Raw genomic sequence first — 288,358 nt, forward strand, 5'->3', positions numbered from 1 at the left:
ACAGGAGGACAGGACTGGAGATTAAAGATACCGTTTCTGGGAAGTAGAACTAACAGGCTGGAGGCCTGGTGGGCCAGGAGGGGTGCTAGCTGATTCACGGTTGTGATAGCTGGAAGACCGTGCAAATATTTCCAGCTTGCTAAACAATTTGCGTTTGGCTGAGACCAGGACATTTTGTATTTGCACTCATGCCCAGCATTTCCATTAGCACATATGCTAAGGCTATATCTCCTAGGAAACGTGAGGGATTAATGATAAAATTGTGAATCATCATCCAGGGTTAGGAATTAACCAATCCTATTTCACTCAACAAACATTTATGGAACAATCATATTTAGTTAGACACTGGGCCAGGATAACAGCGCCACTCAATGCAAACATCCAGATGGACTTGTTATAGAGAAAACATTGCATCTCAGATCAATTCAGGGATAGGCTGGTCTAAGGAAATCAACAACGGATGTGAAGTTTGAAGTTCTATGTCCTAATTCAAGCTCTGAAATTTTCTCCCTGTGTGTCAGCAGGAAAGTTTATTAACCCTGCTGATTGTCCCACAAGGAGAGAGTCAACCAGTCATTTCCAAATAAAATAATGAATGTGAAAGCTGTTTTAATATGCTTGAGGAGGCTTTTTGTGCAACACTTGGAATGATCTCTAAGAAACTGCTGTTAATTTCTTTTTTAGAAGCTTACAGAAAAGTGCTTTTTCATGTGTGTCAGAAAGAGAAAAAATTAATACACCTGTGGCCTGTTAAGTGCATAGAATATCTTCAGAGGTATACACCAAACGTGGTGATACTGCTGACCTCTGAGGAGGGTTTCGGTGTGGACAGTGAAAATGACAAGAAGGTGAATTTTTAAGATAAGGAAATTGAAGCATTCAAAGGTTAAATTACTTGCCCGAGGATACCTGGTGAATATCTCAAAAAGCAGGGATTCAGAATTAGGGAATCTAATCATAGAACTCAACCTTACCACCATGTCTCGCTGCCTCCTGATGTTCTGAGGAGAGGATATCTCTATCCTGGAAAGGTTAATAGCCTCTGCTCTAAAAGCACTGCCATCATCTGTAGAATTCAATCTACTGACCATTTTCCCCTCATTTCCAGGCTGATGTGCTACCCTGGCTGAGAACATTATGTATTTCATTAAATTACACTTTATTTCTCTGGTACAAATCAATACAAAATCACAGTGATTTCTCTAAAAACACACACAACATCCCTGTCCCTGGTCTGTTCTTTTCTTCAACGTCATATCTGAGCACTAGAGAAGAATCACTGATTTTAACAGAAATGATCCTCCCTGAATGACACTAATTGAAATGTTATTCATGTTCAGAAGACAGCTGAACAGGAAATATGTCTAATTTAATTTGTTGATGCCTTTCCAAAAGTCGCTGTCCACCTCAGGGATCTTGGCCAGAGGTCCCTTGGTTCTTTCACTTAATTGGAGATGTTTGTACTGTATTTTGGTCATGGTGGTGGTTCCTGCATTCTTCTTGTCTCTAGCGGCCCTGTTGTAAAGCACTCATCAGGCCATTTGGAATTATTTCCAGAAATTTTCAGTGTGACCTGCCTAAGCTAAAACGGTTGTTCCTCTCCTTTTCAGTTATCTTAGCAGATTTCAAGTTGATATCCTGCTGGGTCACTTCAGTAAACAGGATCCTCCCCCTACCTTCCCCACCCCACCTTCAAAGAAAGCCAACATTCTCTGGCCCTTCTTTGTGCCAGTAACTTCATTTCCATCCTACTGCAGTAATCTCCTCACTCCCATAGCCACACACGGGCCTTAGCATGACTCCTGCCATCTGATCACAGTTTCCTAAGCCTCTACCTGGAGAGCCATAAAAACTCTTCCAAAGCCCTCTTCAAGAATCCAGTACCTTCAGGTAATCAGTCATCACCTGGCTTTACTATCTTTCCTGTTCGACCTGGATCCCAAGGTCAAAGGCTTCAAACCCAATAACTGCACCATCTTCAGTTCTTCCCTCAATAGGTGTTTAGCTGCCTCTGCTAGAATGGCTCCATTAAGTCTATGCCTCTGCTTCTGCTTCCAGGCTGCCTACAGTGGAGAAAAGCATATAATCTTGCAGACTGATGACTCCCTCCCACTGAGGCCTCAGCCCATGATTCTCTTTCCCACTTACCATAGAGAATGTACTAAAGCTTTAATATGATCCTATTTCACTTGGGATTGTATTGATTGTAACTGAAACACAAAATAACACTGGCCTACACTTGATCTCAGTTTAATTCTTAACTGGGTAAAAGAGAATCAGAGATTCATAGTGTGCTCTGGAGACACCAACACAAAATCGTCAGAACCTCAATGTCTATCCTTCTATTCTGCCATCTTCAGCAGATGGCATCCATCCTGCAGATAACCTCATGACTCAAAATGATGAGTGCTGGAGCACCAGTCATCATGTCCTAAACAGCCAGAAAGTGAAAGGCCAGGAAAGCAAATGGGTTCCCCTCAAAGCTAAGTTATCTCCCTTTAGGAAGCCTTCCTAGAAGCTCCTTATAATACACACACACACACACACACACACACATACATGTATATATGCAGACACTATAATCACATGGTCATATTTAGTTGTAAGGGAAACTGGGAAATGAAGTCTTTTAGCTGTCTATGTCACTTACCTAAACAAAATCAAGACTCTATTACTGAAAAGGAAGAGGAAAATGAATTTGGAATAAGCATCTAATTGCCTCTATCATGTCTTCCTAACCCCTCTTATTCCCACACTACTGTTCTCATTTCAGTATGATCTCTTTTACCAAGGGAAAAAAACCCATTAGATGTCAAATCCCTTAATACCTCTTCCCTCCACTTCTAACTTATCTGTATATAGAATACCCGCTTCCTCTTAGCTTATTTCTGTCTCAGAGGAAGAAGTGCCTATACTAAATAAAACCTGTGATTTTAATATGTGCAATTTAGCATATGTCAATTATACATCAATAAAGCTGTTGATTTTTTTTTTTAATTTTTAAACTCATTTACTTCTTAATCCCTTGCCATCTGTTTTGTAGTCATTATTCTCCTGGTACTCTTCTAACTAGGATCAACAATTAATATCAAATTGCTAAATCTGAAATAAGTTTTCAGAAAGCAGTTTGGTAGTTCCTCAAAAATTAAGCATAAAATTATCATATAATCCCACTCTTCCACTCCTACATATATACTCTAAAAAACTGAAAACAGATACTAAAAAGGTACATACACGTGCGTGAACACAGCAACACTATTCGTAGTAGTCAATAGTAGAAACAGACCCAATATCCATCAATGGATAGAGGGATAAAAAATCTTGACATATATATATGTGTGTATTATAGAGAGAATGTAATATTATTCAGCCATAAAAAGGAATGAAGCACTGATAAATGCTTTAATATTGATGAACCTTGAAACCATTATGCTAAATGAAAGATGCCTGACATAAAAGGGCACATGCTGTATGCTTCCATGTATATGAAATACTCAGAATAGTTAAATCTATAGAGATAGAACACAGATTGGTGGTTACCAGGGCCTAGGGGAAGGGAAAAGGGAGAAGCCACTTAATGCATATAGGGTTTTACTCTGAAGTAACGGAAATGTTTTGGAACTAGACAGGGTGATGGTTACACAACCTCGTTAATATACTAAATGCCACTGAATTAGAGAAGGAAATGGCAACCTACTCCAGTGCTCTTGCCTGGAGAATCCTGTGGACAGAGGAGCCTGGTGGGCTGCTGTCCATGGGGTCGCACAGAGTCGGACATGACTGAGGTGACTTAGCATGCATGCATGCACTGGAGAAGGAAATGGCAACCCACTCCAGTATTCTTGCCTAGAGAATCCCAGGGACAGAGGAGCCTGGTGGGCTGCCGTCTTTGGGGTCACACAGAGTCAGACATGACTAAAGCAACTTAGCAGCAGCAGCAGCCACTGAATTTGTCACTGTAAAACAGTTTTATGTTATGTGAATTTCACCTCAATAAATTGCTTTAAAAAATCCATTTTGGGAGAGTAGGGGAGGGATGGGGTTAGTAAATGCAAGCTATAATGTTATATAAAGAATGAGTAGACAACAAGGTCCTACTGTATAGCACAAGGAAATATATTCAATATCCTGAGATAAACCATAATGAAAAAGAATATTAAAAACAATGTATATATGTGTATAACTGAGTCACTTTACCATACTGTACAACAGAAATTAGCACAACACTGTAAATCAACTATACTTCAATCAAAAAAACAAAATTCATTTCAGTACTCAACTTACTCATACTTTCTACCAGTGACTAACCATCTATGTCCCTAATTCTTCCTTCCCTTGATTTCTTTTTAGTGGGGGTAGGACATGGTGCATGGCATGTAGGATCTTAGTTCCCCAACCAGGGATCCAACTGGTGCTCACTGCAGTAGAAACACAGAGTCTTAACCACTGGACCACCAGGGAAGTCCCTTCCTTGATTTCTTGAGCATCAGTTTTTTTCTGGTTTTTCACCTATTCCTCTGACCATTCTTATAGTTTCTTAGGCTAGTCTAACCTTTTTTTTTTTTTTAAATCATGTAGTTATGGAGAAGTCTCTGCTTTTATTTTATTTACTTAATTTCTCTATTTCTCTATTTGGGTCCTCTTTTATTCTTGTTCTCCCAGTTTTCTTACATCCATTATTTCAGTTCTATTAGAGAAAACTTTATGCTCTTCTCCTGATGTTTCTAGACAAAGAACTTCTATTCCAGAAAAGAAAACAGTTTTGGAAAACTCCACCTGAATGGAACCTTTTCTTTCCATGGAAGGAGAATTGCTATATGTAATTGAGTGACAATAAACTTTGACACTTGTCTATACATTTTTATACAGGCCTTTATTAGGGAGAAGTTAAGATTTTGAAGCCAAGTCCTGCTCTCCTCCATACACTAAACTTAACTGTAGGCCTTAGTCATTTCAAATCAGAAGGAGTTTTAGGAAACCCAATTGAAGCAATGGATCTAAGCTACATTCACCATGTTTACCAGGCCTATCTTGCCAGTAATGAAACAGAACATTGCTGTCCATCTACTTACATCTTAATTTCTCTATTAGTTTTTAATTCAGAGAAAGAGGAATATGAGCTAACGTCCCCTTCAACCTCAATAGTCTCCAACCACAACATCAAAACTAATTGTTTTCAACCTTGTCACTCTGGCCCTGACTCTTATTTTCAGACAACCACCTGACTGTCTTCCCTACCCATCCCAAGCTTCTATATTATTTTAGGTTGGTTGGCTTTTAAGCCTTTAACCTTGTTTTTCTTAATATTTATTTATCTGTTTCTTTGGTTACCTTGGGTCCCAGCTGTGGCACTCAGGATCTTCATTGCATCATTGTTGTTATTGTTGTGTGTCCGACTCTGCAGCCCCATAGACTGCAGCACACCAGGCTCCCCTGTCCTTCATTGTCTCCTGGAGTTGCTCAGATTCTCGTCCATTGAGTCGGTAATGCTATCTAACCATCTCATCCTCTGCCACCGTCTTCTCCTTTTGCCTTCAGTCTTTTCCAGTGCATCATGTGGGACCTTTTTCATTGGGGCATAGCCTGGGCTCATTTGCTGCACAGCATGTGGAAAACTCAGTTCCCTGACCGGTGACCCATGCCCCACCCTACACTGCAAGACAGACTCTCAACCACTGGGCCACCAGGAAACTACCCCCTAGCACCATTTTTACCTTGTTTAAGCATAATTTTTGAAGTGTCAAAGTATAGGACCCTCGAGGGGCTTAAAATTATTAAACATCAGAGCATTATATAATTGATGAAGATTAAAAAATTGAGGACTATCAAGGATGCAGGATCTAAGGAGTAATTTTTTCCAAATTCTTCATCTTGAAAAATGGCCCAGCATCCACCCAATCTGAGGAAGAGAAGATGAATGGTAAAATCTCACAGGAGCTTGAAACAGGAACCAGGAAACCATAAAGAACCAAGACAACTGACCTTGTCCTTTTTAAAGTCTTTTCATTATTCTAGGAGCTCTTGCATTGTCCTTTGCCCACATGTTTTTCTGTTAATTCCAGTCACTTTAGAGGGTTTCTCCTATTTGCAACCAATATCTGATGTTTATTATGTTCTTTATACTTTTCATGTTTTCCCAGGTTTTTCTTGAGTATGTAATACTTAATTAGAGCATGTTTTAAAATACAAAGTAATACACCATCATATCTTTGTCTACTGGGGCTGCTGTAACAAAATACCATAGACTGGGTGGTTTACAAACAAAAGAAGTTTGTTTCTCACAGTTCTGGAGGTCAGAAGTCCAAGATTAGTAGTGTCTGCATGGTTGGGTTCTGGTGAGAAGTCTCTTCAGGACAGCAGACTGTTGTGTTCTTATATCTTCACATGGCAGAAAGCAGAGGAAGGGAGCTTTCTCATGGGTCTTCTTTTTCTTTAGTTTTAAAAAAAATGTATTTACTTTTGGTTATGCTGGTTCTTTGTTGTTGTGTGCAGGCTTTCTTTAGTTGCAGTGAGTGGCGGCTACTCTTCATTGCCATGCGCAGGTCGCTTATTGTGGTGGCTTCTTTTGTTGCAGAGCACAGGCCCTAGGGCACACAGGCTTCAGCAGTTGCAGCTCAAGGGCTCTAGAGCTTGGGCTCAGTAGTTGTGATATATGGGCTTATTTGCTCTGCAGCATGAGGGTTCTTCCTGGATCAGGAATCAAACTCATGTCCCCTGCATTGGCAGACAGATTCTTAACCACCAGGCTACCAGGGAAGCTCCAAAAATACTGGTCATATCCATGAGAACACCACTCTCAATCACCTAATCACCTAATCACCTCAATCACCTAATCACCTCCCAACTCTCAATCACCTAATCACCTCCCAAAGGTCCTACCTCCTGATGCCATCACTTTGGGAGTTAGGATTTCAACACATGAATTTGACAGCCACATATATTCAGTCCATAACACAGTGCTACCCTTCATTCGCTCCCTGTGATGATGGACTGATTCCTTGTTCAGCTTCCTTTCCTCCCTCCTGCTGCCATGCCTGTCTGTACTACACAAGGTATAAGTCTGCATTGTCAGACTCCTTTTCAGTTAGGGTGTGGATTCAAATTATGACTCACCAATTAGAGATACTTGTGCAAAATATAGAAGGCAGAAATGGAGCAGAGGCCTTTTCCTTGCCCCTTTTGACTGCTTTTCTTCTGGCCAATATTATTTCAAAGACAGAAGGTGTTGCTATAGCAGAGCCCCAGTGGGGGTAAGAGAGGCAGTTGTGATGGAGGCAGTGGGGATAGTAGCCTCCTGACTTTAATTCTGATCCTTGGAGACCCATTCAGATCATGCAGTGTAGGATCCCTGGCTCCAGAGCGATGAGTTTTTCTACTCAGAATCTCTGGGGATGTCCTCAGAGGTGATAACTTTCCAGCGGTTGGTCTTGCTATTCTAGCAGGAACGATTCCTCTCCTCCTACCCTCCCAGTGATTTTTATTGTTGTTGTTGTTTAGTCACTCAGTCATGTTCAACTCTTTATGACCCCAAGGACTATTATAGCCCAACAGGCTTCTCTGTCCATGGTATTCCCCAGGTAAGAATACTGGAGTGAGTTACCATTTCTTCCTCCACGGGATCTTCCTGACCCAGGGATTGAACCCATGTCTCTTGCATTAGTAAACAGATTCTTTACCACTGAGCCACCAGTGATAAACCACTGGAAACCCTCCAGTGATTTTTCAGTTCAGTTCAGTTCCTCAGTCATGTTCAACTCTGTGACCCCATGGGCTGCAGCATGCCTGACTTCCCTGTCTTTCAGCACCTTATTTCCTTCCTTCGTTTTTTCTTGCATTAAATAGCTAAAGTGGCTTCTCTCTCCTGCACTGAACCCTAACCAATACACTGTTCTACTTTCTATCTCTAGTAGCAGTAGGGAATTAAAGTGAGATATTAATGATTTTATAGCCAGGGACTCAGAAATGCCCAAATCCTGCTCCACATGTCTTCTCCTTCCATTGGAGATCCTGAGGGAGCAATCTAAAAAAGGAATAATACATAAAAACCAAGCTACCACTTTATTGATAGTTGTTCCAAGCTTGGAACCCAAGTGCAACACCTTGATAAAGGTTACAGTGGGGCCTGGGACCCCCTGCTCTACTTTTCCATCTTGACATCTTATCAGTTTGGCTGAATACAGGCAGGAGGAAAGTTGAAGAGAGAATGAGCCAATAGAATTATCTAGAATTCACTTACTCATCTAGCTGTGAGAAGTAGAAGAGAAAGAGAAGAGGTTCATGCATTTTAAGGTACAGTAACCTTACCCACTTTCTATGGGGTCGCACAGAGTCGGACACGACTGAAGCGACTTAGCAGCAGCAGCAGCAAACTTACCCACTAGTCAGCATAGCCCAGTGAGATGACCTGGACTCTTGACTACACAAACAGCTCTCCCGTGAGGGGTATTAAGTAAGGCACTGAGAGAACTGGGTTAGTCATGGGAAATGCAGAGGACGCATGAGAAGCGACTGGCCTTGGCCGAGCAGAGGGGCAAGGACTGGCAAATCTCCCTCAGTGAGTGTTATGGTCTCCTCTTCTGTCCATGTGAATGCTCTAAAGTCTGTTTACATGTGGTTTCTCCTTCTGCAGTCACTTGAAAAGCTAAATCCTTCTGTTTTCATGAACTTGTAGTAGATGAAAGAGTGTGAGTAAAGGAAAGGAAGATAAGAGTGATGGGGAAGCTGACCTGTGGGTAGTGGTATTATTAAGCAGGAGGTATTGATCATCACCATCAAATGCATATGAATTTTTACAATTGATTTGCCTTAATGAAAATACTACTAGAGACACTGCTAGCATATACTGATTTGTCTGGTGGGGAGGGGTGGCGGGGGAGAGACTAAGAATAGAAACCCTAGATATATTGGATTGGCCAAAATGTTTGTTTGGGTTTTTCTGTAACATTGTACGGAAAAGCCCAAAGTATATTTTTGGCCAACCCAATATCTCTAATAGGATGTTTGACTTAAGCAATCTTGGAGGCAATGGGTAATATGAACTTTAAGAAGTTCCTTCTAAAGTTTTGCAATTCTACCCCTGCACTCCAAACTGGAAGCACCCCAGAGTTATTGCAGTCTCTATAAAGCTTCCTGACTCAAATAAATCAACAAACACTACTCTGTATACTGGTAATAACTAGCTTCTTAAAGACACCCCTGCCAATTTCCCTCATTTTTGCCTTTGTTATAGAAAAGAATACATCTTTCTGAAAACAAAGAAGGTAGAGTTCAGATTTCTTTTTTAATTCAAACTGATCCTTTGTGCAAAGAGGCAGGAGAAAAATCGGAAAAGCTGTATTAGCCAGAAAATAAAATTCTGTTTTGTCCGTATTGTTGAAAATATTGTTTGTTGAATGGCCTGATCATGAATGACCCAAGTTTACAGCTAACTCCTTAACTAGCACTCGGACAACATTTAAGGCTTTACATCAATACTGTCCTTCAGAATATATCTTAAGAATTGTGTCATCTCCACCAAAGATGAAATTTCTTGGGGGCAAAAACTGTCTCACTAACACCTACATCCTTCACAGCACTGGCATGTCTTAGTAGACTCTAGGAACCATTGGATGGATGAAGAGGTAGTGGTTTGGAAGCTTAAAAAAATGATTGTACAGATGTCAGGGTGGATGAATGCAATGAGTTATTTCTGCTATCTCAATCAATACACTCCTTTGGAAGGACTTCAAGAGGAATCAGTATAATATTAAATTCTGTTGAAAGAGAGATGCAAGGTGCCAGGGATGATAGTAGAACCTAGACAAAACACAACAAAACATGCTAGCATTGAAAGTTTTGTTTAAAAATTTACATTCTGAAGTCAATAACCCTGATTCAGTGTTTTCCTTATAATACTTTTTAATTTTATTTTTCATTTCTTTTATTTCAGTACCCTTAAAGAATGTTATGTCAATATTTGCTCCAAAGTCTGGAACTCAGTTACTCAAAGTACAGTCCACTGAACAGCAACATCCCATGTCCTGCGACCGTATTAGTGTGGACAGGGAACATTGCTGCCATCCCAGTCAACAAGAATTAATCCATTAGCCACTGCAGTGGCCCTGCCCACCACGGTGCATCTTGAATGGAATTCAGAATAGAGAAAAATAGAAGCCTTATGCACTTTGGATCCTGGCCCTAGATAGTTAAGATGCGTATCTAAGGAATAATTTTAATGAGCCCATATTCTTACATTTTCTCATATAAAGAAAAGTAATAAAATTATTAACTTGAGATGACTGGTTTTGTGATTAGCTGTAATCTTTTGATGTTTCACCACACATTTTTTTTTCCTTGCAAAAAACTTCTATGAATACTATCTCCTCCCTTACCTCTTCTGAACAGTTCTTCAGAGCTATCTGAAAGGCTGTCCTCCCAGGCTGAAGTCCTCAATAAGGTCACAGAATAAAACTTAACTCACAACTTTTAGGTCGTGTCTTTTTCTTCAGCTGACATCAGAAATACAGAGTCTCGGGCTCCTCCCTAGACCTACTAAGCCAAAATCTGCATCTTAATAAGTTCCCCAGATGATTCCCATACAAGGTAAAGTCTTAGAAACACAGGAATAATAATGAATGGAAAAACAGGGCTTCTGCAATCACATAGCCCAAGCAAAGTATGATAAACCCAAGTATTGTCCTTCTAATGGAGAAGAATAAGGTGGGGCAGAAGAAAGTTTGATATGTTCGAACATAAAATGTGAGCTTTGGAGGTGAAGAATGGAGGCTATGGGGAGAGGAATGGTGTGTATGTGTATGGGGTGGAGGGAACAGTAGTACAGTCCATCTGGAATAACAGGAACCATAGGAAATGCAGGAGGCTACAGTCAGTGCATTGAAATATGATGCAAGGCCTCTCCTAGGTTCTACTGCACTAAAAGTAGATGGAAAATCCTGTGATACTCAAGTTTCCCCAAAGCACCCTGACTTTTTCTGATATCACCGCTGAGCCCTTCAGCTTCAGGAAGAGGTAGCCAAGTTCATGGCCTGCTTGGGGGAGGGGAACCATAGAGAATGAACAGCCCAGCCACAGCAGATTTTCTCATTTTGGTTAGAGGCCAAGTGTTACTGAACCAAACTTGGGTCCACTGGCTCAAGTGCAATAAAGTCAATCTACTAACTCTGACTTGCTGTGAAGTGTTTATTTTAAAGTGCCAGAGAAGGAGCCTGGGACATCTAATACTCAAAAAACCTAAACTCCTGATGAGTTTCAGGAAAGCATTTTTAAAGGCCAGGTAAAGAAGGGGAGTCACAGGGTATGTGATCAGTTTGTGCACGGTTCTCTGGTTGGTTGATGGTAAGCTAACAGGTCAGTGTCACAGGAGTTAACACGATCAGTCCTTGAGCTCCAGGAAGCTGGGGACTATGTGCTCATGGTCACCAAGTTGTTAACCACCATCTTCTTTGGTGGTGGTTTTAGCACCTGAAAAACAACTCAGGGAATATATACCAGATACTACCAGGTTGGCCAAAATGTTCATTTGGGTTTTTCCATATCATAAACCTGAATGAACGTTGTGGCCAACCCAATATTATCTAGGTACTTCAGAGAGAAGCTAAAGCAAGGGATGGTGAGGAGTCTATCCCAGGAAGGCCCCAAAGGGGCTTGCTCCTTCTGCTCATTACATAAGTAGCCTCAGTGTACTGGGTGTTCCAGAGACCTAAGTCAAATGTAAGATGGGAAGTCAGAACCTGAGTGAGGATGTGTGGCTGGTGCGACTGTCCTGAACTGACATAAGGAGAAACTAAGGTAGGCAGGTGAATTGTCTCCATTCCCACTAACTGGTCAGACGATGCTTTCAAATCAGTTCACTTTTTAACTCTAGTTTTTAAAGTTATTTTCTTTGTAATTGCCTTAGGGATTACAATATACATCTTACTACAATTCATTTCATGTTAACACCAACTTAATTCTGGTAAAATATAGCAACTTTGTTCCAGGATAGCTCCAGTCCCTTCTTCCTTCTTGGTGTTGTTATTGTATGTATACATGTCAGTTTCAAGTGTGCCCCAGCTTTTATTTTCCACTCGTCACCTCCCAGGAGTTTTCTTTTTGTATGTATTTTTTTAATTTATTTTTTAATTGGAGGAAAATTGCTTTTCAATGTTGTTGAGTTCTGCCATACGACAACACAAACCATGTAATTATCTGTATGTCCTCTGCCTCTTAAGCCTCCCTCCCCTCATCCCACCGCTCTAGGTCATCATAGAGCACCAGGCTGGGCTTCTTGTGTGTGCACATCCTCTCGGTCAGCCAATGATAGATGAAGAGCTAGTCTAATTTCCTAGGTCTCCCTGTTGAATTTTGGGCCATAACCTCAGGCAGGCAAGGCTTTTCCTATTTGTTTTCTAATGAGTTTTCTAATTTTACTGACAGTGCCCTTCACTCCAAATCAAGTCAGTCCCCTCTGGCAGCTAAGCTGCTGCTTTTCCCAGGCAGCCCCACGCTAGCACTCTTCCATGTGGATTTATCTGGGCCAGGGGTATGGAGCAGCCCCAGGCAAGCATGCTACAGACTCCCATTGTTCTTACCCAAAGTTTAGCAGCCTCTCATGAATAAATGTTTATCAATTTGTTATCTGCCTCTGTCAGTTTTCAGAGCCCTGAAATGGTTGTTTCAGATCATTTTCTCCAGTTTTCCAGGCATAGAATTTGGCATCTTCTTTACTCTGTGTTCCTAGAAATCCTGCCTCTTATTCATTTTAATGGGCTTTCCGTTTCTCATTAATAAAATTGGGTATCTTCCTTTCTAGTCCTGTTCTAGGGACCAGGAACCAAAGGTTTTAAGGAACTAGAGGAGTATTAAAATATGGCATGGGAGGAATTGCCTAAGGTTCAGGTATGAGCAACCTTGCCTGACTCAGGCTGAAGTATTGATGGTTTAGAAGGATCTGAGGCAGCTCAGAGACAAGACTGCAATTAGTACAAATTAAAAAGGATGCTCCTCCTTCAAGCAAAAAATTACTGTTTATTATTGCACAAATAAATACCATACCACCCAGGGAAAGTAGAAACCAGGCATGTAACTTTCTCATCAGTAAAGGAAGGCAAAGAGTAGGGAAAGAGAAAGGAGTGAATACATGAAAGGAGAGGCAGGATTCTATCAAACTTATCTTTCAAATTGGCCAATACATATATATATATAACAAATTGTTGTTCAGTTGAACAGTAGTGTCTGATTCTTTGCAACCCCATGGACTGCAGCACACCAGGCTTCCGTGCCCTTCACTATCTCCCAGAGTTTGGTCAGACTCATGCCCATTGAGTCCATGATGCTGTCCACCCATCTCATCCTCTGTCGTCCCCATCTCCTCTTACACTTGGTCTTTCCCAGCATCAGGGTCTTTTCCAAGAAGTCAGCTTTTCACATCAGGTGGCCAAAGTATCAGAGCTTCAGCATCAGTCCTTCCAATGAATATTCAGGGTTGATTTCTTTTAGGATTGACTGATTTGATCTCCTTGCTGTCCAAGGGACTCTCAAGTGTCTTCTCCAGCACCACAGTTCGAAAGCATCAATTCTTCAGCACCCAGCCTTCTTTATGGTCCAACTTTCATATCTGTACTTGACTACTGGAAAAACCGTAACTTTGCCTCTATGGCACAAAGGCACAAAGGCCTCCATGGACCTTTGTTGGCAAAGTAATGTCTCTGCTTTTTATATGCTGTCTAGGTCTGCATAGCTTTTCTTCCAAAGAACAAGTATCTTTTAACTTCATGGTTGTAGTTATCATCCACAGTGATTTTGGAGTGCAAAAAATAAAGTCTCTCACTGTTTCCATTGTTTTCCATCTATTTTCCATTAAGTAATGGGATCAGATACTATAATCTTAGTTTTTTTAATGTTGAGTTTTAAGCCAGCTTTTTCACTGTCCTCTTTCATCAAGAGGTTCTTTAGTTCCTGTTCGCTTTCTGCCATATGGGTGGTGTCATCTGCATATCTGAGGTTATTGATATTTCTCCTGGAAATTTTGATTCCAGCTTGAGCTTCATCGAGCATATGTATGTTTTTGTATACATAAATATATATGTGTATGTTTATCTGTATGTGCATGCATGCTCAGTCATGTCTGACTCTTTGTGACCTTATGGCCGGCAGGCTTCTCTGTCCATGGAATTTTTCAGGCAAAAATACTGGAGTGGTTTCCCATTTCCTTCTCCAGGGGATATTCCCCACCCAGGGGTTAAACCAATGTCTGTGGCATCTCCTGCATTAGTAGGGCGATTCTTTACCATTGCCCCACCTGGGAAGCCACTCAAAATAAAGTAAAATTAAAGCCTCTTGCTTGGACACTCGCTTGTCTGAATGCTTGTGCCCCACAAAATTCACACATTGAATAGGAAGTCAGTCCTCTGGGTGATGATTAGGTCATAAGGATAGAGCTCTCATAAATGGGATTTGTGCCCTTAATAAAAAAGCCTCACATGGGAATAGGACTTCCCTGGTGGTCCAGAGGCTGTGACTCTGAGTTCCCAGTGCTGGGCACCCAGGTTCGATCCCTGTGTGGGGAACTGGATCCTACAGGCTGCAACTGAAATTTCTCATGCCACAGCTGAAGACTTCAGGTGCCACAACTACAGATCCCACATGCCATAACTAAGACCTGGGGCAGCCAAATAAATTTTGTAAAAAATAAAAAGGCCCCACAGAGATCCCTCATCCCCTCCACCATGTGAGGGCACAGAGAAAAGTTGGCAGTCTGCAACCTGGAAGAGAACTTTTAGCAGGACCCAACCATGCTGGCACCCTGACCTTGGACTTACAATCCTCCAGAACTGTGATAAATATATTTGCATTGTTTATAAGCTACCTGGTCTGTGGTATTTTGTTCTATCAGCTCAAACAGACTACTACAGATACATAACATTGGTTTTCCAGGCCCTCCTAAAGGAAATTTGCAGGGGCCCTGGCAAGCAGAAGCTGTGATGGCATGCACACATATATGTGCTCATATTTCTAGCTGCTCAGCCACATCTTGATACTGGAGGTTACATACCCTGGCAGTAGGCATGCTTCATGCCCTCAGGATGACTCCCCAGCCAGGGGGACTGGATTTAGATGGGGAGTCTCAGATGTATCAGTACCTCTGAAAGCTCTGGGGGAGCAAGAGAAGCAACCTCAGGGAATACTCGAGTTGCATAGGACAAGACCTGTAGTGCATGTGCAGGCATCAGTAAGTGGACATACAGGTCTCCAGGGTGAGTGTACATTCCTGGATACCAGTGCAAGTCTGTTGTATCAAGAGCTTTTCTCTGCTGCCTCAACATGCAGCCAGAAGTCCCAAACTCTCCACAATCTATCCCTATCCTCACAGGAGTTAAAATAAGTCTATAAGGTGAACTGCAAGGAGAGCCAACCAGTCTGTCCTAAAGGAAATCAGTTCTTAATATTCATTGGAAAGACTGATGCTGAAGCTGAAACTCCAATACTTTGGTCACCTGATGCGAAGAGCTGACTCATTGGAAAAGACCCTGATGCTGGGAAAGATTGAAGGCAGGAGGAGAAGGGGACAACAGAGGATGAGATGGTTGGATGGCATCACTGACTCGATGGACATAATCTTGAGTAAGATCTGGGGGTTGGTGATGGACAGGGAAGCCTGGTGTGCTGCAGTCCATGGGGTCACAAAGAGTTGGACACGACTGAGCGACTAAACTGAACTGATAAGTGAATGCTTTCCATCTTCTGCACAGTGCACAACATGAATGACAGTACAAGGAAAAGCTGAATAACCAAATATTAAAGGCATAAGAAAAAGAGCAATATAAAAAAATCCAGGAAGCAGGACACCATGACTGGGATAAAAGACTTCAACTATATTTAATTATTACCTTGCTCTACTAAAGATACAAATTCCAGACTGAAAGCATCTGATTGCCATTTCTTGGGCCATGTGTCCATACTTTGGCCAGGACAGAGAAAGCTGATTAACATCCCTCCAGCACTGTGTTCAAGCAAGAGGAATAGTTCCCCAGAGCAAAATTAGGGTGCTGTTCTTAGAAAGGAGAACCCATGCTAAATAGGTAAAACCACCAGATGGCTACCACAGAACAATTAATTAGGTATTCAATTTCTTTACTGTAGGACTTCTCAGAGCCTTTTATTAGAAAACTTTGGTTTTATGAATTTTAATAGGAAATAAAATATGTAACATTCTCAATTATTTTGCATATAACCTTTTTTTTTGACAGAAATATTTCTAGAGACTAAATTGATTATGATGGCCAAATAGGGAAATCTTGAACTCACTTCTTCCCATGGGCACACCAAAATTAAAGCTAGTGGCTCAGATGGTAAAGCGTCTGCCTGCAGGGCAGGAGACCCGGGTTTGATCCCTGGGTTGGGAAGATCCCCTGGAGAAGGAAATGGCAAACTACTCCAGTGTTCTTGCCTGGGAAATTCCATGGACTAAGGAGCCTGGTAGGCTACAGTCCATGGGATCGCAAAGAGTCGGACACGACTGAGTGCCTTCACTTTCACAGAGCAAATACATTGAGAATGACCTGAAGATAAGCAGAAAAGATTTTCCACAACAAAAGCTATAAAGAAGGAGCCACAATGAGATGGGAGAGGTTTGGAAATGTGGGCTCCTCAGGACCCACATCTCCAGGCTGGTAACCCACAAATAGGAGGAGGGATATTATAACCACAGAAGTCTTCCCCAAGGACCAAAGGGTCAGACTGCCACATTAAGCTCCCTAGTCCAGGGATCCTGTATTAGGAAGATGAGCCACCAGAATGTCTAGGTTAGAAAACCATCAGGGCTTATGTTGAGAAGAGCCAGAGGGCTAGAGAAAACAGGGAGTCAACTCTTAAAGGGTACGTGCAAATTTTCACAAGCTCTGAGTCCCAGCACAGAGCCAGTGCTTTGAAAGGTTCTTGGATAGAACCTCTTGCTGATCTTAGCCACTTGGAGAGGCTAGAGGCAGATGGGACTCACACTCAGGACAGAATGTAGGCAGCAGCCATTTGGGGGATATTGGCACTGGCAAGAGCCATTTTGGAATCCTCCTTCCAGGCTATTAGAGCCAGGGACCTGTCCCACACACAAGCAGGCCCACAGTGGTTGCATGTCACCAGGCATTGCAGGGCTGGGAGCCAACCCCATCAACAGGCATGCCCACAGTAGTTGACTGGACCATAACACAAGGGTACATGCAACACACATAGGGGATAGCTCTGGAACAACTTGCTCTGATGCCCAGAGAGGGGTATATTGCTAGGCTCCATAAGATGTCCCCAATATAAGTCCATTTCTCCAAGGTTAGGAAACATAACCAACTTACCTGATACATAGAAATGAGAATACAGAATTAAGCAAAATGAGGACACTGAAGAATATGTTCCAAATGAAGGAACAAGACAAAGCCTCAGAAAAAAGAACTAAATGAAACAGAGATAAGCAATCTACTCAGTAAAGAGTTTAAGGTAATGATCATAAAAATGCATAGCAAACTCAGGAGAGGAGTGGGTGAGTATAGTGAGAATTTCAACAAAGAAAATATTAAAAAGTAGCAAAGCATAACAATATAATAGCTGAAATGAAAAATGCTATTATAGAGGGAATCAACAGTAGATTAGATGACACAGGAAAAAAAGTAAGCACTCAAACACAGAGTAGTGGAAATCACTGAAGCTGAACAGAAAAATGAAAATGCCTGTCTCTAAGTGAGTGACCATACCATCATGGTTATCCAGGTCAGTAAGACCTATTTTGTACTGTTATTCCGTGTATTCTTGCCACCTCTTCTTAATATCTTCTGCTTCTGTTAGGTCCTTACCATTTTTATCCTTTATTGTGCCCATCTTTGCATGAAATGTTCCCTTGGTATCTCTTATTTTCTTGAAGAGATCTCTAGTCTTTCCCGTTCTATTCAGTTCAGTTCAGTTCAGTTGCTCAGTCATGTCCAACTCTTTGCGACCCTATGGAGTGCAGCATGCCAGGCTTCCCTGTCCATCACCAACTCCCGGAACTTACTCAAACTCATGTCCATTGAGTCGGTGATGCCATCCAACCATCTCATCTCTGTTGTTCCCTTCTCCTCCTGCCTTCAATCTTTCCCAGCATCAGGGTCTTTTCCAAAGAGTCAGTTCTTTGCATCAGGTGGTCAGAGTATTCAAGTTTCAGCTTCAGCATCAGTCCTTCCAATGAATATTCAGGACTGATTTCCTTTAGGATTGACCCATTCTATTGTTTTCCTGTAATTCTTTGCATTGTTCACTGAAGAAGGCTTTCTTGTGTCCCGTGCTATTCTTTGGAACTCTGCATTCAGTTGGGTGTATCTTTCCCTTTCTCCTTTGCTTTTTAATTCTCTTCTTTTCTCTGCTATTCATAAGGCATCCGCTGACAACCACTTTGCTTCTTGCATTTTTTTTCTTGGGGATGGTTTTGGTCACTGCCTCCTGTACAGTGTTATGAACCTCCATCCATAGTTCTTCAGGCACTCTGTCTATCAGGTCTATCCCTTGAATTTATTTGTTACTTTAACTGTATAATCATAAGGGATTTGATTTAGGTTATACCTGAATGGCCTAGTGTTTTCCCCTACTTTCTTCATTTTAAGTCTGAACTTTGCAATAAGGAGCTCATTATCTGAGTCAGTGAACACCCAGGACTGATCTCCTTTAGGATGGACTGGTTGGATCTCCTGGCAGTCCAAGGGACCCTCAAGAGTCTTCTCCAACACCACAATTCAAAAGTGTCAATTCTTCAGTGCTCAGCTTTCTTTATAGTCCAACTCTCACATCCATACACGACCACTGGAAAAACCATAGCCTTGACTAGACGGACCTTTGTTGACAAAGTAATGTCTCTGCTTTTTAATATGCTATCTAGGTTGGTCATAACTTTCCTTCCAAGGAGTAAATGTCTTAATTTCATGGCTGCAATCACCATCTGCAGTGATTTTAGAGCCCAGAAAAATAAACTCAGCCACTGTTTCCACTGTTTCCCCATCTATTTACCATGAAGTGATGGGACTGGATGCCATGATCTTAGTTTTCTGAATGTTGAGCTTTAAGCCAACTTTTTCACTTCCTCTTTCACTTTCATCAAGAGGCTCTTTAGTTCTTCTTCACTTTCTGCCATAAGGGTGGTGTCCTGCATATCTGAGGTTATTGACATTTCTCCTGGCAATCTTGATTCCAGCTTGTGCTTCATCCAGCCCAGCGTTTCTCATGATGTACTCTGCATATAAGTTAAATAAGCAGGGTGACAATATACAGCCTTGACATACTCCTTTTCCTATTAGGAATCAGTCTGTTGTTCCATGTCCAGTTCTAACTGTTGCTTCCTGACCTGCATACAGGTTTCTCAAGAGGCAGGTCAGGTGGTCTGGTATTCCCATCTCTTTCAGAATTTTCCACAGTTTATTGTGATCCAGACAGTCAAAGGGTGTTCATCAAAGGACTGATGTTGAAGCTGATACTCCAATACTTTGGCCACCTGATTCGAAGAACTGACTCATTTGAAAAGACCGTGATGCTGGGCAAGATTGAGGGCAGAAGGAGAAGGGGAAGACAGAGGATGAGATGGTTGGATGGCATCACTGACTTAATGGACATGGGTTTGTGTGGACTCCAGGAGTTGGTGATGGACAGGGAGGCCTGGCGTGCTGCAGTTCATGGAGTCGCAAAGAGTTGGACACAACTGAGTGACTGGACTGAATTGAACTGAACTGATCTGAGCTGCAGTCAGCTCCCAGGCTTATTTTTGCTGACTGTTTAGAGCTTCTCCATCTTTGTCTGCAAACAATATAATCAATCTGATTTCTGTATTGACCATCTGGTGATGTCCGTGTGTAGAACTGTCTCTTGTGTTGTTGGAAGAGGGTGTTTGCTATGACCAGTACATTCTCTTGGTAAAACTCTGTTAGCCTTTGCCTTGCTTCATTTTGTACTCTAAGACCAAACTGGCCTATTACTCCAGGTTTATCCTGACTACCTTCCTGATAAGATTATCATTCAGTTTTGAAGGAAAGATAGAGTGTTAGAGATAAGCAAAAGCTAAAGAGGTCATCACTACCAAACTGGCCTTTCTAAAAATGTTAAATATACTTCTGTAACCAGAAAAGAAAAGGCCACAACTAGAAATAAGAAAACTATGAAAGGAAAAATTCTAGGTAAAGGCAAAGGGAAACATACAGTAAAGGTAATAAATCACTACGTATAAAGCTAGTAAGAATATTGAGCAAGACAAGTAGTAAAATCATCTATGTCTACAAATAAGTAGTTAAGGGATACATAAAATAAAAAGATATAAAATATAATGTGAAAAATAAAATGTAGGTGAAGAAAGTAAAAAATATAGCAAAGTCTGAATTGCTGTTAGAATGAGTTCTAATATAAGAATAATCAACTTAAAATGCATAGATATAGATGTATATCACTATATATGGAACGTCATGGATATATATGAACCTCATGGAATCCACAAACCCAAAACCTATAAAAAATACACAAAAATTAAGAGAAAGGAATCCAAACATAATACTAAAGACAGACATCAAATTACAAGGGAAGAGCGCATGAGAAGAAAGGAACAGAGAACTACAAAAACAACCAGAAAACAATTAGCAAAATGATAACAAGCACATATCTATTAATAATTACTTTCAATGTAAATGAACTAAATGCTCCAATCAAAAGACATAGGATGACCAAATGGATTAAAAAAAAAAAAAAAGACCCATATACATTCTGCCTACAAAATCTTCAATTCAGTTGTAAAGACACACAGACTGAAAATGTGGGGATTTTTAAAAGTTTTTCCATACAAATATAAACAAACAGAAAATCTGGGTAGCAATACTTATATCAGAAAAAATAGACTTTAAAACAAAGAGTTTAACAGGAGACAAAAGCATCACATAACGATAAAGGACTCAGTCCAACAAGAAGGTATAACACTTGAAATATGTATGTACATAACATAGCACCTAAATACATAAATCAAATATTACAAACATAAAGGGAGAACTTGACAGTAATACAGTAACAGTGGGGGGCTTCAGCACCCCATTTACATCAATGGACAAATCATCCAGGCAGAAAATCAGTAAGGAAACACTGGCCTTAGATGACACGTTAGACCAAGTGAACTTCATATTAAATATCTCAAGAACACCTTTAGGGGAATTAGACCATGTCACTTTTTTGTTCAGTATGTATTGTTGCCCCTAAGGGTAAGAAATTGCCTGTCTTATTTACCATTGAATCTCCTATGCCTAGAATAGACCTGGCACAAAGAAGACACTCAGTAAATGGAGGCACTGAAGGAATATGTTTATATTATCTGTATATTTCATCTTGGAAAGTCTGAATTGCATGAGGCATTGCAAGAGCCATACTCATCAAAGGAAAATTTAGTTAGGATAATTATATTGTGTTCAATAAGATCTGAGCAAGCTTCATCCTCTACAGAGCCCCACAGTCATAGCGCTAAAGGGAAAACATTACATGTCTCTCCTATACCTTACACTCTCTAATACTTATCTCAGGCCTATAAGCATAAACTCTGGAGCATAGTATACACAGCTTTCCTATGCCCCTTCTGACCACCTGCCCTGCAATTCCCCAACCCCACCTATGTTCCAGAAAAATGACTTATAAGTCTCCAAATATGGAGGCTGTTTTGCTCTTCTCTAACTTTGCCAACACTGTTCCTATGTCTGAAATGCTATTTGTGCCTCCTCTTAGCCACTCACAAACTTCATCTTCAAAATCCAGCTTAACTATTAACTTCCCTGTGAAGTTTTCCCTCATCTCACCCAGTTCTCCAGATAATCTCTTTCCTCTGAATTTTGCATATTTATGAATTGCTGTGTTCATTACATGTTGTTCTTTTTTTAAAAAAAAGATAATTGTATTAGTTTCAGGTGTACAATAAAATGATTCAGTTATACATATACATGCTGCTACTGCTGCTAAGTCATTTCAGTCATGTCCAACTCTGTGCAACCCCATAGACGGCAGCCCACCAGACTCCTCCATCCCTGGGATTCTCCAGGCAAGAATACTGGAGTGGGTTGCCATTTTCTTCTCCAATATACATATACATATATTTATTCTATTTCAGATTCTTTCCCCCATAGTGATTATTACAGAATATTGAGTAGAGTTCCTTGGGCTATACAGAAATTCCTTTTTAATTCCCTGTTTTATATATAGCATTGTGTATATGTTAATCCCAAGCTCTTAATTTACCCCCTCCCACCTTTCCACTTTGGGACCTATAAATTTGTTTTCTAAGTCTGTGAGTCTGTTTCTGTTTTGTAAATAAATTCATTTGTATCATTTTCTTAGATTTCACATAAAAGAGGTATCATCTGACATTTTTCTTTCTGTCTTATTTCACTTAGTATGATAACCTTTAGGTCCATTCATGTTGCTGTAAAAGGCAGTATTTCATTCTTTCTATGGATGAGTAATATTCCATTGTGTGTGTCCCGCACTATTATTGTGTTACTGTCACTTTCTCCTTTTATGCCTGTTAGTATTTGCCTTATATATTGAGGCGCTCCTATGTTTGCTGCATTTGTATTTAGAATGGTTATATCTTCTTGGGTTGCTCCCGTGATCATTATGCAGTGTACTTCTTTGTCTCTTATAGCAGTCTTCATTTTAAAGTCTATTTTGTCTGACATGAGTATTGCTACTCTGGCTTTCTTTTGATTTCCATTTGGATAAAATACCTTTTTCTGTCCCCTCACTTTCAATCTGCATGTATCCCCGATCTGAAGTGGGTTTCTTGTAGACAGCATATATACAAGTCTTATTTTTTAATTCATTCAGCCAGTCTGTGTTTTTTGGTTGGAGCATTTAATCTATTTACATTTAAGGTAATTATCAATATGTGTGTTCTTGTTGTCATTTTGTTAATTGTTTTGGATTTGTTTTCGTAGGTATTTTTTCCCTTCCTCTTTTGTTCTCTTCTCTTGTGATTTGATGACTATTTTTAGTGTTGTGTTTAGATTCCTTTTTCTTTTTTCAGTGTATATCTAGTGTAGAATTTGTTTTGCAGTTACAATGAAGATTTGATATAGCAATCTATATATAAACAAGATTGTTTTAAGTTGCTAGTCTCTTAGTTTCGAATGCATCTCCATTCACCTGCATTTGTACTCTCCTTATGATTGCTGGTTTTGATATCACATTTGTGTGTTGATGGTTTCCTACCTTTACTATATGTTTGCCTTTGCCAGTGAGCTTTCCCATTTGTAATTTTCTTATTTCTAGTTGCGGCCTTTTCTTTTCCACCTAGAGAAGTTCCTTTAACATTTGTTTTAAAGCTTGTTTGATGGTGCCGAATTCTCTTAGCTTTTATTTGCCTGTAAAGCTTTTTATTCCTCTGTTGAATCTGGATGAGAGCCTTGCTGAGTATTCTTGATTGTAGCTTTCCAGTTTTCCCCTTACATCACTTAAAATATATTGTGCCATTCCCTTCTGGCCTGCAGAGCTTCTGCTGAAAAGTCAACTGATAACCTTATGGGGATTCCTTTATACCTTTTTTGTTGCTTTTCTCTTGTTGCTTTTATTATTTTCTCTTTATCTTTAATTTTTGTTAGTTTGATTAATGTGTGTCTTGGGGTGGTTTTCTGGGGTTATTTATTTATTTGTTTTTTGCTGTTTTGGGTGTTTGTTGCTGCATGAAAAAGTTATTTAGTTATGGTGAGCGAAGGCTGCTCTCTAGTTATAGTGCATTGGCCTCTAATTGTCGAGCACAGGCTCTAGGCTGTGTGAGCTCAGTAGTTGTGACATACGGGCTTAGCTGCTCCATGGTGTATGGAGTCTTCCCAGACCAGGGACCGAACTGGTGTCTCCCACATCGCAAGGCAGATTCTTAACCACTGTACCACAAGGGAAGGCCTGTTCCTCCTTGGTTTTATCCTGTGTGGGACTCTTTGTTCTTCCTGGACTTGGGTGACTTTTCTTTTTCCATGTTAGGGAAGTTTCCAACTATTATCTCTTCAAATATTTTCTCAGGCCCTTTCTCTGTCTCTTCTCATTCTGGGACCCCTATAATGTGAATTTTGGTGTGTTTAATGTTCCTGAGGTCTCTTAAACTGTCCCCGTTTCTTTTCATTCCTTTTTTTTATTCTGTTTCATGGCAGTGATTTCTGCTATTCTGTCTTCCAGCTCAATTATTCATTTTTCTGCCTCATTTATTCTGCTATTGACTCATTCGAGTATATTTTTCAGTTCAGTTATTGTATTGTTCAACTCTGTTTGTTTGTTCTTTATATCCTCTGGCTCTTTGTTAACCATTTTTTGTGTCTTCTTGGTCTGTGCCTCTATTCTTTTTCTGAGATCCTGGATTATCTTTATTAGCATTACTTTGAACTCTTTTTCAGGTAGATCTCCTGTCTCCACTTCACTTAGTTCTTCTGGGGTTTTATCTTGTTCCTTCATCTGGAACATACTCCTCTGCTGTCTCAGTTTGTCTAGCTTGCTGTTGTGGTCTCCATTCTGCAGGCTGTAGGACTGTAGTTCCTCTTCTTCTGGTGTCTTCGCTCTAGTGGGTGAGGCTGATCTAGAGGCTTGTGCAGGATTCCTGGTTGGAGGAACTGGTACCTGCCCTCTGATGTATGGAGCTGGGTCTTGTCCTTCTGGTGGACTGAGTTATGTCAAAGGGTGTGTTTAGAGGTGGCTGTGGCCTCAGGAAAACTTTAGGCAGCCTGCCTGCTGATTGGTGGGGCTGTGTTGCTGCCCTGCTGGTTGTTTGTCCTAAGGTATCCCGGCACTGGAGCCTACAAACTGTTGGGTGGGGCCAGATCTTACTGTCAAAGTGGCAGCCTCCTGGAGAGTTCATGCCAGTGAGTACTTTTCAGTACCTCCACCACCAGTGTCCTTGTTCCCACAGTGAGCCATAGTCATTCCCTGCCTCCCCAAGAGACCTTTCAAGACCAGCAAGTAGGTCTGGCCCAGGCCTCTGTGGAGTCGCTGCTTTTTCCCTGGGTGCTGGTTTCATGAGATCTACATGTGCCCTCCAAGAGTGGAGTTTTGATTTCCCCTAGTCTCGTGGAGTTCCTGCAATCAGGCCCCACTGGACTTCAAAGCCAAATGTTATGGGGGTTCTTCCTCCTGATTACAGACCCCCAGACTTGGGAGCTCAGAACTTTCATTTTTGTGGGAGAAACTCTGTCATAAAATTATTTTCCAGTTTGCAGATTGGTCATTTGGTGGGTGTGAGATTCAAGTATATTGTGAATATGCCCTCTGACCATCTTGTTGTCGCTTCATCTTTTTCTTTGAATGTACAATATCTTTTTTGGTAGGTTCCAGTCTTTTTTGCTGATGACTGTTCTGCAGTTAGTTGTGATTTCAGTGTTTTCATGTGAGGAGGTGAGCTCGTCCTACTCTGCCATCTTGTCTCCAACCTCTCTTCACACATATATACGTATAAACTTGTTTGTCTTCCCTTATAGCAGATGAGCCTCTTGAGAATAAAGTTAATGTTTGTTCACCTGAATACTTGTGGTGTTTAGTACCTAGTTTCATCTAACCAGGATAAGAAAAATTCCTCCAAGAGTTTCAAACAGAAGAACTGTATTGCCAGGAAGTGAATATATAGGTAATAGAAGAAGCTGAGAAGCCAACCAAGGACAGTGAGCATCTTAGTTTGGGTTTCTAAGAAGCAGACTCTGAGACAAAATTCAAATGCAGCCAATTTATCTGAAAATGCAGGGAATATAGGTAGGTGAGAGGGAAGTGCTGCAGGAAGGCAAGGCAGCTTGCCCACAAGAGGCATCTATTTAGCCTAGATGCTCCACAAAATAACACAAAATAGACCAAGGGGTAAGGGAGCTGGGGTATTTATACTAGTCAGTCATTGATTAAGGGCTATCCCCTAAGGGAATGTTAACTCTTAAGCACTTATAGCCTGCTATACACACAAAGTGGGTTTCAGCAGATTTGGTTAGTCTTCCAACAAAGATACAGGCAAGAGCTTACCTTTGGAAATTAGATTGGTGAACTAAATGGTAAGTGATTTCTTGAAGATGCAGATGGAGCACTGATAGCATCAGCTATAGCGAGGCAGCTCAGAAGTTAACAAAATCAATAACTGCCACTACCCCTGGCCTTGACTTCCAGAGGCTGGGGCTGGGGTTACTGGGTCCCAGAAGTCAGGAACACATGTAGAAGCTGGGATGCTTATTGTACACTTGTTCTTGTTTGGCAGACACTAGAGTCATAGAGGACATTTAGTCACTCCCAATGACTGCAGACAGTGACTGCAGCCATGAAATTAAAAGATGCTCGCTCCTCGGAAGAAAGCTATGACAAATCTAGACAGCATATTAAAAAGCAGAGACATTACTTTGCCAACAAAGGTCCCTCTAATCAAAGCTATGTTTTTTCCAGTAGTCATGTATGGATGTGAGAGTTGGACCATAAAGAAAGCTGAGCACCAAAGAACTGATGCTTTTGAACTGTGGCGTTGGAGAAAACTCTTGAGAGTCCCTTGGACTGCAAGGAGATCCAACCAGTCCATCCTAAAGGAAATCAGTCCTGAATATTCAGTGGAAGGACTGATGCTAAAGCTGAAACTCCAGTACTTTGGCCACCTGATGCGAAGAACTGATTCATTGGAAAAGACCCTGATGTTGGGAAAGATTGAAGGTGGGAGGAGAAGGGGGTGACAGAGGATGAGATGGTTGGATGGCATCACCGACTCGATGGGCATGAGTTTGAGCAAGCTCTGGGAGTTGGTGATTGACAAGTAAGCCTGGGGTGCTGCAGTCCATGGGGTTGCAAAGAGTTGGACATGACTGAGCAACTGAACTGACTAACTGAATGACATTTAGACACTCCCTGTTGGCTTAGACAGTAATGAATCTGCCTGCAATGCAGGAAACCAGGATATGATTCCTAGGTTGGGAAGATCCCCTGGAGAAGGGAATGGCTATCCACTCTAGTATTCTTGCCTGGACATTTCCATGGACAGAGGAGCCTGGTGGGCTACAGTCCATGGGGTCCCAAAGAGTCAGACAGGACTGAGCGACTAACACTTTAACGCAAGGACCCAACAGGAGGCAAACAGAGGCTTCTTCCTTCCACCTGTCCTACAGTCTTCCACCAGTGGCCAGTCTTCCTCCCATTGGTCAAAACCAGCTGGAAGCCACTTGGTACGAGTTTGGGAAACCAGCCTGCTCTCCAGGATGCAGAGCAGGGAAGAGCAAATCACAGTAACAGAAAATAGGCCCAGGACTGGCAGACTACATGACATTATGACTTAGAGGAGCTATAGTCTCCTGCAAATTACCTGCATTAGAATTACCTGGGCAGTTTGTTTAAAGTGCAGATTCCTGGGCCCTGTCTTGGCCTAATGAATCTGAACCTCACTAAAAAATTTGGGGTCCCAGGGGTCTATTTTTAACAAGTCCTTGAGGAGATTCCTATACATAACTAAATTTGGGAACTACTGTAGAAGTGACTCAACACAATACTTTGGAGATTTTAAAAAATTAATTGAATAGAACAGGTAACAGTGAAAATTCTACTTCTTGCCAATTCAAAAAATTAGTTAACAAAACTGATCCTTTTCTGGTAATCTAAGTTTAATGGCTTAACAATAAGTCTTTGATTTTCATTTTACAAAAAAGTACTCAAAGTCAAAGGATATTAAAAAATACATCCATAAAATCCGAGGTAGCACCAGGGAGCAGGATTCAAACTATAGATACTTTTGTTGGCACGTTTACCATACTATATTGCTGCTGTTATTATTATTATTATTGTTATTATTATTATTGTGTTATTGTTGTTGTTTATCATGGCTTCCTACCCTCTATTAGACTCTGAGTTCAAGGATTGAATATCTTACTACTTTCTGCACATGCATCACAAAACATGGCCAATTATATAGCAGGGGTCTGAAAAATACCTGTAGAATAAGTTTGGAATCTAAAGCTTCCCCTTAGCCAGTAACATCTTTGAAACTCATTCTTTCAGGTACATGTCAACTCAAGAATGTAGCCAAAGGATTTCTTTTTTCTTTTAATTTCCAAAATCCTTTTAGGTTTTCCATAAAATTGGCCTTTATAACTTTTTCTCTTGGTTTTGAGCATTCATGTGGTAAATCTGTTCAATGATGCATTGCACATGATATATTGTGTTTATTTTGGAATAATTAAGCAATTGTTATCATAGAAATTGCATTACTCTGTTTTATTAAGAAAAAGCTCCCCTTTCCTAAGACAGTAATATAATCAGATTAAAAAATATTCCAAGGCAAGAATCAGACAAAATATGCACTCAAAAGCACAAATCCAAAATAAGAAAAAGATTAACTGTGTTCCAAAATGAGATGAACAAAAACAGTTTATCAGTTCTACTATTTCAAGGGAGTGGACAAGAGGATGAAAACTGCATTAAAAGAATTTCCATTACCATAAAAACTCATACAGGGACATTTATTTACAAGGAAATAAAATAGAAACGCAATGCTGCATGTAAAATAGGAAGCCTGTAAGCCCAAAACTAGATCCATTTAGGAGACAGTTCCCAGAAATTAGCATGAGGACACACTGAAGTCAGTCAGACGTGGTTTGAAATCTAGGACCCAGCATAAAATACCAACATGATCTGATCTGCACCTTTATCTTTTCAAAATTAGAAACCACAGCACCTACTTTATAGGGACAGTTAACCAGTGAGCAGTCTATTAATTGCTTTTTTGGTATCTATAAAGTCTGGGACTAAATACAAATACAAATTTCCCCTTTAGAATTGGCTTCTGGCCATCTCAGGTACCTAATGAAATGATCTGACCAGGAAAAGGGAATGTCAGAGACACATGTCAGTGAAGGGATATGGGTCTGGTTCCCATCATGGAGAGACATCAACTAAAGGGTAGAAAGAAGACAGGAAGGAAAGTTATTCCCAAATCAAATTATTCCCTGGTCAAGGAAGCTAGGGGGCTCAAGTTTGTGTATCAGTCTGTAGTGGGCAGTGCAGATAGTGATGAGAAGCAGGGATTTTTGTCACCCTAAATCCTAATCCTTGTTCCATCCCCCATTAACTAGCTGTGTGAACTTAAAAAAGTTGTATATTTTCTCTGAGCTTCAGCTTCATCATTTAAAAAAAAGAAAAAAAGCAACAGCATGATTCATTGGATAGAATTGTGTGATCATCTATGTAATGTGTTTATCACAGTGCTTGGCACATAATAAATGTTCAAAAAATGCTAGCTAGTAGAAAGAGATGTAGTAGAGTCTGTTTCCAGCCTTTGGTTCAGGAATAGAATGACTGCTCCAACATGAATGAGAACTGAAATGGAAAAATTACAGTCACAGTTCTATGGAGACCATGGTATCAAGGCAAGCATCCAGCAAAGCAAGGCAAAAGCCTGTATACAGAACAAGGTACACATGGGAGATCAGGTCATACAGGGTGGAAATGCAGTAACTAAAACTGGGACAGATAATCAGCTTTGAACTAGCAGCAAGTGAGACGCAGTGGAGTTGGACCAAACCTACTCACAAAGATCAAGCTGTCAGCTGGTGATAGAGAAGATGTCTAGGAAAGGCAGACAGGCAACTCATAAACATATCGAACCTGAAGTCAGTAACTCCTTATCTATCCAGAGATCATTTATTCAGTAGTCTCTTTGGCTCCATAAGTAAACAAACAAGGTTTTTGAGCATATCACAATAAATCACTGTGATATTATTTATCACAATAAATCCCACGGGAGAAATACTTATCTTTTACTCATAGGCAACTTTTCATCTCTTCATTCAGACCATGTTTACTCTTTTAAACTTTTAAAATTGAAGTATAGTTGATTGACAATGTTGTGTTAGTTTCTGATGTACAGCAAAGTGATTTATAACAGACCCTGTTTGCTCTTATCTTATATGCGATTTTAACGAACATTTGTATTTCATTTCTTAGCCCATGACAGATTTTAGGAGAAAGGGAAGACTTCCTTGGTGGGAATCCTGTCCCCAAAAAAGTACTATGCTGCTGCTGCTGCTAAGTCGCTTCAGTTGTGTCCGACTCTGTGCGACCCCATAGATGGCAACCCACCAGGCTCCCCCATCCCTGGGATTCTCCAGGCAAGAGTACTGAGTGGGTTGCCATTGCCTTCTCCAAAAGTACTATAAAATTACATAAAATATAAAGTCTTAATTCTAAAATGTGTTTTATAGTTTTAGTTTAAAGCCTTTATAAATTTGTCCCACTTAGAGTATTTGACTAAATATTATTTTGTTCCTTTGTTTAGTTTTCTATTCTGTATTAAGATAGTCCTATATCGAAAGAACAACTCAACGCAGAGCAAACTTTACAAAACAACTTCTGATCGCTAGCTGAGGACATCAGGCGCCCAGAAAAGCAGCCCACTGTCTTCGAAAGGAGGTAGGACAAAATATAAAAGATAAAAAGAGAGTCAAAAGAGCTAAGGACGGAGACCCATCCCGGGAAGGGAGTCTTAATAGAGGAAGTTTCCAAACACCAGGAAACCCTCGCACTGGCGGGTCTGGGGGAAGTTTTCGAATCTCGGAGGGCAACCTAACTGGGAGGAAAATAAATAAAACCCACAGATTACGTGCTTAAAAGCAACTCCCAGCAGAAAAGTACCCCAGACGCCCGCATCCGCCACCAGCAAATGGGGGCGGAACGGAGAGGAGCGGGCAGCATTGCTTAGGGTAAGGACCGGGCCTGAGTGCACTGAGGGCAATCGGAGGGAGCTTTTGTGAGAAACCAAATTAAACTGTGGGACAGCAAAAGAGAGAGAGAAAATTAACCGGCCAATCACACTGCCGGCCGTTCACAGAACAAAGGGTCTGAGCAAGTCCAGAGGAGCTAGCCGGCTGCAGACCAGCCCAGCCCCACCGGAGGCAGGAGGCAGGGGGGAGGGGAAAGGGGCAAACCCGGTCCCAAAGGCGGCATCCCCTACTACACTGCAAACAGGCCTCCAGTTTCTAACCAAAGACTTCCTGAGATTCTGGATGGTTGACATCCGCTGGGAGGGTCACGGCTAAACACAGGGCGCACGTGACCAGCGCGAGCTGAAACTGAGGCTGGGACCATGGAGAGGAGAAGGCGCACCGCACCTGGGGAGAGTGGGCCCGACAAGCTCCTGGCTGCCTGAGCTGCTCCGCTGGGAAGGCACAAAACGCAGGCGCAACTGAGTCAACGCTTTTGTGGAGTACCCGAAAACTGGAACCGCACACAACGCAGGACACGCTCCATATAGAGCAGCCGGGAGCCTGAGCAGCGTAGACGGGGAAAACAGTGCCCCGCCCCCCCTCCCCGCAGCACGGCTGAACTAGCGAACCTGAACAAGAGACCACCTCCGCCCGCCTGTGTCAGGGCGGAAATTAGGCACTGAAGAGACCGGCAAACAGAAGCCAAATAAACAAAGGGAACCGCTTCAGAAGGGACCGGTGCAACAGATTAAAATCCCTCTAGAAAACACCGACTACACCGGAAGGGGCCTATAGATATCGAGAAGCGTAAGCTGGAACGAGGAGCTATCTGAAACTGAGCCGAACCCACACTGACCGCAACAGCTCCAGAGAAATTCCTAGATATATTTTTACCTTTTTTTTTTAATTATAAAAAATTTTTTTTCTTTTCTTTTTTCTCTTTTGTTTTCTTTTAAAATTCTCTATTACTCCCGCATTACTCCTTAACTTTCATTTTCATATATTTTTATCATTTTTTTAATTAGGAAAAAAAATTTTTTTTGGTTTTTTTTCTTTTTCTCTTATTTTCTTTTAAAGTCCTCTATTACTCCTCTACTACTCCTTAATTTTCATTTCACTAAAACCTTGCAAAAAAAAAAAAGAAGCCCTATTTTTAAACCAAACTTCATATATATTTCTAAAATTTTCTGTGTTTTTGTTTTTAATATTGTATTTTTAAGAGTCTAACCTCTACTCTAGATTTTTAATCTTTGTTTTTCAGTATGTGATATAAATTTTGGGCATTTAAGAATCCAATATTCAGTTCCCATTTTTACTCAGGAGTGTGTTGATTACTCTCTCCCACTTTTGACTCTCCATTTTCTACCTCAGAACATCTCTATTTCCTCCTTTCCCCTTCTCTTCACGATCCAATTCTGTGAATCTTTGTGGGTGTCTGGGCTATGGAGAACACTTTGGGAACAGATAACTGCGTAGATCTGTCTCTCTCCTCGTGAGTCCCCCTTTTTCTCCTCCTGCTCATCTCTATCTCCCTCCTCCCTCTCCTCTTTTTCATGTAACTCTGTGAACCTCTCTGGGTGTCCCTCACAGCAGAGAATCTTTTCACCATTAACCTAGAAGTTTTATTATCAGTGCTGTATAGTTGGAGAAGTCTTGAGACTACTGGAAGAATAAAACTGAAATCCAGAGGCAGGAGACTTAAGCCCAAAACCTGAGAACACCAGAAAACTCCTGACTACACAGAACATTAAGTAATAAGAGACCATCCAAAAGCCTTCATACCTACACTGAAACCAACCACCACCCAAGAGCCAGTAAGTTTCAGAGCAAGACATACCATGCAAATTCTCCAGCAACACAGGAACATAGCCCTGAGTGGCAACTTACAGCCTGCCCAAAGTCACACATAACACATAGACCCATCTCAAAACTCATTACTGGGCACTCCATGGCACTCCAGAGAGAAAAAATCCAGTTCCACGCATCAGAACACCGAAGCAAGCTTCCCTAACCAGGAATCCTTGACAAGCCAATCGTCCAATCCCACCCACTGGGTGAAACCTCCACAATAAAAAAGAACCACAGACCTCCAGAATACAGAAAGCCCACTCCAGACACAGCAATCTAAACAAGATGAAAAGGCAGAGAAATACCCAACAGGTAACATGAAAAATGCCCACCAAGTCAAACAAAAGAGGAGGAGATAGGGAATCTACCTGAAAAAGAATTTAGAATAATGATAATAAAAATGATCCAAAATCTTGAAAACAAAATGGAGTTCCAGATAAATAGCCTGGAGACAAAGATTGAGAAGATGCAAGAAATGTTTAATAAAGATCTAGAAGAAATAAAAGAGTCAATTAAAAATGAATAATGCAATAAATGAGATCAAAAACACTCTGGAGGGAACCAAGAGTAGAATAACGGAGGCAGAAGATAGGATAAGTGAGGTAGAAGATAAAATGGTGGAAATAAATGAAGCAGAGAGGAAAAAAGAATCAAAAGAAATGAGGACAACTCAGGGACCTCTGGGACAATGTGAAATGCCCCAACATTCAAATCATAGGAGTCCCAGAAGAAGACAAAAAGAAAGGCCATGAGAAAATACTTGAGGAGATAATAGCAGAAAACTTCCCTAAAATGGGGAAGGAAATAGCCACCCAAGTCCAAGAAACCCAGAGTCCCAAACAGGATAAACCCAAGGTGAAACACCCCAAGACACATATTAATCAAATTAACAAAGATCAAACACAAAGAACAAATAACACACAAAGGGATTCCCATAAGGATAACAGCTGATCTATCAATAGAAACCCTCTAGGCCAGAAGGGAATGGCAGGACATACTTAAAGTAATGAAAGAGAATAACCTACAACCTAGATTACTGTACCCAACAAGGATCTCATTCAGATATGAAGGAGAACTCAAAAGCTTTACAGACAAGCAAAAGCTGAGAGAATTCAGCACCACCAAACCAGCTCTTCAACAAATGCTAAAGGATCTTCTCTAGACAGGAAACACAGAAAGGTTGTATAAACGTGAACCCAAAACAACAAAGTAAATGGCAACAGGGCCATACCTATCAATAATTACCTTAAATGTAAATGTGTTGAATGCCCCAACCAAAAGACAAAGATTGGCTGAATGGATACAAAAACAAGACCCCTATATATGCTGTCTACAAGAGACCCACCTCAAAACAAGAGACACATACAGACTAAAAGTGAAGGGCTGGAAAAAAATATTTCATGCAAACGGAGACCAAAAGAAAGCAGGAGTCGCAATACTCATATCAGATAAAATAGACTTTCAAATAAAGGATGTGAAAAGAGACAAAGAAGGACACTACATAATTATCAAAGGATCAATCCAAGAAGAAGATATAACAATTATAAATATATATGCACCCAACATAGGAGCACCGCAATATGTATGGCAAATGCTAACGAGTATGAAAGAGGAAATTAATAGTAACACAATAATAGTGGGATACTTTAATACCCCACTCACAACTATGGATAGATCAACTAAACAGAAAATTAACAAGGAAACACAAACTTTAAATGACACAATGGACCAGCTAGACCTAATTGATATCTATAGGACATTTCACCCCAAAACAATCAATTTCACCTTTTTCTCAAGTGCACACGGAACCTTCTCCAGAATAGGTCACATCCTGGGCCATAAATCTAGTCTTGGTAAATTCAAAAAAATTGAAATCATTCCAGTCACCTTTTCTGACCACAGTGCAGTAAGATTAGATCTCAATTACAGGAAAAAAATTGTTAAAAATCCAAACATATGGAGGCTAAATAACACGTTTCTGAATAACCAACAAATCATAGAAGAAATCAAAAAAGAAATCAAAATATGCATAGAAATGAATGAAAATGAAAACACAACAACCCAAAACCTATGGGACACTGTAAAAGCAGTGCTAAGGGGAAGGTTCATAGTATTACAGGCTTACCTCAAGAAACAAGAAAAAAGTCAAATAAATAATCTAACTCTACACCTAAAGCAACTACAGAAGGAAGAAATGAAGAACCCCAGGGTTAGTAGAAGGAAGGAAATCTTAAAAGTTAGGGCAGAAATAAATGCAAAAGAAACTAAAGAGACCATAGCAAAAATAACAAAGCTAAAAGCTGGTTTTTTGAAAAAATAAACAAAATTGACAAACCATTAGCAAGACTCATTAAGAAACAAAGGGAGAAGAACCAAATTAACAAAATTAGAAATGAAAATAGATCACAACAGACAACACTGAAATACAAAGGATCATAAGGGACTACTACCAGCAGCTCTATGCCAATAAAATGGACAACTTGGATGAAATGGACAAATTCTTAGAAAAGTATAACTTTCCAAAACTGAACCAGGAAGAAATAGAAGATCTTAACAGACCCATCACAAGCAAGGAAATCGAAACTGTAATCAGAAATCTTCCAGCAAACAAAAGCCCAGGACCAGATGGCTTCACAGCTGAATTCTACCAAAAATTTAGAGACGAGCTAACACCTATCTTACTCAAACTCTTCCAGAAAATTGCAGATGAAGGTAAGCTTCCAAACTCATTCTATGAGGCCACCATCACCCTAATTCCAAAACCAGACAAAGATGCCACAAAAAAAGAAAACTACAGGCCAATATCACTGATGAACATAGATGCAAAAATCCTTAACAAAATTGTAGCAAACAGAATCCAACAACATATTAAAAAACATCATACACCATGACCAAGTGGGCTTTATCCCAGGAATGCAAGGATTCTTTAATATCCACAAATCAATCGATGTAATACACCACATTAACAAATTGAAAGATAAAAACCATATGATTATCTCAATAGATGCAGAAAAAGCCTTTGATAAAATTCAACACCCATTTATGATTAAAACTCTCCAGAAAGCAGGAATAGAAGGAACATACCTCAACATAATAAAAGCTATATATGACAAACCCACAGCAAGCATTACCCTCAATGGTGAAAAATTGCAAGCATTTCCCCTAAAATCAGGAACAAGACAAGGGTGCCCACTCTCACCACTACTATTCAACATAGTTTTAGAAGTTTTGGCCACAGCAATCAGAGCAGAAAAAGAAGTAAAAGGAATCCAGATAGGAAAAGAAGAAGTGAAACTCTCACTGTTTGCAGATGACATGATCCTCTACATAGAAAACCCTAAAGACTCTAACAGAAAATTACTAGAGCTAATCAACTAATATAGTAAAGTTGCAGGATATAAAATTAACACACAGAAATCCCTTGCATTCCTATACACTAACAATGAGAAAACAGAAAGAGAAATTAAGGAAACAATACCATTCACCATTGCAACAAAAAGAATAAAATACTTAGGAGTATATCTACCTAAAGAAACAAAAGATCTATACATAGAAAATTATAAAACACTGATGAAAGAAATCAAAGAGGACACAAACAGATGGAGAAACATATCGTGTTCATGGATTGGAAGAATCAATATTGTCAAAATGGCTATTCTACCCAAAGCAATCTATAGATTCAATGCAACCCCTATTAAGCTACCAATGGTATTTTTCACAGAACTAGAACAAATAATTTCTCAATTTGTATGGAAATACAAAAACCTCGAATAGCCAAAGTAATCTTGAGAAAGAAGAATGGAACTGGAGGAATCAACCTGCCTGACTTCAGACTCTACTACAAAGCCACAGTCATCAAGACAGTATGGTACTGGCACAAAGACAGAAATATAGATCAATGGAACAGAGTAGAAAGCCCAGAGATAAATCCACGAACCTAAGGACACCTTATCTTCGACAAAGGAGGCAAGGATATACAATGGAAAAAAGACAACCTCTTTAACAAGTGGTGCTGGGAAAACTGGTCAACCACTTGTAAAAGACTGAAACTAGAACACTTTCTAACACCATACACAAAAATAAACTCAAAATGGATTAAAGATCTAAATGTCAGACCAGAAACTATAAAACTCCTAGAGGAGAACATAGGCAAAACACTCTCCGACATAAACCACAGCAGGATGCTCTATGACCCATCTCCCAGAATATTGGAAGTAAAAGCAAAAATAAACAAATGGGACCTAATGAAACTTAAAAGCTTTTGCACAATAAAGGAAACTATAAGCAAGGTGAAAAGACAGCCCTCAGATTGGGAGAAAATAATAGCAAATGAAGCAACAGACAAAGGATTAATCTCAAAAATATACAAGCAACTCCTGCAGCTCAATCCCAGAAAAATAAATGACCCAATCAAAAAATGGGCCAAAGAACTAAACAGACATTTCTCCAAAGAAGACATACAGATGGCTAACAAACACATGAAAAGATGCTCAACATCACTCATCATCAGAGAAATGCAAATCAAAACCACAATGAGGTACAATTATACGCCAGTCAGGATGGCTGCTATCCAAAAGTCTACCAGCAATAAATGCTGGAGAGGGTGTGGAGAAAAGGGAACCCTCTTACACTGTTGGTGGGAATGCAAACTAGTACAGCCGCTATGGAGAACAGTGTGGAGATTTCTTAAAAAACTGGAAATAGAACTGCCATATGACCCAGCAATCCCACTTCTGGGCATACACACCGAGGAAACCAGATCTGAAAGAGACACATGCACCCCAATGTTCATCGCAGCACTGTTTATAATAGCCAGGACATGGAAGCAACCTAGATGCCCATCAGCAGACGAATGGATAAGGAAGCTGTGGTACATATACACCATGGAATATTACTCAGCCATTAAAAAGAATTCATTTGAATCAGTTCTAATGAGATGGATGAAACTGGAGCCCATTATACAGAGTGAAGTAAGCCAGAAAGATAAAGAACATTACAGCATACTAACACATATATATGGAATTTAGAAAGATGGTAATGATAACCCTATATGCAAAACAGAAAAAGAGACACAGATGTACAGAACAGACTTTTGGACTCTGTGGGAGAAGGCAAGGGTGGGATGTTTCGAGAGAACAGCATCAAAACATGTATATTATCAAGGGTGAAACAGATCACCAGCCCAGGTTGGATGCATGAGACAAGTGCTCAGGCCTGGTGCACTGGGAAGACCCAGAGGGATTGGGTAGAGAGGGAGGTGGGAGGGGGGATCGGGATGGGGAATACATGTAAATCCATGGCTGATTCATGTCAATGTATGACAAGACCCACTGCGGTATTGTAAAGTAATTAGCCTCCAACTAATAAAAATAAATGAAAAAAGAAAAAAAGATTAGTCCTATAAAGAAAAGCTGTCTTGATTATTTCATACCAGGGCAAATTTCCCCAGATGTCTTGTAAACCAAGAAAGCATGGTGGATAATTTTGAGTCCCCTCATCAAAACAAATAGTATCACCCACTGGATCAAGCCAAAAAAATCAGAGGTCACTTTCTTTGCCTCATTCTAGAAGTCTAATCCGTCAGCAAGTCTTATCAGTTGTAAGTTCAAGATGTGTTCTGGATTTGTTCACACACCGCTCTTTACCTCCACCTTCATCACCCTTGTCCAAGCCACCATAGTCTCTTGCCGGGACACAGCGATGGCTCCTGACTGCCTTCCACAATAACCCAGTCATCTAAGTTAGCTTTTAAAGACAAATATACGCCAATTCTTGGACTTAACCTCTAGTGGCTTTATATCACAATAAGAGAAAAATCAAAGCTCAGTGTTCTGTTCCTGAGATCTAAGATATGATTAGCCTTTCCTTGCCGGTTCACCTACCCCCCTCCAGTTACACTGTCCTTCTCTCTGTTCCTTGAACACTCCAAGATCACATCCGTCTGAGACCCCTTGCACTTGCCCTTCTCTCTTCCTGGAATACTCATGTCTCACACATCTTTGCAGACATCAGCTCAAATGTCATCTCCTTCCAGAAGTCCTCTCTGATTACTTAGTCCAAAGTAGCCACCAGTCATTCTATTTCTTCCCCCTGTCTGAATATTTTGCCTTGTATTTAACACAGTGAGATATTTCTGGGTGGAGGAAGCTGACAACAACGAGAATCTGCAGGAGATATGCAAGGCAGAGACCCTGGTGCAGGCCCGGAAGAGAAAGCGGACGAGTATCGAGAACTGAGTGAGAGGCAACCTGGAGAGCATGTTCCTGCAGTGCCCGAAGCCCACCCTGCAGCAAATTAGCCACATCGCCCAGCAGCTCGGGCTGGAGAAGGACGTAGTCCGAGTGTGGTTCTGCAACCGTCACCAGAAGGGCAAACGATCAAGCAGTGACTACTCCCAACAAGAGGATTTTGAGGCTGCTGGGTCTCCTTTTGCAGGGCGACCCGTATACTTTCCTCTAGTGCCAGAGCCCCATTTTGGTACCCCAGGCTACGGGGGGCCCTCACTTCACTATGCTGTACTCTTCGGTCCCATTCCTTGAGGGTGAGGCCTTTCCCTCGGTGTCTGTCACTGCTCTTGGCTCTCCTAGGCATTCAAACTGAGGTGCCTGCTTACCCCAGGAATGGGGGGGCAGAGGAAGGGGAGAGCTAGGGAGAGAACCCTGGAGTTTGTGCCAGGGCTTTGGGATTAAGTTTTTCATTCACTAAGAAAGGAATTGGGAACACAATGGGTGTAGGGGCAGGGAGTTTGGGGAAACTGGTTGGAGGGAAGGTGAAGTTCAATGATGCTCTTGACTTTAACCCCCACATCACTCATCACTTTGTTCTTAAATAAAGAAGCCTGGGACCTAAAAAAAAATGTTTTTGAGAGAGATGAATCTGGATAGCACATGCAGGACAGATCAGAGGGTAAAAGACAAAGGGGCCAGTTAGATACCTATTTGTCTAGATGTGGAGTGCTGGAGCCTGAATCAGTGGTTGTGAGAGGAACAGATGCAAGGACTATGGTGATGGAAGAACTAACAGGGTTGGAGGCTGATTAATTTGTGGAGAGAGCTACAAGGGTGGACCTCTGGGAGTTCAAAATCTTGGCAACAATCTTCTCCCACTTATATGAAGTCTGCTTTATGTAAATGACAAGCTGCTTGATTTAATAGAGAAATATAGACTCATAAATTGATGTAGCAGAATGTTCCCTTATAATTTGATTTTCCTTACATGATAGTCATGAATATCATGCATTCCTTTAAAAGACTGGAAAGACTTATTTGATATCAATAACACATCAATCAAAAATGTTACCGTAATCATAGCTATGTACTTACTATATGAATACAATCATTTTGAATGAATTCAATCAATACCAACAGTTGAGTCTTTTTAGTCTTTTTAACACTTGGATGACTTGGTTAACTTTTTACTTTACCTGAGCTTGGTATGGTCTATTAGTTCTCTACTGCAGCTGTAACAAGTTATCACAAACCTAGAAGCTTAAACACAGTTCTGTAAGTCAGAAGTCCCACACAGGTGGGACTCTGGGCTAAAACCACCATCTAGGCAGGCTTACTTTCCTTTCTGTGAGCTCTGTAAGAGAGCTCCCCTTTCTATAGGGGAGAATACATTTCCTCGCCTTCTCCAGTTCCAGTAGGCTGCCCACATTCCACAACTTGTGGCCCCTTCCTCCATCTTCAAAGCCAGCAGTTCTGTGCCTATCTGACCCTATTTCCATGATTGACTCTCTCTCTCTCTGATCACAATTGGAAAAGGTTCTCCACCTCTAAGGACACTTGTAGTTAGACTGAACCCACCCAGAGCATCCAGCATAATTCCCCACCTCAAAGTCCTTAACTTAATCATGTGTGCAAAGGTTCTTTTGCCATGTACAGTAACATTCACACGTTCTGGCAGTTAGAGTATGGACATCTTTGGAGGCCCATTGTTCTGATATCCTCATGAGTTATTATCTATTAGAAGTAATGTTTTTAAAGTGGTGCCTATTCTCTGTTTTGAAGCTGGATTCTCCTAGTGGCTACTCAGTCACAGGAGGAAGAGAAAAATCATAAACTTGACTTAAATGATTTTATTTTCAACTTTTTAGAAATGTATTTTATTTCACTTATGCATATCCCCAACTTGTTCTAAGAGGACTTTAAGGACTCTTATGGGTCCTTAAGAATATGATGAGGATGATGGATCAGGTACTTTTGGAATGACAGTCTCCTCTATTTTTCTCTTCATAAAAACCGTCCTGCAAAGGTAAAACCTAGCAGTTCACAGTACATGTTCTGGAGCTAGACTGGAGCAGGGGCTGGACCCATGACCAGCACTGTCAAATTCCCTACTTCTGTGACTTAGCCTCCTCCATAAAATGAATTATTCCTTTGACCAGTGTTTATTGAGCTCTTACTATAAGCCATCCTAATTCTAGCCACTGGGGACTCAGCCAGAATACACATGGACATTGTCATTGGTTATTAAGAAATTCAGACACTCTCAGCCCCAACTTCATGTCTGTCTCGGTCTCTACCCCAGGACCCTCTGGACTTCCCACAATCTAACAACTAAAAGGATGAAGCTTGGCAGAGTAGGGGCCCTGCAGACGCCTGCCCCAGTGCTTCTACCTGCATCTGTCCCTGTGGGGGTGAAATCATTAATGGCGCTTTCATAATGACCTCTGGGTTCAACAGTGGGAAAGAAATGGAAAAAAATGCCTTTATGATCCTGATAGAGGAGACAGACAATAAGTAAGGCACATAAGTGTATGGAAGGATGGATGGATGGGTAGGTGGATGAATGGATGGACAGATGAATGGATAGATAGATTGAGACAGACAGATTTTTCAGGGTAATAAGTGCAATGGAGAGAAATGTAGCAGGCAAGGAGGAGAGAGAATGTCAACTTGAAAATGTGACAAGAGAAGTCTCACTGAGAAGAAGACATTGGAGAAAGGACCCGAGGAAGGTCAGGGAACAGGGCGTGTGGGCACATGGGGAGGAAGAGAGAGAGCAGAGTGACAACTTTCAGGGAAGAGCATATCTGGCCTGGCCTGGGCACCGTGAGGAGCATAAGTGAGCCTGGAGTGAAGGGAGATGAGGAAACAATGCTAGGGCCTGCCTCAGAGAATAGTTGCAAGGATTACATGGATTATATTTAATTACTTAATTGAATGACCCTAGTCCTAACCCTTGGAGAAGGCAATGGCAACCCACTCCAGTACTCTTGCCTGGGAAATCCCATGGACAGAGGAGTCTGGTAGGCTACAGTCCATGGGGCTGAGAAGAGTTGGACACGACTGAGCGACTTCAGTTTCACTTTTCACTTTCATGCACTGGAGAAGGAAATGGCAACCCACTCCAGTGTTCTTGCCTGGAGAATCCCAGGGATGGGAGCCTGGTGGGCTGCCGTCTATGGGGTCGCACAGAGTCAGACACGACTGACGTGACTTAGCAGCAATCCTAACCCTTAAAGCAAGGGCTGGCATATGGTTTTAAATTTTATATATATATAAATGTATATATATATATATGCTACTACTGCTGCTAAGTCACTTCAGTCGTGTCTGACTCTGTCTGATCCCATAGATGTCAGCCCACCAGGCTCCCCTATCCCTGGGACTATCCAGGCAAGAACACTGGAGTGGGTTGCCATGTGTAAATATATATAAACCTATTATTTTTACCATTATTTTAGAAGTATGTCTTATGAATAAAGTCAAAATGTCCCCCCCACCCCCGACCAGGGCTATAAATTCATCCCCCAAAACACCCTTTTAGAATGTTTCAGTACCTCGGGGTTTCCACTGGGACCTGCATGTCCTCACTCCTGCATGAGCCCATATCTCTGGAGATATCCAGATTTGGGGTGACAGGGATCCTTTCGCACCCAGCACCTACAACATCAGATCTTGAATGCTCTTCCTCCAAGGAATGATTTCATGATAATTTAGAAATTCAGAGTTTGAGTGAGAATCCTTATTACCCTCCATATATTGCCTTGGAGATTGAAGGTAAAGCTACATCTTCTACCATTCTCCTTTGCAGTTCTTATCTTTCCTTCTTCCCTAAATATCCTGCCCACCACTCTGTGCTTACCCAGGGGTTTTAGAGCTTTCCCTAGAGCTTTTTCTAGGCTGTGCTCAGCACAGTCCACTAGAATCCTCCCAATCAGCAGTACCTTTTCCATGATAAGTGTGGTGGCCCTTATTTCAGTCACTAAGCAGCTCCATTTCTAGGGGAAGGTATTCAATCTGCGATATGGGGTGCCCAAAGCATTGTAACATCTCTACTGAATCCCACAACACACACACAAACACACACACACTACTAGGATGTCCTGTCCCACAAGTTCAGAGCATAAATATGGTCATATCACCTTTCTTTTGTATTTGAATACTCAAACACCCTCATGCCCTATTAGCAAGAAGTGATATCTTGGGACATCCTCAACTCTAACTAGTCCAGTGATCTCCTAAGAGCTTACACAATGCACCAGCGTTCAGACCTGCCCCTCCACACCAAGTTGAAACAAGTGGATGGATGAGCCTAGAGCTGCCATGTCATCTCCCCAGTGTCACCATGGAGACTGGTTCTGCCCATTCCTTCCCATGCTTGTCCCCTTATTTTTACTCTGAAATTACAGGTCTTTCCAATGACACCCTTGTTCTCAGGAATTCTCCCCTATATTCTTTTCACTGTGCTAGGATAGCTGACCCAGAAGAGCTATTTTTATGAGCGATGCACTATGTAAGACCTAGCCCTGGGTCACAAACTTTAAGATCTTAGTCCCAGAACCTCAGCCTAGACGTCTCCTTTCCATAATATTGACTTTATTTTAGGAATCTCGTAACCCTTCACTGTCCTGGGCTTAATGGGAGCCCTCCACCTCCCCTTCTTCAGCATCTCTACCCAACCAGACCTCAGGGAACAGAATTTGGAATGTAGGCCTCATGTCTTCCAAAATGCCTTGGGCTCTTATACAAGTCAATTGTCATCTGCTCCCTTGCCTCCAAATCAATTTCCCCAAGTAGCAGGCTTGCTGGATTGACAAAATTCAGATCTACCCCAACTCCCACCCCCAGAACAATGACTGCTTCTGAGCTCTATATTAAACCATTATAGGGGCCACTCAAGAAACAGCATGACAGATGAGCCACTGTTGATAATATGTACATCCAGACATTTCAGATGAAAAAGCAAAGGCTGAGGATAAAATCAGATAATGCAGTGTGAGCTATTTATATCTGACACATTATTTGATCTGTCTAAACATTCCCTGATAGCTCAGCTGGTAAAGAATCTGCCTGCAATGCAGGAGAAACCAGTTCAATTCCTGGGTTGGGAAGATCCGCTGGAGAAGGGATAGGCTACCCACTCCAGTATCCTTGGACTTTCCTTGTGGCTCGGCTGGTAAAGAATCCCCCTGCAATGTGGGAGACCAGGGTTTGATCCCTGGGTCAGGAAGATACCTGGAGAAAGGAAAGACTACCACCCCAGTATTCTGGCCTGGAGAATTCCATGGACTGTATAGTCCACAGGGTCACAGAGAGTCAGACACTACTGAGCAGCTTTCACTTTTCACTTTTAAACAATATAACCCATTTCATTAATCTCCTCTTTTGTCTAATTTGGGTGAGCCCTGGAAGACTTGAGTAATTAAGATGTGCAGACAGTAACATAGATAGTGTAACTCCTCTTTAAATATGTTGGCTACTGACAGAGCTTTGAGAGAGATATTTTGATATAGAAATTCTAATCTCTCCTTGGTTAAAAATATTTGTGAAAAGCAAATTGCTAGCAGATGGAAGCCCTCAAGACCTCCCGCAGCAAGAGGAAAGTGTTGCTACTGTGGGTAAATGATGCACAAGGTCCATAGACATCAACCTGTTTCCTCTCTGCGCTGAAAGGAAGCGATAGCAGCATGCGTCATTACTCTTGATTGTGCATCACAGCGCAGAGACGTAAGGCTTTAAGATGCGCAATTTGAATACATTCCACTCACCAGAATTGTTAAACAGTTTAGGGAACAACACTTTGGGAGAGTCTGATCCCTGGCCAACAATATCCATGACCGTCTTAATCTCCAGATTCGTCTCCGTACGTCTTTTAGTCTGAAGCTTATTGAAAAACCTCAATTTCCTCTCAGAGGGAGAACTGATTAGGAGTCAGCTCTGTCGGACTCTGAATCATGTCTGCCTGAGCCAGGGAGAGCAAACAGATTTTCATCTAAAGGGCCAACTCTGATCAATAACGGATTCCGCATCTACATCCAGCCGACAGCCAAGAGTAATGTCTGCGTAGGCACTGGAGGGACATGCGTAGGCTGTGGTCTGACTCATTCACCTCCCTGCTCCCAGGGCTTTGAGCAGTACGCTGCTCACAGAAGGTGCTCAGTCAGTGTGTGAATGAATAAATGGATGAACTAATTAATCTATCACCTCTGATTCCTATCTTTGAAAAAGTGCAGTGTTGTAGAAATCACACTCAGTGAGGAGATGTTAGTTTCAAGGCTACCAACTACCTGGTTAAGTCTCTTTACCACCACCTCTCAATATCCTTCTCTATAAGATGAACACAGCAGAATCTACCCTGATTAATAAGCAGTTGAAATAATGCACTTTACTGAAAACAACCCAGCACCAAACATTTTTCTGTAGCTGAATTCATTGATTCACCACGTTGCCGTCTGCGTCTCAGAATGAACTGGCCTCTTTTAGCCTGTCTGACCTCCTGGAGACAGGATTATTTCTCAGGTGCAACCCCCTCTGGGAAACTAGCTTCAGAAAGATGGAGAAGGACTAAGGAGCAGAATAGGGAATTTGCCATGAATAGACACATCGGTGATGAAATTGTTAACTTCTGCACAAAATTACATGGTGAACTTTACAATAACATAATAAAAGGAGAACATGAAAAATCTAAGTGCTACACAGTGACATTTAGATACAAGAGAAGAGGTTTCCAGAGGTGTCTCCTTGACAACCAAAGGCAGAGTGGAGGGAGTGTAACCTTCTGTAGCCTGTTTCTGTCAAAACAAACTATCACATCACTGCATCTCTTCTAGGTGGGGGGGCCTCTCTGGGTTCCACAAAATAAAAATCATATTTATATATTAGAGTATATTTCATGCTCTTTAAATGATTCAAAAATGAACATCACAGGGACATTAGAGAATCACATTCAAACTTTTTAGGGTGGCATTCCAACTCCTCTGTGATCGATCATACACCATCTATCTCCCATTCTCTTTCCTCTGCTCAGATCTTTCCAAAGGCTTTACATCCACGTGAAATAAAACCCCCAAACCCTTATGACACTGGCAAAGCCTATAGAATCTGAATGACGTCACCTCCCCACAGGCATCTGCTGTCACGTTGCCCCTCTCCTGCTCTTCTGTAGACCTGTGTGTTTAACAGTGACCCCCGCCCCCACACCACTGTGTTTGTCTATGCTTTGCCCTCATCCTGGTGCACCTGCCACCTTCCTCCTCTCAGGTCACCTTATCAAAGAGGGCTTCCCTGGCCATTCTCTTTGAATTACCAACTCCCACTGCAGCATCCTCAGTTCTCTAACCCTTCTAAGGGTTCTCTAACCCTTCACTGCTCTTCTACCATCTGACATATCGTATATGCGTGTGTATGTGTGTGTGTGTGTGTATCTTTGCCCTCATGCACTGTTGCCCCTCCACCTAGGATATCTTCTCCCCTGTTCATCTGTTCATGGTGCCCAGGGGGATGCTGTCTACCAGACACGAGTGCAACTAACTGGGAGGAAAGGACAGAAAGCGGGAAGGAGAAGCTTGCCAGAAAAAGGTTGCAGCAGAAAAGAATCGTGATAGGAAACAGGGAGAGGTGGAGAAATCACTAACTCTAGAAAAGAGGAAGAGAGTGAGAGGGAAACACCAAGCAATGACCTTCACTGACCTCAGCCTCTTGTCTCGGACGTGCATTTAAAGGGCCTGTTTCGTCGCCAACATCCAGAGTATAGCCTCTCATCTCTCCTCTCCTCCCGCCTTTCCATCAACCAAGATCTTTCTTTTTTAATTTATTTCTTACTGAAGTATAGTTGGTCTACAATGTTGTGTTAGTTTATGGTGTATAGCAAGGTGATTCAGTCATATGTATATTCCATTGTAGTTTATCACAGGATATTGAATATAGTCCCCTGTGCTATATGGTAGGACCTTGCTCTTTATCCATTCTATATGTAATATCATCCCAAACTCTGCTAATCCCAAACTCCCAAAATCTTCCTTATCCTTTAGGATCAATTTAAATGCCCACCCAGAGGCTCCTCTGTCCAACCCCTCAGAGTTTATATAGCCCTGAAGCCTTTGTTAGCTCTTCTCTCCAGATTTAAAGAGACTTTTCTTTTTCCACTTTTTTTTCCCCTCCAACTAGATAGTAAACTTCTTGGGAAACAAATGTATATATTCTTTTGAGATATGTTTGAATCCTGATTCCAGTATTTAGTAATGTATTTCATTGAATCAAAATTGATGTAAGACACAGCATTATTTTATATACCAGTAAAAACAGAAAAATACTGCCCATTAATTATAAGACACCATCAAGTATAAAATGCATCCTGATTGCAGAAACCTGAGAATGTGAAAAGGATTCATCAAAGAAATGATGAAATAATGGAAGCTATGAGGACTTAGACTAGAGGCTAAACTTCTTTGAAATTCAGACTTTCCATTTATGAAAACCAGGCTTTTTTCATTTATTCAACAAACATTTATCCATGCTTAAATGTTACAATTTTTTATTAAAAGGAACAGGAACTGGCTCTGGTTAAACAAATCGAGATTTACTTAAGGAAAGGTATTGGGAGCTCAGAAAACTAAAGAGCGGCTGGAGAAGCAAGACCCAGAGGAACATGAGGCCTAGGAAACAGGAACCATGGCAACGGTCTCCCACCAGGAGGGGTCTGGTTAGGATAGAGACTCTGGTGCTTAACACTTTCTCTTGCATTGGATAAACTCAGGAGCCTCTGATGGATGGAGCCTGCCCCCTGGTGTAGGGGTCCTGACCAGCATCTGCCCCTTTTGGCTTCCAAAGTAGAAGACAAGCACTTGAATTTTCCATCCTATCAAAGCTACATACAACAGGAGACAGAGAATTCCCCAAAGTGATTTGGGACACTGTTGGGAAGGCAAGGAAGGAGGAATGTTTCGTAGCAAAACAAAAAGCAAAAGGAAGACAAATTTCACAGTGAGTCCTTAACATATTTTTCCCAGGTGGCTCAGTTGGTGAAGAATCCACCTGCAATGCAGGAGATATAGGAGATATGGGTTCGACCTCTAGGTCAGGAAGATTCCCCCCAGAGGAGGGAATGGCAACCCACTGCAGTATTCCTCCCTGGAGAATCCCTTGGACAGAGGAGCCTAGCAGGCTACAGTCTATAGTGTCACAAAGAGTCAGGCATGACTGGTGTCTGAGCACACATGCACTACCCAGTGAAGGAGACAGGCATTACCATATCTTTTTTCAGTGAAGAAAAGAGATTGCTATGAGAGGATAACTGGGGAGACCTGTTTGGTTAAATCCAATGACCCTGTTCTCCATCCTCATTTCACATGAGCTGTCAACAGTTTTTTGATGCAACTGACTGTTCCCTCTGAAACATTTTCTTTACATGGCCTTGAGAAGATCCTGTCCTCGTGGTTTTCCTCCTTCCTCACTAGCCATTGCTTCTCCTATGCTAGATCCTTCATCTCCCCAACCCTCCAATGCTGGCGGGTCCCAGCATTCAGACATCAGACCTCTACTCCATCTATACTCACTCCCATGGGGCATCTATCTAATCTCAAGGTTTTCGATAATATCTGTACACTGAAGACTGATACATTTATTTCTCCAGTCAGAACCTCTACATGGGCTGCAGACTTATATATCCAACTGATGTTTCAGTATCTCCATTGAGATGTCTAATCACAGGTTCAAATTGATCATGTCTAAATCTAATTTCTCATCTTCTTTCTGCCAAGCCTGCCCCATAGTCTTCTTCATTTCAGGCAGTGGAAACTCTAATCCTCCCACAAACCTTGTGTTGCCTTGGGCTCCTGTCTATCTCTTATACCCCACAGCTAATCCATTGGCAAAGCCAATAAATCTGACCACTTCTGGCAACCCCATCACAGGACCCTGGTCCAAGCTAAACTCATCTCTCCTGAACTATTGGAATAGCCTCCTAATTGGCCAGCCAGTTTGTTTCTCCTCATACCCTCCTACATTCTAATTGTAGCACAATGCATTGTAATCCTTTAAAAACCTAGATCAGATTATGGACCCCTCTTCAAAGTCTTGGGATGGTCCATAAGCCCTTAAACAATCTTCCTTCAACCCTCTCCAAATCTTATCCCCTGGCTCTTTCTTATTTATCCACTCTGCTCTAGCAGGACTTCTTCCTCCACATTTTGCAATTGCTCTTGCTTCCTCCCAGAATGCTGTTTCCTCTAGGCTTTCATATGGCTTCCTCCCTCTCCCTTTTAGGTCTTTAACAAAACACCATGTCACTAGCAAAGTTAAAACGATAACACACCACCCCCAAACACACCCACGCACAACCTCCTGCCGAATTCCCCATCTGATTTCCTCCATGCCACTCATTGCTATCTGGCATATTATATATTTTATCTACATGTGTGTTGACACATTAGAATGTGTTAACATTAGAATGTAAACTTTGTGAGGGGGGGGGGCTTCCGGTCACTTCTTACAACATTGCCTGGCACACAGCATGCTTTCTGTAAATATTCTTTGAATGAATCAAGTTGCCTAATCTTTCTGAATATCAATTGAATAAATGTGAGAAATAACCCACACCTACAATATAAGATTAACCTAAGAGGCCAATGAAATACTGTGCCTTGTAAACCAAGCTAGGCTGTATAAATGTAAGAAAGTTTGAGAACCTTTGTTCCATGTGGCCACATTTGACATTCTGCTAATTTAGCACTCTGTGTGGACTGAAAACATAAAAATTTGTTTTGCAATACAAGTTGTTTAGTCACTAAGTCATGTCCAACCCTGCTGCGACCCCAGAGACTGTAGTCCACCAGGTTCCTCTGTTCATGGGATTTCCCAGACAAGAATAATGGAATGGGTTGCCATTTCCTTCTCCAGGGATCGAAACTGCATCTCTTGCTTGGCAGACAGATTCTTTAGAGACCAAGAATATCTTTTCCTTCCCTCCAAGAAGTTATATATCGAATCCTCTTTTCACTATGCTCTCATTACTTGCTTCTCAAAACCCTATATGAAATAAAAAGAAGCTAACCAACACCTATAAAACAATGTTATGGGACAATGATAATAATAATTAGTAGTTTTTCTGAAAACATATTTTTAAAGCATACAAATATTTTAGGCTTTTATAAGAGAAAATGAAGCATCTGGTGGGCCGAACTAGTAGATTAAGAGGAAGATAAATACAGTGGGAGGGGAGTGCTGGCTGACCCCTGCCAAAGAAATATTCCCTATAGCTGAACCACAGACACTAGCATTGAGCTGACTTCCTCCCAAGACAAATTGGAGCTGCATTCATATTGCATCAGCCTCCAAACAAAACGAGTTCTTGGACCTATCCCACCTGGCAGGATGGGAATATATAATTATAAGTCCGCTGATAGCAATTGTACATGTTTCAGTAGATTAGGAAAAGCAACTAAACAGGGAGTAATTGAATTCAACGCGGTGTGCTAGGAGGGGCTGATTTTCTGGCATTTGTGTTCCATTCAGGCGCTTCCTCCCTCTCCATCTTTGTGGCTTGCCTGTCCAATCAGACAAGTCAATTACAGAAGGACTGTATCATCCTGTAAATGCAGTGGGGAGGAAGGATTATCAAAGAGAAGCACCTGCCAGGTTATTGTTTAGTCACTAAGTCATGTCCAACTCTTTTCGACCCCATGGACTATAGTCCACCAGGCTCCTTTCCCCTTGTGATTTCCCAGGCAAGAATACTGGAGTGGGTGGCCATTTCCTTTTCCAGGGGGTCTTCCACACCCAGGGATCAAACCCACATCTCCTGCCTTGGCAGGCAGATTCTTTAACCCTGAACCACCCGAGAGGACATGAAAGGGAGTCCACCATCTGGCTGGGACTCACCTGCTTCCCTTGTGAGGTTCATGCCTGGAGGCAGTCCAAGGCTGGCCATGGGTCGAGCCTGGGGTGGGGAATTAAGGGTTGCTATGGGGATAATATGGTAATTAGAGCTACCAATTATGAAGTGCTTACTTTGTACTTCGTACCAGGACCATGCTAGGGACCTTGTAGGCATGCATCATCTAATCTCATACTCACCGTAACCTAGTGAGGTTGGTACTAATGTGTTCACCACTCTACAGTGAGAAAGAGGCTGGGAGAGGTGATGTGAGGTTTCCAATGTCACTCCTGTGCTAGCACTCAGGATTAAGGGACTTTTCATGATGTGAAACACCTGGTCCCACTTAGCGCAAGTGTACTCATAAAACAGCCACTGCCTGTGCACATTACTAGAAGTAGTAGCAGCAGATGGGGCTCTACTTTGAACAATTTGGACTAGACTCTGACTCTGTGCCCCTCAAGAATCTACCTTGACGTAGCGGCGGTGAAGGTATGGTTTCTAAATCTGGGCTTTTATAAAGAAATATTGCCATCTGGTGGACACCTGCCCACACTTTTTAAAAAATCTCCATGAAAAAATTTCAAAAGCAAGGGGAAGGGTGATGTATTTTGAACGTGAGTTGTTCTTTTAGCCTCAACCCTTTCAGATTCAGTTGTAGGTTTCCTGTTGGTGTTGTGCTATTAAATAGACTTTTTTTTTTGGTAAACACATGCCTGTCTTCAGAATTCACATGCATCTAAAAGGAACATGACCACTATCCACTGCCTCCCAACCCCCACGCAAATCAAGCCCTCCTCTTGTTTTCACCATCTTTCTCCATCAACCTGGGAGTTATTTTTGATACCTTCTTCCTCCTCACCTGGTCTCTCTGCCCCACATCATACAGTCCCTCACCATGTTTCATCCATCCTATATCCAAGCTATACGTCAAACTATCTACGTCTCTCTCCACTGCCTTGGCGACAATGCCGATTGATACCACTGTCTCTCACTTGAACTATATATAGTAACTTCCTAACTGATTTTCTTTCTTCTTATCTGGGTCCTGCCTATATTGCTAAACTCCTCTCACATCACTCTTCAGTTGTTGCTCTGCATCCCAGCTATACTTGCCTGCTTTTGGATTTATACAACATTCTCAGCAATTTCCTTCCTCAGGACCTTACCACCATGTTGTTCTCATGGACTTAGATGCTCTTAGCCCTAAAGCACTTGAATAACGCCATTTATTTTACAGCTATGAATTGGAAATACTTGACTCTCACTGTAAATTAAGTCTCCTGTATTCTTTTTTAGGACATCTCGGTTTTTTTTAGGGGACATCATTTTCATAATTATACAGTTGTGTATTTGTTTTTTTAAAACACTTTTCCAATTCCTCACATACCTCGTGAGTATAAGTTCCATGAGGGAAAGAGCCATATGTGTTTGGTTAAACTTTGTATCTCTGGTACCTAGCATAGAGTTTTATGCATAGGAGATTTTTTTAAAAGAAAGCTTATTTTTACCAATATTACTACTATTGTTAATTAAAAAAATCCCACTTGCCTTTAGCACATGACTTATTAAAAATGTTGTTGCCACTTTACCAAAGAAGATATACAGACGGTTCTAAGGACAGAATATTTTTGTCCTCCCAAAGTTTATATGTTAAATCTTAGCATCCATCCAATGGGATAGAATTAGGAGCTAGGCCTTTCTAAGATAATTAGGTCATGAGGATGTTGCCCCCATGATAGGATTAGTGCCCTTTTAGGAAGAGAGCTAGTTCTTTCTCTGTCATGTAAGGCTACAAAGAGAAGATGACCCTCTGTACCAGGAAGAGGGACTTTACCAAGAACCCAACCATGCTGGCACCCTAATCTCAGACTCAGCTTCCAGAATTGTAAGAAATAAATGTCTGTTCATTTAGCCACCCAGTCCATGTTATTCTGGTATAGGTGCCTGGACTAAGACAAATGGCGAATAGGAACATGAAAAGATGTTCAGCATTATGAAGTGTTAATAATCTCTCTACCCATATCTATTCACATCTTTTAAATTGAATTATCCTTCACAGGTGTACCAAGCTACATGTCTTTGTCAACCACTCCTGTCTATTCTGGTCTCTAATTCCTGTTTCATGCAAAACAAAAGGGTCCACTGAAGTGCTCTGCAAATAAGAGCCATTGTTTCCTCTAAAACTGTCAACAAACCTCCTAGAACAATTTTTTTCAATTTGAGGGTCCCAACCCATTAGTGGGTCAAGAAACTCATTGAGTGGATTGCAACTAGCACTGATATAAAGGATAAGCTAGAATAACTACAAATGATGTTTAAAATAGTGCCATTTTAATCTCCACTAAACAAAAATATTGAGAAAAGAGCCTATTGTTTTCTTCTCCCTACATTTCCACCTCGATCCACAGCAAGGAAATTGCTCTTTCCTAGCTTCGGGGAGAAAGAACATTTCCACCTCCACTTCCGGGCAACTTCACAGTTGCCTAAAGGAGGAAACTCATTCAGTCACTAAGTAATGTCTGACTGTTTGTGACCCCATGAACTGCAGCACTTTCCTGAACTGCCAGACTTTCCTGAACTTCACTGTCTCCTGGAGTTTGCTCAAACTCATGTCCATTGACTCAGTGAGGAGGAAACTGCTGCTGCTGCTAAGTTGCTTCAGTCGTGTCCGACTCTATGAAACCCCATAGACGGCAGCCCACCAGGCTCCCCCGTCCCTGGGATTCTCCAGGCAAGAACACTGGAGTGGGTTACCATTTCCTTCTCCAATGCATGAAAGTGAAAAGTGAAAGTGAAGTCACTCAGTCGTGTCCGACTCTCAGCGACTCCATGGACTGTAGCCCACTGGGCTCCTCCGTCCATGGGATATTCCAGGCAAGAATACTGGAGTGGGGTGCCATTGCCTTCTCTGAAGGAGGAAACTAGCAGGTGCTAATCCAAAAGGTTGGGGTCTAATTCACACTGAGTCACTTCTTAATGACTGCCTGATCTATTCCCAGCATTCTCCTCTATTCCGTGTGCTCTTGAGCAGTGGCAATCACACCCTGGGCACGGGTGTCCCCGTTGGAGGTAGGCCGAGCAATACTTGTGGTCTCTACCCAGCTTTTTGATCTGCAATGTGAGGAGGGTGAGGCAGCCAGCCTTTCTCTCTTGCACAGCAGGTTAGGTGAATGGATTAGAACCTGCTGCACAGGTCTCACCCTTCTAGACTCAGCCAGTCTCCACTTGAGGGAGCAGGGAAGCCCTTGTTGGTTTCTAGACCCAACCCTCCAGCACAGCTAACCAGACAGCCCTGCTCTTCTATCAGATAAATCTGGTTTTCTGCTTTCTAATTGGCTATTGATATGTGGTTCCCTCTGCTGGGAGCCTTGGAGATTTGGGACACCAAAACTCCACTGCAAACTCCTAATAAGGAGTCTCTGTGACTCTGATGATAAAGAAACCAGATTCATTTCATGGAGATTTTAAAACTTCACTCATTTTCTGTTAAGACTTTAGGCAAGTTTTTAATCTTAGTCTTGTATTTGTAAAATAAGGTGATAGAGTCTGATACCTCATCCAAAGCAGAGGTGACAGTGATACCTATCTCATGGGAAAGAGCAGGATTTCATAAGATAATGCATGTAAAACTCATAGGACAGTGTCTTGCACACAGCAAGAGCTTGGTAAATATTAGCTACTTGTCTTCCTATTATTTTCTTCGAACTTTTTTTTTAAAAAAGCACTATTTTACTGTATAACAACACATAAGTGTGATAACTAGGAATTTAGTCTGCAGTACTTTCTCACCATGGGTATCAAAGCAAGAAAAAGGTGATGATCAGTGATAGAAATACAAGAAAATGAAAATATGATTTGAAGGACAAGAAGGTTAAATGAGACATGTTCTAAGGCCCAAGAGAAATAGAGAAAGAAAATGAGCCATGATAATAGAGGCCCCAAAACAGCGTGTGATCTTCTTGTCATTAAAACAATACACCTTCACAGATATGTGACTCTCAGAAAATCAGGACCTGATCCTGCCACCATCCAGGGTGGCACCATTTTTACCTGTCAAACAAGCAACTTTGTGCCCATAGAGAGAGGTGCTGGTTTGTGACTAAACAAAGTTGATTGAACACAGAATTCTCTTTATTCCTTCCCCAAATCTACACTAAAATAATATTCAATGAAAAACAAAAAGGTATAAGTAACAAGAAAAAGGAAAATGGGAGAGAAAACTAAAGCAGACAAAAAATAGGAAGTTTTAGTAGATGAACAAGTGACAAGGCAATTGACTTAGCAAAATGAAGAAAGCTGAAATCTGAATGCCTGTGAAGGGTGGGGGGATGAGAACAGAAAGCTGGTGCATTCTACCAAAACCCAGAAAGGCTCAGAATCAGAGGCAGTGAGCACTTTTGAAGATGGAGATGTAAAATGGGGCTGAAAATAAGAGGATTGGTTGAAAGTCTTCATAAGGAGCACTTAGACCTCCAGATTCCACCACCCCCCACTTCCTTTATTACCCACCCTCCCACCCCACCCCCAACTCTGGCAAAAGACAGGAGATGTTTTTAGAGAAGACCAGAGATTCTATGGGCTTCCCTGATAGCTCAGTTGGTAAAGAATCCACCTGCAATGCAGGAGACCCCAGTTCGATTCCTGGGTTGGGAAGATCTGCTAGAGAAGGGAAAGGCTACCCACTCCAGTATTCTGGCCCGGAGAATTCCATGGACTGTATAGTCCATGGGGTCGCAAAGAGTCAGACACGACTGAGCGACTTGCACTTCACTTCTAATAGAGATTCTATTAGAATGTAAGTTTCGTGAAAGGATTTTCATCTGATGTGATTACTAGTGGATCAACAATACCCAAGATTATGCCTGACACAAACTGCTAAGGGGGTACTGGATAAATATTTGTTGAATGACTAAAAGATTGGGCAAACAGAAAGTATTACATGAGTCATAGTTGAGGACAGGGTACTCAGAAAACAAGGTCAGCTGAAAATCTAGATTTAAAAAATGCAGCAAGACAAAAAAACATGATGAGACTTCAGGCTCTCTGAATGATGATAGCCAGACTTAAACCTTCCCCACCTGCAATTTCTGTGTTGGATTCTTACTGATGTGTCTGACTAGCCCAAGGAAAGAGACCTACAGAAACCAATAGAGATCTGTAGGCAGACAGAAGAACCAGATGTACACTACATCACCCATTCGCCCCACACAATAAGCTCTGCACAAACAGAATCAGAATCAGCCAGGGATCAGTAAACACCTGAGGAAGGCTGCCAACATGAAAGACACAGACTATAAAAAGGAAACAAAACTTTTTTTTAAAGATAAAAACAATTGAGACAATGAAAATAACAGAAAAACTAAAAAAAAATCATTAATACTCTCAAAGAGAGGAGAAAATATTACATCCTTGTAACCAAAACATTTATTATTAAAAAATAAACTGTGTATGGAATGGAGCAGGGTTGAGAAAGAAGACATTCAGAGAATAAAAGAGGTTTTTCTTAAAATGCCAAGATGACAAACAATTGTCAGTAACAATAGACATAATCAGAATGTATATTTCCTGGAAAATTTATAATAGGAGATGCACTTTTAGAGAAAAGTATGACCCATCACAACACTGAATTGGAAAAACTCATAACTATTATTCATATAAAACAGTATGCAATACCATTAATATACCACAGTAAACTATATGTACAAAAAAACTATGTATTTTGTAAGGACACATACAAATAAAAAGATACACAACAGAATTAAAATGTTTGTCTGTGAATAGAAGGGAATGGGAATAGGAATAGGGTAACAAGGGTATGAATAGAAATTCAATAAATCAAATAAGAGAAGGCCCTTGAACAGATTGATAATGAGAGTAAGTCAAGAACTGAGAATTACGATTAGCTGAAGCTTCTGCACCTGAGTTAAAAGAGTGTCACCATATTATTCACAATTCTGGTTGGAAGTGACAGAAACCCACATGCACTAGCATAAACAAGCTAAAAGGAATGTACTGGCTCACTGCAAAATCCGGGGTAGTTCTGCTTCAGGCAGAGTTTGAATCAGGTATTCACATGATGTCTACAACTCTCAGCTCTCCTGTGCCAAAACTCGACAACTAAATTGTTTTACTTTGTTCATGAACTTGTATGTTAGGAATTCAGGAAAGGCTCAACTGGACACTCCATTTCTAATCCAGTTGGTGTCAGGAGGTATCTATCCAGGGCCAGAAGTTCCTCTTCCACAATATCTTCTTCATTCACATGTCTGGTGTGTTGGTAATCCTTGTCCCCCTTCCTAAGCAGTCACACACACTTGCATGTACACACATGCACACACACCCAGTGTACTGGGTTTGGTTTTTACTCAATTGCTATTTCTGTATACTCATAGTAAATAACTTCGTATGTCTAAATTTCCTTATTTCCATCATCTCTTCAGTAATTGTGTCTCTTAACATGCACTGATGGAGCCTTGGGAAATAGTCATGGTCTTGCAGTTGTTCTGGGTCCATAATTTGGTCTCCAACTGGGCCTAATGGGCTTCATCAGTTCAGTTCAGTTCAGTCACTCAATCGTGTCCAACTCTTTGAAACCCCATGAACCGCAGCACACCAGGCCTCCCTGTCCATCCTCAACTCCCAGAGTTTACACAAACTCAAGTCTAGAGTAGAACTAAATATATACAAATCTTGGCTGGAAGCAGACCCATGTTCTTCTGAAATCAGAGGGCCTGTAGGCAAAGTTCAGCGCATTTAAAATTATAATGTGTTGTACAGATGTGAGGGCTTATTAACAGTTGTGGACTGAATGTGTCTCTGCATAGAAAAGCTCCCGTTTTTTTAATTGTCACTTGCTCTAAGAAATGTTTTCTCATCTTGAAGCCACAGAAGGTGTGGGGATTTGGGTTACTCATTGTTGTTTACTGTTTGTACTGGCAGAAGAAAGGAAAACAATTAAAGGTGCCTTCTAGGAAGAGTAATCTGGCCTCATTTAGGGTGGGTTAGGAGAGACTAGATCTATGATCCCTAAATATTTTTTGTTGTGCACGTCATCAGTACATACTTTGAAATGCAGCCCAATATGCATATTTTTATTTATATATTATATCCCTGATATGATATAACAAACAAAAGGGATATAACTAACAATATAACTAACAAAAAGGAAAAACACAAAATAAGTGTAGCTATAATTTCAAATACTTTGATCCTGCCTGCACTGTCTTAAAGGCAAGTCAGAAAGACCAGTGGAGATGCTTTTGCAATTATCCCATGAAGTTTAAGAAAATTATTCACCTGTCAAGCTTGTCATTAGGACACTAACTGACTAAGAATGTTGGTAAAGATATTACCCTAACCTTTCTGTTTTAGGAAGGAGGAATAAGCTTGCTATTATGGGACAGAAATGCTGAACACTGGTCCCAGTGATACCAGCGTAAGAAAAGAGGTCAGGGTGGCAACTCCATTGTGAGACATAATTAATATTTGTAAAGGGCTTGGAGCCATTAAGATTAGGAGGCAGGGTCAAAGGCAAGATTCATTATGACTACCAGGTTCCTCAGTCACAAACAGATCCCAAAAATGTGATCTAATCTACCAAGAGCTTGGGCAGATTTACAAAGAGAGGAATTTAAGTGAAGTCACCAGCAAAGCACCCCACAAGGCCCTCAAATTGCCAATGAATAGGATTTTATATATGTCTTTCTAGGCTTGGAATAAGAGCCTCTGCTCTCAGCAAAACTTGTTCCGTTTCCTTGCTGGGCATTCAAAGTCTCACATGGTCTGGCTCTTGTCTAGCTTTCATTCATTTATTCACATTCATTCATTCAGTATTTAATGAGCACTATTATATTATTATTATATGTTATATAGTATAATAATAAATGTTATTATATAATAGCTGAGGATGCAACAGTAAACCTAATAGATATAATATTGAATGACTCATATACCTTATGGTCTGATAAAGGAGACAGACAATAAAAAAATAAATGTACCAAATATTATATAATGATAAGTAGAAAAGAAGAATAATGTGTGGTTTAGAGTGATGGGGAGACTGCTACTTATAGTCTAGAACTGGTTTTACCCCCCTATCTGAAATAACCTAAAAACAGACAAAATATAGGAAACAACAGTTTGCAAAACACTGTACATCAGGTGACAAAAGGATGGTGATCTCTGAAAGATGGAATACAAATGAAAAGAGCTGACTACTTCGGAGGTATTTCCACGCAAAGCAGAGAGGTGGGAATTCAAGAGGAGCTGATGGGCTCCTTGAGTCAAGGAGATAGGTAAGGAGCTCAAGGAGATCAAGGCAACTAGTATTCATGGGAAGGAGCATGAGATTGAAGAGAGCTGAACAAAGAGAACCCAGAGACTAACTGAAGGTCCCCTCTGAGTATAATGGTGAACTGACTCATTGGAAAAGACCCTGATGCTGGGAAGGATTGAAGGCAAGAGGAGAAGGGGACAAGAGAGGATGAGATGGTTGGATGGCATCACCGTCTCAATGAACAAGTTTGAGCAAGGGCTCTGAGAGTTGGTGATGGACGGGGAAGCCTGGCGTGCTTTGGTCCATGGGGTCACAAAGAGTCAGACACGACTGATCAACTGAACTGAACTTATGATGAGTGATGATGAACTCATTCAGGTAAAGCAACTAATCAAGGCCAGGGAAGAACCAGCCATAAGGATCAAGGGTAACAGTGCCTGATGTTAATGCAGGATCAGAAATGTTGCCTCTTTCCATCAGCCAGATTGGAAAACCTCAAGATTTATGGATCATTGGGTAAACAAACAATTTGTCTTCAATAGGGGGAGAAATTAGCCCTAGAGCAATAACCACTTTAATCCTGCCAAATTAATGTTAAAAGCAAGACCTAAAAGGATAAATTTGGTTCCAGTAACTTAACTATATTCCAGAACAAAGATCAAGGCTATTTATAGCAATACAAATATACCCAGCACAATTCATCAGAAACCTCTGAAAGTAGATCCATGCCCAAACTGGTAGTAGGACCAGACATGACTAATAAATACAAGAAAAATGTGCAACCTTCCTAGTAATCTAGGAAATAGGAAAGAAAACAATGATAAGACATCTAGAGAGTATTTAAACAGGAGAAATTGTCAGAACACTCTTGAAATTAATGCACCTTTATGGCATTCAAAATTTGAATGTGGCCTATAATTCACAGTGTAGTCTCAGGACAGGAATAGTCCATATTTTTATTTTTAGAAACACTGAGATAATGGAATAATACCAATAATGATGCCAGGATTTTGTACTTAAATCGTGGCATTATGGTTGGTATTATTCTATTATCTCAGTATTTCTAGAGTAATACTGGAATACTAAGAAAAAAAGCATTCTAATCACATTTTTTTTTTGAGATTACTCAATACGCTGAAAAAAAAAGAAAACATTTTAGATACTTTGAGAATCATGCAGTGTAAATTGGAGTCACAGGGGTTGCAGGCAAAGTACGTTCCATTCTCCCCAGACTATAAAGCTAAATGAAATTAGCAGGTCTGTTATCAGAGTGCCAGAGAAAATACTTTCCATTCTCATCACAACTTAGCTCACAGATCCACATGGTTGACTGTGTCTGAGTCAAAAGCCAGTAGCATGGGCTATAGATGGATTGATAATCTAATCATCTATCAGGCTGCTTCTCTTTCTGACACTGCAGGGGCCTTATATTTTCTTCAGGGAAGGTCTGGGGTGAGTGGTTGACGAAGAGAATGTTTCTGTTGAACCATTTAATTAGTTAGCATCTGCGCACATTCCACATCAGAGCCAACATCCAGCTCCTCTGGCCAAATTCTGGCGGTGAGCAAGGGCCTGGCTTGGCCAGACTGGCACTAGCTATCCTTGCTAGTGTGATCTCTAACTGAAGGTGTTCATGCTGGGTACCACTGATGGTGAAGGAGAAACATCCCAAACCTCCTCTGTGTACCTTGAGGCCAGATGGATTATGCAGGAAGGGAAGCTTTCAGGGAAAGTGGAGGATCGTGTGATAGAGGAATGAGAAGAGTGAGAGATGGGACTTGTTCCATCCAGTTCCTAGGCTTTCCCTCTGGAGTGTGCTACTCTCTGATCCTCTGTAACTCCCCTGGCTTGCTTTCACCCAAGTCTGGGTGGATCCTTTGGGAGCTCACCCTTCCTTCCACAGGATAATTTATTTTGTCCAGAACTTCCCCAGGCATTTTATCTTGGAGAGACCCAGCCAGAAGGAGAGAGGAACCTCCGTTCTCCATCTAGTTCTCACTCAAGTGGAAAATCATCTGAGGGCAAAATGGAGAGCGTGAGACTTACCATATCTCCTTGGAAGAATGCGTAGGAACAGGAGGAGGACAGGAAAGAGCAGGAGGAAAAGAAGGAGTGAAAGGAAGACGAAAGATACATTTTGCCTCTTTGCTCTGTTATTGTAATCACTATTCAGAACTGGGAGGTACTTTAAAACATACAGACCATGTTTAGGTTTTGTATTTTTTAAGAAAATTCAGATACGTTAAAATCTGAAGAATTAGTGAAATCTAGGCTTCAATTTGCCATATTGAAAAAGTTTTCTAATTGTCTACACCAGGGATTGCCACAAGTTTTCTGCCTCTGGAGAGGCAGATACCTATTTTAGGCCTTGAGACCCATAAGATTTCTGTCATAACCATCCTGCTCTGTAAGTAGAAGCAGTTAAAGACAATAGATAAAAGAATGGGTGTAGTGGCATTCCAGCAAAACTTTATTTACAGAAACAGTTGATGGTCTAGCCCTCTTGGCCATAGTTTTCCAACCACTGATTGACAAAGTGCCTTTTTTATTCTATTTATAACATGAAAAGGTAAGTGTTTGTGTGTGTATGAGAGAGAGAGAGAAACCCCATGTCATTCAAAGAAAAGATATACTGTCATGGTAAAAAGAAAAAACCATGCACTATAAAAAAAAAAAAAAGTGTATGTTATTCAAGACCATACCACCTTGAGAAAATCACTACTAACGTTTTGCCAAACATCATCACAGATTTACTCAGACATTTGTGCTGGTGTATATATGCTTTTTTATACATGAGTGGGAAATTCTATGCATGGTCTTCTATTACTTGCTTTCTATGCTCAAAAATAAATTTGGGGCATCTTTCCATGTGAATATATTTAGATCTTCCTCTTTTCAGAGAGTGCTTTAGATGGAGGTATCATATCTCCTCTAGTGGACATTTGGGTTGCTTCCCTTGATAACCTCTATATCTCTGCTTCCTAGCTGACTAGTGGTTGAATCCTTCCAATGATGGGAAATTTTGCTAATTCTTGAGCCCACATACTTGACCTCTATACAACAGAGTCTGGGACTTCCGTTCTCCAGAGCTAGAGAGCCTAGCTCTGTAATAAGTCAGAAACCTCATTTTGAGTAAGTAATCAACTAACTTGAGTTAATGACTCAGTTCTGGGCCACTCCCACCCAGGCCTCTGGAGGCTTCCATCCATTTGAGAATGGCAGGGCCTTGAATTGACTACTGATCTAGAGTCATAGATTATGTCATAGCTCCTGCCTGTGCCCATACATGTTTCAACAAGTTACTTGGGGATTTCCAGGATTGTGGGTGCTTCTCCCTGATCTAACTTCTACATGAGAAGATGGCAGCCTCTGACTGAGCAGAAAAACCAGTTTGTGAAACACCAACCCAGGTAACCTATTCAAAAGGAGGCAGTTCTCCATAACTTTTAGGGCAGGTTCAGACAAACAGTGTGGCCATGTGCATTGAGATAAGTAAAATCCTTAGGAAGCAACTCTGATATCCCAGATAAACTGTTCTGAAGTCTGTGGAGATCCAATCACCCATAGACTGACTAATCTGCCTCATTCTTTCACCTCTCTTCCCCCATCTTCTGACTGAGCCTGTGGTTAAAGTATTGTCGTTGAATACTGAGTGGAAGTTAACATCACAAATTGCAATTAAGTTAAAAAATCAGCTGTCCTGAGTTATAAAACTATTTGTCTTTCATGCTTCATGAGGGATAATACAGCAGAGAAAGTCATCTTTTCTTTTTTTTTTCATTTATTTTTATTAGTTGGAGGCTAATTACTTTACAATATTGTAGTGATTTTTGTCATACATTGACATGAATCAGCCATGGATTTACAAGTATTCCCCATCCCGATCCTCCCTCCCACCTCCCTCTCCACCCGATTCCTCTGGGTCTTCCCTGTGCACCAGGCCCAAGCACTTGTCTCATGCATCCAGCCTGGGCTGGTGATCTGTTTCACCCTAGATAATATACATGTTTCGATGCTGTTCTCTCGAAACATCCCACCCTTGCCTTCTCCCACAGAGTCCAAAATTCTGTTCTGTACATCTGTGTCTCTTTTTCTGTTTTGCATATAGGGATATTGTTAAAACATTTTTTAAAATTTCAAAGAACTGGAATCTCAGAGACCATTATAAATCTCTTTTTAAAGACAAGCAACAACCCCATAAGGTGATGTGCTTGCCCCAAATTCGTTAGTGGCAAAGCCAGGACTTAATCTCAAGGGCCTTGTTTCTTTATGCATAAGATTTTACTTCACTACAATGCCATTCTTTCATAGGCAACTGATTGATTGATTTGTCTCAAGTGCTATTGGAGGGTAGAAAATAGTTGGACCAGAAAATAGAAAGGGAAAGAAAAAAAGAGTTTTAAAATGTCTGGAGAAAGGAAAAATGGGAAAATAAATAGGTTCCTAGTATAAAGCAAATAAGAAGGCAAAATGCAACCAAGCATTGCTTGGGTGCTCCAAGGAAGACCAAGGGGTCAGGCATTCCTGGGCTGGGCTGAGTATGCCAGTTATGACTGGGTATAACCTCAAGTGTGATCTTAGAGATAGTCCACCTGTCCTGTATACTGTGCAACTTCTCCCAGACCCTCTGTTCAGGGCACACCTGTTCCTGAGTTGTTGGTAATATTGGTTTCTGACCAGTCACAGCTGTATCTATCAGTGAGCATTGCCCTCAGGGAACTGCTTTGCCCAATGCTACACCTCTGCCCAGGAATGCAGGATATGGAGATATAAAGGTCTAATACCTTGTACTCAATTTGGTCCATTTCTGAAGAGCCACCCACCTCCAGCTGCCTTTGGACTACAGGTCTAGCCATAACCATGTTGAGAGTCAGCATCTTCCTCTCCCCCATCCTGCCAGCCTCACTTCCTTACAGGTATATCTTTTTAGCCACTCATCAATAAGCCTTTTTCATGCAAGGTATGTTTGCAGATAACTCAGTCTAAGATACTACTCAAATTCACACTTCGTGTGTATCACTCAGTGTCAGAATTGAAAAGAAAATACACATCTTTTGCCCCATCACTTGTTAACCTAGACCATTCTCATCTGCTCTACTGCTTCCCGTGGTTAAAGCTCTTTACATACAACTTTGCATGACCCGTCCTCCTACAAGATGGTCTTGCAAGCTATGGAATGCTGACCACCAGTGTATTAGACAAGATGATTCTGATAGTCCTTGAATGTGCTGGCTTTTACTGTAATAGTTGTTATCTTAGCTTGGGATTCCCCAGAAACAGACCCTGAGAGGAGAACTCATGTGAAAATTACTTATTAGTGTTCAGGCCAGCATCGCTGTCATGCAACATATAAAGTGGCACACCAGTGCAGTCATATGGGGCCCTGTACTTGGATGATAGTCTGTTGCTACCTTCAAATTCTTAATAATTCATGAATATTTAAAAATCCTGTGCCAGGCCCTACAAATTATATAATTTGTCCTGATTAGAATGTTCCTAGATGAGGGAGTGAGAAGCAGGTCCCAGAAGCGTAAGAAGGACAAGCAAGAATGTGGCATCAGTCCCATAGAAGTGGTGAGAGAATTTGGCTCAAGTCTTGTAGGGAGCCCAGTAGACCCTGGAGATCCACCCTGAAGTTATCCCAACTGAGGGCAAAGGAATTATAGTATTTATACAGCCATCGTCCTTAGTCACTATTTAAAGGCTGAGGCAGGGGTAGGGGAACATTAATTCCCAGGTACTTTCAGCTGTTCTGTGAGCTGGCCAAGTAAATCCTGCAGCTGAGGATGGTGTTTTGACAATGAGATGCAGGTGCCAGGCTTGGGTGATGGGAATGAACCCACACCTGGAGCCAGCGTGCACGAAACTGGAAAAGGGTCAGAGGGGAGATGGTGGAGCACTGACAGCAACTGCTGGAGTTAAGCATATACCTCCTTGTGATCCAAAGTGAGAGACTGATGCTAGTTTACCAGAGTCATGATTTTACTGGTAAAATTACTAACCACAAGCATCATATATGCAAGAAATCACAAAAGTAAGTCAATAAAAAATGTAAATTTTAAAAATCATACAGGAGGTACAGCAATATGTAGATGAAATGTGAACGACTGAAGTTTAGACACAGCAAAGCAAAAAGGACAGTGGCTAAAGGGCCGTAGGTAAGAGCATGAAGTCTGGAGCCAGACTCTTCAAGTGAAATTCTGATCTTGTCACTTTGGGATTGCATTGCTTCACCTCCCTGAACCTACCTGCTAGGGTGGTTAGAAGGATTAATAGAGTTAATATATGGAAAGCACTTAAAGCAACATCTGCTGTGAAAGCGTTAGCTCTTATTATTCTTGCCTTGCTCCTGCCTAGATCAGTGCATCTCAAACTATCTATGGGATTTTATTTACAATCTGTTGTGGCTGATGCTTTTATTCAACATGATAAATACGAAATGGATAATGAGAAAAAGAAAAGAGACATACAGAATACAAGGCCATATTTTTGGTTATTAAGTTCAAGAGGCAGGAAAATTACTCAAATTGCTATATAAGTTTTTACATGTTCACCTTCAGTGTCTATGCTTATCCCATCACAGATGGGTAATAGTTCCCAGACGGTCACTGTTCTATGGACCACACTTTGAATAACACTACACTAGAAAAGCTTCAATAATTCAAAACATTCTTGGCACCTCAGTTTCCAGATGAGATTACATACATGAAAGCATTGACTAAATTCTAAAGTGCTCCAGAAATGGAGATTATTGCTAGGGCTTTAGGAGTTGATTCTGTGGTCTGTGGCCAGAAGATACAGTGTATGATGGTCTTAGTCCCAGTTGGCATTAGGCTGTTCTGTTCAGCATATATCCTTGGAACTGTCAGCATCTGTGAATCAGTCAAACAATTCCTACCACTGTACAAAGCAAGGAATACTGAGCTCCCCTGGCAGGCTGTGGCTTGCATCCCAACAACCACTGCCATCCACAGGTTGCAAGAACCACAGTCCTGGGACAAGGCATCCAACCACTGACTTCCTATATCTATAGCCCCCTTTCTGCAGGCCGGTGGAAGGTTTCACCAAGAATGGTACTTGAGTAGAGGTCAGGAGGGAAAAATGAAAGGCAGTGTCCTCCCTCCGGGACTTGGCTCCTTACTTCCCTAGGCCTTATTCCTCTTCAGCGGGTGAAGCTCAACACACAGGCATCTTTCACCAATGCTTTAAGACTCCACTTCAAGTACAGACTCGACCCACTCTGGTTCTAAGTGTCCTCCTTTGGCCTCCTCTCCTCCTTTTTCTACACCCTGTCAAACAAGAAAGCTGATTCCTAGGAGCATGCAAGAAGTCTGCTGGGTGGTAATATTTCTGCACATCCGTCTTTTTCACTCTTTGTGGACTTTTTGAGGGTGAGTCCCGTGACTGAATCATCTTCATCTCTCTCCAGTTACCTTTGTTGCAATGCTGGGCACATACAGGTACTCAATGAACGTTGGTTGAATGGCCGTGTTTAGGAATAGTCTGAAGTTCATGGAAATAGAAGTGGCTTTTAAAACTACCTCACCCTGACTCCCTCCCAAAAAGACTAACCAAATCTAATTAATTGAATCAATAAGCAGAATTCTGCCAGGTACTGGGCATTCGGAAACACAAATCTCATGGCGAGAGATGGAGGGGAATCTTATGACGGGGGATGTACTTCAAACTCAACAACCCGCAGTTATAACTCCATTTTCTGGGAAGCAAAATCTCCCGGTGGCCCCAGGGCCCTTTAAATTTTACTGTGACTGTTTTCTTTAGAAATTCCTGGAGTAGAGCCTAACTTTTATGTAGGGGGTTGGCATATTCGTGGCCTAAGGGACGGTTGGCAGAAGGGGTGCCTAGGGTTCGCAAGGGAAGGAAACTGCTCAGGAGTCAGAGCAGCCCTGTGGAGGGTCGCTAAGTGGGGGACCCGAGAGTCTTTGAACTTCCAAAGCTTCGGGGAATTCGAGGAAGGGACCCTGAGGGGCGGCCAAGGCTGCCAGATGTCTGCTGGGCTTCAATGCTGCTGACTTTTCTCCTCTGCCGGCCCAGGCTCGACCCGGGTTCAGCAGCCAGACCAGGGAACAGCCAGGGCATCTGGGCAGGAGGGAGGCGGGCCGGCCGGGAGGAAGGAGTCCTGGGCCGCCGCCGCCGCCCCGCCCGTCGGGCTGTCCGCCCCGCCTACCCCGAGCGAGGCGGAGCCGGCCCCCGCCCGGAGGAGCAGGAGGAGGAGGAGAGGTCGGAGTCGTCTCCAGGAGCCCTTAGAGACCGAGTCCCCGGCAGCGGCGGTGGCGGCGGGGGCAGCGCACCGGCAGGCGAGTGAGCAGCGAGCGGCGGGCGCAGGTGGCAAGTCCGGTCCCCGAGGGGACAGGGGCGCAGCGCCGGGCGTCGGCCGACCAGTTCAGGAGCCGCCTCCCAGTTCCTGGTGCTGGGAAGCGAGATGGAGGGAGGGAACGGAGAAAGGAAGGAAGGAGGGAATAGTGTCCCGGAGGGCGGGGACTGGTCGGGGCACTGGGCGCCGGAGACCGCGATGGGGGTGGAGGGCAAGGGACGCCGAGACCGGGAGACGGACGGCGCGCTCGCCCTCGACGGGCGGCGGCCAGACGGCCCGGGAAGCCGGGGGTCCTGCGGGGCTAGGTCTGGGGACGCGATCCCGGGGACGAGGGCTGAAGCGGGAGGAGAGGTCTCCCCGCTCGCTGGCTCCGCGGCCGGCCCGCAGCCGTGCGCCCCGCGCCAGGTTGGGGCTTGGAAGGCTCCGGGGTTCCCCGCTAGCTCCCGCTGCGGTGGTGCCAGGTTTGGGAGGAGGGCAGGCAGCTGGGGGAGACCGGGGCGCCACGCCCCTCTTTCCTACTTTCTTCCGCTCTTTCTGGGGACTAGGCGGCGAGTGCACAGTCCTGGAACCCGCTAGGCGCTGGGGGTCTGGCGGGGAAATAGCGGGTCACCGAGAGGACTCCGATCACACATCCCGCGAGGGACCCCCGAGCAGTGAGTGGCCAGGAGACTATTTGCAGGTGATATGAGGAAGTCAAGACTCGGACGTGAGTCTTGAGTGATTTTTTTTTAAAGTATTGCCCCTGACACTCACTGCGTGTATCAGAGTGACTCCCCACCCCCCTTTTTAATTTTAACTAGGGCGTATCAATTAAAGCTAATTTTAAAACGCCGCGGCTGAAATCGCCCGGCACTCGCTCGTCCCTCGCCTTCTGTAAACTTAAACCATTCATAACTTTCGGAAAGGACCTCGTGATTCTCGTTAAATCCCCGCCGTGGCGTGAAACTTTGGACAACTAGAAGTCCCAGTGAAGGAACTGCCGAGGCCTGTCATCTTGTGATCACCCCCTGTCCGGACGAGGTTGTATACAAACAAGCGCCCAGTGAAGGAAACGGCCAAAAACCGGCGAGAAGGGAGGTCCCCTGCGCCCACGTGTCAGGGCACGTTTAATGGCTGCTCTGAGTGGAAACAAACCGGAATGTATTAGACCGAGTGGAGTCGGGCAAACTTCACAGGATTAGTTTCCTTCCCATCAGTTGTTTCCTGTCCCCCCGGCGGCCCCCCTCCCCCCGGTCTTTGCGGACTCTGTTTATATTTCCTGGGGCTGCTGTGGCTTCGTCTGAGTGGGTTGCCTATGAGGAATCTTTCGGACGTTGTCAGGGACGGGAACTGTGTCCGTGTGCTCTCTGCTTTAAAAGCGGAGTTTGGCTTTGTTTCTAAACTGCTCGTCGCCACACTGCACCACTGCTGGTGCGTCTTAGCCCTGCGTGTAAATTATCGCAGGATGGCGGCCCTCACCTAGGAGAACCAGGAAGGCAGGCAGCGCTAGAATGACGGGGTTGAGTTTAACTGTTGCCAAAACAGTCACACTCAAGTAAGGAACTGTTTTGATTCTTTAAAAAAAAAAAAAAAAAAAAAACCCCAAAGTGTATGTGTCAGCAAGCCCTTTTTTCAATAAACAAACTAATGATTCACACATACATAATTTTTTAAAGTAATCAAACGTTTTACAGAGACTTCAGTGATAAGATGACTTTTGGGATCGACTGTTCAGTTTCTTTGCCCTCTCTAACAGTTAATTAGCACGATAAAATCCTGGTTTAAGTCCAAAAAATGCCAAACAGTCTAAGGACTGCTCCTTTAGGCCTTATGAGGGAAAAAAAAAAGAAAAAAAAGTCATGTTTTTATTGTTTTTAACCCAGGTAATTCAGGAAGATGTTGAATCCAGACAGAATTTAGATTTGTCTAGAAATACATTAAGATGTTGGTCTGTGTTTCACAAGAAACCAAAAAGATGAATGCTATAAAAATTTTCAGTGTAGCAGGCTCCAGTTTCGTTTGAAAGCTTAGCTCTCTAACAGATTTGCAGCACTGGGCTTGTGTTGTCACTTGTTGAAGGACATGGGTGATTTGTCCAGTTGTGACAGCAGAAAGCTGCATAATCAACACACTTGAAGAAATGGCTAGCAAATATCAGATTAGTTTTGTTATGTTAAAAACCCCTCATGGAAAAAAAATCAGATTAGGAATTAATGTCGTTTATTTTGTTGGATTGTGTTGGATGTTTTTTTAAGTTTTATATATCAGCTTAAGCTTAATTTAGGGAGGCAAATGGTGGAAGTCAAATTTTTCTGGAGTCTGATTTGGAAGAGAGGCAGCTTAACAGTGGTTTGAGGTATGGTTTTGGTGCTGGACAGATGTGGATGGGAATATCAGTTACTTAACCATTTTCAGTCTGATTTGTAAAATGAGAATGAGTGTGGTCTCAGTCTCAAGTGTTTTGATGAAAGTATGTGAAACAATCTTTGGAGAACACTGCACCTAATACATAGATAATATTCAAGATTATTAGATGTTTTATCAACTGATTCCAGCAGCCAGTCATCAGATAAAGTGAAAGATGGCAGTTTGAACCTTCTGGAAACATAGATAGAGACATAAAGAAGGCATCTGATTTTATAGATAGATATCTAAGATAGATAGATAGATAGAGCTTCTGGAAATACTAGAGCAATTAAATTCCAAAGAAATTGCCAGGTTTTATAGATATGTAGATCTAGATATCTATATAGCCAACTATCTGTCTAAATATCTGAAATATTTGTATACATGTGTGTGTCATATATTTTCAACAGCAGTATGAATAATTACGATTACTAGAGTTAACAGTTTTTTAATGTGCTTTTAGTGTGAAGTTATAGTCATATAATATTTTTAGAGCCAGGCAATCAGAAGCATTCCATTAATCATATTTTAAATTTAAAGAGAACCTTATATTTAAAAAGCTATGCTTATTAACCCTGGGTAGGCTATAAACAGAAACCTAGTATAATTTTTCATTAAAGTATGAAAAAATGTGACCCAGGGTATCCAGTTATTTTTCATGTACTGATGTCCAGTGCTAACAGATAAGCCATAAGAAGCGTTTAGGAATAATGAGCATTATTTAACCATAAAAGAGAAACCCTTTCGGAAATTTATGGACTTATCTTCTCAAGAGATGTTTGAAATTTGGGTTTGCATTCAGACCCAGTTCGTAAATGTTTTATAAAAGCATTGTGACTGATGGTAAATTTTTTGTGAGACTGGGTGTCCAGTTAATTCAGGGAATCGACTCATCACATCACTGACTCATTTGCAGAATTTTAGAAAAATGTTTCCATCTTTAAAACAAACCCTTTTAAGCGCCTGTTGTTTTCTTAACGCTCGTCAGGTGCTTAGAATTGGGCCGATCGGAATCGCAGCTTGTGCCACAGATGACTTTTCATTTTACTAATTGTTCCATAGGGACTCAGAGATCATGCTTATAATATTTTTAAATAACTATAAGGGATACAGCATTATTATGAATCATTTCTTGCCTATGACATTATACTCCGAAGCAGCGGAGGACTTGATTGAATAAATTATTGATTCCTTTCACTCTTAGAACATTATAGCACAGCGATGGATTCCAGGCTCATGCTTCTAGGCATGTAGCATGTGGGCAAGTTCCTTAATACCTCTGTGCTTCAATGAGATGTTGGAAGGGATAAATGAGTTTATCTCTCTAAAGCACAGTGCCTAACATAGTCTATGCTCAATAAATATTAGCATTAAATTATTGCTTACTAAGATTTTCTACATGTTATGAGCATGCATTGTTTTTGTAACAGGACAACAACCATATGAAATTTTAATGTTTCCCCCGAATCTAAAAAGGCTTAGTAATTGATAAAATCCTGTCAAGCAGTGTTCAAGAAGTAAGAGAATACCATCAGGCAATTGTCATTGTGTCTTTTAAACATGAAGTGGATTGCAGTGTTGATTTGCTCAACAAATTAATTCTCTTGGATCGCAATCCCATTTTCCTTTCTTATTAGATATTTGAAGAAAAATCCATGATCCATAAAGTCCACCTCAGGATAAGTTAATAGCGGAAGGACAGTATGCCAGTTATAGTGCATTATTACAATTGCAACTGATGTTTAAAAAGTTTAACTATGCATAGAAAACAAAGTACAGACAAATGGATGGTAGAATTGGGGTGCTTCTCCCCATATTTTCTCCAGTGAGCATGTATAGAAAATAAATAATAGTCTATTTGTGTAACAATCAGTAAAACCTGATTAGCTGTAAATAGCAGGATTTGGGTTTTGTTTAGGGAAAAAACACCAGCTTGCATAAGCAATTGAAGGTTCTGGACTTACATTTGAGAATTCTTTAGCAGTGAGAGAGATTGTTTTGGAAGTTCGTAGTAGGTTTATCTTCTTAAAAGATGTTTGAACTTCCGGGTTTGTGTGCAGACTCACTGAACAGCCAGCCCTGACTTTATGGAAACTGTCACTTCCCAGATCTGTTACGTCCCAGCCCTGGCTGGAGGAGCTGTGTGCATATGGCACCTGCCGCATGTCAGAGGCCTCTGAGATGGTCACAAGGAAAACATACGGCACTTAGTTTAATGGGAAAGGTCAATAGGTAAAAAAATATATAGCACAGTCGTGCGACTCCTTTGACGGAGCTGTTTTACATCCTAAGCCCAAGTCTAATTCCTGGTTTTTTTTCTTTTTCATTTATTTTTATTAGTTGGAGGCTAATTACTTTATAGTATTGTAGTGGTTTTTGCCATACATTGACGTGAATCAGCCATGGATTTACATGTGTTCCCCATCCTGATCCCCCCTCCCACCTCCCTCCCCATCCCATCCCTCTGGGTCTTCCCAGTGCACCAGCCCTGAGCACTTGTCTCATGCATCCAACCTGGGCTGGTGGTCTGTTGCACCCTTGATAGTATACTTGTTTCAATGCTATTCTCTCAGAACATCCCACCCTAATTCCTTTATGTTTATGATCTTGCGTAGTCCTCACAGCATCACAGGGGAGGAAGCTGAGGCTCCCTAGGCGGCAAGATGAGACTATGACCTGGAGTTGTTCTGACTGCACATCCCACGTGCTAAGCACTCTGCAGCCACTTCAGTGGAGGTGCATCCAGCTAAAAGTGGGGTGGGGAGAAGAGGGCTTTATGGAGGAAGTGTTGTTTAGACGCTATAAATCAAACCAAGAGAAATAGCGGGGGAGAGGGCTCCTGTTAGAGGTGAGATGACCCACCTGAGGAGTATTACAGCACCTTGCCAATGGGCTCACCGCCTCTGCAGCCATAGAAGTTGAAGCTTCCACAATTGCCTCAGAGATGCAGCAGAACTGAAGGGATTTGTATTGTTGTCCTTTCCCACCCCTGGACCCCCAGAGAGGACCTTGAGAAGAAGTGGGGGCACTGATCATGAGTCCTACTCTAGAACAAGCTCACACTAGCAGGTCTTGTTTCCCCACTTCTCTCTAGGGAATATAGGAAAGAGCAGTAAGCCAGGTGGCTTGGGCACAGGGCAGAGGGTGGAGGTGATTTGACTGAAGGTTGCTTCTAGATGGATTATTCCATTTAATCCCAAGTCTCTTGAAAATCATTTCTAGTGTCACTTAAATGTCTGGTTTATTGTGTCAGGCTTTATTGGGTATCGTAAAACTGCTTAACTGGGAGTGTCTGGTTGCCATCCTCTGACAAGGAGGGTTTTTGTCTTCTTTTAATGGGTCTGCATTTCAGAGGATTACTCTATAATAAAAACCAGGGTGTTGTAGACTGTTAAGACTTTTGATATTTTCAACTCTGCTGGAGAATTAGTAGCTCAAAGAAGAATTTCTTTTAGGTCTGATTTAGTGAATCAGTTGCTAAGTATCTTTTGTCATTTTTCATGTGACTTTGGGGCCAGCAGGTCTTATATTCCCTTTGTTTTCTTACAGAATAGACTACCATTCCCCTTTTAATCGGCGTCATGTAACTGACATAGCATCCCCTTGGTTGATTGAGGAGAGGAGCGTAAGCTCTGATTTAACTGGGGTTGGTGTCATCACAAGTGCTCCCTGGAGAGGGCTCTGAGTCAGTGATCATTGCCGCACTCACGTACCATGTACAGAGAATTGCTTTCATTCCCAATGGCTGTGTGCAAACCCATGTGAGCCCATGGGGGTGGAATCTTAACTTTACCCATGTAGAATAACCAGGCTCTCATTTAGCTGCAAATGCTACCGCCTTTCCTTGTGGCTCAGCGGTAAAGACTGCCTGCAATGCAGGAGATACAGGTTCAATCCATGGGTTGGGAAGATCCCCTGGAGGAGGAAATTGCTACCCACTCCAGTATTCTCGCCTGGAGAATCTCATGGAAAAAGGAGCCTGGTGAGCTACAGTCCATAGTGTCTCAAAGAGTCAGATTCGACTGAGTGACTGAGCACACACCAGCCGAAAAGGCTCTGAAAGCTGGACATTAACACTTTAGCCCCCCGACTTTGACTTAAGATCCCAAGCTTTTGGTGACTGCAAATTTTGTCTGCTTTTCCAAGAGAAATTACTGCAGTTTAGCTCTCATCATGAACAAAAGAAATTTAGGGATGGAAAGAAGGATCAAAATCCCAAAACTTATTGAGCATCATGAGAATTTTATTGATATGAAACCATCATGCCAGGTTTATTCAACCAGAACCTCAGGCAAATTGGCAAAGTGTTGAGAGCCGCAGACTTGGTGCCTGTCCTGTACCTAAGCCACCCAGACTTTTGCCCTATTAGACTGTTGCCTGTACATTAGACCGTGAGGCTTCTTATGGGTGTGTAAGGTCACAGTCAGCTGCTCAGACAAGTTGTCAGGGGAAGGTTGAATGTCTCACCAAGGAGCAGAAGAGTTGAATTGCGATTTCTTGACAAGGCGGCTTTGAGCAATAGATCGTTCACTGCACAGGAGTAGCTGGTCAAGGAAGTGAAGTTGGGGCTCAGATCTACTCCAAAAGCCATGTGTTGTGGGCTGGAATTGCCTCTGCCAGGAGGAGGGGATGCTTCTTTATGACTCCGTCGAGCCTGCAAGACTGGGTCCTCCTGGAGGGCTGGCTTTTCCCTAATTCACACAAAGACACAATCTGATGAGCAGCAGGCTGACCCCTCCCTGCTCCTTCAGCCACAGTAACCCTCTAAATGCCATGAGCAGGCAGAGTCTGGCACATAGTAGGTACTTATTAAATGCCACTGGAATAAATGAAAAACCACATTCTCTGCACACAGTGAAGTAGATGAGCAAATGTTCTTTTTAATCAAAGGTAAAATTGATGGTATCTACCAGGAATTGCACATTCAGTGGTGCTTGTTCCCTCGGACAGGCTGCTGCTTCAGTTCATCATTTCCTAAGGGGCAGGTAAACCCAGCACTTGAGACCAGCACTTGAAACAACACTAACATTGTTTACCATGAGTTGAACACCAACAAACAGGCTTGCTCAGCATTACCCAATACCTGCAGTGGTGTCTCCTAAGAACAGACAGAGGGATCTGTGGTATTATTGACCAGCTGTGGGCCCTCCTCTCGGGGACAGGATGCAAAGGACAGTGACTGCAGGAGTCTTGGAAATTTACCTCTGAGCGGCTGCTGCTTACGTAGAAAGACTTTTCTAGTTTCGAGTGAGAAGTGGAGAGGTTTGTTGCTAAAGCCACCAATAACTGAGAAAAGGGGTTTGTGTCCCTCACAGTGCCAGCTGGTGCTGCTTGCATGCTTTCTCTTTTAAGTTGACCCTTTAGAAGCAGACCGTCAGAGTTACCTTCCTCTTGGCTCCTCTCCTGAGAGGTAATCTGCATAGCAGATAGGGTCAGCCACATGTAGTGGGTCAGACTGCTAAGACAGTGGTTTGAAGGATAGAGGTGCTGGCTTGCACTTAGGACCTTGGCCTTCTCCTGTTTTTATGGAGTGGCCGTACCTTGTGAAAAGTGCCCACAGGTGCAGAAACATGAATGCCTTTCACATTTCATCTGGTTAAATTCAGCTTTCTTCTGGCAAACTCCAATTCTCAAAACAAGGAATCACAGCAAGTAACAGTTCCTAAAGAAGGATTCCCCACAGAATCTCTTGAGAGAGCAGACTTAACCTGTTGTATTTACAGTATGACTTGATTTTTATAAAACTCCAGGAATCTCAACTTTTCAGGAGTATCTCTCTGTTGAATTAGGCAGAATATTCCGGCACATGTTTTGCCCTCTTTTTCAACATAAATATTTGATGAGCAGCATGCTTCAGCCATTACTGTCCAAATCCAGAAAGCAAATAAATGCACCTGGCATGCTGCCTGGGAGGGAATCCTCGCATTTCTGCCTTTATCTCTCTTTCGCCTCCAGGTCTCTGACTTCCTCCTGTCGTCATAAATGTCATGGGGCTCAGGGGCAGCCACACCCCGCAGTGACATAACCCAGGGCAGAGACCAAGCTGTCCGTGCACACCTGCTGAACCCTGGACCCAGGTTCCTCTGATTTACTAATGCCGACGTGAGAGCTCACCTGCCTCAGCCCACATTTCCCAGACCTCAGATGGCCCTTCGACTTTGTGTCTTCCATGCTGGGCTCGTGGTAGTCTTCACGCTCCTGTGAGAAAATGCCTTAGACAACTTCTCCATTTTTAAAGAGTTGGTCATGTATATACAGTGAGCACACATGTGTGCTCAGTTCCAACTGAGTCCTATCCTTTGCCATCCCATGGACTTCAGCAATGTTTTTATAGGGTACCCCCCGAAGCTCACAGTCATGTAAAAAGGTAAACACTGAGAAATCTTGCTCTTATCCAAGCCTTTACCACACTCCCTACCAGTTGCAACTTGTAAATATAAGCAAATATATACACAAATACACACACACACACACACATATATATATATATCCTCATTTGCTCATATATATAAATGAGCATATATATTCTCATATATATGTAAATGTTTTTCCCTTCTTTCACAAAAGGTGGTATATTTATATATACTGTTCCATGTCTTGCTTTTTAAAATTAGTCTGCCCTGGAGATCTTCGTCAGCACAATTGTTTTCCATTGTGAGGATGGACCACAGTTTATTCGACCAGTCGCCTACGACTAGACCTTTGAATTGTTCCTAGTCTGTCGCTAATACACGCAGCGCTGCAGCAGATGAAGGTGTCATTTTGCCTTTGTGCAGGTAACCTAGAGGATTGATTCCTGGGAACAGGACTGCTGAATCACGGGGCTTACCATCCCCTCGGGAAGGCTTGCCTCATTTCGCCCTGTCCCGGCCACGCGTTAGACGGCCTGCTTCCCCCACAGCCCCACCAGCACGGAGGGTGTCAGCTCTTTTTATCTTTGCTAGTCTCAGTGGTGAGAAATGGTAATTAGGGTCAGTTACATTTTTCGAATTGTGAACGGGTGAGAGGATTGGAGTCATTTGTACATGTTCTCCCATGGGCAGTCCAGGCCTGCCAGTCCCCCTGTGGGCATATGTTGACCTTTCCTCCTGAAGCAAGCCTCTTGCCTACATCACTGTCAGAATCTCTTAAATACAGACTCAGGAATGTGATAGCTCTTTTGGGCCTAAGGGGAAAGTGGGCTGCCAAATTGTCAGTGCAAAATCGAGAGAAGTGGAAAGTAGGGTTTTATGCCAGTTGCTAATGTCTGATTTATAAATAGTTTTCAGCTAATGGTAGTATTAAACTGGGACTTCTCCAAAACCATTATGAAGATGACCTTCTAGTCTAGAATTTCTCACTCTCAAACAAAAACAAGAGAGATTGAGAATATATAAATTTCAGTGGCATTTTCTGCAAAATCTTCTTAGAAATCTAGATTTTTCCTTTCACATGCATCTCCTGAAAGCTTATACATGCCACATTTTTTGTGTACCTGCTGAATAGGCCTCCTATTCACCCTTTGATTTCACCATCAGAGAGCTGTCTACTCTTATTTCCAGGGTGAAAGAAAAGAGGCAAGTAAAAGTACAAGGTAAGGAGACCAGCCAGAGTTCAGGGTTCGATGAAGGGCATGAGGTTAGAGTTACACTGAATCATCTTTCTTTTTGAAATGTTCTTTCACTTAGCTCTTGGGATGCTCTTTTAATATGAAATTAATTTTCATCTTTTTAAAAATGAAATCCATCAAAAGAGAGAAAATCTTTGGTTGAGTGAAAAGGTGACTGTGTGTGGCTTGTGGGGTTTTTTGTATTTTGTTTTTTTGCTTTTAGAAATTCATATGAGGCAGTCTGGTGTAAAGCTAGCTTCCATCTCCATCAACAAAAAGCAAAGCAAAACAGAACACGAAAATCCCACCAACACAACAGTCTTTCCTTCTCAGGATTCCCACATTTAACAGAGGCCCATGAAAGTTCTGGAAAGGAGGGTCTGGTTTTCCAAGCCCAGTGCTCTCTTCGGAGCCCCTAAATGTGTGGATTGTAACCTTGTGAAGGTGGGTTTTCAGCACTCTGGATGCTTTGTTTTCCTTCCAGCCCTCCTGCCTTTGTAGTGTTGACCTCACTGCAGTGTCAGCTCTCGCAAGATAGGTGGCTGATCTAGCTGAGGATCTGGAAGGGTACCTGGCACCTTGGGATGCTCCACTAATGGATGAATGAATGCTGCTGAGGGTGGGTGCCTTCTGGACCTGGTTGGGTCTTTGTGGTCAGCCATGTTAGGGATCCCATGTTGGACACAGGCCTGGGATGGAGGTCATGTCAGCCCTTCCTTGGCCTTTTGGCATGATGCTCCAGGCCTTGTGTACTCTGACAGTGTGTGTGATGGCTTACAGCTCGAGCCTTCAATCTGATTCACCTGGGCATGACACCTGACCTTGAAGAGCCTGTTATGATACCATATTTCAACAAATCTAAGATGTCATCCATTATGCCATTATACTATAGCTATACTATCAGCTATAACCCACTTCAACCCTAAGAATGTATTTGTTTTCTCTGGCTGCCATTGCAGATTACCATAAATTTAGCTGCTTAAAGCAGCACATATATATTATCTCACAGTTCCAAAGTCGTCATGGGTTTGGCTCACTGTTGTTCTCTGGATTTTACAAGTCAGAAATCTTATAGGGAGGCTCTGAGAAGAATCCATTTGCAGAGTCGTTCAGGTTGGTAGAAGTCCATTCCTTGCAGTTGTAGGACTGAGGTTCCTACCTCCTTGCTGGCTGTCAGAAGGGGAAGCCACCCTCAGCTCTTAGAGACTTCTCTACTTCTTGCATTGGACCCTATGTCTCAGAGGCAGCAATAGCACGATGAATCCTTCTCATGCCTGGAATCTCTCTGAGGTCCCCTCTGCTGTCTCTGCCTCCATCAGAAAAAGTTCCCTGCTTTTAGGGCTCATTTGATTCAGTTGGGCCCACCTGAACAACCGAGGCTCCTGTCCCTTAATTATATCTGCGAAGTTCTTTTTGCTGTGAGATATATTCATAGGTTTCAGGGATTAGGGCAAGGACATCTTTGAGGGGCCATTCTGACTACCACAGTCACCCTGGTATTAGAGATATTAAAATGTGAACAGCATATGTTTCTTAGAATTGACTAAATACTGTCTTTGGCTTAAAAGAGCTACTTAACCTATATAAAGCATTCAGGGGGTCGATGGTAAGTGCTTAGGTATTAACTATTATTATTATAATTAATATTATGATTATAGTGCTCAAATAATGCCCATCATCTTTAATTTCAATTGAAGTTACTCTAAGAGTTAAATACATTTGACAAACCCTAATTGAGAGAGTGTAGGGTACCAATGGTTAATTTGATGACAGTGATGGTGATAGTTACTCCTTGAGTGACTGCTGTGTGCTGACATGTGCTGGGACCTTTCACAGGCCTTGAGTAGCCCTCTGAGGTAGGCAATGCTGACTCCGTTTATAGGTGGGGAAACGGGTTCAGGGGTTTGAATACCACTTTAGAGCTTAGCAGTAAGTGGCTTCTTACTTTGAATCCACGGTTGCCCGACTTTGCAGTCTGTGCTCTTCATGGCACCATATTACCTGTTCTGATGCCCACCAGGTGTGTGAGCTGGAGGGGGTGGCCTCCTGGAAGAAGGAGGAACACTGGAGAGGAGACATCGCCTTATGATGTATCTCTCTTGCATTCAGGTGTTTCTTTGCTGTTAACTGTTTAATTCATCAAAGGTAAAGATCTTGTCTCTCTGTCCTTTTTTCAGTTTTCAGTAAACACAAAAGTGATCTTTTTTCATTCACAAGGCATTTCTACCTACTCTGTGAGTATACAACTATGAACAATATTGTGATTTATAAGGAGAAATATATATACAATCTTTGTATACTTCCTATCACAGAACTCCTAAAACCTTTGAGATTTCCTAAATGATGACAGTAATAGAAGTGTCTTTTGCTCTGTTATTGAGGTGACTTTGGGACCACACCTAAGGTTGGGGACTGTTTGTCTAGAGAATAAACCATGTGATTAGAAGGGTGGAACTTTCGACCCCACTTCTCAGACCTCCAGGGAGGAGAGAGGGACTGAAGGCTGAAATCAGTCACCCAAGACCAGTGATTCAATCGATCATGCCTATGTAATGAGACCTCCATAAAAACTCAAAAAGGCAGGGTTTTGAAGGCTTCGGGTTGGTGAACACGTGGAGATGTGGGGTAAAGTGGTCCTTGCTAAGGGCGTATGGAAGGTCCATGCCCTTCCCCCACACCTTTCCCTCTGCATCTCTTCCATCTGGCTGTTCCTGAGTCATATCCTTTTATAATAAACTTTGTGATCTAGTAGGTAAAAAGTTCTGTGACTCCACTCTGAATCTGTGGAATCCGATGGGAGATAATGTCAGAACTGAGTTGAACTGTAGGATACTCAGCTGGCGTCAGCAATTGCTTGGCTATGTGGAGGCCTCTGCCACAAACTGGAATTAGTGACCAGAACACTTTTATATACTGTGTGTGACTTTCAAAGGGAGGAAAGTTAGCATTGGGGAATTTCTACCTTTTAAACTATTTTAAGTGTCACTGAGGCAGGGAGGAGGGGAGAAGAGAGAGAGAGAGGTTTAGCAGAACTGGAATAAAATAGTATTGCCCTGAATGCAGTAAACTGCTCTTAAGATTTCAGCCTCTGGCATTTTCCCAGGACAGCTGCAGACTGTCTTAGGCTCTTCAAATTCAGTTAGGCACCCTTGAAAACCAACCTTATCATCTTGCCCTTAAAGCCTATTTTTCTTCCTGCCTTCTCTGTCATTGGACATCTTCATCCACCCAGGAACCTCTGGCCCCTTGAGTCATCCAAAACCCTTCCCTCTCTCCTCCTCCCTCCAGCTCAGACACCCCTGGCCCCCACCAAAGCCTGCACATCCACTTCCTAACTAGCCCACACATCTGGTCTGATATCTGCTACCCTCGCTGCCTCCCATCTGGATTGTCACCATGGCTTCCTAATTGACCTTTCCTCTCCACACTGCCATCAGGAGGGTTTTTCTAAATCATGGATTTGAATATGCCACTTCCTGTCTGGCAGCTCCCCAGAAGCATTACAGGCTAATAGTTAAGAGTTCCAAATTCAAGGCTGCCTGTGCTCTTACAAGCTCTGGAATCTTGAAAGAGTTTTTTAGTTACCCTGTGCCTCAGTTTCCCTATCTCTAAAATGGGTGTAATAAAAGCACCAGCCTTACAGATAGGCTGTAGAATTTAAATCAGTTAATATGTGTGGAGCAATTAGAGCTGTCTGGCACACAGAAAACCCTCTGCCCACAGTTCTTGATAGCAGGACTGGAGCTCATCTTCCCTGCTGATCTGCACCTCATCCTCCCACCTTCTCAGTTTCACGCAAAGCTTGCTCTGTGATAGACTCTTGGCTAATGATCAGACACTCGGTGAGTACCCACGCAGATAACATACATTTAGACCTTTTCATAGCAACTTGGCAGTCACCTTACATCTCTTAAATCTAATGAAAAATTGGACTTGCATTTTATATTTCATTTTTCTAGCAGTTCTTTTTATTGCATCTTATAAAAAGTATTGGTCTATGATGAATTGGAAATAAAACCAAAAAGCTGATGTTTCACCAAAGATAGTTTGAGAAGTGCTTCTATGTTCCCACATACCCTGTCTAGTTGGTTCCTCCTGGCCAGGTTATCCATATTCACTGTGTAGCCTTAAATCTCTCTGGATTTCTTCATAGCACTTCCTCTGCCCAGAGTTTATTACACATTTACTCAGCACCTCAGTGCTAGGTTTTGGGATAGAAGAGTGAGTAAGATACTGCCTCTACTCTGAGGAAGTTTCCCTCCAACTTCCCAGTGAATTCTTGCCTGTGTTTTGAAACCTAGCATAATTTTGTTCTTTCTTTCACCCATTAAAAAAAATTTATTAAATATCAACTGTTTATGAGGCTCTTGATAACATTCTGCTCCTGCCCTTAAGGACTATCAAGTGGTGGGGGGAACGTGTGAACAGACACAAAAACAATGATAATAGGATGGGTGTTTGGGCTTCCCAGGTGGCTCAATGGTAAGAATCCACCTATGAATACAGAAGATGCGGGAGACACGAGTTCGATCCCTGGATTGGGAAAATCCCCTGGAGAAGGAAATGGCAACTCACTCCAATATTCTTGCCTAGAAAACCCCATGGACAAAGGAGCCCGGTGGGCTACAGTCCACCAGGGTGGCAGAGAGTCAGACGCGACTGAGCACATATACACACAGGGTGGGTGGGTTAGCAAGAAAAGTGAACTGTGGGCATGTCGTATCTGACTTTACCTTGGCCAGAGAAGGGGTTGGGAGCTCGGAAATGGTTTCACGGGTACAGTGGAGGCAGTGTCATCAAAAACTGAAGATCCAAAACCAGCCTCAAAGCCCAGCTCTGCCACTCACTAGTGATGTGACTTTGAGTGACTGACTCAGTCAGTTCAGGCTGCTCAAACAAAATACCATAGGCTCTGTGGCTTATAAATGATGGGAATTTATGTCTCACAGTTCTAGAGTCTGGGAAATCCAAGGTAAATATACCTGCAGTTTCAGTGTCTGAAAACCCACTTCTGGGTTCATAGACAGCAGCCTTCTTAGTATGTGGAATCTATTTTATTTTTTGTCAAAGTACAGTTGACTTACAATATCATGACGATTGGCTTAAGAAGATATGGTATACACACATATACACAAAGGGGAATATTAAAAAAAAGAAAATATCACCACTTGAAGCAACATGGATGGAACTAGAGAATATTATATCACTTATGGGATCTCTTATAAGGGCACCAACCCCATTTATGAAGGCTCCACCCTCATGACCTAATCACCTTTCAAGATTCCACCCCCAGATATCGTCACACTGGATTTAGGATTTTAACTTGAATTCTGAGGAGATATATTCAAGCCATAGTACTCTCTGAACTTCAGATTCCTCATCCATAAAATGGGAATAGCAGTACTAATCCACCCATAAGACTGAGAGTCACCTGAAATTATTGTATATGTAATATGCCTAGAACCGAGCCTGACATCTACAGCTCCGTAATTTTAGATGTTATCACTCTGGCTGTTACCGTCTTTTTTTTTTCTCCCATTGATCCCCTGCTTTGAACACATATTTAAATTTTCCCTTGTCTGGATTTCCAGTGGCACTCTTCAACCAGCATACTGATGACCACAGTGAGGTGTGTAGTTTTACCTGCCGTTTCTCTGCCTCCTCTCCAGAATGTATTGTACCTCTTGAAGCTAGTAACAGTTTTTCCTCTTTCTACTGCCAGTGACAGACAGTGTTCAAGTCATAGAAGACTCAAAGCATATTTAGAGAATTTATATTGTATTAAAATTTAAACTTGAGCACTTCTTGTCAAAAAGCTTTGTGGAGTCCGGTTATTAAGGACTGAATGTTTATGTCCTCCCTAAACTCATAGGTTGATATCCTAACCACCACCCCCCCCACAGTATGATGATATTAGGAGGTGGGGGCCTTTGAGTGATGATTAGTTCATGAGGGTGGAGCCCTTATGAAGAGGATTCGTGCACTTATTATGAAAGAGGCCCCAGAGAGCTGCCCCATCCCTTCCACTGTGAGGGGACACAGTGAAAGGATGGCATCTATGAACCTGGAAGCAAGCTCTTACCAGACACTGAATCTACTGGAACTTTGACCTTGGACTTCCAACCTCCAGAACTGTAAGAAGTAAATGTTTGTTGTTTAAGCCACCCAGTGTATGGCATTTCTGTTACAGCAGCCTGAATGGACTGGTCAAACATTAGCTACTGCTTTGCAGATGGGAAACCTGAGGCTCCTTCTAGAAAGTTTCTGTTACTTGTCCAAGGTCATGGAGCTTGAGAAGAGCAGAGATGAGATTAAAACACCTCACATCTCCTGTTTCCCTGTTTTGGGCCACCTTGTCAAATCCACCCTGTGAGCCGGGGGTCTGGCTGGGTGCTGGCCAGTCTCAGAGGCTCTTGTCATCCGACCAGCCTGTATAAGAATAGCTGAGTAGGCAGGAACCAGGCCTGGAGAGACCTCTAGACACACCCTGTCTCCGCACCTCTCTCCACCCATCTTGCTACAGCTGCCTCAGTAGTATTTATGGGCCACACCCTTGGCAGTGAGCGTCCACGTGGAAACCTGGGTTGGAGGTGGGGGACCTTTAAAGAGTGAGTGATTTGTAGCAAGACTACAGGGCTGAATCAAGGAGGAGCCCAGTAAAGTCAAGAGGCAGGAGAGTTGAGAAAACTCTCTTGAGGCTATCCAAAAGCAGTGAAGCTTTCTTAGACTTCATTTCCCCTCCAGGAACATTCTGATGCATCTCCCTTCACCCCCTCTATGAAAGGGGCATCCTTGACCCTCTGCTGAGGAGTATATTCTGTGCTCTCATCAGTTTGATTGGGTTGTAATCTTTATTATGAGGTCAGGGTGGAGTGGTGAATTCTGACCTCAGACTTCCTTGAGAAAAGTTCAAAATTTATGACTTCAGACATTCTTTTTTTTTAATCTTTCATTAGAAAAAAAAAAAAAGGAAAAGAATTCTCAAAGGGAGTAGGATCTGTGGCTCAGGTAGCCTGGAAAACAGAAGAAACCAAGGGTGTGGTTTGCAAACTTGTCTGCATACTAGGATCAGCTGGGGAGTGATTTTGACAATCAGGGAGCCCTGGCTGCCTGCAGACCTGTTAAGTCAGCCCCTCAGGCATGGGGCTAAAGGGTGACCATTCCTGTAAAGCTCCCAGGTGGCCTCAGGGCAGAGTCAAGCCTAGCGGGGCGGTGCCGGAGGATGGCCTTCTTGCTGCCCACATTAGTGCCAGGTCTCTGCAGTGCAGATTGACAGGAGAAGTCGTGACTTGGCCACCAATGATTCTTACAGGTCCTGGCTCATTTCCTTATCTAATTGTGGAGTTTGGAGCAGCCTTTGAGCACAAATCCTCTCTCCGCATCAATCACAGAGCCCCTTCTTCGAGACATGCTGAGCTGTACGATTGAGCTGTCTAATCCAGCTCTTCCCACTTCTGAACAAATTATTGGTGTATCCTATTAGGTAAAGACAAACAGGAGTGTTCTAGAAGGAGAACGTCACCGTTCCACCCCCAGTGGGCGGGCACAGCATCTCTGGGTGCAGGAGGGCTCTCAGTCAAGGCTTCTGTCTCTGACAGATCACACCCCCTGTGGACAGTTTTCTCAAGAAAGCTAAATCCATTCCACTCTTGTGTCTTCTGAGTCATGTTCAACATGTGTTCCTCATGGCCAGATTCGTCATGTGGAGCCTAGGAACAAATTAGTATTTGGGAGGAACATATACAGGCTCTTGACTTTTGACTGGAAATGGATTTAATAATCAGTGTTCATTTTGTTTTATGTCCGGTAGCATCTTTTATTTTTGCCAGGGATTTTAGTAAAGGCAAAATTGTGAAATGTGAAATTCACTTTCATGGAAATGATTTGTGGATTTGTTTTGCTGGATACAAGTACAATTTTATTTTTAGAGAGAGGTTGTTTTTGGATTGAATGTCTATTCCACATAGATATTCCCCTTCCCGTTCGAGAGCTGGAAGTTTTCTGTATGGTGATGCCTTCCAGAAACATCTGAAAGTGGCAGTCCCTCGTAACTCTTATGGCCACACACCAAATTAAAATGAGATCTCTGGAGTGCCACTAGGTTTTGAAACTAACTTCCCTTTTTACAACTTGGATGATGAGGAGAGGGAAGTAACGTTTTTGTGTGCCTGCTCCTGACCAAGTATTACAGCCTTATAAAGGAAGTATAATTAGTTCATTTTATGGAAGAGGAAACCGCAACTCAGAGAAGTTCAGTAACTTGTCCAACTGCACAGATCATGAGGAGCAGAGCCATAGTTCAAATCTGTGTGTCTGTGAGACTCCACCATTCTGCTCTCTAGTACTAAAACAAAAAACAAAAAAATGCACTTAACTCCATAAGAGTTAATTTTCTAGTAGCTTTAAGAGACTTTACTTTTATCGTCCGCAGAAGATTGCTTTGAGAAGCATATAAAACATAAAAACACATAAAGGCATTGTAAAACCTGAGGCTTAACGGAGTCAGCATGGATGGGAGGACAGAAAGTTCAGAGAAGAGAAAGTGGAACTGCTTCCTGGCAGGTATCCTCTTTATAAAGCGCCCAGCAATCATTCATGTGAATTTGTTTTTAAACTGACTCATAACAGCTGCAAAGACTGGAATTATCAGTCCCCAGCTCAATTGTCTTTATTATTTGTGACTTGCACTTGTTAAACACAGCATTGTAATAGGTAGGAACAGCCTTGCTGATTGTTAGTATGGTTTTGGTTGATGGTAGCATTGACTGCACAAGTTTTGGTTGTTTCACCAGAAAACAATGCTGAGGAAGTTTAGAGTAAATGTTGGAAAAGTGACAGAATTACAGTGTTGGCATTCTCCAGAATTTCTAAACAGGAAAGGCTTAGAGCTGGCAGACTGCGAGGGGTGCAAGGGGACAGATCGGGAAGTTGTGTATGCTAAGCAAGAACATTTCTTTTTTTTTTGCTTGGCTTGCATGCTTTTGTAATAGTTTCTAGAGATGTTTTAAAATTTATACTTGATGAATTGAGACAGGGGTTTACTGTTCATATTGAAAAAAGGACTTCAGCAATGGCAGAGAGGAGGAGCCTAACTAGCAGAGAGATTAATCCCAACTCTGCCACTTGCTACTGGGTGACCTTGAACAAGTTACCTCACCTTTCAGTGCCTCAGTTTCCTCTCCTGGAAGATGATTATACTGTATCTTCTTTCTAGGATTATTGTGAAGTGTAAGTTAATCCATATAAAGTGCATAGAACTGACACTGAGTAATCTAGATGCCCAGTAAATGCTTTGCCATTGTTCTTTTAATTAGTTGGGAGTTTAATTAATCTAATTGGAGGGGCTGATGGAGACAATTTGGGAGGCGGATGCCACAGAGCCAGCCTTTGGCGAGTTCTGCCAGAAGAGGTAATTCTGTTCAGCTCGATAACTTGAAATCCATGTGTTTTATTCTCACAGTACTCCCAATTTATACTACAATATAGTATAGTGGGGAGATCGTTAAGCTGTTTTTTAGGCATGTTGTAATTCCAGGTATACTTTCAAAAAGTGTTAGATGTGGCTTCTTCTGAAACCGTACGTCATGGGGCAAAGCTATGGTCATGGGGAAGCCATCAGGAGCTCTGTGCGCGAGATGTCGTTGATCCAGGTGCTGGACAGACGGGTCCTGGGCTTGGGCACTGCCTGAGTGGGATCATCTGTTCCTCTGAGAAGCCAGCACCCTCCCCACCAACTGCCCCCAAATCAGAGTGAACAGTGTGGTTTTCATTCTGTGGTGAAAGGAATTGTTTTCTGGAGAAATATGCTTTTTTGCCGACTCTAAACATGAGCAGACTTGTCATAGGTCCACGTGAGGTACCCTGGAGGTAGCTTGCCGAGGGTCTTCAGCAGTTACTCCTGGGAAATGTTTGGAGATTCTTGCTCGTGACCATTTCTTCTGTTAACCCTTGAAGTAATTAGAAGGGTGCTATTTAATTTTCATTCAATGACTGTGTTTCTACAGGAAATAATTAAGTTCAAGTGCATTGTTCTCTTGATCTAAGAGATAAAGGGCCAGCCAGGAGTTCCTAGGGAAGAAGACTGGACAGAGTCAGGAGCCTGCCATCGGGCATTTTTAGGTACAGAATTAAAAGAGGTTGCAGCGGAAGTGGGCCATTGTGACCATGGAGCCCAACTTCTGCTTTTTACAGATGAGGAAACAGAGGCCCAGAGGTTGGCCTGAGTTCACAGAACTCACTGGTGGCTCCCCGGGACTCCTGGTTCCAGGTTCCAGACACCTGTTCCACCCAGATACACACGTGTCATCAGCGTACTTTCAAGCAGTTCTGTGCAGTCGCCTTCCTGCAGAATGGAAACGTTCAGTCTGTCTAGGATGGTAGTCACCAGCCTCAAGTGGCCCCTGAGCACTTGAAATACAACTGTTGAAACTAAGTGATTGGATTTTTTTTTCTTGCTTCATTTAATTTTTTTTGTTGTTGTTGTTCAGTCGCTAAGTCATGTCCAGATCTTTGCCACCCCATGGACTGCAGCTTGCCAAGCTTCCCTGTCCTTCACAATTGCCTGGAGTTTTCTCAGACTCATGTCCGTCGAGTCAGTGATGTCATCCAACCATCTCATCCTCTGAACCCCCTTCTCCTTTTGCCCTCAATCTTTCCCAGCATCAGGATCTTCTCTAGTGAGTTAGCTCTTCACATCAGGTGGCCAAAGTATTAGAGCTTCAGCTTCAGCATCAGTCCTTCCAATGAATATTCAGGACTGATTTCCTTTAGGATTGACTGGTTGGATCTCCTTGTGTCCAAGGGACTCTCAAGAGTCTTCTCTAGCACCACAATTTGAAAGCATCAGTTCTTCAGGGCTCAGCCTTCTTTATGGTCCAACTATCACATCCGTATATGACTATTGGAAAAACCACAGCTTTGACTATACAGACCTTTGTCAGCAAAGTGATGCCTTTGCTTTTTAATACTCTATCTAGGTTTGTCATATCTTTCTTTCCAAGGAGCAAGTGTCTTATAATTTCATGGCTACAGTCACCATCCACAGTGATTTTGGAGCCAAAGAAAAGAAAATCTGTCACAGCTTCTCCTTTTCCTGCTTCTATTTGCTCTGAAGTGATGGGGCTGGATGCCGTGATCTTAGTATTTTAGATTTTTTAGCCACATGTGGCTACTGATGACCTTTATGGACAGCCCAGCTTTGGAGACATTGAGGAGGAGAAAAAGGTCTGTCCTCACCTCCTGCCTTATTCTCACTAGGTGAGAGGCTCGCCTTTCCAGTGGCTCAGATATGCCTGGTTTTGTGACCACCCTGGAGGATCAGCCTGGGCCAATCAGCCCCTCTTTCTGGATGAAAAGTAACTACTCTGTGAAATAGGGGGTTGGATTGTATCTCATTGTGTGTAGTCATGGCTCTCCACTGATAAGCATTGTGACCTTCAGAAGGGCGCGTCGCTTCCCTCTGCCTTGTTCTCCTCATCTGCCACCTGAAGTTAATACCTCTGCTGCTGCCGCCTCTCCATAATACTGGGAGAGGCTCAGAGTAGGAAATCAAGGAGAAGAAATCCGTTTGCAAACATTTTTTAATAGTCTTTGGTGTCTGGAAATATTTTTTGTTTGGATAGAAGTCTTAGGTGGGTTTTCTTTTCTCTGAGATGCCACAGTTGATGAACAGCGTGTCAAAGTGATCCTCATCACCAGAGTAGAGACAAACACCACACAACCCCTATGAAATAGGAGCTGGGAGATACGGTCCTGATGACAGATGACTGATTTGATCAGTGGGTGCTAGTTTTTCCTAATAACCTTGCTTAATGAAGCATTCCCTAATCTGTCTCTGCACAGTCAGCCTTTCATCTGAGAAACCAGAGTGGCTGTCCTCCTGCTGTCTCTTCCTTTTGCTCTTTTTCTCACGACAGCCTACATTAAGCCCCCTGTGGAATACATGGGACCATGTCGCCTTCAGTAAACACATAAAGCCCTCTCAGGGCTCCTTGGGGATAGCCTCTCCTTTAACAGTTCTCAAACCTCGTCCCCAGGCAGTGATTCACCCCTGGCAGGCACTGGTGGGCCTCGACTCTCTTCAGAAGTGTGCCGCCAAGTCTTGGTCAAGGCGTAGTGTACCTTCCTTCCACAGAAGAAGTGGGTCTTCTAGCCTGGCATGAGTGGAGTAAAACTTGTTCTGAGTAACAGGCAGTATAACATCAAGCTGGGGCCAAAGACAGACGGCTAAGTTGGCAGTTGTGGGAAGTTTGCCCCCCAGCATATGAGAAGCCAAGTAGGGCCAGCAGTGAGGTATTGGAGGGTGACCTTGGAGTGGGGGGTGACCCAGGGTGAAGTGGCTTAGCTGCAGATGCCATGGCAACCCCGGGAAGCAATATTTTATTGCAGCTGGGTGTGCCTTGTAATTATGCTTGAACAATTTAGTGGTGTGTTGAGTCTTTAGTTCTTTCAGTTGTTCAGTCGCTCAGTCACGTCCAGCTCTTCGCAACTGCATGGACTGTACCATGCCAGGCTTCCCTGTCTTTCACTATCTCCCAGGGTTTGCTCAAACTCATGTCCATTGAGTCAGTCATGCCATCTAGCCATCTCATCCTCTGTCAGCCTCTTCTGCCCTCAGTCTTTCCCAGCATCAGGGTATTTTTCTGAGTGATGCCACCCAAACTTGTAGCATCTCTATGTAACTTGAGTCAGAGACCCTGTTTACTGCTCCTGAGGTCCATCAGGTTGACTGGGTGGAATGAGGGTACTTTTCCGAGTTCTCCCTACCCAGCATCTTCAGAGCTGTTTCAAACATTCATATTTCACAAATCAACCTTTTGAAGAACTTTTTGTATAAAGGATTCCTCTGTTTATTTTTTAAAAAGCTGAAAACCACAGCCATAGAGCCATGGTTCTCAGGTTTTAGCACCAGAGTCACTGGGAAGGCTTGTTAAAGCCCCCCTGAAGGGCCAGTTAAGGCTTGTTATTGCTGGGCCCATCTCCTGAGGAGTCAGTGTGTTTGCCTTGAAAATTGCATTTCTAACCAGTTCCCCCAGTGATGCTGCTGGTCCATGGACCCACACTTTAAAAAACTGAACCACTGGTTGATTGTACAGAACTAAAGTAATCATAGTTGCCACCTCTTCTGTGTTGGGTACTGTGTGATTAAAAAAAGTGATAAATTCAGTCCTAAATGAACCTAAAAACCTTCTATTAATATCCCCATTTTAGAAAGGCAAAAACTGAGGCATTACAAACTGTGTGTCAATAACTCATTCATCATTAAATTGCTGGAATTTGCAGTGAGGTCAGGGTTATGCCAGACCCCACTCCCATCTGGGATATCACTTGCCTTTCGTGTAGACTGCTTCTTCCCAACCTGTGGCCCAAGGTGAGGATGGGGTTTGCAAATCCAGTCTGCATGGCCTGAAGACTGTCTCACATATTGGATGTTTGTTGCACAAATGCACTCCTGTGATATAGGCCCTGTGAAGTCATCTTAAGTGTCTCAGCTGAACACAGCTAATGTGAAGCGAGCATTTTCTCACACAAGTGGACACCAGAACAACAGCTACTGTTATTACTGAGGGCCTGGGCCATTGTTTTGTTTCTTGTTTCTGATGGCAAGAAGTTCTTTTTCATACTAGAAAAGATTGGGAGTTATTTCACTAAAGCATGGTGTCCGGTTGCCTTTTCTAAATCTGGGCCTTGGGGAAAGAGGAGGGAGACATAGTATGAACTGAGAACTCATTTGAGAAGACTGCTGCACAGAGTAATGTGATCGTGTGCATGGATTCCACCAGGGACTCTTCACAGCCTGCCTGCAACTGCCGGCCCCAGTGGGGACAGGATTTGCCCACTCCTGCTGTCCCCGAGCCCTGCCCCCCGGCCCTGAACTGGCTTTCTCCCCTTCTTTCCTCCCTCCCTGTTCTGCTGCTGGCAAGGCCAGCCCTTCCTCCTGGTCTCTGTCATGTACTGTTGCTTGGATTCCTTCCCATAAGCTGTCTCCTCTCCTAGTTGCCTTTCACGTCTCTGCTGTCTCATTCAAATAACATTTTTTTTTTTTTTGTACACTCACTGTGTAGCAGACAGTTCTTCCCCTCTCTCTATAGATGTGTTTGGGCCTACCAGCTCTGTTCATAGTTACAGTATATCCAATCTGGGCTAAGGACTAAACTTGCATCATTTACCACAGGTCCTTGGATAAGCTGCCTACATTCTCTAAGCATCTGTACAAAGGGAACATAACTTCCTAAGGCTGTCGTGAAGATAAAAGTAAAACAATACAGGTACAGCACTTCCTGCAGGGCCTGAGGTGTGTAAGTAAGTACTCAGGGTGGTTATGGGTCAAGAGGCTTCCCCACATAGGGAAGGAGGGAAAAGTCATTGTCATTGCAGTTTCCTCCACCGTCTCCTCCTGCCTTCACTCCTTAGAGAGTACCCTCCTCCAAAGTACGCCCCTTTCATTGAACCACTTTCTAGATCAGTGCTTCCCAACGTTTTTTCATTATCACCCATAAGGAGAAAAGACACTGATGCTGGGAAAGATGGAGGGCAGGAAGAGAAGGGATGAGATGGTTCATTGGTGTCATCAGGTCAACGGACATGGGTCTGAGCAAACTCCCGGAGATGGTGAAGGACAGGGAAGCCTGGCGTGCTGTAGTCCCATTGGTCGCAAAGAGTCGGAGACAACTGAGTGACTGAACAACAAAAAAGGAGAAAGATTAAAAAATAAGTTTAAGTTAATTGGTTTAGTTAAACATTAAGGAGTGGAAATCTTACTACATAAGTGTGAGCTATAGAGGGCCACAAACATTGTCATATTAAGAAATGTTTACCCTTCCTACCCTGGCCCAAGAGCCAGTTTGCACCCACCTTGGGGAGGGGGAGTGGGCAGTACCCCATCCAGTGAGAGCACATGCCTTAGATCCCTAAGAGTCTCTTACTTGTGAAACCCACCAGCTTCCTCTGGACCCGCCATCCTTGATCTCTCCTCATACCTCTGGCCAGTGGTATCCCGCCCTTTGCCTGCTGATGCTGTAATGACACCTCCTCTGTCTGTTTTCCTGGACCACACAACTGGGACTGAACATCTGAGACTTCAGGACAGGGTCACAGCTCAGGGGAAAAGTCACACCTCATTTTATTACAGGAGGAGAAGAGTGGTGGGCAGAAGGAACAGGGTCTAGTGAAACTAAAAAACGAGCCAGGAGAGGTGAGTGTGTGGTGGGCATGTGCAGGGAGAGGCAAGCAACCAGAGCTTCAAGTGGACCACTTTGAAGACTGCTATTCCTAATTGTTTTGTTTTGCCGTAATCTTAAAATATGACTTTAAAAATCACAAGTACTACTTTTTGAGAAACTATGCTTCTGGGGAAGAGCAGTGAAAGACTTGCAGGCAGAGAGAACAGAATTTGGCGCTATGAATGCATCAAATGTCAGGTTTGGTGGAGTCGGAGTGGCTGGCTGGAGATAGGGAGAGTCTAAATATGCCTTGCATTCGAGAGTTGGGAGCCAGTAAATGGTTTAAAGCAGGTGCTTTATTTTTGGGTCTCCGATCTGGTTTCCTCCTTTTTCTCCCATTTGCCTTCACTTTTGATGCTGCCTGTCCCGAAGATATTAATTGATCCTTTACTCGGTGCTCTTCCCTGACTGTCCAGATCTTTGTTGGAAGTCTGACCTTTGGCATCCATAGAACCAGCCTCCTTGGCACCTCCATTTGCATGCCTTGTGGGCACCTGCATACCAGCTCATTCAGTGGTCACCCAGGCTTGAAACCCTAGGATGATCTTCTTCCTTATTCTCTCTTATTGTTGCCCTAAGAATCCACAGAGAGAGTGTAATAGATTCTGTCTCCCTCTGGCACTGCCCACCTTCCCTTGGGCATTCAACAAATATTTCCCTCTCCTCCCTGTTTTTCTTCCCCCTTCCTCTCCTCCCCTACCCCTCTTTCCCCTTCCTTCTTCTTTTCCTGCCCCTGCCCTTCCTCTCTCTCACTCTTCTCTTTTTCGTAGCTAGTAAGGAGCCAAGAACTGTGCTGTTGCTTTGTGCACATCATTTTCATTTAACTCTCACAATAGTTCTGTGAACTGTACATTATTATCCCCTTCTGCAGATAAAAAAAGGAAGGATCAAATGGGAAGAGTAACTTGTCCAAATTCACACTGTTAAGTGTCAGAGCTAGGGGGAATCTGTGGTGTCTGATACCCACCCCCCCAGGTCATGCTTTTCACGTAAACCACTGGAAAAATACAAATGGGTCTCTCTTCTTCCTGTCCCTCTCCACTCCAAGCCTTCCCAGATCCTGCTGGATTTGATCCTTGATGGCACAAACATGGTCATGTAAAGTGAAAGAAAGTGAAAGTGTCAGTTGCTCAGTCATGTCTGACTCCTTGCAACCCCGTGGACTGCAGCTCACCAGGCTCCTCTGTCCGTGGGATTCTCCAGGCAAGAATACTGGAGTGGGTTGTCATTTCCTTCTCCAGAAGATCTTCCTGACCCATGGATAGAACCCAGGTGTACCACACTGCAGGCAGATTGTTTACCATCTGAGCTACCAGGGAAGTTCTAATCATGTAACTCCTTTAAAAAAATCCCTCAGTTTATAACTGTACTAACCTCCAAGTCCCCCACAGCAACATGCCCCTGTTTTTTAAATTTTTTTTTAATCCCTTTGAAGACATCAGAGTATGGTGGGAACAATCTGGGATTTGATTTCAGAAGACCTGGGCTCAGTCCAAACCTGGAACCACCACTTTCTAGATGTGTGATCCTGAGCAGCTTTCTCTGAGCCTCGTTTATTTATTTACTTATTGAATATTTATATATTTATATTTATATATTCGTGTGCCTTTGATATGCTGGCCTCTGTGTGAGGGTTTTGAATGTGAAGAAAACATGCATGATATTTGCCTTCAAAGAGCTTCCAGACTGGACTCGATTTTCTCATCTGTATGAGGATTATGCCAATTTTTATCTCACTGGACTGTTGCTTAGAGTTGACAGAGGTGATGGGCATGAATATGCTTTGCTCCATGTAAGGTGCTGATCATCTGAAGTTATATTTTCTTCTGCTCCGATTCCGGTAAGGTTCCCTGCACTTTTCTAGCTCCATATGTTTCTTATACTCCTCTCAACTTTTAAACATTCTATATTATCTTGCTGGCCCAACTGGAAAAGTATCTTATCCTGTAAACCTTTCTAGAACCTCCTTGCTTAATATGAAGTTTTATTCATTCATTGAAGAATTAAAAAATACTTATGAAACACTTTTTAGAACAGTTGTTTTCCAACATGTGGTATATAGACCCTGAGGGGCTCAAGAACATTTCAGGGAGTTCTCAAGGCTCTTTATAATATTCTTACATAATTCTTTTTTAGTGTATTGACATTTGGAGTAATGCTGCAAAAACAGTGGAGGCTAAGACTTCTTTTTGGAAAATTTGTATCTGCTGCCATGAGCTTGACGACATCTCAAACATACCTTAAGAAAGCATACTTAATGACTTTCCTAATGAGATTGGTGGTGAGGTTAACAAGTGTTCTTGTGCTAAGTGATGAAATATGTCCAGATATGGAAAACCTGCATAACTCAGTGAACTGATAGTTTTCAAAGACCAATTTATGATGTTATAAGCCCTGCATAGTAGTCAATTCAAACGAGAGATAGATTAAGCAGTTCTAACATAGCAGTATATGAAAAGATCTTTGGAAGGGTTTCAGCTAACCTTTAGAAATCATTTGTTAAGTTGTGGTGGTGTCAGAAACATCCGTCTCTATCTGTGTGAGGCCAAACTTCATATACTGATCCAGTACAACGTATCACAACAGATTGGACTTAAAGGCAAAAGTAAGAATCCAGCTGTGCTCTATTAGAGAGATATGCAGAGATGACATTGAAGAGATTTAAGAAAAGGTAAAACAGCTCTACACTTCTCACTTTATCTTCTTTTATTTTGAAAAACAGTTTCTCACAATGTGCTGTTTTTATTAAGATCTAATGGACTTATCATAGCTATGTTTTAGTCCATTATAAATATTTTCAGAATTTCTGCTTTAGTTTCCAATAGTGTGTGTCTATCTATATATATATATATATATATATATAGATATGGATATAGATATATGGATATAGATATGTATATCAATAGAGTAAAAAAAGTAAACTAAAGCCCTTTGTAACCCCAGTTTTGAAACCTGTAACGGGATCCTGAGACCAGACACTTTTGAGAACTGCTGAATTAGAACAGTTCTAGTCATTATGGGTTCGCAAAGAGTCAGACACGACTGAGCAACTGAACTGAACTGAATCACTGGCATACAGCGGTGAAAACTTAAGTCCCACCTACAGTGAAGTTTATCCATGAATATCACTGTGATTCTGGATTTTCTGGCATGATCTAAGTACAAAATCAGTTCAAATAGTCATGAAAGGATTATAGACTAGTGTACGGTGCTCTGGCATCCGTACCAAGCCTGGAACGCATATTAATATATTAGAGATGTGAAGAAGAGCAGTTCACCCAAGAGACTAATAAATGTGTCAGTGCCTTCTAAAAAGTCCAGTTTCTGCTAAGGGAAGCAGCCTGGACTGTTAGTTAAAGATGGAGTGGTCATGTTCCTAACTAATATGGCTTTTTCCCCTGGCCCTTCTCCCTTAGCCCCAGATGATTTAGTCAAGAGGAACCGCTGGCCCTACGGAAGCCATAGCCTGACAGACAGCCTGGTCTGCTGGGAAAACTTTAGTTCAGTTCAGTTTGGTCGCTCAGTCGTGTCCGACTCTTTGTGATCCCATGGACTGCAGCCGCCAGGCCTCCCTGTCCATGGCCAACTCCTGGAGTTTACCCAAACTCATCTCTGTTGAGTTGGTGATGCCATTCGGCCATCTCATCCTCTGTCATCCCCTTCTCCTCCTGCCTTCAATCTTTCCTAGCATCAGGGTCTTTTCAAATGAGTCAGTTCTTCACATAAGGTGACCAAAGTGTTAGAGTTTCAGCTTCAGCATCAGTACTTCCAATGAACACCCAGGACTGATCTCCTTTAGAATGGACTGGTTGGATCTCCTTGCAGTCCAAGGGGCTCTCAAGAGTCTTCTTCAACACCACAGTTCAAAAGCACCAATTCTTCAGGGCTCAGTTTCTTTATAGTCCAACTCTCACATACATACATGACCACTGGAAAAACCATAGCTTTGACCAGTCAGACCTTTGTTGGCAAAGTAATATCTCTGCTTTTTAATATGCTGTCTAGGTTGCTCATAACTTTCCTTCCAAGGAGCAGGTGTCTTTTTAATTTCATGGCTGCAGTCACCATCTGCAGTGATTTTGGAGCCCAAAAAAATAAAGTCTGCCACTGTTTCCACTGTTTCCCCATCTATTTGCCATGAAGTGATGGGACCAGATGCCATGATCTTAGTTTTCTGCAAGTTGAGCTTTAAGCCAACTTTTTCACTCTCCTCTTTCACTTTCATCAAGAGGCTTTTTAGTTCCTCTTCACTTTCTGCCATAAGGGTGGTGTCCTGCATATCTGAGGTTATTGATATTTCTCCCCGCAATCTTGATTCCAGCTTGTGCTTCCTCCAGCCCAGCGTTTCTCAGGATGTACTCTGCATATAAGTTAAATAAGCAGGGTGACAATATACAGCCTTGATGTACTCCTTTCCCAATTTGGGACCAGTCTATTGTTCCATGTCCAGTTCTAACTGTTGCTTCCTGACCCACATACAGATTTCTTAAGAGGCAGGTCAAGTGGTCTGGTATTCCCATCTCTTTCAGAATTTTCCACAGTTTATTGTGATCCACACAGTCAAAGGCTTTGGCATAGTCAATAAAGCACATGTTTTTCTGAAACTCTCTTAAAGGCACCATGTGCCCAGTTGGATTCTATTTTATAAGGATCTGTGAATGAAAGACCCATCGGGCCGGGAGAGCTGGCAGTCTGATGTGTGGCTGAGAAGACCAGCACAGAGGCCACATCACCAGTTCCGAGTCAGCAGAAGCAGCAGAGGGGAGACCTCAGATGCATGGCCGGAGCAGTCCAAGCAGAGGAAAAAGGCTGAGTCATCGGTGTCTATGGTGGGGGGGGGGGGGGAAGGGTCCCGGATTCCCGCTGTTAACGTGAGACCAGAGAATTCAGTCCCCAGAGCTGCCTTGCCTCCTCTTGATTCTTGAGCTGTTTTTTTTTTTGGTCTCAGGGAGGCCTGTCACCGTGGCCCTCATTGTCTTGTGTTTGTTTACAATAAACCTCTCATATGTGAGGTCAGCGGAGGGAGTCTGTTCTTTCCACAGAGGAGCCTGACATCCACAAAGGTGATTGGAAGTCAGTCGGGGTGGTGGGGTAGGCGACATGCCTTACAGGAGATGCTGTCAGCAGGGCCTGACGGAACTTTGGTAGACAGAGGGTGTTCCAGGCTGGAGCACCGGCGTGGCCGAGAGGCTTGTGTGAGGAGGAAGATGGTGGCAGGAGAGGTCACCGTTTGGTTTGTCAAGCCAGTTAGCTCAAATGAACTCTTGCAGAGGGTGTTGGAAAGCACCAGAGGAGGCCAAGTGTGGCAAAAGGTGAAAGGAGCCTTCTGCAGGTTCTTGAATAGAGAGGACTGAAAATGGAAGTGGGTGAAAATTAGAGTGGCCTGGTGACTGGGAAGGATCTGAGGAGAGAGCATTTGAGGCAGAGATGCTGGTTTCAAGGCCATCGTGGTGACCCTGTAGTGTCCATGGATGTGCTGGCCCCCTCAGCCCTTGTTACGGTAGAACCTGAAGAGCCCATCCCATTCATTCACCCGAGAAAGGGCTTGGTTCGAGCGACTTGGTTTTGTTAACTGCTGTGCGGCTGTGTTAGGAACATCCCAGAGGTAGCTAGAACCTGTGCTGATCCTTCTCTCTTCCATCTCCCACCCCATGCTGTCCATTCAGATAAACCAGTCTTTGCCAGGAAAAGCCCTTCCTTGCTGAGGGAAGGGTAAGAACTGGGGAAGAACTTCTTTGGGAAAAGTGTGATAAGTTCAATGGAGAATCATTTGCATAAAATCAATTGGGGATTTTCCAAAAGGGCTTCCCTTATGGCTCAGCTGGTAAAGAATCTGCCTGCAATGTGGGAGACCTGGGTTCGATCCCTGGGTTGGGAAGATCCCCTAGAGAAGGGAAAGGCTACCCACTCCAGCATTCTGGCCTGGAGAATTCCATGGACTGTATAGTCCATGGGGTCTCAAAGAGTCAGACACAACTGAGCGAGTTTCACTTTCACTTCCAAAAATCAGCACAACCACAGCAAGGGGCCCTTTCCCCAAAGCCATGTACTCCTGGTTGGGTTTCTCAAGATTTCAGATGTGAAGTGTAAACATTTTATTTTTGTGTTACTCATACTTGAGTTGTTGTTGCTTTTCACAGTGAATTTAATTAATGGTTTTGTACTACCTGGCTCAACTGTGCTTGTGAATTTAGATGCTCAACAAGCAACAGGATCACCTTCCTCTACATGCTTGTCTTGTATGTGGTGGCATCTTAGAGCATTTCATCCTTTCAGTAACGTTGAAAGGGAAGGGGGTCCCTGCGTTTCAAGGACCCATGTTTTCATTGGGAGGTCAAGCTGGAGATGAGCAGAAAAAGAATCTTAGAAATTGTTATAGTGAGCATGACTTTTTGTGTTTTGCCAGTTAATTAATTTTTAACACATAAAAGTGATTTTCCAAGTTAGAATGAGCTGGGTATTGAGTTGGGGTGAGCTGTGGTAAGAAGCTATTCCATTTTATTAACCTTAGCAAATTGTTAGCTGCTAAGCAATTGCCTTTACTTCTCTGCACCCCATCTATGAAATGTTGATAATTAAAATATCCCCTTCTTAGTGTGGATATAAGTGTTAAATGAACTAAAGTGTAATTCAATTGGTAAACAGGTATTTATTAAGTATCTACTATATGTCATTTACTCTGTGCCTGTGGTTATAGTAGAAACCAAGATTGAAATGGGGCTCAAAGAAAAATACTTCCAAGTGTGCCTAGTAGGTAGTAAAATGTTCAGTAAGTGTTACCCATTGTTGTTATTGTTTTTGATGGAAGTGCACCTAAGTTCAGAAATTCTTGAACAAACCAGAGTTAGCCAGAGGAAGGGTATAGAAATCCAGGTCTCAAGCAGAAAGCCTCCTGACTGCAGTAGTCTCAGCAAGGAAGGGCTGTCCCTGGCAAAGACTGGGTTATCTGAATGGACAGTTTGGAAAGAGTCATGTATTATGCTTTTCACACACAGAGAGAACATTCATTATGTGGTCTTCAGGCACTGCCAACAATGTATATGTTTAAGCTGGCAAATAAATGGGTGTCTTTTTTCACAAGGGCATTCATTTTCATGATAGGCATCCAGCAGGCATGTTTTTCAAAGTTGGTCACATGTTAAATTGTAAACGTGCATTTGTAAGAATTCTGTAATATTGATCATAGGAAGAACTACGAAGATAAAATAGAAGAGTCAATTGTGAGTGGTTTTATTCTGAATTTTCACTGGACACTTTAGAACTATTCTTATGAGTCCTCACATTCTAGTGCCAGTTTTCCCAGCATGTTTATTTTTGCATAGTTGTGTCAGTGTTTACATCTTCTGTGTTGATCTGCTTTGGAATCTAACCCTGGTGGATGTTGCCCTTTTCCTGTTTCCTTTCACTCCACCACTTTCTCCTTGGGTTATCAATAGAATGATCTCCTGTACTAATAAGTAGCCATCGATTCACCTTTGTATCCAAATGCTAGACATTTGGGTTGTTGCCAGTGTTTCATAATGAGGAACATATTTGCTGTAAATATAGTGTAGAGGTTGCTTAGTCAGTGACTTATTGTGCACCTTCTGGAATGGCGCTGTCTGGCAAGGTCTTAGAAGTGATATCAGCTCATTAAATTAAGAGTCTTGAGAACTGGCACTCAGGAGTTCCTGAGACAGCATCTTATTATTTGGCTTATTTTTCTTTATATAATTAGGAGATATGTAGGGAGGACCTAGCATTTGCAAGGGAGTACCAGGCACTGGTGAGCAAGGTAGAAAAGGTCTCCAGCTAATGGTGCATACAGGGCCAGCAGATGCAAGATGAGTGTTGTGGAAGCAGACGTTGTCATGGTGACATTGCCGTCCTGTAAGCACAGTGTCAGACTTCCAGGTGAAAAGTGGGTATTTGGTTTGGGTGGGTCTAGATGCAGTATACAGTGTAACTACTACTTCAGATTAACTGCAGGGGGTGGGGTAAGAGGCAATCAAAATTGTAGAATATTAAAAAGCAATACAATGTTTTGTTATTTCTAAATTGGGCTAACAGAGTAATGGCCGGGTTCAAAGCTGCATGGTAGAGCAAAAAGTGCAAGGCCTGTGAGTTCAGAGAGCCCCAGTTTTGACTCTTAACTCTGCCACATGTTGGCTTGTGGTTTTGGGGAAAACATTTGAACTTGCTGAACCTCAAATGTCCTTATCTCTAAAACAGGCGTAGTATTTTCTGTCTTTTGGCATTGTTTATATCCCCAGTGCCTGGTTCAGTGCCCAGCGCCGGATAGAGGCTCAGCAGTTGGTTGTTGGCAGAAAAAAAGAAAGGATGGATGGTTGGATGGTTAGTTGGGTGGCTAGTTAGATGGATGGATGGGTGGTTAAATAGATCGATGATTGATGGATGGATGGTTGGATGAATGGATGAAACAGTTACTGTGGATGGAGAAAGACTGAGAACCTCTGTGGTAAAAGATTATAAGTCATCTATAACAAGTCGTATTTGCCCTATTAGCTTGAAATTTGCCAAACTAGTTTTCTCACTTTGAAGTTAGTGGGGATCAAATTAATAAGCCATAAACCTCTCTTTTGTCATCTCATTCATATCAAGGTTATAAATAACAGAAAAGAAAATATGACTAATATGGCCCTAACAAGTAGGAGCTTTTTCCCCTACATATTCAGAAGCCAGAGGAGATGGTCATTTCTTTCATTTGCCACTGATCTGTGCCCTTTTCATTCCTTGGATCTACCATTTTTGAAATTTAGACTTGCTTTCTCAGGGTGATCACAGTTCTATGCTTTACTACCCAGTTTCAAGTTGAGAACCAAGGAGGCATGGCTCCTGTCTTTTGTTGTTATTCAGTTGCTCAGTCATATCCAGTTCTTTGCGACCCCATGGAACTGCAGCACGCCAGGCTTCCCTGTCCATCACCAACTCCCGAAGCTTACTCAAACTCATGTCCATCGAGTTGGTGATGCCATCCAACCATCTCATCCTCTGTTGTCCCCTTCTCCTCCCGCCTTCAATCTTTCCCAGCATCAGGGTCTTTTCCAATGAGTCAGTTCTTTGCATCAGGTGGCCAAAGTATTGGAGTTTCAGCTTCTGCATCAGTCTTTCCAATAAATATTCAGGACTGATCTCCTTTAGGATGGACTGGTTGGATCTCCTTGCAGTCCAAGGGACTCTCAAGAGTCTTCTCCAACACCACAGTTCAAAAGCATCAATTCTTTGGTGCTCAGCTTTCTTTATAGTCCAACTCTCACATCCATACATGACTACTGGAAAAGCTGTAGCTTTGACTAGACAGATCTTTGTTGGCAAAGTAATGTATCTGCTTTTTAATATGCTGTGTAGGTTGGTCATAACTTTTCTTCCAAGGAGCAAGTGTCTTTTAATTTCATGGCTGCAGTCACCATCTGCAGTGATTTTGGAGCTCCCCCCTCAAAAAAAGTCTGTCACTGTTTCCATTGTTTCCCCATTTATTTGCCATGAAGTGATGGGACTGGATGCCATGATCTTAAGTTTTCTGACTGTTGAGTTTTAAGCCAACTTTTTCACTCTCCTTTTTCACGTTCAAGAGGATGCATGTACTCTGCATATAAGTTAAATAAGCTAGATGACAATATACAGCCTTGACATACTCCTTTCCCAATTTGGAACCATGGTTGGTTCTAACTGTTGTTTCTTGACCTGCATGCAGGTTTCTCAGGAGGCAATTGAAGTGGCTGGTATTCCCATATCTTTAAGAATTTTCCACAGTTTGTTGTGATCCACAGAGTTTGTTGTGATCCACACAGTGAAAGATGTTAGCCTAGTCGATGAAGCAGAGGTAGATGTTTTTCTGGAATTCTCTTGCTTTTTCTATGATCCAACAGATGGCAATTTGATCTCTGGTTTCTCTGCCTTTTCAAAATCCAGGTTGAACATCTGGAAGTTCTCGGTTCATGTACCGCTGAAGCCTGGCTTGGAGAATTTTGAGCATGACTTCGCTAGTCTTCTGTGAGGAGGCGGAGCATCCTTGTACTGTGTCCCCTCAGAACTTACTGAGCTGACAGCAACGGACACCCTAGGCCAGTGCTTCCACCTTTCCTGAGCTCACAGCATCTGCACACAAATAGACCAGGGTTCTGTTAGCAGGGAAATGTTGAGGGCTGTGTGGAGTCCTATTTTCACAGAAGTGAACTGGTTAAAAAAAAAAAAAAAAAGCAAAAGTTCAACTTGAATGGATATGATTATCTTGTAAAACTTTGTAATATGTATTAGGAGATTCAGAGTTTGCAAGACCCCAATTAGGGTGTTAAGATTCTGCTGGTTTTAAGCTGGGTAGAAATGTTTTTGTGACTATATGTCTCTTTATTGTGTGTGTGTGTGTGTGTGTGTGTGTGTGTGTGTGTGAAGGTTTTTTTCCTCCTCTTCTTTTTTGAGTGGCAGAAGCAAAGAGGAGGAAGAGTTAAAGTAGGAAAATATTTTCTGGAGTTAGTGCAAAGCCTCTGAAATGCTGCAACCCTGACTTGCCAGAAGCCCTGTGCTGAAACTGGCCAAAAAAACTGTTAACAAAATACTTCCCAACCAAGCTAAATGAAGAGAAGAAAATATAAAACAGTATGGGCGGAGGCGGAGGGGGTAGATACTCTGAAAGGAGGGTTGGCAGTGAAACTTTGCAGAGTTGTTCACTAGTGTGCAGTTTATGCTGGCTCTGCTCAGGTTCAATGCTCAGAGAGCAGAGGAAGAAAGGACACCACTTGCCTAGCCTGAGAAGGATGCAAAGACTACAGCAGGATTAAGCCCAGAGTTAAGTTATACATACGCACAGTCTAGGAATCCAGATTGTGGTTTAAAACACATACACACACACTAAACACATACACACACACACATATATATGAGTATATCAAAGTATTTTTGTGGAGCTTTGGACTTGGATGACAAAATTCTTAATAATCAATGTCTGCCATTTTCCCCTTTTGGAGAAGAAGAAATCCAACAACTTACATTCCTAAATAAATAAGATTTCATGTCACAGACATCAAAACTTTTAAGCTTTAAAAAAATGCACATGTCAGTAGAAGTTCACCAAGACTTGCAGTATTTGATTTATTGCATTTCATTCATTGAAGAGGTAAAAGGGCAGAACTGATACCAATCAGTGTTTTATGTTTATGTTATCTTTGCTCTTAGAATTTGACCATATCCCTAAACTGTGCTATTTCTCAAGTGACTGGAGATGAATAATATCCTGTTTTTATATAAGGATTTCAAAATCTCACGTGTAAAAGCTCCCAAAAGATGATACTTTAAGAAAAGGAAGAAAAGACACAGTAGACAAATGCCAGTTGACTAGACTCTCTGAAGGGGAGGTTTGCCAAGAGGCCAAGGAGAGAAGGGTGGAATTCAGAGCGAGATACTAGTCCCTACGGGGTTGCATTCACTGCCACACTGGAAAAATGCCAGAGGCCTGGGAATGGCTGTCCCCTCGGAGCTCACACTGACCACTTGGTGCCTCATCGTAAATGGAGCTCATTCATGAAGGAAACACTGCTCTTCTGAAAAGCACCCATATTGAAGAAGCAACCAGAAAACCCAGATGTATAGGGGATGCCTGGCAAGAGGGATATGTGTCTCCTCCTTCCTTCTGTCTCTTCCAAAGAGTTTCCTTAATATTTCCCAGTATTTTCTGTCACCACTGGGGCCCAAACTCCCTGGAAGCATACAGCAAAAGTAGTGTAGCCAGCCACTTGGCATTGAAATCCGAGCCAGCTGTATTCAGAATTAGCTGAAAGAAACACTGCCACTATCATAAATAAGGCAGACAGTTCTCTTTCTTAGTTGAATTCCCTGAGCATTTTTTGAAGATAATAAAGCTTTAAGGCTTTAGTAAGAGGCAGAAGACTGTAAAACATGTCAGAGGCTTAGTAAAAACTCAGAGTATAGCTGTGAGTTTGTATGCATTGAACTGGGTGACCACACCGCTGACCCTCAAGGGGATGGGGCACCCTAGCCCAACCCCTGGTGGGGTGTTTTAAGGAAGGGCAGACATACCAGAATCTAAAATGTGTGTGTGGGGTGGGGTTATTTAAAAATCATGTCTTATGATTCACTTGGGGAAAGGGGGAATATTTACTTTCATCACACAAACACCTGAAAATCAAGTTCAACAAAATATTTCTGGTTAGTTGACAATATGCATTCATTCAGTAACAAAAAAGGTTATTTTATGGAATGCCTAGTCTGTGTCAGGCGTCGCCTCGGGCACTGAGGGTCCAGTGGGGAACAAACAACGTCCTCTTCTCGTGGAGTTTACATTCCAGTGGAGGACAGGGCTCATAACTCAATAGGAGAAAATAGAGTGCTAAGTGTTATGAAGAAAAGCAAATCAGGGTAAGGGAAGAGAGAGATGACACTTGTCAGAGACCAGCAGGGGGCCACCAAGTGTGCAGGCCTGTGGTGTCTGCAAGAAGGCCACCAGCATGAAGGATCGATGTCGAGGCTCGAAGCAGAGATTGTGTGGTGTCTTTGAGAAAAGGGGAGGTCATTGTGACCGGATAGAGTGACCCGGTCCAGTTCCTACAGAGCCTGATAGGCAAAGGGTTGGCAGTAGTGGGTGTGCGAAGCATGCTGGGAAGCCATTGGAGGGTATTAGCAAAGAATTAAGTCCTCTGAGGATGCCAGTGCCCCCTGCTGGGAGGGAGCAAGAGATGTCACCAGGTGAGAAATGCTACCGGTTTGGACAAGGAAGAAGGTAGGGGAGGGATGCTGAGATGTGACTGGATTTGGGAGATGTTTTGGAGGTAGGGCTGACAGGATGTGCTGACAGCTGACTGGACGTAGAGTAGGTAAGAATGGAGCCTAAGATGACTGAGGATTTCGCCTTGAGCAGGAAGTATGAATGGTGGTGTCCCACTTTCAGCACTGGCAGCCCCAGGGGATGAGCCATATGGGGAGATTATTAATTAGGCTGTGGCCTTTGTTGTAAGTTTGAGATGCCTAATAAGGCTTCATTGAGGAGATGTTAAGTCAGAGAAGAGCCTGGGAATGGACTTGTAGATTTTACAGATTTAGGGAAGAGGAGAGAATCCAGCCAAGGGGTAGATATCATAGTTTCCTAAAACAGCTTAGGAAGGACACATCAGAATCTGTTTGGGAAAAGGAAAGAGAAAGTTTTTATGGTTATCAAAAATGAGTGTAAGTTTTAAAAGGTTAAAAAAGACTGTCTTACATCATCAGTATCCGCAGCTGTTCCCAGAATCAAGGAAGACATATTCATAGAAATAAAATCTAGCTTTGCCAATATAAGATAAATAGGAAATAGCTGATTTCTGAACTGGCTGTTCTGTTGAGCTTCTCCTAGACCACTGTGAACTTCTTAGGTTTAGATAGATAGAAATATGTACATCTAGATTTTTAAAATTTTATTGGAAGCCTGGGATGTGTTAAATAAAGAACTCATTCTTGTGGGAAGGAAAACAAATACATGGAAATTTAAAGTATGGTCTGTGTAGTCAGAGGACCTTATAATCAAGTTGTCCATGCAGACGCATTAAGAAATGAGATACGTGAAGGTTCAAGGTGAAGGCTGGGTATGGAAATGGCTAACCCACAGTCAGAATGTTGCCGAATGCCCTGGACTGCCGTGGTATGGTGAGTGGCAGATCTTTTTTTCTTGGTTCTGGGTGGTGGTGGGGGTGCAGTGGGTATATGCCTTTATACTTCCCTGAGATAGTGTCAGCAATTTGTGTCCAGAATGTGTATAAAATGCATGAGAATGTCCGTGAGAATGTCTGTCTGGAGTGAGGTACAAACTAAGAATAGAGGCAGCAAAGATGGCTTTACCCAGAAAGCAAGTACAAGTGGTAGGTGTAAAAACAGGAAGTTTGTACCAATTTTCTTAGGCGCTGTCTTCTTGTTGAATGGTGGCTTTGAGTGGATTATATTGAACATAGTTGGACTTGCTTGCTTGTTTGTTTAAGCTGTTGGTCTCTTGATAATGTGGGATAAAGATGAACAATTCCTAGAAGATTCTCAATGCCCAGGCATGTCTTTGGTGGCTACAGTGAAAGACTGAACCATCTAGGAGAGTCCAAGTGCCCAAACCAGGGTGGGATATTTCATAGCATGGCACTCATGTGACTGTGAACGTAGGCAACTTGGAGAGAGCCGCTCACAGGCTAACTTGAGGACCACTTGTCATTTCCGTATCCTCTGAGTCCAAGGCCTGCAGACGTACACTCACCCACAGCAAAGTCTGGCAGAGTGAAAACAAAACCTCCGTCCTGTTTTTCTGACCCAGGCTTAGGGCTGTGCCCTTTGCTGCATCCTGCCCTCGTGGTGCTGCCTGACTCTGTGCAGCGGACATAACCCGAATATTTCTGCGATGAATCTGTCTGTCTCAGTGTCTGATGGAAAGTGTGTCATGGAGAGGAGTGCTATGATTAGAGAGCGAGGGCTCATGGAGAGAATGATTATTTTCATCATATCTGCAGAACCTCAGTTACCCAGAATACCTCAGACTTTTTAGAGGGAAGCATCATTCTAATATATGTTACCAGTGATAAATGCTGCTACGTTTCACTCTTTTTTTAAAAAGTTTTGTGAGGCTAATAAAATTGAACCCTACTGAATGGTTTTCTTCCTTGAATAGCTATGTTCAAGCACGATTGGATTTTGAAAATAGTGTCTTTTTTTTCCTTGAAAACTAATCAGAAATGTATTGGAGATCATTGTCTGTTGCAGAAAAAAAAAAGAGTCTAAGGTCATCTCTCCATCCATTCCTGTTTCAGGAATCTTCACAAGGAGCGTTGAGCCTTACTAACATTAGCTGAGCTTTGTGCGGGGTGGGGGTTGGGGGGTGCCTTTGAAGCAGGATTGAATGGTGGGCCCTTGGCTCTTATCAGTTTGAAGTCTTTCTGCATCTTCTGCTGACTACACACCCCGGGGGCTGTTTTACTCATCACCCTGTTGCAAGGAAAGCAGTGCTCTTGAATAGCTTGTGTTTCCTTTTATCAGACAAGAGCTGTGGGCCATGGCTGTCTGAGTCAACAGCACTGAAGCGAAAACTCAAGTATGGCCATCATCTAATCCACAAACCTGGGTACTTTTTTTCTGTAGTTCTCCGTGGCCCAACTTTTCACCCCCAATCATTCTATAAAGATTTATTAGCTGCTCTCTGCCTTTCAGATATTGCCGTAAAGTAATATCCTATTGGACCAATAGTTATTGGAGACCATGTTGTTTTTCTTTGTCTTCCCGCTTTCTTAACTCTCTGTTGACCCGTAAGAAGATAAGCCATTACAATGGGTTAGGTCTCTAGTCAACAAAGTAATGAAAATATGTTTATGACTCTGTGTAAGTAAATAGTTTCATTTATTTAAGGATGATTTGCAGTATTAAATTTGAAAGGTATTTGGTTAATTCTCAGTCAACAACAGGAAACACAGAAATTAAATTCAAACCCATCTTTTGGCTGATTACTGTGTTTGGTAAGCATTTAGTTAGTGATTCCCTTTAGCACAACAGCCAGTGATCACTAGGCCCTAAGCTAATCATTGTGCTTTGCAAATATAATTCAGAGTGAATTATTGCAAATGATACAGGGTCCCCAGACAAGTCCCTGAGATGTCCAGGAGGGTCCTGTAGCTCAAAGAGTCTAGATTAGCTTCCAGGAGGTTAGATCACATTTAACTTGCACCAGTTCTAATATAAAAGCCTGGGGCATAAACCCTATTGTCCACTTCATGTACCTTGCAAACTCTGAGTAGGTGACCACCATCATAGTTTATATGGCACTGAGAGGGGTTTCCTGGGACATGAGACTTTTTAATGTTAGCACTGGAATGTTCCAGCCATACCAAGATGAGTTGGTTTCTCTAGTGAGATGTGGAATCAGTTAACAGAAAGGGATATCAATGAATACTGTTGTCTAAAACCAGCAACTTTTCTGTAGAATGAGATGATTCTGTCTTCCCCATGAGGGTAGTGATAAGGCCTGCTCATTATTCCTGTCATGAGGTTGGGAAGCTGGCTGTGTGTTTTTCCTTGGAATTGGGCACCAGCATCATCTCTGATGGGGCAGTCTGTCTCCTTGCCCTCCTCCAGAGGCCTGTCACCTAAGGGGTCCTTGACTGTTCCCTCTGGATGAATCAGTGCCAGCTCTTTCTGGTGTGAGGGTGCTAAAGAGCCTGAGTTCTTTCTGTTGGCCTTATGCTTCTCACTGTGGTTTTCCCCTTTGGGTTTTACCTGCTACTGCTTCTTACATAATAAGGCCTCTCACTGATTTGAAACTCTTTGCTTTTTTAAAAAAATATATATATGAAGTCTTTAATTATTTCAATTTGCCATATCACTTGGCATATACAGTTGGTTGGAGAAATGCTTGAATATTTTTTTCAGATTTTTAAAAAAATTATTGAAATATAGTTGATTTACAGTGTTAGGTGTACAGCAAAGTGATTCCGTTACACATATATATACACAAATATAGACATTCTTTTTTTCACATAGGTTATTACATGCTATTGAGTAAACTTCCTTGTGCTATACAGTAGGTCCTTGTTGGTTATCTATTTTATATATAGTAGTGTGTATATTTTAATCCAGTTCTAAAAGATATATATACCCCAGTGTTCACTGAAATCCTTACTCTCAAAATTGCAGCCAGAGCAAACAAAGGTACTTGCTTCCCCTCCAGCGTTTGTACAGACTGTTCCGTCTGCCTTGCTCATGCCTCCCTCCTTTCATCTTCTGGCTCACCCTGGCCATCCTTTACATTTTCACTTTGATCCCACTTCTCCCTGGATGCCTTCCGTGATCATCCCAGACTGGCATAGTCACCCTTCCTCTATGTTCTTGGAGCTCCTTGGACTTAACGTGGTATATTACGTGCCTCTGGAGTTGTCATTGTCTGATCAGTCATCTCTGTGACTCATGGTAGACTCCATGTGGAGAAGGAGTGTATTTTGTTCTTTGTTTTACCCACAGAGCCTTCCATATTGCCAGGCTCATAGTAGGCATAGGGAGGCTTATAAGGAGCAGGACCGTGGAAGAGCTGCCAGGGAGCAGACCACTTTTATATACAGTGGCTTTGGCCTTGCAGTGACCCTGACTGTCCTTTCAGTCCTCCTTGGGAGACATAAGCCACTCCAGGCCTTTCTCAAAATAGTTACATCCTCTTCATCCATGGACCACCATCTAATTTAGTTAGGTCTTCGTTTGCCCTATAAGACACTGAGCACATTACAAAAATACATGTGAGGTAAACAACCCAGCTGCCAGACATGATGTAAATATCAGTAGGGGAGACACAGGACCCAAGAATACTATGTAGGGTGAGGACATTCCATTTTATGTTTATTCGTATGTACATGTCGTAAAAATATTTCTCCTCTTGCAAGTTTTAATAAAATGTGAAATCTTCCCCTCAGTTCTGAAGATCTGATGACTTGCAGGCTATATTGTATTAAATTGTGAATTTTGGATGTTTCATTTCATAATGTGATCCAGATTATTTTTCTTTCTCCCTTGTGGACATTAATCGTTTCCTGTGAATTTTCCTGATATTAGGAAGCAGATGTTCCATATTTTTATCTTGAGTTTTTTTTTTTTCCAAATGCTGAACCAGGACTTTTATGTGTATTTGTGTGTGTGTGTTCACAGTGAATTTTTGAGGAATGAGTTATATCAGAATTCTCAAGTAGAAACATAACAGATATATCTACAGAATTATACAGATTCGTCCAAGGCTGGAAACACTTTTGGATGTTCTGTTTAATGTAGTTCAGTATTGTTTAGCTAATGTAGACTTCTGGCTTAAGACTGCATTAGAACTGTTCCATGATAGTGTGCTTGCCAAAATAAAGAGTGGCGTAGCAGAAAGCGCACAGTTCATGCAAACTATATTTCAATGCCCCGATCTTTAACTAAACTGTAATTGCTTTTTCCATTGTCTCTTAGCTCATCACATTCTTCCCCCTTCTCCCCATAAAACACTGAGTTGAGTGCTATCTGTGTGCTGAGCAGGGTGCTAGGCTCTTTGAGAGATACACACACATATTATATGGAGCCTTTGGTTGTTGATAAGTCACTAAGTCTTGTCTGACTCTTTTGCAACCCCATGGACTATAACCCGCCAGGCTTCTCTGTCCATGGGATTTCCCAGACAAGAATACTGGAGTGGGTTGCCATTTCATTCTCCGGGGAATCCTCCTGACCCAAATATCAAACCCACATCTCCTGCATTGGCAGATGGATTCTCCCATAGAAGAGCTCAAACATGTTCTGAAGCACCTATAATGACAGGTAGAAAGTGGTAGCAGTTGTCGAAATTCAAGGAGAGTGGTTTCATGCAGCCAAAGAGGGAAGGAATACTTGGGGAAAGAAGTACTCGAGCTCAGTTTAAAAACAAAGCAACAGTAACTTTAGGTCTAAGTTATTTAATTTATCATAACTACATAAAAACTCTGTAAGGATGGTCCGTAATGTAAGCCATTGTTTGAGAGGATTTGCTAAAATCATACTAAGATTTCCTGAGTGCCTCCAGTGAGCAGGCATAGGGCTCTGATGCTGTGTAGTTGTTGTTGTTCGTTGTCCAGTTGCTAAGTCGTGCCTGACTCTTTGCAGCCCCATGAACTGTAGCATGCCAGGCTTCTCTGTCCTCCACTATGTCCCTGAGTTTGCTCAAGCTCATGTCCATTTAGTCAATGATGCCATCCACCTTTCTCATCCTCTGTATAAAGAATTTTATTTTATTTTATTTTTTGTTTTTTTGTTTATTTTTCTTTTTTTGTATAAAGAATTTTAAATCAAAGACAGTGTGGAATTGGTGCTTGGGATAATAATCCATTTTGCAAAAAATACATCTCTTCATTTTACATGGTGAGCTTCCTTTCATGAGGAGCCCTTGGGTTCACAGAGCAAAGGACTGAGGCCAGTCTTGGCCAGCCTCAGGATTTGGGACCCTCTGTAAGTTACCCGGCCTGTCTGGGTCTCACTTCCTCTGCTCTAGAGTGGGAATTATCATCCTCCCCAGCTCACTCACAGGGTTGCTGGGAAAATCAGAGTGTCAACAGACATTGAAAAGCAGTCAAAAGTCAAACATTTTGCCACAAGGCAATGTCATAGCTCAGGAGGTTTATACAAAATATGGCTATTGCTTATTAGTTATTAAAATGCTGTATAAATAAAAAATGGTTATCTTTACATTGCAAAATATCAGAAATATATTTGTAGCAAATACATATACTAATTTTTGATTATCGTGCACTATAAAAAACTCAAATTCAAAAGAAAAAATCAAGATCCTACTACATGAATAAGCAAAGAGTGTATAGACTTACTGTTTCTCAAGGTTACAAATCATTAATAAACAGTAAAAAATGCCCATCCTCACTAATTATCTTATGTATGTATGTGAAAGTCATTCAGTCATGTCTGACTCTTTGCAACCCCATGGACTATACAGTCCATGGAATTCTCCAGACCAGACTACTAGAGTGGGCAACCATTCCCTTCTCCAGGGGATCTTCCCAACCAGGGATCAAACCGAGGTCTCCCACTTTGCAGACGGATTCTTTACCGTCTGAGCCACCAGGGAAGCCCAAGAATACTGGGGTGGGTAGCCTGTCTCTTCTCTAGCAGCAGATCTTCCCAACCGAGGAATCGAACCAGGGTCTCCTGCATTGCAGGTGGATTCTGTACCAGCTGAGCTACCAGGGAAGCCCAATTATCTTAGAAATACAGACTAAAGCAGCATTAGGAATACCATTTTATGATAAAATGTCTATAAAATGTCAGTCTCAGAAATTCTCAGTTGATGATATTATCGTATATTAATTAAAAGCCCCTTTAAAAGCAAAACCTATGAATTGTACTGTTAGGAATTTAGGGAAGCTAGGGAAACAAGTTAAAGGGATGAAAAAAGCAGAAGCATGAAGGTTTCCAACGTAATCTTATTTATAGTAATAAAAACTGGCAATAATTTAAATATCCAGCATTAGGGGAGAGATTTAGGTCCCTACAACAGTCATTTTGAATATAGATAGAAACACACAAAAAAGATTTGAAATTGAAAGTTAAATGGAAAAAGAAAATAACAGCCGTCATACATGGTTTTTTTTCCCTGATGGCTCTCCATGTCCTCCCTTTTTTCCTCCCCTCAGAGCAACAATATGCAAAAGGCATATTAGTGCTACTTTACATGTTAGACAATTGAGGCTTAGGGGTGTTTTGTCTCAGGACTCACAATAGCTGAAGAGCCTGCACTCAAACCTAGATCTGTCAAACTTGAAAGCCTTGCTGCCAATAGTCTACAAACTGTGGCCATAGTCATTTAGCACATATGTCTATCAAGGGTAACAGGCAAAAATAAATTATAGCTCTAGGATGGTAGAAATCTGGGTAGTTCCAAAGAATGCTGTCCTTTAAAAAAAACTGCCATTGGGAGAAACAAACTAACAAAAAATTGTCATTGCCCTGTCAGTAGAAAAAGAGAAAAAAAAATTATGTCCAGTGTAACATTTCATAATTAATTGTTTTAATATATTCTCCTAAAGTTTGGCACTATATATATATATATATATATATTTTTTTTTTTTTTTTACAATTTCTTACTGGCATTATGAGAACACTTTCTCCAAACCTATCCACCAATTAGTTGAGGATATATACCACCAGGTCCTCAGAAAATTTTTTTAAGTCACTAGAAACTCTATGCAGATTCAAAGCAATGACAAGATACAGAAGTTTCTCCCAGTGAACAGCCCAGACCAGTTCTTCCACCCGGGAGGTAATCCTGAGGGGGGGATAATGGAGGGACACCATTTGGCTAAAGTAGGCCAGGTAGCCCACTCAAGGTGTGCCCTTTCCTGGGACAGAAACCTTAAACAAGAAGAGAAAATGTCACCATTTTGGTGACTGTCTACTGTCTTTTACCTTTGGGGATCAACACTTGGTTCATGATGCCCTAACACACATGGCATTGCTTTATCAAGTCAGTAACCCTGCCAACATCCCAAAACATACAACTTTCTGTGGCAGACTCAAGGCATGGGGTATATTTCTTTTGGTTCTGTCTTGCCTTTATGGAACATGTACCTTTTATGCTACAGTAGGGTCTTTTCTGTGCTTCAAAAGCCCTTTTATATCTGTTTTGCCATCTGAGATAACATCATGTCAGTATTTGCGAGTGAAAACATAATAGATATGACCAGAGAACAATGGGACTGTCTGCAGAGGTAGAAACATTCTCCAACATACTTCTCAATATAGTCCATTCCAGATCATGCCCTGTTTTGTAGGGGAAATTGAGGCACATAGACATTTAGTGATTTTGCTGGAAATCATTGGCAGTGAAGACAACTGGAAGCCAGGTTTATAAATCTAGTGTTCATTCTCTCACTGCACCTCTATTGTGATATTTTTCTTGAGAATTAGAAACAAATACTTTCAGACAGATCAGAATCCAATTGCCATTCAAAGCTAAAGGTCTCTGAGAATTAGAATTTTATATTTTGTAATTGCAATAAGCTTTATAATAACGAAAGGAGTCTAGCAAGTTATCATGTTCATTCTAGACAAGTCCTGCCCAGTAGAACTTTTTTATGGTGATTAAACATTCTACACCTGTGCTATTTAGGACGGCATCTACTTCTGTTGGCCTGATCACTTGACTGTGGCTCATGCAACTGGGGAAATGAGTTTTTAACTGTGTTTATTTAAATTTAAATCCCCACATGTACTAATAGCTTTAGTATTGGACAACACAGTACTAGACTTTTCAATACTTTCTTGCCATTTTCACTTAGATGTCTTCAAGTGAACAAGGTCAAATCAGAATTCTTGATTTTCCTTCCTCCCTCAACCTGTTTCTCCCCCAACAAAGCCATCATCGACCTAGTTGCTTAAATCGAAACCTGTGTATCATCTCAGCCCCTTCCTCTCCCTCATCTCCTACACCCACTTTATCAGCAGGTCCTAGCTATGTTACCTCCAGAACCTGTACTGAATCCATCTGTTTCTCCCATCTCTGCTGCTACCACCCTAGGCCAAGGTACTGTCATATCTCTTCTGCACAGTTTAGTGACCTCAGAATTGGTTACCACTGATCTATTCGTTCACTGTTGCCTTTTCTAGACTCCTCCATACAGCTTCCAAAGAGACATTGTTAAGCTTTTCATTGGGTTGCATCACTCCATGCTTGTATGAAAGAATTTGTAGAATTTATCACTGTTGGAACTTCTCTTACTTTGTTGTCTGTACACTTACTTTCTGTCTCCTATTGCAATATAGGAAATCAGTCCTGAATGTTCATTGGAAGGACTGATGTTGAAGCTGAAACTCCAATATTTTAGCCACCTGATGCAAAGAGCTGACTCATTTGAAAAGACCCTGATGCTGGGAAAGATTGAGGGCAGGAGGAGAAGGGGACAACAGAGGATGAGATGGTTGGATGGCATCACCAACTCAATGGACATGAGTTTGTGTAAACTCCAGGAATTGGTGATAAACAGGAAGGTCTGGCGTGCTGCAGTCTATGGGGTCACAAAGAGTTGGACACAACTGAGCGACTGAATTGACCGACTGACTGCAATATAAGGACCCGTATGTCAGGAACCCTATTAACTCATTCACAGCTCTATCTCTAGCACCAACAACTGTGCCTGGCCCTTAATTTGCACTCTGTAAACCTCTCAAGAATAATTAAATTACTGTTTATCATGGAAGGAGATGAGATAGCAAGAATCAAAAATGAAGATTTATAATTTGGTGGTTAATATCTGAGAGGATGCTGACATCCATATTCATGGGAAGTTGATGGTTTCTTTTACATTCTGGATGCAAGTAGGAAGGGTGAATATTATGGCTAATTGTATTAATATTTATCTCTGAGTGGATAAGCTGGGCCAAAGTCCTGATGCAATCTCTGATGTGAGCCAGAAGAAGTTCTTTTGTTCTCTAGAAGTCTACGTACATCCCAGATCTTGAAGTTTTTGTCTTTCCTATTGTTATAGAAAGAGGAAAGTGTCCTTCTACAGGGACTTTTATATCCATCCAAGGAAAGTTTAGATATTTATGGAAAGAAACATATTATGAAATTCTAGGGTAGAAAATGGCACAGCCATGTCTGAACCAAAGGAGGTTTTTCAACATGAGGCTGTTGTTTTAAAAAAAAAAAAAATATTTGGAATATACTTACAGCCAATTATTTGAAACCAAGGAAACGTTTAATAAATAGGGTTTTGTATCCTTTTTTGCTTGAATATTGCCTTTTTTAAAGGAAAATGTCTTTTCTGGCATTTCTTTATGATGGCCAGCCAAAGCTTTTTAGAGGGCGTATTATTACTTAAATCCATGTGCAAAAGTAAAATGAAACTGATGAACTGGGAGTACAGTCAAGTCAGCCAAGATCTGAGTTGCTTCTGTTCCCTCTGGTATTAAACAGGCCTAGGAAATGACTATGCTCTCAGCGCAGGCTAAATTTAAAAGATGAAGTTAGAGCTTGCTTTATTCGAGTGTGTATTTGGAGACTTTTCTCCCTGTGTGCTTTTCTTACGCCCAGGTTTGTAGCCCTCATCCCCGTCCTTCCAATGCTGTGCCAGTGTTTTCGTGTGTGCGCCTTTATGGAGCATCTGCTGTATACCAAACACCTTGCAAGGTTCTAGAAAGACACATTCTCATCCTCCGGAGATTCTGCAAGCAAGGTAGCAAAGAGGCCAGTAAATGGAAAACTGAGACACAGAAGCCTCTTGGATTAACAGAGAGACGTGCATGAGCAATGAGGGTAGAAGGCAGGGGAACACAGTGAGAGGCAAGCACGGTGCAGCGTTAAGAGTGCAGGCTCTGGGTCAGAAAACAAACGTGTGGTTACCGAAGGGGGAATGGTGGGGAGGGGAAAATTGAGGTTGGAATTAACAGATGCATACCACGATATATAAAATAGATAAACAGGAACCTACTGTATAGCACAGAGAACTCTATTCAGCATCTTGTAATAACCTATAATGGAAAAGTATTTTGAAATGTGTATATAATATTTTTATAATCTTTATACATTTATAAAATGTATAAAGAATCATTTTGAATATACACCTGAATCATTTTGCTATACACCTGAAACTAACACAACACTATAAATCACGTATACTTCAAAAAAAGAATATAGGCTCTGGAACCAAGCTGCCTGGGTTCACAGTCTGTCTCTGCCATTTGTAAACTGTGTGACCTTAGGCTACTGACCTGACCTCTGCCTCAGTGTGCTTACCTGCTAAGTGGGGTAATAAAATAACCCATTTCATGAGGTTCCTCAGATGATTAAAGGAGCACGTAAAGCGCTTGAAATAGTGCCTGGCATGCGGCTCCACAAAGATCAGCTTTTGTTATTATCTGTAGTAATGGTACATAATTATTGGTTGAATTGAGTGAATAATGCTTTACTGCTTCTACTGCAGAGAAGTTGTCCCTACACTAGCCAAGGGAATTCACACAGGCTCCTCAGAAGTTTTGATTTTTTTAACTTAGACTTAAAGGCAGGCAGATACTGCAGGGAAAGGACATTTCTTGACAAAAAGAACACAGTCTTTGGCAAAGATGCAAAGAAGTAAGAAAGTGGGAGGGGGGTAGTATTTAGGGACCTATAAATAGGTTTGTGTGGGTAAAGGACAAGATGGCCACCAGAGGGACTTCCCTGGTAGTACAGTGGCTAAGACCTCAGTGTGCAGATCTGATTTTGCTCACTAGTTACGATTTCTTTATGTGGAGGGAGAGGAGGGGTACAGGTTCAGTTCAGTTCAGTGGCTCAGTCGTGTCCGACTCTTTGCAACCCCATGGACTGCAGCACACCAGGCCTCCCTGTCCATCACTGACTCCCAGAGTTTACCCAAACTCATCTCCATTGAGTCCATGATGCCATCCAACTATCTCATCCTCTGTCATCCCCTTCTCCTCTAGCCCTCAATCTTTCCCAGCATCAGGGTCTTTTCCAGTGAGTCAGTTCTTTGCATCAGGTGGCCAAAGTATTGGAGTTTCAACTTCAACATCAGTCCTTCCAATGAATATTCAGGACTGATCTCCTTTAGGATGGACTGGTTAGATCTCCTTGTAGTCCAAGGGACTCTCAAGAGTCTTCTCCAACACCACAGTTCAAAAGCATCAGTTCTTCAGCACTCAGCTTTCTTTAAAGTCCAACTCTCACATCCATACATGACCACTGGAAAAACCATAGCCTTGACTAGACAGACTTTTGTTGGCAAAGTAATGTCTCTGCTTTTTAATATGCTGTCTAGGTTGGTCATAGTTTTTCTTCCAAGGAGCAAGCATCTTTTAATTTCATGGCTGCAGTCACCATCTGCAGTGATTTTGGAGCCCCCAAAATAAAGTCTGTCACTGTTTCTACTGTTTCCCCATCTGTTTGCCATGAAGTGATGGGACCGGATGCCATGATCTTAGTTTTCTGAATGTTGAGCTTTAAGCCAACTTTTTCACTCTCCTCTTTCACTTTCATCAAGAGGCTCTTCGGTTCTTCTTCACTTTCTGCCATAAGGGTAGTGTCATCTGCGTATCTGAGGTTATTGATATTTCTCCCAGCAATCTTGATCCCAGCTTGTGCTTCATCCAGCCCAGTGTTTCTCATGATGTACTCTGCATAGAAATAAGCAGGGTGATAATATACAGCCTTGACATACTCCTTTTCCTATTTGGAACGAGTCTGTTGTTCCATGTCCATTTCTAACTGTTGCTTCCTGACCTGCATATAGGTTTCTCAAGAGACAGGTCAGGTGGTCTGGTATTCCCATCTCTTTCAGAATTTTCCACAGTTTCTTATGATCCACATAGTCAAAGGCTTTGGCATAGTCAATAAAGCAGAAACAGGTCCTTTTCTGGAACTCTCTTGCTTTTTCAATGATACAGCGGATGTTGGCAATTTTATCTCTAGTTCCTCCGCCTTTTCTGAAACCAGCTTGAACATCTGGAAGTTCTTGGTTCACGTATTGTTGAAGCCTGGCTTAGAGAATTTGGAGCATTACTTTACTAGCATGTGAGATGAGTGCAATTGTGCAGTAGTTTGAACATTCTTTGGCATTGCCTTTCTTAGGGATTGGAATGAAAACAGACCTTTTCCAGTCCTGTGGCCACTGCTCAGTTTTCCAAATTTGCTGGCATATTGAGTGCAGCACTTTCACAGCATCATCTTTTAGGATTTGAAATAGCTCAACTGGAATTCTATCGCCTCCACTGGCTTTGTTCATAGTGATGCTTCCTAAGGCCCACTTAACTTCACATTCTAGGATGTCTGACTCTAGGTGGGTGATCACACATCATGATTATCTGGGTCATGAAGATCTTTTTTGTACAGTTCTTCTGTGTATTCTTCGGTTCTTAATATCTTCTGCTTCTGTTAGGTCCGTAGGATTTCTGTCCTTTATTGAGCCCATCTTTGCATGAAATGTTCCCTTGGTAGCTCTAATTGTCTTGAAGAGATCTCTAGTCTTTCCCATTCTATTGTTTTCCTCTATTTCTTTGCACTAGTAACTGAGGAAGGCTTTCTTATCTCTCCTTGCTATTCTTTGGACCTCTGCATTCAAATGGGTATATCTTTCCTTTTTTCCTTTGCCTTTCGATTCTCTTCTTTTCACAGCTATTTGTAAGGCCTCCTTAGACAGCCGTTTTGCTTTTTTGCATTTCTTTTTCTTGGGGATGGTCTTGATCCCTGTCTCCTGTACAGTGTCATGAACCTCCATCCATAGTTCATCAGGCACTCTGTCTATCAGATCTAGTCCCTTAAATCTATGTGTCACTTCCACTGGATAATCATAAGGGATTTGATTTAGGTCATACATGAATGCTCTAGTGGTTTTCCCTACTTTCTTCATTTTAAGTCTGAATTTGGCAATAAGGAGTTCATGATCTGAGCCACAGTCAGCTCCTGGTCTTGTTTTTGCCAACTGTATAGAACTTTTCCATCTTTGACTGCAAAGAATATAATCAATCTGATTTCGGTGTTGACCGTCTGGTGATGTCAACCATCTGGTGATGTAGAGTCTTCTCTTATGTTTTTGGAAGAGGGTGTTTGCTTTGATCAGTGTGTTCTCTTGGCAAAACTCTATTAGCCTTTGCCCTGCTTCATTCTGTACTCCAAGGCCAAATTTGCCTGTTACTCTAGGTGTTTCTTAACTTCCTACTTTTGCATTCCAGTCCCCTATAATGAAAGGGATATCTTTTTTGGGTATTAGTTCTAGAAGGTCTTGTAGGTCTTCATAGAACCATTCAACTTCAGCTTCTTCAGCATTACTGGTTGGGGCATAGACTTGGATTACTGTGATATTGAATGGTTTGCCTTGGAAATGAACAGAGATCATTCGTTTTTGAGATTGCATCCAAGTACTGCATTTTGGACCCTTATGTTGACTATGATGGCTACTCCATTTCTTCTAAGGGATTCTTGCCCACAGTAGATAGATATAATGATCGGGTTATATTCACCCATTCCAGTCCATTTTAGTTCGCTGATTCCTGAAATGTCGACAGTCACTCTTGCCATCTCCTGTTTGACCACTTCTAATTTTCCTTAATTCATGGACCTAACATTCCATGTTCCTATGCAATATTGTTCTCTACAGCATCGGACTTTACTTCCATCACCAGTCACATCCACAACTGGGTATTGTTTTTGCTTTGGCTCCGTCTCTTCATTCTTTCTATTTCTCCACTGATCTCTGGTAGCATATTGGGCACCTACCAATCTGGGTAGTTCATCTTTCAATGTCCTATCTTTTTGCCTTTTCATACTTTTCATGAAGTTCTCAAGGCAAGAATACTGAAGTGGTTTGCCTTTCCCTTTTCCAGTGGACCTCACAAAATGAGCTCCACTGGAGAAGGGCACATATTAATCAAGTGAATAGTGTGTTTGCCTAGTTCTTTTCTGCCTCCTACCCCTGCTGGTACAGGCACAGAGATGTCTGTTGTACAGACTCATTTGAGAATCATATGAAAGTGATAGAAATGACTCTTGCCTCAGAAAATCACAGATACAATTTTCCGGATACCCCACATTGCCCTACGCCTGCACCCCCATCTTGATCATCCAAACAGACCCCCTGGATGCAAAGGCAGTCTTTTCGACCGCAGGCTTGCCTGTGGTTTTTGCATTCCCACCCCAAATTATTTTAATTTGCTAGCACATCCCATAACTCCTCCGTCTGCCATCACTGCTATTATCTGACCATGTATCATGGGAACAGCCTTGGATCACTTGATGGTTATAATTAAAACTGAAAGTAATTACTAATATCTTATTTTGAGCCGTTCAAATTTAACTTGAGAGTATAGTGGCTATAGGCATGGGCTCTGGAGGCCAGCTAAGTAGATTAGAATCCCAGCTCTTTTAGTATCTTATTAACCTCTCTGTGCCTCAGTTTCCTCATTACAAAAGACCATGATGCTTGGAAAGATGGAAGGCAAGAAAAGAAGGGGGTGACAGAGGATGAAATGATTGGATAGCATCACTGACTCAGTGGACAAGTTTGAGCCAATTCCAGGAGATAGTGAAGGACAGGGAAGCCTGGCGTGCTGCAGTTCATGGGGTCGGAAAGAGTCAGACATGGCTTTGCGGCTGAACAACAACATGAAGTTATTGTGAGGGTGCATTAAACTAACAAGGGAGCTTGCCAGGGACACACAGTGAGTGCTGTATTGGGTTGGCCAATAAACTCGTTCAGCTTTTTCCGTAGCATTGCATGGAAAACCTTGATGAATGTTTTGGGCAACCCCGTCTCTGCTATTATTATATTATTACTTATGCTAAATGACATCCTGAAATGGGGTAATTAATGATGGATTCCTAAGAGCGGGGGAATAGATGAACAAAATCTCTCCGTGCATTTCAGTCACTTTGGAGCCTTGCCGGTACCTACCTGAAGGCCAAGCTCAGATTGCCTAGACCTGTGCTGTCTGCTATGGAAGCCGCTAGCTGCTGTGACTGCTGACTGCTTGGACTGCTGCCAGCCTGAGTTGAAATGTGCTGGTTCTTAAAGATTTAGGATGACACACACAAAAAATGCAAAACATCTCAATCATTTTTTATATTAGTTGCATGTTGAAATGATAATATTCTGAATAAACTCAGTTAAATAAATATTAAAATTATCCTTAGTTTTGCTTTTTTAATGTGGCTACTAGAAAGAATTTGGGCTTCCTAGGTGACTCTAGTGGTGAAGAACCTGCTGCCAATGCAGGAGATGTTAGAGATGTGGGTTTGGTCTGTAGGTCGGGAAGATCCCCTGGAGGAGGAAATGGCAACCCACTCCAGTATTCTTGCCTGGAGAATTACATGGACAGAGGAGCCTGGTGAGTTACAGTCCATAGAGTCACAATGACTCGACATAGCACACACACTAGAAAATGTAGAGTTATCAATGTGGCTTGTGTTTTATTAGTGTTGAACAGCAGGGCTTTTGACTCACCGTTATCAGTGAGAGAAAAGGTTGTGATTATCTGAGAACAGGTGACCTCTGTTGGAAAGCCTTGTGTACTCTTCCCATTACCTTTCAGGTCATGCTGGACCATCTGTTTTTTCACTGGTTCCATAAAGGAAGTCAGGGCATGGTCCTTGCAGAAGGGAGTGGAGGGGCCAAGGCAAGAGCAACAAACCCGGAAGGCTTCTGCCGAGTTGGAGGGGTTTGGATGAAAACACTACCATTTATAGTTATACTGGCTTTAGACTTTCCAAACTCCCTGAAGGAGATGAGGGAATGTGCTCTGTTGAGGAAGTTGAAATATGTAGGCGAAAAACTCTCCCTATTCCATCAGGAGCCAGAAAAAGCTTTGTTAATCTTTAAAAGAATAAATACTCACCAGGATGGCAGTCGCTGGGATCGAAGGCACACCCTTTCCAAATGTGATTTTCTTACGGGATGCTTGTTTCATTCTATTTCAGATTCATTCCATCACCTAAAACCTGGTGACGGTGGGCCACACAGAGTCTTACTGGTAAGTGCTCTTTCATTTTTAAAACAAAGTGACCATCTGACATTATTTTTGAAATGATATTCACACTTCTAAGTTAAATGCATCCTTACTGGTACTATGATTAGATGTCTATTTATTCATGGCTTTGTTTTTGTTTTCTTTTTGGCCCTCTGAAATGATTTACAATGTTTCCGGGCCCTAAAAAAAAAAAACAGATCAATCCATGTTCTTTTGCTAGGAACATGGTCAGGGAAAAGATCTGTGATTACATGCCAAATACTATTAAAATAAAAACTTTTTTTGTAATGAAACTATTTCCAGACCCCTGTTGATGGTCTGCTTGTTTCAAACAGTATCCAAAACAACAAAGTATTACTTCAGCCAAGGAATTCAGACAGTCCCTTGCAGCCTGTTATAATGAAAATTGGCTCAGCTGTAACTTATGAGCTTTCTTATTGCTGTATGTTTTCCTCACATCTCTCCTTAAACCTGAGTGTGATTGTCACGAGATAACAATTCTCTAGTGATAGAAAACTTCCTTTAGACCTAGGGAAGTAAAGTATTTAAGCAAAAAAAAACTTCTGAGGCTTCATGTGGCAACTCTCCCTGATATGTGGTATTACTGTTATTTGCGGTGTATTTCAAGTTAGTTTTTGCTGCATAACAAACCTCCCCCAAAATTTGCTGCCAGAAATATAAGCCAAAATTTTCTGACTTAAAATAGCGATCTTTTTTTTTTTTTTTTTTTCCGGTACCGTAATTCTGTTGGCAATTTGAGGTAGGCCTAGGTGTGTGATTCTTTTGATTTCAGCTGGGACCATTCATGTGTCCTCGGTTAACTGCAGGTCCAGGTCAGCTAGGCCGGGGGTCACCTGGCTATCGGCTAGAGTGATGACAATGAGTGAGACACGGGTCTCAGTGTTCTGCAGGCTCCCCTGAGCTTGTGTGCCTGGCGTTTGGGCAGAGTACCAAGAGAGACAACAGAAGTGTCGAGGCCGAGGCTCAGAACTGCCACCACATTGCCTCTACACATTCTGTTGGCTAAAACAAGCTCTGGGGCTATCCTAGATTCAAAAGGTACAGGACTAGATTCTGCCTCTTGGTGAGAAGAGCTGCAGAATCACATTGCAGGGAGGACAGAGAGGGGAAGATCTGTGGCCATTTCTGTAGTCCACCCTACAGTATTTATGGAAACATCTGTGATGGAATGAAAATCACCTGGAGGGTGAGAGGGCTCAGGACGTGCTCCCATCCCCTCGCCCTGGCTTCGTGATCTGCCATCTGGCATCTGGGTCAGTTCAGCAGGATCCTGGGTGGTCTTGCTGATACCAGGTCTCCACTCCCATCCTTGCATCACGATATAGAACCACCACACTAGTCATCCTCCAGTTCAGCTTTCAGGATGATACTCTCTTGCTCAGAAGCTGTCACTGCCTCCATGTCATCCAGCACACCAGTCTAGACTTCTCTCTAGTTTCCCTGCTTCCATTATCTGGCCTGTCCTCTCCCCCTATTCCTCTTTTTTCTAGCCAAACTAGCCTGTCTGCCATTTCTCCACAACAGCAACCAGTTGAAATAATATTTCACTTGAGGATTGTCCAGAAGATAAAAAAAGAATGATGTATGTGCAAGTGCTTTATCAATCATAAAATGTAATTAAAATACATTAACTGACTATGAAACTGTGACCCGCCAGTGTTTTTGAAAGGAGCAGTTCCCTCTTGGAGGTAATCATGGTAGTGATTGAGGAATAGACAATGAATATCCAGTGGTAGAAAGATTAATAATTACAATAGCAATAGTCATAATTAGCATCTACTGTTTATTGAATGCAGACTGTGTGCTAGGCACTTTGCTAACTGCTTCACATAAAATTATTTGAAATTTACAAGAAGTTCATCTCACTCAGTTGCATCTCTATCATAATTGCAACCTGTTCCACTGTTGGTGATTTAGTCCTTTGATTTCTTCCTCTTCATTCCTGAGAGAAATAGGTGTTAAAGCTGCTGTCAGCCATTGACAACTTATCATTGTCAAGTACAAGGTGCTATAGAAGTTTCAGCTGCTTTGATTGGTGGGAGAAGTTGGGGAAGGGAGAGCAACCAGCAGTATTAATGAAAGAGTAGGTGTGGATGTGTAGGAATGGGTAAGAGGGTACCCAGTTGCCCAAGGAAGGATGAAGTGGGGATAGGGAGAGGTATGCAGGAGGGCGGGAGAGGGGGGGTTGTCTGAGACATTTGCTGACCTGACAGTTTGGCCCAGGGCTATTCTGGGTCCAAGGCCACCACCTTCTCACCCTGCTCCCTTGGAACTCCCCCATACCAGCCGTCAGAACAAGCAGCGTTTGTAAAAATTGTCCTCCATTCACCATCCGACTTGTTACACATTATTTTGATTGCTGTTGATCTAGTATACGTGCCTGTCTTCTTTCAAAGATTTTTGAGGCGACGTCTAAATACACATACAATAAGATCCAGAAAAAGAAGGAAGGGAGGAAACTTGTGGGGAAGGAAAAGTAAGGTGAAGTCAGAGATAAGGTTAGGCACCCAGTTCTTAAGTGAGAAGTCTGTACATGCACTAGCAGGTCCCAGGGTCTTGCCTCTGATCTTCTGATAAGTCAGTGCTAGGAAAGCATACTCAGTTAAGAGTTCTTGGTGGCTTGAGGATAAAAGCAGCTAGTTACTCAGACGAAGCAAGGTTAATTGTGATTCTTTTGAAACTTGGAGTAATCTTCCCCAGTGTTTATGAAGTGGGTGCCACAGAAGGTAGCAAACAACCTCCCTCTAGGAATGACTAATAAGGACCACCCTCGGTGTAGAACTGCAGTGTTGACACCCAAGTGCAGCCCGAGAAGTTTGCTTTCAGTCTGGGTGTACATTTCTCTGCTGGCCTTGCTTCATCCAAGTATAAAAGGTAGTATTTTCCACTGGAAAACAAGTGCATACATTCATCCCCACCCCTTCCCCTGTGATGCACGTCTGAGACTGTCACGCTTCTTGATGCTGAGCCTGGACAGCTGGCTGTGGACCAGACTTGGCACATGCATTGCAATCTCCTTACCAGCCCAGTTCTGAAAGAATAATAAACAACTTCCTGGGAAGTACTCAGTGAATGTTATTTCTCCCAACTCCAAACCATGCTATGCCCTGACTCAGTCTGCAGAATGGCTTTTTGATGCACAGAATTTATATGAACCCTGTCCACTGTGACCTGTGCAGCCCACTGTCCTTGCTCCATGTGTCTGTCTCCTTCCGTTTTGAGCCCTGTGGCTCTATGTCATCTTAGATATCAGGGTGTTCTGTACCTTTGGGGGAACCAGGGCAGTTTGGGAAACTTATTGGAATACGATTAGTGGACTCCAAGGATGTGTTGGATGGCAGCAAACTATAAACTGAGCTATATATTGTCTACTTCTAATTTTCCTCTTCCCAACTGTAACTTTTATAAATTTTTGCAAGAGTAATTGGTCTTATTGGTTGGCAGCACTGGTAAGATGAACCAGCAGGAACAGAGGGTAATGTGAGAGTAGTGTGTATAAGATGAAAAAATTTTGTCAGAGAGGAGCTCAGAATTCCATGAGGACTGCCCACAGATGGGAATTTCCTTTTGGTCTTTGTTTTTCTTTAGATCAGTTTTCTTAGAGTTATTTTGGTTGCAAGGAACAGAAATTCAACGTAAACTGGTGTCGTGACTTGACGACTAAAATGTCCATGCTGGCATGGACTTCAGGCATGGGTGTATGCATGGGTTCAAAAAAAATTATCAGGCTGTATCCTTCACTCTCTTCATCTCTTGGCTCTGCTTAACTCAGTGAGCATCATTCTCAGGTAAGATCCCCCTCAGTACCTTGCAGAGGGAGACACTAGCATTACATTTCCATCATCTTCACAGCTGTAGATCTCAGCAAATAGAGAGTGACTCTTTTGCCTTTGTTCTATTAGTATTACCGAAGAGGTTTGGCCCTATTTGGATTCCTTGCCTCAATCCCAGGAGTAGGCAGTAGACAGTAAGCAGCATCTGTTTGGCCAGGGCTTGTTCATGTGTTCCCCAAGAAAGGATGAATCCCACCAGAATCACATGAAGTAGGGTCCTTAGGAAAAAAGGAGGAATGAGGATTTTTTTTGTTTGTTTCCAGAAGAAGAACGAAAGAGCATGCCAAGCAAATAAAATTTTTAGGTACTGGAGTGTACTGATTTAGAAATTCTTAATGTGGGATCCATTAAGCTTGAAAGGTTAAAAGTTAGATTTGGCTTCAGTTACATTGACTACCTATTCCAAGTTTGGTATCATGATGGAGACTAGCAACAATGAGCATACGGAGAGGAGGAGGGTGGATGACCCCACTGTGGGGTCAGGTAGGCAGCTTTTGGCCTGAGGACCTCATGTTGCATCCTCCAGATCTAGATTGTTAACCTGAAGACAATGGGCTTCAGTGGATCTGTAATCCATTGAATGAATCAATGAATGGGCTTCTATAATTATTTGCAAAGTGGTGTGTTATCCTTTTTTTTTTTAACTGGAGAAAAGGATCATGCTTCCTTCATTTTTTTTTTTTATGGGACTCCTCAGCTCCCTACTGCTTAAGAGCTAGTACTTCAGACTTGCTTGAATTATTTTAGATTTGGCTAGCTTAATCCTATGTGTTCGTTTCTTTTCTTGGCTAAACTGGTAGAGTTTAGCATCCATGATAAACACAAGCTCCTTATGGAGCAGACACGGTGATGTCAGTGGCTGAGTATGTTGCATCAAATTGCACGTTGAGGTTTTTAGGAATGTATGTAAACTTATCACAGTCGTAGTTGCCACTTACCTAATACTTACTCTGGTGCTCACCCCTTGCTAAGTGCTTTATGTGCATTTTCTGAACTGTGCATTTATGCATGTGACTGCAATTCTGTGAACCTCGGGTATGTAACGGTACCACCTGCTAGAACCAGCTCCTCCGGCTGTCTCTGGATTTTTCCCTCTTCCCCATGTCTTCTTGTGGGGGTCCATGTCTCTGCATGCCGCACCCACAGATGATAGAATCCTAGAATCCCGGGATTGGAGGAGAGTGCTGAGATCAGGCACTTCAGTGGTTTTCAAGCTCAGCTCTCTATTTTTCTAGCTCAGGGACTCCTGAGAGTAGAGGATGGGAAGGTCCCTTCACCCTGTCGCGTTTCAGTCACCACTGGCTGCTGAGAGCTACTCACCTGGGAGCGCAGAGTCCAGGTTCCATGTGAGACTTGAGATTGAGTCCAGGCTGCTACTCTGCTCATCTACCTGTGTGACTCTGGGAAAGTTGCCTCACCTCTCTGAGCCACAGTTTCCTTTTCTGTTCAAGGGGGTGATAATGCCTGCCCCATGGCGCTGTTGGGGGCCTGGATGAGGTCACATCTTTAAAGTCCTCGTCCCAGTGCCTGGCACACAGGTAGCAATGCAGAGGTTAGCTGTGACTAAGATGCAGCCCAACACAGCTTGTGAAATGTAATTAAGACATAGCTTTATTCTTGTCTCTCACTGTGCCTTTAAAGTTGATTCACTGGGATGTGTTTCTGTTTCCTGATGAGAACTTGATCAGGCTTGTGATGTTTCTGGTTACTCTTAGGTAACAAAGAGTCCTACATTCAGTCCTTAATTCGTGTCCAACTCTTTGCAACCCCATGGACTGCAGCACACCAGGCTTCCCTGTCCATCACCAGCTCCTGGAACTTGCTCAAACTCACGTCTATTGAGTTGGTGATGCCATCCAACCATCTCATCCTCTGTCACCCCCTTCTCCTTTTGCCCTCAATCTTTCCCAACATCAGGGTCTTTTCCGATGAGTCAGCTCTTTGCATCAGGTGGCCAAAGTATTGGGGCTTCAGCTTCAGCATCAATCCTTCCATTGAAAGTCCTATGGTTTCTTTAATTGACACACAGGCACTCACGCACACACACATAAGTACCCATCCTTTATGGGAATTGAAAATGCTCACTTTAGTCTATGTATGGTCACTTTTCACTCCAAGAGGAGACTTCCTCAGTCTTGCCCATCAGTCAGGCCTGCCCCGGTAAAGCGGAGAGAGAGGGAAGGTCTTATCTGACCACTGTTGTCAGGCCTGGTGCTGGGTTCTCTGAGCCTGGCTGGTGGGTGGATGGACTCTCTCGCTCTTCTGGCTGCTTCTGAGGCAGCCCCGGGGACTCCCTGAAGGACTCCTCTGCCAGCACTCTCCATCTGGATCTCCCAGGATTCAGGCAGTGCCTCTGCTGCTGTCTGCTACCATCCTCCAGCACCTTCTGGTTCCCATTCAAACTCTCGCTTTGGGGTTCACTCACCCTCAGTGTGAAGCCCTGGTGGGTGGAATCTGTTTCCAGGAGACCAAGGCTGACATTCCTGATGCGCTTTAACCTCCCATCAGGGGAGGGAGCGAGCAGGCGCTTTCTTTTCCTCTGTCACCTTGTGTCTCTTCAGCCCCCTCCCACATTGTGGTTCCTCTGGTGAGTGTCACGTTCCAGTCCCCTGACTCCTTAGACACGTATCAAGCCCTCCACATGTTGCCTTTGAAACTCTTGTCTCCAGGTTTCAGATGAAAAGTGTACTCCTACCACCCCACCCCACTCAGGGAGGGTGGGAATCAGAGCATTAGCAAGGAATCGGCCCCACAAAATCCTCCATCACTTTCCACTGTCCTGAACCTGTTTATATCCTCCTTGTGGACCTTTGAGCCAGCTAGGTCAACTTCTTAGAAATTTCCATGTAATGGTCTGGCTCCTGGCTTTGGAATTTCCCATCTGTTGAATTGTGTTGCCTCAATGGAAACTTCCACTTGAGATTCTTATTATATTAACTGTTGGCCCAGTTCAGGGAACTCTTCTGCAACAGCCCTAAAAGCTGTCCTTCAGCCTGTGCTTGAAAGCTGTCCAGTCATGGGAACCTCCCTCTTCCCTCCCTCCCAAGCATCCCATTCTGACTTTCAGATGCTTGAAGTTGTTGGAAAGATGCTGTTCCCTTGAAGCTGAGCCTGGGTCCCCATAACATTCCCTTTAATGGGATCAGAACTGTGTGTGAGAGGCTCATCTGAGAAAATCTGCCTGGGCTCAGGGATTCGAGGGGCAGCCGGGCTTGCACCCACGCTCCATTCTCTAAGCCCAGCGGGAAGCCGCTGACCTCATCTCTGGGTCTTTTCCCCGTACTGTCACACCAAGGTGCACTTGACTTAACCCCAACAGAAAGCGAGTATTGGGAAACTCTGCTCAAGCATCATTTCTCATGCTCATGACCCTAATATCTTTTCTCTTGATCTGAGAGCTGATCTGTTGGGCTCCACGGGGGCATCTTGATCGGGGTCCATCCACAGTTTATGAACTCTCCACATACAAGCCTTGCAGAATGTGCCCTACTGCCCACCCAAACACCCCTCCCCACTTTCTTTTGCAGTTTTTCTCTTATGTTTAAGTATCCTTTGGACTCAGCTGCTGGTCTGCCTTGTCCAGCCCCAGCGTGTGGAAGGGTCTCTCTTCCAGGTGCCCTTGTGCATTGTGAGCAACTTGGGCCACTGTGATGGTGGATCCCACAGCGGGCAGGTCACTCTGTTTAGATTCCCACCCCGTGGTGAGGGCAACATCTCAGATGAGCAAGTGACAGGTGCTAGCAAGACGCTTTGGTCAGCTAAAGGGTAGGAAGTCACTTTGGGGATGTCAGCCTAAGAAAATATTAAATGCATTTTGGGTTGTTCCATGATGGACTGGTTTTCCTGGCCAGTCTCAGTCTTACATATCCAGATGTGAACCTGGTTTCCATCCTCGTGTCACTTTTCATGGCTGTCTACAAAGCTAGTGAGCTGTAGCTCCGCTCCCCTCCCCCTCCACTGCCCTTGGGTCCCCTCTCCTGCCCCAGATGACACTGGAGACAGAGACCCAGAGGGCACAGCTGATCTAGCCTAGCACTGCTCACCTAATCTTCTTCTCTTGGCCTGAAAGAATACATATATATATATATGTATTTATAGGGCCACTGAAAAATCTAGATATGTAAAATAGCTAACACGCTGTCACCTAAAGCAAGCTTTCTATTCATATATTTTACAGTAGGAAGTAACATAGTATAAGCAGATAGACTAGATTTCAGACCATTCCTCAGCCACTTGACATGCTTTGAGCACAGTGGTTTAGCATCTTTGAGCCTGTTTCCTTAACTGTTAAGTGGGGATAATGACAGTTGCCTTACAAGAGAGCTGTATTAGAGAAACCAATGCATGTGATGAGTTCAGCACGATGGCTTGCCTTATGGTATATATTCAATAAATGCAATATTACCATTGTTTGCATTTGACTATTGTGATGATTTCTAAAAAAATGTTAAAGCCTTGAAAAAAGTATCAGTTCTCAAGCAGTACTTGGATAAGTCACTCTTTTAAGTCTTAAATTTGACATTAATAAATGGAGGATAATCCTCCACAGGAGTATTGAGAGGATTAAGTGAAATAATCTATAGGAAATGCCCAGCACAGCCCTGGCACATAGTAAGCACCCAAAAAATGGTGGCCATCATCTCCCCATCCCTTCATTACCTCCATTTTACAGATGAGAATTTGCAGAACCCTTTATTCCTGTGGTGAATGGCTTCATGAAGACACTTTTATATATAAGAAATCGTTCTCACTGTTTTGTTCAAAAAAGAACAGGAACATTTAGTCATTGGCTTGCTTGTAAATACCAAAGTGTAGCATATATGAAAGCAGCCTACGTAACTAAACCAAACAGCTTTCCAATTTTTTAGGCTTCACCTCCTTTCCTTGTTAAGTCTTGGGTAAGTGATTTTATCACTAGATTAGGAGAAGTTTACATATTATTTTTACAAGTCCTGTGGAAATATGCAAACATAGCTATATTTAACTAGATGCTGTAAATTCAGATCAGTTTATCTTGTGCTCTTTCAATAAAGATGCATGGTAGGCACCTTCATGGCGCCCGAAGAGGACTTGGAAGGGGACATGGAGGAGAAGACAAGGCCTGAGCTGTAACAAAAGGACCCAAACTGGGGGTCAGGGTTTGGTCAGGAAGATGGAGAGCTGGCCTCAGGGGAGCGGGGAGCCCTGCCGGGGAGCTTTGCTCCTGACACAGGACGGAGCGGGGATCCCTGGTGGGGGGCTTTGCCCCTGTCACAGGGCGGAGTGGGGATTCCTGCCGGGGAGCTTTGCTCCTGACACAGGGCAATGCCGCGCTCCACGGAGCAGCTAGTCCCGAGGGCCCTCCTGGAGCAGTGGGCAGTCCTGAGCCGGCAGAGCTCCTGTCTCCTTGCTTTTTACTGACCAGTGCACTTGCGGCACCAAATAGCACGTTTGCAGGAAATAATGATGACATCACTACTTGTTGGACTGATTTTGAAGTTTGTGTCACCCATGCTTGGATATCTTCGATGAAGGAATCATCCCAGTGAACAGGACACCTGCTCATAGGTTGGGTCTGAGTAACTCGCCCTTGCAGACAGTTCAGCGATCAGTGATCTTCCTGTCTGATCTTCACTGATCAGACAGTTCAGTACAATGATCTTCCCTGATATGGAAACTTGAAATGTGGCCAGGAAGCTCGAGAGAGAGGGGAGGAACGGGTAGGGGACCAAGCAGCGGGGCCACTTGGGTTGGTGGGTCAACAAGTGTTCATGGAGCATCTCAGGCAGGATAAGCAGAGAGTAGAAGCGAACCTCTTGCCCTCTTCCTTGCTCCGCTCCGTGACCCACTCCCTGAGGCAGGGGCTGAGCCATGTGGCCTTAAAGAAATCTCCCGTTGCCATTCTGTGGTCAAGGTTCTTGGGAACCCCCTGCCCGCATATCCTTAACTTGCGAGGCCCATGATGGAGCTGCTGGCATTATGAAGCTTAAGCCTAAGGATCTCTCACTGCAAGGACCCCTTCTGATGTCCTATTCACATGTGCTGTTCCTAATTTCACATTATTTTCTTCAAGAGGTTCCCAAATTGTATAAAACTCAGGATTCACAAAAAAGTGGACCTGTCCCCAGACCTGGGAGAACTAGCACACACTCTGGGTCTTTCCCTGCACCCAGTTTCACCTTCACCAAGATGCTGAAACTCCAGTTTGCTTCTCCCTCAGGAACAGGCATCCCAGGTGGCCCTAGTGGTAAAGAACCTGCATGTCAATGCAGGGGACGCTAGAGATGTGGGTTCGATCCCTGGGTCAGGAAGATCCCCTGGAGAAGGAAATGGCAACCCCCTCCAATATTCTTGCCTGGAGAATCCCATGGACAGAGGAGCCTCCGGGCTACTGTCCACAGGATCACAAAGAGTCAGACACAACTGAAGCAACTTGGCAAGAAAGCAGGAGCAGGCTTTGCCCCTGTGTCCTCTGCTGTGGCTAGACCCAGCCAGACCTGAGTTCCCACTAGGAGCTCCTAACCCCGTGAGTGAGGGGGAGGAAGTCCCAGCCACTGATTGCCGTCTGAGCTTCTTCCTGGCCACCAGACACCCTCTCTCGGGTGGAAAGGTCCCACCATCCCTGCAGGAAGGCAGGCCCTCCTGTGGCTTTGTGATTGCTGGGAAGGCCCTGAAAGGAGCCAGGCAAGAGGGAGCCAGCCCTGCATGAAGCATCAGCTGGCTGGATTAGACCTGGTGGAAGACTCTCCTTTAAAAAAGAAAAAGAGAGAATATCCTTGAAACTGTTTCAACTTTGGCAAAACTATAACTCTCACATCAAGCTTTGGGGGAATGGGCCAGCCAACCTACAGGAATGTGCTAACCATGTGTACTAGCTCACTCTCAGCAGTGATCATGTATGTCCCATTCCTCTTAGTCTGCACAAGGGCTGGAGTGCTTTGCTAATCAGTCAGGACTAAACGTACTGGGAAGGAGAGAGAGGAGGGGAAAGGCTCTTTTTGTATGTGAGTATCTTTCTACCACTATGCAAAAGGGTATCCAAATTTGAAAATAATTTTCTCTTTTCAGTCAAATAGTGGCCAACTTCGCCCCCTGGTGGATAAGTAGATAACCGTATAAAATGAGCTATCATGCACATTGTTATGGCTGATGATCTGGAAATTGTCAGCCTGTGATGAGTTAGGACAATGAAAGGGGCTGGGTCTCTAAGGTTTGGGGAATGAGTTTTTTGTCTTGAAACAGTTATTCTAAGCTTTGGTTAGATTAAAAAAATATATATATATATCTCTAGAAAGTAAAATGGTTAAAATGCCACTAGGTTTAAGGGTTACAGCTATTAAAAACTGCAGTGGACTTTTTTTGCCAAAACTCTGCCACCAGTGCTGGTTATGGCAAATCCTTACCAGTCTATGGGCTTCTTTTACTCCTTGAGATTGTGACAGAGACCTAACACCAACCAGAAAACATGAATTTCAACCACTAACTGGATATCTATTAGTGATCTTGACTTGCAAACTCCAGCTCACTGCTGCCCACATTGATATCTTTTGCTTTAGTCCTGCTAGTTTAATTATTTGCTTCAGTTCATTTATACTTACTTCTTACAGTTGCCAGAAAGTCACAGTTGGGCTAACTGGTGATAGTTATTTCACTATTTCCTACACCTCTTTATATATTCTTAGAGGTAAAACGCAGAACAGACTTAAAAGGATAATGCCTGAAATATAAAAACTTTCCCATATATGTCATTTTATGTTGAAATATGATTTTATCTTGTCACCTTTCTCAGTCCTCTGTAAATTACTCAGTTGCTTTTAATTGCCAGAACTGACCTGATTATTTAGCTTCTATTGTAACTTCAGTAACAAGAGCCTTCATAATTGAAATCTCATCAGCTGTCCTTTGTCCACCAAGTACAGTTTGTGTCCCTGGCAAATGTTTATCATCTCCATTGTCCTGGATCTCCATCCCCCAAGTGGAGGATACAGCCATAGTGTTTATATTAATAATGCTTTTAATAGTTGTCTTTTTTTTCCTTTCTCTGCTCTCAGAAACCCTTAGATTCACTTAAGATTTGAAGGCCGGGCATTGTAAGAGATTGTTTATTACTCATGCATCAAATTAATTGCCTACTTGGGGCTGTTTCTCCTCAAAAGGAAGATGTGAAAGGAAAAGAATAACCTTGTAGGTTATTATAATTTTCTCAATATTTGATAGAGTTTTCTAATGATTATTGATCACATTTGTATATATATTGTCTAATTTTTTAACCTCATGTAAGTTTTATGTAAGAAAAAAAATTTTTTTTGGTGGTATCATCTGTTTGCTTTTTCCCCAGCTATATGGAAATCAATTGTCCTAAGCACCAAATAGGAATTGCTTAGTGGTTGAGGTGGGGATTATATTTTCCCAGGTGGCACAGTGATAAAGAATCTGCCTGCCAATGCAAGAGATGCAGGAAATGTGGATTGGATCCCTGGTTCAAGAGGATCCTCTGGCATAGGAAATGGCAACCCACTGCAGTATTGTTGCCTAGAAAATTCCATGGACAGGGGAGCCTGGTGGGCTACAGTCCGTGGGGGTTGCAAAGAGTCGGACACGATAGAGCACGCATTCACAGACACATATACTTGCCCCAGAATTAATTGCTGTGAGATTCCTCTAGTTTCTTGCTGTTTGCCTCACTGTGACAAAGCCCAGGGGAGGGAATGGGCCTGGGAGCTGGACTTCCTCCTGACCGAGCCTCACGCATAGCACAAGCTGGTTGCTTTTCTTTCCTTGCCCATGGTTTCAACCACCACCCCAGTTATTTGAGGGGAGATCACACACACACCCCTGGCTTTCTTTATTCCTGGCCATCACACACACATATACACACACCCACACCTACCTACCTTTCTTTATTCCTGGCCAACACACACACACACCCCTACATACCTACCTTTCTTTATTTCTGGCCATCACACATGCACACACGCACACACACCTACCTACCTTTATTCCTGGCCAACATGCACACAAACACCCCTGCCTTTCTTTATTCCTGGCCATTACACACACACACCCCCCTGCACCTACCTACCTTTCTTTATTCCTGGCCAGCACACACACACGCGCATACCCCTACCTTTTTTTTATTCCTGGCCATCTGTCCTGTTTCCACTGTTGAAACTGGCCATTAATCTAACATTGAGACAGCCTGATTCATTAATGATTCCTTGATATGCAGATAATTGCAAGGCCGAGCAACATCAGAGTGGTTTGTAAGTTCCCTCTAATTTCAGGGCATTTTCAAGCTGTCATTATTACTCACAAACGGCAGCCCTCTCAAGTTCAGACGCTGCTGACCAGGAAGGAGAAGGTCAGACTTTAGAAATGTGTATTTGAACTTGGTCCATCTGGGGTTCGTGTTTTGAGCACAGAGCAGGTTTTGCAGACATTTGGAGGATCAAAGTGATAGTGCCATGGGGTGTCAGTGGAGAGGCTCCCCTCTTGTGTGTCCTGACTGCAGGCATGCCGGTCTGTCTGTCTCCAGGCTCTTGCCTGCTCCACCACGAGCACCCCCTTCCATCACCTGATACTGGGGTATTTCATCGCCCTTGTAAAATGTGTTACCATACTTATTTTTTCCCCACAAGAGCTTGATGTCAGCATGTAGAAGAATATCGGCACAGAGCAGACACTCTGAAGATTTGTTGAGTGAATGAAGGAACACACAAACTAAACAGGGAACAGATGAACAAACAGACACATTTATTCTGGGTCAGTCATGAGAGGAACAGCACTCTTTGTAACCATAATTTAAGATGAAGTCTATTGAAACAGCAGTGCAATGTTAGTTTTTGTCTCCCTAAATTAAAATATATCTTATAATATGCCAGTTATCAGCTGTGGGACTGCAAATTGACAGGAGTGTCTTGGAAAAAGTTGTTAATATATCCTTAAATATACAAATGAATGGAGAAAGGTCAATAGATAGTTGATGGGAAGAAAGAGAAAGAGCTGCATTTTGGAACTGTAGCAAAATTATACAACTTCCCAAGATTCTGCAATCAGGAAATGCCTATGTAAAATGAAATCTTTCTGAAATCATTAAAAATTATGTGTATTCACTTGTGTGGGCTAAAAGTGCAAAGCCTAAATCCAGCTGATCGGGAAGAAAAGAGCTGAACTAACCCAAACTGAGGAGCATTCTATAAAGTAACTGGCCCTTTATTCTTAAAAATATCAATACTGTGAAATACAAAGAAAGACTTAGGAATTGTCCCAGATTATAGGAAACCAAAGGCCTCACAGGTGCCGCTAAAGAACTGTCCTGCCAGTGCAGGAGATATAAGAGACACAAGTTCAATCCCCGGGTCATGTAGATCTGCTAGAGAAGGGAATGGCAACCCACTCCAGTATTCTTGCCTGGAGAATTTCATGGACAGAGGAGCCTGGAGGGCTACAGTCCATGGAGTCACAAAGGATCGGACACAACTGAAGCAATTTAGCCTGCACACAGAGATCTAACAGTTGAGTGACTGTGTAGAATTTTGGGTTTTCTTTTGCCGTAAAGGACTTTATTGGGACAATTGCTGAAATCTGAATGAGGTTGTAGATTGGATAACAGCAGTGTATTAACTGTAATGAGGTTATTTAAAAGAACTCCTTATTTGTAGAAAATACACAGGGGAAGTATTTCAGGATAAAAAACATTCTCTCTCCACTTCCCTGCCTCAGAGGGAGTGTGCAGGGATTAAAGTAAATTATAAATGTTGACGTTTGAGGAATCCAAATCAGGGTGAAGGGGATCAGAGAATTCTTCGTACTGGTCCTGCAACTTTTCTTTAGGTCTGAAATTATGTCAAAATAAAAGTTTTAAAGCAGGATGCTTGTGAAGAATTTATAATCACTTAGGTAAATGTCATTGCTGAAAAGAAACAAAACAAAATTACATAATAGAGTGTGATTTTAGCTACCTTAAAAACTCATAGAGAAAAGAGTAAAAGGAAATATAGCAACGTGTTAGCTTTTGTTATCGTATATCCATGTTAATGTATTTCACACATTTTTCTATAAATAGCATGCATTTCTTGAAAAACAAGGAGAAAACAAGATTTCTCAAGAAAGATGCTGGTTAACTCTCAGAGAAAACCTGAGTGAATCTTGCACTTTGTGTCTTTACTGCCACGCACCTCATTCTTAGAAGGACACTGTATACGTATGGATAAACACATATACATACACAGACTTTTTTAAACTTTTGTTCTTCATTACTGATATTTCAGCTTCTTGGGTGGCTCAGTGGTAAAGAATCTGCCTGCCAATGCAGGAGACACAGGAGATGTGAGTTTGATCCCTGGGTCAGGAAGATCCCCTGGAGGAGGAAATGGTAACCCACAGCAGTATTCTTGCCTAGAAAACCCCATGGACAGAGGAGCCTGGTGGGCTGTGTGGTCACAGAGAGTTGGACACAACTTAGCTATTGAGCACAAGCATGAGCAATGATATTTCAAAGGAAATCCTGTATTGAGCAGTACCTGAAATAAGATGACCTCTTAAGCTCTGTCTAGCCGTGAAATTCCTGGCTCTTCTTTACAGTTCTTTGGAAGTCAACACCTCTGCGATGCAGACAGGGTGCTAGATACAAGGTGTGTAGGATGGAAAAGCTACCCAGGCCCCACAGACAGGCCGATCAGTGATTGCAATCCCTTGCTAGGTACTACAGGAGCATAGCAGCTCTTACAACGGGCGCGCCTGGCTTGGGGCAGGGATGGTGGTTGTGCAAGGCAGGGATGAATCTTAGACCTAGAATTTTAAGTGAAATCTTGCCATTTGGAAAAGGATAGCAGAGCATTGTGGGCTAAGCATTCTTGTGGTCTAGCATATGTCCGCACTCTGGCCCACTGGTATGTCACTCTGGAGACCCTGGCTGGACAGGTGAGAGTTTTACAAAACCCAGGAAGCTCCAGTCCCATAGGGTCTGCTTTCCCAGGTGTTGGAGGAAGTGGCCCCGCTGCAGGAAGCAGGTGGAGCTTTGTGTGGCTCTGGAGCCAGGCTCTTTGTGAACCTGAGGCCTCCATTTGCAGAATCAGTGTTGGAGTTTGCCTGATGGCCCCCACCAAGAAAGCAGATGCTGCATAGATATCCAGGGAGGATAGAATAAAGGAGATGGCAGAAGCATGTTGGAGAGTTTGTTGATCTCTGATCTACTCAGTGGAATTCCTGGAACCTACTTTATTCGTTTGGTATCAGACCCTTCTGCAAGGGGTCAGGTCTGCTCGTGTGGCCTCACAGTGTCTGTAGTCCCAGAGTTACCCCCAGAGCAGTGTTGTGGTTGAGAAATGTTTTTCTTGAGAAATGTGTTCCCTGGACAGTAACTATTCTTTGAGCCATTCATTTGCTTGGGCGCATTGTCCTTTCCAGTTCTTAGAGCCTGGGGCCACCCAGGACGTAAGTATTTGTTAAGCCACCACGTAACTAGATCAATCAGAGGCAAAATAGTGGTTAAGAATCCTACACTTGGGTTCGGCTGGAAGCTTCTCCATTTGTCTTGGAAACTTTTAACCATTTTAGAGCATGATATTTTTACTTGTATTACTTTCATATTTCCATAGTTTGTTAAGGACTGCATGAGTTGATATTAATTCAGGATATAATATATATAGTAAGTGTTTGATTCCTACCAGTTATTATTAATAAGCATTAGTTAGCACAGTACATGAAGAGAAAGCACTGGATTCTTGGTCAAGTGACCTGCTTTCTAGTCTAAACTCCAAAAGGTCCTAGAAGTAAAGAGAAACAGAGCTGGAAAGAGGCCTTAGAAATTTTTTTAGCATCTCGTCCAACAACCTCATTTTCAGAAGCTTAGAGAAGTATAATGAACCTTGCAAAAGGCTTATTAATCACAGCTTTCATGTCCTTCCATTCATTTTTAAAGCAAGAGTAGTAATCGCAGAGTAAGCCCTTAATTTCTGTTAACTAGTGTTGTCACGTTGATTCTCGGTTTTATTATCTTCCTGTCCCATTGGTCTATGAAGATAGACGTGTCCTCTTTGCGTATTGTCCTGTCCCCACTCTTTGGCACAGTGATGAGCACACAGTAGGTGCCCAACCTATGTTTGTTGAACAACTGAAGGAAGCATCTTGCTGAAGGTAGGATTTAGGCAGAGTCTGAATCAGAACCATGTCCTGATTCTAGGGTGCAGACCCCTTTCCCTTTAACTTGAGGCAACCTGCTTCATTTTTCTGGGCTTCATTTCTCTGCGCACCTTGGATTTGATCATCAGGTCCCTCCTGTGGGGAGAATGGGTGTCATCTGCCGGCCTTTCACAAAGACCTGTGGTTGTGTTCTTGGATGGCCACTAGGTGGCGTGGTTGGCCAAATAGCAGACAAAGGGTCGGGGGTGGGGGGTGGGAAACGGGATTGATGGCCCTACCAAGAGAACAGTAGGAGTGATCTGATACCCTTATACTCTTGGATGAGGTGGGAGGCTTGCCTTGAGAAGGAGGCAGGGATCCCAGGGTTTGCGTGCATGGACTTAGGAGCCAAGTGTGGGTTAGCTCTGCTCCTACCAACTAGACATCCTGAAACTTCCCCGGGGCCCTTGTTTCAGTGATGTCATGCGTATAACATGCTCAGCGCTTCTCCGGGGTAGGGGAGGAGCTCTGCAAGGTTGGCAGCGATAGTCTAGTTTTTGATACCATGAAATACCACTTTTCTGTTCCCTGCCAAGCCAAGTAGATGGGCCTGAGAAGCCTTTGCAGGAGATGTCTGTGCCTTGCTCCCTGTTTCAAGAAGCCAGAATTTAAAATAGCCCCTTAAATGGAAAAGTGGATGGCATGTCAGTATCCGGTTAAAGGGAAGCCTGAAATATTTGGAGGGGCATCAGAACTCCTGAGAGAGTCCCTATGGGGCTTACTCAGCACAAAACACAGTGTTTTGTGCATAAGTGGAGCTCAGAGGAAGGGCGTGGTGGGGGATAGTGACAAAACGCCCTTTGCTCAAGTTGTTCAAAGAAAGAATTTCTTTGTTTCCTGGACTTTTATTCAGATCTGAGTGTCTTATTTTTAAAATAGTTTGGGGAGACTCTCCTAGGAATAACAGTGACTAGCATTTGTTATGTAACTTACTATGTGCAAAGTATTGTGCTAAACACCATACATTCATTATTCTATTTAATCCTTACAGCAACCCTATGAGGTTGGTTGGGTTATCATGCCCATTTTTATTGATGAGGAAATTGAGGTGCAAAGAGTATAGTAATAATAGCAAACAGATACTGCCTACTTACTAGAGATCAGAAGTTACTCTGAGTGCTTCAAGTACCATCCTTACACTCCTCCTCTAAGTCAGATGCTATTATTACCTTCATTTTACAGAGAAGGAAACAGGCAGAGAGAGGTTATGCAACCTTGCCAAGGTCACACAGGGAGTGAATGGAAGTCAGAATACAAACCCCAACCCACGCGATTCCAAAGTTGTTGGTTTGTTTACCATCGCACTGTGCTGCCTCCCACAATACATTGTATGCTGTAACAGCTTGGTAAGTGTTTGTTGGGTTGAACTCTTCCACTCAGACTATAATTAGCCAACATAGAGAAGACTCCTCAAAGAAGAACTGTACCGGTCGTCACACTCCCACCCAAAAACCACGTCGGCCTCCATTATGGGATATATATGCAGCTCCATATGCTGGATTTTGCTCCTGACTTTCTGTCAGTAATAGGATATTCTTCCATTGGAACAGTCAGGAAAATTCTGTCATCGTGACAGATGTTTCCAGGAAACACTTCCACAGGGAGCATCTCAGAGAACTTTATCTGCTTCACACTTTTCTGGCAAGCGTTTCTTGGCCATGCTTGTTCTGCTAGAGTGGTGTCCAGCCACATCTCATTAGCCTCAAAAGGCCAGAGGGTTGCAGGGTGTCAAGCCAGCCCTGCACACACAGCCGTGTGCGCGTCGGGCACCCAAGCAGGCCTGCTTCCCTGACCTGACCCCTGGCCGGCGCCGGGGCATGTGAGCAGCAGAGGGGACCTGCTGCCTCTGTTAGCGAGCTGGCCGCTGAGACCAGGCGGTGTTTTTGATTGTCACGGTGCCAGTGAGGTCTGAGAAAGGACAGGACCCGGGCCTCTTAAATCATTCTCTGGGTGTAATAATTCAGTCCCAGGGGTTTGGCTGCTTATTTTTCTATGCGTGTGTCACTGAAATAGGAAACCCGAAAGAAGTTAGACTAAAACCTCCTCCCCAGACCTGTGACTCTGCGCACAGAGACTTGTTTATGGAAGCGTCCGTCTGCTGCCGCTTCTCAGTAAGTGAACTGTGCCGTCTGGTATCTTCTCAGAACTTCTCGGCATCTCTGAGGGCGGGGGTGGGGGGTGAGCTGTAGGCCTCAGGTTCAGTCTTTTCAAGGAAAGCAATGCTTCTCTCTCTGAATATTTCTCCCTCAAAACAGATTTTTTTTTTTCTCCACTGTGACAAAAATTGTGCATGTCAGAGGAGACAGGGAGTTTGGAACTGTCAAGGGGGAGGTGATGGTCCCCAGAGCAAGGTCCCCAGGCAGGCAGAGGTGGAAGTTTGAGAGCACAGGTAGAAAGGCTCCCATTTGCCATTGCTCCCTTGTCTCCACGACTTGTCACCTTCCGGCCATGTCAGTCCTTCGCTCACCTTTCCAAGTTGCAGTTGGAAGTGGGTGGATGTCTGCTGTGTCTTTAATGAGCTACCGGACACGTGTGAGGCAGGGGAGGTGGAAGTGAGAGGCCAAAGGCGATGCTGGGCTCCTGTGGGTGTTTTCCCCTCTCCTGTCTGGAGCAGCACTTCCTGCCTGTTCTCACGTAGGAACATCGAATCAGGGTAGGGAGAGAGATGCCCACAGCTCCAGGCTCTGGACAGTCAGGCCCTGCTCAGCCACCTGGGGCTGGGGCACCCCTGAACCTTAACCCAGGGGTGTTGCCTGAGAGGCTCTGAGCTACAGGATCATCACCCTCAAAGTCATCATCAGATTACCCCTATGCTCATTATCCACGACTCTTAATTTACCAAACCCTTTTGCTGCCAGACGTTGGAAATTCAAGGCAGGTGTTTGATTTTTAGAGATTCTGAGGTCCAGTCCCTTCGTGGGACTTTCAAAAAAACCGAGGGTCAAAGAGGCTTGAGCTGGGTCACCTTGTTGGGATCAGAACCATCCTTGTGCACTCGTAACTGTGGGATCAGTGTGAGTGAGGAGGCATGACATCACACACACATGCGTGTGTGCACACGTTTACATCAGTACATACACATATACACACAGGGCTACACTTCTCCTCTTAAAGTATCAGGTTTTCATATCTCATTCTAATGCAGTGTTTTACAACCAAGTAGAAATTTTAAGCCACATGGCTATACCAAGTTACCCATTCCCCATCCTGAACTCGAGAGGCTTGGCGTTCAGAGTCATTGCCCTTTGGGCAAAGACCACAGCACCCCGAGATCTTAGGGAACATGATGTCATTCGTCGTCAGGCTGTTTCTAGTCTGAGACACCCCTGTTATTCCACAGTGAATTATTGCAGTAGCCTCCCAACTGGTCTTCTTGAGTCCAGCCTTGCCTTTCGTACCAGATAACGTAGCCAGAATGGGCTTATTATAAACTTCAAACCTGCTCATGCTACTGCTTTTTCCTTCTCTCTCCGTGCCCCTTGGATTAACTAGCTCCTCTGCTGCATTCAGGTGCGGCATTAATGTTCCTCTGGGGGACCTTCCTGACTCAGCACGTCTGGTCTGGGCATCCCTGTCGTACCCTATTACCTCTCCTAACCCTGACCACATGGTCTGGAAGTTGTCTGTTTTTCTCCCCCTGCCCTGCAGATGCAAAGCCGCCTAGGACGGTGGGCCTGTTTGACTAGTGTTTGTGGCCCCAGAGCGGGCACAGACAGCAAGGGCATTCAGTACACATTCGGCACCTTCGCGTCTGCTGCTTGAACTTTAGTTTTTGCTTTATTCTCCAACGCCTGGCCCTGCTGCTTGTTCTTTTAAATGCCTTAGCATCTTGGTGGTATCAGGGCTCTCATATAAATAAACAACAACTTACCACTAGTGATGTCCCAGGACCAGGCTATATTTAGCACAATTTGTTCATAATTACTGTTCATCATTATGACCCTAGGACACTATAAAACTCTTAAGTGCCCTTGACTCATCAGAGGCAAATTAAATTATTCACTTAGCAAACATTTTTGAGCATCTACTTGGTACTAAGCATGTTTTTGGCACTATAAGGTGTATAAGGATGGGTGGGGTGGGTTGTGCCTCTTGGAATTGACTTAAATTTTTTGTTCATGTTTCTTCCTATGTTGAACACTTTAAAGCACTAGCACTTCACAGCATGAGCCCAGAAGATAGTGGTTTCTCTTCACTCAAGCATAGGAGTGGGATAAGCCACTTTGGGGGATACAAGGATACATAAAATACAAACCCTGTCCTTAAAAGGCCAAAGGTCTAACAGAAGAAACCAGATTTATACCTAAGTGCCTCTAAGACAACATAGAAAGTGAAAAATGCCCTAAGAAGCTGTATCTGTTTGGGCTACAAGTAATAGGAAACCCAACTCAAACTGGCCTAAACCAAAAAGGGGACTTAATCTCTCATCTAAGAAGAGAAGTCCAGAGGTAGGCTGTTCCCAGTTGACCAATTTAGTGCTCATTGACAACATCAAGTTCTAGCTATCATGTCAACCTCAGAGCATCAGCAAACTCTCCTCATAGGTACAGAAAGGCTGCAGGCATCCCATCTTCTCATTCCAGTACCAAAGCAGATAATGATTTCTTATGCAGCCCTCTTTAAAAACAAAGAGATGTTTCAAAAGCCCCCAACCAACTCCCCGGTATGTCGTGTAGACCAACACTGAGACACATGCTCATTCATAAATTCAGCCGTGACAAATAGGATGGAGTCATTTATGTGCCCTCAGACAATCTAGATTTTCCCTAATCACATGAGGAGATGATGCCCCGGTTCTGCCAGTACCGAGGAAACAGGGGGATGGCTATTGAGTGACAGGCTAGAGTGCTTACCATAGAGGGAATTGTTAAATAGCTCATGCTGTTCTGAGGGAAACAAGGTGATTCCTCAGTGGAGAAGCCCCCCTCCTCCCCAGGCTTCTAAGGGACGAAATGCAGGTGTTGTGAGAGCAGGCTTCCAGGAACAAGGTTTCTAGGAGGAAGCGACATCTAAGTTGGGGCAGAAGTCTCTAGAAAGGAGGGATAGGATCAGAGTTTTCTTTCAGAAACCACTGGCTGTGAAGAAGAGGTTGGGGTGGGTTCTGGAAGGCAGACCAGCCAGGGAGCTGTTGCAGTGTTGCTATAATAGTCGTGGTCCTCAGTAGCATGGTGGCGAAGGGGATAAAAACATACCCACTTGAGCAATACCGGGGAGGTCGAGTGAGCAGGACCAGGAAGAAGAAGCCGAGGTGCAGTGGGTGGAGGGAGCCCAGGGTGACTCCCGAATGTCTGGTTGGGCAGCTGCCAATGGTGACATTGCTCCCCGAGCAGGAGACCACAGCTGTGGGCATCAGGGGGTGATGGATAAAGTGGTAGGGGTGGGCAATGAGTGCAGGTGGCATCGGGGCTCAGCGCGGACTGGGAGTGGGCTTGGAAAGAGCTTAAAGGTAGTCCAAAGTCAGTGCGCCCGGGGTCCCGCTAGGAGGCTACACTTGATCCTCCTAAGAATCTGTGCAGGCAGCCGGTGGGGAGAAGGCGAGGCAAGAATGTGCGGCGAGTCACGTGGTAGGAAGGGCACGGGGCAGGGCACGTCCATTCTTACAGGTGACTGGGAAGCGGGCTGCCCTGCGGGGACCGGAGGAGAGCTGGGCCAGGCCCACGAGGGATGGGGTGTGCTGGTGACGCCTGGGCCCTGTCCATGCCAGAGCCGTGGTACCCTGCTTTTAACCTGGCAGAGGGCTTAGATGCACCGTCCCAGCTTCTGTGTGCTGCCTGGCCTGCCTGGGGCAGGTGTTCGCGCATGAAGAATTACAGACGCCATCGGGCAAGGAGACTCACCCAGGGAGAGGGGGTCCATGCAGCCCCGGAAGCAGCTCCCTGCTCAGGCCAATGCTCTTTTTACCAGTTACAAATCCCTGCAGAGAATCTTTATTCACCCCACCCGAGCACTTTAGTAAGTACTGGGATTACAGAGCTGGGGAGACTATGATCCCATTTGGGAGACAAAGAAAGGCGAAAAAAGGAAAGAAAAAAAAAATGCAGTGTAGAGTGGAGATAGAAACAGAGAATGAGGGACTGTGGGGCTTTGGACTGCTCAGAGGAGGGTGGGGCCAAGGCTGGACCCAAGCAAGCCTCTGGGGGCTGCCCAGGTCCCTACCTCGGTGGTGGCTCCCTCCACCCACCAGCACACCTTGCATTATGATGTAAATGACCACGAGAGGTAGCAGTGGTCAGGGATCACCTCTTCAGTATAGAACACGAGCTAAAGCTTGGAGATATTTGAAAACAGGAGCTTTAAAAACCAAGCAAAACATTCTTACAGTATGTTTATCAGACACCCACCACGTACTCAGCTGTGGTCCAGGGGCTGGGCGTCAAAGGGGAGTAAGATGAGGTCTTGCCTTTGTGGAGTTGAGTAGGGAAGACAGGACAACCCCATGAGCTTGCTTCTGTAGTCCAAGGTCAGTGCTGGGGTGGCGCTGTAGGAGGCTGAGGGGAGGCCACCAGCTCAGCCAGGGAGTCACCAGGGAAAGTTGCTGGAAGCTGTGATCCAGATCAGGTTCGTGCAAGCCTTGCCTGCTTTGGGGTTTTTGTAGGGATACACGGATATAAATTGGCACTTAGACATTAAGTGTCTGATAGCTAATATTATTTGCAGCGCAGATTAGCTCAGGGATGAGCTGAGAATAGACAGGATGTTACTAAAATGATGATACCTCAGTCAACTACCAGGTGCATGAAACGTAAAAAAGTTAAAGTACTAAAGCGTTCAGAATAGGACTAGCCAATTGTTTTCAACCTGTGTGTCACCTGCAGTTGATTGGAGCCAGGTGTTGAAAGAGGATGTTCACTCATGTCTGGGCCCAATAAGAAACGAGCATGTGATCTATTAGTGATGTCTGCCACGGGTGCAGTGGGGGAGGGGTCGCAGGCAGGCCAACATTTGCCATCCTCAGGTTAGAATGATAGATCAAATCATTGGGATCTGGCAACATAAAACCTATTAATCCCACCCCTACACACTTGGCATTTTTCAAAGACGAAAGTGCCCTGTTCGTACGTGAATTTTTTTTTAAAGTACACCATCATACTTTCAAAGTTGTCTATTGGAATTCCAGTTTTTTCAGCCCAGTCTCCTATAGTCCTTAGACAGCTGCCCTCTTGTCACTGATGGGAGCTGGAAGCAGAGCCACATCCTGAAACTCCACGGAAAGATAAATACAGGATAATTAATTCCTACGATGATTAAGTTGTATTTCTCCCGGTGGCAGGAGAGGAGAGGAACATATGTTAGGTTCTCCTTAAGTGCTGCTGTAGGGAAAGAGCTGCTAACGAGAACATCCAGTTATTCAGAGCTTCCCATTAAAGGGTCAGCACATTCAATCAAGGATGAGCCAGGCGCAGAGGGGCGGAGGAGAGACCACAGTTCCTTGTGTCTTGGTAATAACTCTTGCTGAAAGACAGATGTGGTACAAATGCACTGGTACTTGTCACGCTTCACGGTCATTAACCTGACGTCTCTATTGGGCTGCGTTAAATGCTGGTTTGGGTTAGAAGGCAGCCATGAATGCTAAAAGGTGGGGAGAGGCACATTTCGTATGTGAGTTTACTGGCATGTGCGGTTTGCTCCCAACCTGTTTGCCTGTTGTTTGGGCTTGCCTCTTCTGGAGTGTCCACAGAAGAACCCTTTCCACTGGTCTCGCTTTTCATGCTGGATTATCAATTAGATGTATCTTTGGGGGATGCTATTGAATGAGAACAAGGGCCAAGGTATGGCTGTTTTGGTTTTAAGTGTCTGTGAAATATTGTAGGGAGCAGTACGACCTCAGGCATTGGGTGAGTGTATTTTGGGGGAAGTGCATATACGTTTGAACTCACGACCCTAAATACAGCAACCCTGACCTACTGGAAGGCCCCATCCTGGACAGTGCCACCCGAGAGCACATTTATATTTATACGAAAACATAAATGGCCATTCTTGGAGATTGTGATTCTTACTACAAATATTTTTTTGAAAGTGGATAGAATGTGAGTATATGTATAGGAGTGTGTGTATGTGTGTGTGTGGTTGAGTAAGTTCAGGTGGCCCAAGTAATAAAGTAGTTAAAAACTATTGAAAAAGTATTTTAATATAAAAGCAAAAACAAAAGTGTATGCATCTCTTTTTGACGTGAAAGTCACTCAGTCGTGTCCAACTGTTTGCCACCCCATGGACTATACAGTCCATGGAATTCTCCAGGCCAGAATACTGGAGTGGGTAGCCTTTCCCTTCTCCAGGGGATCTTCCCAACCCAGGGATCGAACCCAGGTCTCCTGCATTGCAGGTGGATTCTTTACCATCTGAGCCACCAGGGAAGCCCAAGAATATTGGAGTGGGTAGCCTATCCCTTCTCCAAGGGAGCGTCCCAACCCAGGAATCAGACCATGGTCTCCTGCATTGCAGGCAGATTCTTTACCAACTGAGCTATCAGGGAAGCCTTTTTCTTCTTCTTTTTTTTTTTTTTTTTTTATGATGAGCAAAAAATACTTATTTCCCTCTTAATGTTATTTTTAAAGTGTCAAACATGTTACCTGATGCTACATAAAGTGTCATAAAATATGAAATATATGCAATCAGGGCAGGGAGGGTGGGTGGGAATCTACACAAGGCCCTGATGCTGTAACTGAAATGAATCATTAAACTGAAAGAACTGAAGTTTCAAGCACATGTACTTGCCAGTCTGATGTGAGTCTGAGACAAATTATATGGCTCAATAAGAAGGTATATAAATATGTGTAGGATATTCTGAGAAATGAGTGGGCCTAGAAACCTAATCCCCAGTTATAACACTGTTTCCATGGGAAAATATGCTCCCTAAGTGCCTTCTTTGAAAGCCAACTTTTGAAACCCTGCTGATTTATAAGTTGGGGGTTAATGATATAAAGCGATCACCTACTGATGCATAGAATTCTCAGCCCGAGTCCGTCATCAAGCATTTATTGAGTAACTGCTGGGTGGATTACACTCTGATAAGCATGGCAGGGTGAAACAAAGGGAATAAAGGAGGGTTTCTGCCCTCAAGAAGCTTGTACCTAGCCCGAGAGGAAACATGCCTGCAGAGCAACCTGAGAGCATTCCCAGCGCCCGAGCTACAAGGCAGGGGTCCTGCAGGCCGCAGCGTGAAGGAGGGCTGTGAGGCCTTGTGGTGAATCAGGAGAATGTGGGGCCCCACTGGCCGAGCCTGTCCCTATTTGTTTGTTATCCCCATAGGCACACCAAAGACTTTCCCATTCTGCCCCCAGAGCCTCACAGAAGCGTGAAGGCGTGGCTGCAGGGAATGTCACATGGTGCTAGGATGCTGAGCCATTCAGAACCACAACTGGCATGCGGTGTTACCTTATAAGGAAAGGTTCGGGCTTCTTCCCTTCTTCCTTTCTTTCTGTCTCCCTTTCTTCTCTCTCTCTCTCTCTGTCTCTCTCTCTCTTGAAGGTAGGTAGACTCTTGGCAGTCTGGGCAGGGATGTACCTCCTGTGCCCAGAGTTCCAGCTCTTCAGCACGCCCTAGTGAATCCGAGTCTTTCTGAGATTTGGAGCCTGACTCTGTGTGTTTGGGGTGTCTTTTTCTCAGAGACTCTACACATGAGAAGGCGGTGACTCAGCAGCAGCAGACAGGCCGCTTGCCTTACTTGTGAGACAGAGCTGTGGCTTTTCATTTAGCTCTAGCCTGGAGGTCACCAAAAGGGAGAAGGGACATGGGGAGGGGGGCAAATTGACTGTAAAATTCCTGAGTCCGGGGCTGTGTTCCATCCCCCAAGAATGCTGACAGCCTGCAGAGAGGGGGGCTGTGGTCCAGGCTGGCCTGCCAGGTAAGGCATCCAGATCAACCACTGTGTCCTGATGGGAAGTACCTAAAAATAGACTGTTTGCTCCCTTCTGTACATTGCCTCCAAGAAGTGCTTCCCAGAGGCTGGATCAGCAAATAATTGTGCCCAAGGCTTCCTTATGGTTCTGTTCTTTAGCTTTTAGAGGCAGAGTCCTTTTTACTGTTTATGCTGTGGGGCTAATGGGGTGGGGGTGGTGACATTCCTATCCAAAAGGTTTAAAATAATAATAGTAATGTAGCAGCAAAGATTTCTTGAGTCTTTACTATATTCCAGGAACTGGAAGCATTTCATGTGATCACCTCATTCAGTTCTCCTTATAGCCCTTAACAGAGTTTTTGCATTATCATCTCCATTTTGCAGATGAGAAAACTGAGGCTTAGGGAGGTCATGTAACCTCTACAGAGCCTCGCTGCTAGTAAATGACAAAGCTGGGACACACACACAGATCTGTCTGCCTCCACATTTAATTACCAGATATTTCTTCCTCTCAGAAAACTTTTTATTTACAGTTTCTTACAAACCTTGCTCCTACTTCTCCTGCATTATTTGGGAAGGAAAAGAACTTCTTCTCCCAGGGCAGTAAGGAGAGGGAGAGGCCTTGGAAAAATAAGTCAGAGATGGATTTATTTTGAAAAAGGAGGGTTTGTGAGGGAAGTGTTGAGCTGGCCAGCTGAAAGGGAGAGGTTGTTCTGGACTCCGCGTGTGTTAGGGAAGAATGCATGGAAATGAGTGGGAGAAACAGAAAGTAAACCAGGACAGGGCAGGATCCAATGGAAGGAAATGTGATAGTCAGCAAAGAAAGGGGAGCCCTGCCTGCAAAAGCAGCGTGTTAATGATTAGTGCTCTGCGAACGTTGCAGGCCTCACGTGCCCTCCACGGTATGCAGAACTCCCCTGTATGGGGGAGAGTTGCTCTCCAAAAAACAAAACCATGAGATTTAATTCTGAGTTTCTGCAGGGACTGGATGAAATCACCACTGGAAAAACAAGAATGGCAGCACATGTTAATTATTTCAGGAACTCTTAGAGGGTGCAAATAAAACACCAGCCAGCCCAAGGAGAGACAGGGCCCTTCCTCTGCCCTCTCTTCTTGCTCCCCCCCACCCCCACCCTGACCCCCATCAGCATCCCATCCCCTTCTTGCTGCCTCAGTTGAACATTCCACATCCCTTGTGTTTCTCTGGGGGAAAAAAAAAAGCCTAAAGGAGATTTCTGTAAAGCAAACTGCATCTTCCCAGAAGCCTACGGTATCCCCTCTGGCCTTCTCTGACCTTCGAGGCGGATCGATCTTTGATTGGCAACATACTACTACTTTCTCTGCCTCCAGCATCTGAAAAGTCAGGGATTTCTTTATGGATCTTTAACCCAACTCCTAAATACCCAGGACTTATCCCCTTTAGAAGCACATTTTGCAAAGCAGAAGAGTTCCATGAAAAGTGAACCATAGTTCACTTTGCAGGTTTTCTCTTCTTTTTACCCTCCCTAAAAGAAAGGCTTTTTATCCCTGCCCTCTCTCTCTACACCAACCCCCGCCCCAGGCCAACTCACAGTCTGGTTTTAATATAGCAAGTTCTGTAATTATTTGTCTTTTGCAGATTAGGAGACTGAAACATTGCAGTTACTCTCCCTGGGTTCTCACTTGGCCCCAGTGACTAGAACTATGCCCCACCATCCTTGTCCTCGTGGCCAGCAGCCTCAAGTCCCACAGTATCTCTGCCTTGGCACAGGGAGCCGACATTGTTTGCATAGCGTACATTCCTGGACAATTGAACTATCCAATTTAACCTTCAGAGCATCCCCATCGGTTTGTGGGTGTTTGTTCCGGGGAGAGGGGGAGAGATGGTGACTTTCATGGTTCACACATGATGCTACCCACACACACCCCAAATTCCAAACCTCTATTCTCTAGAGATTAGAGATGCAAATTGCATCTGTAAAATTCACAAGTCAAACATTTGCTTCAGTCATTTTATCTGGAAGCACATAGCATTAATTCTTGCTTCTTTATAATATTCCCCAACCACACCCATTGTGTCCCATTCTGTGAAAGCTTTTTAGAAATAGCCCCCCCCCAAAAAAGCCCGATTTCATGTGAAATTAATCTTCATTAATAAAGATATTATAATAACATATCAATCTTGAAATACATTCTGGTTATGATTGGTACCTAATCAAAGAAACTTTAAAACTGGTATCTCCAAAACCAAATCTTGTATCACCCAACATTCAGAAGAGTCTTTATGCTTTTAAAAGTGGCATTTTTGCAGTTTTGTGTACAGGAAGTTTGAGTCCAGAAATGACATTAGGAAAGGTATGAGTAAGATGAAACTCACCAGTTTTTCTTCCACTTATTTTGAGCGAATTTTAGTCCCCTCCCCAAAAATAAAACTTTTAAAATATGTTTTTCGCTTTGGGGATATTCAGCTGCCTTTTGCTTTCAAACTGGAATTTAAGCCTTCTCCATTCTTATCACCTTCCTTTGATCTCCTTTCACCTTTCCTGGATTCTAAAAGAAGAAATGTTTTAGAGCCTTGAAATCAAAATAAAATTGCAGCTTCCCTGAATTATTTACCAGTACTCACTTAGGTTTAACCATGATCATCTGCACATAATTTAAAAATCAAAACACCAACTGGAGGATTTAAGCCAAACCCCTATTTTTAGAACTGTATTAAAAAAAAAAAAATGGCAGATTTTATTTTCGGCCAAACAGCCACGGAGGAGGCTCCTGGGCATTCTTCCATCCCTCAGGGCAGAGCTGGGCTGACCACCTCCCTGCCTTGCCCGGACAGCTGCCTGCCTCCCTCCTGATGCCTTCCCCAGCCCTAGCTATTTCCCAGCCTCCAACAGACTGGTTACTGCAAAGCAAGGATGTTGCAGTACTTAATTAAAAAAAAAAGAAAAAAAGTGTTTTGTAACTTCCCTTTTAGTTCTAGTGGATTTGTGTGCTCCTTGAGCTTGGGGGTAAGGTAAGACTTTTTTGTGTGTTTCTTTTTCTTTAGATTAAGAATGGAGGAGAAAATTTTTCTTATGTATTCGTACAATCATGCCTTTGTCAGCAGGCAGTTTACAGGGGAGTCAATTTTTTAAAAAGAAGAGGGCTCTAGCCTTTAATTATCCCAGTTGGCATTCAGCTTTAGAAAGCCCCTGTACCTGCTGAGTATGTTAATTTAACCACTTTATAGTATCTTAGGGGCTTCCTTGGTGGCTCAGACAGTAAAGATTCTTAACTCAGTCAGTCTCCCACCCAAACCACCTCTTCTAAGAATTCAGAGGAGTCTGGAGATACATGAGAGTTTTGTACCTGCATATCTTTCTTTCTTTTTCTTGGTACTTTGGGCTTTAATTAAAATCTTTACTTCAGTTTTTTTGTTGTTTTCATTTGGTTTGGTTTTTATGTTTTTGTACCTCATGCAACTTTTTTTTTCTACTCAAACTGAAAATTTTATTACATATCTTAGCAGATGCAACAGGCATTAACAGAAATTCTTTATTTGTCTGCACCCCTGTAGAATATGGGGGCCAGGTTCAGTTTAGTTCAGTCGCTCAGTCGTGGCCAACTCTTTGTGACCCTATAGACTGCAGCACACCAGGCTTCCTGTCCATCACCAACTCCTGGCACTTGCTCAAACTCATGTCCATTGAGTCGGTGATGCCATCCAACCGTCTCATCCTCTGTCGTCCCTTTTTCTCCCTGCCTTCAATCTTTCCCAGCATCAGGGTCTTTTCCAGTGAGTCAGTTCTTCACAGCCCATGGTCAAAGTACTGGAGCTTCAGCTTCACCATATGTCCTTCCAATGAATACTCAGGACTGATTTCCTTTAGGATTGACTGATTTGATCTCCTTGCAATCCAAGGGACTCCCAGAGTCTTCTCCAACTCTGCAGTCCAAAAGCATCAATTCTTCAGCACTCAGCTTTCTGTATGGTCCAACTCTCATATCTATACATGACTACTGGAAAAACCGTAGCTTTGACTAGATGGACCTTTGTCAGTAAAGAAATGTCTCCACTTTTTAACATGCTGTCTAGGTTTGTCATAGCTTTTTCTTTCAAGAAGCAACCGTCTTTTAATTTTCATGGCTGCAGTCACTGTCCACAGTTGGACAGTTGGAGACCAACAAAATAAAGTCTGTCACTGTTTCCATCATTTCCCCATCTGTTTGTCATGAAGTAATGGGACCAGATACCATGGTCTCATGTTTTGAATGCTGAGTTTTAAGCCAGCTTTACACTCTCCTCTTTCACCTTCATCAAGGGGCTCTTTAGTTCCTCTTCACTTTCTGCCAGAAGGGTGGTGTCATCTGCATATCTGAATTTATTGATATTTCTCCCTGCAATCTTGATTCCAGCTTGTGCTTCATCCAGTCTGGCATTTCACATGATGTACTCTGCATATAAGTTAAATAAGCAGGGTGACAATATGCAGCCTTGATGTACTCCTTTCCCAATTTGGAACCAGTCTGTTGTTCCATGTCCAGTTCTAACTGTTGCTTCCTGACCTGCATACATATTTCTCAGGAGGCAGGTAAGGTGGTCTGGTATTCCCACCTCTTTACGAATTTTCTACTGTTTCTTGTGATCAACACAGTCAAAGGCGTTAGCATAGTCAATGAAGAAGAAGTAGGTGTGTTTCTGGAATTCTCTTGCATTTTCTATGATCCAACAGATGTTGGCTATTTGATCTCTGGTTCCTCTGCCTTTTCTAAACCCAGCTTGAACATCTGGAAGTTCTTGGTTCACATACTGTTGAAGCTTAGCTTGGAGAATTTTGAGAATTACTTTGCTACTGTGTGAGATGAGTGCAATTGTGCAGTAGTTTGAGCATTCTTTGGCATTGCCTTTCTTTGGGATTGGAATGAAAACTGACCTTTTCCAGTCCTGTGGCCACTGCTGAGTTTTCCAAATTTGCTGGCATATTGAGTGCAGCACTTTCACAGCATCATCTTTTAGGATTTGAAATAGCTCAACTGGAATTCCATCACCTCCACTAGCTTTGTTTGTAGTGATGCTTCCTAAGGCCCACTTGACTTCACATTCCAGGATGTCTGGCTCTAGGTGAATAGTCACACCATCATGATTATCTGGGTCATGAAGATCTTTTTTGTACAGTTCTTCTGTGTATTCTTGCCACCTCTTCTTAATATCTTCTGCTTCTGTTAAGTCCATACAATTTTGGTCCTTTATCGAATCCATCTTTGCCTGAAATGTTCCCTTGATATCTCTAATTACCTTGAAGAGATCTCTAGTCTTTCCCATTCTGTTGTTTTCCTCTATTTCTTTGCATTGATCACTGAGGAAGCCTTTCTTATCTCTCCTTGCTATTCTTTGGAACTCTGCATTCAAATGGGTAATCTTTCCTTTTCTACTTTGCCTTTCATTTCTCTTCTTTTCTCAGCTATTTGTAATGCCTCCTCAGGCAACCATTTTGCCTTTTTGCATTTCTTTTTCTTGAGGATGGTTTTGATCACCCACCTCCTGTACAATGTCATGAACCTCTGTCCATAGTTCTTAAGGCACTCTGTCTATCAGATCTAATCCCCTGAATCTATTTGTCACTTCCACTGTATAATCTTAAGGGATTTGACTTAGATCATACCTGAATGGTCCAGTGGTTTTCCCTACTTTCTTCAATTTCAATCTGAATTTTGCAATAAGGAGTTCATGATCTGAGCCACAGTCAGCTCCCGGTCTTGTTTTTGCTGACTGTATAGAGCTTCTCCATCTTTGGCCACAAAGAATATAATCAATCTGATTTAGGTGTTGACCATCTGGTGATGTCCATGTGTATGGTTGTCTCTTGTGTTGTTGGAAGAGGGTGTTTGCTATGACCAGTGCGTTCTCTTGGCAAAACTCTGTTAGCCTTTCTTCTGATTCATTTTGTACTCCAAGACCAAACTTGCCTGTTACTCCAGGTATCTTCTGACTTCCTACTTTTGCATTCCAGTCCCCTATGAGGAAAAGGACATCTTTTTTTAGTGTTAGTTCTAGAAGGTCTTGTAGGTCTTCATAGAGCCATTCAACGTCAGCTTCTTTGGCATTAATAAAAAGAGGAGAGGAAATTGAAATTCAAAGATGAAGCTGTATGTCGAAAGTGATAAAATTCCTACGCGGGAGAATCAGAACCCAGGGCACATGGACCTGTTTCTGTCCTGTCTCCCCTGACAGGCCATCCAGTCTCCATGGGAGGAACTGAGACCCAGAAGAGTGAAATGCCTTCTCCTCCTCATATAACTGATTCATATCCAGTCTAGGACTAAAGCCTAGGACTTTATTCCCAGTGTGTTCTTCGGTGCAGCAACTCAGATCAAAAACCAGCCCCGCAGCTAGTATCATCGTCCATTGATAATATGTCCACTGCCCCTGGCTGTTTGTCATCTGTGCTCACATAAAAGAGATTTATCTTTTTATTTCCCAAACATGTAAATAAACAATCCACAAATACTAAATGATTCGTTCCTCAGCACAACCCAAGAGGACAGGTGCCATTATTATTCTCGTCTTGCAGATGAGGAAAGAGGCACAAAGGAAATGAGTGACTTACCCTCGCTTACACAGCTAACAGGGGCCAGAGCTGAAGCCCCCACCGCCTGGCTGCTCATCTGTGAGTGTAGCTATTACTCCCTGCTGTTGTAGTAAATGGGATCCCATATTCCTTTATTTTTTTTTAATTTAATTTTAATCTTTTTAATTTGAGGGGGGTGGGCGTATTGCCAATTAACTATGCAATCTGCATTTCTTTAAGTGAAATATTATAAGGACCAGAGGGTGTGAAGCTGGAGAGACCTCAGTTCAAATCTCGGGTCTACCCCTTACTAGGTTGCGATTTCTTGTGAGTGATTGAACCTCTTCAGGCCTCATTCTTCCATCTATAACATGGGACTAATGCACATCTTGTAGGGTCACAGTAAGGAAATTGAGGGGCTTCCCTGGCGGCTCAGATGGTAAAGAATCCGCCTGGAATGCAGGAGACCCAGTTTTGATCCCTGGGTTGGGAAGATTCCTGGAGAAGGGACTGGCTGCCCTCTCCAGTATTCTTGCCTGAAGAATTCCATGGACAGAGGAGCCTGGTAGGCTACAGTCCGTGGGGTCACAAAGAGTCTAATACTACTGCCACTAGCAGGGAAATGAGAGAAGCTGCTCACTGAGTAGTGGTTACACATTTGTGATGCTGGAACTTCGCTTTGCTGATCCATTTCCATAAACCTGCACTAAGATATGTGAGCTCTCTCAGCAGACCACAGGTTGGCATCTCTTCCCACAAATGCTCTTTTTTTTTTTTTTTTAAATATTTTATTTGTTTGGTTGCTTCAGGTCTTAGTTGCAGCATCTTCCATTGTGGTGTGGGCTTCTCTAGTTGTGACTCATGGGCTTAGTTGCTTCGCAGCATGTGGGATCTCAGTTCCCTGACCAAGAGTTGAACACCTGTCCCCTGCATTGCACGGCTGATTCCCAGCCACTGGACCACCAGGGAAACCCCCTCGAACGTTCTTTACATGTCTGAATTTAGAGAGGTGCTAAATAAATCAATTATTTAGAGAGGTACTGGAGAGGGTGGGGGCACAGTGAAGAAACACCACAGGTAACCCTGAGAACTTCAGCTGGGACTCTAGGCTTGCATACAGTGGTTGGCAGTTCCCAAACCCTGCTTAACCCGGACCCATCTTGCCTTAGAAGGCAGCTAACGGACTAGTGTTTAAGAGTGAAAGTTTGGAGTCAGGACCCAGTACTGCAGGGTATTAGATCCAATCTGCTTGATTTTCCATGCCTGAGTTCCTCCTTACATCAAGTGCCAATGGTTGCAGTTCCCCCGTGGGATTACGGTGAAGATTAAATGAGATGGTCCTTGGGCAGCACTTACCACAGTGCCTGCTGCTTAGTTGAGAACTCGGGAGGCTCCGGGAGTTGGTGATGGGCAGGGAAGCCTGGTGTGCTGCAATCCATGGGGTCGCAAAGAATTGGACGTGACTGAGCGACTGAACTGAACTGAAACTGTTCAGATTATTGTCACTATTACTGTCCTTCAAGCAAAAACCTTGGAGGACGCTCACCTCCCTCACTCTCCCTACCTGCCTCCTTTCCTTCCTTCCTCCCACCCACACATACACTAACACACCCGAAGTGGCTTCTTACGTTATTATAGTACTAACCGTTTTCAGTAATCACAGATAAATACCAGTTTTTTCCAGCTTGATGTATTTCCAGCATTTGAGTTTAAGCAAGCTCTGAGAGTTGGTAATGGACTGAGAAGCCTGGCATGCTGCAGTCCTTGGGGTTGCGGAGTAGGACACCACTGAGCAACTGAACCGATATTTCCAGAAAATTATTTGGCATCTGATTGATGTTCCCACATCTCTTAGGTACCAAGACCTTTGAAAAGAGCTGGGTTGACTGGACTGCTTCCTAATTTATTAGCTCCTGTTTCCTAAAACAGTCTTCCCTAGTGGCTCAGATGGTAAAGAGTCTGCCTGCAATGTGGGAGATCTGGGTTCAATCCCTGGGTCCAGAATATTCCCTGGAGAAGGGAATGGCAACCCACTCCAATATGCTTGCTTGGAAAATTCCATGGATGGAGGAACCTGGTGGGCCCCAATCTGTGGGATCACAGAGTCGGGACATGACTGAGTATGTTTCTTAAAACAACGAATTTCTCTTCTCGATAAATACAAATATGAAATTATTTTTTAAGCAGGACAGTAGCCTTTATTCATTGCTCTTTGAGTTTTCTGAGGTTTAAACAATAGATGTCATACATTTAAATAGGATTTTGGTGTGTTTTTTTTTTTTTTTCTTTTTCCCTCCGTGATGGGGTCAAAAAGCAAATTTAGGCATAGACAGGTGTGAGGAGACCTAAATGTCTTCTTTCCCCAGGGCCTTACTTTGCAGTGCCCTTATATACATAGGCATTCTGGCCTGTTACCCTCCTTATCTGGTTTTTCCAGTAGTCATGTATGAATATAAGAGTTGGACTATAAAGAAAGCTGAGTCCCGAAGAATTGATGCTTTTGAACTGTGGTGTTGGAGAAGACTCTTGAGAGTCCCTTGGACTGCAAGGAGATCCAACTAGTCCATCCTAAAGGAGATCAGTCCTGAATGTTCATTGGAAGGACTGATGCTGAAGCTGAAGCTCCAATACTTTGGCCACCTGATGTGAAGAACTGGCTTATTGGAAAAGACCCTGATGCTAGGAAAGATTGAATGCGGGAGGAGAAGGGGACAACAGAGGATGAGATGGTTGGATGGCCTCACTGACATAAGTTTGAGTAAACTCTAGGAATTGGTGAAGGACAGGGAAGCCTGTTGTGCTGCAGTCCATGGGGTCACAAAGGGTCGGATACGACTGAGCAACTGAGCTGAACTGAACCCTCTTTATCTAATCCAACTGTTATCTAGGTTTCATTCTCATTCTGTTGCCTTAGGCCTTGTTAGCAGCAAATAAGAAAAAATACCTGCGTCTGCTATATAGAAACATTTGTACATAGGTACAGTTTTATGGTTTGTTAACAAAAGTGTGTTGCATTTTGTGTTATTTAGCTGTGGTTTGACATTGTTTTGCCAACCTAGCTGACATTGTCAAGAAGAACCTTGCTTCTCCTTCAGGTACTAAGTACAATACATACTAAATCTTGATGCTACAAATCCAGGATTCAATTACTAGATAGCATTTTGTTTTCTCACAGCTTCCTCCACTCCTTCCCTACTTCAGATTCCAGAAAGTAGCTTCAGTGGTAACACTCTACACAGAGACAGTATTGTTAGGGAATCCTATGTGGCTGTGAATTTTGCACTAAGCAATCAGAGCTTTGTTCTTTCTGATTGATAAATATACAGCTTGTGTCTTACTCTTCCAATATAAATATATATAAAACACCAGTATTGTTGCATACCACCTTCAAGAGTGTTTATCATATCTATGTATCAAATGTCATGTTTAATATTTTTCTTTAAATCTGTTTTTAAGCTAACTCACTTTTTAGTCTTTTCTCAAACGATATCATCAGTAAAACCACTGTGTGATGTTTATTTATTTATTTATTTTTGGTGTGATGTTTAATTCTATTTTTTCTAAGCATTAAAGTAAATACTAGCCATTATTATTAAAGAATGGATGCATGTGTACCACCAAAAATTATTGCACGTTACAAAGAGTGGAAAATAGCACTCTTTAATGTAGAGAACAGTCAAAATGGTATAGTTTGCTAGTAATTTCATTTTAACAATTTTATAATAAATACTTTTTCTTAGGTAGTGTGTGTCAGTTTATACACACTGTTCTGCACCAATGTTCTTCAGTTTCTTTGGCCTCTACCTACCATTTAAGGCTCTAAAGTGTATTCCTCTTTTAAGATAAGAATCATCTTATCTCTTAGAGTAAATTATGAGAATGAAAGCTCTGAGTACAGTGCCTGGCACAAAGTTAGGGCTGTTAGTTCCTCTCTGATCTGTGTGGGTGTTTTCTTCCCAGCTGACTTTATCAAATCCTAGGCATCAAAGAATTCCTGAATTCATTGAGTATAAAATATACTGGTTTGCCTCCAGTAGATGCCCAACACATTATTTATCAAATGATTAAGAAGGTAGTGGTAGAATAGTCAGGGAAATAAACAGAAATGGGTCATGAGGATAAGACATTTCTTGATGTTGGCTTATTAATGCATATTATTGTAGATGAGTCTTAGTGATGCCCTGTGCTGTGCTTAGTCGCTCAGTCATGTCTGACTCTACGACCTCATGGACTGTAGCCCTCTAGGCTCCTCTGTCCATCCTCGGGGATTCTCCAGGCAAGAATACTGGAGTGGGTTACCAGCCCGCCTCCAGGGGATTTTCCCATCCCAGGGACTGAACCCTGGTCTTCCACATTGCAGGTGGATTCTTTACCAGCTGAGCTACCTTGGACCACGTTTATTCAAGTCATCTCTGGAAAGGGCTTGGAGAGTCTGTCTCTGGCCAGTTCCCCTTCATTCATGCCACCCCTAAGTGGAGAAGGAGAAAGAACTGAAATTCAGTCTCAGGACTTTGGGGGTTTTGATTCCTGAACTCTCATTGGTCTCATCACTGCCTGAAAGAGCGGAGCAGTTTTTTAAAGGTCGTTTTCCCCACAGTTGCAAACTCAGACACTGAAGGGCCAGCCCAGGGCAGCATAGCCTTGGGGGAAGCTGAGCTCTACCGTGAGGTCTGCAGCCATGTGAGAATGTGCTGTCTCTAAAAAAAAATCAGAAATCTGGATTTTATGTGAAAACTCCCAATATCTAGATGTTGGCTCTGTTGCTGGTTTTGTTTTTAAATAATCCTTTGTGGGCCAAATTAAACAGGTCTGCTGCCAGCTCCAGCCCTCCAGATGCCAGTATGAGACTTCTGACTTAGATTTTGCTTCCTTGATTGATAGCAGAATTTGTTCATAGATAAACAGTATTTTTTTTTCAGCAATTTATTCTCATGTCAAACAAGCTAGTTTAACTATTACGAACTCTTGAGAATGCTGGAGTGAAAGAATGATTTGTAACTTTGGTGGTCAGTTTTTGTGGGGGAATCCCAGCTCCTCCGAAACATGGGAATAAACCCTAAAATCTAGACTCCAATCTTTTCCCTCTTTGCAAACAAAGGAAGCAGCAGATGCCAGGCAGTTAACAGCACAGGTAACCTGGTAAGAACTTCAGTTAGAATATGGTGAACTCTCTTCCAGGGTCAGTACCTTTTTGTAGGGCAATAAGGAACAGCTTGGAAAGAAAGTCCATGTTGGCTGCACGTATCAGTGACCTTATACAAGAAGGTAGTGGCCTTGAAATCCAGGTGTGCGATCAGTCAGAATAGCCAGGAACTCTTAACTTGTTTGTTCTTCCAAAAAGCCAGAGAAGCTTTAAAAAGCAAACCAAAAAAAAAAAAAAGCATAAGAAATGCTTTTTCAGTTCTTAGCACTAATCTTCAACTTAAGAAGTATTTCTCTCCTTTCCCCAGTGTGTATATTATAAAAATGAACTGAGGTCCAAATTAGATGATAAACTATTTGATTAATACAGGGCCAACTTATCCAAGTTGAAGCAGAAACAAACAGTGGGAAGATGTATTTGGGGAGATAATTCATTTATTTTATTCTTTTTAAGAACTAGTGGATGGAAGTATAAAACAGACAATTCCCTATTTATTTATCCATATTCATGAAGTACATGTTCAGTTATATATGTGATGGACTTTCTTTCCTCTAGATTATTGAGTTGTCATTGTTTAGTTGCTAAGTTGTGTCTGACTCTTTGTGACCCCACGGACTATAGCCTGCCAGTCTCCTCTGTCTGTGCGATTTCCCTGCAAGAGTGCTGTAGTGGGTTGCCGTTTCCTTCTCCAGGGGATCTTCCCAACCCAGGGATCAAACTTGTATCTCTTGGCATTGGCAAGTGGATTCTTTACCCCTGAGCCGGGGAAGCCCTTACTCTAGATTAGAGGTTGGCTAATCTGTTCTGTAAAAGGCCAGATAGTTCCATTTTAGGTTTTGTGGATCATCGATTCTCTGTCACAACTATTCAGTTCCACCATTGTGGCACAAAAGCAGCCATGGTGATACATAAACATTAAGTGGGCATGCCTATGGTCCAATGAAACTTTATTTGCAAAAATTGTCAGCAGGCTGGTCTTGGCTTACAGACTATAATTTGCAGACACCCTGTTCTAGGTGTCTGAGGAAGAAGTATGAGAGACATAATTATATTTATTTACTATATTCTTTTTAACTTGGAAAATCACTTTACTTTTTAAACCATTTTTAAATTGGTGGCTCAGAGGGTAAAGCGTCCGCCGGCAATGTGGGAGACCTGGGTTTGATCCCTGGGTCGGGGAAATCCCCTGGAGAAGGAAATGGCAACCCACTCCAGTATTCTTGCCTGGAGAATCCCATGCACGGAAGAGCCTGGTGCAGGTTACAGGCCATGGGGTCGCAAAGAGTCGGACACAACTGAGCGACTTCACTTTCACTTTCTTTCATAGTTGATCTACAATGTTGTATTAGTTTCAGGTACACAGCAAAGTGATTCATTTATACACATATCTATATATCTAGGGCTTCCCTGGTGGCTCAGAGGTTAAAGTGTCTGCCTGCAATGCAGGAGACCTGGGTTTGGTCCCTGGGTTGGGAAGATCCCCGGAGAAGGAAATGGTAACCCACTCCAGTATTCTTGCCTGGAGAATCCCACGGATGGAGGAGCCTGGTGGGCTACAGTCCACGGGGTTGCAACGAGTCTGACACGACTGAGTGACTTCACTTTCACTTTTTCTATATATCTATTCTTTTTCAGATTCCTTTCCATTATAAGTTATTACAAGATATTGACTACAGTTCCCTGTGTTATGTAGTAGGTCCTTGTTGTTTATTTTATATTTAATAGTGTGTATATGTTAATCCCAAACTCCTAATTTATCCCTCTCCTACCCACTATCCCCTTTTGGTAACCATATATTTGTTTTCTATGTCTATGAATCTATTTCTGTTTTGTGAATAAATTCATTTGTATAATTTTTTTAATTCCACATATAAGTGATATCATATGATATTTTTCTTTCTCTATCTGACTTCACTTAATATGATCATCTCTTAAGTCCATCCGTGTTGCTGCAAATGACATTATTCCATTCTTTTCTATGGGTTAGTAATATTCCATTGTGTGTGTGTGTGTGTGTGTGTGTGTGGCATCTTAAGTCAGTGGTCCGTTGATGGACATTTAGGTTGCTTCTATGTCTTGGCTGTTGTAAATACTGCTACTATGAACATAGGGGTGCATGCATCTTTTTGAATTATAATTTTATGTGGATTTATACCCAGGAGTGGAATTGCAGAAGCGTATGGTAACTCTGTTTTTAATTTTTAAGGAAACTCCACACTGTTGTCCCAATTACATCCCTACCAACAGTGTAGGAGGGTTCCTTTTCCTCCACACCCTCTCCAGCATTTATTATTTGTAGATTTTTTTTTTAATGATGACTATTCTGATTGTTGTGAGGTGGTACTGTATTGTAGTTTTGATTTGCATTTCTCTAATAATTAGTGATATAGAGCATTTTTTCATGTGCTTGTTGGCCATCAATATGTTTTCTTTGGGGAAATATCTGTTAAGGTCTTCTGCCCATTTTTTATTGGGTTGTTTGTTTTTTTTATATTAACCTGTAAGCTCTTTGTATGTTTTGGAAATTAATCCCTTATTGATTGCCTTGTTGGCATGTATTTTCTCACATTCTGTGGGTTGTCTTTTTGCTTTATTTATGATTTCCTATGCAGGGTAAAAGCTTTTAAGTTTAATAAGGTCCTACTTTTTTATTTTTGATTTTACTTCCATCACTCTAGGAGAGAGATCTGAGAAAATACTGCTATTTATTGATTTATGTCAAAGAAAATTCAACCTATATTTTCCTCCAGGAGTTTTACAGTATCCAGTCTTAGATTTAGGTCTTTAACCCATTTTGAGTTTATTTTTGTATATGGTGTTAGAGAATGTTTTAATTTAATTCTTTTACATGTAGCTGTCTAGGTTTCCTAGCACCACTTATTGATAGTACTGCCTTTTCTCCATTGTATATTCTTGCTGCCTTTGGCATTGATTAGTTGACCGTAAATGTGTGTGGGTTTATTTCTGGACTTTCTTGATCTGTATGTCTGTTTTTGTGCCAGTAACGTACTGTTTTGATCACTATAGCTTTGTAGTGTAGTCTGAAGTCAGGGAGCATATTTCCTCCACTTTCGTTCTTCTTCTGCAAGATTGTTTCAGCTATTTGGGGTCTTTTTTGTTTCCATACAAATTTAAAATTTTTTGTTCTAGTTCTTTGAAAAAAAACATTGACAGTTTGATAGAGCTGCATTGAATCTGTAGATTTCCTTGAGTAGTATGGTCATTTTAACATTATGATTCTTCCAACCCAATAACATATCTTCCCTTCTGTTCATGTCATCTTTGATTTCTTTCATCAGAGTCTTATATTTCCAGAGTACAGATCTTTTGCCTCCTTAGGTAGGTTTATTCCTAAATATTTTGTTCTTTTTGATATCATAGTGAATGGGGTTATTTCCTTAATTTCTCTCTCTGATATTTTGTTAGTGTATAAAAACGCAGCAGATTTATGTATTTTAATTTTGTATCCAACAACTTTACCAAATCCATTCATGAGCTCTACTAGTTTTCTGGTAGCATCTTTAGGATTTTCTGTGTAAAGCATTGTCACCTCTGTCCAGTGACAGCTTTACTTCTTTTCCAATTTGGGTTCCTTTTCTTTCTTTTTTTTTTTTTTTCCTTTTTCTGATGGCTCTGGCTAGAACTTCCAAAATTATGTTGAATAAAAGTGGTGAGAATGGGATTCCTTGTCTTGTTCCTGATCTTATAGGAATGCTTTCATTTTTTTCACCATTGAATATGATGTTAGCTGTGGGTTTGTTATATATGTTGTTTTATATATATGTGTGTGTGTGTTGTGTATGTCAAGATATTTTTACTCTGCCCCCTTTCTGCAGAGTTTTTATCATAAATGGATGTTGAATTTCATGAAAAGCTTTTTCTATGTCTATTGAGATAATCATATGATTTTCATTCTTCAGTTGTTAATGTGGTGTAGCACATTGATTTGCAGATATTAAAAAAATTCTTGTATTCCTGGAATAAATCCCACTTGATCATGATTTATGTTGGAGTCAGTTAACATATTTAATGTACTGTTGGAGTCAGTTTGCAAGTATTTTGTTGAGGATTTTTACATCTATATTCATCAGTGATATTGGCTGTAATTATCTTGTTTTGTGATCCTTTTTCTGGTTTTTGTATCAGAGTGCTAGTGGCCTCATACTATGAGTTCAGCAGTGTCCCTTACTCTGTAATTTTTTGGAGTAGTTTCAGAAGGATAGGTATTAACTCTTCTCTAAATATTTGGTAGAATTCATCTGTGAAGCCATCTGGTCCTGGACTTTTTGTTTGTTGGAAGTTTTTTAAATTATTGATTCAATTTCAGTACTGGTAATTGGTTTGTTTATATTTTCTGTTTCTTATTTGATATATTCTTAATTATTATTCTTGCTCAAGCAATAGCAAGTGTATTCATAGTCCCAGTAGCAAATAAATTCATCTTCCTATGTTCTGACTGCTTGGTCTATTTACATAGACAGTTGACCCTTGAACAACATGGGTTTGAACCACACAGGTCACTTCTACATGGATTGTTTTTCACAGTAAGCACTACAGTAGCACATGATCACAGTTGTGCAGGGCAGAGACCTGCTGATCCAAGGTCACTGAAGAAGTGGCCCTGCTGGAGGGACAGAGGGTCTTGCTGCAACCAGACTGAGCTATCTCTCAGCTCTCTTTAGACTGTGTGCTCCCCCACAAGACCACCCAGTCATTTGGCACCTCCCCTGAGACACCTGATCCCATAGAGGGCTGCCCTATACAGCGAGGAAGGTCCCCACTGGTATCTGTCTGTCTCTCTGAGTTTGACTAGCACATTTCATTCCTGAGAGGATCCCCTCAGGTGCCCCAGACGGAGTTTCAGAACCTGCCCAGCCGAGTCCTAGGCTGATGGCCGGGTCCTCACTGAGTGGTACCCAGCCCGAGCACAGAGCAGGGTAGCTGGTTGTAGTCCTTTCAGGCACCTCCCATGACCACTTCCTCCTGCCTGAGGACTGTCTCTAGCCCTGACGAGAGCTGACTGTGTGATTAGAGAATGGGCTCTTGTGGCAAACCTGGAACCCCTTCTTTTTAATAAGGGAGAAAAAGACCAGTGTGAGTGGGAGCTTGAAGGGAGACAGGACTTGCAGGATGGTTAATACTGGTCCAGCCACAGGGCAGCCAGGGATTCAGAATTCCCCAACCCGCAGTCACCACCAAGTCTATTTCAGGAGTTCCTGCTACTTCTTCAGGAGCTGCTAGAGTAATTCCTACGACCTCCTCACAGGACATCAAGACTCCACTCACCAGCCACAGGCCCACCCAACAAAGTCACTGAGTTAGCCAGACACACGCTGCCATTTCTTGGCTTCTTATCTCACTTGTGAGACCCAAATCCTGGCTCCACCCCTGCCTCACCAGTCAGCGCCCGAGACCAGTATCCGTACACGTTCTGTGCACATTTCCTTGTCTGTGGAATAGTTATGATATTATACACTTGGTAGGGTTAGTGCAAGGGCTGGAGATAAAGTGAAAACAGAAGCTGGCACATAAGATACAGGTAATGGTACTTAGAGTATCGATATTATATCACTCAGTCATTCATTCAGTATGTACATACCAGGCCCTGTTCTAGGAGCTGGGCAGACAGCATTGAAAAAGACAGAACTTGTCCTCATGAAGCTCAGATTCTAGCAGCAAAAGCAGACCAAACACACATAGTCTACAATGTCATGAAGTGACCCATGTTCAGAAGAAAATCAAAGCGCGGGATAAAAGGAAAGAAAGTGACAGGTAGGATAGGGCGGTGGCTATTTCAGGCAAGCAAGGAATGCCTTTCTGAAAAGGTGATGTGAGCAGAAACCAAAAAAAAAAAAAAAAAAAAAGCAAAGCATTACCCATGGACACACCTAAGAAAAGAGCATTCCAGGCCAGGAGAACAGCAAATGTTAAGGCCCTGAGGCAGGAGCCATCTGACATGTTTATGAAAAAGCAAGTAAGACCTTAAGGATTGGGAGAGAATAGTGGAATAGTGGCCAGGGGCCAGATCTAGGATCTCATAAACCATACTAAAATCTGGAATTACTCCAGGAATGATGAAAACCACCAGAGGGTTTTGAGCAAAAAGAACAATGTGATCAGATTAAATCTAGAAAGCTTCACTCCAGCTGCTGATTATAAAATTAACTGTAGGGCAGCAAAAAAGAAATAGGACAGGACAGTGGGAAAGCTCTCTCAGGCATCTAGGAGAGTAATGAGAGTGGGCTGGACTCTGCTGGGAGCAAGGAGGTGAAGAAGAAGCCACTGGGCTCAGGATGTGTTTCTGTAGATGGAGTCAGCAGAGCTTTCTCTGGGAGTAACTGCTGGGTATGAGAAGAGGAAAGGAGTCAAAGATGTCCCGGGTGTTTGGGGCCTGAGTATTTGGGTGAATGACACTGCCATTTCAGAGGCAGCGAACACTAAGGAAGGACGTGTTTGGGCAGGTGGGGGGACCTAAATCTAGACGTCGCCTTATACATGTTAAGTTTGAGATGCGTCAGAGATATCCGAGTGCAAATGTTAAGCAGGCAGGTGTATATTAGAAGGCAGAAGTCCAGGAGAGGTTGAAGCTGGCCATAAATAGAAGGAGCTCTCGGGATCACGGGCAAGACTTGACAGAGACCAAAGCTCTGTGAGGACAGAGACTGTGTCTGTTTCACTGACCTCAGTGGGCCCAGCACGAGCAGTGTGTGTGTGATGAGTAAATTAATCTGTGGCCATTAAACCGTTGCATGATGAATATGGTTTCATGCAAAACAAAAGTACTAACTGAAAGTTTGCTTTATTATTCCAGACCAAAATTAGAAACTATGTAATTTCTTAAGTAATTAGCATATGATAGAATCAAAGCTTGACACTGAAAGGAATCTTTGAGGCCATTTAATGGAAAAGTTCAAAATTGTGGAGGGAGGGCATGGTAAGGGAAGTAGATGGTTTATTGCCAAGGGTAGGAGAGTGTTTAGGGACCGCACAGTGACAGTAAACTGAATAAATAATGTCTTGACCATCAATGCACTACTCTTGTTCAAGTATATAAAGCTGTTGCAGTTAGTAAAATAAGAGAAAGCAACGTGTTCTCAACAATAACTCCAATATCCAAGTGTCTTTGCAAGGGAGAGTTTAGTGAGTGAGTGTACTTTAGGAGTCTTTGTCTTGAAATGGGTGGGAAACTCGGATCTAATCCAAGCCCTTTGTTTTACTGATACAGAAAGGGAAGGGGAGTGGGATTGGTGACTTGCATAAGTGACACAGCTAATTAATGACTGGATAGACCCCTCGGTCTCCTTAACCTGAGCCTGAAACTCTGTTCTGACTCTCAGCACCAACTTTCTTCAGACCAGTAATTGAGGTATTGTCTTAGAACAGAACTCATTTATTTTTGGCCATGGAATTATTTTAGTGATTTATTTTGCAAGTAGTTTAATATGAGAATTATAATTAGACTTTGCTTTAGCTAATTTCAAAATCCATTTACAATTCCCTAAGCTCATTCCTTTTGGCAGTGCGAAAGAATAAGTAGTCCAGGAAGGGTCGCTGAAAGTAAAATGTTTAATTTGCAGGAGATAATTTACCAAGTAAGTAATTCTCATGTCGAAAAATTAAAACTTGATTTGAGTTGCAAACATCATTTTAAGGAAGCTGAGAAGCCCATGGAAACCTTCATGACAGGACACATCTGAACATCCACAATTTTCAGTTCACATCCTGGTTCCACAACTCAATTACCTGTACAGACCGTGTTAGCCAAGCTAACACAGTCCTTCAGGCCTCAGTTTACACATCTGCAAAATGGGGAGAGAGAGATTTCCTTTCTAATGAGGACATAAGAAAGCACACCATTTGATGTCTGCACAGGCGAGGCCCTGGGGAAAGAGAGGAACCCCTCACGTCTTACACATGAGGAAACTGAGGTCTGTTAGAAGTAACTCAAAGAGACCATTGTGAGTTTAGCTGGCAGTCCCAATCCCCTAGGTTTTAACTGTGCCCCCCAACTCAGTCACTGTCTCCTGATGTTCCTGGTTCCCAACTTCCTCCAGGCTGCATTTGCAGGAAATTGCCCAGCCACACCACCTGGACAGCTTCCCTGGTGGAGGGGAAGGTGCCCAGTGGGGGCCCGGCCCCGGGGCTGGCATCATCACAGTCTGAGCCTGTAGCCTGCCCCAGCAGGTTCCACCGAGAGGCTGCCCTGGTGGGTCCATTAATCACACATCCCCGCCACCCGGCGCAGCTGGCCCCAGCCTGAGCACAGGCTCGTTCACAGTTGTTGCACAACAGGAAGCGGGGCCGGCGTTCAGGGCCGAGCTGGCCCACGGAGAGCCATGGCTCCAGGTGCCCCGGCCCTGCAGCGGAGGGCGTGCCCTCGCCTCAGCATTCGCCGTGCGGAGTAGCAGTCTTCTCCTGCAGCTTGGGGTGGGTCTGGAGGGTGAGAGGTTGCCTTGGTTTTTGTCCACTGTCACGTGTTTGGCAGCCATGACCAGGAGGCAGGGCGGGGCGGGGGGTGCTTTTTGTGGAGTCAGGGTTCCCCCGCAGAGTTCTCCCACAGCGGCTGCAAGCGAAATGGCAGAGGCGTGAGTCACCGCATGAGACGGGAACAGGAAGACATCCTGTTGATGCCAAGCCATTTTCAGTTCAGTTATGAGAATTTACACCCCCCACCCAAGAAAAAGGAAAACTTAGCATTCAGCGTGCATCTCCCCCAGCGCAGTGGGGTCTAGCACCTGGCTTTGGCCCCTCTGAAGGATGGCCCTGGACACAGCTTGGTTTAGTGCTCAGGAAATTGGCCATGTCCTGATCTGCTGCGTCTGTGATGGGGTCAGAGAACCCTCTGCCAAAGAATCTTTCTGTCTGAGGTTTCATTTGGTGTTTCATTTTTGTTTTGTTCTGATTCAAATATGTTCCCTTGTTTCTCTTCACTCTATGGCTTTTTAGGATTTTCTTTTGTGTAAAAATTGTTCGTGTTTTTCTGACAGGAACTTTTGCTTATGAAGGTCAACTGAGAATTTATAATATTTGAGGGACTTTCTGCTCCTTTTCATGGAATTCTCATAATCCCCTTGTTCTTAAATTATTCATTATAGTAGTGAATAGCTCCGGTGGCAGGCACCGGAATGCTCAGAGGCAGGCACCCTTTTAAAAACTTCAGATACACCTTTAACCCTCACAACAGCTCCATGAGGTAGAGGGTCTATTGTTATTCCCAGTTTGCAGATAAGGGGGACTGAGCTCTGGTTAAGCAATATCCAGAGTCACAAAGTTAGTTCAATGGCAAACGCCAGAACTGAAGCCCTGTTCCTAATCACGTTCCTTGCCAGCATTTACAGAAAGTATGTCACCAGAACTTTGATCTCATGAGATGTTCCTAGGAAAACGTAACTGTGTTCAAATAATTAGGGGAAATGCTGTAAACCACATGTCTCCTGCAGATCATAACTGCGTCTTCGTGTGGAAAGACCCTGAGAAGTCCTGCGTGGAAGAAGTCTTGCTCTTGCTCAGTCTACTTTGTTTGAACTAGGGCTTTTCAAAATAGATGTGAAATGGACCCTTATCTCCTTGTATACCTGTTAAGTGGTAACGCATTTTGAGATGCACCACCCTGGTATATGAAAGTATATAACCAGGTTATTGAGTGTGTGGGCTTTGGAGCCAAAATACCTGGGGTGTGTACCATATCTGCTACTGTGTGGGTAAGCTATATCTGCTTCCTCTGTCTCACTTTTCCCATCTGTACAATGGGGAAATACAATAGCACTCTCTCAGGGTGATAGTGAGGACTAAATTAGTCAATACATCTAGAAGACCTAGGGGATCAGTAGGAAGTACTGATTCTAAATGTAGAAGAATGAATCAAAACACTTGCTACCTGTGGGGTCTGGCCAAAGCCAAAATGCTATTTCATGATGTTTAGAAAACACAACAGAGGAAACACACCCTCCCTCTTGCCTTCAGTACTCTCTCTAGCTGCCCTAGATTCTGCCTTTCACCATCTGGTTGGTCCTGATAGCAGCCCAGAGCTGGGCTTGGGTCTCTCTCCCTTTGAGTCAAGATTAGCATGCACTCTTGCTGGGACAGAGGACAGCTATCGGTGTCAGCCACACGCTTGTGGGTGGCCCCAGCAGAATCTGCCTAGAGAGTATGCTGGTGAGAAAGGAGCTCAAGTTCCCTGGGTTTCATCAAGGCAGCTGCCCTTGCATGCTGTCGGCCCCTGGATTTCCAGAAGGGGAAGATGATTGGAAAGCATTGCACTTTCACTGCATTTGCTGCTCCTCCTGTCACCTGCCACTCACCAGAGCAGCTCCTCCAAGGGGCTCCAGGGGCGGATGAGAAGACTTACAATTCTGCAGGCTCGGATTCTGGTGCTAGTGTCTCAGCACCCAGCCAGCCTGAGCCACCTCGTGCGAAGTCCTGCAGCAGCCAGATAGCGTTTTGTGGGGCTCCCTGCTCTTCCCCTTCCCTGCATATTCCAAAGTTGCTTGTGCATTGACTCCCTGAGAAGGATCAGAGGGAAGTCCATTGGGGAGAAGTAGAGCAATTACAGGAATTTGCTAATTTTTTAAAATGACTTGCTGTTGCCCCTGGTGATTTTTCTCTAAATTTTAAATGCCTCAAAATGAGAAATTCACATTAGCAAAATGCACCAGTCCTCTGTATGAGCAAGGCTGGTTGTCCATGATATAGTTATTATTGAGTAAAAAGTGAAATTTGCAGAACTATATATAAATATAATTCCATTTGTTTGAAAATCTACATATATGTGTGTGATGGTTATGTTAGGAAGGGCCAGGAGAAGGTGTGCAAGGAAGGAAACAGACTAGGGACAGTAGTTACCTTTTTGGAGTAAAATTGGAAGGAATTTTAACTTTTTATCCTACTCACATGCATATAGGTTGAATTTTTCAACATATTTCTTTTGTTATTAAAAGAAGAAGAAAATAATAAAAGGGAAACACCCCTAGCTAGCTCCAAAAATAGGGCTAGACTAAATAGTAGTGGTTAATAATGGGTGTTGTCAGCCTGGGCTGGGAGGCTTTGCAGTGAGAAGGAAGGGAACTCAGGCCAGACCAGAAAATGGGCCAGTTCCAGTCCCAGTCAGCACAGCGCCGGCTCGGCTCAGCCATGCGGTGGGTGGCTTTGGAGCCTGTGCAGTTACAAGTGGCGCTAAGTTTTGCTTTTCCTTTCCCACGCCTTCCCTCCGGTAAGCCACCCAGGCTGCCGGGGTCCTCGGGGATTCAGCTCCCCCTGTACTGCCCTTGGCCATGAGAAAGCATGAGCATGGGGGCCTCCCCAAGCTCAAACACAAGTGGGCCCTGACTGCCAGGAGGGCCGTTGTTATCACTGGGTCACCTCTGCAGAGTCCTCCTTCCCTGAGAAAGCTCCTGCCCCAAAGCTTGGAGCCCTGCCCGGGGGGAAGAGATTCGAGAGTGTGAGACGGAGTAGGGAGAGCCTTGTCTCAAATTCAGGAACTGGGGTCCTTTCCTAATTCTGAGGGGTCTTGGACAAATCAAATTTCCTTTTGCCTTAGTTTTCTCAGATGCTAGACTTACAAAGTAATTTAATTACAGGGCAGTTGGAGGTGTGATAATAGACATGAAAGAGCTTCAAAAGGTAAAAGGTGGCTTTTTTTTTTTTTTAAGGTGGCTATTTGAAAGAAAAACTGGCCCTTGGATATTAGTAGTAGCAGTGCTGTGCTGGGAAGCGGGGGTGGGGCAGGGTACTGGTGCTCAGTGCCTGAACTGATTTCTCTCCCAACACAGCGTTCACTTTCTGCATTGATTTGAAAGCAGAGCCCCTTCCTTTGCAGCATTCAAAATACTTGCAGTCCTAGGAATCCCCTTTGTAGATAAGAAACATGAGGGCCTGAGAGGTTGAATTTGTTGTTATCGTTCAAGCACTCAGTTGTGTCCAACTCTGTGACCCCATGGACTGCAGCACACCAGGCTTCCCTGTCCTTCACCATCTCTTGGAGTTTGCTCACAGAATGATCTGTCTCTTTTTCCCACCTTCCCAGATCCCACCAGAAGTCAGGGAACAGGGCCCAAAGTGAGGCTGGACTCTCAGACGCCACATTCTAAGCATTTAACCGAACCCTCCTCATGCAACAGTCCCTTATTGTGAAGTAGCTGTAACTGGTTGTCAGCATCTGTTGAAGAATGACTTGGAGTGGAAGTCCACTCCTCACAGATACTTCCTGTAGGGTTTACTGGTTTTCCCTCCAGATGTCAGTCATTCAGTGTGATGAACATCTGGGTAGAGATATCAGATTGTCCAGGTGAATGGCGCACCTGAACTTGTCCAGCTCATTTATGCTATGCCCTGTGGGCTTTTTCTGCCTCACCTGCCCACTCTCTTTCCTCATTCACTCAGAAACTAAAGCGATGTTGCACCTTCATTTGTTAAGTAAATATTTATTGAGGGCCACCATGCGTAAGACAGCACACCAGCACTAAAACCATGTCTGTCTTTCACTGGCTTAAGTTCAGAGGGGGTGGGGTGCACCAAGAGATAAGCACACAGATAACCCCATTACAAAACCAGAGGCAGTTCAGTGCCCAAAAGGTGCAACGACGTGTTTCAGACCCTCAAAAGAGGAACAACTCTTCATCTGACAGACCCAGGAGAGACCTATCTGATCATATCATTCCCTGCTTAAAATTTTTCAGTGGTTCTCAGTTGCCTCCAGCATGAAATCCCAACTCCGGAGCCTGGCAGCCTACCCTTTGACTCTCTCCCACACCCCTTCCAGCTCTTCTTCGTGGCGTCTTTGCTCTGGTGAACCTAACTGCTACCTGCCTTTCCCTGCACGGCACCAGGGCTTTCATAGCCTTTGCCCTTCGGTTTGGAATGCCCTACCCTCCCAGCTCCCATGCCTGCAGTACGGTGCCACCTCCCCCTTGAAGCCTGCCCAGATTTCCCCTAGCCAGAAGGAATCACTCCCTCTTCTGAACTCCCTTTTGGCTGACCTCTCTGTCTCTCCTGATGCAGCTTTTCTGCTTTAGGTTATTTGTGGACGCACTAGTTTTCCTTCTGCTAGATGGAAAGCTCCTTGAGGGTTTGTTTATTTGTACATGCTCAACACTTCCCAAAGCATCAGAGCAGCTCCCCAATAAACAGTTAGCCTACCCCCCGATAAACAGCTGTGAGAGGGAGGGTTGGGGGTAGCTTTTGACTGGAGGATCAGTAGAGACTTGGGGGTAGAAGTAACCCGACAGAACCTGGAAACAGGGGTGACATCTCAAAGGGGGTCGAGGAAGTCAGAGTTCAAGTCCAGGGACCATTCGAAGGGCTGCAAGTTAGGTGATTTTTCTCCACCTCTTTTGGGTGGTGGGTCCCCTTTGATTAATGCTATGGACCTTCTCCCTGAAAAATGTAAATACCCACTGTTTCACAGGGGGCATTTGGACCTTTGGGGGAATAAGAATCCCCAAAGCAAAAAACTAGTTGAAGACTGGAAAGGTAGATTACATCCATACTGTGAAGGGTTTTAGGGCCACAATGAAAATGCATTTACTTCAGCAGTTAAATTGGGAGCAGTTGATTTTTCTTTTTCTTTTTACTTTCTTTTGAACTATAATATCTTACAGCTACTGAGCCAAATCATAACAATTTTTTTCTCAAGTTAACCACACACAGTAACCAGCTCTTGGAAAAGTCCCCTGTGTCCCCTTTGCCACCTTCCCCTTTAGGAGTGACCACTAGCCTGATATCTAACAGCACAGATTAGTTTCACCTGTTTTTGTGCTTAGTGAACTCATAAGGTAGGTCCTTCTTTTTATTCTTTGTGTCTGGCTTCTTTCAAATGGCAACCCACTCCAGTATTCTTGCCTGGAAAATCCCATGGTAGAGGAGCCTGGAGGGCTACAGTCCAAAGGGTCACAAAGAGTGGGATTCAACTGAGCATGTACACACATGTACACACACACACAGGTTTCTTTCACTCAACATTATATTTATGAGATTCATCCATGTTTTTGCATGCATCTGAAGCTTGTTCATGGTCATTTGCTATGGAATATTCCTCTGAGTGAGTTGTTGTTCTCCTGCTTGGGTCGTTTGGGCAGTTTCCATTTGGGGGCGGCTATGAACATTCTAATGCATTCTTTTAGTAGATATGTGTACACAGTTCTGTTAGGTACATACCTTGGACTGGGATGGCAATATGTAAATATTCTGCCCAAGTGAATAGTGCCATATTTTGTATTTCCCCCATCCAGTTGATGATTCTGAGGGGCATTCTAAGATTAGAGCAGAATTTTAGGAAGATTTATCTGGCTATGGTATCTTTGATGGCTCAGAGCAGTGGTTTCAAGTTGTGTTTTGTTTCTAAGAGCCCTGGGAATCTGCAGAGTTCCCTTAGGGGCTGCCGCCTAGCAGAGAGAAGGGAGACTTGAGTTAGTAGTCGTGTTCTGAGCTCCTCATCCACAGCCGCCCTCCAGTAGAGCACGTGTGCTCCTATCTGTTTAATTAGCTTTTACCATTATCTAGAATTACTGGTCCATGGCCAGCAGTCTCACAAGTTGACAGCTGTTGGGGGAGAGCTCAGGGAAACCAAAAAAAGCAAAGCGGTTTTAGTCATCTCCAAACCCATGTCAAGAAAGGTCCTGATCCAGAGGCTGATGATAGGGACACCACAGAAGAAGGTGCAGATAGGAAAATAGAACCTGTAGGACAGGTCACCCCTTTGAATGTCAGGAAGCAGGGGGCTAGTTTCAGAAACAGAATTGAAGTTTTGAGTCCCAGTAACTGCAGTTAAGAAAAAAGAAAAATGGAGAAGGGGGTGGCAGATGATGAGATGGTTGGATAACATCACCAACTCAATGGACATGAATTTGAGCAAATTCCAGGAGATGGTGAAGGACAGGGAAGCCTGGCGTGCTGCAGTCCACGGTGTCACAGAGAGTCGGACACGGTTTAGTGACCGAATAACAACAAACCGTAAAGGTTGCTTTATTAGCAGAGAATTTGTGAAGCCAAGCCCAGAGAAGGGCCCCCCTACTGGGGAGAGGAGGGGGAACCCAACTTCTAACAAGTTTAAGGAGCAGGCAAGCTGTGTGGATGTGAGGTCCTGCACACAGCTCCGGGACCAGACACAGATAGAAGAGTCTTCTGCAAGCCCTTGGAAGGACACGGGATGAGGGAGGACAGAGAGAGGAAAAGTAAGTACAGCAGCAAAATCTTCAAGGACAGCTGAGCTTGGAGGACTCAGAGACAGAAAGATGTCAGCCCGGGAGACAGAGCGGGACAGTCAGAGGCATAAAGACATGCCCAGGGGAGGGCCAGGGCTCAGAGACCGAGTCAGAGTCAGGAGGGCAGGACAGTCCAGCAGTGTCCATGCCAAAAAATGAACTCATTCCAAGAGTTCTTCAGCTTTATCTGGAGTCATGGCATTCCACGGAAGTGCCTTCTTAACCATCAGTAGTGTTCAGGGTCCTAAGTGTATTATTGTGCTGTTATCTCTGAAAACTTGCAGCTGCGTGCTTTTGCACATGGTAACTCAACCAGAAGTTTCAGTTCGCTCTGCTAGCCTTTCCCAGAACATTCTGGGTAAAAGAGAGCTTACTGTATTTGTGAGCATGGCTTTATTTTAAAACATCCATGAACAGTATTTTCTCTCCCCTATGCTTGCTTGCTTTAGAACCCACCTGGTGAGGGAAGCTCCCTCCCCCACCCTCCCCTATTTGGACTGGCCCCCACTTAGAGAAGTGCTGGGGCTTCAGAAGCAGCCCTGTGCTGACCTCAGCCCCCTCCCATGTGCATAATTCTCTCAGGATACTAGATTCAGTGTCTTGATCAGTATGACAACATAAAAATATTAAGCACTTAAACCAATGACCTGAGTGGTTCTGAAGAGCAGGACAGAGAGACCACTCAGAGAGAAGCAGAGAAAAGGGGCAGAGCACGTATATTGTTGTCCTTTGTGAAGGATGAGGAAGCTGAGACCTAGAGGAAGTGACATGCCCGAGGCCACCAGCTTGGCAGAGAAATCAGGCAGTCCCAGGTGTTGTGCTGAGCAGTCCTGATGTGTTCCAGTCCCTTTGGCTCTTTCACCCGAGTGTACCTGCAGATCACCCAGACTTTCTTCAGAATGTACTTTTCCCAGGACTTATCCTGAAATTCTGATTCTGGAGGTCAGGGGTGCATTGAAAGAACCGCCCAGGTGATTCCGAAAGCAAACCCGTTAGAAACCCAACTTCTAGACCCTTTGTGGTTTCTGTGCTTCACTCCACGCTGCCTCTTAAGGGCAGGTATAATCTACTTCTAAGAAAATGTCATTAAACAGGTTGTATTTCAGAGAGGAAAGACCAATACTTTCCTCTATTTAAGAAGTATATGGAATTATTAAAACTGAAAGTTACACTAATGGTAAGAGGGGAAGCAGCCGTTAGGCTACTAAGAAATAGGAGTTTTGCAAGGCAGAGGATTCTTATACTTTTCCAGTTATCTGCAAAAATCTATTACTTATTACTCACAATAAATTTGCATGTTAAATTCAAGAGGTTCACACAAGTTCATAAATAGAAATTAAAATTAAGTATTTAGTTGGCCCTCTCTGATATAGATGGTATATGAGAAAGCATTTCATAAATTTCAATCTTGGTGGCATTATGATTACCCCAGACCTACCACATTAGAAATAGAATATCAGATTTCAACACTAGGTCAAGGCAGAAATGACATAACAAACATACAGCAGCTTCTACATGTGGCACGTAGCTATATTTCCCTAAAATTTAACTGGGGATGGTTTTCATTTATAAACAAAGGCATGAACATCCCACAACCATGGGATTACTGGCTTTGTTCATTTATAAATGTTGACACTGCCAGGTAATGGCTGTTTGTAAGACTTGGATGTGTTTATTTACTCAGTCTATTAAAATCAGCCTCACAATTTCTACATGTAAGTAAACATGTGTCATTTATTTTTACTTATATTATGCATAAAATTGTTCCAAAGAATCTCCTGAGCTTTTGAAAATACCCCAAGGACAAACTTTGATAGAATCCACTTCAACCTTCTGAAACTCACATTTGGTTCCAGATCACTAAATGCTGATTTCTTGTGATCGGTCTCAGGAATTTATTCCCTGGACTCATTAAGTGTTAGAAAAGTTTAACTTTACAGTTAAATGCATGAGTAAATAAAAGGCACTAATGTCATTGTATTGGTATTAATATTTGCTGGAAAGTGTGTGTGACTCCCAGCGCCACTCATAACATGAATCGTCCTTGGGAAGCAGCCTGCTCTGCTCCGCTGTAAGCAGCTGACCTGCACACGCGATGGAGCCATCTGGAGGAATTTCCTTCTTTCCAGTGCTCGCAGCATCAGAATTGTACTTTCTTATGTTTGCCCTCAATACAAGGGGGAACGTGCCAGCGAGGCCAGAGGCCAGATAAGGAGCTGCTTTTGAAACCAATGGTACCAGGTAGCCTAAAACCAACCTCTGTGTCACCCTCACTCATAACTACAGGAAAGAGGAAAGTATACACACTAGTGATCACTTCGGAAAGTCAAATAGAGCTGAGCTCAGGACACAAAAGGAATTGTGTAAAATATTATACTTGAGATGTTTGTTATGGTTCCTAACTGATACAGAATCAGGCCTAATACCGTGAGTTTCTCTGACTTAGCCTCTTCATTCGGAGATAACATATCTAGGAAGTATTATCTGAAGGAATTTTTTTTTAATGTGACATGATTCCCATTTGTCTCAGAGATTCTGACTTTTTATTTTTATACATTAAGTTCAGGCCCTTATCATCACTCACCTAAAATACAGCCACAGATCCCTTGTCAATTTTATTGGATAAAGTATTTATTGAATTCCTGTTCTGTGTCCAGCCCCAGGAATATATTCTCCCTTCTGTTTTCTGAATTATGAAGAGGAAAAAATTGCAAAGCCATCACTTCCTGCCAAGGCCATCCATGTGTCTCATAACAAACCAAATCAGTATGTATTTATTTTGTGTGCACAGCATATGGAAGAAGTAAAGAACTGTGTAATACAGGGTGGCTGGCCTCAAGGGCCAACCGTCAGATTGAGAATTAAAGAAGGCCTCTGGTGGGTGCAGTAGATGCAAATATCTGTGAGAAGTATGATGACCATAGTTGTAAAGCCAGCTCTTGGGACCTGTGGTCTGGTAAGTTACTAGCACACTAAGAGGAGCAGAATATTTGAAATAGTTCTGGCCTGGAAAATCTGGGACTGAAAGTAGCCATAGAAATTCTTTTTCAGGGTTTACAGGCAGCATCCTTTCCCACTGCATTCCATTTGATGATCTTGTTTTGTGAAATTCTTGCCTTTAAGAGAACAAACCTTAACAAGCAAGCTCTTGGTAGTAGCATGCTGTGTATTTAAATGTCATCTTTCCAATGGTTTTAACTATCATTCTTGTCACGATTTATCTTTTGCTTGATTCAGCCCTCTTTTTCAAAAGTTCTCTATCTCATTGAAAGAAAAAGTTTAATGGATTTGAATTAATTCATGTTTTTAAGGAATTTTATATCACCTCTTAAGATGAACAGAGATATTCTGAAATTTTACAAAAGTAATTGAGCTGCAGTAAAAGTGTGCCTTTTGGGGGCCAATTTATTTAAATTGCATTGATGTTGCTAATACGATTTGGACCTTAAATGACTTGACTTGGTTTCCTAGTCCATGTTTTCCCTCAAGTGACATTTTTTGGAAAAGGAGAGAATCAACAGGTTTGCTTTGAAAGAGTTCTAATCCTTTTACATAGAGAATAACTACAAGAAGCTTCCTCAGGGACCCCTTGTATCTTCAGTTCTTTCCCTTTGAAACTATGTACACTTTCAGGTCCCCTGAGGTTCAAAACAAACAAGTACTTTACCTGTGAGGGCCAGCATGGAACGTTCATCTTGCTGGTTACTCCAGGAGGTTGATAGACACTGCTTTTTCCAAAGCAGTAATCAGGTCCAGACATGTTTGATTGGAGGTTGGGCATGTTCCCTGCCTATAGTTTCAGGGGAGAAGGTGAGATGAAGGAAGAAAGAAAAATTAAATATCCTATCATGTAGTCTGTAGCATGTATACGTTATGGGTATCCGGACCAGAGTTGGGCCTTTTGTTTTTCGTTGGTGAATGCACGGAGGGGCCCGGGGCTTCCTGGCAGGTTAACCTTTGGCATCTGTGACCTGGGGCCTGAACGCGGTATACAGCAGGCAAAGGGCCCAGATCATGGCTGTCTTAATCCCATCTGCACCTCCTCAAGAGGCAATTACTTCCTCTGCACTGTGGACATTGGACATCCTTGCTAGATGGTGATCTGGAAGAGGAAACGGTAGATAATAATTAACGTATCTCCCACACTTTAATGACAGAGCTCTTCTTACAGTGTTGGTAATTACTGTGTTCCAGGCTATGAAGTGTTTTGGATCATAGAACCTTACTTTTAACTTTTTACCCTGGAAATTTTCAAACATACACGAAAGTAGGGTGCATTCCGTGTACCTGCCACCCAGCTTCAACAATGAGCAACACATTATTGGCCAGTCTTGCTTCATCTGCCTCCTCACCCAGTCTCCCCACCCTTCTGGTTTGTCACCACAGGTCAATTTTTCCTTGAATTGCATGTAAATGTAACTAGTAGGTGCTCTTCTGTGATGGGCTCCCTTCAGCCAGGGTGATGTCTGAGAGATTCAGACATGTTGTTGCTGCACCAGTAGTTGGATTCCCATTTTCATCGCCAATTAGAAGACTTTCAGCCACATTTTTCGAAATATTCCCCTATGCTCTTCACCCATATGCCTGCGTGCTCAGTCACTTCAGTCATGTCCAACTCTTTGTGACCCTGTGGACTGTAGCCTGCCAGGCTCCTCTGTCCACAGGATTCTCCAGACAAGAACACTGGAGTGGGTTGCCATGCCCTCCTCCAGGGGATCTTCCCAACCCAGGGAGTGAACCCGTATCTCCTACATCTTCTGCATCACAGGCAGATTCTTTACTGCTGAGCCACTGGGGAAGCCCCATGCTCACCACCATGTTTCTGAATTAATGGGTCTCCCCTATCCTTCCACCTCCCTTCCCTTCACACTGCAAAACCACTCACTCAGGGGCCCCCAGTCACCAGGTTCCATGAGCTAGGCTTGCTCGCTCCTTTCTTTACCCCTGTGAAGTGACTAATAACTGCCCCTCCTCTTGGCTGTGTGAATAACTATTACTGGGACTTTTTTTTTTTTTAATCATAAAAGCATCACACGTGGTTCAGCGCACAGCCTCTGGAGCCAGGCTGCCGGGTCACAATGCTGGCGCCTCCACTTACCTTCGTTCTGACCTTGGCTGTCTGTGTTCTAAGCATCTGCCTCCCTCAGTTCCTTTAATCCTAAACTAGGGAAAACAATAGTGAGAACCTCATAGCGTCGTTTTAAGGATGAAGTAAGTTAATATCTGTAAAGCTCAGAACAATGCTTGGCAAGTGTAAGAGCGTACAAGTATTAGCTATTAAGAGCAAAATAAATGAATAAAAATGTGCACACTGCAGGACTGCATCAAAACACTAAAAATCCCCTAAAATCCTTACCACCTAGTGATAGCTACATTGTGGAATATTCTTTTCCAGTGTGTTTTCTGGATATAATGTATTTTAACTAAACATATTTGTGACTAACTGACTAAACATATTTACACAGCATTAACTTGTCCTTCCTGCCTCTCCTCCCCTGGCGTTTGTGATGGTGTCACCCTGCCCCTTCTCTGCTCCTTTAAAGCTGCCTTTCTGGTCCCTGCCCACACGGGGAAGGCCCAGGGGTGCGCCCTGCTCTTCTCTCCACGCCCTCCCTCCAGAGTCCCGCACTCAGCCGCCACCTCTGGGCTGCTGATCCCCATTCAGCCCAAAGAGAGAAGTCTTGTTCATTCTCACATTTCTTGCCTCTTGTATCCAGCTTTTTCTTTGCATTCCAATTGCCTCCATCTGTTTGAAATCTTATGTTCTAACTCCTAAGAGCAATAATGATGCTGATAGATAACACCGGGTGGTTTCCACGTGCCAGGTTCTTTTCTGTAATTTAATCATTATGGTCCTGTGAGGTAGGCATTCTTGTTACCCGATTTTACAGATAGAGCACCTCGAGGTTCAGTGAGGCTAAGTGGTTCATTCTGTGTACACACGGAGTGCAGATTTGAACCCAGTTCCATCTGATCAAACACATGATCTATAACAAATTGCCTGCCCCCTAGACCTTCCACGGAAATGTTCTACTTGTCCCTCACAGTTCCCCACTTCTCTTCCATCCTGCATAAGGTTGTTCGATTGTTTTTCTGATAACACTCCCCATGCCTGTCATTCCACTTAGTAACCTTTGGTGGCTCCTGTTTTCACGTAACAGAGTCAGCCTTTATTCACTCCACTGCCCCCCTCAGTGACCATTCAGAGAGTCTCCCCACTCCTTCACCACCACCCGTCCAATCCCTTAGGGGATTGGTCCATTTAAGACTTGTGTCCTGCGTGCATGTCTACTTGCTCAATCCCTCACTAACTGTGTCTTCTCTAAGCTCCTAATGCTTGCACTTGGCATGCCTTTTGGCCCACTGATACTCCTTATTCATATTCAGTACTTAGTCCATCTCGTTGGAATCACAAGCCCTTTAATCACCAGTGTAACACCCACATTCATTGTTTGTCAGCCATGCCCAGCCCCAGCTGGTGGCTGTAAATGTCAGTGAGCTGCACACACTCGCCTCAGTCCTTCTCAGCCTCTCTCTCTCAAACCCACTCCGGTGCCCTGTGCATTCAAGCTGCTGTGCCATTCATTTATTCAAGCTGCCGTGCCGTTCAAAGCAGAATGACTAAATTGCTTAACCTAAGTGGGGAACAGTATTTGCCTGCTGCCTCACTTTCAACTCTCCCGTTAGGTGTTTGGTTGCTTGGTTGTTTGTTTTAATTCATTCGGGGCAAGTAGGTGAACTCCTCTCTGCTTAGCAGTAGTAGAAAACATGCCCTTCTGTTTAAAGTCAATCAGATGCTAGGCCTTTATGACCAGAATCCTAAATATCTCTGTTCTGCTGCTTTGTCAGCTCACTAAGAACAAGGGTAGAATGGCTATGTTGTGGACAACATACCGGGTAATATATCCTATTATAGACAATGTCCAGCCCTGCTTAGCTTGGGGAGCTAGAGAGGGTGCAAGGCAGATCCTCCAGGAAGGCTGGTGGGGAGGACTCCCAATCAGTCACATAGATGAAGAAGAAGGCACCAGTTGTCTGGGTTTGGGGATAAAAGGGCCATCAACTGTGCTTGCTTTAGCAGCACATATACTAAAATTGGAAAGATACAGAGATGATTAGCATGGCCCCCATGCAAGGATGACATGCAAATTTGTGAAGCGTTCTCTATTTTTAATTAATTTTTGAGAGTTTGATATTGAAACTTCAACTGAAAATCTCATCTACTTAAAAATAATTGTAATATAGAGCAGAACTATATATAACCTGGTTCTGTATTTTCCAAGTCTCCTGTAAATGTGTTATCATGCTTTCATAATTAGAAAAACAAAAAAGGAAAAGGCCATCAACCCCATAGCCACAGGTAAGAGATGAGTGGCCATCTGGAATGTTCTGCCTCCTTCCTTAGATTGGTCCTATGTCCCTTGCCAGGAATAACTTCCTCAAGGTGAAGTGCCTGTGTCTTTGGGAGCAAATGAATGATTTCCAGATGACAGAAGAACATAGCAAAGAGCCCATTTCATTGTACCCCCAGGTGCTCAGCATCTGTGAAGGGAAGGAGCCTGAGAGTAGGGGCGACTGCAGCGAGGAGCCCCTAGATTAGTGCTTCTCCACGAGTGGTCGCCACACCACACCAGCAACATCAGCCCTTCGGGGAATTTCTCACAAATGCAAATTCTCAACCCCTCAGCCCAGACTTGCTGACTCAGAGGTGGAGAAGCACTGCTCAGGGGGCCTTCCTCACTTCAGATAGCATCCTTTGCTCCCCAAAACAGTGAGCCCTTGGAAGGCAGGAATTCAGCCTTCTGATCAGCTTCTCTGATCATTCCCATTTCCTCTCTCCAGCCCCAGGGAGCTCCTCGTATAGGACCTGCCGGGAGGTGCAGTGTGTGCCGTGATGGCTGTGAGCAGCAGGGCTGATTTCAGCCCTATAGAGCCTCAGTTTCCTCATCTGAAAAATGAGTTAATAACACCACCTTCACCATGACCCCCAAGTATATTAAAATAAAGACAGGGTATAGAGCAATGCATATGACATAATCCCATTTGTATATTTTGAAACAGATATATGAGTAATCACATTTGTATGTGCATGTAATGTCTTCAGAAGAAAACCCAAGAAACTAGTAACAGTGATTGCCTTGTGAAATCTAGAGTAGGAGGACAGCTAGTTTTTGTTGCCTACTCTTTTGGACTGTTTAAAATCTGGACTGTATACATATATTCTTTTAAAACTTAAAAATTAGTTAGTGACATAGGGCTTGCCTGGTGGCTGAGATGGTTAAGAATCTGCCCACAGTGTGGGAGACAGAGGTTCAATCCCTCGGTCAGGAAGATTCCCTGGAGATCTTCCCACTAGAGTGGGAATGGCAACTCACTCTAGTATTCTTGCCTGGAGAATTCCATGGACAAAGGAGCCTGGCAGGCCCCAGTTCATGAAGTCACAAAGAGTCAGACACAACTGAGCGACTAACACTATACTACCACTAGTGACATAATAGTAGTTTCCTTTTCAGGAACGTTGTAAAGAGTAAATAGAATAACTTTACATAAAGCCCTGAACACAGTACCTGGCACAGAAAAAGCACACTGTTAGTGTTAGCCTTTGTCTTTAGTACTAACTAGTTATGGAAGTCATCTGTTCATTTATGTATTCATTCATAAATAAACAGATGTGACATCCAGCTGACTTCAGCCCTCCATGCAGATATAAGCGCATCATTTCTCATATCTTGTCTTGCTATGCTAGGTAGAGAGTAAAACTTGTTTGTAAAGATCACCCTCAGTCTTGATGGTAAACATGTGCCTCTGCATGGCTGGACCCTGGCCTGTCATATGGGGGTTGGGTGATGGGGAGCCCTGCATCCCTACTTTGCACATCAGAGAGCCATTCCCTCAGCACACCTTCACTGACTGCAAATCTGTGTGGGGCAGAGCCTGAGGGTGCAAAGTGGCATTGCCCTCTGAATCTGGACACCACTCAAGTGGCCAACCCATGCGGGAGGTGAATGTTCACAGCCCCAGAAACTGGCCCTGGTCAAGTGCGTTGGAGTCCCAGGGACTCCACCCCAGCTCCTCAGAGCTGTGAAGGGAACCAAGCAGGTGGGTAACCTTTGGCTTGGAACAGGCAGTATTTTGCAGGGTACACGTGGGAAGGAGCAGCAGGGTGTATCCCGTCTCTAGGAAAACAAACATGGGGTACGCTGACACCCCAGGGTGATAGGTTCACACTGGCTGATGTGTTGTGTTGGTTGCTACATCACATGTCTTAGTCTAACCCAGGTATTTATTGAGGCCCAGTTCTCTGCGTCAGTCAATGTGAGCGAGGATGGCACAGAGAACTCGCCTGCCTGGTGAAGGGTGTGGCTTTGAAGCAGAAAAGTTCTGGGTTCAAATCTGTTTCTACCACTTTCTAGCTGTCTGAGCTTCGAAGATCAGAAAGTACTTAACCTTCCTAAGCTTTGGTCTCAATAAGTATAACACATTCAACCTTATAGTTGCAGACAGTTTTAAGTGAAATATTATCTGTAGAGAGTACTTGATATAGTAGCTGGCACATAGTAAGTGATGAATAAATATATTTGCTAAATTATTATTATTGAGCTGAACTTCCCACAGTTTGGTGGGAAGATAATCTCTATGCACACAAAGTCAGTTACTTACCAATAAGCATTAAATAACATACAGTTAAGCATTGAAATCAATGGGGTTGCAGACGCTTTTTGACAATTGATGATAGCTATAAATCCTCACTTCAGGAAAAAAAAAAAAAACATAGGCACACATACCACATTTTGTGTATAGCTTTAAGGACTTTATTCACAACTCTTCCTATCTCCCCATCTCATTCATGGGCCATCCCTTAGGAGTCCTTGAGCCCCTGAGCTTCAAACATATATTAATAGCAGGAATCTATAAGCGGAATTAGTCACTAAGCAAAAATAGTTAGGGAGCCCTTCCTGGAAGAGAGAGAAATGTGAAGTAGCCTAAAAGAAGAGAGGATTTAAATTGGCCAACAGACTTCCCTGGTGGTCCAGTGGTTAAGAATCCACCTTGCAATGCAGGGGAATGCTTGTTCAGTGCCTGGTCGGGGAACTAAGATCCCACACGCAGTGGAACAACTAAGCCCGTGCGAAACAGCTAGAAAAGCCCCTTCACTGCAGTGAAAGACCCTGCATGACCCAACAGAGATTCCACATGTCACAACTAAGACCCGGCACAGCCAAATAAAATAAATAAATGTTTTTAAAAGATAAATTGGCCAAGAGAAGCAGGCAGAAAACTTGGGTGGAGATTTCCAGATGGGACTTGAAAACACAGCCCACAAAGCCAGGGCTGGGGTGACAGACCCCTGAGGCTACAGCAGGAGAGGCCCTAGCTGGGGCTCTGGAGTCACATTGCCTGAGCTCAAATCCCAGCCAGGCAGCTTGCTAGCTGTGTGGCACTAGGCACTTACTTCACCTCTCTGTGCCCCAGCTTCTTCATTTATAAAACGGGGATGAAAATGCATAGTATTTCTCACAGGGCATCTGTGAGGATTCACGGGGATAATGTACTACCAGTCAATGACTTACAGGCTGCTGTCTGGCATACAGTAAGCTCTAGGCAGAAATAAGCTTCTTTTAGGCTTAGGATTTTTATTACGGGACAGAAATACTGGGGAGGATCTTGACTGCAAAGCTAAGCCCTTTGAACTCTTCCTGGGGGTACTGGGGAGTCCCTGGAACTTTCCTGAGCCAGAGAGACATAAGCTAAAAATGGTACTTTATCTGAGCATATCCTGGTGAGGATAGATTAGATTGGAGGCAAGTAAGGAACATGAATGGTTACAAGACTAATGCAATGGTCCTAACTTGAGGTGCTGGGAGCCAAAACTGAGGTAAAATAGAAACTGGAAAATGGGGAAAAGTTTAAATGCAAGATTTGTCAAAGTACAAATCAAGAGAATTTGGAAAGTGCCAGGATCTAAATTTGCACTGATCAAACCCAGGTCTCCTGCATTGCAAGCAGATTCTTTACCATCTGAACCGGCAGGGAAGCCCTGTAAAAGGGTCTAACTTTGCACTGTCCAGTTAGGCCGCCACTGTGACTGGTGAGCACTTAAAGTGGGGCTCAAATGAACATGTGCTGTAAGTGCAAAATGCACACTGAGTTTCAAAGATTTAGTACCAAAAAGAGTAAAATAGCTCAGTTTTTTAATGTTAATTTACATTTTAATTTCGGTCATATTGAGCTAAAATACATTAATTTCACTTTCTTCTTTTTTTTTTTTCATGTGGCTACTAGAAAATCTAACGTCACATGTGGCTCACATTTCTGTCAGACAAAGGTCGGTTTTAGGAATTGGAAAGATGTCTTGTGGCCAGAACAATAGTGGTGCTGAGAAAGGGACACGAGAAAGGCTGGGGCAGGTGGCAATGTTGTACTGGATTTTAGATGTGTTGTGTTTGAAGCAACTGTGCAGCATTCGAGTGTAAATCAAAATAGGCTTTTATTTAGACATTGGAATTAAAGTAAAAGGTCAGGGTTATATGCATGGGAAGCGTGTTGGTCTTAGCTAAAGTCCTTGATGGTCAAGCGTCTATGTCACTGCGGACCAGTGTGGGTCAGGCAGGTGCTGAGTAATTTACATACGTTCTCTCATTTCCTCCTGGTCCAACCCTATTTGGTATGTACTATTATTATCCCTTCCCATTTTACAGATGAGGGAACTGAAGGCCAGAGAAGTAAAGCAATTCTGGGTAGTAGTCCATGAGGAGACAGGATTTGAATTTATCTGACTATAAAGGCTCTTTCTACAGCCCTCCAGGACTGAGCCCCTGAGAAAACCAAAGTCAGAAGAAGGAACAAGAGCTGCAGAAAGGAATAGCCCTGGACAGGCAAGAACAGGACAGCCTAGCATCCCGGATGCCAGGGACGAGACACTTTCCAGAAGGAAGTAGTTGTTAGGAAAACAAATTTAGACTTGAGTTACAAAGAAGGATATTAAGTACTAAGAACTATTTCAAACTGAGGGAGGGTTAATCCTGTAGGTTAAGGTCATAAGAAGGAGTTAGAATATTCCAGGACTTGTTTAGACCTTTGAAAAGTTAAGTATAGGTAGGAAGTGGCATTCTTTTAAGCTGACCTGTTCTAAGACTCAGGCAAAAATAAATGTGGGTAGAACCCAGAGGTAGGACTCTGATAATCATCACTGGTGTTTCTCAGGAGGGCCTATATCAGAGTCCTCTAGGAAGCCTATAAACACAGATTCTTGGGTCCTACCTCTGATACACTGAATCGGATTTTTTTAGCAAGTGCCCCCAGGTGTTCTGGATACACAGTGAAGGTAGGAACCAGCTGCTCAAGCTCTGCAGCTCTCTCCTCTGATTTATTACCCGGGACTGGCTCATTGGCGCATGGCTTCCTGCCAGCTTCACTGGGACACAGGAGGAGGATGGGAACCATCCTGTGTCTTTAGCAATAGTCCTACCTGAAATCTGGGGCAGTCCTTCTCTTAAAATAAGTGCACCCAGTTCTTCTTTGCCTTGATCTTCTCTCAAGGCCATTGAACTTCCCACTTCTACCGTCACTGCTGTGGAGACCACCTAACTGAAGGGGCAACAGGTCCTGAAAGGGAGGCCTTGTCTTCCTTGTCCAGTGCTTTGGGCTGACACTTGGCCTTGATTTCTCTCAATTCCTTCCTGTGTCTTTCAATGTTCAGAGGCATGCAGTATAGGGTGGCAGTGGAGAGGATGACCTTGCAAGGCAGGTGGCCCTGAGTCCCAGCTCTGCTACGTAATTCAGTGTGATCTTTGGCAGAGCTTTTTTCATCTCTGTGCTTCATCTACAAAACAGAAATGGTAAGAGAATTTATCTCTGAGAGGATTAAATGAAATGATTCTTGGATTTTACTTACCTGGCACAGATTTCAGTACTCAACAAGTAGTAGTAGTTTTTTGAGTTTTATCATGATGACAGTAACATCATCATTATTCAAGCACAGATGCCCTGGATGGCAGGTCAAATCAACTAATCAAAGATACCAGACAAGGACCTCAAAGGGTTAACAAGTATAGAAACATCTGCTTTTAGAGGAAGGGCTCTGTTGAGGTCTTGAGAGAGACTGTTCTCTTTCTTTTCCACTCTGCTTATTCTGAACCTACATATACTTCTCTTAGAAAGGAATATCGGGACTTCCCCGGCAGTCCAGGGGTTAAGACTCTGCCACACTTCCAATGCAGAGGTCGCAGGTTCCATCCCTGGTCAGGGAACTAAGACCCCGCATTCCCCACAGTGCAGCCAAAAAAATAGAAAGGAATATCACCATGACTTTGTTATCTCTTCTCTATCCCAAAGCATGTCTTCCACTGTTCCATGCAGGCCTTCTTCATCTTTGTCTTACTTTCCATCCCCATAGGCCAATAACTTGTTCTTTTCACCCTTTGTTCTCAAAACTGAACAGGAGCAGGGCAGGACATGCAGGCAGCTGGTCACAGGTTCAACTACCCATGGCCTTCTTGCCTGCGAGCTCTGTTTGGGAAGAAGAAGAATTCTGCCTTAGCTTTCCTTTTCAAGTCGTAGAATTTGGTGTGTTCAGCAACGATAGTATGAAAGTAGAAATCATAGCTAGTCTTTGTAAGCTGTTTACAGATTACAAAACAATAGATTAACAGTTGTGAATCAGTTGGGGTTTAGGTCCAGCAAACCAAAAGCACTCTTGGGGGTGTTAGCAGAATGAGCTTTAATATAGGGGATTGTGTGCTTGTGTAGTCAATGGAAGGAATGGAGACATAGGCTCTCAGTGGAGCCCCCCAAACAACTTCTAGATACCACCACAGAACCAGCGCCCAGGGGCCCTGCAGCATAATTAGCAGGCTGCTGCAGCCCACAGCTTCTTAGCACCATGCTACAAGTGACTGCACACTGGGGTGCCAAGAACCTCTGCCAAGAGCAGGTTGCCTTCCACCTGATTAGCCATCAGAAATAAGCCGAGCAGCAAGAAAGTGGCCTTCTCACTTCCACCTTCCCGATCCCTCTCGAATGCATGAGATCAGCAAAGCCTGCATCATCCAGACCCTAGCTGCAAGAGCACCTGGGTATATTCGTTTGCTTGGGCTGCTAACACAAAGTGCCACAGGCTGAGGGGCTTAAAGAACAGAAATTTAACTTCCTACAATTCTGTAGGCTAGAAGTTTGCAGTTAAAGTGTTGGGGAGGGTTGGTTTCTTAAGACCTTTCTCTTTGGCTTGTAGGTGCCCACCTTCTCCCTGTGTCTTCACATGGTCGTTCTTCTGTCCCCCGCTGTGGCCAAATTCCCGCTTCCTAGGAGGACCCCAGTCTAATAAGCTCATTTTAACTTAATTACCTCTTTAAGGACCCTATCTCTAGGTACAGTCACATTCTGAATTCTGGGGGAGTTAAGACTTCAACCTATGAAACTTGGGGGGACGCAGTTCAGCTGATGACACTGAAGTAGCAGGGCTCAGCCGGAAGAGAGGGAACATGAGCCTGTGGGTGCTCAAAGCACTACCCTTGGGCTGCAATCAGAGGATGCAGGTACTAGCTGCTCTATATTTACTACACTCACATGCTTATCTGATGCCTTTGAGACAGAGAAGTATTATTATCCCCATTTTTCCCATGAGAAAGTTGAGGTTTAGATAGGGTACAAGTGTCACATAGGGCACTAAAGGTAGGAAGGATCGGGGGCAGAAGTGAACCCAAGTCCCCTAGCCTAATCCTCGAGCATACACTCGGAGCTGAGCATCCAAGGCAGAGTATAAAGGCTGGGCTGTGAGCTAAAACGGAGGGTCCGGCACGCGGGTGCCTACTAAGATTTAGCCACTGTTTAAAGATTTTCTGACTTTTCTAGAGATTTTTCTTTTTGAAATGAAATCTCTTTATTTTTCAAATGTTGACAGTTAAAACACATACACACATTGTTTCTTTCTGTATGTTTCTGTTTCACACACACACACGCGCACACGGGTTAACCCTGTGTGGGGCCCAACCAAACACATCTGCAGTCTGGATTCAGCCTGTAGGCTCTGATAGAAAATAATAAGTGTTTATGAGAATAGAAAACCAGTTCTTAGGGGCTTGACTGCCCGCTCTCTGCATTCCTTCAAAGGCCCTGTCAGTAGATGTTACCGCCTGATTACTTTGAAACTCTTCCTTTGCTGAGTTTTTACCTTTGTTTCCCATTGGATGCATGGTTTTTGTCTTGTTATCCAGCTTGAGAGAGAACTGTCCTCTTTCTTTTTCACTCTGCTAATTCTGAGCCTACATATATACTTCTCTTGGAAAGGAATATCAGGACTTCCCCAGCGGTCCTCCAGTGGTTAAGACTCTGCTGCACTTCCAATGCAGAGGGCGCGGGTTTAATCCCTGGTCAAAGAACTAAGATCCCACATGCCGTGCACTGCAAACAAACAAAATTTTTAAAAAGCAAGGACTCTCACTATCACTTTTTTATCTCTTCTCCATCCCAAATTGTGTCTTCCACTGTTCCTTGCAGGCCTTCCTCATCTCTTCGCCCCCTTGACACTTAAACACCCATGGTACCAGGTGCGTTAGTGGTAGGTGCTCCTGCGTGTCATCCCGACAAGCCTGTGAGATAGATTGCTGTCACCCTTTAGCAGATGAGGTGTGGGAAGAAACCTGGGGTAAGACATTGATATTAATAGTTGAAGGAGGGATAAGAGGCTAAGTGGAAACCTATTTTCTCTCTCTTTTTTTTTTTTTTTTTGCAGCCTGCTCTTTTATTACAGCCACAAGGGGTGTGTTTGCTTAGAATGTTGGCTTCACTCCAGTGATTCAATTACTGTCCAGGCCTTGATGACTTGTGATTCAGATTCCGGGGCTTCCTGGTGCCTTCCTGCCAGAGTGTGCTCTATGTCACACTTGCCATCCCCACCCTTCTCTCCCTGCTTCAGGCCCCTCTAGACAAAGATTAAAATGCCCACATTTCCCTAATGTGACATCTTGTTCCTAGGAATTTCTCGGAAGCTGAGAATTCAGATGAATAATAGCATTTGAGCCAATGCAGAGCATTTGAATAGCTAACTGTACTTTGCTACTAATGCTGTGTTTATTCAAATCTCTCAGCCACATGTCAAACTGAAAACCAGGCTGCAGAAGCAAGAGCCAGGGTTTTGTCAGACCTGTGGTCCTACACAGGGCAGGCGCAGGCCTGGGCCCCTCTGGTTGGATGGACCCCTGGGGACTCACGATGTTCACATGCTAACCTCAGTCCTTGCCTAGTAGCCGCAGCAAGAACATTCTCACTTTGCTTGTGGATATGACAGGGGAGACCTGTCTCCCAGAGCACAAGACAGACAAACAGATGCCTTCTGCACCAGAAAGAGTTTTGTACAAATGTGAAGCCATCAGCAAGGCCACAGCTCCCGGTCATGGGGTGTCAAGGTCACCCTTGATTGGAACCACATCATGGACTGTTCAGTGATGCCCTGAGTGTTTGCGAATCTAATTAATTAGAATTGCATCCTTTCATGATACAGTAGCAAGTGTGACTTCCAGGATACAGAAGCTTACGAGCTGGTTCAAGGCTCTGAGCTGGATAAACTGGGAGCACGTTTTCCTAATTGTAGTTGCCTCATCTATAAAACAAGCATGAAAAAGTAACACACCTTTCAGGCTGAGAGTGAGGCTTCACGGATGAATGTAGATGAAAGTACATTTATGCTCTGAGGTTCCATATGAATATCAGGTGGTGTTTGTCTTGGAAGCTATTCTTGGAATAAGAATAAAGCAAGTTTTTTTAATCCAAGTAGTAGCACAAACAAACAGCCAGACATCCATGCTGTTGAGGGAAGACCAAAGAAACCCTCTGAGGGTGCAGAGACACTCAGAGATGTTTGTGTCCCAGTCTCTCCGTCTGGTTTTGCCCCAGCCCAGCTGTTGAGGCGATGCAGAGCAGCTGCAAGAGGGGAGGAAGTCCTCAGGAGACCTCCCGCTCCTGTAAACACCGCCCACCAGCCCGACGTCAAGCAGCCCATGACCTTGCTCTCAGACACGTGAGGCAGCTCAGCCACCCGAGTTCCTTGAAGAGGCTCCTTGGGTTAAAACAATATAATTTTGATTTGACTTCTCCATTGGAAGCATGTTATCATAAGAAATGATGTACTTAAAAAAAAAAAAAGAAAGAAATGATGTATTTTTCCAGTGGCCCAGTGAACAACTTTTTCTAGAGGGGTCTGCAATAGAAGGGAACAGGCAGCCCTCTGAGGGAAGGCTCTCTGTGAAGGAGCCACTGAGAACACAGAGGTCAGAAGTGGGGAGGGCTGTCAGGGCCCCAAGCTGGCAAGCACGAACTGTGAACCGCTGGCTCTTTTTCATCCTGACTGTAATACAGTCAGGAAGTTAAGCCCTCTGCGTACCAGATGCAAAGTTTCTCACCAATTTTAGGAGGACCTACCCAAGCATTTTATAAATAAAGCCTGACTATGGACGATTTGCTTATGGCCACGTGGGTGGGAGCCACGGCTGACCCAGTCCTGATATGTGTGTGAAATGTTCCACAGTTACAGGAAAACTTGCTCAGGCCTTGGAAACTCTATGCCCTGGAGGTTGAGACAAAGAAGAGAATGCTTGGTGTTATTTTCCTGTGAAGGGAACTTTAAGAAAGTCCTGAGGGTGCAGCCTGGAAACCACAGACGGCTCAGAAAGGGTGTCGTATTTGCATTCTGGAGGCTGGGGGCCAATCCTCCGAACCGGTGCCAGCTGGCAGGGGAGCCCCGCTTAACGTGCTCCAGGGAACAAAACCAGTGTGGTTTTGAATCTGAGCACTCAGACTGTTCACAGAGGGGCTGCCTGCTGCCTTAGACCCATTTCAAAGGCTCTATTAACAAGTGCTTGCTGGGAACATGGAAGGGGCTGGACCAGGCCGCTGGGTATGAGCAGAGTCACCAGGAGACCCTTGACCTCTCCGTTGGGTGTGGCAGGATGACTGAGGAATCGGAGGAAGAGGCAGCTCGTCTGGAAATGTGTTGTAACCCAGTCGCCCAAGGCAAGGCCACCATGTCCTGTCACATGACGGCTGCTCCCAGTTTCCTGTGTGGCTTGGGCTCCCTTACTCTGAGGGAATCCTCAGATGGCTGTCTCCAGCCATTCCATTCTGCCATGACACCAGAGTGCCACAGAACTGCTTAGGGCCAATGCCCACCCAGAATGGTCATTCAAAATCCTAGAGGCCTGGCCAGGGGGGAGGCAGATAGGTACACAGGGGATTCCCATTACTTCTGCTGGGTGGGACCCCCAAGGATAAATACAGTGTGTGTGGAGTGCTTTGGTCCTTTGCTAAAAACTACATGTGCACCAGTGAATTGAATCCTCAAAAGTCACAGTATCCCTATATTACAAATGAGAAAACACAAGCTCAGAGAAGTTACATAACCTGCCTAGTTTCACCCAGCTAGTAACTGGAAGGCAGGGTCCAAACCAGGGGCATGAAGCTTGCTAATTAGGATTTCAAAGTTCTGCAGGCAGTTAAAAGCACAGTGGTATTCGGGCATTTGACCCAAAGCTGCCTCTGACCTCAGAGGGTGCAAGCCCTACCCAAGTCCTTGAACTCGGCCACCCGGAGCATTCTGAGTGCAGTCGACCTCCGGTGGGTGCCGCCAGAGCTGCGGGTGTTTGTTTTCTGCAACCTTGTGTGGTGTGAGCCTTTATAGCAGATACACTGTGTGCATTGCAGCCCCTCCAGAAGGCTGAGTCAGCCTGGGTTTGCTGCCGGCGCCAGACTTTGCTGAGCCCTGTGCATAGCATGGGGAGACACACCTACTGTCCACCTGCTGAGTCATAAAACTGCCACACTGCTGCCAGACCTGCCAGCTCTGCGATCTCTTCCGGTGCCACCGCACCGAGAGAGGTCCTGGCCATATATGGCAGGGGCACGGGGCAGTGCCTTTCCCTAGCCCGCCTTCCCGTTGGACTCTGCCGTGGGACAACTAAACAGGTCGAAGCTCAAGGTCCAGAAGTTTCCTCTGCTTTGCACCAGCTGGCTGGGGAGACAGAGACCGAGGGCAGCCTGAAAGCCACGGGCTCAGACCCGAGAGGAGAGTCAGTCCACGAACGTGCAGTGGAAGTGTGGGGTTAGCCAGTGCCCTGACCACCAGGATGAAGCCAGAGAGATCAAAGTCAGGGGGAGAGGGCAGCGGGGGAGGGGACTGATGAAGTTCCATTAAATATTTCAGGCTTGAGGCTGTATCCCATTTGACTTTTAGGTCTATCATTGAGAGTCTTTCAGCTGAAAGGTTCCTACTTTTTTCCCGAATAAGGGCTTCCTTATCTGCCTAACATTCTCCAAACGATTGCAAATCTTGATATCTCCTAAAAATGCACCCTTTGTGTAGAATTTTCCAGAAGTACTCTCATTTGCCATTTTTCTGTTGCCAGGACCCGCATCAGTGTAATAGTTGGGTCAGAGAGCCAAAACGAAATGAAATCTAAACCTTCTATTAAGGTACATGGCAGTAATTACGTTACCCTGCACACGGGACATGGCCCATGTGTGCTGGAGGCCTATGAAATTACCATGGATGTTTTTGTGTGTTTCCCTTTAGAGGATCCTAAGAAAGGCTATTTTATGGTGCATATAGGGCACAAGGATTAAACTACTAGTATTGGATTTTGGGCACAGCAGTAAAGAACCGCCTGCCAATGCAGGAGATACAGGAGACGCAGGTTAGATCCCTGGGTCGGGAAGATCCTCTGGAGAAGGAAGTGGTAACCCACTCCAGTATTCTTGCCTTGAAAATTCCATGGACAGAGGAGCTTGGCGAGCTACAGTCCATGGAGTCACCAAGAGTCAGACACAACTGAGCGACTAAGCATACCACATACTGGGTTTCTGCAGAGGAAAGATTCACGAAGGTGCTCAAGAGTATTACCAGCTTAAACACTGAGGCCACCACTCCCACTTCCGAGAGACTTTGTGGTGACTGCCTCCAAGAAACTGTGGTGACCGGAAATGCATCCTTTTCCCCTTGAGTAACACAAAGCATTACGAATGTCTAAACAACTTAAAGATGACTGCTCTTCACCTTTTAAAAAATGTTCTCTTAAATTTCAGGTGAAAACCATTAACTGAAGATGTCGAGCAAGACAGCCAGTACCAACAACATCGCCCAGGCACGGAGGACTGTGCAGCAGCTGAGAATGGAAGCCTCCATCGAAAGAATAAAGGTAAGAGCCTTGAATAGGTCAGATGTGTTCCTCACCATCTCCCTCTGCTCTCCTGAGGCCAGGCCATATTTCTGAGAAGATAATGCCATATAATTCAGCCAGGTGCCATGATTTTCTCTGAGCAAGCTGAGAGTTTCCGAGTCTTAACTTTCTTTTCTACATAGTATGGGCAAGCCAATGTGTCTGAAGTGAGCCTGTCTGTTTGGACAGAAAACCTAAAACCCGTGACAGGATTTCATGAGGACTTGCCTTCCCTGGGCACACGTGGCCGAGCCTTCTGGCGCTGTGTTTTTCCTGGGGACAGGGGTTCCAGGTGGATTTATATAAACACCCTCGTCAGCCCTCTGGAATGTATGAAGTGTTCTGGAGTTATCACTGCAGCCGAGGGAGCCTTGCATAACTAGTCAACGGTCTGGTGTCCTTTTGAGGAGAAGACACTTTTTCAGTGTGTGTGCGCTTTGATGACCACAGTCTGCGTCCAGAGCCAATAGTGCCAGCCTTAGTTGAGACCTGGAGGAAACCAGAAGGCATCTGATGGGTCACCTGACTTAGAAGTCATTTCCCCAAAAATCCCCAGAGAGGGCTAAGCAGTGAGTGCCTTGGGAATGTTGTGAGTAATGCTGTTTCCTAGATACTGAAGCAGTCACCTGATAAATTCCTCTGGGCCTGGAGACAGTCACCTGTCTTCAAAACAGGAGGCTGCCTATCCTGTATTTGCCAGGGCTCAGCTGGCCTGTGTCCCTGGCCTGAGGACACTGGTCTGATGATTATAATGGGTCCCCTACCCAGACCTCTGAAGAAGGTGTGATATTTCCATTTCTAACTCATGCCAAAGTAAGGTGCTACATCTTTACATGCTGGTTTTGTCCCTCTTTTTATTTCCCCAATCTTTAATGGTAAATCTTGACACCCTACCAGAATTTGGCTCTGTTCTTCCTGAGATTTGGCTCTGAGCCCTTATTTCAGTGCTTTAACTCTGTTCTCCTCTGCATTATAATTATTTTTTTTAATTGGGTAGAAGCTAAGATACAGCCTTTCTTTGAATCAGACGCTTTTCTTTTTCCCCTCCTCCCAACTTTTTATTTTGAGAAATTTTAAACCTACAGAAGAGTTTTAACAATAGACACCCATATACTCTTTACCAAGATTCACTAATGAGCATTTTACCATATTTGTTTTCTGTCTCTGCACACATACAAAACTGATGTAATTTTTCCTGAAATTTCTTGAAAGTCATTTGCAGACATCATGACTCTTCACCCCTAATACTTTACCATTTGCCTCCTAAGTACAAGAGCATGTTCCTTTACATAACTACAGTACAGTTATTACACTGCTGATATGTAACACACAGTCTGGTTTTGAAGATTCCAGGCCCCTCACTTTGCAGAATGGGCCTCACTGCAAATGAAATTGTTTGCTGATGATCAAATTCGGGCTAAAGCTTTTGGCAGGAATACTGGCTGGCTGGTGGCATTTCTTCTCTACTCAGCCCAAGAGACAGCTGACGTCAGTTTGATCACTTGGTTGAGGAAGGCCTTATCTGCCAGATTTCTGCATTTGGAAGTACCTTTGCCCTTTCTATGTAACAGGTAACCTGGGAGTGATACTTCAAGACTCTGGTTATTCTGTTCTCCAACAGTTTTCCACCCAATGGGTTAGCATGCAGATACCTTTTGAGTTTGTAAATATTCTCCTTTTTAAAAAATTTTTTTTATCTAAACAGTTGATTTACATTGTTGTACCAATCTCTGCTGTATAGCAAAGTGACTTAGTTATAAGCTTATATATTCTTTTTTTTATATATATTCTTTGCCATTATGGTTTATCACGGGGTATTGAATATAGTTCCCTGTGCTATATACATGAGGACCTCATTGTTTCTCCATTCTAAATGTAAGAGTTTGTATCTACCAACCCCAAACTCCTAGTTCATTCCTCTCCCTCCCTCCCCCTTGGCAACCACAGGTCTGTTCTCTATCAATAAATCTGTTTTGTAGATAGACTCATTTGTGCCGTATTTTAGATTCCACATGGAAGTGATAGCATATGGTATTTGTCTCTTTCTGACTTATTTCACTTAGTATGATCATCTCTAGTTGCATCCTGTAAATATTTTGTTTGCTTGGGGTTTGTCTACACACCAGGTTTCAAAGGCATCAGCGGACCTCATGTCCTACTGTGAGGAACATGCCAGGAATGACCCCCTGCTGATGGGGATACCAACTTCAGAAAACCCCTTCAAGGATAAGAAGACCTGCACCATCTTATAGAGAAGTAGTGAAGCGGATCCTCCCCTCTTCTCAACAAAGCAAATGATGAGCAGCTCCTTGAAAAGATTTACCTTCAGCTTATTTGGTAACCACTGCTAATAACTAAAATGCTCTTAACTTGGAATTATGGACTCTGAAGTCTTTACCTTCCAAGTTTTTCTTTCTCTAAAATGCCTTTTACTCAATTAATATAGAATAATAATCCTGTTTTCCATTTGTTAACTACGGTATCCTATTAGTTACTGCTGAAGGAAAGTTGGTCTAGCCTTTAAAAAGAAAACAAATATATCAGTGATCCAGTTAAAACCTAAATTACCTAAGCAGTTGTCTAGATTAAAATGCCAAGGATAACTGGTCCTAAAATTTTTGTCATAGTCTATTAATAGAGTTGTGCCAATCTGTACAGTATATGTGGGTGAGAAGTGTTTTGTGTATATATATGTGTGTGTTTGTATATACACATCTCAAAGCTTATTTCCCAATTAAAATGTCTCTCCCTCCATATTATCAGTTCAACTCCAGAAGTTATACCTTTATCTCAAGCTGTGTGTAGGTAGAATTCTTTTCTTGTAGTTATTGTACAAAAAGAACACCCTACAGCCTGTATTCATCATAGTTGAGTAATGAAGTCATCTCTCTCCTCTTGAAACCGTGCTGACCTGCCAATCAAATTTTTAAACTGAACTAAAAGCCCTTTTATAATATGAGCATCCTTTCACCAAGCGACTTCAGGTTTCAGTGATCCTGAGTCTATCTAGGAAAGGGGAGGTGGCCTTTGGGGGCACCCTGGGCAGCTGTGCCCCAGGGCTCATGGCCTCTGGATTGGGGGTAGACACCTGAAGTTCCTACTTTAACGATGGGAACTAGACAGAGCAGCCATGGGCCCGGCCAAGAGAGGAGCAGGAATGTGTGAAAACCAGCTACTCTTTGTGGCCTACCTTTGTGATTTAGCTCGCTTTGTCTGCCTTCCCTCTTATCTTTCCTCTGCAGCCAGATCATTTCTTCAGAGTTAATGTCCACCTCCCCAGCCCCAAGTGGGTAGATCATGGTGGGAAAGAAACCCACAAAGAATGTAAAGGTATCGGACACGTAAGCTCTTTTCAAGTATCTGCAGCATCCGCGCCATCCCTACCTGGTCCTCACACCATCAGAGGGGCTTGTTTCACTACTTGGGCTCACAGTTCCTTGATTTTCCTCTGGGCCTGGATATTACTGCCACACACGCCCAGAATGGCTAGTGGGGATCCCCAAAGAAGGTTGTCTCCTGTGGCAGAAGACATGTTGTTAACTAAGAGGAGGAGAGGGTATTTCTAAACACTTATTTATGGGCCCAAACCGTGTACCAGACCTTTGATATTTTAATTCAGTTGCCATTCATTAAAAATTACTCACGAAAGTTACAAGTATTCTCAAAAAGGATTCAACCCCGAGAAGGAATTATTTACAATGGTTTTCCCTAGTTCTGTACAGTCTTGCCCTGCAGTGCAAGCCTGTTTTTAAATCTAACACCTGAGCTCTGAGTATTGTGTTAATTGTGGGTGAACAAATACAGTACTGTTTTCAGACTGCTCGAATCTATTCCATACTTCTGCAAGTCACCTATCCAACATTGTGAACTGCCCTCGCTCTCCCAGGATCATGTGGAAATCATACCACTGCCCTTCTCTTCTTGTCATCTACACTTGGCTCTGCAAAGCGCCCAGTTTCCAAGTATATATAGGCACCTGTTGGTGGAGAAAGGTTTTTTTCCTTTCAAAAGGTGAAATTTGAAATACACATTAAGAAGACAACTTTACACATACTGCTTCACTTAATGAGACATTCTTTTTTTTTAATAAGTGTATTTTTCTACTGATAGTTTCAGAACACTAATCTTATTTTCACTCTGATTTTTACCATGTTTCTTTAAATATTTATAATGTAGCTTGTTACAAAATATTTTCATGAAATTACTTTTATTATACTGTTATATACACATTTTTGGTAGCAAGCATAGTTTATTCTTTAGTACTAAAACATGTTCTTTTCCCTATTAGAAAACAAGTATGGTTTGCTATATATGTTAATATGTTTGTAGTGGTAAGGAATGGACTTGAGGTCCCAGGAGATTTTTTTTTTGCTAGTCAGATATCATAAAGGCTACATGTATGAACATCATTAACTTCCTAACCAGGTGTAGGGCATGTTTAAGAAAAGTGATATCAAGTCCTTTGATGCTGGACCCAAGGGGGAAAAAATTGTAGCTAAGTGTTGATTTGCTTATTATGAGACGTCTATGTGAGAAAAATATAATATATGTATACATATATATGATATGCAGAAGTCACTTTTATTTATCAGGCTTTATTCTACTAGTAAAGCCACAGTTTAACTATTAGACAGCAGCTGGTTTATAATGATGGACAAATGCCCAATGTGTGTTATTTTTTCCAAACTACCACTATAATGACACAATCACTTATATACATGCAACTTCCTGGCTTCATATCTATGAGGCTATTTAAATATGTTCACTATACTTTGTCTTTAATTCTGCTTCTATTAACAGTGATCTCTTTTTCCATTCTTGATTCTTCTTTAGTTCATCATTAATCAGTCCAATTTACGCCTCAGGACCATGGCAAGAATTTTCATGACTCCAAAGTATTTTACAGACACACACTTTTTTTTTTTTTTTACAGACAGAAACACTTTCTATACAACGTGGTTCACAAGCTGTAAGTTTTTCCTAAAAAGAATCAGGTTTTTACATTTCCTTATTATTAAAATGAAAAGTGCCATACTTACCCCGTAAAGCAAAGACCGAATTTGCTTTCTCTCTATTAGGACTATTTTTGTACTTTACTAATCTTTCAACTATCCAAAAAAAAAAAAGTATACCAATGATTTAGTAATTTTGAGGCATTAAGTTAGTTTAGGTAGTGGAAGATGTGCCAAACTTTCCCTCCAGATGCCTTTGTCTCAATTTGCAACTAAGATAGTGTCATCTGAGTGATTACTCTGAATTTTAAGAGCTATATAGGCCTAAGAAGTGAATCACAGTACATGTCAGTCCTTTTTCAATAAATGTAATACCAGAGTGTGTTATGACTGTATTGACTTTTTATGGTAGATCTGTTAATAGAAAAAAAAGAAATACATTGAATTAAGTAGAGTTATCTGTATGTTAAAATAGAGCACTTACCTAGAGCTGGGTGTCCTGGATCGCTATCTAGCCAATCCTGTGTTCCTGTGTTGTATGACTTTGGACAAGGCACTCCATCTCTCTGAGCCTCCATTTCACCATCTGTAAAATAAGGGGCTTGAAGTAGCTGATGGCTGATACCCTCCTGTTCCGTCCAGTGGCCTACCCTTCTGCTGGTCCTGCCAACATGTTGGTGCTATACGCTGCTTCAAAATAAAATCGGTTTGTCTATTGTGTGTGCGCATTTAATAGCTTATGAAAGGCCTTTTTGTTATATGGCTTTTTTTCCTAGTTTTATGAACTTGATTACAGTAATAAAGTCTTGTTTGTAGCCATGTAACTATAAACATATTCTCTTGATGTCTCAGTAAATTTGCATTTGATATATTAATTGATGGGATTGTTGTTTTAGGACATTCTTTGACTACTTATCTGTCCAGCATCTTATTAACCTAAATATTGTGATCGTTGGTTGGAAATCTGTTCTCTGGAAAGAATAAAAGCATTTACTTCACAGCTAATGTGTTTGCAGATTTGAAAAACAGTTTCATTAAAGCACCATTGCTCTCTTTACTGGGTCTGGCTCATTGAATCTTCCTACCCATATTTTGCTCGGTAAACTAACAGAAGACCAGTTCTCTTCCCTTTTTCCTGCATTCATTCAGTTAACATTTTCTGAGTACCAGCTAAGAGCCAGGTATGGAACTAAAGCTCTGAGTATACTCAGAAGAATAAGGCTTACACTAGCCTGTGAGAAGCTCACAGTCTAGAACAAAGAAGATGGGAATGACTCGTATATAAACTAATAGTACCATGTGCAATGTGCCTGAACACAGGGGAACACAGTGCTGTGAGAGCCCAGAGGAAGGAGGGCTGCCTCTACCTCTGCAAAGTCTTGACAAGGCTTCCAAGGGAGGTAGTGTTTGAGCCAGGTCTTGAAAGATAAAGAAACCCTGCAGTCTTGGGAGGGAATTGCAGGAGGAGGAGAAAAGTGAGCTCAAAGGTAGTGTGCAGAGCATCTCCCATACCCCTTAGCCACCCAGCAACAGGAAGAGGGTGGAAGTTGTTAAGGAGTGGTGGTGTAATGATTCACTGTGTGTCGAAGGCTGTTTCCCATCCTGAGACCTGACAATGACCATGGAAACAGATAACAAATGGAAAGGTCATCAGACTTGATGACTCATACTCACCAAGTGTTTGCTGAAGGTACCCTGTCTCCTGCCCAGTCCCTTCCTCCAGGGCTGGGACTCCCTCAGAGACGGAGGGAGGGACAATATCATCCAGAGAGCCACCGGAAGGGAGAAGGCAGCCAACAAGGTTATGGGCTGGGCAAGCCACAGAGATGTTCCCTGCTTCAAAAAACCAGCACTCACACACTCTCAAAGAGTCAGGGCAGAGATAGCCACTCAACCCTTTCTAGGAAAGGACTGAAGCATTTAGACACTGCAGTCATGAAAAATAGGCAGCAACTGACCAGCACTTTCATGGTTCAAACCAAAATACCGGAAGTTCCTGTGACTTGCAATGGAAGATGATTGTATTGGGAGGTGGTAGATGGGATTTGGGTAGGGCTTCCCTGATGACTCAGCAGGTAGAATCCACCTGCAATGCAGGAGACGCAGGTTCAATCCCTGGGTCAGGAAGATGCCCTGGAGGAGGAAACAGCAGCTCACTCCAGTATTCTTGCCTGGGTAACCCCATGGACAGAGGAGCCTGGCAGGCTACAGTCCATAGGGTCGCAAGAGTCAGACATGACTGAGCAACTAAGAGCACAACATGCATAGGGGAGAGAGGATAATGAAGTGAGAAGACTAAGTAAATATGGCAGATGAAATGGTATCTGATCTAAATGGCATGAACAAGTCAAGCCTGCTAGTAACATGGGAGCTAAATGTGGAGATGCAGGTCATCTCCCAGCTCTCCTGTGGCCAGCTTCTCATTGGCAAGAGTCTGTTACATATATCCATGTGGACACTCACCATAAGCCTTCATACTCAGAGCTAGGGTATTTCCGCCTCCTTTTCTATGTCTAAATTTACAAACTTTGGGCTTACGACTGACTGTGCAGAACATACCCACCCATAAGCTCTAGCCACCGTTGCACAAGCTGGCGTGACTATTGCCTTTAGCTTGTTGTCAGAGCCTGGCCCTGCTTGCTTCTTAACCCCTTTACCGCTGTGAGCAGCAAATAACCTTTGCCTTCAGATACTGCCCCAATTACTGTTCCTTTATCTGGGTCAATCACATCTATTATATATAGCTAAAGGCCCTTTAGCTATCTAGGCCAGCCCTAGGCAAACATAGACAGTTGGTCTCAGGAACCCGCACCTCAGCTACTAATTTTTAAGAAACCAATAATTTCTCTGCACTGGAAGAAAATGCCATCCAACTAAGTTCATCCTGAAATGCTATATGACTATGTATTAGTCTGTAGAAGAATACTGGCACTGTAAAAATAAAACTATGGAGAGAGAAACGCTTAGCACAAAGGAGCAGAAGTGCACCATAAAGTTTTAAGTATATTGAGAATTTTACATATGAAGCATTTTTACACCCTATGAATCCTCCTAGAGAATCTATTCAATTATGAAAGCAAATAATAGGAATGGCTGAGCTATATAATGGTAAGGTCTTGAGTTTGGAAATTAAATCTGCAGCAGAGATACCTAGGTGTAAATTGCTATTTCTAGTCTCTAGATCCAATCATGCCCCCATCTTTACATACATACACACCACACACACACACACACACACACACACACACCCCTCATGCACACACTGCTTAATGATAGAAGTGGGAGCTCCAGCCACAAAAAGACCTGCAGTCTGGTCCTCACACAGGACAGCAGCCAAGTGTCACTACAAGCACCCTGTGGACCTGTAAACTGACATGAAGCGGGGGCAGGCCTAAAGCTGTCACTCACTGAGCAAGTTGTGATATAAAGTTTCCTTTTAAAACAGACAAAGAAAAAGTAAGCCAACTTACATTTTCAAAAATGTGTGTGTATAATAGCACAGTTTGTACTTGGATATGGCAAAAATGGTTAAGAAGCCTTACAGTATATCAGAAGGCAAGCATCCCTTTGAAGAACCATGCTCCAAGAATCATGCACATGCAGCAGATCCTTCCTACTTTTAACCTTGAGACATTTCCCCAAGGCCAGTGCATTAGAATTACTTTGTTCTAGAAAAACCATTGTAGCTCTGATATCGATGAAGTACATAGCAATATAGCTCATACAACATCTACTAATATTTACAGAAATTTGTGTGAGGCACTGGGGAAAGGAGGGACCCAACATTGACACAGGCTGGGGACTTTGCATGTACTCTCCCATTTAAGCCTCACAACAACTCTCAAAAGAAAAGTAGAGTTTAACTCTGTCCTACAGATGAGGAACTGAGGCTCAGAGAAGTCAAATTATGCAGGATCCTATAGCTAAGAAGTGCAGACCCTAATTTCACAGACCTAGCTCAGCTGGATTCTACAACCCATGGTCTGTCTTCATATTTGTAGAATGGCTTGAATGGGATGAAGAGGGGAGAAAAAATAACTTTGGGAAATTTAAAACTCATCAAGTGAGAAATAGAACTACCATATGATTCAGCAATTCTACTTCCAGGTATACATTTTTAAAAAAATGAAAAGACTAATTTGAAAAGATACATGCCACCGATGTTCATAGCAGCATTATTTATAATTGCTAAGATATGGAAGCAACCTGTGTCCATTAACAGGTAAATGGATAAAGAAGATGTGGTATATAAGTATATTCAATGGAATACTACTCAAGCATAAAAATAAATGAAATTTTGCCATTTGTAACAACACAGATGGATTGAGAGTCAGAGAAAAATACTGTATGATGTCACTTATATGAGGAATCTAAAACAAGTGAATATAACAAAAATGAAACAGACTTACAGAGAACAAACTAGTGATTACCAGAGGGGAGCAGGTTGGGGGGTATAATATAGGAGTAGATGATTAAGAGGTACAAGCTACTATGTATTATGTAAATAAGCTACAAGGATATATTGTACAGCATAGGGAATAGTCAGTATTTTATAATAACTATAAATGGAATGTAACCTTGAAAATTGTGAATCACTATGTGGTATACCTGAAACATAATACTGTACATTAAGTCAGTAACAAAAAAAATTTTCAATAAAATTAAGTAAGGTAAAGTGAGTAAATTAGTTCCTTAGCAATCAAGAATGTAATGTATTTCTATGTCACCCTTTAAAAACATCAGTAGCTTTCTATTGATATGGAAAGGTGTCCATGACATATAGATGTCCTTAAAGAAACAAAGAAATTTGGGGGAAAAAAGAATGTAATGTATTGGACTTTAAATAATAAACAACGGTAGACTCCAGATACTTAATGTGCCCAGGTATTGCTTTCAGAAATTTTGCATCTCAATTCATTTGATTCTCACTACAAGCCCATGAGGTCACTATTGTTATTAACCCTATTTTACACATGAGGTAATGGATGTTCAGAGAGATCCAAAAGTACATTTGATATGCTTTTTTAGGGCTTCCCAGGTGACTCAGTGGTAAAGATTCCACCTGCCAGTACAGGAGATACAGGTTGGATCCCTGGGGAAAGAACCCCTATAGGAGGAAATGGCAACCTGAAAAATCCCATGGAAAGAAGAGCCTGGCAGGCTATAGTCCTTGGGGATGCAAAGAGTTGGACACGACTGAGCATGCATTCATGTTTTTAAAAAACTGCATTTTTTCTTGAGTTGTCAGTATGAAGTAAGAGAAAGAACGGGTCTTGGAAGCAGAAAACGTGGGCTGTAGTTGGATTGCCACTAATTTGCTGTGTAACCTTATGACTTTTATGATTTCTGGCCCTGTTTCCAGAAAAAAAAAAGGAAAAAGGATTTTTTAAGAAGGATTCAGGCTAAGTAATTGTTAACAGTTCTTCAAGTCTTAAATTTTATATAAATTTGGGGGAGGAAAGCAATTCATTTTGGGTACCTTTTTTAACCATCTTCACCCCCAGTCATTTCACATTTTCTTTCTTGAATTGAAAACCAGGAGGGAAAGAACCAGTCTAGAGTATGGGGTCACTGAAGGGAATGTGGGTTTGCTGTGTATAATTATAGATATTTAAAAGATATTTAAAGGATCACTTCCTGATACTTCAGCTACTGACTCATCATCAGGACTGGAAAGAATTTTTAAGGAAAAATGAATTGCAGAAAGGTATTTTGTATATAAGCAATTAATAGAATTAAATGAGCAAATTTCTTCAAAGTATCAACAATGTCTCATGAGTTATAACTACAAAAAGAAAAATAGGCCACTCAAACATTAAATGTGAGTAACAGAGCATTTAAAAATTTGGTTTTTAGAAGCAGGACAAAGAAGAATTCATTCATTTGTTGAGCTTCTACTAGGAGTATGGTAGCTCCTACTAGCACTGTGCTAAGTATGTCCTAAAATAAACCGAGAAAAGACTAGGATCTCCCAAGATAGGGAGGGTAAGGGTGGAGGGTGGGTGTTACTATGCAATGTGGTAAATGCTATTCTAAGGAGTAGCCCTGCTTGAGTGAGTCAAAAAAGGTTTCACAGGGGAGGCAGTGTACCAGCTGGGCCTTGAAGGATGAGTAGGAGTTTGTTAGTGGAGACTAGGGAAAGGATATTCTCAGCTGCTAAAACAGTGTGTACAAGCTAGATTCTAAAGAAGTCTGGGTATCAGACTTCTGTTACTTCTGGGTGACAGATCTCTGAGGCAGGACTACAGGGAGGAACAAGCAGATGAGGTTGGGAAAGAAGCTTGAGTCAAATCATCAAAGGCAAAACTTTTCTACTGATTATAAAGGCAAGGTAAGGGAGTTAGTAGAGTTGCTTAAGCAGGGGTTTGACATGTTAAGCTTTGTTTCCTTATAGATAATTAGACTGAATAAGGAGAAAGAACTAGTGAAGTGAAACTGACGGTGGTTATTTCTAAGCCCCTATCAGGAATTCTTTTATTGAACTTTGTTCAACTCCTTCATTCCAAACCTTTATCACTCTACTCAAACTCTCCCTATTTATCCCCTTCCCGTCAAGTAAATAATCCTGCCTTCCCCAACAGAAAAAATGCTGGGGCCATTTGGCCTGAATTTTTAAAACTGCCTACCTTTCCACATCCAAATTTCTGCATCACACCCAAGCAGATAACTTCTATCAGGCTCACAGGTGAGAAGCAAGTCCACCAGTTATTCCCGGAGCCCCTTCTCTTTCCTCCTTTCTCATCAAAATTTCCCCAGAGAGTGGTCCACCTTCCCCGTCTTCTCTTCCCCACCTCCCATCTTCTCGATCAACTGCAACGTGGTTTTACTCACACCGACACAGTGAAACTGATTTCACCCAACGAAATGGACAGTGAAACCTTAATTTCCAAATTCCATAGAACCTTTCAGTCTCTGCTTTAGGGACTACTCTGACAGAATTATTCTTTTCTGTAAACTCACTATACTGCCCCTCCAGCTTCTATGACATCAAGACTCTCATTTCCTCTCTATGTCTGCCTTCTAAAATCCTACCTTGAGTCCCAAGTTTCTATCCTTGGCTGACTGCTGCTCTGCTCACTTTATCCATTCTTCTTGGTGAGCTCATCCACTCTCACAGTTGGTATATGCTGAGGATTCCGAGATCAAAACATCCAGCCCAATTTTGTCCAAGCATGCAACTTATCTATTCTACTGGACGCTTCTAACAGGTAGTCGCACAAGTATTTGAAACATAATGCATCCAAGACTAAACCCATCTCCTCTCCAGAAACTTTAACTGACAGCCATATTATATCCAAATTGCCTCAGCTGGAATCCTAGGAGGCATTCAAGAATTCCCCATCATTCCTTACATCTGGTCACCCAGTCTCACCCATTTCATTTCCCAGATACTTCTAAAATCCATCTCTTATTTTCCTAACTGTGAGTCCAGGCCTCTATCACCCCTTGACTGAACCGCAAAAACGTCCCATGTAGACTCCAGCCTCCATGGTTACCCTGGTATTAGGATGGCCAGCTTTCTGTTTGCTTGGGACTGTCTCAGTTTTGACCCTGAAAGTCTTGCATCCAGGGAATCCCTCAGTCCCCACTCTTAGTTGCAAATAAAACTAAAATCCTATTTTTAACTGAAAATGAAATTACGCACATTACTGAAAATCCATGGGCCTCCCTTCAGGTACAGCTGGATTCAGAAGCTCTGCTGACAAGATTCGTCTCTGCCCTTTTCCTTAAACTTTTTGTTTTGTATTGGGGTATAGCAGATTAACAAAAAGTGTTGTGACAGTTTCAGGTGAGCAGTGGAAAGACCCAGCTGTACATAGACATGTAGCCATTCTCCCCCAAACTCCCCTCCTATCCAGGCTGCCACATAATACTAAGCAGAAATCCATGTGCTATACAGTAGGTCTTTGTTGGTTATCCATTTAAAATATAGCAGTATGTTCACATCCTTCCCCAACTCCCCAACTATCCCTTCCCCCCATCCCTCCCTCTGGCAACCATAAGTTCATTTCCAAGTCTGTGAGTCTCCTTCTGTTTTTGTTTTTTTTTTCCTTCTGTTTTTTAAGTAGGCTCACTTATATCATCTCTTTTTAGATGCCACATATAAGGGCTATCATACGAAATTTCTCCTTCGCTGTCTGACTTAACTTTGCTCAATATGACTGCCCTTTGCTCTTGAATAAACTGACTCTCCGTGGCATGCAAGCGCCTGCCAGTAACCCTAGACTCATGGATCAGCTTGGCAGCCTGTAAAGAGATTCTCCTCTGACAGAGAAGTCTAGGGAAGATTTGATTGGCCCAGCTGATGTCACATGATCTATCCCCATCCCAATCACCGTGGCCAGGAAGATGACCCAGGCCTATATTCCAAATCTCCTTTTGAGGCTGAGGTGAGGGGTGCTAACCAGAAAGAAGGGTCACAGAAAGAAGGAGGAGGAGGGGAGCAGGACAGACGAGAACAACAAACAACTGTCCCCTTACATTACGCTCCCCTCTGAGCCCATCACACTGATCCGCCTAATTGAACTCATCTGAGAACAGTGAACCATAGACCACTGTTAGCCCATTTTACTCTTCCGAATAAAATCCTCAGAGTCCCCTCATTGCCTGCAGGGCAAAGTCATGCTCCTCAGAAGGACATACAAGGCTGTCTCTGAGCTGGTCTCCATCTGCCTTTTGAGCCTACCTTTCTCCTCTCCTTCCTTGACACTTAATCCTCCAGCAAACACCACAGACTAAGAGAGTCCCTCATGCACAGCATTTTTCTTCCCTGCCTCGCTTTTAACCATGCTTCAGGACTCAGGTCAAGCATCACCCTTTCCTGGTAGGCTTCCTCACCACCACCACCACCCTAAACACACACACACAGCGCATGCCCAGACTTGCCAGGCCACCACACCACCTTGAAAATTCTGTGTCTGTCAGCTCCTCCATAGACTGCAGGTCGAAACTGCACCACCATCATCTTTCTATAGCAAGTTCCAGCACAGAACTTGGCACACAGCATGCATTCAACCTTTGATTTTGAACAGAAACTGCTCTGCTTTGATAATCCTAATGAGTGATAAAGGACCAAATTAAGTTAATGGAAATGGAGAGGAGAAACTAGATTAGTGGAAATTAACATAATTTAATTGGATGATGTCTTTTCATATTCTGTTGTGTAGTTTACTGGGGGGAGGTGCTTTCTTTTTCACTGAAGTCACCCTCTAATTTGCAAACATAGAATAATGATACAAAATACATACATACATACATGGGAAATTACTCATCATTGGGAGATGTAGTTATCATTAGGGCACATATATTCAGTATCTCCAGGAAATGAGCCAAGTGCTCTCTATGCATTGTTTTGTTTAATCCCCACAAACAAACCAATGATATAAGCCTTGTTTATTTTTCCATTTTCTGGGAGAAATCACTGAGGTTGAGAGAAGTTACTACCTTTCACAAGTCCTAGCTGGGATCCAAGACCCAAGCTCAGATCTTTCTGGCTATTAAAGCCTATTGTCGAATGCTTCCCTGCTGGCTCAGTGGTAAAGAATCTGCCTGTCAATGCAGAAGACACAGGTTTGATCCCTGGTCTGGGAAGATCACACACAACCCAGGGCAACTAAGCCCATGCACCACAGCTATTGAGCCTGTGCTCTAGGGCCTAAGCGGAGAAGGCAATGGCCCCCACTCCAGTACTCTTGCCTGGAAAATCCCATGGGTGGAGGAGCCTGGTAGGCTGCAGTCCATGAGGTCCCTAGGAGTCAGACACGACTGAGCGACTTCACTTTCACGCGTCAGAGAAGGAAATGGCAACCTGCTCCAGTATTCTTGCCTGGAGAATCCCAGGGACGGGGGAGCCTGGTGGGCTACCGTCTGTGGGGTCACACAGAGTCGGACATGACTAAAGCGACTTAGCAGCAGCAGCATGCACACCAGAGCCATGCCCTGCAACAAAAAGCCACAGCAATGAGAAGCCCGTGGATCTCAACTAGAAAACAGCCCTTGCTCGACGCAACTAGAGAAAGCCCATGTGCAGCAACAAAGAACCAGCATAGCCAAAAATAAATTTTTTGAAAAGCCTATTGTTTTAACTGCTATACTCTTATTCTTGATCATTTGCCAGCTCTCTCCAGTTATACAAAGAAGCCCAAAATGAAATCAGAAGGCTCTTCTCCAGGTGAGCCTTTTATCAGAGTGATTATTTTGATACTGTGGTGATGTAATCAGGTGTTAAGTGGTGATGGTAGGAAAGTTTGCTGCTTTTCTGCATAAGTTCTCGGACACTTATTTGTTAGAAGATATATTAGCATAAAGTACCCAGGGACACAAAAGTCACTTCTCCCATGAGGAGGTTCCAGGATGAAAGACAACAATTCTTAGAATTCTCTCCTGTTTTTGTCCCCTTTAGTTTTCCTAGGGCTCTGTCCCACTTAGCGGATAAGTAAAAGATTAGATCCAATTAGTTTCAGGCTCCCCTAGGCTAACCTGTGCTATCTGGCTGGCCTTTAAGAGACAGTTTAGAGTAGAATTTTGATTTTCCCTTTCCTCGCCATGTGGCTTTAGAGGAGTCTCTTGACCTCTGAGCCTCAGGAGCTTTGGCAAGGAACCAAATGGATTAATAAATGTGAAAGCATGTTATAAGCCAGAAAGTACTTAACGGATAGAAGAAAAATAAGAACTCTGCTCACTTCCTGAGCGCCTTACCTTATGCCTGACGTTGAGCAGTCCTCTGTACAAGAGCTTGTCTTTACAGGGCTGTCAGCTTCTTGTCTTGTCCACATGCCCAGCGCTGTGTCTACTGCATAACAGGTCTGTTCTCTCAATTCAAGGAAGCCCTAAGAGACAACCTGTTTGTGGACCATCCCTCCTTTTGTAGTTCTTTTCCTCAGTGCTCAGGTGTATATGACTCTCTGCAATTCCATGACTGTAGCCCACCAGGCTTCTCTGTCCGTGGAATTTTTCCAGGGAAGAATACTGAAGCAGGTTGCAATTTCTGACTCCAGGGGATCTTCCCGACCTAGAGATAGAACCTGCATCTCCTGCATTGGTAGGCAGATTCTTGATAGAACCGTACCACCTGGGAAGCCCTAGTTCTTTTAACTGGTACAGAATAATAAACTAGTAAATTTTAACTCTGTCCACAGGCAGCAAATTGTTATGGTTATACCTCTTCCCTGAGAGTCTCTTTAATCTTTGCAGAGAAACCTGTACCCCTCAGCTCCTGGTGGGCTGATATCAGGGAGACTGATCCGGTGAAAGCTGCCCCTCCCCCTCCCCTCCCCTCCCCCTCCCCTCCCCCTCCCCTCCCCCTCCCCCACCCCTCCCCCTCCCCTCCCCCTCCTCCTCCCCCAAGAGTTGTAAAGCATGATTCTACTGAGTTTCAGGTGGAAGAACTCCAAGAAAGCATGCAATGTTTGTCAAACTGCCCTGATAATAAGAACTACCTGGAGTACTTGTTAAAAAAAAATAACTTCTGAGCCTTTCCCAGCCCCATTTAATCTGAAGCTCTTGGGAAAGGGTCTTAGAGCTGTGTTTTTAACATACAGCCCTAGGTCTTCATTGTTTATTGGAAAACGTGAGAAATTCTGGAGGACAAGTCCCTTATTTTTACACAGGAAGAACCTGAGCCCCAGAATGAGAGATATGTGTCACTGGGGGAGGGTGAGTGAAGGGTGGACCCCACATGCCTAAAAGGATTAGGAAGGGAAACCTAAGTGAGTCCAGGAGGCTTAAGTTGACAATAGGCAAGGGCAAGGTCTGTAGCAAACTGAAAATCCTTGTCTAAAACGGAGGAGCCTCCCTCAGCTGCAGCCAGTGGCTGCCATGCAGACTGCGGGCCCACTGTTGCCACAAATAGCAAACTTCCAAGAGACAACAGAAATAAAGATTTTTCTAAGAAATTTCTTCATGTTTAAATGTTGACAACTTTAAAAATGTATATTGTTAAACATCGTGTAGGCCAAATTTCTCTTGGCCACCAGTTTCCAGGGGCTTCCCTCATGGCTGAGTGGTAAAGAACCCACCTGCCAATGTGGGAGACATGGGTTGGGAAGACCCCCTGGAGAAGCAAATGGCAACCCACTCCAGTATTCTCGCCTGGAAAATTCCACAGACAGAGGAGCCTGGTGGGCAACAGTCCATGGAGTTGCAAAGAGTCAGACACGACTGAGCACAAAAACGAAACAACAAATCCCTATGTGAGGGTTGTGGCTGTCCTAGAAACTCACCCCAAACGTGCTTCAAATATACCCTCCAGAGCTACAGCTCCTCTGCAGGAACAAGTGTCCCTTCACCATCCCCTGGCCAGTCTCTTCATCCTTTGGGTCTCATTGGATATTCCCAACCTTCCCGGCCCCCAGGAACACTTAGGCCTTGAACACAGCACATTGTCACTGATTGCCCTGCATCACAGGTGTCAGTCTTTTACACTAAACTGCACACATTCTTAAACACAAAGACCTTGTTTTTACACTTTTGCAGCCCTGGGACTTAGTGCCCAGTGCATGACAGGCTTTCAGTAAATAGCATTAAAGAAGTGAATATGTTGATATTGATTTCCTTATTTGATAATAAACTTTCTAAGGACAAGCGCTACCTCTTAGAGGCTACCTCTGTCTATTCTCTGCAGCAGCTAGCAGAATTATAATCAATATTCAATCAGTTAAGTAATTTGTGTGGTTTGCAAAATATGAGGCTAACTTCTGATCAAAGAACTCACAACCTTTTTCTGCAAGTCATCCTCATGTGCCCTCCAGAAATTTCTATGCCTTGAATTCTCATAGCAGTTCTCTGGGCACTTCTGCATTGGATTTTATCTGTTGATGTTTGTGTCTCATAACTTCACTAGGCTGGAAACTCTTTGAGGTCAGAGTAGGTTTCTGATTTTGTAGACTTCAATATAACCAGCATAGCCCTTGCTCGTAATAAGCACTCAAACAGGATGAGACGGTTGGAAGGCTTCATCAACTCAATGAACGTAACTTTGAACAAACTCTAGGAGATAGTGAAGGACAGGGGAGCCCACCATGCTACAGTCCATGGGGTCGCAAAGAGACATGACTAAGTGAACAATAACAAAATTCTTTCTTAGTGCTCTTCATGAATACAACCTTTTTACACAGTTTCTTATGTTTACTTGTGCTCTGTGCTAAGTCTCTTCAGTCATATCCAACTCTGCAACTCTATAGACTGTAGCCTGCTAGGCTCCTCTGTCCATGGGATTTTGCAGGTAAGAACACTGGAGTGGGTTGCCACCCCCTTCTCCAGGGGATCTTCCTGACCCCAGGAATCAAACCCGCATCTCCTGCACTGCAGGTGGATTCTTAACGCTGAGCCGCTGGGCGAATCCTGATGTTTATCTAAGGATTGTTTAAAAGGAAAAAAAAAAAAAAGATTCAATTCAGTTTGAGGGACACTGGCCTGGTGTTAAATCATGCCATTGAGAGTTTTCTTCATTTAAAGGAACCACATCTCACTGCTTGCAGCCTTCTACCAAATCTCAAAGAATAAAATTGAACCCATATAGTTGAAAATTGAGGAAACAATGATTTAATAAGGGTTATAGTAAGGCGTCTCAAAACATGCTTTGAAAATACTTCCAATTAACAATATACAAACAGCTCTTTCCTAGCCATGACCCTTTCTTCGCTTGGGAAATAAAATATGTATTATGGGAGATTACTTACCTTCATGAGTCCTTTCATTATAGAAATTTAATTTACTGAGGGCCTTGGTGAACTGCAGGACGGAGGAGTCAATACTGTTTATGACACTGAGGTAAAGTTGCCAGTGGAAAAAGTAGGTATTTTCCACAAACAACACACCTTAGAAAGAGGAGGGGATTTCTGCCCCCTCTGTAACATTTCCACCTACTTGCAATAAGTAGGGTTAATGGCATTTAAAGCAACAACTGAAAAATACTAGCAGCATTTAGAGGCAGGATCTGCCCTGGTAATTGCACACTTGTTTACAATTAACTCAATTGTTTCAGAGTGGATTTTTCAACACCTTGTTACTTTTGTGTTATGTTCAACCAGGAACGAATAACAACTATTGAAACTTAAAAACCAAAACTTCAAAATCCCGTGTGAATTGTTGGGATTTTTCTGAAAGCAAACAACCTCAAGGATGCACACTACCACTTTCATATCTCTGAGCACTATGAAATAACAATACACATTCAAAACACTTTTCTTTAAATACATATATCATGTTATAAGCAACAAATTTCTCTGATGCCTGAGAAGTTTTCCTATTGCCATCACCCAAGTTTTAGTAATAGACACACTGTAATGACACCTATCAGGTGCCAGGTAGTTTGCGTTCATTATTTGTAAATCAGAGTCAGACATGACTGAGTGACTAGGCACATACATAAGCTGCTCCTCCCCACTCTGCCTTGCTAGTTTAATTTACTCATCTTTGCAGGAGGGTCTTTAATCAAGTAGTTTTGAGAAAGAATTGAAAGTATTTTTACTTAATGGGAAGGGAAAAAAAATCTGTTTAAAACTCACTGCTCTCCATCTTCTGATAATGTAAAAAGCAACTATTAAATAGCAGTTATGTTTTGGATCAGGCACTAGCTTAAATAAGATACAAGCCTAAACAGGGACTAAAACTCCACATTTCTGGTAGATGTGGAAAAACAGAAACTTAATTGCAAGGTGAAGGGCTCATGTGCCTATGTTATTCCTAAGATATGCAGAAACTTGGTGCTTTTTGTTAACTGTTAGTTGGCATTTCTCTCCTTGGATTTCTACTTTTTCCGGATTGTATGTAGTCATGACAAGGGTGGGAGACAGATGGCCGTGGAGCCATCGGGTGTTGGGGGGGAGGGTATGGTTTGAGAAGTAGGCAAAGAAAAATACCGTGTACCAAAGCTATATTAGGCCTCTCCTCAGTAGGCATTTTTGCTTTCTTTGGCTGTATGTCCAGAAGATTGTTGCAGTTAATTATCAAGTGACTGTTCCAAGTAAAAGATGACTGTTCTGCTAAAGCCTTTCATTTCTTTTTCTCTTTTCTTCCCTCTCCCATCTAATTTAGCCAAACCCCTCAGAACCATAGCACCCATGTTCAGCTGGAAGGCACACAGCTCTAGAAAGGGAATAAGGGCACCAGAATCTTCAGCAGGCCACTTTCCTGTTTCCTGCATGTGCTTCTGCAAAATGCACAGCCTTGGACCGTTCCAGTCACTTTCCAATTGGCCTTCTTACCTACAGCAGCTTATCCAATAACCCGTCTTTCAGTGCCCAGCGTTATCTTCCTGAAACACTGACCACGTCACTCCCTGCATGAAGGCGTCTGCAGACTGGCCAAAGTTTACAGAAGAAAGCTCAAATGCTAAGGGTGACATGGAATGCCATTCCCAGTCTGGGTCTAATCCCCACCTACCTTTCAGCCTTATCTCTCCCTTATCTTTCTACACCAGAGGCACACACAGAATCACTCTTGGTTCCCTGAACAGGTTTTGGTCTTTCAGGCCTCCACACCTTCCCAGAAACTAGTGCTGCTGCTAGCAATATCCTTTTCCTGTTTTAAGATCCAAATACAATGATCTCTTCCCAGGGAAAACTTCACTGGTCTTGCAGGTAGGTCTTTGGTGACTCCCTTCCCCTCTGCTTCTGTAACATGTTGCATATAATCTTATTATAGCACTAGTTATCATTTATCTGTATTTATCCAGGTTTTGCAAGTGCAATTTCCCACACCACTTTCCCCTAACTCCAACCCAACTCCTAAATCACCTGTTTTTCTGACTTTTGGTGTAGGGTAGAGCAGGGCATCACTAAAATGTCCAACTAAATAAAAAACAATATTATGCCATGTTCAGCCCAAATGTTTTGAGTAGAAAAGTATTTTATATACATACAGACACACACATCTATATATACAGATGCACATATACTATATATACATGATTTCACATGGGTTTTAATTTTTCCATATTGAAAAAAAACTTGTTTAAAAGAAAATAAAGTACAAGTTGAAACAAAAGCACACATTAAGAAATGATGCAATTATTCCATACCAGTTTATTGTACGTATTGTTTCAAAAAATTTATAGCATAAATAACCTTTCATGTCATAAAATAACTTAGTACAATTTATAATAAAACTTTGAGAATTTAACATCTCATCAAAATACAATAAAATATGGTTTTTAAATGATTAACCCTATTTTTCCCCTAAACTTGAGGGCATAGAAACCAAAATTACCCAAACTATGGCTGCACATTTAAACTTTAACAAAGCATATTTGGTTTATTTAAATGTAACTCAACCATCCTAAATTAATACATAGTTTTGTTTTCCTTCCTGCATGGTTCTTTGTAATTTCTGTTCCTTTTGACTTGTATTTCTGTTTCCACACAGCTTCCTTCTTCATTTTCACCTCTTTCCATCTGCAAAGTCATCTATCTCCGGGCTCCCAGAACATGTAGTTGAACTCACTCAGCCCCTTGACATCAGTTTCTGTAATCCTTGCATCAGTGTAGGGAGTAACTGCTTGAGTAACTACAAAGGTATTTCAAAACTTCAGTGCAATTTGGTTCAGTTATTTTCATTCAGATGCCATCACCGTTCAGGGAGATTAATCACTGGAACCCACTGATCCATGTAGCGACTTTCCCGGCAGAAACAAATAAGTTGACTTAGCGCAGGATCCTTCCACTGTGATGAATGTGGATTCTGGGAACAAATTTAGAAAAAATAAAATTCTTATTTTAAAAAAAGTCAGACTTTGCTACTAATTATACTACTTCTGAGGGGAAGATGCTTGAACATTCTATACTTTGGCTGTGTGACAGACCGCTTAAAACCATAAAAATAATTTTTCTAGTAGTTGGGTTTCCTGCAAAATCGTTAAGGGGTAATTCTCTACGAAGCTATACTCTGCAAAGTCTGAACACATGCAACTAACTGAGCCATATATATGTTTTCATATTTATTCAGTTTTTGCATGAGAGTATTATTCATAGGCTTGTCCTACCAAACTGGTACCTTGGTGGACACCTGAGAAATACTTCCATGCTGGGCTACCAGCAGTTTAGAGCTGCAGAGCAGTTAACTAAAACTGCCACCTGTTATCCTCCCAAAAGAGAGAGCAGTATTTTTCAGGAGCAGCAAAATAATGAGGCTGCCACTTTAGGAGATCAGTCAAACAGTCCCAAAATGTAAAAGACAAAACAATCACATTTACCTCTGTAAACACAAGTTTATCTACCTTTTAAAGGTTTTTATGGGGGCAAGGGGACATTTAAAAAACTGCAAGATCACAAAGAAAAATTTCCACTCTATCCCCTTAATGTATTTCTAGGGAATTAATGAGGTCTGTCTCCTACACCATTTCTATTTTTAGCTCTGACTGGCAGAGAATGAAGCTGACTCCTTAATGAGGGTGAGCCAGGAATTTATTTGGCTTTATCTAATCTGCCCTGCTAAAGGAATTAGTCACGGGAGGTAGTGCAGAGTAGGTAGGGAGTAGCTGGGCTGGCAATGCTGACTCACAAGGATCTCTTCCGCTTCTGGCAGCCTCCAACGTGCTTAGACACGTTCTGTCCCAGAGAAAATCCCCATGATGAAACTAGCACATCTCGGCTGAAAGTCCAGCCACACACTTTAATGGGGCAAAGGCGCCCGTCTCTTGACCCTCGCCCATTTCAGTTCTGCAGTCAGGCGACTCTCAGCCCTCGCGAACTTCCTGCCAGGACTCTAACCTCGACCTGCCCGCAAGTCCCCTTCTCCCTTACCGTCACCAGCACGCAGTGCAGGTCCGGGGGCTGCTCTGCGCCCTCGCTGGCCGCGGGGCCCGCATCGGTCTCCAGGAGCAAGAGTTCGGCCAGCCGGCCCGGGTTGCTGACACGCAGGATGTCGATATCGTTCTCGCAGCAAAATGCCTGGATCAGGGTGAAGTGGATCTGCAGAGCCACGTCCCTGTCGTCGTCCTCGTCCGCCGCCAACAGGCACAGCACCACGTTATCCGGGTCGCTGCGGGCAGGGAACGAACGGGCGGGTGAGCCCAAAGACAAGACCCGACGCGTGGCAGCCCGCACCCCCCGCCCAGGTGCCAGGGGTCGCGCCCGGGTCCGCTCACTCCCCCTAGGACAAGGAGCCGCGGAACAGAAGGAACGCGGCAGGAAGTGGCGCTGCAGGGCGAAGGGAGACCGGAGAAAGCGACCTTCTCTGGCTGGGGCGAACAGGAGAGCCACGAGGGGCACGCGAGGGCTCCACTTACACGTTGAGCAGCTTGGCCGCCTCGTACACCCCGACGGTGATGGTGCGCTGACTCAGGGCTTTGCTGAGCACTTCCTCGAGGGCATCCCCCACCTTATCCATCCTACACGCGGGAAGAAGCAAGGGAAACCTGTCACAGTCCGCCGGGCAGTCGCCGCCTCCTCGCCCTGCACCGCGACCCTCCCTACCGAGGGCTCGCGCCCCTCGAGCTTTTGCAAACCCAGGACTCCCTGGGATGTCATCCCCTTCCCCCAATAACCTTACACCCAGAGGCCCGGCATCCTGTGAGCAGCCCCGAGAGTGACACCCGCCACCCTTTCCCGAGTGCACTGCTAGTCCTTGGCGCTGGGTGCAGCCACAGGCTGTCGGCCCCAAGAGCCGCACGGGCAGGGACGGTCACTTCTGCCCTTTGCAAAGCCTCGAGGGGCTCGACCGGCGTGCGGGGTACGCTCTTCCCGTCCACGCGCGCCTCAGGAGTGTTCCAGAGGAAGAAAGGCGGGATATGAGGTACCCGCTGCAAACTTTGAACCACTCACTCCCCATTAACCTTGCATATCCCGGCAGCACGAGAGTGCGCGCAGAAGGCAAGCAGAGTTCAGGCAGAGGCTCTGGCAGACTTACCTTTCGGTCTTCTGCTCTCCAGCCGAGAATTCCTCCAAAGTCATATTGCAACTGCAGGTCGCCCACAGAGAGAGAGCGGCGTGCGGGCTGCTCCTGCCACTGCCCGCGCGCGGGCGCCTGCTTTCCACACTCCCTTGCAGGCTCCTCCAGCGCCCGCCGCCGCCGCGCCGTCCGCCCCTCCCGCCCCGCTCGCTCACTTGCTCGCTCGTCGGCTCTCAGCAACCCACTCGCCACTGACCGCGACACAAACACCACAACTGCCTCACAGCCACTGAAGGACAAAGGCCCCGCTCGCTGGAGTTATCCTGCTAACCCCCAGCCAACCACCATCCTCTTCATTTGCATACGCGCAGCCATTGGGCTATGCAAATCAGCCTGTTCAGACAATTTGACCTCAGCTCCAGGAACCAGGCCGAGAGAAGCGGAAGAGGGAGGGGCCAGGAGGAAAAAAAGCCTAGGGGGCGGGGGCGGGCGGGGTTCCGAGCCTACTCTCTCCCGGTAGGCGGGGCGAGCAGGAGAGGAGATCTTTGTAGGGGGGCGGGGAGATGAGGGTGTCTTTAGCTTGGGCTGGAGCTGGCTGGCACTTTTTTTTTTCAATTGTCCTTTCAAGTCTTTTGTTTTGGGGGGCTGCTATTAACATCTATTTTCAGGGTTAATGCACCCAAGTCTAGTAATTATTAGTACGCAGGTTATATAAAAAGAGTGTATCCAGACCTCTGGGGCAAAGTTTACCTCAGAAGTGTTGTTTATGTAAGTCTAAGCAAAGCTGCTTATTAGTAGTAGTATTATTTCGGTGCCCTGATGGCTGGTTTGATTTATTTTTGGAAAGTTGCAAGGGTTGGAAGCTCAAAAAAGAAAAATCAACACATTTTTGTTTGGTGGTGGCAGGAAACCAAGTTGGAATCTTTCACACAGAAAGCAGAAAGACTTCCCACCTGCCCAGGGTAACTGTGGAAAACCAAGTTCAGGAGGAGCTGGTTACCACATGTATAACCATTTCATCCTAGCCTCACAACCCCGATTCACCTTTCTCAGCCCTCCCCAAAGGAGAATCCTTCTACAGGGCACCAGCTAAGAGACAAATGTCTGACACCCACACAAGCCACACATCTAAACTCAAAATGCTCTGGATATGCCCTCAGCTTCGTTTCATAAGGCAAGTATGTCACTACCTTCCACAGGGGGCCTATGATCTCACTGTGAATTATTGATGTTAGTTGCTGAATCATGAAGTTGCAGCTATAGGTCCTTTTAGTCATAGGCTAAAATTTCACCTTTGAGATAATGGCAATCTGTGGGTGGAAAGAAAGTAGTAGTTATACATTTTTGAAAAACAGAATTGAATGTAGAGTTTGAATAGGTTGAAAGTTCTTTGTATATTGAGTTTATGCAATAAATGCAAAAATATGTGTTAAACCTACTGAAGTCACCAAAAGTGATATAAAAAAAAAAAATACTCCCATATGCTTGCTTTCAAAACAATGCTTGCATTTTTAAGGTCACTGTACAGACAAAGGTCACAGAAGTAATTTTCTGCTAAGCTACAAGGGAGTTTTTGTACCCGTATGTTCATATCATTCTAGACAAAATATTCTTCAGCTTTCTTGATCTTAATTTAGAGGAAAAGAAAAGTGATAAGTCAGGTTTTCTGGCTCATTTATTTGAGCTGCCATTTTGTACTTCATCTCTAACTGCGTTGTCAGCAAGGGACAAGTTTTGACTAAAGGAATGGTGCTCGTCTGTGGGTCATTTACCCAGAAATATATGTTTCGTATCTATACCTTAAATTCTAACATGTAGTGTCTTTGTTAAAGAATTCCTTTAAATTGGAATTTAGGTAGGTGCTGAAGCATTTTCAGTTTTGCAAACAAAACCTGAATTATGCAATCTGGCCTGAGTCATCATTTGGAGACTGTTGAACTCTGTTCTGTGGAACTCCAAGATTCTACCCACTAGGTATTTCTTAGAGGTTCCTTGGAAGAAGTGTGATCACTGTAAACTGACAGCAAATTAGGGAATCGAGTGAGTTTCTTGACAGCAGGGAGTGTGACTTCATCAATGTGGTATTCTTGGCACCTACCACAATTTCTGCATTTGGTGGAAGCATGGCCAGTGTTCACTGAGTTAAGTAGAATTTGAATTGAACAATAAGATCTCAGAATACTGCAGTCCTGTGCAATGCATGAATTCTAAGATATTCCACAGTTAATTTTAGTTCAGAAAAACTTCTTTGCTATCCTACAATATACCAAGAACTGTACAATTCCTGGCCCTTTGCCTTTAAAGTGCTTACCATCTAATTGTTATGCCCATGCTTGAACTGGGTTTTGGGACAAAATAGTATGCACTGTCATCAGCCAGCTATGCTGAAAGTCCCATGACTTTAGTCATCTGAACGGAAACTGTAGGACAGTAGAACCCATGTATTGTTATTCCAATTCAAGTGAACCACAGCCCTAATGATGCCCCACCCAGGTCAACTATAAGCAGTAAAAATGCAGTATAAAAAGATTTCTTCTTAATATAGGCCCAGTTTCTCACTCAACAAGTACACTGCATTCTTTCTTGATTTCAAGGGAAAGTGATTTGTTCAAGTGTTATGGGGTTGTTCTCTGTGAGATAAGCCTAGCCTTCCAGTATTCAAAAATATTCATCTGTCATACTTTCTGACTCAGATATGTTACACCATTTTGCCTCATTGCTGAGTCTACCTAGACTGTTTCATCACTGATTATTTTGGTGTTTCCCACTGGAAGTAGAATTGCATTTGATTGCAGTTATATATTAGGATGAATTTAGATGATACCTTTCATAAATGCTTATTAGTCCCTGGGGAGGATGGTATCCAATGATAAATTAGAGGAATAGCCCTAGATAGGTACATATGTGTATATGTACTTTTTTCATATATTTTAAAAATAACCTGTATTAAAATATAATTCCAATATATAAAATCATTTAAAAAATTATCCCAGGTAACTCCAAGTACTTCAACTGCACAGGACTGGAATGACCTTCTAGTAATATTTATAATGATGCTAAATGGTTATATTTGAATGTTAGATAAAAATATATATATACTCAGGAGTTGTCAAATAATTTTATGCTTTACATCTTAAAAGTCTTTTTTTATTTTTTTCATTATTATCATATATTCTTACTACTGGTTCTGTAGTATAGAATGATAAATTTTCTCTTTCAAAAAGTCATCAATCCTTTAACATCTGAAGGAAATATGATGCTTATTATTTCAGTATTAGACATATTATTCTTCACATTGAAGGATATCAATTAGTCTATGACAGATGTATTAACTATTAATACTTATCTAGAACTGTATTATATTACATTTTGTTGTTAAAAATCCTAAGGTTCCTGAAGTATTTTTTTGTATAAGTCTGGTAAAGTTAGTTTCTAAAGTCAGGCTCTCAATTTCCCTCAATTTTTTTCTGAGAAGACCAGACAATTTACACCTAAAAATGTATAATTTCTTAAGATCAATATTTCCATTTGAATTTAACATAAACATTTAGTTTCTTGGACCATCTGGTAGGCAAATTCTGAGATGGCCTCAATGATCTCTAACCCCAATGTTAAGCTTTGTGTAAGCCTTTTCCTTTGCATGTGGGCAGAACCCATTCCTTGTTTCAAACCAGTAGAATATGACAATGGTGTTGAGCTATCACACCCATGATTATGTTATGTTCTATGGCAAAGGTGAAAGTACTTTGCAAGAATACGTATTTAGTTGACTTGGAGTTAATCAGGAGGAAGTTTGACTGTAAATTGATACAGTCACTATGGAGAACAGTAAAAAGCTAAAAATAGAGCTACCATATCATCCAACATCCCTACTCCTAGGCATCTATCTGGAGAAAAACTTGGTTCAAAAGTATATATGCATCCCATTGTTCATTGCAGCACTGTTGCAATAGCAAAGACATGTGGTAGTTGCTCAGTCGTGTCCGACTCTGTGACCCTATGGACTGTAGCATGCCAGGCTCCTCTGTCCATGGGATTTTCCAGGCAAGAATACTGGAGTGGGTTGCCATTTCCTTCTCCAGGTTATCTTTCCAACGCAGGGATTGAACCTGGGTCTCCCGCATTTCAAACAGATTCTTTACCACCTGAGCCACCAAGGAAGCCCTAAAGTTCAGATGAATGGATAAAGAATATGTGGTACCTACTGTTCAACATAGTGTTGGAAGTTTTGGCCACAGCAATCAGAGCAGAAAAAGAAGTAAAAGGAATCCAGATAGGAAAAGAAGAAGTGAAACTCTCACTGTTTGCAGATGACATGATCCTCTATATAGAAAACCCTAAAGACTCTACCAGAAAATTACTAGAACTAATCAACGAATATAGTAAAGTTGCAGGATATAAAATTAACACACAGAAATCCCTTGCATTCCTATATACTAACAATGAAAAAACAGAAAGAGAAATTAAGGAAACAATACCATTCACCATTGCAACAAAAAGAATAAAATACTTAGGAGTATATCTACCTAAAGAAACAAAAGACCTATACATAGAAAACTATAAAACACTGATGAAAGAAATCAAAGAGGACACAAACAGATGGAGAAACATACCGTGTTCATGGATTGGAAGAATCAATATTGTCAAAATGGCTATTCTACCCAAAGCAATCTATACATTCAATGCAATCCCTATCAAGCTACCAACGGTATTTTTCACAGAACTAGACCAAAGAATTTCACAATTTGTATGGAAATACAAAAAACCTCGAATAGCCAAAGTAATCTTGAAAAAGAAGAATGGAACTGGAGGAATCAACCTGCCTGACTTCAGACTCTACTACAAAGCCACAGTCATCAAGACAGTGTGGTACTGGCACAAAGACAGAAATATAGACCAATGGAACAGAATAGAAAGCCCAGAGATAAATCCACGAACCTATGGACACCTTATCTTTGACAAAGGAGGCAAGGATATACAATGGAAAAAAGACAACCTCTTTAACAAGTGGTGCTGGGAAAACTGGTCAACCACTTGCAAAAGAATGAAACTAGAACACTTTCTAACACCATACACAAAAATAAACTCAAAATGGATTAAAGATCTAAATGTAAGACCAGAAACTATAAAACTCCTAGAGGAGAACATAGGCAAAACACTCTCCGACATAAACCACAGCAAGATCCTCTATGACCCACCTCCTAGAATATTGGAAATAAAAACAAAACTAAACAAATGGGATCTAATGAAACTTAAAAGCTTTTGCACTACAAAAGAAACTATAAGTAAGGTGAAAAGACAGCCGTCAGATTGGGAGAAAATAATAGCAAATGAAGAAACAGACAAAGGATTAATCTCAAAAATATACAAGCAACTCCTGCAGCTCAATTCCAGAAAAATAAATGACCCAATCAAAAAATGGGCCAGAGAACTAAACAGACATTTCTCCAAAGAAGACATACAGATGGCTAACAAACACATGAAAAGGTGCTCAACATCACTCATTATTAGAGAAATGCAAATCAAAACCACAATGAGGTACCATTACACACCAGTCAGGATGGCTGCTATCCAAAAGTCTACAAGCAATAAATGCTGGAGAGGCTGTGGAGAAAAGGGAACCCTCTTACACTGTTGGTGGGAATGCAAACTAGTACAGCCACTATGGAAAACAGTGTGGAGATTCCTTAAAAAACTGGAAATAGAACTGCCATATGACCCAGCAATACCTCTTCTGGGCATACACACTGAGGAAACCAGATCTGAAAGAGACACGTGCACCCCAATGTTCATCGCAGCACTGTTTATAATAGCCAGGACATGGAAGCAACCTAGATGCCCATCAGCAGATGAATGGATAAGGAAGCTGTGGTACATATACACCATGGAATTTTACTCAGCCGTCAAAAAGAATTCATTTGAACCAGTCCTAATGAGATGGATGAAACTGGAGCCCCTTATACAGAGTGAAGTAAGCCAGAAAGATAAAGAACATTACAGCATACTAACACATATATATGGAATTTAGAAAGATGGTAACGATAACCCTGTATGCAAAACAGAAAAAGAGACACAGAAATACAGAACAGACTTTTGAACTCTGTGGGAGAAGGTGAGGGTGGGATGTTTCAAAAGAACAGCATGTATACTATCTATGGTGAAACAGATCACCAGCCCAGGTGGGATGCATGAGACAAGTGCTTGGGCCTGGTGCACTGGGAAGACCCAGAGGAATCGGGTGGAGAGGGAGGTGGGAGGGGGGATCGGGATGGGGAATAAGTGTAAATCTATGGCTGATTCATATCAATGTATGACAAAACCCACTGAAATGTTGTGAAGTAATTAGCCTCCAACTAATAAAAAAATTTAAAAAAAAAAATAGAAAAAAAAAAAAAAAGAATATGTGGTACATATATATAATACATAATCTGTCACTGAATAAAATAATGCCATTTGCAGCAACTTGGATGGACCTGGAGATTATTATACTAAGAGAAGTAAGTCAGACAGAGAAAGACAAAGATCATATGATATCACTTATATGCAGAATATAAAAAATGATACAAATGAACTTATCTACCAAAGAGAAACAGACTCACGGACTTAGAAAATGAACTTACGGTTACCAGGGGGTAAGGTTGGTAGAAGGGATAGACTGAGAGTTTGGGGCTTCTGTGTACACACTGCCATATTAAAAATAGATAACCAACAAGGATCTATAGTATAGCACAAGGAACTCTGCTCACTATTCTGTAATAACCTAAGTGGGAAAAGAATTTGAAGAAGAATAGAAAAATAAATAAAAAGGGAGATTATGCTAGGTGGGCCTAACCTAATCACATGAGCCCTTTAGAAGAGGGCTCAACCTTCTCTGAAGAAGTACTGGAAGCATCAGAGACTTTCTTTCTTCACTGCTGGTTTTGAAGGAACAAACTTCCATTAAGCTGCAAGAAAATGGATGTTACCAACAACCTGAGGGAACTTGGCAGTATACCCTTCTCTAGTCAAGCCTTCAGATGAGAATGTAGCCTGGTCAACACTGATTTTAGCATTGTGAGACTCTAAAATGATCACCCTGCTAAACCACACCCAGACATCTGACCTGCAGAAACTATGTGATAATACATAAGTGTTGTTTTAAACCCCTAAGTAACTTGTTATTTGTAATCTGTTATGTAGAATCAAAGCCCTATACAATATCCTTAATGCTATCTAGTGTGGTCAATAAATTCTTACCCTATGGAAATTTTCTTCAACTATTAATATTCATGGCACTAGAGGCATGGTGTTGCTTTGAGCTTTAGGCTGACCACCTTGTGTTGCCATTAGCTGCTCACATTTCACCAGCCATGCAGGGGCCATCCAGCTGAGGTGTCAGATGAAGAGACTCTCTAAGACATTTTTCAGGGACCCCCTCACCCCATTTCCCCACCTTCCCACTGAATTAAGTGTATCAGGATGTTTTTATCATGGTAGGAATGTTCTCTCTGTGAATGTCTCTACTTGGTGGGCTGCTCAAAAGTTAAGAAGATAGGTGTTCTGGATGGGTAATTGGCCATTGGTGTTCTGGTAATATGACCAGGTTTCTGAATTTTCTATCTCTGAAACAGAAGAGGTGATTCTTTTCACCCATGCACTTCATTGTAAAGGTTTATCCTTCCTAACTCTTAAAAGCTTAGTTCTTCTCTGTCTACACTCACTCTCTTGGTGACCTCATCCAGTCTCATGACCTTAAATATTTATATGCTGATGACTCCCAAATATACTTCCAATCTGGTCAGTCATCTCTCTGAACCTCAGACTTACTCATCATCTCTGTGTCGATACACAAAAAGCATCTCAAACTTACAATGACAAAAGTCGGTAATAGTCTTCCTATAGGTTAATGGAAACTCTGTTCTTCCCATTGCTCAGTCCCCAAGCCATGGTGTCATCCTTGACTTCTTTTCTTCACAACCCACATCCAGTCCATCAGCAAACCCTATTGACTTACTTCAAAAAGTAAAATAATTCAACCATTTCTCAGGCTTCCACTACAACCCCACCACCATCTGCCCCTTGGATGGCTGCAGCAACTGGTTTCTCTCTCTGCTCTTGTCTTTCCTCGACTCACCTCCAGCAGCCAAAGTATTCTGTATACTATGGAATACTATAATACTATATATACTATAGAATAGCCCGCCAGGCTCCTCTGTCCATGGAATTCTCCAGGCAAGGATACTGGAGTGAGCAGCCATTTCCTTCTCCAGGGGATCTTCCTGATCCAGGGATCGAACCCATGTCTCCCACATTGCAGGCAGATTCTTTACCATCTGAGCCACTGGAGAAACCCTGAAGTATAGAATATTATAGTACTATACAAACTATAGAATACTATATATACTATTTCTATAAAATCAAGTCAGATTACAGTCACGTCTCTGACCCAAACTTACTAATGGCTCCACTTTTCACTTAGAGTAAAAACCAAAGTCCTTACTAAGGTCTAAGAGGCCCTACAAAACTCTGTTCACCATGATTAAAAGTTCTAATATGGATGATGGTGATAATTGCACAGCTGTTGTTGTTCAGTCACTAAGTCATGTCTGACTCTTTGTGGCCCCATGGACTGCAGCACATCAGTCTTCCCTGTCCTTCACTATCTCCCAGAGTTCACTCAAACTCATGTCCATCAGCCATCCAACCATCTCATCTTCTGTCACCCGCTTCTCCTCCTGCCTTCAATCTTTCCCAGCATCAGGGTCTTTTCCAATGAGTCAGCTCTTTGTATCCAGTGGCCAAAGTATTGGAGCTTCAGCATCAGTCTTTCCAGTGACTTTCCTGGCGGTCCAGTGGTTAAGACTCCATGCTTCCAATGCAGGGGATGTGGGTTCTATCCTTGGTCAGGGAACTAAGATCCCACATGCCATGCAGTGCACAACTGTATTAATATATTAAAAAGTCACTGAGTAGTATATGTAGGGTAAATTGTAGGTAATGTAGATTATATCTCAATAAACCTGTTATTAAAAAAGTACTGAATCCCTCCTCGAATCTCATCTTTTACTACTCTCCATCATATGCATTCCTTCCAAGCCACACTGACCTTCCTTCTGCCTCAGGGCTATGTACTAACTAAAAGTGTTAATCGCTCTATTGTGTCTGACTCTATGTGACCCCACGGATTGTAGCCCACCAGGCTTCTCTGTCCATGGAATTCTCGCAAGAATACTGGAGCCATTCCCTTCTCCAGGGGATCTTTCCTGACCCCGGGATGAAGCTCGCATCTCCCACATTGCAGGCAGATTCATAACTGTCTAAGTCATGAGGGAAGCCCTACGCTGACTGAAAGCCATGAATATTTTCTCCTGATCATCACATTGCTCACTCCTTTCAAGTTTCTTTCTCAGTGAGGCCTACCCTGCCCACTCCTGGCATTACTGATCCCCTAAACCCTCTTCTCTCTTTTTAAAATGTTTTTAACATATTGATATATCATTATCTGGCTTCCCTCTCCTGCCCACTCTGCTCCCCAAGTATAAGGTCAATGGAGTAAGATTTGTTTTGGTCACTGATTTCTAAGTAGTTAGAAGAGTGTCTTGCACAGGGTAGACCCGGAATAAATAGTCATTGAATCAGATATTGTTGAATGAACAAGTTATACAGATTTAAAGATGCAATTAATGAACTAGAACATAAAGCTACACATCTTCTGGTCTCTTATATATCAGAAACCATTTTGACTGAATCCTATTTTTGTTGATTGTACTTTTTTAATCACAGAGGTTTGTATGCCCTTATCTACATTTTTATATTCTTCTTTGTACACCCTTTACCCTCACCCCAACAATTTTTTTAATATATTTTTTCAGATGCTATAAACTGGCCCATTCTGTAACTAAGGATTTGTGACCTCTACCAGTGTGTATCATATGCACATATAAAACCCAGTAGATTAAAAGGTACTTAATTGCCAAGTTTCAAGGCTTGTTCTTTCACTGTAGCATAAAAGATTATAATGATGAGGAAAACAACCTTGAAAGGTTTTTATGAAGGCGAGCTTTGAAGTGGGAGATTTAAAAGAGCAGAGATGGGGTGTTCGTTATATAAGCAACATACAAGAAAAACAAATGGAAATACAATTGAAAACACTGAGTAATATTTAGGAGACTATAAGCAAAAGAAATAAGGCACAAAGGGAAATAAAAGCCTTCTTTACTACTATTTGAACTCTTACCTCTTTCTCTGGCTTTAGCACTTGTAAGCGTTTCATCTCTAGTCATTGGAAATTTCTGCCAGGAGAGCTTAGACACTGAAATTGCTTTTAAGATCTATTCTGTGAATAATATGCATTCTTACATTTTTGCTTTGGTCCTCCTTTACTTTGGCAATGAAATGTCAGTCTCTAGGTCTGGAAGATATTAAATATTAAAAAGGACAATTTGTGATTAAACTCTATAAGGCTATGATCTTTTGAAGAGGGTTTGGGAAACAGTCTTTTGAAACACCCATTTCTCAGGGCTGGTCTGGAGGTTGTCTGACAGTACTCTTTCTGGCTTCTGTTTGACTTTATATTGTAAAGGTCTAAAGTAGCCTCATTTTTAGTAACCAAAGAATGCAGTAAGCAGACTGTTATCTGCCTGTCCATTATGAACACTTTACTCCTGGGCTTCATGGACCATATCAGTTTGTGGCAAAGTGATGGATTGTGTTTACCATTCTGTGTTGACCTATAAGGGTTTCTGCCATATGCTGTAGCTCATCCCCTTTAAGACAGAGGAGGGGGAGGCCCCATTAGTATCACTGGCCACTAAGCAGAAATGTGTCAGGGACTTTGCTTTCTCAGCTGGAATATCACCCTGGCTTGGCAAGCTATCCTCCCTGTTTTAGGAAAGGATCACCATCAAATATAAGATGTCCTGTCTATAGATTCACTTGATTGTTTATATTTTACATCTGTATCTTAGAAATGTTTTGAAGTGATGCTGTAAAATTAAGATCTGTGGGGCTACTTTGCCTACATAGCCACCATGATGAATCTAATTTGATGTCCTTCTAAGAAGGTGGATTGAATGATACATGATCTTAGGTAGGATATTTACCCTCTTCATATCTCAGTTTCCTCATTTATTAAGTAATGAGGATGAGAACTCCCTTTGGAGAGTTCTTTGGGGATGGGAAAGAAGTTCCCTCCCCTTTGGGGGAAGAGAACTCCCTTTTCCCCAAAGAAGTAGTAGGTATAATCCCACACATAGATAAATAAAAGCAGAAGTGTTCTGGCTGACGTGGTCAGATGGGGGTGGGGCTGAGAAACAGAAGTCTGCGGGCTTGGGCCTCCTCTTATCAACATCCCCCACCCCAGCTCAACTCGTCTTCTTTGTTGATCATGGTTGGAAACTAAAAAGTTTGTTCTATAACACCCTTCCAACTTTGATTTTTTTGCTTAATAATTTGTTATTCTAATAATCATTCTGTAATTTTCAGCAACCACCAAAAGACATTTAATATTTCATTTACCACAAAAAATTTTATTTTTCTAGGGACCTCCCTTGTGGTCCAGTGGTTGAGAATCTGCCTTCCAGTGCAGAGGACTCAGGTTCAATCCCTGGTCCCAGAACTAAGATTCCACATGCTGCAGGGCAAGTAAACCACAACTACAGAGGCCTGCAGGCCACAGCTTTTGAGCCTGTACACTCTATAGCCTGGGCTCTGCAGCAAGAGGAGTCCACACCCCAACTAGAGAAAACCTACATGCCGCAAGGAAGAGCCTGTGCTCCGCAACGAAGACCCAGCACAGTCAAAATAAAAATAAACAAATAATAAAAAACAAACTATAAAAAAGTTATTTTTTTCTTGGCCTTGAAAGCTTAATCACCAGATCATCTGCCTAAAGAATTAAAAACACATTCATATCCCTCTGCTGTGGTATCAATTTTTAAAAATCTCAACCATTTCAATAGGTTAGTCGAGATTAGGTTGCAGCTTGCCTTGTTAACCTTAATGTATTGCCTGGTTACCAAATGCTATGGAGTATGATTTGGCACTGTGTCTTAATAAACAGGTTGCACCTGGGAGCTAGTGGGAACTCTCCCGTCTGAGAAGAAACAGCTACAACAGATGGTAAAACGACTGAAAACCAGGTGGGGTCATTGTTTAATGACCATCTGAATCAAGTTTGGTTAATTTGGCGTGTCTCTCATTATCCCTAGCAACTGGACCCTCTACTCCATGTTATAAGTTTGGGCCTATATCTTTTACGTAAACTATCAAAACAGGTCCATCTGTGATCCTAAAGCTATATTCGCCTTAAATCCAACCACAATGTAAATCCTAAAGTCTTTGGGTCTAGCTGTGAGAAGCTGTTAAACACAGTCCTTTAGCAGTGCTCTGCAATTAACTTTTTCTCAAGTGACTTCTTGTCGTCCATGATATGGATAAATGTCTCTTTACATTTTTCTAGGTTTTTATTGAGGAAAAGAACTTCCTCTTAACCTAAAACACTTCTTAGCAGAAATTTCCAAGGATCTGAGATGAGAAGATTTCAATCCATGTGCTTCCCTTTAAAATTTCTCCTAAAATCTGTATGCAACAGCAAGTTGGCTCCCAGGGATGTTTGAGAAGATTTCTAATTAGATTTGTGATTTATTAATAAAAACAGCTGATTTGTTAAATGCTTATCATATTCATGGCACTTTTTATTTATATGATACCACTTGATTCTCACAGCCATCTTTGGGGTGGATACTGTAATCTTCATGTTATTGCTGAAGAAGCGGTGGCCTGTTGGAGAGTTTGGTTACTAGCTCAAAGGACCCATAGCTAAGGGGCAGAGACAGGATACAAATTCACATCTGCGAGACCCCAGATCTTAGCTCTTTAGCAGTGGACCATCCTCCTTTAAACTCCCCATAAACTCCATCCTCCTCATAAACTACAGCTGTAGTTTATGCAGAAACAGGGCATAGTATTCAGAATGCAGACTTTTGAGTCAGGCCAGGGCAAATCACCTAACCCATTTTGTCTCTTTCCTAAGTAAAAATAGTACCTATCTCATAAGTTTATGATGATGATTAAGTGAAGTAATGTAGGTAAAGTATTTACAGTGCACCACACATATAATGCCATAACTGTTAATTATTTGGCACCCATTTTTCCAATTTCTTCATCTAAGTAAACGTTGTATTTTCATTTTCTCTGACATTTGGGGCATGCTTGCTGATAGTAAAAGTACTGGACTTCCCTGTCTTCAGCTAATGCTGTGAAAAATTCCACTGAATTTGAATATAGCCGCAGATGAATCCAATATACACGTTCCCTTCTGACTACAGAGGAAGCAAACTTTCCCTCATTGTGCACTTTAGATCTTTATGCAATTTTGGTAGCCTGAGTGATGTACTTCTGTGTGCTAAGGAACAGGGCTTGATGTTATTCAAACCCTGCGTGTGTGTGTGTATGTGTGTGTGTGCACGCATGCACGTGTGTGTGTGTGTGTGTGTTAATAAAGAACAATGAGTTTTTCAAACTGTAGAACACTCTTAATGTTTCTTTTATCCTCTGAGAGCTTCCTGTATTTGTGAACTCCTTTCAAATCAGCAACTGCAGCCTCAACATCTGGGTCCTCCCTGCTGCAGGAACATAAATTAAGTGGTAGTAGTATCCTGTAAATGTTAGGAGCGGGAGCCAGGGAAGCACACAGAGGCAGGCCAGGGTGCTTTCAGTATCTAGCAGCTGGTCCTGATGTAATGCCTCAGAACTGGTTTTAGCTGACGTCAGATAACACTGATGTGCACCAGATTGGCTTGTAGTACCAGTAAAACTGATCCCTCCCACTTCCCCTACTGCCCCTGTGTTTGCCAGAACGCTGGAGACCATTACGAACTCACAGTTGTCATTTGATCTCCATCTGGCTGCTGTCACTAAAGCTGCCTTTTATCGCTTGCCAAAAGTGTAAAGCTCAAGACATTTCTCTTTCTCACAGATCTTTGCTTCTAGTCCTTACTTTTCTAATTTTCTGGGTAGTTCCAAATAATTCTCCTTCTGTCTGAGTACTGTGTTCCACCACCAGAAAACTAACAAAGGACTCACCAGAATATTTACCCAGATGTCTTCTAGGGAATTAGATTTAGCAATAGATTTAAGGAAGTGTTAGAGGTGGGCTATGGCTGTGTTGACTTCAGATATTATGTCTTAAGTTTGATGTGGTTTGAATTTCTGATATAAATGTGAGATTTGCGTGTATGATCTCATGCTGTGGCAAATTTTATGAGGCTGTAGATCACAATAGTCTAGCCATACAATTATACAGGTCCCTGTTTTAGATTAGAATCTATACAAATTAAACAATAAATATGAGTAACATGCCATGAATTGGATCTTGTAATAGCTTAATAATCTGAGGAGGACAGAAGAATGGATTCTGAGATGATGTTTAATATACTTAGTCACTAGACTGTTCATAGTTAAAGCTGATTGTAAATTTGGAACCAGCTCAAAGATTTACTGTTAGTGATCGTCTGGTAGCTAAGATTTAGTAATCTTAGCACACAGCCTGAAGAGCATTCTTAGTCAAGAAATCTCTTCAGGGATGGCATTTCACGTTCAGTAAGTGTTGTTGGTGATGATAATGGGATATCATAGGCTTTAAAAGTTTTGGAAAGAAATTTAAGATCCTGATTTTTACTTAGTTTAGCAAATTAGTTCCATAAGAAGTAATTACAAAGAACCTCTTATGAATGTTCTCAGTATACTATTTTTTTTTAAAGCAAATTAGCAGGCACTGCATTCTGTATGAACCCATATTGTGTCCTAATGTGTAAAAAATGAAACAGTTTGGAAGGACATACATCACGGTGTAATCAGTGTTCCTCTTTGAGTGATGGGATTACAGTTCATTTTGATTTTCCTATTTTTGCTTACTTTTATTTGATAACATTTCATATAATAAGCATGTATTGCTTTTCTTTTAAAGTATTTGTAATTGAGGTAAAATTTTACCTTCAGTGAAAGACACACACAGATCATACAATTTGATGAGTTTTGGCAAATGTACACATTCATGTAACCCAAGCAAAATATGAAGTCCAATCAAGATATAACCCCAATAATGATATAACCCCAATCACAATATGTAAGAATCCCATTGCCCCAGAAAGCTCCCTTTTAACCCCCTTCCAGTCAGTATTCACATACCATAAAAACCAGTGTTCTGATTTCTATCATCATAGATGTGCATGCCACTTTTTAACTTAAAAACACAGTATAGTTATTTTTGTTTCTTACAAGAAACTTCTGTTTAAAATGAGATATGACCAAAAAGGAAAAAAGTTGAAACAATCCCCTGCCTTCGAGTATCTTACCTTGTCAGTGAGGACATGAGAAAAATAATAGAACAAGAGCTTAGGAGAGAGAGTTTAAGAGCTAAATCATATAGTTCAAGAAAACTCTGAGAAAAGGAAAATTATCATGCAAGATTTTACAAGATCTTAGATCCATATTTCATTCCAATAGGAAAGGGAGAAAGTCTGCTGGACTATAAACTCTAAAAGGTCAGGGACTATGTTTATTTTGTTCAGTGTATCCTTACTGCTTTACACATTACCTGGCAGAGCTACTGATTCAAGAAATATTTGTAGACTGAATAAGTGGATGCTATTATTTGTTGACAATTAGTCAACAAATATTTATTTACTCTTCCAACAAATATTTATTTACTCTTCCAAAAGATATTTAATGACCTCTTACTATGTGCCATGGATTGTGCTAAGCTCTAGAGATAGAATGATAGACAATGGCCCCTTAAAATGGTAGCTATATTCCCTAACTTCATGGAGCTTACAACAACATGTCTGGTTAGGAAGATTGATATTAACACTGTTTTATTTAAAGGCAGAGAGAATGGCACAAGTGAGGGGTTAAAAAGGAAAGAGCCTGGTGAGTCTGGAGACTGAGAGAAGGCCAGTGCAGTGAGAGGTGGAGAGGCAGGAGCGGGGGCTGCAGGGTTGGCCAAGGTGATGCAGGTAGGGCTTTGCTGATTGTCAGATGTATTGGGGATTTTATCACAGGAACAAGAGGGAGCCACTGAAGGGTTTTAAGCAGGGGAGGGACATGATCAAACTTTTTTTGATCATGTTTTTTGATGTGTTTTAAAATATTCTTCTGTATCTTGGACAGAGAATAGTGTGGACAGAAGAGTAGACAATCAGGAGTCTGTTACAATAGCGTAGGAGGGAGCTGAGGGCCTTGGGGAGGATGGCAGCAGAGGGAATGAAAAGAAATGGAGTGAAGATGTATTCGGAGGCAGAACTGAGCCTTAACAAATGATTGGTTGTGATGAACAAGTAAATAGAGGTGTCAAGAATGACTCCACATTCTGGCATGAGCCACTTGGTTCATGGTGGAACCGTTTCATTCTTTTAATGTGCAAAAGAAGTCACCTTCATGGACTGACCATGGTGAGTGTCAGATCTCTGTTAAGCAGAGCTCGGACCATGCATCTAAAACATGTCCATTGCAGACCTGAGGTGCAAAGGTGGTGACTTGGCATGGCTGGTGCATGGCAAAATGGTGATGGTGGAAGGATTTTTATGCCCACAACCTGGTCTCTTAGGTAATTTCTTGATCTTGCCCACATTTCTCTTTTTCTTTAACCAATCCTCATATCCTTTTCAGATATCTGATAATTCATCCCTACTAATTGATCATTGATAACAGTGGCTTTAAGGTGAGGTGCTTTGTCCCACCTCCTGGACTCCACATACCTTGAGTTTTTGCCTCTTAACAGTCATGGGGTGAATATTAGGGAGATTGAATGGGTCATAGAGCTAGTAGTTGCCATTGTAAATTTCTTAGAAAAATGAGGCTGCCCTTAGCCTGTGTAGGCTGGGCCCATCCTATTTCTATTTCCCCCATTATTTTCTTCCTTGTCCTTTTCTAGTATTTTCTTTTCACTCTCTATCAGTTGTCTTTATTTTAGATCCTAGTTCGGTGTCTTTGGAAAGTTTACTTAAGATCTCGGAACCTCAGTCTCTTTAACTCTATTTGGGGGAAAATATCAGTGTCAGTAGATTCAGTGTCTCCTGTGTGGTAATTTCTCATTGTTAATTGCTTTCCTCCCCGACCCATGCAGGCTTACCCAGTGGATCAGCGGAAAGAATCTGCCTGCAATGCAGGAGACACAGGTTAGATCCCTGGGTAGGGAAGATCCCCTGGAGGAAGGCATGGCAACTCATTCCAGTATTCTTGTTGGAAAAACTCCCATGGACAGAGGAGCCTGGTCCATGGGATCACAAAGAGTCTGACATGACTGAAGCATCTGATCATCCACGCACCACCCATGCATTGACTCCATTGCTTGGAGTCCTCAGGAGGTCACTCTTGGGTATACTCAACTTCTGTAGGCAAGTTTAAAGGTGCCACCACCATGGATTTGGAAGGTGTTTCTCTCATTTCTATCCTCCTCCTCACTTGGCCACTCCATGAAGACATGCCATCTTTGAGAGATGGCCATTTTGTCTCACCAACTTGTAAGTGTATACCACTGGACTCTACAATTATTAATGGGGAAAATATGGAGAGATCTGCACAAATTCATCCCCTCCCTGAGAAAAGCAATTCAGTAAGTGCACTGTACTGGTTACCAATCACAAATGTCCTTGAGTGAAAAGCCTAGTCCTTTGTTCAAAGTGTACACACCAAATCAAGCAAATTAACCCATATCATCATGTATAACTATGGATCCTATTTGTGTTTATCAGTTAAAAAGGACCCAGCATCTCCTCATTCATTTAGTCACACGTGGTTATTAAGCACCTACTCTGTACTGGAGAAGAATCTGGAAAGTCCCTTGGGCAGCAAAGACTGCCCAGTCAATCCTAAAGGAAATCAACCCTGAATATTCATTGGAAAGACCAATGCTGAAGCTGAAGCTCCAATACTTTGGCCACTCAATGCAAAGTGCCAACTCATTGGAAAAGACCCTGATGCTGGGAAAGATTGAGGGCAGGAGGAGAAGGGGATGACAGAGGATGGGACTGATGGATGGCATCATTGACTCAAAGGACATGAGTTTGAGCAAAGTTGGGGAGATGGTGAAGGACAGAGAAGCCTGATGTGCTGCAGTCCATGGGGTTGCAGAGAGTTGGACACAACCAAGCGACTGAACAACGACAATGTGCAGGAGTTTGCATGGGTGATGAGGCCAACAGGTGATGAACGAGAAAGAGTTCCGGTGGAATCCACGTGCCATTGAAGGAAACGCACAGGAAACAACTAATTGCATAATTAATTGCTCAATTATAATTGTGCTAAGTTCTACAAAGAAACAACTACAGGTCTCTAGGAGAACTTACGGCATGGGATCTGATGGAATGGAGAGGTCAGGGAGGTCGGGGGAGGCCTCTGGGGAAATTAATGAGCCCTGAATGTGAAGCCTAAAAAGCAGTTCCTAGGAAAGGAAGAGAAGAGCTCCCAGCTGTTTGGAGGATAAAGATTCTGAATTTCCAAGTGCTGCTGGTGGGTTGTCTCAGATTCCACCCTGGCACAGTGGATTCTAGCCTCAAGTGACCTATTGGAGTTCTGAAACTGGGATCTGTAAGGATCTTCCCACTTGGTTACACCCAAAGGGAAGAAACCTACTCAGGAATCCTCAGAACCAAGCAATTAAAATTAGGTAGAGAGGGGATTCCCTGGTAGATTAGAGGTTAGGAGTGAACTGGGTTCAATCCCTGGTTGGGGAACTTGAGATCCCGCAAGTCATGCAACACAGCCAAAATTAAATTAATTTTAATAAAGAAAATTTGGTAGAGAATAAAGAGATATTAAATATCATTTAAGCTGCCTTACCAAACACTCATATAGGCTACTCAGGAACCTCACTTTATTGAAAGTATGCTTTGGGACAATTGATTTATACTTTCATGAGCTTACTCAGTCTTCTATTAACCTTCAATGCAGAGATAAACTCTAGTTTACACCCAGGGCAACACCCAGGGTCAGGGAAATTAAATAACCTGACCAAGATCATACCTGTACCAACCCCTATTCCCTGAAAGCCCATGACTTTTCAGCTACACCAAGCTGCCTGATGGTTTGCGTATTGTTACATGATTGCTATCCTGTTTAGGAGCATTTAGATCATTAAAGAACATGTTTAAGTGACAGTCCTGGAACTAGAAAATAAATCCAAGTATAATCTGCAATGCCGTTTTTAAAAGTTACTTAACAGTGATGATTATGACTTGTGAGCAAGTCCATGCTTTGACTAAGTTTGTATCTGTTGATATTCTGGTTCCCTGAGTTTTATTAGCAAAGGAGTGAAAGGGAAGTTAGCATAATTGGGAAAATGTCTACAAATGGGTTGAAAAACTGAATAAAGGAAAATAGCATCCAAGATTAAGGAGAACTGGTGTGAATACATTAGTTCTGTGAACCATCATTATCTTCCCAGGATCTGGATGTTCACTGTCTTCATGTAAATGAAACTGATATTGTTGTATTTACATTAGACTTTTATTTCTAAATACTAAGGCATTATTTTATTCATATTGTACTGGAGATCACATTCAAATAGTGCCAGAAAACCAAAGGGAACTCAGGAAGCTTTTGGGAACAGTTTGGCTGTTGAGAAATCACATCAGAAGGGTTTTTAGGATCATTTCTTTTTCTATTTCATGGGAAAAACTTGAGTGACCCAAAAAGCCACGGTTCTTTGGAAAGAGATCAAGAAGCAAATAAATAGACTCTTCATGTGCCTCTTTGCTTGTGGGAGCTACAGGAACTGGAAATCTGCACAAGGACTTTATTACTTACAGTTTGTACAAGGATTGGGGGTGTCCCTGATGTAAATGATGGTAAATAATTGTATCAAGCACTGCTTTCAATGGGTCTGGTAGGCCCAAGCACAAGGGGGATATGTTCTCTTGAACCCCGCACCCTTGGTTGAGCCTTTGGTCCAGCCTTCTTTCCTCACAGGCTTCTTGTGCACCCTTAGCGTTAGCCCCTGCCAGCTGTGCCTCCTACTCATCTTTCAGACCTATCTTTCTCAGATGTCTCCACTGAAAAGGCCAAGTTCAAGACCTGAGCCTCTCTGACCTGCTAATGCTCCTGCTGGTCTTCCATCCACTCCCAATAGGAGGACAGAAGTATCTTTTTGTAAACGAATCTGATCAGGTTGCACCCCTGCTGAAATGCCTTCTCTGGCCTCTTGTTAACTATGGGATAAAGTCCAGGCTGTTTAGCCGGGCATATGATCTGACCTCTGCTGACCTCAGCAGTGTCATTTCCTGCCTCATAAAGTACTTCTGCCCCAGGTACTTCTTGTTCCAGCAAGGCTGAAGCATTTATGGTGCCCAGCAGACTGGCTTCATGGACAATGCAACCTGTGCCCTGCGCTTACAAGGACTGTTTGATTTCATGCTCTGCTATACCCATTTTGAAATTCTTAGTAACTTGTGAATAAGGCCACATATTTCCTGTTTCCTCTGGGCTCAGCAAATTAAATAGCTGGTCCTGGTGCCCAAACATCACATTGCTTCCCTCCTCTGTGTATTGCACATACTCTTCTCTCTGCCTAGCATATCCTTCCCTTCATCTCCATCTCCTGTGCTCCTCTTAGTCTGTCAAAGCTGATTTGAATACCACTTCTTTAGTGAAACCTTCCCGGAACACCTGTCCATCTGCCCCAACCACATTAACCCCTCCCTCCTTTGTGCTACCCCTTTATGCTGCATGAACAACTACTATAATCTTTCCATGCTCCATGGTGATGAGTCATTTACCTGCCTGTCTTCCTCTGCTAGTCTTTGAACTCCTTAAGGAGTTCAGGGCCCATGCAGGGCCCAGGCGGTGGAACATAATAGTGAGGAACTCTGGAACCAGACTCTCTGGCTGAGAATCACCTTGGAGAGACCAGTTGGCTTCTCTGTGTCTTAGTTCCCTCATTTCACAAAAGGAGGATACTCATAGCACCTCCCTTGAAGGGTTGTTGCTGTGAGGTTTGAATAAGATGATCCACGTAAAGTGCTTGGAATAGGACCTGGTATATAGGAATACTCAATAAATGTTTCCTGTCCTTACACCCTATTCTCTTTTGTGTTCCTGGAACCTAGTACAGCAGCTAGAATGTTTGTTTTTTGAACACTTTTTGAATCCCTGTGCTGGCTGCCTGAAATATTTACAAACTGAAGTAAAACATGACCTCTCCTCTTAAAGAATTTAATTTTAGTCAGGGAGACAAGCAGTTAACAACCATGGTCCCCCTGATAAAATACTAGGTGCAGGTTTCTTTGAGAGCAGAGAAGAAAGGCATACAGATCTTCATGTGAAGCTTGATCTGAATTGTTCAGAATGCGTGAGCTAGCAAATATGGAGAAGGAGATTTTTTCTAGGAAGAGGAAATAGCAGAGGCAAAGGCAGACAAGTGTGGAAGTTCTCCGTGTTTAGGGAACTATATTTCTTGCAATGTGGCTGAAGCAAAAGGTGTTTGGTGACATTTTGGGAGACTAGAAGGGTAGATTGTCAGGACAAGCAAATAGATTTCAACTCTGATCTATTGGTAGTGGCCACCTGGAACATTGTATTAAGAAGCATCGTGAAGCCATGTCCAGTCTCTGTGGGGAAAATTGATGCAATCAATAGCTCCATTTGTAATGGGAGCAGAAGAACGGAGTAGAGCCTGTATGTCACATATCTGCCATTGCTGATAGATTAGGTAGGGCCTCACATGCTGTATGAGGAGATTGAACTTTATCCTGAAAACCATAGGGAATAATTGCAAGATTTTAAGTATGAGAGTGAGATGATCGGATTACATAATAGGTGTTCCATAAATGCTCCTTGAATTGAACTAACTGACTATGAGCCCCTCTTCCCCTATTAATGATTTAGTGGATCAAATGAACTCAAATGATTGGAACTCAGTGAATAAAACATGTATAATTGAGCCAATCATGCTCGGAGGCACTGTGCTAAGTGCTGAAAGAATTAGAACAGCATCTAAAGGTGCTTAACATGCTCCCATGGTGTGGTTTACATAGTAAAACAGTCTGGTTCATGCTGCGGTTTCCAATAGAGGTTTAAAGTGGTATTAATAATTTATGCAGCTATAATATTTCATGCTATGAGTTGGATGTATCCCAAAAGAAAGACTTCCAGGGGGCTTTTTGAACCTTTAACCATCCTGTTCATTACAAGTCAAATAGCACAGAAATGATTGGAAGAAACAGATTGGAATGCTTTAAAACATAAATCCACTGATATATGTTTTTATAATTTTTTTCTAATAGTCATTTATTTGTACTTAGGTGAAAAAGGCTCTGAAATTCTATTATAAAAAAAAAATTCCCTGACCTATTGTTTATTAATAAAACTAACTAGTCTTATTAATAAAATAAATTAAAATTCTGTAAAGTTAGCATTTGCCATTGTAACCATTATCTTTTAACTGTTGACAGGTTAAAAAAATCTTGTGAGTTGTGTTTCTGAAAGAATACACAAAGGAAGACCATCCTCAACAAGTATAGTATAAAAGCCAAAGGCATATATTTCTATTTATCTTTCCTTGATTCCAAAGGGATTTAAGGTAGCATAGAATAAGGCAAACAATGTAGCAAGGGAAATTAATTTAAAATAATTATGAAACATAGGGTGGGCTTCCCTGGTGTCCCAGCAGTGAAGAATCCACCTGCCAAACAGGAGACGTGGGTTCAATCCCTAGGTTGCAGAGATTCCCTGGAGAAGGAAATGGCAACCCACTCCAGTATTCTTGCCTGGGAAATCCCATGGACAGAGGAGTCTGGTGGGTTACAGTCCATGGGGTCACAAGAATTGAACATGACATAGCGACTGAACAACAACATGAAAGACAGGGCAAAGGGAATCGGAGTGCAAAAAAATCTAACAAAGTCCACTTGTGAGATTAGAACACAACTTATAAGAAAATGCACGCATCTCAAATCTCAAGAGACTCAAGCTGAATGAGTTCTTATTACAGATCAAAAAGAAAACAGAAGTGAGTGACATTTCTGATTTAATTAAGTGGAAAGACAAAAAGTAGATTTTTCAGATAATGGCCTAGAAATGGTTTGAAAAATCAGTGAAGATATCCAGATTAAGTTGAAAATTTGTACCATGTTGACTAACCATGTCACACTTTCTTGTGCGTCTGTTTTGTCTTTGTAGCGTTCTGGCATTTCCTTTCTTTGACTTCCTATCATTATAAAGGCTGACAATGGTCAGAGATCAGTATGGGAGAGTTTTGTTTTTGTGTAAATATTCTTTGCAGTCACATTTCAGGGGTTGAGGGTAAGAGGAAAGGAGTTGGGCTGCAAACAACTTGAAAAGATAGTGTTATGTCTGTGTTACTGGGATCTGGGATAGTTTCTAATACATAATGAATTCTCAGTAATTGTGAGTTGAAAGAAGAAATGAAGCTTCACAGAATTTATTAATCCTTACAAAAATGCACAACCATGGGACTTCCCTGGTGGTACTTTGCCTTTCAATATGGGCATGCAGGTTCAATCCCTGGTTGGGGAGTTAAGATCTCACATGCCCTGAGGTCAAAAAACCAAAGCATAATAAAGAAGCAGTATTGTAACAAATTCAATAAAGACCAAAAAAAATGGTCCACATAAAAGAAAATCTTAAAAGAAATGCATAGCCACTAAAGATTTATGCCTATATGATACGTTTGTCATTGCTTCCAAAACTCAGTATTTAGCTTGTATGATCATGTTACCTGGACATTTTGTTCTAGAAGGATCTAGACTACAATAAAACCTTAAAGTAGAAGGTGCATTAGGAAGACAGAAATGGAAGTTAAAACAAAAAAAATCAAATAGAGGGCACACAGCAATTCCTTTTCTTTGCTACTCTGTTATTTGTTGCTTCCTTATTTCAAGATTTTATAAAAACAGGAAGATCTCCAGGGCCTTAGACTACACTCTCCCACATCCAACAGCTGCCCTTTATTCTCAGAAAGGACTCTTAGCTTCCTTCCACTGAGGCTTTAGAACACTCGAGAGACTTGGGAAGGAAAGAAGAGATCACTTTTTTTGTTATCAGTGTCTACATTGTGCCAGGTGCTCCACCAAGCAATTCAGCAGTGATTATACTAACGCCCACAGAATTTTGATAGGCAGGTATACTCTCACTTTATCAGTGAAGAAACTACTGCTCACAAAACTGTCTAACTTCAAGCCTTATAAATAATGAGATAGAGCTAGGATTCAACCACACATTTACCCAGCTTTTTTGCCTCTTACTGTGCAGAAGTATTTCTCCCACTCTCAAACCTTTCTCAGAGTCTTTCTTGTTTTAATTGTTGAGCAAGACCCTCTGTGCTCCATGATCATGAGGATGTAGTATTCTCCCCGTGGGATGGGCCTTAATATAGCTTTTTATTTCTAATACATTTGGCATTAACTGTTATCATAGCAGATTAACCCAGTTGTCCAGGTACTTTACAATAGTTTACTGTTTGAGTAGAGAAAAAAGAGGCACAGCAAGTCTATAGAAAAATATTTTCTGTGCGGTCACAAAGGACATCTCCAGTTCTATGAGCTGCCCATTAAAGAGTGTTACTCAAATTACCAATATGATATAATGATGATTATGAGAACAGTGGTGATAGCACTCTTATTTACTGAGCATTTAATATGTATCCAGGAGTGTTTTAAACCCTCCTACTGTGTCATTTAACCTTAGGATAACCTTACAAGGTAGATGTTATTGTCCTCACTTTGCAGAGGAGAGGATGGACGCTCAGAGCAGTAATCACTGAGTTCTTACAGTATGAAAAGGCAGAGCTGGGTTTGAACCCAGAGTTGATGTTCCCGTCCCTATTTTTAGTCATGATGCCAAATACCCTTCAACAGTAACAACTGGTTTATGTTGCTATCCTTAGATTTTAGTTTTGCTTTCATGTCTCTACCAGAGTTATATTTGTTAGATTTTTCTCTTAGTATACTTTCTGTGTGTGTCTGTGTGTCTGTGTGTGGGTGTAGTTAATTTGGTCATAAGGGATAATTCTACCAATATTTCCACAGCTTCAAGAGTCTTCCTGGCCAGAATATGCAGGTTTTGTCAAGTAACTTTAATTTTGCTATAATTTATAATGCTCATTTCCCATAACAGTAAGTCTTCAGAACAAGCTATTATATTACTTTACTTTCATACGTATGTGTATATATATATATACACACACACACACATACATGGCACACCTCATTTTATTGTGCTTCACTTTATTGCACTTTACAGATACTGAGTTTCTTTTCTTTTTTTTTTTTAACAAATTGAAGGTCTGTGAAACAACCCTGCCTTGAGCAAGTCTATAGGCTCCATTTTCCAACAGTATTTGCTTACTACTTTGTGTCTCTGTGCCACACTTTGATAATTCTCAAAATATTTCAAACTTTTTCATTATTTTTATGTTTGTTATGGTGATCTGTGATCAATTATCTTTGGTGTTACTATTACAACTCACTGAAGCCTCAGATGTCAATTAGCATTTTTTTAGCAATAAAGTTTCTAAGCTAGGCATGTACATTTTTTAGATATAATGTTACTGCACACATAGATTACAGTATAGTGTAAACATAACTTTTATATGCACTGGGGAACTAAAAAATGTATGCTATTCACTTTTTTATGATGTTCACTTTGTTACAGTGGTCTGAGGTTTTCCCAGGTGGAGCTAGTGGTAAAGAACCTGCCTGCCAATGCAGGAGACGTCACAGAAATGGGTTCAGTCCCTGGGTTGGGAAGATCCCCTGGAGAAGGGCATGGCAACACTCCAATATTCTTGCCTGGAGAACCCCATGGACATAGGAGCCTAGTGGGCTACAATCCATAGGGTCACAAAGAGTCAGACACGAAGCGACTTAGCACTCACACACACTGGTCTGGAATCAAGCAGAGATACTGAGGTATGTCTATATATAATGTGAAAAGCATATGCATAAATCTCAGTGGCATTATTTTGCCCTTAAGGTGAAATGATATCCCCTTCTCACTCACCTAATATGTTCTGAGTATCTACTGTAAGGCAGTTACTCTGTTAGACATCTATGACACTGAGATCAAAGGACATGTTCCTGTACACAAGAAATCCATAATAACATATTCCAGTTTATATTTAAAGCACAGATAAAGGTGATCTTAAGTCAGTGGAATAGTCTAAGTTTAATTAGTGAAATATATCCTGGTTATCCCACTCCTTACCCTCCACAGAAACTCTTTTATGATATGGCAACAATTAATAAGGTACCTGTCTTCAATGTGCAGAGTAAGAGATGCCCAACAGCCTATGAAAACAGGCTAGTTAGCTCCAAAAGTTCCCCTTAGTCCTAGAGCACTAGATAGTGAAGGGGGTCCCAGGAACTAAGAGAGATCGCCTTCACAATTAGAAGATTCTGTTAGTTTAACGCTGTTATCCTAAGCCTTCAAAAACAAGTCCTGTAGTGGAATCCTGGTTCTTCAGTCACTGTCTCATGTTGCTATGTTACATAACCCTTCCTGAGCCTCAACATCCTTATTTGTAAAAAAAGATTATAATATCTTCTGCTTATGTATTCATTCACCTGATATGAAGAGCCTACTTATTAGAAAAGACCCTGATGCTGGGAAAGATTGAAGATGGGAGGAGAAGGAGATGACAGAGGATAAGATGGTTGGATGGCATCCTGACTCAATGGATATGAGTTTGAGCAAGCTCTGGGAGATAGTGAAGGACAGGTAAGCCTGGAGTGCTACAGTTCATGGGGTTACAAAGAGTCAACTGAGCAACTGAACAACTGAACAACAAATGTATTCATTCCTCCAGAAAATAATTTTTTAAATATCCACTTGAGCTAGCACTAGATAAACAATGTTCACCAAGGTAGATACTGCTCCTGCCCTCATGAACATTACAGCCTGGTGAAAGAAAGAGGCAATAAATGAACTGGGTGCTACAACAAAGAATAAAGAGGGGAAACATGCTTGGAGTAGGTTGTCAGAGCATGCTTCTCTGCAAAGGTGACACATAGGCAGACATCTAAAACACAGAAAGAGCATGCTTTGTAAACAGCAAGGGGCAGATGTATTTTGGGTATGGGAAGTGATTGGTGCCAAGGCTCTGAGTTGGTAAAGAGGAGCTGAGAAACTGAAATCAGCCTAGTAGTTTGAAAAATACAAAGGAGGGCATGATCCTATAAAGTGGATATTGTCTACACTCAAATCCAGTACTTTCACTCCTGGGTATATATGCTAGAGAAATTCTTGCATTTGTCTACTAGGAAACACATAAGAATACTTCTGTTAGCACTAAACTTTGTTCATGATAATACAAAACTAAAACAATCCAAACAGTGACAGAAGAGAAGAGAAGTAAATATTGGTGCAGTCCCATCATGAAATATTACACAGTGGTGAAAATGAGTGAATTGTAACTACTAAAACCAACTAAGGAAAATATTATAAACCCTACTTTAAGTGGAGAAAACAAATACTTAAAAACCAACTTACAGTATTATTTACCACATATTTAAATAATCTTAGAATACTCAAAAAATTAATTGTATATACACATTATATTGTAAAAGTATTTTTAAAAAGCAAGGAAACTGAAACTTTTGTTTCTAGCCAAGTTGTTGGAATAAAGAGTAAATTTACCCTTTGCCTTAAATAAATAGGAAACTAGAAAATTATATGAAACAATAGCTTTCAGAAACTGGACAACAGCAAAGTGGGGCTGTAATGCCTGAGTGAAGGAAAACAAATAAGGAGAGATTTGTAACGGCACCAGCTTACCCTCTGGAAAGAGTTGCCTGGTGGTAGCATAAAAGGGGGGACCCAAACAGAGCCCAGTGTTTCTTGCTGAGTCAGAAGCAGAGACTGGAATTAGGGGAGAATAAGGCAGCCAAAATGTGCTGGGCAGAGTACTGCAGACAAGGGAGCTGGGAAGAAAGAGAGCTCCAGAAATCTGTAGAAGGGTCAACCAAATGTTTATGACTGAGTACTTATCTATGCTTGAATGAGATGGACTTACCCGAGGTCAGAGAAAGATCTCTCAGAAAAGAATAGTCTTAGCATAGGACTGAGCAAAGTTCTTGTTCCCACAAGTCAGAATGGAAAGGTCTCATAATATATGAGGCATCAGGTAGGAAACTTAAAGGTTAAACATCTCCGCAATGGGCCTAAAACCATGCTAAAGACTGCTGTGGACCCCAAAGAAAAAAGTGTGAAAAAAAGTTTGAAAGGATCCAAGTGTGATCCAACAACTCTGTGTCAGAAAAAATATAATGGTATTTAAAGGAATACAAGAAAATCTAGCAACCAACAAGATAAATTCACAATGTCTGGTATCTGATAAAAAAAACAAAAACAAAAAACACTACAAGGCATGCAAAGAAGCAGGAAAATAGTGAATCAGAACCTAGACCAAAAAAAAAAAAAATCAATGGAAATGCACACAAAAAGTATATCAATGATTAAACTAACAGACAAGGACATTAAGGACATTAAAAATCAGCTATTATAAATATGCTCTGTATATTCAGATGGTAGAAGAAATGCCATGTAGCCATAATGAAAGAGAATTTGAGATATGAAAGAAAAAAAGCCAAATGGAACTTCTGAAGATGAAAATTATAATATCCAAAGTGAAAAATGTCCTGATTGCATTTGTGTCATTGAATTTAAAGTCATCTTTGGTAGGAAACATATATTGAATCTTCCTTTTTAAAATAGTATCTGACAATATCTGACTTTTGTTTGGAGTGTTCAGTCCATTCATACTCAATGTAATTATTAATACGGTTGGATGAGGTAGGCTGTTTTGCTATTTTTTTCTATTCATCTCACCTTTTTGCCATTGTTGTTGCTCCTCTATTCCTCCTTTACTGCTTTTTGTGCTTATAAATTATTTTTTGTATTCCTTTTTTAAAAAATTCATGGGGTATAGCTGCTTTATAATGTTGTGTTATTCTGCTCTACAGCAAAGTGAATCAGCTATATGTCTACATATATCCCCTCTTTTTTGGATTTCCTTCCCATTTAAGACCTAAATCAACATTTCTCCAAAGATATACAGAGGCACATTAAAAGATGGTCAACATGACTAATCATTAGAGAAGTGCAAATCCAAACTGCAATAATGAGATTTCCCTGGTGATACAATGGATGATAATCTATCTCCCAATGCAGGGGACATGGGTTCAATCCCTGGTCCAGGAAGATTCCACATGCTGTGGAGCAACAAAACCAGAGTGCCACAATTACAGAGCCCATGTACCCTGGAGCCTGTGCTGCGCAACAAGAGAAGCCACCATAACAAGAAGCCTGCACAACGCAACTAGAGGAAGCCTGCGTGCAGCAATGAAGATGCTGCACAACCAGAAATAAAAATAAATACATTTTTTTAAAAACTAAAAAAAAAAATACAACAAGGTATCACCTCGCACCGGCAGAAAAGGCCATCATCAAATAATCTACAAACAATAAATGCTAGAGAGGTATGGAGAAAAGGGAACTCTCCTATACTTTTGTATTCTATTTTAATCCTTGTTCATTTGATAGCTCTATTCTTTGCCTTATTTTTTAGTAGTTCTTCTGAAGATATATTGGGGCATTCCTACTGGCTCAGTGGTAAAAAATGTGGAGAGCTGGGTTCGATCCCTGGGCTGGGAAGATCCCCTGGAGAAGGAAATGACAACCCACCCCAGTATTCTTGGGAATTCCTGGGAAATCCCATGGACAGAGAAGCCTGGTGGGCTACAGTTCAAGGTGTCACAAAAGTCAGACATGATTTAATGACTAAACAACAGCAATAGTATGCATCATCTACCTCAAGAAAACATTTATGTACTACTGCAGTCCACAGGGCTGCAGAGTCAGACGGGACTGAAGCAACTTAGCACACACACACATCATGAGTCTAGTAACACTGTTCTCCCTTTTGCCCTATTGCTGCTATGTATTACATATTTATGTGTTGTAAACCCCACAGTAAAATGTTAAAATGCTTTCTTTAAAGTCATATGCCTTTTAAAGAAATTAAGCAAAAAAAGCAGAAAATATATAAATACATATAATCTTCCTTATGGATGCACATATTTAGCAATTCCCAGGTTTTTCATTCATTCTTATGGATTTGAGCTACCATCTGCTGTCATTTCCCTTTAGCCTGATGGACTTCCTTTAGCATTTCTTATAGTGCAAATATGCTTACAACAAATTCTGTCAGGTTGTTTATTTGGAATTGTCTTTATTTTGTCTTCATTTCTGAAAAATAGTCTAGATATAGAATTCTTGGTTGAGAGATTTTTCTTTTAGCATTCGAATCATCAGTGTTTTCTGACTTCAATTATTTGATGCGAAGTTAACCATCAATCATATTGTTTTCACCCTTTGTTTATTCATGTATATTTTGTGCCTCTTTCTCTTTTCTCTCCTGGAAATTCAACTAAACATAGGATACACTACTTCATGTGATCCAGACAAGTCTCTGAGATTCTGTTCATTTTTTTCAACCTTTTTTCTTTATAGTCTTCAGATTTATAGTTTATATTTTAAATCACTGATTTTCTCCGGTCAGGTCAAATCTGTTGAGCTCATCTAATAAATTTTTCCTTTCAGTATGATACTTCTCAGCATTTCTCTAGAATTTCAGCATTCTCTAGAATTCCCACTTGAATCTTTTTAATAGGATCTGTTTCTCTGGTGTGTTTCCCTATTTGTTCACCCATTTTTAGCATATTTCCTCTTAATTATTTGAATACATATATTTTTTAAGTTCCTCAGACATACTTGGGGCTTCCCAGGTGGCTCAGATGGTAAAGAATCTGCCTGCAATGCGGGAGACCTGGGTTCCATCCCTGGGTTGGGAAGATCCCCTGGAGGAGGGCATGGCAACCCACTCCAATATTCTTGCCTGGAGAATCCCCATGGACAGAGGAGCCTGGTGGGCTACAGCCTACGGGATCATAAAGAGTTGGACACAACTGTGTTGACTAAGCATAGCACAGCACAGACATACTTACATATCACTTTTGAAATTTTTGTCTATGTGCTAAATCCAACACCCAGGTCCATCTGGAATCAGTTTTTATTAACTGATTTTCATTTCCTGTGTATGGGTCATATTTTTATGTTTCTTTGTGTATCTCATAATTTTTTTGTTAAAAAGCAAAGATTGTAGATAATATGTGTAGTGATTTTGGATTTTGTTTTATTCTTCTTCTTTTTTTTTATGGTTTCAATAGGTAACTAACTTGTCTATTCAAAATTGTGAAGACCACTTCCCTAGACTATGTAGCCACTGAAGGTTCTGCTCAGGTTTGCTGTTTTGTTTTGCTTCCTGGAAGAGGAGTGCTTAGCTCCCCCAAAGTCTCTTCCATGTCTTCATATCTTATTGGTACACCAGTGATTTGGGCAGAGGTTATGCTCAGAAACCTCAAGCCGGCAAGGCCTTCACTCTCTGCTGTCTGAGTTGTGTGTTGGCTAAGGAGCACATTTAAAAGCAGAGGTTAGGACTTCCCTGATGGCCTAGTCATTAAGAATCTGCCCGCCAGGGCTTCCCTGGTGGTTCAGTGGTAAAGAATCCACCTGCCAATGCCAGCGACACGGGTTTGATCCCTGGTCAGAGAGGATCCCACGTGGCTCAGAGCAGCTAAGCCCGTATACCACAACTATTGCGCCTGGAAACCACAACTATTGGGTCCACACGCAGCAGCTACTGAAGCCCGCCTGCCAGAGAGCACATGCTCTGCAACAAGAGAAAACTGCACACTGTAAAGAGAGAAAAGCCCGCAACCAGCCAGAACACCTCAAAATGAAAATAAATCAATTAATTAAAACCATTAAAAAAAAAAAAGAATCTGCCTGCCAATGCAGGAAACATGGGGGTGATCCCTGCTACAGGAAGATTTCACATGCCATGGGGCAACTAAGCCCATGTACCACAACTACTGAGCCTGTGCTCTAGAACCCCTAAGTCTGGTGCCTCAGCTAGAGAGCTCACGTGCTATATCAACTACAAAGCCCACAAGCTCTGGAGCCTGTGGGCTCCAAAGCCCAAGCCCTGCAATGAAAGATCCTGCATACTTCAGCTAAGACCCAGTGCACAAAGCACAAAGTCCAAGTCCTGCAATCAAAGATCCTGCATACTTCAACTAAGACCCAATGCAGCAAAAATAAATAAATAAATGAATATTTTAAAGACACACACACAAGACACTCATTGGAATGGCTAAAGTTGAAAAGACAGACCATACCAAGTGTTAATGGTGACATGGAGCAACTGGACTCACATATTACTGGTGGGCTGAAAAAATGGTGCAACTGCTTTGAGAAAAGCTGGGTAGTTCCTTATGAAATTAAACATATACTTTCCATAGAATCCAGAAATTAAGTAATTAGCCTCCAACTAATAAAAATAAATGGAAAAAAAAAAAGAATCCAGAAATTTCCTCCTTGGGTATTTACACATAAAACAATGTGGATGAATCGAAAAAAAAAATTATGCTAACTGCCAAACAAAAAACAACCATATTGTATGATTCCATTTATAAAAAATCTAGAAAGGGCAAGACTGTATTACAGAAATCAGTGGTTGTTAGAGGCTGAGGGTGGGGGTAGAGATTGACTGCAGAGGGAAAAGAGAACTTTGGGGGGTTAAAGAAGTGTGCCAGATTATGATTATGGTGATGGGTACATGCTGGTATATTAAGCAAAATGCATTGAATTGTACTCTTAAATTATGTGAATTTCATTGCACAAATTATTTTATAATATACCTGACAAAGGAAAAACCAAGGGAATGATAAAAACAAAATTCAGAGAGCGGTTGCCTTTGGAAGGGAGGGAGATAGAATATAATAGCTGGGAGGAGATAGCAGGGAGGTATAATATAATAGCTGCATATAAGAACATTGAATGTTGGTGATTTTTTAATAGTTTCTCTGTATACTAAGTTTTAATTAAAAACGATAGAGGTATGAGTGAATAGGGGTCATGAAGTGTAGACACATGCAGACCACTTTAGAAAAATAAAGCAGTGGCTACAGAAGAATGTGATGTCAAAGCTTTTTTTGTTGTTTGTTTATTTTCAAATATAGGAAACGCTAGAGCATGCTTCTACACCAGTGAGAATGACTCATTAGAAACGGAGAGAACAATGAAGAAACAAGGGAACAAAGAAGGAGCAAAGTCCTTGGGAGGGCAAGAGAGAATGGCTACTGGAGCCATGTGGAGGGACTGGACCTTGGTCATAGAAAGGTCTCTTCCTCCATGGTAACAAGAGGGAAGAAGATGGGTACAGATTCAGTTAGGCTTAGGAACTTAGTGATTGGAAGCTGAAGCAATTTCCTTCTGAAAATTTCTCTTTTCTCAATGAAGTATGATTAAGACCACCAGCAGAAGTGGGGAGGAGTAGGATTTTGGAGGAGACTGTTTGAAATGGACATCTGGAAAGTGTAGTGAGAATCCCATCACAAAATACAGTGCCTGATATATATACATCTTCCTTCTACATCATGTACCCACTTCAGCTACACTCTGCCTCCATGGGCTGTGGTCTGGTGGGGAGAAGTGCTCAGTAATGAGTAAGAGTCAGCAGAGGAGGCAGCTGTCTTCCTGGCAGTCTCCTTGTCCTGGATTTGCAGTCAAAAACATTGCTAGAGATCTGTTTACAGCATTTTGCAATCCATGGAGGGTGAGGAAGGCCTCTTCTGAACATTTTGCTTCCTAATCTAATGTTTCCAGCTAGGCCCCTGCTAAACAGAATGTTTTCTCAGGTAGTTTTGTATTTGAGGCATTTATATGTGGTGTTTTTGAGGTGTACTAAGTCAATCAGGTGATTTCTCCTTCGGTTATAGTCCCACTCTTTGTATTATACTATAGTATAGTTCATACATATGTGCATGTATACATTATATGATATACTATAACACTATCTCCTGCTTAGTATATAACTTGCACTTTGTCTTTCTGCCTGTCTGACATTGTACATGTTCAATAAATGGAGAATGGAATAAATAAGTCAATCAAAATGTCTTTACTGAATATTTATTGCAGTGCTTTGCTAGACAGCTTTAGCAAAAAGTGCAGATAGCCACCACCCTCATGTCACCTACAATCTTGTTGGTAAGGCGACTGAACTGAATTGACAACATATACTTGTTAAGGTGATGGCACAGGACAATATTAGGGCTTCCCTGGTGGCTGGGGGTAAAGAATCTGCCTGCCAATGAAGGAGAGGCAGGGGTTCAATTGCTAGGTTGGGAAGGTCCCCTGGAGAAGGAAATGGAAGAAATGAAGGAAATGGAGAAGGAAACCCACTCCAGTATACTTGCCTGGGAAATCCCATATACAGAGAAACCTGGCAGGCTACTGTCCAGAGGGCTGCAAAAGAGTCAGACACGACTTAGTGACTAAACAACAATTTGGAGTTGAATTTGAAGTTTATGTAAACCAACTAAATTTATGATTTTGGGACCTGCTGCATGAAATTATCTTATTAATTAAATACCACATTTAAAGGGCAGGCAGTTGTTTTCTGATCTGTAAAATGAAGACTACAGCAGCGTCTGTCTCTCAGGGTCATTATGGGAATTGTGCTGTAACAATGCCAAGGAGAGGGACTTCCCTGGTAGTCCAATGGTTAAGAATCTGTCTTCTAATGCAAGGGACACAGGTTCGACCCCTGATGGGGAAACTAATATTCCACCTGCCTCAGGACAGTCTGTGCGCTGCAACTTCTAAACCTACACTCCAACGACTAGGGTAGCCTGTGTGCTGCAACTAAGACCCAACACAACCGAAAGTAAAATAAATGTTCAAAAACAAACCACAAAATAAGAACAATACCAAGTAGACTGTCTGTAGTATTGCATTTGCTTCTTCATAGCAACTCTGTGAGGTGGGAAGATTCTTATGACTACTTTATAGATTAGGGAACTAAAATATAAATAGATTAATTACTTTTCCAAAGATCATATGACTAATACGTGGTAGAATCAAGGGATACAAACCCAGGCAGTCTTTTAACTACAGGCTAATAACAGTAATGGTAGTAGCAGAAAGAACAGTGCTACTAGTAGGGAATAGCAGAAATAAGAATAGAGAGAGATCACTCAGAGAGGAGTAGGCACAAAAGACTTCTTGGTAGAGGGATTTGAGACTGACTTATTTTTTTTCTTTAATTAATTAATTTATTTTAATTGGAGGCTAATTACTTTACAATATTGTAGTGGTTTTTGCCATACATTGACATGAATCAGCCATGGGTGAGACTGGCTTTTAAGTATGGCAAGATTTCTACAGGCAGTGAGAGATAAAGTCTTCCCAAAGCAGAGGGCAATTGCCAGAAAAAGCTTAAGAGTCTGGATAGGAGCTGGCCTGCTTGTGGAGCTAGGCCCTTAGATGCCTATAAAAGGTCTGCCTCACAGAGAAATAGTGTAAAGTGAGGCCAGAAGAGATGGCTAGCACCTAACATGGTGAGAACTAAATATTAGAACAAGATATTTGCTGGTAAGTTTCTGTGAGCAAGGGGAGTCTTTCATTTGGTGTGCAGGACTTCGCTGGTGGTCCAGTGATTAAGAATTACCTGCCAGTGCAGGGGACATGGGTTTGATCCTTGGTTCTGGAAGATTCCACATGCCTCAGGGCAACTAAGCCTGTGTGCCACTACTGCTGAGCCCGTGCTATACAAGAGACGTCACCGCAGTGAGAAGCCCGAGGCCCTCCACAAACAGTAGTCCTCTCTTGCCGCAACCAGGGAAAACCCACACACAGCAACAAAGACCCAGTGCAGCCAAAAATAAATAATCTGATGTGTAAGCCTGGAACTGCAGACACAGGCTAGGGGAGAAATAAAGATTTGGGATTTGTGGGCCCAAAGGTGGTAAAAAATACAGCTTACATTTGGACAGAGCTTGAGAGTTTGCTTAGGGCTTTCACAACCAAGGTTTTTGCTGATGCTCAAAATAACCTTGTCCTTGAAGTGGCCGGGTAACTCCCATTACGTGAGGTACCACTTGTGAAATGCCTTCTTTAAAGTGGGTGCTTAATTAAGGTTCCTTTCTTTTTGTAGACAAGAAAATGAGGGTCAAGTAGCTTGCTCAAGTTCATGGAGTTAGTAGTGTTGGAGCTACGGCTAGAACACAACTCCTTTCTCCCAGCTTATTCAGTTTTCCACACTTCATGATGTCAGCCCAGTTATCAGTTCTGTATAATTGACCCAGCAAACAATTGAGCACCTATTGAATGTCTCATAAAGTTATAGGGATGCAAGCTATAGGGATGCAAAGACAAATATGTGTCATGCTTGCACACCATTGGAGAGAAGAAACTTTTTTTTTTTTTAAGCCATTTGACAAGTGCTGAGATGGCAGTGTGTGCACAAGTCTCAGTTTCAGTCCAGGAGATGGTGAAGGACAGGGAAGCCTGGTGTGCTGCAGTCTATGGTGTTGCAAAGAGTTGGACACGACTTAGTGACTGAACAAAGTACAATTTTTATGGAAGGGGTGCCTGTGGGAGAATGGCTTCACAGAGAAGGCTAAGTTTGCACTGAGCCACATGTCCAAGCACTCTCTCACAGAATGCCTGAGTCCCGCACTGAACCCTTGGAGTGGTCAAGTGCTAGTGGGCACGCTGGAACCAGGGAGCCTCCTCGGGGGAGGAATCATGCAAGTGAGGCACAGAGCGAGGAGAGGATGTAGCAGCCAGGAGAGTGCATTTCAGGCCTCCCTCCAAGAGCACAGGGTGTGAGGAGTGCACAGATGAGCCCCCAGCTGCCCCAGGGTGCACATGTGGAACTGAAACTCCCCGGGCTGCTCCCCGCCAGTGTCAGAGTTTGGTCAAAGGTTCTAGAGCCAGGTCATTCCTGCTCCACAAGTACTCTGACAAGTACTCTTTGCTCCAGAGCTCAGCAGCCTCACCAGCACTTTCTCTGAGCTGCACAGCAAACAGCCTAGTCTCTTCCCACCCAGTTTTCCTTCCATGCCCTCTTCAGTCACAGACATCAGATCTGCATCATGGTACATGACATGGCTTGCCCCACCTACTCCTGCTTCCTCTCCCTGGATTGACACAGAGTTAGACAGGGAGAGACACCAAGGACAAAATGCTTGGGAGGGACTTCCCTGGCAGTCTGGTGGTTAAGGCTCCACAGTTCCAGTGCAGGGGATATGGGCTTGATCCTTGGCTTCCCTGGTGGCTCAGCTGGTAAAGAATCGCCTGCAATGCAGGAGACCCTGGTTCGATTCCTGGGTCAGGAAGACCCACTGGAGAAGGGATAGGCTACCCACTCCAGTATTCTTGGGCTTCCCTGGCGACTCATCTGGTAAGAATCTGCCTGCAATTTGGGAGACCTGGGTTCAATCCCTGGGTTAGGAAACCCCCTGGAGGAGGGTATGGCTCCCCATTCCAGTATTCTGGCCTGGAGAATTCCATGGTCTATTCCATGGGGTCGCAAAGAGTCAGACACGACTAAGCAACTTTCACTTTGGGGAAGTAAAATCCCACATGCCATGCCCCTTAGAGAATGAAAGTAAGAAATTGGGGGTAGAAGGCAGAGTAAGGAAGAAAGAAAGAAAGGAAGGAAGAAAGAAAGAAAGGAGGACAGGAAAATGCTTGGGATAACCTTTTGTCTTTTGCATGTTGAGAGGAAGAGAATGAAGAAGACTGTGAAAATGAGAGGAAATCCAGCAGAAAGCCCTGTGACCAAGGCTCCAAGAGCAGATGTCAGGAGGATGGTCCCCAGTTGTATCCTGAAAAGAAAATAAGGCAGTGAGAAGACTCACAGCTATATGCCAGGCACAATAGTCCAGAATATTGTTGTCCGAACAAATGAATAGAAATGGAGAACTATCAGGGTATTTAAAGCCACCAGCTGCAGCAGAAAACCCCCCAATTCTCAGTTGGTTTAACTCCATAAGGTTTGTTTCTCACTCACAGCAAGATGGGTGCTGTGGTTTGTCCATGTAAAGCAGGAGCTGCTGTTGATGCCAAGAAAGGTGAAGAGGGGGCTGGAGCACGGGGGTGGGAGAATTTTTTGAGGGCCTGACTTCAGAGTGGAATGGTTGGCATCACTTCTTCTTACACTCTGTTTGCCAGAACCCAGACACATGGCCCCAAAGCTAACAGGAAGTGGAGGAAGAGAAAACACCTGTTCCTGAGTGCCTGGGCAACCCATAACATCATCTCTGCCACATGGAATATGCCAGTGGTGGTTAGTTAGGAACTCATTATAAACCCTCAAAAACATGAGTGCCTACACAGGAATGAGAGGAGAAGTGGGGGCATTTAAACCTGCCCAGCATTTTTGCAGAGTGAGCAGACATGTCAGTTGCAGAGAGGGTGGGAAGGGGGGATAGGGTGAAAGGAAGTGGAGGTCACTCAGCACAGCTTCTCAGAGTCCTGTGCTGCTCACTTCCACCCTCTGACCTCAGGCTGAGAGCTGCCCTCTCATCTCCCACACACGCTTTGCCTCTGCCCATCCTGCGCTACTTTACTTCACTGGCCGAAGCTCTATAAGGAAGGGTGGTGTGTGCATGTCTGGAGCCCCAGCCCCTAGCACAGAGCTTGGCACAGAGTCATTGTCTGTTGGATGGGTGAAAAGCATTCTTCACCTGGAGATCCCGATGTAGGGGATCTGGGCTGGAGAAAGGGCATCCTTCCTTTTATCCATTAAAAAAAAATTATCATGAAATATACATAGCATAAAAACTTACCATTTTAACCATTTTTAAGTGTACAGCCCTGTTGGCTGTGCAGACATCACCACCATCCCTCTCCAGAACTCCTTTTATATTGTGAAACTAAAACTCAGCACACAGTGACCAATAACTCTCCATTTCCCCTTCCCCCAGCCCCAGGCAACCACCATTCTGCTTTCTGTCTCTACTAACTTGACTCTTCTAAGTACCTCTTTTAAGTGGATTCATGCACAGTATTTGCCCTTCTGTAACCAGCTTATTTCACTCAGCATGATATCTTCAAGGTCCATCCATGTTATTCAGTTTTTGTTAGAATTTCCTGCCTTTCTAAGGCTGAGTAATATTCCATTGTGCATATAGCACATTTTGTTTGTCCACTCAACCTTAGAGGGACTCTTAGGTTGCTTTGACCTTTACTATTGTGAATAATGCTGTTATGAACGTGGGTGTGCAAATAGCTCTTCAAGACCCTGTTTTCAAATCTTTGGGGTGTATCTACACTTCTTTTAAGGTGGTTTTGGTGATCTGAAGTACAGTTAGGGTGGAAAACCTCTCTTCCACGCAAAAGAGAAGAAGAGGATTAAAAGAATGATGAGAAATATAGGTGTTTGGGGAAATGAGTGACCATGCAAGGGTCAGGAGGAGACAGGCATGGATGGGATTCTGGCTACAGTGGAGGAGTCTATGTGGCCAGGAACCAACAGAAGACAAGGAGGAAAGTCACATAGGATTCTGGAAAGAAGAAGATGTCAAATGACCTAATTCCTTAAGTAGAGGTGATGTCATTCACTGACCAGAGCAGGAGCGGGGATGAAAGTGAGATTGGAGCTTGAGGAAAGAAAGGATTCACAGCAGTTGTGCAGGAAATGCAACTGGGAGATGATGGAGGAAGATGAACGAAGGCCAGAGACAAAGAAAGGACCCAATGATGTGTGTGTTGGGGGAAAGAGGGTGCAAGTATTAGGAATTCCTTTTGATTAAAGTCAAGTTCATCTGAGGGCAGGGAGTGAAGAAAACTTGTGGCAAGTATGCTCAGAAACAGACGAGAAATCTTCAGAAGGATGGCAAGGCAGACGTACATGTGGCAGGCCAGGTCACGTGGTAGGCTCAGGGCTCCAGGGCAAGGTGGAGAAAATGGATCATGGAAACCATCCAGGTTTGGAAACTGGCCAGAGGATGTGGCAGAAGGTCAAGGGAGGCTACATGCCAAAGAAGTGCTGAGCACTGCATACCTAAACAGACCCAGGCTCTCTCAGAGGCTTCCTGGTACAAATAAGGAGGGTCACTGTCACATACATCAACAATGTAATGTTATCTTATACCATCAGATCAACTGCTATGCCCCCCAGAGCCTCCTTTGAGGACAGCCCTCTCTGCCTCTAAACTGTCTCCCTAATCAGTGAAAACTTGTCGCATAGGTCAAGGTCCTCCTGGATGTATTTAAGAACCAGAGTTCTCCTCTTGTGCCTGCCTCATTGCTCCCTCACTGCAGCCCATAGCCCGATCCAGGGCCACCAGCCACAGATATCTAGGACCTCAGGGAGTCCCCTAGTGAGTCAAGGCAGTGACTTTGCACTTCTAGAAGCCCTTGCCCTTCCTGCTTTACTGTGGCAGCTGTGGGCTGCAGTGACAATGTCCCCAGTGATCTCATTTTGAGCTCATCTTTGTAAAAAGGAAAAAAAAAAAAAATCAGAAGTTTTCTAAGCAATTGTACTGGAAAATCCATTCCCATCCTCCTCCCTTCCTCCCCCGCCCTTCCTCTGAGAGGACCCAATTTCTCATTCTGATCTGGAACTTTCTTTGTCTGGTATCTTATGCCAAATAGGAAGCTTTGTACATATTTCCCTGCAATACCCCCATTTGCCCTGAAGTCTCTGTTGGCCTTGTTCCATCTCTTTCCCTGCTCTGCGGGTCTCAGCTTCATCCCCGGATAATTGCTCAGGCTCCCCACTGCCTGCTCTGAGAAAGCTGTCAGTTGCCGCCTGCTGCTTGCTGTCTGTTATCCTTTACTTGCTCCACTGGGCTTCTGGCCGCCCTCTGGACATTGCTGCTGTTTTAGGACCAGATACAGATCTGGTTGCTTTTCTAAGCAGTCTCTTGCGTGAGCTTTTTGCTGTCCACATTTTATAGCCTTTCTCCCCCACCCCTTTTTTTTTTTTTTTTTTGCCACTCCTTTCCTACTTCCTGTTGAGTGCAGGCATGTAAGAGTTTCTCCAGACAGCAGGTAGCCTCGGGAAACTACTGTCCTGCTGAAGTCCGTGGCCCTGTCCAAAGTGACAGTGTCCTTCAACTGGAAATGCGCAGGCAGCCTGGCAAGTGGCCTGCTGACTCTGGGACAACCCAGTCATCAGAGGGTATGGAGGGAATAAGCATTGTTTAACAAACAGAATATCCAGACAAAGTTACCTATAAAGACATGGGGCTGGGAAAGGAAAAAGATGAAGAGGAATTGTCACCTCTTCTTCTGTGAGCACCATGTGGCTTTGACTGATCCGGAAAGTGAGGCCCCTCCAGGCTCTCTTTGAAATGCCCAGGACACTCCTTGCTCCATTTCCAACTTGCTTCTACTTCTTTCCAGAGCTATTGAACTTCGACCTTTCTGTTTGCCTCTAGAAACGAGTGTGGGCCCTTGGCTTCCTGTGTTTGTACCCTCAGCACTCCCTGGGGATTCAGACTGTTTCAATTCTTGTTTCTTCAGCCAGAACACCCCATACTAATTTTGGTTCCATTTTGATCTAATGCCAGGTGTTACAGTCACGCTTCTCCTCTCTGTCCAGGCCTTTAGAGGCTGTCAGGTTTGGGAGGTGGATGGGGTAGTAGAGCATAGTTCACAAGGAATACCTGAAGGATCCTTGTCCCTGGGTGGCAGAAATGTGAGAAGAAAGAGTTTCAAGAAAGGAGTGGAAAGAGATTTAGAATAAGTTCTTTGCAATATGAGCAAAAGAAATACAGGGGAAAAAATTAGAGCATGACTCAAGTGGTTAATCATGAATACAAAATTGGCAAAGTTCTTAAGAAATAGGATAAATATTATGTTGAATAGTTGAGTTCAAATTGTAACAATCCATGTAAGAATCAGTTCTATGTAAAATGTAATAAAAATCAACTAGACCATCCATTCACAACTGGCTTATACTATTTAAGGTAATTATTATACCACTACATGATCAAAAAAGTGAAAATACCTGGCCTTGCTCTTTCATTCTTTCACTGACCTATTTTACAGAGTTTTTTTGAACATCAGCCAAGTGCCTGCCTGGTGCTAGATGCTATGAGAGATGCAAAGAAGTCTAACACATAGTGCATGTCCTTAAGGTAGCTGCTGCTGCTGCTGCTGCTAAGTCGCCTCAGTCGTGTCCGACTCTGTGCGACCCCACAGACGGTAGCCCACCAGGCTCCTCCGTCCCTGGGATTCTCCAGGCAAGAATACTGGAGTGGGTTGCCATTTCCTTCTCCAATGCATAAAAGTGAAAAGTGAAAGTGAAGTCACTCAATTGTGTCCGACTCTTCGAGACCCCATGGACTACAGCCTACCAGGCTCCTCCGTCCATGGGATTTTCCAGGCAAGAGTACTGGAGTGGGGTACCATTGCCTTCTCCGTTAAGATAGCTAGATACATATAAAGTTTATATAAAGACACAAAAGGTGCTACAAGAGAATATAGTTATCAATTGAAGAAGTACTATGAGTCCCCATGAGGAAGCATCCCTGGGGGCTGGAGTGAATCACAGTTTTCTAGAGAAGGTGAGTCTCAAGGGACCTTTATGAATAGGTAGAATTGTAAAGGAAATGATGAATCTTTATGCTTAGTGATGATTTACTAAGATCTCATGATGTATGACAAACTATAGAAGAGATGTCTCACGTTAAAATCAACAAAGGACATCCTAACCGTCTTCCAAGACCTAGAATAAGAGAATAATGACAAACACCTGCTATCTGGTTGTTGGGATGATTGGTCAGGCATGGGTTTCAGATTCTGTATGGTATCTTTACCATGGAACACACCTGGAACATATATTCTGTGACCTGGAGACTAAGAATACATGTTTAGAATGCATTCAGCTTCCCATAACAGGATGCTTGATTAACAGTGGCTTCAACAATACAGATGTTTAATTATCACACAAAACAAGAAGTACACAGTTGCTTTAGCTGCCCACATATATCCTGAGTGGCCCAAGTTTTGTTTGTTTCACTCTGCCATTGTCAGTGAAATTGTTTTTCATGTCCTTCAGCTAATTTCCCTATGGTCACATAATAGCAGCAATGACTCCCACAGAATGTCATTACAGGCATGAAGAGAGGGGCAAGGAGGACTTGCCTAGTGGTCCAGTGGCTAAGACACTGCACTTCCATTGCAGGGTGGGCAGAGGACAGGGGGAGGACAGTTTACAGTCCTTGGTTGGGGAATGAACATCCTACATGCTGCATGGAGTGGCCAAAAATTAGGGAAAAAAAAAAAAGGCAGGTGGCAAAGGCCAAGGATGTTATCCTCCTGAAGTTCTGTCTTTCCATCTGAGAAAGAAGTCTTTGATTGAAGCTCTTCAGGAGATTTTCCCTGAAATCTTGCCCAGAACTGAACCATACGCTTACCTCTATAGCCAACCACTGGGAAAGATTTAAGCCACTCATGATTCTTTCTCTAGTTCTGGGGTAGACGCCCAGCTTCCATGAGATCAAGGGAGCTCTACTCACTTTCTGAATAAAACCAGAGTTCTCTTTGGCAGAGATGGGAATGGAGATGAGGTATAAATACAGTAATTCAGCAGCATTAAGGGTCTCTGCCCATGTCTCTGCTCCAGTGGCTATGGCCAGCCCTTGACCTTGGCCTTCATTAGCAGGTTCTGAATTTTTTCCCATTTCTTGGAAGTTATTGTTCCTGCATAATAGATCTGACTTATACAAGTGGGCTGATATCTCAAAACTCAAATCAGCAAAACCTTATTCAGAGAAAACCTTTTGGCTATACCCTACAAAACTGATGAATAAATGTACTTTGATATGCTCTAAGTTTGAGAAGCTAAAGTTAGTTATCACTTTCATAATTCCTTCCTTCACCAAACTGCTTACAAAGCAACCAACCAATCTCTAGACTCAACTGCTTTAGATAACAGGGCTTCTCATATTATAATGTTAGCTTTTTTCTTGCCTGAGTTCTCTACTGAACTAAAATCTAGAGGAACTCTAGAATTGTGTGGTCCAATACAGTAGCCACTAGCCATGCATTTGAAATATGGCTAATTTGAAATGAGATAGAGGAATTAATGTTTAACTATATTTAGACATTAATTAATTTAAGCTTAAAACTTGATTCAGTTACTGGAAAACTTCTAAGTATGCATGGAACAATTCAGGTATGTGAATCTACTTTTCCAACTGCAAATTTTATGAAAACTAGATATAGATTGGCTACTTCCAATGAGACTTTATTTTCTTGGGCTCTAAAATCACTGCAGATGGTGACTGCAGCCATGAAATTAAAAGACACTTACTCCTTGGAAGAAAACCTATAACAAACCTAGACAGTGTGTTAAAAAGCAAAGACATCACTTTAACAACAAAGGTCTGTGTAGTCAAAGCTATGGTTTTTCCAGTAGTCATGTACAGAGGAGAGAGCTGGACCATAAGGAAGGCTGAGCATTGAAGAATTGATGCTTTCGAATTGTGGTGCTGGAGAAGACTTCTGAGAGTCCACTGGACAGCAAGGAGATCAAACCAGTCAATCCTAAAGGAAATCAACCCTGAATATTCATTGGGAGGACTGATGCTAAAGCTGAAGCTTCAATACGTTGGCCATCTGATGTTAACAGTCGACTCTTTGGAAAAGACCCTGATCTGGGAAAGACAGAAAGCCAAAGGAGAAGAGGGTGGCAGAAGATGAGATGGCTAGATAGTATCATGAACTCAATGGACATGAATTTGAGAAAACTCTGGGAGATAGTGAAGGACGGGGAAGCCTGGTATGCTGCAGTCCATGGGGTCACAAAGACTCAAACATGATTGAGCAATGGAGCAACAACAACAAAATGAGAACTTAGCATCTGAATTGGGATGTACCCTAATATAAAACATACACCAGATTTTGAAGACTTAATATGGAAAAAAGGATGAAAGGCTATTATAAATAACTTTTTCTATTGATTGCACAATGAAATGGTAATATTGGGTGGGCCAAAAATTTCATTCAAGTTTTTTCATAGCATCTTACAAAAAAACTTGAATGAACTTTTTGGCCAACCCAATATTTTTAACATAATGAGCTAAGTAAAATATGTTAAATTAATGTCACTTGTTTTTTTTTTTTTTAGTTTTCTATAGTCATAGCTAGAAAATTTTAAATCCTATGTGTGGTTTCCTTTAGATTTCATTTTGACGGTGCTGCTCATTCAAAAGTTAGCTAGGTGCATGAGTTCAGAGACTTGACCAAGGTCACTCAGAACAACACGAAATGGAGTCTCCAGTTCCCTGGAATCCCACTCCTTCTTTCTTTCCACTACTCACCATCACCTCCTTTATTCCACTCTCTGCTTGCTCCTCACATTCTCCTGCCCACCTGAGGACAGAGACTTTCCTCCTGGGAGTGAGTTCTGCAAACTCAGAGGACAGGGAGGAATATCCGTGTTGAGGTTCTGTAAAGGCAGTAGCTTGTGGGAAATAGAGCCCTCTCATAGAGAAAAGTCAGCGATCTGGTACACCAAATCTCGGAGGACCCTTCCATTTCACATTTTGCTGTTCCTGTATCTCTTTTCTGAGATCTCCAGTCATCTCAGTGAACATTCTCATTCTGAAAGTGCTTTCAGTAAAAGGGTGGTTTTACACTTCTGGGCAGATTTCTTGCTCTCCCCAGGGCTCTGGTGACATAGAACAGACAGGAGTAACGCAGGCTGTGTGCACACAGCTGGAGGAGGACCAAGAAACTGCGGCCACCCACGCCGCTTGCCAGAGAAGCGCAGCGCTCCCGTGGCCTGGGGAGCAGGGTTTCGTCAGACTCTCTGCCAGATGATTTGTTCGAACTCCACTGAGTCCATTCTCCCAGATGGCAATCATCACACAACGGCACTTTTCCCGTGAAACATGCACAAAGCCAGCTGGGCCTGTGAATCGTACCCCGAAGTGAAAGCCCTGTAATTGTGCATTTTCAATTTTACATCCTCATGTTGATGTTGGAAATATCTTTATCTATGAAATATTTCATTCAATAGGCATACATTCAACAAATACTTTCTGGATACTTGCTATTTACTAGGCAATGTCAGTTGCCGAGATAAAATAATACATACAGATTTACTGGTATACTGTACATAAATTACTGAACTGTATGGATTTATTGAACTATACATAAATTACTTATTTAGCTGAATTATAAATAAATTGTGTACAAATTTACGTGAACTATCTGAGGCAAAGAGAGGCATAGATGATTTTTTAAGAGCATAATCCAAAGATGCATCTTCATATAAAATAGTATACTTGCCCTCTTGGTTCAAAATCAAAATCTCTCTGAATTGTCTCTGACAGTGGCATTAAAACATTTCATGTACTTCTAGGAATCTATTCTAATGAAATAATTAGCTATATGGTCAAGATTTATATGCGTGGGTGGATATTGCACTGCCATTTAAAGGAGAAAAAATGCAAACCCTCTAAATGTTGAATAAGAGAGATGTGATAAAATTTGAGATTATCCATATCACAGCAAGTTGTTACAGATCAAGTTTTAAAGAATATTTCATGATATGAGAAAATGTTTCCCTTTATAATAAGATTTAAAACAGGATATTAAAATATAGGTGGCAGAAGTTTTTAGTTCAGAGGAATAGCTATAAATGCAGATGGAAAGAAGACTGATAGGTATATACTGAAATTAACAGTGTATCCCTGGGGGTGAGATTATGCATGGATTTTAACTTTTTCTGTATAGTCTATGTTTAAAAAATTATATACATAATTGCTTACTATTTTTGTAATGGGAAAAATAATAACAAACTTTTAAAAGAAATTTGGGGGGTTTCCCTGGTGACTCAGTGGTAAAGAATCTGCCTGCCAATGTAGGACACACGGTTCGATCCCTGATCTGGGAAGATCCCACCTGCCGCAGAGCAACTAAGCCCGCGCACCACAGCTATTGAGCCTGTGCCCCAGAGCTCAGAAGCTGCAACTACTGAACCCATGTGCTGCAACTGCCGAAGCCCAAGCACCCTAGAGCCCATACTCCGCAACAAGAGAAGCCATTGTAATGAGAAGCCCGCACACCACAACTAGAGAATAGCCTCCACTCACCACAACTAGAGAAAAGCTTACACAGCACGGAAGACCCAGCACAGGCAAAAATAAAATAAATAAATAAATAAATAAAATTATATTTAAAAATGTTGGTACAGTAACATTATTTTCTTCTATGGAATTAATTTTTAAAGCTAGTCTCCCTCTAGTTTTCTTAAGCTTTCTTAAGGTAGCTTTCTAGCTTTCTGTTTCCTTAAATATTCATTCTGTATCTGGCATGCTTACCTTTACTAAAACTTTTGAATCAATTTGTAACATTGCCACAAATTGTGCTTATGACACACCCAATGGGCAATTAACTCCATAAATTTACTTCTTGCGAGCACATGGTATACTACCACTTACCTCCCTGGGTTATTGGGAAAACTGGATGATACAAAGAATGCGAGGAACCTCATCCAGTGCTGACCCAGGATGAGCCCTCACCCTGATTCTACCCCACTCTGCCTGGATTTATTCCCCTCACTACTGTCTGCCTTGGAGAAAGGAAATGGCAAGCCACTCCAGTATGCTTGCCTGGGAAACCGCATGGCATGCTGCAGTCCATGGGTTCACAAAGAGTCAGACAACGACTTAGCAACTAAATCACCACCACCACTCTCTGCCTTTGTTGTTGTTTCTTCTCTAAGTTGTGTCCAACTCTTTGTGACCCCATGGACTGCAGCACACCAGGCTTCCCTGTCCTTCACTATCTCCCAGAGTTTGTTCAAATTCAAGCCACTGAGTCAATGATGCTATCTAAACATTTCATCTTCTGCTACCCTCTTCTCCTTCGTCCTTCAATCTTCCCAGCATCAGGATCTTTTCTGATGAGTTGGCTCTTCACATCAGGTGGCCAAGTATTAAAGCTTCAGCTTTAGCATCAGTCCTTCCAATGAATATTCAGGGTTGATTTCCTTTAGGATTGACTGGTTTGATCTCCTTGCTGTCTGAGGGACTTTCAAGAATCTTCTCCAGCACCACAATTTGAAAGCATCAATTCTTCGCTGCTCAGCCTTCTTTATGGTCCAACTCTCACATCCGTACATGACTACTGGAAAAACCATAGCCTTGACTATGTGGAACTTTCTTGGCAAAGTGGTATCTCTGCTTTTTAATATACTGTCTAGGTTTGTCATAGCTTTTCTTCCAAGGAGCAAACATCTTTTGTTTTCATGGCTGCAGTCATTGTCTGCAGTGCATTACAGATAATAAATACTTGATGGACTCACAGATATATAGAAACTCCAATACTCTGACCACCTGATGCAAAGAACTGACTCATTTGAAAAGACCCTGACACTGGGAAAGATTGAAGGTGGGAGGAGAAGGGGTTGACAGAGGATGAGATGGTTGGATGGCATCACTGACTTGACGGACATGAGTTTGAGTAAGCTCTGGGAGTTGGTAATGGACAGAGAAGCCTGGCATGCTGCAGTCCATGGGGTAACTAGTGGTCACCAGTGGGCAGAGGGAAGGGGGAGGGGCAAGATAGGGATAGAGGACTAACAGGTGCAAAGTACTACGTATAAAATAAGTAAGCTACAAGGATATACTGTACAGCACTGGGAATATAGGCAATATTTTATAATAACTTTAAATGAAGTATAATCTATAAAAATATTGAATCACTGGTGTATAGCTGAAACTAATATTGTAAATCAACTGTACTTCAAAAAAATTTACCATTAAAAAAGTGTCTTTTCTAACTTCTAGAAGCTCACTTCCACTTTTAATTTTTTTTTCTTCTCTTCCTCATTTTTCTGTCAGCTCTCATGAACTGTGATTGAGTAGATCTCTGCTAATAATTTCCAAATCTCTAATGATTTATAAACTTTGGTCATGCTGCTCCTTATTTTAGTGTCATTCAGCTGTTCAAACTTCAGACAATGGAGTCAAAAAGACCTGGCCTTAAATCCTGGCCTTGCTACTTACATGACCTTGGACATGATGATAACCTCTTGTTTCACATTTTTATTTCTGTATAACAAAACACTCCAAGATTTAGTGGTTGAAACAATAACCATTTTATTATTCATTTCAATTCTGTGGGTCCACTGGGTCACTTCTTATACTCCACATGGTGTTCACTAGGATCACTCATACGGCTGCACTAATCGGTGAGCTTGGATAGGGTTGAAAGGACCAAGAAGGCCTCTTTCAGATTGCTGACATCTCAGTTGAGGTGGCTGGAATTGCTGGGGACTGGCTGGGCTTTTCTTTCTTCTTCAGTTCAGTTCATTTCAGTTGCTCAGTCATATTCAACTCTTTGCGACCCCATGGACTGCAGCACACCAGGTTTCCCTGTCCATCACCAACTCCTGGAGCTTACTTAAACTCATGTCCATTGAGTCAGTGATGCCATCCAACCATCTCATCCTCTGTCAGCCCTTTCTCCTCCCGCCTTCAATCTTTCCCAGCATCAGGGTCTTTTCAAATGAGTCAGTTCGGCATCAGGTGGCTAACGTATTGGAGTTTCAGCTTCAGCATTAGTCCTTCCAATAAATATTCAGAACTGATTTCCTTTAGGATTGACTAGGTGTATCTCCTTGCAGTCCAAGGGACTCTCAAGAGTCTTCTCCAACACCACAGTTCAAAAGCATCAGTTCTTCAGTGCTCAGCTTTCTTTGTAGTCCAATTCTTACATCCATACATGACTACAGGAAAAACCATAGCTTTGACTAGACAGACCTTTGTCTTTCTTCTTAGCTTCTCATAAAAACTGGCCTCCTTTTCTATGAGGCCTCTTTCTTTCAACAGCACAGTTAGGCTTATTTGCATAGCAATTGGCTTCCAAGAGAACAAAAATGCACATTACCTTCTGTCTTAGAACAAGGGCCAGCATCAGCCCAGTATCACTTCCAAGCTATTCTAGCCAAGAAAATAGCCACAGGCCACGAAAGATTCAAGGGAAGGGCAGGAGTTGTCTGGTGACTCAATGGTTAAGCATTCACCTTGCAATGCAGGAGACATGGACCCAGGTTCGATCCCTGGTCAGAGAACTAAGATCCCACGTGTTGAGGAGCAACTAACCTCGAGTGCCACAACTAGAGAGTTCTTCCACAGGAAGAAAGGATCCCACATGATGCAACTAGGACCTGATGCAGCCAAATAAACAAATACTTATTTTTTAAAAAAGACTCAAGGGAAAGGGAAACAAGACTGTATCACTTGGTGGGAGGAGAGCCATGTGCTTACTGGGAGGGGAGGGATTGGTGACCATATTGGCAAACAACCCATCTTTAAGCCTGTGTTTCCCCATCTGTAAAACTGGAGATAATGATAGGTGCTCTTATTATATGCAATAATATAATGCACAGTGTGATAATGCATGCAATATGTACACTAATCCTGACTCCAAACATTATTACTATTGCTATTTTATTCCAATCAGGGTGGAAGTTGTTCAAATTCATTCTGAAACTTATCTTTCTTTAATAAGATTAACACACACTAATCATCACCACAAAGAGGACAACAAACACAAAAGCTTTATTTTCCCTGGTACAAGTCAGCTCCCCTCCCCACTCCAGGAATACTCAGGGCTTTCCAGTCTCCATGCCTACTCCCCACTTCCCTCTTGAGATGTGGTTCTTGGGGTAAAAGATCATCAATGTCTTTGGAACCCACTTTCAAAATGCAATAGCTTTCTGAAATTTGTTTTTATGAAATCATCATTTTGCTTCTTGGAAAAACTTAATAGCTTTCTCTCTTTGAACTTTGAGATTTCACTATATACCTTCATGAAAGAAAAATAAAAAGCAGAGGGTAACACAAAATGCTCACTTCATAACTCAGATATTCAAAGAAACAAGTCATCTCCATGCTGATGTGCTATTCCTCACCAAATTGTGTCCATTGATGAGTGGGAGGAAAGATTTGCTCAGATGTGGATCTGCATTGAAGAGTAGTCTAGGGCTTCTCTGGTGGCTCAGTGGTAAGGAGTCTGCCTGCCAATGCGGGACACACAGGTTCCATCCCTGATGCTGGAAGATCCCTCATGTTGAAGAGCAACTAAGCCCTTGGGCCACAACTATTCAGCCTGTGCTCTAGAGCCTGAGAGCTGCAACTGTTGAGTCCATATGCTACAACTACTGAAGCCCACATGCCCTAGATCTGTGTTCCACAACAAAGAAACAGAGAAGCCACTGCAATGAGAAGCCCGTGTACTGCAACTGGAGAATAGTCCCTGCTTGCCACAACTAGAGAAAAGCCTGTGTAGCAATGAAGATGCAGCAGTCAAAAATAAATATTTTTTTTTAACAGTAGTCTAATCTGATCGTTTATACAGTTCCTTTTAGATGGTTTTCATGTCTCGTAGGCACTCTTTCCCTCCTCCTGATTTCCTCCCTAAACCGATCCCATATGTCTACTGGTGCTTCCTGGATATATGGAAGAGCCAAGGAAAAGAACATGCCCATAAGGCCTTTTTGATCCTGATGCCCTTTGCTGGCTCTGGAAGAAGGTACTTTTTTTTTCTTCGATAAAGCTTTAATTTCTCCTCCCGCTTGGACACAGTGATTTAAGTGGCCTCCACTACTCAGAAACAATTTCCACTTTTGTTTTAAGAAGGTACATTTTCAACAGTTCAGTTTCTTCCATGGTGACTGATTTAATGTTTTTGACATCTTGGACAAATTTTTTTTACTTATATATTCCTGGAAAATCATCCAATTCATATGGATCACATATTCATTAGTATAAGTTGTTGATAATGTTGCCTTTAAATAGTACCTTCTAGGATTTCTCTGGTGGTCCAGTGGTTCAGTCTTTGGGCTTCCAAAGCAGGGGATGGGGTTGATTCCTGGTCAGGGAATTAAGATCTCACACGCCGAATGTGTGATATGGCCAAAACAAACAAACAAAAACCAATAAAGGTTTCTGAAGCCTTAAAGATATATATATATATATATTTTTTTTTAAAGTACCCTCTCTATGTGTATATTTCCTACCTCTTCATGGCTGATATTACCTATTAAGTATATTCTCTTCTTCATCCATTATTCTAGCCAAATAATTTACCTTAAAAAAGCAAACCTGAGGCTTTATTGATCAAGTTTGATAAATTTTCTCCATTTCATTATTTTCTTCTTCTATATTACTTAATTCATTTCTTACTACTTACTTTGGCTTCATTTTTTTTTTCTTTTTCAATCTTTTTTATGTTCTAATAAGTAAATGTAGGGCTAGCATTTTCCTCTGAAAACTGCTTTGGCCATATCCCATTGGTTTTGATGTGTCCTTTTTCACTGTTGTCCAGTTCCAAGCAGCTTATTTCCTCTTTAAACCAAGAGATCTTTAGAAGTGTGTTTTTATAGTCTAGGAGTATAGATTTTTTTTTTTTTTTTTTGCTCCTTGTTTGTTAATTTCTAAATTTATTGCATTCTGGTCAATGAATGTGGGCTGTATAACAGTTTTTAAAAGTGTGTTGTTATTTCCTTTGGACAGAGTCAGTTTTTGTGATCTCTGCATGTGTGCTTTGACCTAAAAAAGAAAGACTTAATATTGCATTATTTTTACCTTCTAGTATTGTCATAACTTCTGAGAAAGGCAACAATTTAGTTGCATTAGATAACATTGAACTCATTTATTCAACAGATCTTCACTGAGTATCTGCATGTTCTAGGCACCATAGGTTTTGGGAGACAGAAAGATGAACAAAAACAGACACAGTCCACCCTTGTGAGTCCCCGGTCTAGTGGGAGAAGCAGCACAGACCTCAGAGAGTCCCTTTAGTGAAACAATGGGCCCAAGGAAAAAAAAAAAAAAGTGCTTGCTTTCCGAATGCATTATCACAAAAGATCTTTTCCTAGGAAAAGCTGTCCTGAAATCTTAGCAGAGAGCCAAAAGGGGAGTGGAAACTAACTAGGAAAGGGTCTGGGGAGGGAAAGGGAGAAGATCATGTCATAAGGTTCTTTGTGGAATGTGATCAAGTGTATGTGGTGGGGCCCGGGGAGCAGGCCAGGGTTGGCTGCAGTACCCACCAGGATGTTCATGGTACTGGTACTGAGTGAAGCTGGGAAATGTGTGTGTGTGTGTGAGAGAGGGTGCAGACCAATATTTATCTTTAAGAAAAATGGGAAGTCACTAAAAGAATTTAGATAGGGTTATGGGTCCATATTCAGACTTAAATTGAAGAAAGTAGGCCACAGGACTGGAAAATGTCAGTTTTCATTCCAATCCCAAAGAATGCTCAAACTACCTCACAACTGCACTCATCTCACACGCTAACAAAGTCATGCTCAAAATTCTCCAAGCCAGGCTTCAGCAATACGTGAACCGTGAACTTCCAGATGTTCAAGCTGCTTTTAGAAAAGGCAGAGGAACCAGAGATCAAATTGCCAACATCTGCTGGGTCATCAAAAAAGCAAGAGAGTTCAGGAAAAACATCTATTTCTGCTTTATTGACTATGCCAAAGCCTTTGACTGTGTGGATCACAATAAACTGTGGAAAATTCTGAAAGAGATTGAAATACCAGACCACCTGACCTGCCTCTTGAGAAACCTCTTTGCAGGTCAGGAAGCAACAGTTAGAACTGGACAAGGAACAACAGACTGGTTCCAAATAGGAAAAGGAGTACCTCAAGGCTATATATTGTCACCCTGCTTATTTAACTTATATGCAGAGTACATCATGAGAAACGCTGGTCTGGAAGAAGCACAAGCTGGAATCAAGATTACTGGGGGAAATATCAATAACCTCAGATATGCAGATGACACCACCCTTATGGCAGAGAGTGAAGAGGAACTAAAAAGCCTCTTGATGAAAGTGAAAGAGGAGAGTAAAAAAGTTGGCTTAAAGCTCAACATTCAGAAAAATGAGATCATGGCATCTGGTCCCATCACTTCATGGGAAATAGATGGGGAAACAGTGGAAACAGTGTCAGACTTTATGTTTTTGGGCTCCAAGATCACTGCAGATGGTGATTGCAGCCATGAAATTAAAAGACATTTGCTCCTTGGAAGGAAAGTTATGACCAACCTAGACAGCATATTAAAAAGCAGAGACATTACTTTGCCAACAAAGGTCCATCTGGTCAAGGCTACGGTTTTTCCAGTGGTCATATATGGATGTGAGTGTTGGACTGTGAAGAAAGCTGAGCACCAAAAAATTGATGCTTTTGAACTGTGGTGTTGGAGAAGACTCTTGAGAGTCCCTTGGACTGCAAGGAGATCCAACCAGTCCATCCTAAAGGAGATCAATCCTGGGTGTTCATTGGAAGGACTGATGTTGAGGCTGAAACTCCAATACTTTGGCCACCTGATGCGAAGAGTTGACTCATTGGAAAAGACCCTGATGCTGGGAGGAACTGGGGGCAGGAGGAGAATGGGGCGACAGAGGATGAGATGGCTGGATGGCATCATGGACTCGACGGACATGAGTTTGAATAAACTCTGGGAGTTGGTGATAGATAGGGAGGCCTGGTGTGCTGCGATTCATGGAGTAGCAAAGAGTCGGACACGAATGAGCAACTGAACTGAACTGAACTGAATGGGACCATATTTGTGGTTTTAAAAGATATTTTGTAATGTTTACTCCAGGGAGTTTTTTATTCTTGATGTACATATAGAGGTCCCACTTCCCTTCTTGCCCTTTAGCAATGTTGACCTAAATATATTTAAGAAAAATAATCCCCAGGTACATTTTCTATTAGAGGTCTATAAATTACCCTGCACTTTTGGAACTAAGTCTGTACTATTAGTAGATTATAATTATAACAAAAACAATCATGTAATAATAGCTACCATTTTTTGAGCATTTGGTCTGTACCCTAGTTCTGTGCTAGGTCCTCTACGAGTTTCATCTCATTTGATCATCACAACAACCTTATGAGCTTTTTTTTTTAAAACCACATTTGCTAATCACCCTGCCTGTCATCCTTCATAAGGGAAACTCCCTACCTACCACCTTCTTTGAATGAGGGTGTCTGCAGTGGCTCTGATCTACCTGATGTGATTATCCTCAAACACACACTCACACACACACACACACACACACACACACACACTTCTGATTAGATCAGGGCTGAGCCATGGACCCAACAGCAACAAATCCATTAGCCAGCCATCAGTTTTTAGGGTATCATAACACAAAAACCCTTGTACAAATGGATTATTGATTTGAGAGACTTCAAGTTGGGTTGTATAAAACAATTTAGTTAACTGCAAAACTGAAGTTGAAAACTGAAAGGCCTGTGAGGCCATCATGGGTCTGAGTAACTTGAGGGCATAAGTAAGGCAAAGGTACAAAGAAGCACAACCTGGAAAAACTGGTTCACAGAGGGAAGAGAAGATTCAAGAAGAAGCCAATCTTGAACTTCCCTGGTGGCCCAGTGGTTAAGATTCCATGCTTCCACAGCAGGGGTATAGTTTGATCCTTGGTCAGGGAAGTTCCACATGCTGCATGGTGCAAACAGAAAATAATTTAAAAGTTTTTTGTTTTTTTTTAAAGAAGAAGCCAACTCTTGGGCAACAGCTTAGCCAAGTGAATGATGGGCACTAGAGAAAAAATCCATACATTCCTGCACTGGCATGCAGTTCCTATCTCTGAAGCCCAGTCATAGGGTGGTTCTTCCTCTCAGTTTTGCATGAGATACCTGCCTTGCCTGTCAGGCATCATCAGAGGCTCATTACTAGAGTGCAGATGGAGCAATTTCTGCTCCCTGAAACTCAGCATTATGAAGAAATAGGGACTCAGAAAGTTGAAATAAACATCCCAAAATTCCACAGCACCTTAGTGGAACAGAAATTCGAACTCAAATGAGTGTGACCATAAAGCCTTCATCTTTAAGTGTAGTACCGTTAATATTATGGCAGCAGGAATTATCCATTCAAAAATATTTGCTCAGATCCTTACCTTCTTTACCTTGAAAATAAATGCCAGGGGCACACTGCTTTCAAATTAGCAAACCAAGTGACTTGACACTATTGGCCTGTTGTTAAATATCACAGCTTAAGGATATTTAACATGAGAGGGTCATTACTTTTGAGTGGACCACAAGAAAGCAGTGTTTTGACCTAGTCAGTGATTTGGAGAGTGGGGGTGGGATAGGGGCAGGGACAAGTCAAGAGATGGGTTTATAATTTTCCTGTCAAGGACTGATTAGAGCCTTACAGGTCCAAGACCTGATTTTCAATTCAACCAGGGAATGGCCATGGTGAACTGGCTCTTGAAAAAGAAACTTCTAGCAATCATTGAGACATAGACTGTTGCTAATCCAGTTTTTGGTCATGGAGGAATAGTGCTGGGCACCCAATCAACCTTAATTGTGGCCTTCTATATGGAATGTCCTCTTCCTCGCAAAAGGGTTTCCAAGTGAAATGTGCAGGGAGTGAGTCCACATCAAATTTACTGAATGCCTAGTAAGGATGAGGCCTGTGCCCAAGGAAAGGGTAAAGGGTCAGAGTCCTAGGTCCACAAAGCCTGGAGCGGGTCCCCTTTGCTGTGACATAGTAGGAAATCTCTGACATTGCAGCCTTCTGGTAAACCACCAATACTTTCTCTCCCAGACCCTTCTCAGGTGTGTGCACTGACTCAGTGGCCTCTCCAGATGGTCCCAGGTCCTACGCTGAGGTTGGTGGAGATCTTCCTCTTTGGTGTCCCTTCTCAGCATGCCCTTGTCCTGAGCAGAGGAATTGAAGACAATTCCTTTTCTTACTTTTGCCAAACCACCTTTTACCTAATTCCTGGTGTTTACCCTGTCGAGAAGGGGTGTGGCCAGAACTCAGAGACTAGACAGATCCATGGGGGCAAGAGAGATTAGGAAAGTCCCATGGGATGCCGCAAGCCCCAGCAACCTCGCCTGTGAGTGTCGGCTAATAAACAGAGTTACAGAGTCCAATGACAAAGATCAAAACAGGCAGCCTGTAGATTCCACAGACTGTCCCCCAGGTCTCTCTTCACTCTTCCTTCCTTCTCCATATATCCACCATCACTCACAGAAGGTTTTTCTTTTTTCTTTTTTTATTTTTGGTTCTACCAGTTTATTGTTACCAACCCATCTCCCTCCACCCTCATGCACACATGCCCAGTCATGTAACCCCATGGACTGCAGCCCGCCAGGCTCCTCTGTCCATGGACTTTTCCAGGTAAGAATACTGGAGTGAGTTGCCATTTCCTTCTCTGGTTTTTCTTTTTTAAACTTAAAGAAGTAAAACTATAAAACAGTAAATGAAAAATGAAGGTCACTTGTCAAAAATAAAAGAGAAAGCCTTAAAAACAGATTTAGGGACTTCCCTGGTGGCCCAGGGAAAGACTGAGGACAGGAGGAGAAGCGAGCGACAGAGGATGAGATGGTTGGATGGCATCACTGACTCGCTGGACAGGAGCTTGAGCAAACTCAGGAAGATGGTGAAGGTCAGGGAAGCCCGCTGTGCTGCAGTCCATGGGTTCGCAAAGAGTCGGACGTGACCTTGAACAACAGTAACAACTGGTGGTCCAGTGGTTAAGAATCCTTATTCCAGTGCAGGAGATGCAGGTTCAATCTCTGGTCAGGTAACTAAGATTCTTCATGCCACAGGGCAGCTAAGCCTGCACGCCACGACTACTGAGCCTGTGTGCTCTGGAGCCAGCAAGCCACAAGAGAAGCCTGTGTGCTGCAGTGAAGAGCCAGTACAACCAAAATTTAAAAAAAATTATTATCAAGGTAAAAATCTGTCTACTTTTTACCTAAAATTGTAGCTCACAGCCATTCGGGAGTGCCTGCCCCATCTTGGCCTGCCTTGGGCTGGGGTGTCCAGGCCTGATCCAGAGTTAGCTCTGCATGTGAGGCCTGTTTCTACCACTTGTGTTTGAGAGACTGGAGAGAGGGGACCTCAGCTAGCTGGATCTGTTTCCTTCCCCATTGACCAGGGAAAACAATAGTACTTGCTTCGGAGGGTTGTTGCAAAGATCAAATGAAATAATGCAATGAGAGCTCTTAGTACAAGGCCTGGCATATATTATACATGCCATAAATACTGTCTATTTTTTCCCTATAAGTCAGTTGTGATTTTCAGACCATTCATCCCAGTGTTTGTTTGGAAAACATGGTTTTTATCAGTAAGACCAAAGTTCAAGTTGAAATAGAAGGCATCTATGTTATAAAACAGTGAGAAAAATATAATTACAGCGCTATTATTGCTTGGGATGAGAAAGAGTAAACCAGAATCATGGTTCATATGGTGCAATTGGCCAAGACTAAATGCATCTTTATGAAGGGCATCAGGGCTGTCTCCAACAGAAGGTGCTGGCCACAGCTCCCCTGGCACAATCCCCTCACCCAAACAGCCCTTTAGCGGAACTTAACTCTGGATTCTTGGCAGCAAAGACTGGAAATGAATCAGGTCAGCCTGAGTCCAGAGTCCTGAGTCCTCAGCCCCACTTGGCACTGCTCCAAGCATAGGTCTGGGTTCACAGTCACGCCTGGTCCAAGGTAGAGGCTGGCTCCCTGCACTCAGAGTGCCTCTCAGCCCAGGGCAGAGGGCACAGCTGCGGCCAGTCCCCGGCCTCCAGCACAGCGGCTTCCAGACATTCTGCCACAGAATTTTCCCAGATGAAACTTCCCCCTTCCTGTGCAGCTTGGCACTCACTGCCTTGACCTCCTCTCACTTTCAACCACTTCCTTTCTTTCTCAACACGAGTTTCCTTCCACATGCCCTGCGTTTTTTCACAGTGTCACTTCACCCACCTTTCAGGACACTAATCCACCTTTTTCCTCTCTCCTCTCATTCTCTCTTTTTCATCCTACCTTCTGCCCCCCTCCCTTTATTCTTTACTTCACAAATGTTTCTGGAGCATTTACTAAGGGCTAGGTATCCTGTTAGAGGTCGCTGTTGTAGTGAAATCATTATGTGATGTTTTCTCTAAAAGGAAAGACCAGCACTAACAAGTAATTTCTTGAATAATTATTTTATCACACTCATAATAATGCTGGGAATAAGGGAGCCAAGTGGGCTAGATCCTACAGAACTCACTTGACACTGTTCATATCCGCCTGGTATACATCTAATATGCTAGGCTGGGGCTGCCCTGTGGAGCAAGGATTATGTCTGCTTCTCACTGTGTCTCCAGGGTCTAGTACAGGGCCTGGCACACAGTAGACACCCAACAATTACTTATGGAATCAATGAATAACATACTTTTAAGTATAAGTTCTTAGCACTCATTTAGACATGGGAATCCTGAGGGAAAGTCTTCATTCTCGATCTCCCCTACCCTGTCAACAGTCAGGTAATTGATAACATCTAATAGATGCTAACTGGAAGAGGACATGGAAACCCACTCCAATATTCTTGCCTGGAGAATCCCATGGACAGAGGAGGCTGGCGGGCTACAGTCCACAGGTTGCAGAGAGTCAGACACGACTGAAGCGACTTGGCACACACGCACGCAATTAGATCCTAAAGGAATAAGATGTCAAGGACCAGATGAAGGTCAAGCATTCTCCTAGATTCTCAGTCCTCAGCTCTCTCACTGATGAAAATGTACCCAGAACCTCCCTTCCAGGAACCCCTAGCTTTGGGGATAAAAAAGGACAATCCTTTTGCCTGGCTTCACAATTTCTCTGGTGTGGAGGCATGTTGACTACTCTCACCACGCTCAGATAAGTGTCTTTCAAATCACACCCACTCTGGGATTTGTTATTCTGCCTGCTTCAATTATGTAGCAAATATTAGGTTACTGAAATCATGCTAATATGAACAGCTATGAAAAGAAATTAATCCAAAATGAGGGGTGGGGTATAAATTCCAGTAGTAAGTGAAAGGAGAAAATATCCAGAACATGTTTACTCCACCACATTTTCACTTCGAACTGGAATATAATAACAAAAAAAAAAGAAAGAAAGAAAAGAAAACTCCAATTAGGAGTTTCTAATTAGGAGTGGGGGCAGAGTGCCACCATCACCCCCAGACCCTCAGGAAGATGGGTGGAGGTCATGATGGGTGAAAAGGGAGGAGATGGGCCACCATCCAAGAGATAACTGGCCTTGGACTTGACTCAAACTTGATCTGGCTCTGACAAGAATCTGTCCAACTTAGCAGTGATATGAGAGTAAATTCCATGGATTTGAAGAGCACAGTTCATGCCAAAAAACTTGATTGCATTTTTGGACAGAATTATTCTAATTGTTACCACACTGGACCAAAGAAAAAATTGCAAGATATGTAGAGTCTCTAACTGGTTGGTACTGGACACAATTGGTCCCTTTCTCCCTGACACCCAGGGGAAGCGGGCTGATGTAAGGGCTGGTGAGGTCACCTTCAACGCACTGTGTGTGCCCAGCAGGCACATCAGAGCTAAAGAGAGATGGCTGCCCAGCCCACTTTGGGACAAGAAATAGCTCAGCATGCTCGATTCATAAACTCAGAATTTTATAGTTGTAAAGGATGTTAGAAACGGCCCAGTCCAAAAGTCCTGAACTAGTTCAACCCCATTGTTTCCAGGGTGAGTCTAAGGTTAAGACAGGGGAAATGACTTACACAGAGAACATTGCTAAATTGTTAGCAGGGCCAAGACCTGCTCAAAGGTGCCTTCCTCTGCTTCCATTTCCTCACACGGTTAAAGGTCAGTAAGTGTTAGCCATGAACATCTCTATTAATATTATATGTACTTTGCACACCCTGTGGCAATTAGATCGTATCTTCCTGCTTTGTGAATGCAGACACCAGGCAATTTACAAAGGGCCACACAGTGAACAAGGGGAGCAGCCCTGAACTCCGGTGTCCTGCTTCCACCTCTATGCTCTCTTTGGTCCTCACCCATCTCCACACACATTGTGTCCTGTGATCACTATACTGTGAAGCACTGAGCCTAGAAAGACCATGTGATTGTTGGTTCTAGAGAAGAGTTCTGCTCTGTCTGCACAGTGGCTAGGCGGTTGGAATGTTCCCCATGGGGACACAATGGGCCACCTCTTCGGTATGGCTCTTTTCTTTCTCTTTGTTGAGTGTGCAACTGGGGACCATGCTGGGAAGCAGAAGCAATTCAGACAGGATGCTGGAGAGGTGGACGAGTAGCAGATCTCAGAAGGCCCCTGCCCAGGTTAGGGTACTTGGATTTTAGTTTACCTTTGGAAATGCTGGTGAGATTTGAACAATCAAATACCATGGCGAGATTTGTGCTTGAGGTATTTCTCATTGGAGGTCAGGTGAGGGATGGTTTTGAGAGAGTTGGAGGAGATGTAGGGAAGACTAAAAGAGGCAGTAGCTGAGGTGAGATGATGGGGCTTTAAACAATGGTTGTAGGGAAGCAATGAAGGGGCAGATGGAGAGCATAAAGGGAGAGTGAGGTTAGGTCTCCAGTTTGCAGCCTTGATGGCTGAGGGGAATGAGTGGAGAAAGATGAGTGGGGCTGGGAGAAAGAATGAAGCGAAAGTCACTCAGTTGTGTCCGACTCTTTTTGACACCATGGACTGTATGTAGCTCACCAGGTTCCTCTGTCCATAGGATTCTACAGGCAAGAATATTGGAGTGAGTAGCCATTTCCTTCTCCAGGAGATCTTCCTGGCCCAGGGATCAAACCCAGGTCTCCTGCATTGCAGGCAGATTCTTTACCGTCTGAGCCACCAGGGGAAGGGCGATGAGTTAGGATAGTTTGTTTGAGTTAGGATAGACAGTTTGAGATAAAGATGCCCAAAGGATATGTGAACCTGGATTCCTCCAAAGCAAGGCCAGGACACAGATTAATGTGCTGGCTGTTTATCTGGGAAGTTTATCCCAGGGAACAGGAGTGAGAGGATAGGGAGGATAATATCAGGCAGGATGGAAAGTCAATCAAAGATATGTATCATATCAGTTTCTCCATGGAACACTAGCACTGGATCCTTGTGGGGCCTCCTGAGGAACTTACACTGCATCTCAGAATTGTCGACAAAAGAGATAAAAGGGAAAACTGTTATCTGCTGGTTCTTGTACCTCATTGGTCCAGGGCTTCTTCATGCAGTGTTACGCCTGTCCCATGTCTCCATGTTTGGCTTGCACTTGCATAAATATCAGTTCAGTTCAGTCACTCAGTCGTGTCTGACTCCTTGCAACCCCATGAATCGCAGCACGCCAGGCCTCCCTGTCCATCACCAACTCCTGGAATTTACTCAAACTCATGTCCATCGAGTTGGTGATGCCATCCAGCCATCTCATCCTCTGTCATCCCCTTCTCCTCCTGCTCCCAATTCCTCCCAGCATCAGGGTCTTTTCAAATGAGTCAACTCTTCACATCAGGTAGCCAAAGTACTGGAGTTTCAGCTTCAGGATCAGTCCTTCCAGTGAACACCCAGGACTGATCTCCTTTAGGATGGACTGGTTGGATCTCCTTGCAGTCCAAGGGACTCTCAAGAGTCCTCCAACACCACAGTTCAAAAGCATCCATTTTTCGGCGCTCAGCTTTCTTCACAGTCCAACTCTCACATCCATACATGACCACTGGAAAAACCATAGCCTTGACCAGATGGACCTTTGTTGGCAAAGTAATGTCTCTGCTTTTTAATATGCTATCCAGGTTGGTCATAACTTTCCTTCCAAGGAGTAAGCATCTTTTAATTTCATGGCTGCAGTCACCATCCACAGTGCTTTTGGAGCCCAAAAAAATAGTGTCTGACACTGTTTCCACTGTCTCCCCATCTATTTCCCATGAAGTGATGGGACCAGATGCCATGATCTTAGTTTTCTGAATGTTGAGCTTTAAGCCAACTTTTTCACTCTCCTCTTTCACTTTCATCAAGAGGCTTTTTAGTTCCTCTTCACTCTCTGCCATAAGGGTGGTGTCATCTGCGTATCTGAGGTTATTGATATTTCCCCCGGCAAACTTGATTCCAGCTTGTGCTTCTTCCAGACCAGCGTTTCTCATGATGTACTCTGCATGTAAATTAAATAAGCAGGGTGACAATATATAGCCTTGAGGTACTCCTTTTCCTATTTGGAACCAGTCTGTTGTTCCTTGTCCAGTTCTAACTGTTGCTTCCTGACCTGCAAAGAGGTTTCTCAAGAGGCAGGTCAGGTGGTCTGGTATTTCAATCTCTTTCAGAATTTTCCACAGTTTATTGTGATCCACACAGTCGAAGGTTTTCGCATAGTCAATAAAGCAGAAATAGATGTTTTTCTGGAACTCTCTTGCTTTTTCGATGATCCAGCGGATATTGGCAATTTGATCTCTGGTTCCTCTGCCTTTTCTAAAAGCAGCTTGAACATCTGGAAGTTCACGGTTCACGTATTGCTGAAGCCTGGCTTGGAGAATTTTGAGCATGACTTTGTTAGCGTGTGAGATGAGTGCAGTTGTGAGGTAGTTTGAGCATTCTTTGGGATTGGAATTAAAACTGACCTTTTCCAGTCCTGTGGCCACTGCTGAGTTTCCCAAATTTGCTGGCTTATTGAGTGCAGCACTTTCAAAGCATCATCTTTCAGGATTTGAAATAGCTCAACTGGAATTCCATCACCTCCACTAGCTTTGTTCGTAGTGATGCTTTCCAAGGCCCACTTGACTTCACACTCCAGGATGTCTGGCTCTAGGTCAGTGATCACACCATTGTGATTATCTGGGTCATGAAGAGCTTTTTAGTACAGTTCTTCTGTGTATTCTTGCCACCTCTTCTTAATATCTTCTGCTTCTGTTAAGTCCATACAATTTCGGTCCTTTATCGAATCCATCTTTGCCTGAAATGTTCCCTTGATATCTCTAATTACCTTGAAGAGATCTCTAGTCTTTCCCATTCTGTTGTTTTCCTCTATTTCTTTGCATTGATCACTGAGGAAGGCTTTGTTATCTCTCCTGGATATTCTTTGGAACTCTGCATTCAAATGGGAATATCTTTCCTTTTCTCTTTTGCTTTTCACTTCTCTTCTTTTCACAGTTATTTGTAAGGCCTCCTCAGACAACCATTTTGCCTTTTTGCATTTCTTTTCCTTGGGGATGGTCTTGATCCCTGTCTCCTGTAAAACGTCATGAACCTTCATCCATAGTTCATCAGGCTCTCTGTCTATCAGATCTAGTCCCTTAAATCTATTTCTCACTGCCACTGTATAGTCATAAGGGATTTGATTTAGGTCATACCTGAATGGTCTAGTGGTTTTCCCTACTTTCTTCAGTTTAAGTCTGAATTTGGCAATAAGGAGTTCATGATCTGAGCCACAGTCAGCTCCTGGTCTTGTTTTTGCTGACTGTATAGAGCTTCTCCATCTTTGGCTGCAAAGAATATAATGAATCTGATTTCGGTATTGATCATCTGGTGATGTCCATGTGTAGAGTCTTCTCTTGTGGTGTTGGAAGAGGGTGTTTGCTTTGACCAGTGCGTTCTCTTGGCAAAACTCTATTAGCCTTTGTCCTGCTTCATTCCGTACTCCAAGGCCAAATTTGCCTGTTACTCCAGGTGTTTCTTGACTTCCTACTTTTGCATTCCAGTCCCTTACAATGAAAAGGACATCTTTTTTGGACGTTAGTTCTAAAAGGTCCTGTAGGTCTTCATAGAACTGTTCAACTTCAGCTTCTTCAGCGTTACTGGTTGGGGCATAGGCTTGGATTACTGTGATATTGAATGGTTTGCCTTTGAAACAAACAGAGATCATTCTGTCGTTTTTGAGATTGCATCCAAGTACTGCATTTCAGACTCTCTTGTTGACCATGATGGCTACTCCATTTCTTCTAAGGGATTCCTGCCCACAGTAGTAGATATAATGGTCATCTGAGTTAAATTTATCCATTCCAGTCCATTTTAGTTTGCTGATTCCTAGAATGTTGACATTCAGTCTTGCCATCTCCTGTTTGACCACTTCCAATTTGCCTTGATTCATGGACCTAACATTCCAGGTTCCTGTGCAATACTGCTCTTTATAGCATTGGACCTTGCTTAGATCATCAGTCCCATCCACAACTGTGTGTTGTTTTTGCTTTGGCTCCATCTCTTCATTCTTTCTAGAGTTATTTCTCCTCTGATCTCCAGTAGCATATTGGGCACCTACCGACCTGGGGAGTTCCTCTTTCAGTATCCTATCATTTTGCCTTCTCATACTGTTCATGGGGTTCTCAAGGCAAGGATACTGAAGTGGTTTGCCATTCCCTTCTCCAGTGGACCACATTCTGTCAGACCTCTTCACCATGACCTGACCATCTTGGGTGGCCCCACACGGCATGGCTTAGTTTCATTGAGTTAGACAAGACTGTGGTCCTGTGATCAGATTGGCTAGTTTTCTGTGATTATGGTTTTAGTGTGTCTGCCCTCTGATGCCCTCTCACAATACCTACTGTCTTACTTGGGTTTCTCTTACATCGGATGTGGGGTACCTCTTCACGGCTGCTCTAGCAAAGCACAGCCGCTGCTCCTTACCTTGGACGAGGGGTATCTTCTCACGGCTGCCTCATCAGGCACTTCCAAAGATGCCCAGGATGAATGATTAGGTGTCCAGGAGCAACAGAGAAACCCCAAGGTAGGAAGCAAGGTGGAAGCTACTTGCTTAGGTAAGTTACTATGTGAACTGAATAAAAGCCAGGGCAGGATGCCTGCCAGAGCTATTTCAAAACTCAGAGGTGAGGCCAAAGGATTATGAGATGGTGAAAGAGGCATCCAGTCCATGAGACATCTAGATTGTCCAGTGGGTGGCTGCATGAATCACCCAAAGCTCTGGAGAGAGGCTGGGGCTGGAGATAAAGATTTGGGAATCACCAGGGTACAGGAGGTAGCTGAAACCAGGGAGAAAGTGTTTTGAGTTCCAAGAGCAGTGGGCTGAAAGCAGCCTGGGGAGCATGTCAGGAGGAGGCAGCGAAGAGGAGCCTATGGAAGAGAAAGAATGGTTAGAGAGATGGAAGGAAACAGGCAAACTGTGGTTCCAGGCGAGCCAAAGGGGCAGCAAGGGGATTGGTTTGAAGGTCTCTAAGTCATCACAGGCCCTTAGAAATTCCACCATGCCTGGCATTCAGGAGGTAGCGGGCACCATCAGAAAGAAGTTCAATAAAACTGTGGCATCAGAGTCTAGAAATCAGTGGGCTGAGGTATGAACAGGAGGTAAGAAACTAGAAGGAATAGTACCACCTGCAGAATCACAGGGATTGCCCTCAAATGGGATGAGGATAACACAGAGGTGAGAAGAGATTTTAGGTCAGAGAGGGAGGAGCTGCGGGAGACCAGACAAAAAATTCCTTCATAAACAAGATGATGCACTGAGAATGGGGAAGCACATGAGCTAGAATTGGCGATTGCCTCTTCCTACTGTGATCTTCACACCTGAGGATCACAGGAAAAGTTTGCACTAGCATTTAGTTAGTATAATATTTATGGAACCTCATGCAAGTAACTGAGGATGATGCAAGGATGATGGTGATCCAATTTCTACTTGTCAGGAGCTCTCAAGCTTAGAGTCTGGGAAGTAACTATGCTCCAGAGGAAGTTAGAAACCAAGCTGGGTCAGCAGTGCTAGTCTGGGGTCCAGAGATGCATCCGTTCATTCAACAAATTTGCTGTGGGGATATAATCAGCCAGGGTTTAGCCAGGTGCCAAGAATACATCAGAGAAGAAAAAAACAGACCAAAATCTTGCTCTTGTGGACCTTATATTTTAACAAGATATTCTAGCCAGGAGAGTGTGCAAAGCATCAGTGGCTTAACTAAACAATGCTTCATTTATTTCTCTTTCACACAAAGTCCGCTCTGATTCTCTAGGGCAACTGTCCTTCAGGCAGTGACTCAGGGTCCCAGAAGGCTTCACTATCTCAGTCTGAAGTTCCTTGGTTGCTATGGCAGTGGAAGAGAAAAGAGGTGAGAACTTGCCCTGGGCTGGACAGAACAGCAGGAAATCCCCACCCCACTTTGCCTCAGGGACTCTCATCACCTAATGACACAGAGGCAAGAAATTTGGGGGAGCAAATGGAATATCTGGCGAGCAATACTGTTTCTGCTCCTTGTGGGGAGACAGTCTATAAGCATAATAAACAAGTTATACACTATACAAGTAGGTGGCATGTGCGATGTGAGAAAGGAGAGCAGGGTAAGGTGGACAGGCAATGATGGGGTCGGGGGAAGCATTTTTAAACAAGGTAGTCACAGTAGGTTTCACTGAGAAGGTGGCAATTGAGCAAAGCCTTAAAGGAGATGAAGGAGCCATTTGACCCCCTGAGAAGCATGGTCTCAGCGAGGTACCAGTCTGTACGATGGCCGTGAGGTGGGAAAGTGTCTTGAGGCGGAGAGACTAGTAGTAGGAGGTGAAGTCTGAGAAGTAAGCTAGTCTGAGAAGTAGTGGGGGGAGAGTGGGGAGAGGAGCAGCCATTATGTAGGGCCTTAGAGGCCATCTGTCAAAACTCTGAGGGGAAAGAAAGCCACTGGAGGACTGGAGCAAAGAGTATGAAGCTTGAACGGAACTCCTCTGGTTGCCCTGTGGAGGGTAGACTGTAGGGCAGTGACGCTTCAGGGAAACCAGAAGGCCATGATAGTCTCCAAGCAGGAGACGATGGAGTCTGGGACCAAAAGGATAGGCAGCCCTGGTGAGAAGCAGCTCAGTTCTGGACATTTTGGAAAGTCTGTGCTGTGGGGTGGAGTTTCTGGAGCTTTATGCTTCATGGGCTCTGATTGTGACGGTCACGACAGCCCAGAGACCCTGAGATGAAAGTGATTCCTGGGGCGGGGGTGAGTGGGGGTACCAGTAGCTAGGAGAGCGAAGGTGGAGGGAGGGGACAGGCAGACAGTCCCGTGCCGGGGCTGAGGGACTGAGAACTAACTGGAGTCTTAGCCATGCCCTCCCCTGCCCAGAGAGCCTGAGGAGGCATTTGCCTTCAGGGCATTGGAACCTGTGGCTGGGCGGTCACGCCCATTTCCCACTAGATCCCAGTCCTGCAGTCTGGCCACTTGTCACATACCACTGATACACATCAAACAGCAAAGTGAAGAGCTTGAGGCCTGCAGAGTCAAGATGGCCTTAAACGCAGGGTCAGAGTCAGCAAAGGAGCTCTCGCTGGTGTCCTGCCTCCAGGCTTAGAGCGGCTGCTTCCTATCTCCTGCTCTTCCCTCTTTGATCCATTTTTATTGAGATCAAGAGAACTGGGGCAGGGGCGGGGGGATGCTCAGTCTCTCTGACCTAGCCTCTCACTCCACCCCGCTCTGCAGTTGGTACAGGCTTTGGGAGTTTCCACACCAGCAGAACCGTTCAGGTCTAGCACTATGAGATGGATAGAATGATATTGCAAGCCAAGCAAAACAGCTGCAGCCTGTATAGTGGTTGGAGGTGAAAAGCACAGACTATGGTATTAAATAGTTTCGTCACCAATTAGTCATGGTACCTGGGAATGTTCCTTTAGCCTCAGTCAGCCTCAGTTTCCCTATCTGAAAAACAGGGATAAAACCTGTCATTGAAGT

General features: G+C 42.8%; 2 protein-coding genes, 1 non-coding gene and 1 pseudogene across 9 annotated transcripts; 3 read left to right on the forward strand and 1 right to left on the reverse strand.

The window, feature by feature from the left end:
• The first annotated feature begins 8,484 nt into the window (after positions 1-8,484).
• LOC122676784 lies at positions 8,485-39,137 on the forward strand (annotated as a pseudogene).
• A 27,649-nt stretch (positions 39,138-66,786) lies between these two features.
• On the forward strand, positions 66,787-202,340 carry GNG12 (G protein subunit gamma 12). 7 transcript variants are annotated; one of them, XM_043875760.1, is made up of 4 exons: positions 67,112-67,260; positions 122,358-122,410; positions 196,198-196,310; positions 198,458-202,340. In XM_043875760.1, exons 3-4 carry the CDS (start codon positions 196,218-196,220, stop codon positions 198,581-198,583), a joined length of 219 nt encoding a protein of 72 aa, XP_043731695.1. In that variant the 5' UTR covers positions 67,112-67,260; positions 122,358-122,410; positions 196,198-196,217; the 3' UTR covers positions 198,584-202,340. The 7 variants fall into 7 exon arrangements, with proteins under 7 accessions (XP_043731694.1, XP_043731695.1, XP_043731697.1 ...); XM_043875762.1 differs by having other exon boundaries at positions 67,114-67,236; XM_043875761.1 differs by having other exon boundaries at positions 67,116-67,232.
• LOC122678480 lies at positions 183,193-183,299 on the forward strand. Its single transcript, XR_006336150.1, has one exon. It is a non-coding gene; the product is annotated as a U6 spliceosomal RNA (small nuclear RNA).
• Positions 202,341-217,288: 14,948 nt separating the features above from the next.
• Positions 217,289-220,543, reverse strand: GADD45A (growth arrest and DNA damage inducible alpha). The gene is made up of 4 exons (XM_043877993.1): positions 220,130-220,543; positions 219,510-219,611; positions 219,025-219,262; positions 217,289-217,963 (listed from the first exon to the last, which is right to left on the reverse strand). Exons 1-4 carry the CDS (start codon positions 220,171-220,173, stop codon positions 217,850-217,852), a joined length of 498 nt encoding a protein of 165 aa, XP_043733928.1. The 5' UTR covers positions 220,174-220,543; the 3' UTR covers positions 217,289-217,849.
• Between the last annotated feature and the right edge of the window lie 67,815 nt (positions 220,544-288,358).

Source organism: Cervus elaphus, chromosome 20 (genome assembly GCF_910594005.1).
Source record: "Cervus elaphus chromosome 20, mCerEla1.1, whole genome shotgun sequence".
Lineage (NCBI taxonomy): Eukaryota > Metazoa > Chordata > Mammalia > Artiodactyla > Cervidae > Cervus > Cervus elaphus.

Excerpts from the sequence above, each read along its gene's own strand:
- GNG12 (XM_043875757.1), top strand. The coding sequence starts at position 67,358 with ATGGAGGGAGGGAACGGAGAAAGGAAGGAAGGAGGGAATAGTGTCCCG.
- GADD45A (XM_043877993.1), bottom strand. The coding sequence starts at position 220,173 with ATGACTTTGGAGGAATTCTCGGCTGGAGAGCAGAAGACCGAAAG. Across the intron at positions 219,612-220,129 it reads GGAGAGCAGAAGACCGAAAG|GATGGATAAGGTGGGGGATG; the intron begins GTAAGTCTGCCA and ends TCCCGCGTGTAG. Across the intron at positions 219,263-219,509 it reads GCGGCCAAGCTGCTCAACGT|CGACCCGGATAACGTGGTGC; the intron begins GTAAGTGGAGCC and ends CCCTGCCCGCAG.